Source organism: Sturnira hondurensis, unplaced genomic scaffold (genome assembly GCF_014824575.4).
Source record: "Sturnira hondurensis isolate 20B ecotype Veracruz unplaced genomic scaffold, ASM1482457v3 Scaffold0007406, whole genome shotgun sequence".
NCBI lineage: Eukaryota > Metazoa > Chordata > Mammalia > Chiroptera > Phyllostomidae > Sturnira > Sturnira hondurensis.
In genome coordinates this window covers 10,327,340-10,579,742 of record NW_028080037.1, presented here as the reverse complement: position 1 = coordinate 10,579,742, position 252,403 = coordinate 10,327,340, and the positions used below count along the sequence as shown (strand labels likewise).

General features: G+C 46.0%; 3 protein-coding genes across 11 annotated transcripts; 1 reads left to right on the top strand and 2 right to left on the bottom strand.

Moving 5' to 3' along the window:
* Positions 1-39,445: 39,445 nt before the first annotated feature.
* On the top strand, positions 39,446-190,106 carry CIT (citron rho-interacting serine/threonine kinase). Of its 8 annotated transcripts, none has more exons than XM_037052226.1 (49): positions 39,446-39,520; positions 40,563-40,671; positions 47,189-47,330; positions 53,109-53,284; positions 56,784-56,885; positions 67,201-67,343; positions 68,040-68,133; positions 73,861-74,064; positions 75,861-76,014; positions 87,986-88,169; positions 106,878-106,983; positions 107,884-108,027; positions 109,292-109,411; positions 115,804-115,974; positions 116,250-116,300; positions 116,828-116,881; positions 119,227-119,367; positions 121,560-121,685; positions 125,674-125,769; positions 129,848-129,964; positions 130,946-131,055; positions 132,148-132,322; positions 136,067-136,264; positions 145,863-145,916; positions 151,585-151,782; positions 152,250-152,443; positions 155,118-155,253; positions 157,113-157,217; positions 161,949-162,089; positions 162,504-162,611; positions 164,932-165,049; positions 165,329-165,493; positions 169,043-169,180; positions 169,716-169,896; positions 170,549-170,640; positions 171,179-171,283; positions 171,499-171,668; positions 172,424-172,468; positions 172,925-173,005; positions 173,164-173,299; positions 174,906-175,045; positions 176,199-176,291; positions 177,891-177,999; positions 178,095-178,223; positions 178,840-178,920; positions 180,523-180,601; positions 180,735-180,914; positions 186,595-186,898; positions 187,681-190,106. In XM_037052226.1, exons 2-49 carry the CDS (start codon positions 40,576-40,578, stop codon positions 187,702-187,704), a joined length of 6,210 nt encoding a protein of 2,069 aa, XP_036908121.1. In that variant the 5' UTR covers positions 39,446-39,520; positions 40,563-40,575; the 3' UTR covers positions 187,705-190,106. The 8 variants fall into 8 exon arrangements, with proteins under 8 accessions (XP_036908121.1, XP_036908118.1, XP_036908119.1 ...); XM_037052223.1 differs by having other exon boundaries at positions 164,887-165,049; positions 186,598-186,898; XM_037052224.1 differs by having other exon boundaries at positions 164,887-165,049; positions 186,595-186,889.
* A 4,370-nt stretch (positions 190,107-194,476) lies between these two features.
* Positions 194,477-203,649, bottom strand: PRKAB1 (protein kinase AMP-activated non-catalytic subunit beta 1). The gene is made up of 8 exons (XM_037052220.1): positions 203,595-203,649; positions 203,191-203,554; positions 200,879-201,042; positions 199,664-199,757; positions 199,301-199,415; positions 197,082-197,215; positions 196,009-196,077; positions 194,477-195,791 (listed from the first exon to the last, which is right to left on the bottom strand). The coding sequence occupies exons 2-8, from the start codon at positions 203,347-203,349 to the stop codon at positions 195,714-195,716; spliced, it is 813 nt and encodes a 270-aa protein (XP_036908115.1). The 5' UTR covers positions 203,350-203,554; positions 203,595-203,649; the 3' UTR covers positions 194,477-195,713.
* A 15,237-nt stretch (positions 203,650-218,886) lies between these two features.
* Positions 218,887-245,627, bottom strand: TMEM233 (transmembrane protein 233). Of its 2 annotated transcripts, none has more exons than XM_037052219.1 (3): positions 245,349-245,627; positions 227,290-227,426; positions 218,887-219,242 (listed from the first exon to the last, which is right to left on the bottom strand). In XM_037052219.1, the coding sequence occupies exons 1-3, from the start codon at positions 245,532-245,534 to the stop codon at positions 219,233-219,235; spliced, it is 333 nt and encodes a 110-aa protein (XP_036908114.1). In that variant the 5' UTR covers positions 245,535-245,627; the 3' UTR covers positions 218,887-219,232. The 2 variants fall into 2 exon arrangements, with proteins under 2 accessions (XP_036908114.1, XP_036908113.1); XM_037052218.1 differs by lacking the exon at positions 218,887-219,242 and adding an exon at positions 222,871-223,004.
* Between the last annotated feature and the right edge of the window lie 6,776 nt (positions 245,628-252,403).

The window sequence follows — 252,403 nt, the reverse complement described above, 5'->3', positions numbered from 1 at the left end:
CATATGGGATCTGAAACTGGAACCAGGAAGCAACGAAGTAGGAGGAGACCTGAAAAAGCGATGTCAATGGCAGTGCTCCGGAGGAAAAGTTCACCAGCTGCTCGCAAATAATCAAAACTTACCCTGCCTGCCCTGCTGGCTGGTGTAGCTCAGTGGATTGAGTGTGGGCCTGTGAACCAAAGGGTCTCCGGTACGATTCCCAGTCCAGACATGCCTGGGTTGCCAGCCGGGCCCCCAGTATGGGGTGCATAGGAGGCAGCCACACATTGGTGTTTCTTTCCCTTTCTTTCTCCCCTTTCCCCACTCTCTAAAAGTAAATAAATAAAATCCTAAAAAACTTTGCTCTGCCTTCTTCCTTTTCTGAATTTTCATGGTTGAGCTCTTCCTTGGATGCCATTAACTGCCTCCTTTCATTTACTTTCTCGCCTTTTTTCCTTACGCGGTTTATACTAGCCACAGGACATTTCTGTTACTTGCGATGAGAATTTTGCAAACTAAACATTGCAGGCGGCCAGGTTTAACCTTGAAAGAGGCATAAATGACAGCAGCTGGTTGGGGAAACTTGTCACTTCCCCTGAGGCATCTGTAAAAGTCACCACTGTTGTCAGCAACAGGATAGAACATGCCACCACGCTTTGTATCTTTATTTCATTTTTTTAAAGAAAACTCCCTTAGGTCTGTGTTATAAATACATAAGCGGTCTAGGTTATGGTGATCGCTCTCACTTTAGTATCAGAAAGGAAGAAATGGAATTCGTGGCCACAATTGGACTGGCCAAGAAAAAAAAACTGATCCGTGGAGATTCTATTTCCTCTTCCCTTGAATGTGGTGAAGGAAGGCGAGGCCGGGGAAAGGGCAGCCAGAAGGTCAGAGAGAGGAGAAACAATTCAGGCAATCTACAAACTGAGTAATTATATTGGAATGTAGAAGCATCAGCAACGAGAAGATGCTAGAGATCTTTCCAGGTCCTGACGTCCACGGGACGGGCACGATAAGATGACGTAGGTGAGAGTTTTCAGGGATAAACTAATACGAGAGGTTTTGGTGAGAAAGGCGTAGAGAAACATGTCCTGATACCTGAGAGAGGTGATTCAGTGCAAGGAGAAAACGAGAGCGGTTGTGGGCCTTTATCTCCGGGGAGTTGAAAGAAAAAAGGCGAATGGCTCTTATTCATTGGGGATGGACCAGGTGAGGTCACCAGATACTTCCGAGTCCTGTGATTCATCCTTGGGGTTTGTTAAGGTTTCGTGCCTCTAGTCACTTAAATTGCTTTTTAAAAATTGATTTGAGAGAGAGAGGCAGAGAGAGATTGATTTGTTGTTCCACCTATCTGTGAATTCATTGGTTGGCTCTCATCAGTATGTGCCCTGACCAGGGATCTAACCCACAATCTTGACACATCAGGGTGACACTCCAGCACACTGAGCTGCCTGGCCAGGGCTGAACTGCTTTCAGGATGTGTCACGGCCAGTGCAGTGCCCGCTCTCCTTGAGCTCGTTATTTCTCTGTTCCCCTGCCCATGACTCGAGTAACTGGAGGGAGGGGCTGCTGGGAACCATGATAAGTCAGTTCTGGAAGCACAGACCACGAGCTCTGGATGCCTGGCACCCTTCAGAAAAACTACTAAAGAATCACCACATGCTCAGAAAGTGTGGCCAGTCTAACAGCCTGTCACCTAAAACGTGCTAATCATGTGGAACAGCAGCAATCGGATTCATGGCCTCCTCTTGTGACATGGAAACGTGACACTTCAGTGGCTGCCAGGTGGCGCTTAAATAAACTGGGACACTTCACCTTGAAAGTTTCGGGAGGGGCTGGGAGGCCGTGCCCGGTAGGTGCCAAAGTATGTGATTAGCACAGCTGCAGCCTCTGCATGGGGACAGCAGGGGGGCCTAGTTCTGGGTCAGACAAAGTCATGGCCTCGTGCCCTTGGGCCCGTGGATTGCAGTTAGTGCGACAGAGGAGCAGGAGTTGGACTTTCACTTACCTTTTGTTAATTTCACCTTTTAATAATTGAGATAAGGTTCACAGGACATGAAATCAGCTGCTTTAAAATGAAGAATTCCACGGCATCTGATACATTCACGATGTTCTGCACCGACCGACACACTTTTATCACCGCAGAAGGGATAGTGAAAATCGATTGGAGAGAGTGTTCATCCCCACTTCCGTCTCCGTCTCCCAGCCCCTGGCAGCCGCCAGTCTGTTTGTCTCTGGTTTACCTGTTCTGGACATTTCATACAAATAGAACCGTAGAACATGTGAGCTTTCGTGTCCGGCTTCTTTTACTTAGGATAAGGTAATTAACTTCCGTTTTAAATTTCAAAGCTAATACCTGATCTTGTTATTGGAAAAGCTTTAAGTGTGTTTGAAATGACCTAGGACTATGAATCTACTTTTTCAACTTGAAGGGTTTGAAATTTAACTACAGAGTCAGCATGTCCAGTTCACATTTATCATCCCGGTCAAGGTCAGTCAGGCACGTTGGACTCAAGACAAGGCTTATGTTTGACTAGAGTTTGGGTGGGTGATTTCTGAGGACAGTGGGGTACGTGTCTCTCAGATTAATTCTCAGGACCGATTCTTACGGACTTACCATGCCTGAGTTTTACATGACTTTGGCTGTAAGTGAAAACTAAAAGGTCTGTTTAATGAAAACCTCTCTCTGGTCCCCAAGCACTGTTGTTGTGGCACTTTGTCAACATGGTGGGACACAAGTGGCTGGGAGGCATTGCCCTCCACTGAATGTGGCCACTGAATATCCAACAACTTTGGCACCTTGTACTCGCTGGTACCCAGTAGGGGGAGGCAGCAGTGACTGGTAGGAGAGGTGTTCCCCAATGCTAAAAGGTGGAGGTGTCTCTGGGATAAAGTGGGAGTCAGTGGAGATAGTCTTAAACATAAGAAATAGCAGCATGCCTGCTTAATGTAGGGGGTGTCCAGAATGGGAGAAAAAGGGGAGAAATCCGCAAACATGATAGCTGACCAGATTTGTTTCTCAGCATGCATGACTCCCTCTTGGGCACTCCCAGAAATTCTGACGGGGAGTCAACTTTGCAGGAGCCTGGAATTCCGCAATGAATAGCAGACGCAGGCATGGCGAGCTGTCTTGGGTTGGGTTCCCCAAGAAGCACGTGCTGAGATAAGGATTCGAGGGCAGGTGGTTTATTTGGGAGAAGATCCCAGGAAACAACAGTGTGCGGAGAGGAAAAGGGAGATGCAGGAAGGAATGTAGCCAACAAAGGGTGTGTGCCAAGCAAGTTCCCGCTACGGGCAACTGGAGCTCAGTGCCCAGGGGGAGTTCCGGAAGAGGGAAGACAGCATGCCTCACGAATCGCAGTGGAAGGAGAGGAAGCCGAGCTACTCGTCCACCAACTCCCATCCATCACGGGATGGGGCCGCGTCTAGGGTATGGACTCTGGCGTTTCTGGGCTGTCCTGCTTGCTAGTCAGGTGTACTTTCACAGCCCGAACAGAGCCCTCATTCAGAATCATGGGGGTAGCAATGAGCATCCTTTGGTGTATAGAGGTGAGTGTTAAGGGGGCCTGGGCAGGGCCTCAGCAGCATCTACACCAGTGACCGCACCAGTCTGTGAGTTTAGAGGAATTTGTCATGTTTATCTCTGTATCACTCTCATTTCTGGTTCCTATTCAGTCCTAACTCTTGTTTTTTTTCTTTTTCTTTCTCTCCTACTTATTTTAAATTTTTAAAAAGATTTTATTCATTTACTTTTAGAGAGAGAGGAAGGGAGGGAGAATGAGAGGGAGAGAAACATCTATGTGTAAGAGAGACATCTATTGGTTGCCTTTCACACACCCCGAACTGGGGACCTGGCCCGCAATGCAGGCATGTGCCCCGACTGGGAATCAAACCAGCGGCCTTTCAGTTCACAGGCCAGCGCTCAATTCACTGAGCCACACCAGCAAGGGCTTTCCTACTTATAATAATGCTATCTGGCTATGTTTTATGTAACTTTGTAGGTTGCAGTAAATATTGGGGGGAGGGGAGCAGGGTATAAATAAATACGAGTGAGGTTCAACATTTCCCCTTTATTTATTGACCATTTTTCCTCTTCTGCAAACTTGGAAAGTACTTTGTTCACTTGTGCCTAGGACTACGCTGGGCACATTGAAAGCATCTGGTGGTGGTTCTGTAGAATGACACGTAGCGCAAAGATACACAGACTGTTGAAAAACTGACTCCGTGACCAGATGTAGACACAGAGTCACGGGACTGTCCGGCCCCTTTCTTGACCCCAGTGCTTAGAAAAGTGCCTGCCACACAGTAGGTGCCCTGTAAGTACTTGTTAAATGAATGAGTAAGACTTACGGGACCCCTGTCCAGTATGGCTTCCCATAGATCGCCAGTTAGAAATCCACCCACACACCGGAACTGCGTGTTTCGTAAGGCCAAGGTCGCCTTTGCAGTTACTATCAGGTGGATGTACTTATTTTCAAGAGCACAAGCTGGGAGGCAGGGACTAAAGATAGACCTAGGAACGGCGTTTTAAAATGTGGACTCAGCAGGCTCCGTGCATCTAAGAACACCCAATGGTAATTCAAATACGTCCCGTTTATGAGCCTAATCTTGGCTTGTGGGTGTCCTGGCAAATTGTTCTCAATAACACCCCTATCGAGAAAAGAATTACCAGCAATGTTGGCAACAGGGCTCCCCAGGAGTCTCAGATACTGGAAACCGAGTGACTATTTTATGTCCCACGCATCAGAAAGAAATTGTGTAAGTGATGGATCACAGACATACAGGTATCTGGGGATTTGTGCTATAATATTTTCCTCTGAAGAGGCAAGCACGGTAGTTTTATTTAATGAAACACTAACTAGGAACTAAAAAGCCTAGCCTTTGAAAGACAAACTCTTGATGTCTTCAACAGACAGCATCACCCGTAAGTGGGTTACTTCTAGGAAGCTCCATTTTCACATGGATCTTAGCAAAGGAGAAGAGAGGAGGTGTGGCAATTCTGTTATTTATGTTTTTAAATGAAGGGACACTTACATAATACAAAATCCATCTGCCTGAAGTGAACAGTCCAGTGGTTTTTAGTGTATTCGCTGTGTTACGCAACCTTCCCCACTGTCTAATTCCAGCGCGGCTCTGTCACTGCGAAAAGAAGCCGCGCACCCGTTGGCAGTCACTCCTTGGTATCCCCTCTTTCCCGCTCCTAACAACCACTAATGCACTTTCGGTCTCACACAGACGCGCCTATCCTGGATATTTCACGTAAATGGAATCTGATCACACGGGTGACACTTCCCGTCTGGCTTCGTTCACTTACCATGACCATTTCAAGCTTCGTTCAGGTTCGAAGCCGGTACCGGTCTTCCTTTCTCATGGCTGAAGAACATTCCATTCGTGGAGGGACCGGCTACATTTCGTTTGGCCACGCGTCTGCGGACAGACCTTTGGCGGGTTTTCGCTTGTTTGGCTACTGTGAATAATGTTGCATGAACATTGTCAGACGGGTATCTGTTCAAGTCCTTGCTTTCGATTCCTTTGGGCGTATTACCTAGGAGTAGAAGCCCTGAGAAGGTCACACGGAAACAGTTTGTTTATCTTTTTGAGGAATTGCTTGTTTTCCAAAGTGGTTGCACCATTTTATATTGCCACCAGCAATGTGTGAGAGAGAGGTTTCGCCACACCCTCTAACATTTGCTATTGTGGGTGTTATGTGTGTTTGAATTCTAGCCAGCCTCATGGGTGTGAAGTGGTGTCTCATGGGATACTTCCGTTCATTTTTTTTTTCTGGAAAGATTTACTCTTCCCCTGTCCTGTCTGAGCCCAGACACACCTGTCTTGGAGCATCCATCCACTGTTTTTGTCCTCCCCCCCATCTTTTCTCTTTCACACGCATTTTTGTTCACTTTTGATTTTAGAAGAGTTTTAGGTTTATAGAAAATTGAGCAGATAGTACAGAGAGTTGTCATGTACCCCTCTCTCTCCCGCTCACGTTCCCCTCTTAGTAACATGACCCATTAGTGTGGTGTATCTGTTACAACGGATGAACCAAGTTTGATCCATTACTACTAACTAAAGTCCCTAGTTTATGTTAGGGTTCGGTCTTTGCGCTGTACGTACGGTTGTACGGGTTTTGACAAATATGTAATGTCCTGAAACACCATTATAGTACCGCGCAGAATCGTTTCCTTGCCCTGAAGTTCCCCTGCGCTCCATGGGTGCACCCCCGCCTCTCAACTGCCGACAACCACTGAGCTCTTACTGTGTCTTTTTTTCTAAAATACTTTTTACTGTAGTGTTGCCCTTTCCAGAATGTCCTCGAGCTGGCATCATACAGTATGTCACCTTTTCAGACTGGCTTCTTTCACTTATTTGTTCAGCTTTGGAAGGACATCTCGGTTTCTTTCTGTTTGGGGAAATTATGAATGAAGCTGCGATGGACATTGGGTGACGGAGGGATGACATGGAGGGGCCAATGCCACTGACAGATTCTCATTGCTTCTATTCCCTAGAGAAGAGGGCAGGGCCCTGGGGCAGAGGGCGTGGGCATCAGGGTCTGGTCAGGAGGCAGAAGCAGGGAGGAGGGGAAAGCAAGCCCACCCCAGAGCCTTCACTGGGGTTTCCCCAGGAAAGGCAAGGCAGGACGGGGTACAGACAGTGTGGGATTGGTGAGTTTGAAGGATTCCAGTGGGTCCTGGCTGGCGTAGCTCAGTGGATTGAGCGCGGGCCTGCGAACCAAAGGATTGCGGTTCGATTCCCAGTCAGGGCACATACTTGGGTTGCAGGCCAGTTCCCAGCAGGGGACACAACCATACACTAATATTTCTCTCCCTCTCTCCTTCCCTTCCCCTCTGAAGATAAATAAATAAAATCTTAAAAGAAATCCAGTGGGTTTGGGGTCACAGGAGCTGTCCCAGTTGTCCGGTACCCGATTCTGGAAAGATTTAGGGTAGGGGAAATACCGGCTCGGTGTGAGAGTTGGATCAGCAGGTGGGTGGTGGCATGCCACCTGCCACTGGATCTGCTCATGGCTAGGCCTGTTCCAGGCAGGGTGTCTGCTACCCCCAGGAGTTATCTAGTCCCTGTAGGGACAGTCTCCCCATCTGAAAGATCCCCCAAGATGTCAAAACATCATCAGATACATAAAAAATGTTTAAATGATCAGTACACCGAGTTTCCCAGAGGGGTGGTTTGGGGTTGGAATCTCTGGAAGCAGGTGCTCGATGCAGTTTGGGACACAGGGTGCCCATGAGGGAACCAGCCTCTCTGACAGGAAAGGGAAAGTCCAGTTGCGACACAGGGTTGTCACGTGCTTGGCCGACCCAGAGGCAAGCTCTGGAGTGCGGACTCTCCTTCGAGGTATGTCGGATCAGGTGGAAATGGCCAGCCTCTACTGCCCTGCGTTGCTCGGTTAGCAGGTGCACTGCTGGGGAAGGGCATGACTTTGAGCGAGGCAGCCCTCTGCCCCTGAGGCAGACCCCGAAGGAGCGGGCAGCTGGGGGCCCTCTGCTCACCACACTCCCTGCATCTGGACAGCAAGTCCTTCCTCGAAGGGGATGCAGGCGACCGGCCCATCCCTGTGACCCCCTTAGGGATCGCATTCCCGTCACTCACGGCAGCAGTTGGTTGGATACGCTGGCTGGCTGCCTTTCTTTTCTTGCCTCAGTGCCCCCCCCCCTTGGGTGCTTCCTTCACCTCCTGAATCAACTTGAACCCAAATCCTCATCTCAGGGTCTGCTTCTAGGGGACCTGAAACAAAGATAAAACAATGCGCCTTCAGACTGATGTTCCCTGGGGCAGACGTGGTGGTTTCCAGCGAGGTAAATTTAGGTTTCTTGAGGGACAGATACTTAAGGTAATTCAAGTGTTGGTTTGCTCAACACAATTTTTGTTTAATTTGTTGTCCTAATACTCCATTCCGTCAGTGCCCCCTTTTCTCTTAAAAGGATCAATACCTTGGTTTGGGTGGTAGATTTTATGATTGCCCTACCACTCTTAAAAGTGAGCGACCCCTAATAAGGTAGGTGGACAGGGAGAAGTGGTTAGGTTTGATGCCCAAACGCCATCAGCCCTTTGTTTGGGCGAGTCATCCAACCGTGGAGCTGGAGGCCGCTCGGGGGCCTGGCTGGTCCAGCGACTCTCAGCCCTTTTTCTGCCACGATGCGTGTGGTTGAGCATCACAGGCAGAACGCACCCATGGGATCCCCAGTAGGCCAGCTGTGACTCCCCTCCTTTTCCTGCCGCCCGGGAAAGCGTACCGCATGCTGGCAAGCATTAGGTTGTTATAAGGATAATGTGTTATTTAAAGAAAGATGAATCATTCCTAAGCTCTGGTACTTGAACCATTAGCGTCCAATCACTCGTGACACACGTCGTGACTGGCTGAGTTTGAGAACGGCTGATCTCGTTCCAAACCCCTGGATGACGTAAAAAAAAAAAAAAAGTCGTTTAGGGGCTCTGGCCGGGTAGCTCAGTTGGTTAGAGCATCGTCCCCATGTGCCAAGGTTGTGGGTTTGAGCTCTGATCAGGGCACATACAAGAATCATTCAATCAATGCATATGTAAGTGGAACAACACATTTCTCTCTCTCAAATCAATAAATTAAAAAAATGAAAAGAAAATGTCATTGAGCCAGGCGGCATCTCCACTGGGAGGTGTAAAACCTTTGAATGAATGGGAGCCATTGTGGGAACTATCTGTATACAGCAAGAGGCAACCATGTCTGTTGAGAGGGTTTTTTGGTTTTTGGTTTTTTTAAAGATTTTTTAGAGAGGGGAAGGGAGAGAAATATCAAATGTGTGTGGTTGCCTCTCCCATGCCCCTGCCCCTTACTGGGGACATGGATGGCAACCCAGGCATGTGCCCTAGATTGGGAATCGATCTGGCGACCCTTTGGTTTGCAGGCTGGTGCTCAATCCACTGAGCCACACCATCAGGGCACTTGCTGAGAGTTCTCAAGAGCTGTGCCAGGGTATACCAGATAGATCCATCAGTGAATTTGCTCCCACCTAGTTTGTACGGGGATTCTTTGCTCAGGATATTTATGAGTCGAAATGCTACCAGTGCTCCTGGTCATCAAGTGAATTCTCTTTACATCTTTGCTAATGAGTATCAGTCAAGACCTGATGGCGGCAAGAGACAAAAATCCAACATGAATCAAGTTGAACAAATTGGCTCACATGACAACACCGTGGGAATGTCCTGACTGGAGCTGGCCACCGGGATGGCTGGAACCCGAGACTCTAATACTGCAGGGATTCTCCGTGCCTCTCATCCATGCTGTTCTGAATGTTGGCTTCGTCTTCTCCGAACAACGTATTCACTAGCTGGGGGTGTGGGTGTTGGCTGGTGGGCTCTCATCTTCACAGCTTTGTGCCCAGAGAGCACAGGCCCCTCCTCTTCTGTTCTGTCCCCTCATAGCTGTTAGAAGAGCCCTCGAAAAGGACTTTGACGGGCTCACCCATGGACCAGCCCCAGGGCCTAATGTAGAGACTAAACCAGTTAAGCCAGATGCCCATACTGCAGACCAATTACCCCGGGGGCTTCTCAAGTGCACGGTTGCTTCAGGGATAACTGGGACCTGGCAGGCAACAGCTCTCTTTTTCACTCAGGGACAATAAAATCTTATATGTTGTCAAGCCTTTATTCCCAATGAAGCGCTTACTTGTCTTGGGCTATAAATAGTAAAACCTCTCCCTTTGCTTCCACATGCAAATATTTTGAATATTTTAATGACTGCTTTCCAGAGCCTACTTTCAAAATCACTCTTCAAAAGGCTTGTGCCAGCGCGCACTCCCACAAACAGATGGTGGTGGGCATTCCTGGATTGTAGGCCGTCATCGATCTGGTACCCGCGGCTCTCAGTCAAGGGCGACTTGGCCTTCCCAGGGGATAACAGCAGTGCCTGGAGACATTTTTAATGGTCACAACTGGGACGATGCCACTAGCTTCTACTGAATAGGACGGGATGCTGTGAGACGTCTTACAATGGGATAGCAGGTCCCCACGACAAAGAATTACTTGGCTCCAGACCTCAATAGTGCTGAGGTTGAGGATCCCTGATCTATATAGATGCAGTCTTTATTTTTGAATATAAAGTAGCCTCAACATGCGAAGACTTGCCTAGACAGGAAAACTTTGGCAGTGGGTCTTGGCGTATGCAGGTTCTTGAAGTCCCAGTTTGGAAGGAGGGTAGCAAATACGGCAGGTTAGAGTTGTTAAGGTGACCCGCCAAACTGCTCAGAACACTCGCCCTTCCAAGATCTGCTGGATTCTTTGTTTTAAGGGTAGAACTTAAAGCACTTTAGCAAAAGACAACTAGCTCAAATTACAACTGAATATGAGAATTGCCAATGTTCGGTTTATTTCTCTTCTGACCCTTAGAAAATAACAGTCATTTACTGTCACTAAGGAAACGTAATGCATGACAAATGGAAGGTAAGAAAACCCCACAAAGTGTGGCCTCTGTAAACAGTACAACAGAAAATAGTTGATCTTTAACTTTTCGCTTCCTTATGTTGCATCTTTCTCCACACCGCTCAAGGTCCCTCTCCACCCATCAGCCCCAACAAACGGTACCAACGGCCTCATCTTCTCAAAAGTAGTATAATGAGGCAATAAAGGGCAGGGAGTCTGGCATCAATCAGTCTGCGTTCAAATCCTGACTCTACTGATGATTATTGGTGCAAATCTAGGCAAATCTCTTCCGTTTCCTCATTTGTGAGATGGAGCTGATAACGGTACCTCCTCATAGGGTTCTTGTGGAGTTAAGTGGTTCATGTACATAAGGAACTTCCAACAGTGCCAGGAACATACCAAGTACTGTAGATTAGCAATGTTCATTTTCAATTCCCCACTATTTTATCAAAACCTGATATCAGCTCAATGTTCAATATGAAGCTCCGTATGGAGTGGTGGTTATATTGACCTATAACATGAAGTGAATTTCAGGTGTATAACATAATGATATGGTATCTGTATATGTTGTAGAATGATTACCACGATAAGTTTGGTTAACATCCATAATTACATGTAACCACAGTGTTTTTTTTTTCACATAACGAGAAGAAGATATTATTTCTTTTCAGAGGAAGGGGAAGGGAGGGAGAAAGAGAGGGAAAGAAACATTAGGTGAGAAAGAAACTTTGATCAGTTGCCTCTCACACGCCCCCAACTGGAGACCTGGCTCACAACCCAGGCCTGTGGCCTGACTGGGATTCAGTCTGGTCACCTTTCTGTTTGCAGGCCGGTGCTCAGCCACACACACCAACCAGGGTGTGATGAGAACTTTTAAGATCTTTTTAAAAAATATTTTTTAGATTTTAAGAGGGGAAGGAAAGGGAAGGAGAGAAATATCAATGTATGGTTGCCTCTCATGCGTCCCCTGCTGGGAACCGACCCGTAACCCAGGTATATGACCTGACTGGGAATCGAACCTCAATCCTATCATTGGCAGGCCTGCGCTCAATCCACTGAGCTATGCCAGCCAGGGCTTTAAGAGCTGTTCTTAAAGCAACTTTCAAATATACAATGCAGTATTGTCATCTTGGCCGATTCTTATTTGTCTCTCGCTGATTTAAAATCTTAAAATTTGGGCCCTGGCTGGTGTAGCTCAGTGGATTGAGCACAGGCCTGCAAACCACACGATTGCGGTTCGATTCCCAGTCAGGGCACATGCCTGGGTTGCAGGCCAGTTCCCAGCGGGGGACTCACAAGAGGCAATCATACATTGATATTTCTCTCCTTCTCTCCTTCCCTTCCCCTCTAAAGATAAAGAAATAAAATCTTTTAAAAATCTTAAAATTTGGGAATATGACTTGAAATTGATTAATTTAGAACCGGGAAAAATTTAGAGATGCAGTTTCTTCCTTCTCTCTCTTTTGGGTCCATTTTCCTTCCCTTTTCGCTTTTCAGGGTCTATGGGCCTTCACTGCTTAAGAACTTAGCATATTTTTGTCTTCTAGCCTGAATACAATCAAGAAGTCATATCCGTTTTGTTGTAATCAGTGAACTAGGAGTCAGATGACGTGGGGGCCGGTTTCGTCTCCGCTCTGCCCTTGGCCCCCGGCTACAGAGCTCTCTGCAACCTGAGTCTGTTTCCCTATCTGCAAAGTGGGAATCATTCTACCTGCTCAGGGCCTACCGCACAGGGTTGCTGTGAGATGGAGTTGCAATGCTGTATGTGAAAAGGCTTCGTCATTAGTAAATGAGCATAAAAACACAAGGAATTAGTAACAGATTGCCTGCAAGAAGCGCCAAACCCAGTAGGTGTGGCGTTAATTGTTGGGGGGCGGAATTTCTTCCCGTGGGAGCTGCGCCAATAAGAGCCACCAGATGGCAGCAAAGAGCAAGCTTCTCTCGGAGGCTCCCCTGAGAGGTTCTGCGGGAATAAAATGTGACTGATGGTTCACCATTTCTATCAACTTGCCTTTTGATTCCTTTCACTCACTCCCCACCTCCCCAGCTATTTCCTATCCCAAATCCACGTGTCGTTTTCTCTTTTCTTTCTTCCAATTCCCACCCTGGGAATGGTACAAAGAAAAATGCATTGAAGGGCAAATTGGAAGTGACAGTGACCTCTGTGCTCAGAGCCCGAGGTTAATATGAATTGGCAACGGGGATTAAACCTGGAAGAATTACGCAACGCATTTCAGGCAAAAGGGGAGCAAACGGGTGAAGCAATGAGAGAAATGGAAATATTTAAGCAGATTACTTGTTCTCTGAGTTCCTGTCCCAGGTGGGCCATCCATCCATCCACCCCTCATCTCTTCAACAAACATTTATTCCCAGCTTGGGAATTCAGAAGCAGTTCCCATCCTCACAGAGGATGGGGAGACAAATACCGGACAAGTAATTAATTGCACATGCGATGTGAGCTAAGGCCCGAGAAGGAGCGAGAGCTGACCAGGCCGGGAAGAAGTACATAGAGCCCCCACGCAGAGGGAACAGCATACTCGATGGCCCAGTGACCTCCGCATAGTTCTAGAGCCCTGTGATGGAGAAAATATGTAACGACCAAGAGCTGTCAGGATTCCAGGGCTTCTAACATATTTCTATTTTATTACATCATTGCAAAGGTCTCACGTGTGTATGTGGGATGCGATGTCATTTCAGTCTGTGGGTGATGATGGGTTGTATTGATTTCATATAGTCCTTATGATGAACTCTGTGACCCTCTGCCCCAGCCCTGGATAGCACAGGACACAGTCCCTGTCCTCAGGGGCCGATAGTTTAGTTGCAACAACGGTTTCTTCACCTCACACTCTCTTTGTCGTGATGTTCAGGGCAGCCTGTACAAAACATTTCCACGTTTTGATAATGTCTTTCTTGGATCCGTTCCTATTTCCCCGATCTTTCTCCTCACCTCTTCCCCAACACTCATTAGACTTGGAGCTCTTCACGGGCATTCAGACCCCCAAGGGGACTGTGGATGGAATTCAGGCATCCGTGAGCTTGGCTGGAGGAAAAATGACTTCTTTATTTTCAGCAAGTTCTAACTGAAAGCCAGCATTTCTCCCTCCGTTAGGAACACAGGCAGCAAAACACAGGCGTGTTCCTGGGGCCTGCGACTTTTTCACCAGTGGGAGCAGAGATATTTGCATATCACATGCATAGCTGTTGCTGATATCTCAAAGTTAATGCTCACCACTACTTTAAAATTACGGCAGTTTTTAGAGTTGCTGCTGAATCTTGTTATTTAGTGCATTAATAAAGACAAACATACTACTTTATCCCACATTAGTTGTGAGAAGTATTTCAATGTAATTGGTTCCTTTGTAAATTCTGAGTGTTATTTTAGGTATTTAAAAACATTATTCTGAGAAAGGCCCTTCAGGACCACAGGACTGCTAAAGGGACCCCCCGACACAGGAAAGGTGCGAAACTTGTGCAAAACCCCAGAGCTGTATGACTTTTGTGAGCCCGAGATACTTGTGCCCCTGGGGCCCCTCCTCCCAAAAAGATATTAAAAATTATATTACAACTGTGTGGGTTTAAAGACGCATGTAATCCAGACTGGATTCATTATTATCATTATAGTTATTTATTTGCTTTAAGAGCAATTGAAACATTTTTATGGGCCCCGGGTGCTGGGCCTGCTGGGCCTGATGGAGAAGTTGGCCCTGAGTGAACTCATCCATTTTCATTTTTTCAGCTCTTACCTATGATACTCAGGTCTCCATCTTTAGCTCTATCATCTTTTTTTTTTTAAAGATTTTATTTATTTATTTTAAAGAGAGGGGAAGAGAGGGAGAAAGAGAGGGAGAGAAACATCAGTGTGTGGTTGACTCTCACATGTCCCCCACTGGGGACCTGGCCTGCAACCCAGGCATGTGCCCTGACTGGGAATTGAACTGGCGACCCTTTGGTTTGCAGCCCACGCTCAATCCACTGAGCTACACCAGCCAGGGCTCTATCCTCCTTTTTGATGGCAGACATGACCACTTAGTAACTTGCAGAATATCCACACAGGCTGCCCCAGAGCCATCTCAAGTGTATCAAGTCTAAAACTGAACATGCTGCTTTGCTCTTTAGTTCTGCTTTTGCTCCCGTGTTCTCATTTGCACCCCTCCCCAACCAGTCTCGAATGGAGAAACCTTGGGTCACCCGTGACTCCTTCCTCACCTTTACTCTCCACGTCCAATCAGCTACCGCATCTTGCCAGCCCCGGCTCCCACGTCTGCCCCAGGCATAGCTCCTACCGCCCATTCCCAGAATCCCTTGCCCGGAATACTCCCACAGTTTCCAGAGCCTTCCCATGCCTGTCTTTTCCGGAGTCATTCTCCCAGCATGCCAGTCTCATGGTATCCCACCACCACGCAATCCTTGGACCATCCCCACACTGTCCAAAATAATAGTGAGTCTTGAACTGAGAAGTTTGTTCAAAGTACAGATATCTGGTTCCCACTGCAGTGATGAGCTTCCAGTTCCTTTGCTATTGGATGGTGATCTGGAATCCGCGTTTTAGACAACAAGCATCCAGGTTTTCTTCGTGGGGCAGTTCTTGGAGCTTATTTTCAGAAACACTGTATTACTGGATAACTACGTCATGGTCTTCCTGATGTGACTGCAACCTACCGTTTAAAACCCCTTCTTGTCCTGCCCTGTAGTGGTGTCCGCTCCCTGCTCCTCCTCACCTCAGTTTGCACCCTGGCACCCTTTGCTAATTCTGCATGTCTCAAACACTTTCTTTCCCCTCTCATGGAGGACCTCCTCCTCTTTCGGGGTTCCGTTCAAAAGCTATTTATTTTTCATGTCTTTCTTCGACCTCTCTAGGTAGAAGTCATCACTCCCTCCTCGTACATCTCCATACCCCTCTGGATGATCCCCCAGCATCACATGTTCATTGTGGAGAGGGATGGGTGGGTGGGATGCTCAAAGTCCTCGGGACAGCGTGGCACGCCGACCAGCCCCACCAGAGCCCAGAGGCTGAGACACTCTTGTGCCTGGTGTGCGGGGAGAGCCTCTCGGGGAAGAGGGGGGTCCTCACAGTAGCGTGGGGGTGGAGGAGAGGCATAGAGCTTGAAAGGAGCAACTATTTACTAACTGGTGTGGGCGCATTTCAACATTGTAACCATCAGTATAGACCTACTAGCTAAATAGTAGCAACTCGTGTGGAAGCGCATGTGTGTGTGTGTGTGTCCTACAAGGTCAAGAGCACAGATATGTGTGCTCCACTGTTCATTCCAAACCTTTTCATAGTCAATAGCTTCTTCCCCCAGTTCCCTGAATGGGCTTTGGGCCATCGGCACAAGCGATGGATTCAAATGTCAGATTCTTTCTCTTTCTTCTTTTACTTGTGTTGCGAATATGACTGGGCAGTGTAGAAAAACAAAACAACAGAACAAAAACCTTAACGATAACCTGAGGACGAGGGCATCAGAATTCCTGCAGATTCCAGGGCCCCTCCCCTAAACCCACCAAATTAAAGTCTCTGGGTAGGAGACAGGCCCCTGCCTGCCCAAGGGATTCTGAAGCATGTTCAAGTTTAGGTCCTTGTTTTTCGGTTGCACATTAGCATTACCTGGAGGGTGTAAAAATCACAGATTACCGGACCCCCCCCCCAACCTCTTGAAGGAGAATCTCTGAGGGCGTGGCCCAGGCCTTGCATTTTATAAAACCTCCCTGGGTGACTCTGCTTCGCAGCCAGGAGAGACCTACTGGTTTAGGACATTCTTACCCTGTTTAGTCAGTCCCTGAACAGCGGAGATGAATGTGTGCTGTAGTTAGTAGGTCGTCTCCTCGCTGGTAGCTGAGCTTCTATGTTGCTTTTTTCGTCTTGGGGAAGGAGGGAAACTCATTCTTATTTTGACTGCTGTCAGTGGGGAACTGCTTAGCAAGTCAAGCCATGCATCTCTATTCTGTGCAAGTCACGATGATTATTAAGGTCTTGAAATTGTCTTGAGTGGGCAGAGCTGGAATTGGCTGACTTATCATCATTCAGCGGCTTCACGTGAATCCGTGGGGCAGAAGGCCCGGCGGTAATCTTTGATGTCGAGGGGCTGCTTTGCATAGTCCTCTTCTGAAATAATATACCTCTTTCTTCCCCAAGTCACGGGATGAAAATGAGGCACAGAAATGGAAGGGAGCTGCTCAAGGTGGATGTCTTGCAAGTGTCAAAGTCAAAGATAAGACTCTCTGAAGTCCGATTACACAACACAAAGTGGTGAGCCAATCATATTCTAGGCAATCGGGCACGTACAATAAGCATTTCGGACTCCAGGGTTTTGGAGGAGATAGTTGAGAGGACGTGACTGCCAGTTGGCCAGCAAGCTGGTCCAGGGCATGTGCAGTCTCCTTGTCCCCTTGCTTGTCCTTGAGATGCGTGTTCTGCCCACTGTTCCCACAGTCAAAGCCATTTTCAAGGACATAGCTTTGAGAGAGCAATGTGTTGTTGAGACCATCTGTGCTGGGTATGTGGCTGAATCCAACTGCAGCCTCTATATAAACTCTTGAGATTCCGGCAGGCGAATGCGGAGGTCTACTCATTTTGCATCCACCCGGGACAAACTTTGTATGTAGGTTCTCTTGCTTATGAAACCAGCTGCCTGCCCACCTGTATTCATTTGCCTCTTTTTGGGGGGTCTCTCCTTGCCCTTCATGCCCAGGAGCCAGTTTCAGGTTTCACCTGAGTTTGTGGATGAACGCATGCACCCCTGTCTTCACCTGTCATCTTTGCTCCTTTTTGAAACTTTCATTATACAGGCCAAATACATCACTTAATTGCTTGTTGTCCACTTCACTAACATAGACCCAATCTAACGGGGATTGGGTCTAGTTAAATTCTCACTATTAGATATAGGACTTGGGCCTGAAATGTACAGTCATTTCCACGCTTGAACAAGGCTGGAGCCAGATCCTACCAGCCACCAAGAGCCAGCTAAGTGCGTAATCTTCTCCCCACCTTCATGTCCAATGATATCACACTGATACCTTGAAATTAGCTACAGTGGGCATATACCACAAAAACTGGTGGACATACAAATCGGGCTGTTTTTTTGGGCGGGTGTAGATTTTTGTTGTTTTTATCTTTAACCTCCTGGAGAGCCAGCTGTTCAGTCTTTACCAGCACAGCCCTGCTGCTGGGGCAGCAAAAGGATTTCTTCAAACCCTCCAGGTTTGCATATTAGCGAACATGGTGGTGACGATTGATCTCAATGTCACCTTCTGTACATTCTACACAGGTTTTCTATTCAATGCAGCTGACAAAACATCAGCTATTAAACCTGATTGTCATTGCTCACCTCTAAGAGTGGTTGAAAAAGATATTATTCAGAATTTGGCTGCAGGGCCGGGGTAGGGGGGGGAGGAGGACACTCAAAGGCGCTGATGATGACAGAATAAATAGCACAACCCTTCTGAAGGGTAATTGGCAAAATTATGTCAAAAGTCTTAAGATATGCAAACTTCCCGAGTTCATCCTAAGGAAATACTCAGAGATGTCAGCACCATTAGCTACTTAAACGCGTTCACTGTGGCATTGTTTTCCCCAGTGGTTCTTGGCCTTCCTTGCGTCGCAGAGTCACGTAGGGAGTTAAACGCAGTGGACCAGTGGTTCTCCAGCAAGGTAGGGTGTTGGGAGGAGAAGGGGGATTTTACGTCCGGTTGGATGGTTAGCAGTGACCTGGAGACATTTTTGATTGTTCCAGCTGGGAAGGAGGGTGCTTCTGGCACCCCCTGGGGAGAGGCTAAGGATGTTGTTAAACATTCTGCAGAAAAGCTCCCCACGGCAAACAGTTATCTGGTCCCAAAGGTCCGTAGTGCCGAGGTGAGGAAACCGTAGCGTGCTGGCGTCTGTGCTTGGCCTCAGGCCAGTCACGTCCTTTTGGAAGGCAATTTGGCGATATTTGACAGCAGTTCAAATGCATGGTTAATGACATATTTTCTTAACTTACTGATTCTGTAGCTAAACTATTATAGATTTCCAAAGTATACAGAACTGACAGGTCAAAGGAGATGGACGCTGTAAATGGTTAGATAGTTCCAAACTAGCCTCACAGCAAACACAGCACTCCCTCGCACGTACTAAGCTATTCTAAGCAGTTTACCAGGTATCCTGTACCACAAAGGGGAAAATGCGACTCCGAAACAGTAGGTAATCGGCTTGTTTTTCAAACATTCACAGAGAAGACTGGAAAGTCCATACGTCAAAATGTTTCACTCTTTGGAAGATTAGAGTTTGCTTTTTTTGCTTTATGCTTTTCTCTATTTTCCACACTTTCATTGAGCTTACGATTCTTCTGAAATTAGAAAATTTTAAAGCCTGTGTTAAATGTTATTTTTTTCTCATGAAACTACGTCTACACACAACTGTCAGGACGTTGTGTATAGCTCTCGCGTAGCAATGTGCAAAAACCAATTTGGCTGTGAGCACAGTATGTTTGCTGGGCATCTGTGGGGAAGCCGTGAAGTGGATCAGCTGGACCGGTGACCCTGTGAGCCCTTTGTTAAAAATAGTGCTTCCTTGACACATGGCTGCCAAATGCGCTTAATTTCTGGATCCATTTATTTAACGTGAAAAATGTGTCTCCTGCAGAAACTCATTGTCGTCTCGAGTTTATAGAGACAGCATTCTCTCTTCACAGAGCAGAGTGCGCACCTCTGAGGTGGGGAGCAGAGCCTTTGAGCCCTTCACTCCACATGCATTCGTGGGATGCTGACTTGTGCATCAGGCACTGATTTGGGAGTTTGGGTTCCAGTGTTGAAGGAGACATCCAAGGTCCTTGCTCTGACATTTTTTAAAATTTACTTTTAGAGAGAGGGGAAGAGAGGGAGAGAGAAACATCACCCGGCTGCCTCTCCTATGCACCCCGACTAGGGACTGAAACCGCAAACCAGGCACATATCTGGACCAGGATTCAAACCAGCAACCATTCGCTCTGTGGGACAATGACCAACCAACTGAGCCACACTGGTCATGGCCAAGATCCCTGCTCTTAATAAGATAACGTCAGTGCTGGCTGGGTAGCTCAGTGGGTTAGAGCACCATCCTGATATGCCATGGTTGAGAGTTCGATCCCCAGTCAGGGCAGAATACATAAATAAGTTGAACAACAAATCAGTCTCTTTCTCTCTCTCACTCTCAAATCAATACATAAAAAAAACCACCCCCAAAACCCAGAAGCAGACTGATAGTTATAGAGGGTTGGGAGTCTGGGTGAAAAAGATGAAGGGATTAAGAAGTACAAATAGGCAGTTACACAGGAATGAAGTCAAGCACAAGGAATATAATCAGTAATATTGTAATAACTATGCATAGTGCCAGGTGGGTACTGGGCTGATTGGGGGAATTGCTTTGTAAGCCATATAAATGTCTAACCACTATGCTGTATCCCTGAAACTAATATAATGTAATATTGAATGTCAACCGTAATGGAGAAAAAACCAAAGCCAAAGCCAAAACAAAACAGCCATGGTCTTTGCCCTCCAGTCTTACAGACTGGTGATTTGCTCAGGGCCACACAGAGGTGGGCGGAGCTAGCCCTTAAATCTGTGTGTTCTCACTTAAAACCCAGCGCTGGTTCCATTAGGCAATCATCCACGTGAGCAAACATTTCGGTTGTCCTTTATTGCCCCCTTCAGTGTCTTCTAAGGAGGCAACATTAGATGTAACTCTCAGACCTCTTCTTTGTGGATGGATTTGCATTTGCGAGTCTGAAGAAAGAAGCTTTGGTGGGAGGAGGAATGTCAAGGGCCCTCGACACTATAAGGAAGCAAGAGGAATAGGGAGCCCTGGCTGAGGGCAGCAGTGGAGAGAGATGACTAAGGAGGCGCGGTAGAGACTGTCATTAGGCCCAAATCCGTCTTTGAGGATAAAGGACTTACTCCCCTGGCTTCTGGGAGTACTGCTGACAGGCAGCCCTCAGCTGTCAACTCCCCCTGGGGACCGCTTTTCCTAATGAGAGCTGCTTCATCCAAGGCCACACCCCTTTCCTGGGAAGCCCACACCCAGTAATTGATGGGGGAAATAAGGCTCTGAAGGGCCATCCTGGCTCCAGAGCTCTCCGTGGGGGTCTGCCTTTGGTGTGGCTGATTCACAACTCAACGGGTCCTGTGTTCTTCCCCTCCCTCCCCGAGGGTTGGAGACCCGAGGGCACTCTTTGATAAGCATCCTGCTTGCAAACCTGCATCTCAGAGTCTGCTCTCCGGGAACCCCATCTGCCACTGAGGGGGGACCAGGTGTCCGAGGTGGGCTGAGTAAGCTAAACCCCCTCCTCTTCCCTTTCAGAAGCTTTGGTGAAATCAGCACCGTCCACTCACGCTTTTGTGAGACAGCACGTAGAGTGGGTTGAATGTAGCGGGTTCCCCCGCAACGCGCACGTTCGTGACACGTCTACCTGGAACTTCGGAAAGCGACCTTGTTTGCGGGTGTAGTTAGTTAAGGATCTCAGGGTGAAATTGTCCTGGATTTAGGGTGGGCCCTAAATGCAATGGCTGGTATCTTTACAAGACAAGTAGGGGAAATAGAGAAGAACACCCCCCCACCCCACTCTCCGCCACAGAGGAAGGCCACGTGGAGACAGAGCTGAGACTGGAGTAATGCAGCCACAAGCCAAGGAGCCCCCAGAGCCCCCAGAAGCTGGAAGAGGCAAGAACGCATTCTCTCCTAGAGGCTTCCGAAGAAACGTGGCCCCTCTGTTTGGGACTTCGCTCCTGCAGGACTCTGACAGAGCAAAACCGTATCGTTTGAACCACGTGGTTTGTGGAACCGCTCACCCGGTTCACCGTACCTCCTTGTGACAGTCTTGGGAGACTAACCCAATGACAGCTGGCTGTCATACAAATGGAAATGAGGTGCCCCGTGCTGAGCGTGTAGTAGGTGTTCAAGGCACTTCAGCTAAACTGAATTGAATGCTCATAAAGGGAAAAAAAACAACATTTATTGAAAGTTATCTTAAGGTAGCCTCTTCTTTTATAGATTGACTCTTCTGAGAGAGAGAGAAACATTGATTTGTTGTTCCACCCATTTATGCATTCATCGGTGGGTTCTTGAATGTGCCCTGACTGGGGATTGAACCTGCAACCTTAGCATACTGGGACAATGCTCTAACTGAATGAGCTACCCTGCCAGGGCTAGAATACCTTCTTGATTTGTTTTCTTTAGACCCTAGGCAATTGGGCACCTGCTAATATGCATACTTTTTCACACTGTTTGATTCTACCTGTGGAAACTGTAGAAGGATCTGTATTCATTTCTGGACAATTCTCCTAACTCCTTAAGTCAGTCACTAATGAGGTCCCTGCACTGTGTCACTGTAAAGCATATCCTGATCATTCAAACTAGATTCATAATTTTAAAATGCTCCTGGCCTTGTTTGGGGGGTGGGGAGGCTGTTCCTCCTGGCCCCTCAGGAGCCTCCAGTCCTATTTTTAGGGATGTAGGCAGGTGGATAATACGTGACTTACAGAGGTGATTTAAGAGCTCAGCGCAGCCTCAGATGTGATTCTTCTTGCTGGTGCTAAGTCAGGTACCGCCCTGCACCTCAGTTTGCCTTACCCATAACGCGGAGCTCAAACGTCTTTTTCATACGCCAGCAACAGTAAAAGAATCCAGCGAATTATCTGATCAGCTCTCGTGGGCTCTGCCATCTGCCCGTTAGTTTTGGAAAGTTCCAAATCATTTCCAAATCCTGCAGGTTGAGCCCTGGGGTCAGTATCCCGCAGCTGAGAGGTGAGTGTATCCGTGGCCAGAGATGTAAGATAAATGAGATTCTGAGCTTTCTGTGGGCTGTAAGAGCCCAGAAGGAGCCCCAAGATACTTACTCTGTTTGATCAGGCCTGCTTTTTCAAATTTAGAGACCTAACTATAGAAAGGATTTTCAATAACTAAAAATGAAAATGTCTAGTCAATCAGCAGATTTATTGAGGTTTTGCTTGGGTAGGACATCTAATAGGTCCTATCGGAGGACTCGGATTTTGGAGTCTACATACGATTTCTATAACGGAAGGATCTCCAGGAGGATCTGCAAATACCCCTTAAGTGCCAAGAAAGCCTGTAGAACTTGTTTGGGGAGTTAGGTCCTTCCCAATGGCACATGCCCTGAAGTTGCCCCTCCCAGTCACCCCTAGAAAAGTACTGAGCCATGCCTAACGAGATAGCTGTCAGCGAGGATGTTTTTGGTTGCAGCCTAACCCCAGATTCCTTAAACAACGAGGAGAACTTATTATCTCTTCACTCACAGAACTGAAAATCTGTAGGCATTCCCCCTACGGGTAAGGCTTGATTTAGCTGCCTGCAGAATGTCACCCAAGCACGAGCTTTCTTTCCGCCTCTCCATTCTTGCTTCTTCAGAGTTTACTGAGTGGTCCCGGGGCTGCTCCAGATTCTGCTGTTTTTAGTGCATCTCACATCTTCACGCCGAACCGTCGTCCGAAGGGAGAAAGAATATGCCTTCCGAGGTCTCCGACAAGAGACCCGGCAGTGACTCTCCCCTGTGGGCCTGAATCCGGCCGTTTGATGACTCCGGAACCAATCTGTGGCCGGGAGAAAAGAAGCAAGGCCCAGAGAGCTCTCAGGACACGTCTCTCCGGCTCCCCTTTGCGGATCCCGCGGGGCCTCTCGCCTCTCTCCTCTCCCGTCTCTGCTTCTTTCTTCCCGCACAGGACCTTTCTCTATTCTTTTTTTTCTGCGTGGGGTGGAAGGTGGCTCCCCTTAGTCCTTGAGTTGACACGACTCCATTCAGCTACTAGTAGAGCCTGAGGAATCCCATGTCCTGATTTCGAGTGTCAGGAGAAATAATGCAACTGGACTCAGTAGCAACAGTTTCTACTCCTAGACCCACAAGTCTGCCCAAGGAGCTGGGACCACATTGTATAGATACAGACAGAGGGGCCCCCCGTTAGAGACACGGGGGACCACCACTTGGCGTCTGCCCTACAACCAGCGCAGAAAGGTAAACGGATGCCCTTACCTGCCAAAATCTGTGAAATGTCTTTAACTTAGGAGATCCGGTACGTGTATCATTAGGATTTTTTGATTGTGACAGAAATTGACCTCGGCTAATCTCAACCAATACTCTCACACATACACGTACATATGTAAACATATACATGTATCTGGAGTCCCAGGAGAGAGTATTAAGTAGGAGTGGCCTGGGTTGCTTGTTGTGCTAAATCATTATAATAAGGGTTATCCATGAATCACACTTTCTGTCTTCCTCCCCTTTGTAATGCGATGTCGCTGCTCCTCCCTCCCAGAGGTGGAGTCTAATTTCCCACCCCCTTGAATTGGGGTTGGCCTTGTGACTTGCCTTGACCAACAGAACATGGCAGGCATGGTGTTGTGTGAGCTCCAGAGCCTAGGTCTTAAGAAGACTTGCATTTTCTGCTCTCACCCTCCTGACTCCCCCAGGCCACCATGTCGCAGGGCTAGCCTCCTGGAAGATGCGTGGTCACGTGCAGGAGAACTGAGGGTCCCCTGATGACAGTCAGAAGCCGAATACTGAGCGAGAGCATCTTGGATCGTCCAGCCCAGCCCCGAGCAGCTGAAGGCAGCCATGTGGATAAGCCCGGAAAAGACCAGCAGACCTGTTCATAGGGCTAACGCACAGACTCACATGATATTGTAAATCACTGTTGTTTTAAGCCTCTAAGTTTGGGATTGTTTGTTGCACAGCGGTAGGTGGCTGAAACACACACCCACCCCCTGGAGCTGGACGGGAAGGATCCGCCGGGAGGGTACCCCAGAAACCCCTTTTGGCTCCCCCGGCCCAGGGGCCATATCCTGGAATTTCTGCTCTGCTAACTGCCCACAGTCAGGGTGCTCTTTGGAAGAGGTAAATATTTACCTGGCAGTCAAAAAACCACAAACATCCAAGCAAGCTGAGCTGTATACACACTCTGAGTACCTATTACATCTTGTCTTAAACTTGTACTTCTAGAATAAATTCCACCAGGACGGACTGATTTGAATTAAATAGACACAGACGACAGCCTGTGCTAACTGCAGTCTTCTGCTTCTTCTCTTGGCCCAATTTGAGAGCAAATGCATGCACACCGAACGGGGGGGGGGGGGGCGGGGGCGGGGGGATGGCTGATTTAGAGACAAATTAAATAAAGCAGCATGTAGGATGTCGGTGCTGAATGCCCCAGGGCAGGACCCGCACCCTTCCTCTCAGTGTGGAAGCCAGGGCTGGCCATGTGCTCAACCACCAAATGTCCGCAGGTCAGTGGCAAGCTTAGAAACACTTGCATTTACTAAGCAACCTCCGATATAGTGACTCTCATTCAGGAGTCATCTCGGCCCCCAGAGGCCTGTTGACAGTGTCTGAAGCCAACTGAGTTAGGACAGTTGGGGAAAGGGGTGGGGGGCATGCTAGTGAGATCTAGTGAGTGGAGGCTGAAGGTGCTGCTCAACATCCTACAATACACAGGACACGCCTGCCCCCCCAACTCCTTGCCACCCCTACATGCACCATGAAGAATTATTTGGTCTAAAAGGTCCATAATGCTGAGGTTGAAAACCCCCGATTTAATGGAAATCGGATGGCCAGATAGAACAGGAGTCGTAACCACATCCCCGGGCATTAGAATCGTCATGAATAACGAAAAGTCCTGTGTCTAACACGTTACAGTGCTGCATAGAACTTTTCTGTTCCCCAGCAACCCCGCCCCTAGGTATTCACCCAAGAGACATGAAAACATACCTCCACACAGAGACTTGCGTGTGGATGTTCGTGGCAGCCTTATTCATAACAACCAAAATGTGGAAGCGACCAAAAATCTATCAACTAGTGAATGGATAAACAAAATGTGGTCTAGCCTCACTATTCAGCAATAAAAAGGCATGAAGTAATGACACGCTCTAACGTGGATGAACCCCCCAAAACATTATGCCCAGTGAAAGAAGCCAGACACAAAACACCAAATATTACATATATGATTTCATTTGTATGAAATGCCCAGAAAAGGCAAATTGTTAAGACAGAAAGTAGATCGATGGTTATCTGGGGCCAAGAATGGGAATGGGTATTAATGGAAAACAGCACAAAATATCTTATCGGGGTGATGAAAATGTTCCAAAACTGGGTTATAGTGGTGGTTGCAAATTTGATCGTATTGAAAAGTATTGAACCATTCATGAGAATGGGTGGATTTTATGATTCACGGTCACACCTCAGGAAAACCTTGCTGTTCAAAGTGTGTCCATGGACCAGTGGCATCAGCATTTCCTGGGGGCAATTTAGAAAAGTCCTAGCCCCACCCCTACCAGACCTGCTGACTCAGAATCCGCATTTTCAACAAGATTCCTCCATGAGTCATAAGCACCGCTTTCTTTGTTCTTTTGTTCCTTTCATTCGGTTTTCTTCTTCTTCTTCTTCTTTTCTCTTCTTTAAAAAATATTTTTCTTTTGATGGGGGAGGGAACAAATATATCCATATTTTTTTTTTCATAAGCACTGCTTTGAGAAGCTCTGTTTTTGTTCTGAGACCTGGTCAAAATGTGTAGTACCCAAATGTAGCCAAGCATAACTTTTGGCCAAAAAAAAAAAGAAAAAATGCTCCACTGCAGGTGCTCATAGGACCCAAGAGTATGGCTTGCAGGTTCCACCAACATGTAGGAAGATGGCATGTGTGTTGCAACTGTGACTTAGATTAAAGAAGGGTTGGCCACTGTGTTTCTACTTGGAAAACGACAGCTACTGGCAACACACAGGACGCTTGTAATGTACCAGCACTGTGGTGTCTTTACATAACACTTTATTTTCTTCTTACAGCCGTCCTGCGAGGAAGGTACTATGTACTTGCTCCATTTTAGAGCCATGAAGCTGAGGCACCAGGAAATTAACCGATGGGTTCAGAGTCACGCTGCTTGCAAGACACGCTGCTTGCAAGAGTCCCCTGTCACATCACCCTGTCCAAAGGGAGAAATCATTTAAATAAGTGACAATGTTGTGGTTTTCCTGCAGGGGGCACAATTCACACTGCTTTCTTTACATAGGACATCCAGTTTCGTGCTTTTTAAAAAAATTTGTTTAATTATTTTTCAGGTACAGTTTTCTGTCTATTACTCCCATCCCAGCCCACCCCCCGTGCTCCCCCCTCCCTCCCATTTCCACCCCTCTTAGTTGTTGTCCATGTATCCTTTATATTTGTTCCTCTAAATCCCTCCCCTATCTCCCCTGAAATTCCCTCTTCTCTCCCCTCTGGTCACTGTCCCCCGGTTGTCTATTTCAGTGTCTTTGGTTATATTTTGCTTGCTTGCTTGTTTTGTTGTTTAGCTTCCTGTTAAAGGTGATATCATATGGTATTTGTCCTTCAACACCTGGCTTATTTCACTCAGCATAATGCTTTCCAGTTCCATCCATGATGTTGCAAACGGTATGAGCTCCTTCTTTCTTTCTGCTGCATAGAATTCCATTGTGTACATGTACCACAGTTTTTTGATCCATTCATTTACTGAAAGTTTTGTGCTTTTTAAACCCATTATTTTTTTTATTGACTCCTATCGTTCCTTCTGGGTGCAGAAATTAGGCCAACAGAAAGAACCTTCGGGAGATGGAGGATACAGAGTAACAGTTTAGGCCGGGATGGGAGTGACCTGACTTAGCAGGATAGGGCGACATTAGCCCTCAGCACTGTGCTAGGGAGCTGGAGTCTTGGAAGTGATCCATGGCCCAGGAGCTCAGGCAGCAGGTGGAACCAGGTGGCAAGCATTAGATGGAACCCTGGAGCTGCAGCTGGGGACTGAGGCTAGGCTGTGCGCCAAGCTAGGCAGAACCTGGAAGGCCAGAAACTTTAGAAGGCTAAAAAGAAGGAAAGTGGCCAAGGTTGGGGGCCCAGTTAGAAGCTACAGAATACACTGACAGAGGCAGGTGACCCCCAAGTTCTTGAGTCTTTGCAGCAAACCTAGGCACTACCCCTCCAGGCTTGTTTGGTGGGTGCCAGGGGCAGGAGGTATCCATTCCTGGGGGCAGTTAAGAGGGTGAACTTGAGAGGTACCGTAATACTTCCTGGTGGGAATGAATCGGAGGAATAAAAGTGCCCGTGACAGTGGTGATGGTGGAGGCATCCACGTACTCGGAGACAGGTGTGCCCCAGAGATTTGAGGGTAGCCAAGCAGTGCACTCAGGCAGATGTGCCCAGTGGGGTAACCATGTGGAAGTATTTGGAGGAGGGGAAGACAGGAGAAAGAGAAAGAAGAAGGTAGGAAGATTAGAGAACCACCCAAGATTGCCCTCAATTATGTGGAGAAAGTTATTCTTGAATTGAAGGATTCCTGGTAGAGGATGGTCCATCTGTCAGTCACAGGGATGGAGTCATCCCCATTTAAACCGAGTCATCATCATTTAAACCAAGGTGAGGTGGGCAACCAGTTTGGACAGTGTGGAGGGCAGACTCTAAGGCAACTCCTGTGATCTCCATCTCCTGGTGTTCACGAACTAGTTCCTGCGATCTTCTCCCCTTGAATGTGGGCGGGCCCTGTGGCACGCTTCTAACCAAGAAAACCCGGCAAAAGTAATGGGCGGCGGTGAAATTCCATCAGCTTTAACATCTGTCTTTTTGCAGGGCTGCCTCCCTTGCTGGCTTTGGGGAAGCAAGTGGCTGTCTTGTTGAGATTGTTTACGGACAGGCCCCATGAGCGGATTAACCGAGGGTGTTCTCCACTGCCAGCCAGGCAGAAGCTATTGCTGCAGCTGGTAAGGAACTGAGTGCTGCTAGCAACCACAGGCGCTTAAAAGTAGATCCTTCCTGATTTCACCTAGATGTGGAATCTAAAGAGTAAAACAAACGAATAAACAAAATTGAAACAGACTCCTAGACACAGAGAGCAGACCGGAGGGGAGGGAGGTGGGGGACCGGGTGAAAGGGGGGAAGGAATTAAGAAGTGCAATTTGTTAGTTACAGAATCCTCATGGGGATGTAAAGTACCCTGGAGGGCAGAGGGCGTATTAGAGGACTAAATGGGAATGGAAAAAACACAATAAAGATAAATTTAAAAACACAGGACAGGGAATACAGTCAATAATATTGTAATAACTCTCTATGGTGCCTACTGGGTACCGGAAATATTGAGGGGAACACTATGTAAAGTCCATGGTTGTCTAACCACTGGGCCATACCCCTGAAAGCAATGCAAAATAATATTGAAAGTAAACTGTAATTAAAACAATTTTTTTAAAAAAAAAGTAGATTAAACTTGATCTACTTCCTCAGTCAAACTTGATGCGAGACCACAGCCCTGGCTGATGCCTTGGTTGCAGCTCGGCAGGGATCCCGGCTCAGCCATGCCTGGATCCCTGACCCACAGAAACTGTGAGCTAATAAATACAGGCTGGGGCAGAAGCAGGCTTACAGTTGTGAGTACGTGAAAAACAGAGTTCATGCTTGTATTGTCGTGTATTGTACTATTTTCCATACAAACAACTGTATACTGCTTTTGCCCCACCCTGTACGTGCTGTTTTATATTGCTTAGTTTGTGGCTGTATTTTCACACCGCATTCGATAACTAATAACAGGCAGACGTGAGTGACACACTCCATTTACTTTGCGGCAGGCACTCAGGAGCACCTTGTAGGGTTGTTCTTAGTTTACTGACAAGCAGAAAATTGAGAGACACCTCGGTGACTCAGAAAACAAGACTGTCTGTGCCAATTCCCATGGAGAGATGGGCCTCAATTTCTCTCATTGATTGGCTGCCAGGAATATTTCCAATAAATCTCAAATTGTAATGATTTCTTGTTTCTGGAAGAATCTTAGCTGCACAGAGTGAAAAACTGGGAGAGGAGCTTGGCCGGATTACCTTTTTGCAAGGGCTGAAAACGGTTTTTACTTGGCAAGGGGAAGGAAAGTGAGCTGGGGATTGCGTTCCCGAAGGCGCAAAACCTTCATTTTCCAAGTCTGCCTTTTAGGCCCCGCTAATGTGGAGCAGAGAGAAAACTGGCTCAGAGGAGTGAGCATCTTCAAACCACATTATCCCTTAGCAGGAAATTTCAATTCTAAAAATACACCATTGAGCACACCAAGTGAAAGAGAAATGTCTTAACACTTGTGGAAAATCTCTGGGCCCAGAAAAATTGGTCACATGAAGGCTCTGACTTGCTTTTGGCAGCAGTAAACACAGAGCATGTTGAAGCATCAATCCATTGTTCTCCCTTTTCCAGCATTTCATCCTAAATCACAGCAAACCGTGGGAGTTCACAAAATCGATTCAGCTCCGGACTCTCGTCTTTCCAGCATAGTGTGGACACAGGTAGCCCTTGTTTCTGTGCCATGAAATAGTATAGTCTTGGGAGTCTCCCTGATAAAAGAGCATCCTACATGAATTTGAACCCCTTGCCTGCCTTTTGTAATGGGATGACTCTGAAGGAGGCAGCCAGGACTCGAAGCTGAGAACAAAAATATCTTCTTGGACCCCATGTTCCAAAGAGAGGAGAAAATAGTTGGGTCCCTCTTTTCTTTTATTTTTTTTAAAGATTTTATTTATTTATCTTTAGAGGGGAAGGGAAGGAGAGAAGGAGAGAAATATCAGTGTATGGTTGCTTCTCATGAGTCCCCTGCTGGGAACTGGCCTGCAGTCCAGGCATGTGCCCTGCTTGGGAATCGAACCGCGATCATGTGGTTCACAGGCCCATGCTCAATCCACGGAGCTACACCAGCCAGGGTGGGTCCCTCTTTTCTTTAAGAAGGAATCAAACTCTGTTGCTACCTATGGCCTCACTCTAGCCCTTGACCCCAACGCCAGGCTGAATTAGCACCGTTCCTTCCCCTTCCCATGGGGGGAACTTTCTTAGAAGTGGAGGGAGGGTTAGGGGTGCCTACCAGGAGGGAGAGCTGGAGGTATCTCTTTTGCAGGGAGACTAGGGTGGCCATCTATTTGGGCATCAGACTGGTGAATGGGCCCTTTGAGCTGATACCCTCTTTTTTTGGTTGGTATTATGTATTTATTCTTCCTAAAGAATTGTATTTTCACTTTCATAAGTTTCTGCCATATTTCTTCCCCAAAACCTAACATTGGAGGTTTTCTTGAATTGCATTTCAATTGGAATTGCATTTCACTTTTTTCAACTTTCTTGGGGTATAATTTACATACAATAAGTGCACCATTCTAGGGATGCATTTAGAAATGTTTAGACAAGTGCGTGCACTGTATAATGACCAGTGCAGTCAAGATATGGAACATTCTCGTCAGCCTCCAAAAGATCTTGGTGCCCTTTTGCAATTAATCCTCATCTCCACTGCACTACCCCCCAGCCCTAGTTCACTTTTTCCCTTTCTAGCATTTCATAAAATTGCAATCATAGACTTTGGGCCAAGATGGAGGAGCAGGTACCAGTCCAGCCATAGGCATATAGAGTTTCCCGATATATGCAGACATAATGTCAAACAAGTAATTCTAGCAGATTTTTGAAGGATAATTTGTATATTCATATTTTTGCGGCATATTCATTAGACATAAATGGTAATTTTAGTAAACAAATGATAACCTTAATAGATAAAAATAAATGCCATCGTATGGTATATACTTCTCTGTGTCTGGCTTCTCGCATTCAGCACAGTGGTCCTGAGGTTTACCCATGTCGTCATATGTCTCGACAGTTCACTTGTTGTTATTGCTGAGTAAGGGTCCGTTGTGTGGGTGGGCGCACCACAGTTGGTTTAGCTTGCTTTTGATTTTTATTATGTATTTGGGGAGAACAGGGAGCCTTACAATGTGGGCGTTTCCTGTTTAGGGGCGAGCCACGCTCTCCACTTTCTACTCAAGTCTTGTTTTTGTGTCCGGAGTCCAGCTTTGCAGTTTTCTTTAGGTGGTCTTGCTCCTTTCCTGTTGGGTTCCTTTCTAGGAACTTGATATTCTGTTCTCACTAATGGAATCTTTTCTTCTTCACACGAGCTCAACAGTCGTTGCTGCAATAATGGAAAGTTATAGATATTTTTATCCTTTCATCTTATATTGGGCTACGTTTGGGAATTCTTGGTGGTTCTAATAACTTCTTAGTTGAGCCTCTTGAGTTTTTTAGATTTATAGTCCTATCCAGTGGTGACATTATCTCCTTTTCTAAGAATGATACTTATTCCTTTTTCTTGTTCTTTTGATCTCTGAGGAAAGGAAGAAACACGGGAGGGAGGGAGCCGGGGTGCTCAGGCAGAGAGGCAAAGAGGGGGTAAGACGTAGAAGCTTGAACTCCCCACGTTGGTTGGGGCCTGAATGAAATAAGCAGACGCCTTGGAATTGAGCTAGGGACGTGCACGCCGGAGGGTAGCTGGGAAAGTCCAAGTAAGGGTCCATTTCCTATGTCACAAAGTTGTGTAGGGTGGAGCCCTTCCCCCTCACTTCTAGTCTCTGCCCCACACATCCGAGGAGTTTTAAAGGAAGGAGTGGGAGAGAGAACAGCATGAAAGAGCAGATCGCTCTGCTCCCTAGTCCAAAGCCCCGCCTATTCTGGGATAGGAGGAGGTGAAGAATCCGAAGGCACTGCATGGGGCTTTGTGAAAACTTGGAGAAACCTGAAAGCTGTGGGCTTTGCTAGGGATGTTTGTAAAGGGTAGTAAATGTAAGTCCATGCACAGTGATTGAAGGGAGAGACTGAAAGAAAAGAAAAATTATTTATTATTTATTTTTAAAAATATTTGATTTATTTATCTTTAGAGGGGAAGGGAAGGAGAGAAGGAGAGAAATATCAATGTATGGTTGCTTCTTGTGAGTCCCCTGCTGGGAACTGGCCTGCAGTCCAGGCATGTGCCCTGACTGGGAATTGAACCACGATCGTGTGGTTCGCAGGCCCGCACTCAATCCACTGAGCTACACCAGCCAGGGCCAAAAATTTTTTTTCTTTGACAGATGGTGCAACAAACCAGTTGCATTTAACGTGTCAGCGGCACCTGTATTTTTCTTATTTCAGGAAAGGGGGAAATTAAGAGGACACTGGAGAAGGTTTTGTTATTCGGAGTGAAAGCCTATCCACGAAATTTTTGTAAAGGCATCCCTTTCTGAACTGGACTTGGATTTTGCCTGTCGTGGCACTACCAGTTGGGCAACAACAGGTAGATAAAATATAATCAAGGACTCAGGACAGGCAGGAAAGTGGAGGCTGCACCTGCAGTTATCCTATCAGGCCACTAGATAGCGCTTCTGCTTCAGCGAGGCAAAGTGTAGAGCAAGCAATGGTGCCTTATGTGCTTGAAATAAGGAAGGCCCTGATGGAAGTAATTTGAAAGCGGGTAGGTACCTAAAGGCTATTGGAAGTGAAATATAGGTGTTAATTAGACTGTGGAATGGAAAAATGCCAACACTGCACATGAAATATTTCTACTGCTAACCAAAGAAAGTAAAAAGAAGCAGTCCCAATGAAATACTATTTCATCCCCATTTAGTATGGCTACGATTAATACTTTTTTTTTTAAAAAAAAAGCACAGAAAATAACAAGTGTTGGTGAAGGTGTGGAGAGATTGGAGCCCTGACGCATTGCTGGTGGGAATGTAAGATGGCATAGCTGCTGTGAGAAACAGTTTGGCAGTTCTTCAAAAGACGAAACGTAGTATTTTGCCATCCAGCAATTCCACTTCTGTGTGTATACACAAAAGGATTGAAAGCAGGGACTCAGACAGACACTTGTATGCCAATGTTTATAGAAGCATTATTCACAATAGCCAAAAGGTGGAAGCAGCCCAAGAATTCATCAACAGTTGAATAGATAAGCAAAATGCGGTCTGTCTCTACAACGTGATATTACTAAGTCACACAAAGGAATGAAATGCTGATAAATGCTACTGTGTGGTTGGATCTTGAAAATGTTACTCTAAGTGAAATAAACCAGACACAAAAGGATAAATATTACATGATTCCACTTATCCGAGGTACCTAGAATAGACGAATCCATAGAGATAGAAAGAATTTTTTAAAAATGAAAGAAAGAATAGAGGTTACCAGGGGCTTGTAGGAATGAGGCGTTATCACGTAATGTGTACACGGCTTTAGCTTGAAAAGAGCTTTGGAGATGAGTGGTGTTGATAGTTGTATAAGAACATGAATTCACTTAATGCCCTGAACTGTACGCTTAAAAACGGTTAATGGTAAAGATGCTAAGTCTTATTTTAGGTGTAATTTTTTTTTCAAGATTTTATTTATTTATTTATTTTTAGAGGGGAAGGGAAGGAGAGAGGGAGAGAGATATCAATGTATGGTTGCCCCTCATGCATCCCCTGCTGGGAACTGGCCTGCAACCCAGGCATGTGCCCTGAGTTGCACATGGGAATCGAACCACGATCCTCTGGTTTGCCGGCCCACGCTCAATTCACTGAGCTACACCAGCCAGGGCTTTAGGTGTGATTTTTACCACAGTTAAAAAATAAATGAAAAAAAAAAAGAGCTGTGCCAGGCTGGACAGTGTCTTTCCAACTATATACAAGCCTCCCAAATAGATATCTTGGGTTTTTCTGCCAAGTGATGCTAATGAACCACAGAATACATCTTTTTTTACCCACACCCATGCTTTGTGTTTCCTTTCTTCCCAAAGGCCTCTCAGCTAGGTTTGCTTTTGGGGCTTGGACAATCTCTCGCAACACCCACGTATGGAAAGCTGAAATAATTTATTCTGCAGTCTCTCCAAGTGTTTTAGTTTTATTAGAAGTTGAGAAATAAAGAGACTATCACGAAGGCTGTTTGACAGCAGAAAGAGCAGAGAAGTGCAAACCCATGTTATTTATTGTGGAGAAAGGTCAACCCAGTTGGTTTTGAAGAATGCCATTGCAAAGATAATTCTTTTTTTTAATGAATAAGCTTTGAGTCATTAAAAAAATCATCTTTGACCTTATAGCCTACTGTTTTTTTGCCTATACTACTTCTTCTCCAACGTTGCTGGTTGTGGGAGGCTTGGGAGCATCCCACCACAGACGCCCATGTCCTAATCCTCAGAACCTGTGAATATGTGGCCTCACAGGGGAAAAAGGACAAAATTTTTTAAGGTAAACCGTGAATCAGAGTGGCTTTTCACTTGAGCTTCAGATCTAGGACTTTCCTGAACGCATGGGTGCATTCATTATTTATTAACACATGAATTCAGAGAATACCAATCTACTGTGGGCCTACCAAGGTCCAGACCCTGTGCAAGATGCTGAAGATCATTGCTGGGAGCAAGATGGGCGTGATCCTTGTCCTTAGGCAGCTAAAATGTATGTGTGTGTGGGGGGGGCTAGGCAGGTTTTTGTGTGGACTTAAGTTTTCAACTCCTTAAATATCAAGGAATGTGACTGCCGGACCGTACGGAATGTGTACGTTTAGTTTTGTAAGAAACTGCCAGCTGTCTCCCAAAGTGGCTGCACTACGTTGCACTCCCACCAGCAGGGAATGTTGCTGTCCGTCGCCAGCAGCACTCAGTGTTGTCGGAGTTCCCGATTTTGGTCATTGCAATGGGCGTGTGGTTGTGTCACACTGTTGTTTCAGTGTGCATTTCCCTGATGACAGATGATGCGGAACACGTTGTCATGCGCTTATTTGCCATCTGTCCATCTTCTTTCATGAGGTATCTGTTACAGTCTTTGGCTCATTTTTAAATTGGGTTGTTTGTTCTCCTATTGTTGACTTTTAAGACTTCTTCGTATATTTTGGGTCACAGCCCTTTGTCGGATGTATTGTTTGCAGGCATTTTCTTCCTGTCTGGGGCCCATTCTCATTTTCTTGAACACCGTAGGGATTAGTTGGCATTTTCGCTGGTTGTCGTGAGAGAACATTTGAAGGGAGTCAGGTGCCTGAATTTCTTGTATTTTAAAAAAATATTTTATTTATTTTTAGAGAAGAAGGGAAGGAGAAAGAGTGGGAGAGAAACATCAATGTGTGGTTGTCTCTCATGTGTCCCCCACTGGGGACATGGCCCGCAACCCAGGCATGTGCCCCGATTGGGAATCGAACCAGTGACCCTTTGCTTCACAGGCCCACGCTCAATCCACTGAGCCACACCAGCCAGGGCAAATTTCTTGTATTTTAAATGAACGGGAGATTATAAAACACTTCTGAAATCAGTGGGCTGAAGGTCTGGAGATGTGTTTTAAAGCTTGTAGCCTTTTTGATGAAACAAAATTGACTGATATGCCCAAGCATGCATGGTAGAGTAATTATCTAGAATCGAATGGCAGGAAGGCTAATTGCCATTTAATTGAGTTTTGAAATTTCATCTTTCCTTGTTAGAAGCTTTGTTTAGGGTCAAAGAAGGAAAAACAGATAAGAAATGATTCATTCAAACTTGGACAAAACATTGGCACCAGTCGCTGTCAGAATGAGAGTTGTAACAATCTGTTAAAATCTTCATAATCTTTAAACCTGGAAAATGTACGAGTATGCTTTAATTTCTTTTGGCTGTATAAACATACAGGGGAAGTTGTTGGGTCACAGCTCCTGTGTTGAACTTTTGGAGGAACTGCCTAACTGTTTTCCAAAGCGACACCATAATTTGACATTCTCACCAGCAATGTAGGAAGGTTCCGTGTTTTCCACACCCACACCCACACGTGACATTGTCTGTTTTTGTTGACTGTGGCCATCCTAGTGGGTGTGGAGGGTTAGCTCGTTGTAGTTTCAATCTGCTCTTTCCTAACGACTCATGATGTTGAGCATCTTTTAATGTGCTTTTTTTTTGCCGTTTGCATATCTTCTTTGAAGAAATGCCTATTTGAATCCTTTGCATGTTTTAAAGTTGGGTTATTTGTCTTTTTACTGTTGAGAAAGAATTCTTGGTACGTTCTGGATACTAGATCCTTATCAGATACTTGACTTACAGGTATTTTCTCCCAGTCTGTGGGCTGTTGGCTTTCGATTTCACAGGGCATTTCACATCTCTTAGCTCTTGTCACAGTAACTAGGCGTAAGCTTAGGCTCAAAGAAGTTAGCTCAATGACGTGGGTTTTCCAAATTTCAAGATCTTTACAAAGCTATATTTATGTGCCATTTATACTAGTGTTTACTTATCATTTTATTTGTTCGCTCATTACTTTGTTCTTAAATACTTCCTGTAGCCTTATGCCAAGTGATGTAAGCTGTGAAATATCTGGTTTGACGGACTAGCTGCAGCTTTCCTGAGCACAGGGTAAAATTTTAAAAAGGACTTTTCTCTGTGACCTGAAAGTGTCTCTTGTGCTGGTGGCGGGGACACCTTTTTGGGAATAAGTCATACCTGGGATATGTCCTGCTCTTAGAAAGCACGCAGCTAGTGGTCGTTATTTTTATTATTTAAAAGTTACCTGCAGTTGCAATAGCCTGAGGGGCTCTTTCTTGCCAAAGGGACCAGAATAGCTTTGCCTCTTGATGTCTAGAATGGGGTTAGCTTCTCAGATTCTTTTTCTGCCCTTTGGCAGGATGGAATGTACGGTTGTTAATGTGCCCCTTAGTCTAGTTCCAGTCTCGCAGTCAGTCCATCCTCCTGTCTCTTTAAGGTGCATCGGCTTACTTCTGCTGGGTCATTTCCCAGCTGAATGCGTCGAGGGCAATCACGTCTCTTTAATTTTCAAGTTTCAGGTATTTTCTGGCGCGGGCCACCCGCCCTTCCTTCCTTTGGTTGCCATAGCCCTCTGCAGTCCCCACCACCACGGAAACCCCTCCCTAGGTCTTACGGTTGTCTGCTTACCGCCCCGCTTCTGCACCATACGCAGCTTCCCCCCACACAGGCAAGGTGGGTGTCCTTTTCATTTTGGTACCCTCTGTGCTGGGCACAGAGGATTTTTCGAATAAGTGGATGATTAAATGTAAGAACATCACAATGCCCTTCATTATAACTCAGTTCTGATGATTTTCCAGAATCCCCAGCGCAGCAATCACCAAGGATTCACACTCAACCTAGAACTGATCATTGCTTCATTGTGGGCAAGAACAAACATAAGGTCCCCTGACAGTCTAGTTCTGAGGACAGTTCGTTCTATTTGGCTGTGCTTACCCCTTGAGTACCCACGCGGCCACTGCCATCCCTCCTTACTCTCTTTTCCTTCCACACTTTCTGTGCAGTGACCGTCCTTGAAAGAGAAGCAGTAGAGTTAATGTGGTTTTTATTTCATGTTCCTTTCTTCACCTTATTTGTTGATTCCCTGTCTTGTTTCACCAAGGATTGGCAGAGGCCAGTAACCGTCCCACTAGGCCATTAGGAGGATATTGAGGATTCAGTGCTGCGCAAAAGGCTGTTAACACTGCATTCTAATTTAGGGTCAATAGGTCTCCCCATTCTGGTAAAGGTTTCTGTTTGTGAAACCTGGACACTAACAATTTGCTGGACCGGGGAAATCAGCGGAGGCATCGACTAGATCCGCATTCACAGTTTTTCTGAGATTCTTCGGGTCAGGACAAGAGCTGCCTACACCCCTTTTTGTGTCTCCCCTCAACTTGCTGTCCCCAAACCCTCTCAAGTCATTAGAAGCATTTCTTATTTTCATACATTTTTTTTTTCTGGACTGGGTCAGCCCTGGCAACATGACAAAAGCAGAGGCCGGGAGAATTTGTAACATCCTCTGAGAAGCAGGTTTTCTGTAGAGCAAAGGATTTGGAGTCCGTTAGTCCTGGGGTTCCAAACCTAGCTCCAATACCTAAAGCTAAAGGACTCGAGATTAGTCACGTGACCTCCCTCCGCCTCAGTGTGTAAAGTGTGGATTACAATTCCTCCTGCTTAGGGTTGTGATGCAATGAGATTCAAAGGAATACAGTGCTTGGGAAAGGAAGGGGGTGCTCGATAAACCATAGCTATCGGTATTGTGCCAGGAATGAACAACAAGTTGTTTTGGGGGGAAAAGTGTATTAAGCATGTCTGTAACTTTGCTTTTGTACTGATGCGTGCACATGTGTGTGCATGTGTGAGTGTAATGACACACTTCCAGTTCTAGCTAGTGTAGGGATTAGAAGAGTACAGAAAGGATTTTAACTTTTATATACATAAATGGGACATCATACACACAGTTTAATAATTATTAAACCTCCATACTACCACCCAGCTTAAGAAACAGATCGTAGCAGAGCCCTGACACTTTGGCTTTCATTAGGTTTCACCACCTGTAGGTACAGCCCTCGCTAAACAACATTATCTTGTCAGCCCTTGAAATTCATGTGAATACGTTACACTTTGTTGTCTTGTTGCCTTCATGCGGCATTGTTTTGAGACACGTTATGTTGTTGTATTGAGCTGTTGTTTATTCCTTTTCATTGCTGTTTGAAAACAATGCAAATAGGAAATTACCCTTTCTATTGCAGATGGGTAACTTCCAGGATATTAAAAAAAAACAAACCACTCAATACTATTTGTATATCCCTGTACATGTCTCCTGATGTACATAATTAGGAGTTTCTTTGAGAAAGATGGCAATGAATGAGTCATAGAATGTGCATATCTTCAACTTTACAAATAGTGCCAACACTGTACTAATTTACAGTTCCATGTGTGAATGCATGTAGCTCCTCCTTATTGAAACTGTCAGATGCCCCCCTAATCTGCATGCATATTATTTTACCTCGTTGTGGCATTATTTTCCTTATTTTGTGATTATCAGTGAGGTTGAGCACCTTATTATATGTTTGTTGGCCGTTTGGATTTCCTCCTTGGTGAAGTGCCTGTTTACATCTCTTGCTTTTTATTTTACAATATCCTTTCAGACAGTCTCAATACCTGTGCCTACACTCTGCAGGGCATTAGACCGAAGATGCCGTCACCGAGGCAGGTCGAAGTTCAAACTCAAAACATCTGCTACCTCAGCTGTAGCAGAGAACCAGTTGATTTACCAAAGTAGCAAGTACTTAGACTTCAGCTAAGATTGAGAAACAAGACCAGGCAGAGGCCTGGCTCCCTTCCTCCTCCCAGCGTCCGGGAAAGCAGGGGACGCCGCCCTGGCGATCTCCCTGGGGATCTTATACTGAACCAAAGCTCCCTAAACACTGCATCCTGCTTAACTGCCAATTTCAAACCTCCAAGGCCCGCCCCGCAGCCTCTCCCTTTAAGGACTTGGATGGGATGGGGCGTGGCTAATACGAAGATGTCAATCATAGGTACCGGCACTCTGATAGGCTGGACCCAACGTTTCTGGTTCAAACGTGGCGGCGGGAAGCGCTAAGCCGAGCCGAGTGCAGACCGGTGGGATCCTCTGATCGTGAGTCTTAACGCCCCCTTACGCCCAATTTTCCGTCACCCCACTTCACAAGACCTCGGAAGGGCCTCCTCCACCCACACCAATCCCGCCTTGCCTCCCGCAGTGGGGAGGGCGGTGGTCCAGCCCCCAGGGCTGCTGGTACTCGGGAGGGTCTGCTCCCGCAGGCTATGCTCACGCCCACTTCCACTCCGGGAGCCGGAGGGTCTGCCCGGGAGGTGCCCCGGGCAGCAGGAAATTGTTCTTTTCTGACCCTGAGAGGGGTCTTAGGGTGTTCTGCCTTGCCTCCTGTCAGCACCACCTTCATTGTTCTGTCTAGTGGAGTCGAGCAGCAACCGACCACCTCTGTGAGCTTAATTTAGTGTTTTATACTCCCGAATCCATCCGTCACCTGCTACTTCCGGTCTCTTGCACTGTGCTCCAGCGCCTCTGGTCCCCCTGCTACTATATTAGAGAAGGCCAGGTCCTGCCTCAAACCTTGGCTCTGGCTTGTACCTGAGCCTGGGGTAGTTTCTGCAGTTATCGGCAAGGCTTGCTGTTCACTCCCTTCAGGGGTTGGTTTAGATGTTACCTTCTCAGTATAGTCTACTCTGACCACACTGTTAAAAATTGCAATTACGCTTGCGCACACGCTCACCCATGCCCCAATTGCCCTCACCTTAAGTGTTTTTAACCTTATAACACTTTCATCAAATCCCAGCATAGTATGTGGTTTGCTTATTTTCAGTCATTTAGTAACTAACAGCACCTACTGTGTATCACACTATATGTGTCCCCACCATGTAAGGATAGAAATCCCTGCCTTTGTGCTTACCTTCTAAGGAGGGCAGAAAATAAACAAATTTGTAACTGAGCGATTGTGTCAGATAAGTGCATCACCTGTTACAGTGAATAAAAATCTGGTTTTTATTCTCCGTCACCAGACGGAGTATCCCCAGACCTGTGTGATGGCTGGTCCTCATCACACCATCCCTGATGTCTTGAGGAAGGTCAGGCTCACTCACACCCTTGCTCCTTACATTGACCTTCTCTTATTTCTGCTCAGCACCACTGGGGAGATGTTGAAATTCAAGTATGGAGCACGGAATCCACCGGACTCTGGTGTTGCTGAGCCCATTGCCAGCCGGGCCTCCAGGCTGAATCTTTTTTTCCAGGTAACAGGCTGCCAACTCCGCTCACCTGAATTTGTTTCCTTGGAACTTTCTTGTCACTCACCTTTGCCTTTATTATAGCACTGAGGCTAATCCAGGAGAATCCCATTTGGTGTTTTATACTCCCTGATAGTACTGGGGAAAAGGGGTCCCTGTGCAGATAGGGGTAGATAGCTAAACTTGCCCTTGAAGGAAATTTTTAAAAAATTATTTAGTGCACTTTATACATCTGTACAAACATTTAGCCTTTTGCTAAAGAAAGAGGAGCAAATGAACAAAGGTCTGCTAGACTAAAATTTCTGTAGGTATAATCCTGTTTCTTTTTCATTCAAGAGATATTTACGTTTTAGATAAAAAAAACCTGGTTTTGATAAATACCACACCTGTGAAACCTACATTCCTCTTAAGGTATAGAACATTTCCATCATCCCAGGAGTATTAAAAATTAATGTCATGAGCTTTTATCCAAGTAGATTTCTAATTCTTTTGTTTCTGATATAGATGAAACACCACTGATGTAGGGATCTGTTTTGACTTTTGTATTCACAAGTCAGGGGGCAAATATGGCTAGTGGTGAAGATTTAGGTTCGCATTCTAGCCGCAGCACTTGTTAGCTGTGTTACCTTGGGTGAGTCACCTGCCTCCTCTGAATCTGTTTGCCACTATTTAAAATAGAGGTTATACTGGGTTGCAGGCCAGTTCCTGGCAGGGGACACACGGTACATTGTGTGTTTCCGGCAGAGGCAACCATACACTGATATTTCTCTCCCTCTCTCCTTCCCTTCCCTCTAAAAATAAATAAAATTTTTAAAAAAAGGATGGCAATATTTTTGCAGGGGTCCTTGGCTCAGGCCTTGCAAAAGCCCATGGGCTATAATGTCTGCAGTTCCATGGGGGATGGTCAAGTGGTAGCACCATAGAGGTGAGGGAAACTGATTGCAAGAGAAACACTGCTGTGACAGGTGCTAGAGGACACTGAGGCAACTAAACAGAATGTGCATTTTCTCAGCATGCATCCAGAAATATTTATGAGAAGACAGGATTGGTGTGTACACAGATTGCAGGGTCTGCAGGAATATTCATCTCTGTTGATTCCGTCATTATCATTGAATGTATTTAAAAGGTTTCATGGACTTGGCCATGCACAGTGCTCCACTTCATAATCGCCACCTCACTGGGTCTGCCTGTTGCCACCCTGCACCCGGGGTCTGCCAGCTGCTGCTTGTATGCCCAACGTCCACCTGCTGCTGCCTTGCAGGCCCCCTGCTGGCCCTTTTTTTGTGGCGACCCCTCTCCACCTGGCCACTCGACTCAGCCTCTCCTGCCGGGCTGGATGAATGCGTACAGAAGAGTTAAAATAACTCCTTGGTTGTCAGACTTTCATACAGTTCAATTTTCTGTCAGGTTATTTTGTTTCTAAATTGTTTTTATTTTAGTTGTACCAGGAGGCACAGTATGTCTACCTATGCCTCCATTTTGGCCGGAAGTCCTTTGTCAACTTTTTATTTGGTTCTTTGGCTTTTTATTGTTGACTGGTAAGAGTGTTTTTTTGTATTCTGGGTACAATTTTCTTATTAGGCATATGATTTGCTAATATTTTCTTTCATATTGGGAGTTGTCTTTTCACTTCCATGATGGTTGTTTGTAAAGTAAAAATTTTTAACTCTGAAAAAAAAAATAGAGGTTATAACACCAAATTCACAGGACAGTTGTGAGGATTAAATGAGATTATCCATGCAAAGCACTTAGCTCCTTGCCCAGCTCTTGGTAGGCCCTTCAGAAATAGTAATAATAGTTATAGTAACAATACATTGATGTATACTTAGGATTGATTATATTTAGGAGGGTACTTATGTAGGGAACCTGTGTGATAATAAATACTGATATGTTCTTGATGATTTTTATTTTTATTTTTTTTCAGAATATTTGTAGCGGGGAATGTTCAAACAGGTTAGAATGGAGACAGACTAAAAGCTTAGGTAGTTCTTTGGGACTGTCCCCTCTTCATTTTCAATCCTGAGATATTTTCTGCAAACGAACAGTCCGTCTCTAACCTTAGCCAACGGGTGTGCTTCTGCTTTTTAGCCTTTTCATCCTTTTTTACCCCAAACACTCTCAATTTATTATAAAATTTCTCAAGAACTTATACTATGCTGATTACATATGAATAACTATGGCTTCCAGTGTGCTGGGCACAGAACCAGCATGTTCCTGATTATCTTCAGCCCTGTAACAAAGGTAGGGGCAGCCTTTGTTACATTCCAGGTTGAAGGAGACACATGTCCCAGGCGGCAAGAACTTGTGAAGGAGCAGGCAGCTTGTACGTGGCACAGCCAGGCTCTAGTTTTGATCTGTCCTGCTCCAAACACTGGTCATGCAACCGCTGGACAACACTGCCAGAGTATGCCAGTTTCTAAAATGTCTTTATAACACTAAGTGTCGTAACAGGAGGGATTGTGGGTAAATCCCCAGTTCACCTTTTTTCAAATGAGTCTCCTTACCCCCAGGAAAGCCATCCGTTGCAAATATAGCACGTACTTAACATTTGCCTAATGCAAACAGCTGAGGGTACTGTTCTTTCTCCATAAAGTGCCATTTTAATAAGATTTTAATAGAGTAATGATTTTGTTTTTCTTTGAGGTAGTGTTTATTATCACACAGGTTCCTTTCATAAATACCCTCCTAAATATAATCACTGCTAAGTGAACATAAATTTATTGTTACTTTAGAGTGAGTTGGTTTTATATTTCATTAAAAAAAGGGTATTTTAAGAAACACCAAGAAAGAAAGGACATAACTTCAGAATAAATGACCCTTTTAAATTCTGGGTACATATAGTGTTTAAAAGAATATTTATATAATGTTCATTTTTTTCTTATGTTATGGAAGACTTGAAAACTTAAGAATCGCTACCGTATATGGTAACTGCTGCTCTACTTAGTCTACACTCATTAAAGAGCATAAGAAACAAAGAATTTTATTTTTCTGAGTTAGTGGCAGAACTGTAAAGGAATAGATACTGTGGCCAATGTCTCACAAACCTGGCTGAGGTTTGACTTTCTTAGGGGACTTGTTAATGAAACAGATTTTTAACTTATAAACTGTAAAATTTTAATTCAAGGTTGCAGATAGCATCGGAAAAATCTGTTTTTTTGTTGTTTGTTTTTAGTTTTCCAGTTCTCCAGGTGATTCAAATGTAGCTAGTCTGTTTCTGTTATCCAGTGGCGTGTAGCAAACTACTCACAAAGTTTAAAGCAATGGCGATTTATTTTTCTGGTGATTCTGTGGGTTGGCTGAATTCAACTTCCGCTCCCCGGTATAACATCAGCTGGGGTCACTCAGGGGGCCGTGTTGAGCTGGGAGCCTGGCCAGGACCGGAACATCTGGGTGCTGACCGCAGCCTGGAGTGTCCTAGGGTTGTTCTACCTGGTCTCTCTTCATTATGAGATCTCATTATTCAGTAAGTCTAACCCACAGATCATAGGATTTTTTTGGTGCATGATAAGTATTTTAGACTCTGTAGGCCATATGGTCTACAAACTGCAGCAAACTGCAACTACTCAACCTTGCCACTGTAACACAAAAGCAGCCCTAGGCAGTGTGTACATTAGTGAGCGTGACTGTATTCCAATAAAGCTTTATTTATAAAAATAGGTGGTGGGTCAGACTTGACCCATGGGCCATAGTTTGCTGAACTGTCCAGCTTAAGCTTCTTTACGTGGTGGCTGGCTTTCCAAAAGAGCAAAAGCAGTGTAGACTTCCGCCAAGATGGAGGCATAGGTGGAAACGCTGTGCCTTCTCCCACAACCAAGTTTGAACACAACAAAGGTTTGGAGAACTAGGACACACCCAAAGACCAGAAAACGGAATTATATGGAAGTCCGACAACTACGAACTGTTCAACGGGGACGGTAAGAGAGGCGGAGCCAGCAGCGGAGCTGGGTCGGGCAGGACAGATTCCCTGACCTAGGCTCGCAGGCAGCCCGGAACCAGTTGGGGTGTGGGGCAGACTGACCGCGGCGGCACATTCGCGCACAGTGAGACGGACCACACAGGCCCCAGGGTGCGAACCCAGTGGTGGAGGGCTGACGGCGGTGGCACACTCGCGTGCAGTGGAACGAATCGCGTGGGCCTGGTGACGGTGGTGGCTGGGGCGCCGGGGCCGCGGTGGCAGGCGGCAGACGGGAAGCCATTGTCCCTCTTTGACCCCACCCCCACATACAATGTCACAACCCAGCGACTTAGTTGCCCTGTTCTAGTGAACACTTTAGGGCTCTGATCCTGCTACAGAACAGGCACGAACAGCCCAAAGATGGTGCAAGAAGAACTCAAAGTCCCAGAGCCAATAACTCTAAGCGACCAAGAAATTGCCAGCCTCTCAGAAGCACAATTCAAAACACTGTTTATCAGGATGCTAACAGAACTGGTTGAATATAGTCACAAATTAGAGGAACATATGAAGGCTAAACTAATTGAAATGAAGGGAGATGTCCAGGAATCCAATAGCGATGGAAAGGAAACTGGGACTCAAATCAATGGAATGGACCAGAAGGAAGAACAAAACATCCCACCAGAAAGGAATGAAGAAATGAGAATTCAAAACAATGAGGAGAGGTTTAGGAATCTCCAGGACATCTTTAAACGTTCCAACATCCGGATTATAGGGGTACCAGAAGGGGGAAAGAAACAGCCACGAGTGGAAAACTTATTTGAACAAATAATAAAGGAGAACTTCCCCAGTCTGGCAAAGGAAATAGACTTCCAGGAAATCCAGGAAGCTCAGAGAGTCCCAAAGAAGTTGGACCCAAGAAGGAACACACCAAGGCACATCATAATTACATTAGCCAAGACTAAAATGAAGGAGAGAATCCTAGAAGCAGCAAGGGATAAGGGGACAGTCACCTACAAAGGAGTACCCATCAGACTGTCAGCGGATTTCTCAAAAGAGACCTTACAGGCAAGAAGGGGCTGGAAAGAAGTATTCCAAGTCATGAAATCCAAAGACCTACAGCCAAGATTGCTTTATCCAGCAAAACTTTCATTTAGAATGGAAGGACAGATAAAGTGCTTCTCAGATAAGGTCAAGTTCAAGGAGTTCATCATCACCAAGCCCTTATTATATGAAATGCTAAAGGGACTTATATAAGAAAAAGAAGATGAAAAATATGAACAGTGAAAGGACAGCAAACACACAGTTATTAACAACCACACCTAAAACAAAAGCAAACCAAGAGGACAGCTAGATCAGGAGTGGAACCATAGAAATGAAGAACACATGGAGGGTTAGAAACAGGGGGGTGGGAGGGGGAGAAGGGGGGAGAAGGCACAGAAAATAGCATAGATGGTAGGTAGAAAATAGATAGGGGGGAGGGCAAGAATACTGGGGGAAATACAGAATCTAAAGAAGTTGAGACACGTGGTTATAAACTAAGGGGAGGGAATGGTGGGGGAGGGAGTGTGTGGGTGGAGGGGAATGAAGGGGGGGAATAGAACAACTGTAATGGTATACTCAATAAAATATATTAAAAAAAACAAAAAACAAAAGCAGTGTCACATGTGTCATATTTTGTTGGTTGAAGTGTGGCACAGAAACAGCGCAGATTCAAGGGGAGGGGAAATAGACTCCAGCTCTTGATGGGAGCTGCAGAGAGACCACCACACAGTCCATGGCCTGACACGTGGGATCCATTGCTCTGGATCAGGGGTTGCAAACTCATGTCTTTGGGGGCCAGGCAGGGAGTATAAATGAGTCACTTGGGCCGGGTGGAAGACTGCATGCCCAACGCATTCTCCACCCAGAGGGCCTTGTTCCGTAGCTGCAGCTCAGAGCACCAGGCAGGATTGTGGGGCAATGTTGCTGGACCCACCAGTGCTTTACGAGAAGCCAGAAATCTGCCCCTGGCCCCATTTTTTGGCAAAATCTGATCTTTCAATATTGGCAGATAATTCTAATTATTTTACATACCACAGGCCAAACAAAACATGTCTGTGGGCTAGATACAGTCTGCCAGTTTGCAACTGTTGCTGTAGATCATGAATGCATTCATCTGTAGTATAGTCACTCCCTTTTTCCACTCTAGATTAAAGTCACTCTAGTGAATTAAAGAAACTAGAGTTATATTAGTAAACCTCTGGGTACATGTGCAGGAAGTAGCAATCACTGTTTCCTGTTGTAGAGACGTGGAGACATGTCAAGACCAGCAAAGTCCAGAATAAATGTTCCTGTGAGTCTCAGACTGTTAAGGAAGAAGGATCTTTTCCTACTAATGGCAGATATGTGAAGTTTGTCTTCCCAGGTGCTGGTGAAGGAAACCCGCAGTAATGGAATCGTACAAGTGATAACTTAATGACTGTCAATTGATGTCTCTTTAAAGAATGAAGCCACAGAATTGTGCTGTTAGCGTGTGTCATGAGCAGTTAGTTGAGCTGGTGGCTTGTAATTTACTCTGTGTGGATGGATGTTATTGATCAAAGCTTTTCATTATTGACAGTGTCTCCATCTGCTGTTTGCTGTTTTTAGGGGAAACCACCCTTTATGACTCAACAGCAGATGTCTCCTCTTTCCCGAGAAGGGATATTAGATGCCCTCTTTGTTCTCTTTGAAGAGTGCAGTCAGCCTGCTCTGATGAAGATGAAGCACGTGAGCAACTTTGTCCGGAAGCGTAAGTTGGGAGAACTGTTTCTCGAAGACTGTTCTGCTAGAGAAAACTGGAAGGATGCCAGAGGCAGAACGAGCTCTTAGACCCAGTTGCTGTTGCAAGGTCAGGTTCCACCTATTGTAGTTGGGAGACCAGAGAAGTCAGGCCTCTTGCTTGCAAGGACTAGAAAACTCAGCTCAAACTAGCTTAGGCCAGAAAGTGAATTTATGGCGCATGAAACTGAGAAATTCAGGGATGGTCAAAGTTTAGGTATGGCTGGTTCCAGGGACTAAATAATGTCCTCTGGCCCATTCCTCTGCTCATTCAGAGTGGACTCTTCATTAGGCATAGTGGGCACAGTGGTTAGGTCCCGCAATATTTAATTTTAACAAATTTAATGCATTTTAATTTATTTTAAAGTCATAAAGAAAATATGAATCTAGAAATAATACATAATGGTTCTGGATTATATTCATCATTATGCCACTCTAGTCATAAAGTATATAAATTTTTGAAAAAAAAATTTTTTTGTAATGCAGGCAGGGGCTGTTGAAAGCAGATGTGCCTAGGGCCTTAATCAGCCCTGCCTGCACCCTGTTCTTGACTTTGCCTGACTTCCATTTGGTGGGGGAGTTGGCTGCTGGTGTCCCAGTTTCATATTCTTTTTAAAAGATTTTATTTATTTATTTTTAGTTTTTATTTTATTTATTCACTTTTAGGGAAAGGCAGGAGAAAGAGAGGGAGAGAAATATCAATGTGTGGTTGTCTCTCACTCACCCCCAACTGAGGACCTGGCCCGAAACCCAGGCATGTGCCCTGCCTGGGAATTGAACCAGCGACCCTTTGGTTCTCAGGCCAGCAGTCAGTCCACTGAGCCCCACCAGCCAGGGCGGAGCTGGGAGTTTTGAGTAGGTAAAATCAATGTATGTCAAGTACAGTGGCTTTAGATATTTATGTGTGAACCTTGTCTGTCCTCTTATTTCCTCATCTGCAGAACAGGGAAAGTGCATATCTGAAAAGGCTGGGTGAGTTAGTAGTGCTTAGACCAGGCTTATTGTGTTGCCTGGCGCTCAGAGACCGTCAGTGTTCCCCACTAGTCATAGTCATAAACCTCACCGATGTTTAATATATTGTGTATCTTTAAAATGTACTTGGGGTGTTTGCTCATTATTCTGAACTTGTTCAGATAAACTCCCACCTTATTTTCTTGAATATTTAAAATCTCGAATAGGGAGTGTGAGGGGAAGGGGAATTGTGTGACAGGTGAATTTCCCGAGCCATCCATAGGCACCTTCATTATTAGTCTTGAGACTGCCTTCTGGTCACTTTAAGCAGTCGATCTGCTAGGCTCATTCAGTAATCAGGGGGCTAGGCTCAGTGAGGCGGAGGTTCTTCTAATGTCACTCTCTTCCAGGGAACTGTTTCATTTTACTGAAGAGGCTTCCTGGAGAGTACAGTTGAGAGGCTATGATTGAAAAAGGATGATTGCATTAGTATGATTTTTTTCCCCCATTTGAATTTCCGTTTTGGGATGTAAGCTTCGTTTCCCCATGAGAAGAAGGGCCCAACAGCTGCTGTTGCCGTAATTTCTGGAATCTTGTCGTAGAGAGGGAGATTTTGTTTAGGGACTGTTGGAGGAAATGAGACAGAGTGAAAGCCCTGGTGTGTTGTTGCCCCTTGCATGGGCCAAGGGAGGCAGGAAACTAGCATCTGGGGACTTGGGAAGGGGTTTTTATTTCTTAATTACTATTCTACCCCTGGTGTCTGGCACATAGTAGATGCTCAGTGAATATTGGTTGACTGGCTACAATGCTAAGTAAACAAAATAAGTGGCTAAACCTTAAGCATAGTGTCTCATAATTTGCGTAAAAAATAACAAGTATAAAATTAAAACACGCATCGAAAAGTGTTCATAACTGTCCAGTCGGGCCTTTCTTGTCGTTTTGATAGCTGAAATTCTACCCTCTTGCATCTCCATTTACCATAAGGTAAGAGTTTCTGTATGCTCACAATTTCAATGCTTGTGGGAAAATTATAACTGGAAGTATTTTTTCCCTAACTGTAAACATAATACAAAATTAAATATAAAAGGCCAAAGAGAAAAATATCTCAAAGTCTTACCTGCCTGATATAACCACTGTTAATAGTTTGGTGCATAGCATTGCAATTTTTTTGTCTATATAAAGTATCTAATATGGCAGTTTTCAAACATATCGAAAGGTAAGGAAAGTAGTATTATGAATCTCTATGTACCATTCCGTTTGCTCCAGTATCTGTCAGCCTTTTCCATGCATGTTCTCACTTTCCTCTTGTTTAATTTTACACAAGATGGATATGTGTTAAATTAAAAATTGAGATATAAGCGTTTATTGAAGATCAATAAGAATAGTTATTCGGGAATCGCTGGTGCAGGCAAAGCCCAAACAGTGTTCCGATTAGAAGACAAAGGCAATGAGTACTTATGAGAAAGGGAAGGGGAGCAATTCCATCAATAGAGGAAGGCATTTCTACCGGTGCAGGTAATGTAACATAGCGATGTTAATTCTAAAAAGTATTTAAAATTTTCGGTCTAGTAGTCATCACTTACAATAACTGTTTTTCTTTTCTTTCGCTTTGGCAAACAGTGCTTTGGGACACAAGGTTGCGTCTGCACAGTCCAAGGTGGTTTTGCCCTTTGTAACATCCTGAAGATGCAAGACAGGAGAGGTGCCAGGCAGTTGCTCTGGCCAGCTCCATTCGAAAGTAGCCCAGTTTACATTATTGTTTACATACATGTATAATGTTTTGTCACTAGCTTTGCTCACTTAGCAATGTGTTTACTCAGCAAATATTTATGCCACATTTGCTATGTGCCAGGTTCCGTTTTAGATATTGATTTTATAATAATGATCAAAACAGACCGAAAAATTACGTGTTCTAGTGGAGGTTGGGCTCTACCTCATTCTCTTAAACATGGGCCTAATGTTCTTTTATGTGGGGGACTTCCCCGTTGATGGACCTTTAGGTTGTTTCTGATTATTTTTCTGTTAGAAGCGTGCTCATCACATTTTCATGCGTATCTTTTCTGAGCACATGTGCTAGTGTTTCTGTGAAGTGCGACTTCCTAGAAGTTGAAATGTTGGATTACTGAGTCTTAAAATGAAGCATTGGATTCAGCAGTGTTGGCTTTTGCCCTCTGGGTGCAAATGTTTATCTGACAAGGTCATTCTTTGAGTGCATTTCATTACAGTGCTTGGGTCTTTCTCTCCACCTCAGTGGGCTCTTAAATGCTATAACCTCATGCAGGGATGAAGGGTGATGTGGTTTTGAAGTCACAGAAGCTGCTGATTTAGAGAGAAATTGTAAAGGTGTTGTTGTTGTTTTTTAATAGTTATAGACTTGAGTTTAGGATCTCACCTGTTGATCTGAATAATCCAAAGCATTTGGAAAAAGACATTGAGATTTGGAGTGGTTTCTCAGAATTCTGGGACTACCATGATCATTTTGCCTGGAAGCAATTTGTCTGCTTGTGTGATTGAGATGTCTGGTGATTGGCAATGACAGGCCCAAAGCTAATAAGTTGGACAAATGCTGTGAGCAAGTTGGGGGCCCAAGGCCCAATAGAGAATCAAGAGAAATTAGCCCTCTGTGGGAGCAATAATAAAATCAGGTTCAATCCAGAGAGTTGCAAGCCAGCACGTTTGCGGAATTACAATTCAAAACTCAAATACTTGATCTGAAAGAAACTTGGAAAGGGACAGGAAAGAAAGATAGGGCTTGGCACTGTGATGTCAGGTTAAAAGGAAAATACTGTTCAGCTTTCAATTTTGCTTCTGCGTGGAATTCTCTGTGTAGGTGCTCTAGATTTATTTTTTATAGTGGTCATGATGAATTCATGGGGGTCTACCCACCGCTCTCGCCTGGTTCCCCAAGTGACCAAAGGGAGGTGTTTTCAGGATGACTGGCTAACGTGAGAGGTGGGTCTGTGGGCGGAAAGGCACTCAGTGTAACAGTTCGTCATATGTGCCTTCGATCCAAATGAATGGAATTCCACCCGAGAGACAAGCAAGGGGGTGTGTGATAACAATCACAGTTGCATTGGCTAATTCATCAATATGCCACTGTAGGACTGTGGGTGTGAAATGGCTTTTCCCTTTGTTGGACTCAGTCCCTGTCATTGTCTGAACAACTTGCTGAGTTGAATGTAACTCGGGAAATGTTAGCTTTTCACCTTATCTGGTGGCCAGCCTGTGGAACTGATGGTCCTTTCGGCGCCTGGAGGACCCCAGGGTAACTCTGGGATTGCAAGACGGCTTCTCGGTCTTTAAGGCACCTTTCTGACGGATTCTTCTGGGTAATTTTGATGATACACTTTTCTTGTCTTCTTCTGGAGTGTAACCCCTGTATATAGTGCAGTTTCCCCGTAACGTGCAGAACTGAATTAATTTTTCAGTCAGTCACAGCTGCTCCCCCCATCAGTGATGGTCGTTAGGGTTGTTGCATATTCCGTGATGCTCCAGCCTAGTGTTCTTAGAGCGTTAAAAAGTGTATGTTTGGTTCCAAATCTGCTGTCCATTTATTTAGACCATACTTCATACATTGAAGATCTCCGACCGAATGTGTCCCTCCCAAATTAAAGTGCCGGGGGCTCTGACCCTCAGTGGGGTGGTATTTGGAGGTGGGGCCTTTGGGAGGTACTTAGATTTAAGTGAGATCATGAGGATAGGGCTTCCAAGATGGGATTAATGTCCTTACAAGAACAGGAGGAGAGACCAGAGGTCCCTTTCTCTTTATCATGTGAGGACACCATGAGGATGCGGCCGTCTGTAAGCCAGGAAGTAGTCCCTCACCAGGAACTGAATCTGCTAACCTGTTGATCTTGGATTTCCCAGCCTTCAGCATGATGAGAAATGAATGCCTGTAGTTCAGGTCACCTCATCTGTGGTATTTGTTGTAGCAGCCGAAGCAAAAGATTGCACTAGGACCAGGGTGGGGGTGTAGCGGGAGGTAGAGGACGGTTTAGGGGGGTACATGGTAATGACAGAGACTGACTGGGGGTGGTGAACACACAGAACAGTGTATAGATGATGTGTTGTGTAATCGTGTACCTGAAACCTATATAGTTTTGTTAGCCAGTGTCACTCCAATAAATCCAATTAAAAAAAAAAAAAGACTGTACTAGGAAAATGAATGACTATGTGCTAAGAGAAAGACAGCTGCAAACCCTTCCAGATCTGTGACATGTCAGCTCCGCAGAGCAAATGTCAGGCTCCGCTTGGTTCCTTGGGCTAAGGGTTTCTTTGTTTTTATTTTACTTTTTTTAAGGTGAGGAAGGCATTACTATTACTGACACAGTGCAGGGGAGATAAAATGGGCCACTGAGAGAAGACTGAGCAGAGCGCATGTGGTCAGAATGGAATGATCTGGAAACCAACTCCAACATTGAGATGGGGATCATGTTGCTTACGTCCCATTGTAAACTGGTCTAAGTGAGGACAAGCATCTTTGACCAAACACTGCCCTGCAGCCTTCTGAGATGAGGAGGAAAAGCATGATTTGTATTCTTCTATTTTCTAAGTCTACAGGATGCAAATTATAGCTGCCATGGAAACTGTGCTTTGGAATTTCGGAAGCCCTTAATTTGAACATATAAAAACACTTTTGTGCCGATTTTATAATTATTCGTGATGATTAGAAAGTGACTAAATGTCTTTTGACAGTGAGGGAAGACATAAGAACACTTTTTCTTTTTTTGGCTTTCATAAAGAGTCAGATATTGAAAGCTCTTTATTTACCTGGGAGCAATTCTTCCATGCTTTGCAGATTCCGACACCATCGCTGAGTTGCAGGAGCTCCAGCCTTCTGCAAAGGACTTTGAAGTCAGAAGCCTGGTAGGTTGTGGACACTTTGCTGAAGTGCACGTGGTCAGAGAGAGAGCCACCGGGGACATCTATGCTATGAAAGTCATGAAGAAGAAGGCCTTGTTGGCCCAGGAGCAGGTAGGAGCATTCTAGCATCACGCCCTTTCCCTCTCTGTAGCAGCATGTTCGCTGCAGAGATCATTTCCTGAACTGACGTCTGGGATCCAACCCGTTTTCCTCTGTGACTCTGTAGTTAATTATGGTTGCCTGGGCAGAAAGGTCTCTCACGTCCTTAGCTCTTTTTCTTGAACTGATACTGACTCATTTTGAAGGCTCACAAGTTCCCCTTGATTTCTTTATCCTGTTTTTATAGTTGTGTTTTATTCAGAACCAACTTGGCCTTTTAATTAATGAGGTTAAGATCTTTTATGACTATTAGCTGGGGGTGAGGGATATGCATATTATAGGGTGAGTCAGCATTTTCTTTTGTACACATTTTATATATTTGTGATTTGGGCATGAATATTTGATTTTATAACAGGTCTTTGAAGACATTAAATAGGGTTGTGCACTCAAAACCTTTATAATTTTGTTAACCAGCATCACCCCAATAAATTTCAATAAAAAAAGAGAAAAACAATAAAATTCTTATATGGCTAGGGAGTTGCTTATTTGAGAATGAGTAAGGTGTTATCTTTAAGGTTGCAGTATTTTTCTTTTAAATGAGATGCTTCAGACATATTGATTCATTTGCTGTGTTTCTAGAGAGACGGCCATCAGCCTTGGAGTTCAGAGAGTAATTTATTAGTTACAGGCATTCGAGTACACATTCATGTGTCTGATAATGTACCTGGCTCCATGGGAAGCCTGTACGAGGAATTGAAGCTCCATGGATGTTAGTTGCAGGGTTTAAAAATAACCTGGAGCCCTGGCTGGGTAGCTCAGTCGATTAGAGTGTGGTCCCGATACCCCAAGGTTGGGGGTTTGATCCCCGGTTGGGGCACATACAAGAATCAACCAATGAATGCATAAATAAGTGGAACAATAAATTGATGTCCCTGTCCTTCTCTCCCTCACCCTACCTCTCCCTCTTTTCCCCTCTCTCTAAGATCAATTAAAAAACAAACTTGGAAAGCAGAGGAAAAGGGCAAGTATATAAAGCGAGGTGCTTACCGGCTAAAACAGCTAGAGCATCCCAGGAGCAGTTAGCAAATTCTCAGATGATGGAGTGAGGAGAGATGTGAGTGAGCCACAGACAGTCAGGGAGTCCTACACTGCTGTGGGCTCTAGGCAGAGAGAAGTGACGAGAATGTGCTGGATGTGGCGTGCGCGACATTCTGGAGGTTTGAGTGCTAGTATGCTATATGGGTGTTGTGGTTTTTTTCTTTTTTTTTTGTGGTTCTGAATCAATAGACTGGGGAATGGGAGAAATGACATTTGGGTGGGATGTGGATAATTGGTAGGAAATCTCAAGAACTTTTTTTTATTGTGGCAAAATATCCATAACACAGATTCATCATTTTAACTATTTTTTTAAAATAAATTCTTTTTTTTAAAGATTTTATTCATTTATTTATCTTTAGAGGGGAAGGAGAGAGGGAGAGAAACATCAATGTATGGTTGCCTTTTGTGCGTCCCCTGCTGGGAGTTGGCTTGCAGAGAACTGGCCTGCAACCCAGGCTTGTGCCCTGACTGGGAATCAAACCGAGATCCTCTGGTTCACAGGCCTGCGCTCAATCCACTGAGCTACACCAGCCAGGGCCATTTTAACTATTTTTAAGACACAATCATTAGTATTAGTGCATTCACAATGTTGTATAACCACAATTTATTTCTAGAACTTCCACATCATCCAAAACAGAAACTCTACACCCATTAAATGGCAATTTACCATTCTCCCCCCAGGACCAGTTTTCAGAAGGGCAGTTTGACTTGTGAGATGGTTGGGGATCCTTGGGGCTTTTGGAATGAGGAGGTTGGGGTCAGAGTCTGAGGACTTCGGTGACTTTGTGGGGCCTCCAACACAGAGGCAGCGGAGGGCAGGAAGCTGCGTGTTAGAGTCCGAGAGGGGTGTAGCCTGCACTTAGGAATGCAGCGAGCAACTCCACGGAAAGGCAAAATGGCCGCATGTGGCAGGTCACGTGGAAGAGGCGTGGAAGACGCTCACCGAACCTCCCAACACCTACGCACCGTCTCTCACCTGGAAACACTTAGCGAACCCCTGTTGTGTCTGGAGTGTTTCTGGGTCCTTAAGAAGAAGCATTTGCTGTAGCCCTGGCCTTGTGATGTTTCAGTTTTAGGTGGGAAATTGTGCATGCAAAAACAAAGTAATCCAATGTAGCACACTGCAGAGTCAAATAGGGATGCCTTCCTCCTGGTGAATGACTCAAGGTGACCCCTTGTGAGGTGTGGGCTGGAAGCTTGTTTTTTTTTTTTTTTTTAATTAGAGAGGGAGATAAAGAGAGAAATATCAATTTGCTGTTCCACTTATTGATACATTCATTGGTTGATTCTTGTGTGTGCCCTGACCAGGGATTCAACCTGCAATCTTGCAATGTTGGGACAACATTCTAACCAACCAAGCTACCTGGCCAAGGCCTGTTATTTATTACATATTTTCACACTCAAATTGTTTCCAAGTTTGCTAATGAGAATCTCTTCAGGTTAGATTTTTGTCCTTTTAACATATTCCCATCTTGGAGTACTGCTTGCTTTCTGGCACAAGATTTTCAGGGTCTTATACTTTTATTTCACTTGCTCCAGCCCTGCACCCAGCCCTTTTAGTATAAAATTATATTTAGAGGCCAAGATCTGGATGCTAGGTGTTCTCATTGGTATTGGGGTATCCCTGTTCCCAGGCCCTTGTCAGTGGACAGAGCTAGGAAATACAGGTCCAGGTATATATGATATACCTACCTACACACACACATTTACGTCTATATTTCTGTATCTCTGTATTTGGAAAACAATGTATTCATGCCAGTACCAACTTCACTGGGTTCATTCTAAATTACACCCTTTCCATGTTTGTAACTCTCTTCTCTGACACTATCCTTAGTATTTTAACTTATGTTACACATCTGTGTGCATCTAATCTATTGTCTTTGGTGCTGCCCCCTCCCTTTGGTGGGCTCAGGTGCTCTGTTCCAGGCCGTCCCTACATATGGGTTCCTTTTTTGCCCCTGTGGGCTGTCCTTGTCCTATGGTGGACTGCCCCCACACCTCTGCAGCCATCCTCACCCTACTTGGGCCTGGTACTGTGTTCTGGGCGACCATGGCTCTCTCCCTACCACCTGTCATGGGTGCCGACCTTAATCTGCTTCACCTAATGGCTTTAGGACTGAATTATTGAGGAAGGGAAGGTGAAGAGAAACAGAAAGATGCTTAGAGTTAAAGGGAGTGAGTTGACTTTAAAGAAAAATGGTAAGTAATTGGGCAGATGATATACAGATCTGACAAAAATTGTGAGCAAAGTAGGTGAATGGATGGGAATCGTGGAATGCTAGGCTAAGTGATTTTTTTTCTTTTTAACTAGAGACATCCGTTCAGGCTTAAAGAGAGAGAAAAGGGCACTTCCCCCTCCTTTACATTTACTTCTTTATATTATAATTGTCTAAAAGGTTTCTTTTTCTTCAAGGTTTCATTTTTTGAGGAAGAACGGAACATATTATCTCGAAGCCTAAGTCCTTGGATTCCCCAATTACAGTATGCCTTTCAGGACAAAAATAACCTTTATCTGGTGAGTCTTTACATTTCTTTCTCTGGAATCAGTCCAGTGCTCTGATACTCAGGGATCACAGTCATAGAATTGAATGTGGTTCTTGCTCATGGGGCGCATGATGTAGCTCTCATTCATTCCGCTGCTTTCCTGACTCTTAGCTGTCTTCCTGTTCTCCTTCGCCTGTGAGCTAGCCCATTTAGAAAGAGCCCTACTAATTGTTGGGTATTGTGGCTAGGACTTAAAGGATAATAATGAGAAATCATTTATTTGGGAATAGGCTAATAGCACCTTTAATAGAATCTTGCTTTAAGTTTTTAAATGGAAGTATAATTGATATATATTATATTTCAGATGTATAATATAATCTTTGATATTTGTAAATTTCGTGAATGATCACTACAATAAGTCAGTAAGTCTAGTTCACATCATTAAAATTTTTAATTTTTGAAAGTTGGGATAATTCATGGCTATTAAGAAAAAGCAATTACTGCAGAACTGTGTGAAATAAAGGGAAAAATTTTCTATGTTCCTAATTTATTTCCCTAGTAAAACAAATGTTAATGGGTATATGTTATCTTTCTGATCCTTAACTATGCCTCGTGGAAAAAATATTTCTGGCTATATTTATAATACATATGTAGTTTATTTTTCAAAAATGGTATATTGCTCTCTGCTCTTCATCTTGTTTTTTGCCTTTTAACGATTTGCCCTGGATATCTTTCCCTGTCAGTGCGCACAGGTCCACCTCATTCGTCTGAATGGTTCTATAGGTATTCCTCATGTACTTGTAATGTGAGAAATTCATTTTGGGACCTGTGTGGGTTCTTGGGGGTTTAGATTCCTAAAGTCCAAAAAAAAAAACCTGTCCTAGAAACAATTTTTGTCCCTGATTCAGCCCTTAAAACAAGACAATATAAACTTTACAGAGGCTTATGTGAGAAAGAGATGGACTCCTATTTATTTTGAAATTTCACAGGACTTACTGGGAGGGACTCTACTGCCTTTATTTCTGACCTGGAATGAACGGTTTATTTGCTTAGGTTTTGTATTGGTTGAGAACCTGTGCGGCAGAGAAATTCCTCCCGAGTCCGCCCAGCCTCCTAAGCAAGGCCATTCCCATAGAAACATGTGGGGAGCCTGGCCTTGCACCAACCACGCCCTCCTTCAACACCACACCTGTGGTGATGACAGTCTGAAACTTCCTTTCCTTGAATGTTGTCTGGGAAGCTTTTCTTCCTTGAGACTTGGGGCATGGAGCCCTGACCTTCACAAGTAACCTTGGTGTGTTTTTAGTTTTCACTGATATTCTAGGGTATTTGGTGCAAATGCAGCATTTGCCTTGTGGTGTCTTGCAGGGTTCCTTATGTTTGGGTTTATTAACAGGCTTCTTAATTAGTCCGCGGGAAAGCAATTCCCTTGACGCTGCAGAGGTTGGTTTGTTTGTTATTGTTGTTTAGGATATTTTAATTAGAACTCTGCAAATGATTTAGAAGATTAGCTTCTGAGGATAAGCTTTGTTTTCAAGGCAGTGCAGATAGTTTTGGAAGTAGGACGGGCTCTGGTTTGGGCAAAAGTTTAGAGTTCGCAGTTCTGGTCTCCTTTGCCCTGCTTTGTAAGTTCGTATTTCTTTTCCTCTGGGTTGGAGAGCTCGCCTTCTTGATATCCAGTCTCATGCAGCTTCTTCTTAAAAGTACACGTTGTTGAGATACCCTGGAACTGTTCACTGTCAAGGTCAGTTGTGGGAGTGGTGATGACAAATTCTAGGAGTGATACTGGTAGTTTTCTTTTTGTGTTGTCTATAGTGGTTTTTTTTCTTCTATTTTTTTTTTCTATAGCGGTTTTTGTTCATGTTTTTCTTCATGGCTCAACAGTTTTCAAAGCACATCTTCATGAACGGAATATTTGGGCATTTCGAGAATTTAAAACTCTTTTGTTGTCACCCTTTTCATTCCTACCAATTGACTTTGTCACAGTGGTAAGGACCTTCCCTTTTTAAAATGGAATTTATTGGGGTGACATTGCTTAATACAATTACATAGGTTTCAGGTGCACAATTCTATACGTACATCATCTGTATGTTGTGTGTTCACCACCCCAGCTCAAGTCTCCTTCCATCACCATTTATCCTGCTTTACCCTCTTCTCTCTGTCCCCACCCTCCCTTCCCTCTGGTAATCAATCACTATACCGTTGTCTGTGTCTGTGAGGGTTTTTTCTTGTTTGTGTTTGGTTTTTGCTCATCCCTTTGCTTTTAATTGTGGATTTAGCTGGTGTGGACTTCTGCTTGGAATTTCTTCCTGAGATATCTCATGGATTGGGAGTATCTGCCATTCTTCTGCTAGATGGCTCCTGGCTGCGGGCGGCTTCCCTTTTTCAGTCTTTAACTGTTGGCCTTCTCTTCAGATTTTGTGAGGTTGTCTACCCACCATCTTGCAAGATGGGTATGATCGCAAAACAGCTGCTTTCGGGAGTTCTAGTTGCCTCAGCACATTGATACCTGGCTGCCAAGATGTTTTTGTGCCCTTTAGTAGTTCAGTTGGGTATCACTGATGGGATCTTGCAATTATCTCCTTGTCTGCATTGTCTTCTCCAGTGCTTTGGTACTCTGAAGTAAGATGCTTGCTAAGGGTGCAGTTTTCATAGAATAACCCAAACTTAGCATAGGAATTAAGATGTGGTTACAGACCCACCATCCTTTATCTGCAATTCTGAAATACCCAGAACTCTGAATAACCTCCAAGTTCTTTTGTTAACTTATTTGGCAGCAAACCCTAACTTGAACTCTAGCAAAACCTGACCTAAACTCTCTTATTCATTTCCTGCGACTGCTCATCCATTTTGCTGCAAAATTATGGATGTATTCTATTACAGGGTAGTATCTCAGGCCTTACCCTGGGGTGTTACATAATATAAAGTATACGCACGGTTTTAGCTTTCTGAAGCCTGGACGTTTCTGAATCTGGAAACGCATTCTGCCACGAGGTCAGGGGGCCATGGCTCCATTTCGGCACCGCACAGCACTGGAATTCCTTTGTACCTGTTGGCCGCGGTAGATCATCAGACCTTTGAAGTTTGGGGAAACATGCAAATCACAGTTTCCTGCCAGTTGAACGTTAATTGGTAATGCAAATGCAGTTTAATGAGGATACATTTTATATTAGTGAAAAATTTATCGGGTTCCTCCTCTGATGTGTTTCTCAAAGCTGTCTGAATTCTCCAGCCCTGCCTGTGTGAGTTCAGGCCGCGGGCTTTCGTCCGCATTGCTGCAGTAACCTCCTCAGTGTCCCCCTGCCATCTGTCTTGCCCTTCCCCCACGTCTTCGACACAGTGCAGCCAGGTCATCCTGCTGTTAAAATCCTTCACGACGCCCTGCTGCCCTGTGCATGGAGTCCAGCCAGAACCTTTCATGGGCTTTACATGGCCTTTTTTGCATATGCCTTTCGCCTTATTGCTTACCATTGCTCTCCTTTCACTTGGCATTTAGCCCAACTTCCTTCGATTCTTTGAACTTGCCTCTGACCTTTCTCTATGCTGTTCCCTCTTGTTTCTCTGGCTTGCTCTGACTTCAACTCCTGGGCCTAAGGACCAGAGGTTACTTCTTTTAGAAACTCTTCCTGGACCCTGTGCTGGACACACCGCACCCTGTACTTCCTCCTTCTGAGTGGGCGTTGGTCTCCGTCACTAGGCTATTCCCTCTATGATGGGAGGGATTTGTTTCCTTTGCTTCCCGAGTAAATTCTTAAGAAATATTTATTGGATGACTACCTGATTGATTTTGCAAGAATTTGGTTTACATATTGTGCTATGGAAATCATATGTTAGCAGTGTGAGTTTTGTTCTCTAAAGTATGTAATTCAAGGTAGACACGGTGCGGTTCTTAAAATTTGAAGCGCAATGCAAGGAAATGGAACTTGAGTCCTTCGGAATTTTGATGGTTAAAAATTTCTCATTTGTAGTTACACACTAATGAATGTGGCTTACCATTCTCTGGTATACCGAAAATTGTAGCAAGTCCGTCGTAACGTCTGGTTCTATATAACAAGGCTAGCCCTGCATTCTGGCAGGCGGCCCATGGAAGCAGAGCTTTTAAATCTGGTTCGTGATGAAATCTGCTCAATTCTGTAGAACAGATGCCCTCATCAGCGTCCTCCACAAAGGAGCCGATCTTGACAAAGGAAACCTTGTTCTGCAGCTCACCACTTGTAATACTGCATATCTAAATTCTTTGTGAAATTCTTAAATCTTGCGGGCTGTGTACTGATGTTTTTCATGCTGCGGGTCTCTTCAGGCTGTTCCAGCGCTAGGCCAGTAGCTGACCTGTGGATCTTGTTTCCCTTATGTGGCCTAATATCAGCTTCCCTCTCTTGATTTCCAATGTGTTTTTCCGCCATTCGCACACGGGGATGTATTAGTTAAGGTATAGGCTAAGCTACTGCAACGAAAAGACCCCAAAATATAGTGCATGCAGGTGGAGCGCTCTGTTACATGTAATACTTCAGGGACCCAGTTTCCTTCCATCTTGTGGCTACCTCTCTCCCTTAAGGTGTTGTATTCTTTGATGTGCTTGAACTTGGGGGCCATTTCATGCCTTTGTTCCCCGTGGCTGGAAGGAGAAAAGAGCAGAAAGGCAGAGTAAGCATGTTTCTTTCGCATAAATGATATGGAAGAGGGACAAGTCATTTCCTCTAAGATTTTGCTGACCAGAACTTTATCACATGACAACACATCCCTACTGTCAAGCTGCGTGGCCTAGATCCAGCTAGAATTCTACTACTAGGGAAGAAGGGGAAAATGGATTTGGGGACAAATTATATAGTCTGCCACCGAGACTAAAACAGAGTGTATCGGAAGCCACGCTCCCTAGATCCGCCTCCCATACTGTTGTTCATTAGATTATGTCGTAGCCTCCAGAACCACTTCTTGATGTGACCCTGTCTCCACTGTCCTGCTTGGAGTTAGTTCTTTATATTTCCTGTCTCACCTTCAACGTGCAGCCGTGCAATGTTGTGGACCATGTAGCATCTCCTTTCTGCGTGGGAGCAATTTAGAGGTGGGTTCTTTCTGGGCAGTGACCCTGTGACCCGTATGCACACCAGCCCGTGCTGTTGTTAGGAGTCTGGAGAGAGTTAAAGAACACAACTTCATTGTTTATTTTAGTGAAATGTGCGACAGCTTACGATAGTTTTGACAGCGAGACATGTGCTGTTTTGCTCTCATGGGGGAAGATTATCCAGCTTTCAGGCTCGTCTCGAAACTCGCCAGCATGCTCGTGTGCTGCTGATCAGAAGCCAGGATTTGGAAGATGGATGCCCATCAGGAGGAAGCTGCTGCTAGAGTGTAGGCTGTTTCCTTGCTGTTCCTTGTTTGGCCTTTCTAGAGCCCTTGGCCTTTTCAGCTTCAATATTCTCTTTGGCAGAATGAGATATTAAATACCTCTTATGGACCTCAATTCAATGGCTGAGTATGTTACTGCCTTAGGGGGTTCCTTGGGTTCTCTGTGCCTTTGAAATAGTTTTGTGTCCTGGTCTTTTGAGGCATATTTCAAGGAGTAAATTTAGAGTTTTATCATCTTAGGCATCACCGTTACTTACCTTGTCCCAGTTTGCCTGGGACAACCATCTGAGTTTCTGATTTAGTAGGTCTGGGGTGGGGCCCAAGAATTTGCCTTTGTAACCAGTCCCCAGGTGGGGCTGCCGCTGGTGGACCCCACTTGGAGAACCGTGGTCCCATAGCTATTGTTATAGCTACATTTAGTTTCTGGTTACTGTGTCTTCCTTTCACTCCTTCAGTAATTGTGTGCACGTCTGAGATCCCTTCTCAGGATCTTTTAGGTCAAGGAATGGTATCTGCTCAACTCTCCTGCTGTTAAGTAGTCGAGGTTTATTTACAGTTTATCTCCCGGAACCTTGCCCACACCTCTGTAAATAGCCCCTGCATTAGTTCATGCCCTCAGTCATGTAGTTTGAGTGAGCTGTCTGTTTCTGGCCAGGACTCTGGATGATTCAGTGCTCAGTGAGGAATGTTTTGAATTCATGGATGAATCAGGCAGGGATTCATGGTTTCTGAAATAACAGGCCTCCTCTCTTTTTCCCTTGGTCATCTTGCCCTTCAAGAAGAACACTTCAGGGTCTCTTCCAGGGACCACTTGGCTCAGAGGATGCCTTCCTTTCCCATGCCAAAGATCAGGAACACTGGGCAGAGCAGAGCGATGCCAGTAGCATCATTATATTTTCATGGCACTTTCAGTCATGCTGATTATGGTGCAAGCATTTCAAGGACAACACTTGTGAGTGATGGCCAGCACAGCGTGCTTCTAATGACACCCTGGGCAAATAGGAACAGAGTACTAAAGAACTAGGAAATATTCATACACCCCCACATGTGCATGCATGTGCATGCAGGTGTGCAGGTATATGCATGTGCCTATGTGTGCACACACATACATACACCCTTGGGCTCAGGTGCCACACCAAGTACTTGGGTGTTGCATTTCCATCCCAGTATTTGGGGCTATAGATGCAAACACCAACAGAGAAGCGTGTAAGACTCGCCCTTTAATTAGCATCTGCAGCTGCTGCCATCAGAGGGGTCTGTCTCTGTTGGCCTGAATGTCTTTTCTTTAAAAGAGCAAGTCCATTATAGCTCTAAGCCAGGCTTGTCTGTCAGCTGCTGTGCTTTCTCTGCCATCCGCAGTGTTGTCACACTGTTTAGGGCTTTCACCATCTTTTTCCTCGTCTCGCTTCCCTGGCCTTTGATCACCATGCCTTGGCAATCACCATGCCTTGGCGATCACTTGGTGCCTTTTAGGTGACCTACAGCTGTTCAGTGCGTGCAGGGACATTTCCCGTCCTTGCAAAGATGGGCGATTGCTGCTTCAGTGCTGATGGACTGGTTGTTTTCGAGCCCCCTGTTGTCAGTGATCTTGTCTTGATTTGCAGAAAGGCTCCAGGTCATTATTGGCCGGGGGGGGGGGGGGGGAGCACCGGAAGTAATGGCTCTATTAAGGCCAGGTTTCCTACAAGGGCACCTTTTCTGTAGAAACTCTTCAATTCATTGGAGTAGGGGGCCATGTTGGCTTCATGACCTCAGCATAGTGCTGGGCTGGCAGCATCGGAGTCACCCCGGTAGCTCCTGAAAATGCAGACTCCTGGGCCCCACCCATGGAACTTGATCCCTGAAGTCTGAGCTGGTGGTTAGGATAGGAAGGAGGCATACTTTACCCTTTCATACTGCTTAAGTTAAAAAAGGTTTTTTTCATTCCATTAGAATTCCAGTTCTGTGGAGGTAGCTGTTTTCCTAATGTCCAGAATAGTGCCTGACACATAGTAGGCACTCAGATGCTTACTTGGATGAATGGGTTTTATGTATTTTAAAATAGTGCTTCCTGGAGTGTTCTGCTGGGCAGGCAGGTTTGAGACGCCCTGCTCTAGAGGACGTCCCAGTCTGCTTAGAAACCACATTTTGGGGGGATCAGCGCCTCACTGGGCATCATCACTGAGCAGTAAATCCAGATACTGTGAGTGATCAGCCTGGCACAGCCTGGGTGGCGACTTTGGGCTTAATTTGTTCGTAGTGTTCTGCTGGTGCTCTTAAAGACTCTTAGTTTGTGACTTTTTAAGGAAAAGTTATTTTTATTTTTTATTTTAATGAAAGGGGAAGGGAGTGAGAAGAGGGAGAAAAACATCACTGTGAGAGAGAAACATCAATTGGTACGGGGACCACACTTGAAACCGAGGCATGTGCCTGTCTCAACTGGAAATTGAGCTGGCGACCTTTCCGTTTACGGGACAATTCCTAACCAACTGAGCCACCCCGGCCAGGGCAATTTGTGACTTTTACACTTGACCTTAGCCGAAAGGCCAAGAAGCAATCAATTTGTGACTTTTGATGATGCTATTGGAGCCTCTTAATTTGGTACCATTTTTAAAAGCCCAAAAGTATTTTCTGAAAGTGCTTGAGTCCTGGTTCTTTGTTGTACGGTATCTCTAAGCTCCAGGGTATCAGGAGCTTAGGCCGGCCGGCTGCACACAAGCTGTCTTCCCCATGGGCTCCATTCATACCAGGATGAGTGACTCTACCCCAGTAGGCTAGTTTTAGGATACAGGTAACATCTTGGATAGCCAAATCTACTCAATAAATGTTTAAGCTGAGTTCTCCTAATGGTGCACAGCTGGAATTTTTTGAATGGTAATTTGGAATCATGTTGGTGGGTCAAGTTTGATTAGCTTCTTTGATAAGGACCTAGTCTATTTAGAGGTTTGTCATTTCATCTGTCTATTTTGGCCTCATGTAGTGGCGCATGCTGCGTAGCAGCTGTTGTAATTTTTGTTGATTGTCTTCTCAATCAGTCCTGGTTTTGAAGAAATGAAAAGGTTGTTTGACTCATAGAAAAGACTAATCTAGTTTGGTGGGGATTTCCAGCTCAGAAAATTGTAGTTTATTTTTTGAATAGCATGCATATGTGTTTTGCCTTTCTAAGAGATGGTTCTTATTTTTATTAGTAGTTGCACATAGAATCTTCAGAAGTAGCTGTTAAATACTAACTAGTGGTCAGTTTGTGAGTTCTTCAAAGTTGCCAGTGGCTGCTGTAGATTTGATTTTCTCATCCTTAAACTGAAAAGCTGTTCTGTATTTCACATCTTTAAGAGAGCCAGACTAGAACATTTATAACTGTAATGTGTCGTCATAAATATGCATTGTTCTTATTTTAAGACATTTCCGTTCTAAAAGTGTGAGTACTTCTGTTATTATCTGTGAATTTGGGGGGGATGTTTAAGACCTTTTTAATGGCAATATATATTTAAAACAGATGTAAAAATTAGCATTCACCCACACACCCAGGGCCCATGGAGAACCAGGTTGTGGTGAGTGGGTGAGCGGCGGGTGGCTGGGTGTCTCCTCCAGCATGGGACAAGTGGCTTCTGTCAGCCGTGAATTTGGGGGAAACCGAGTCTGCATTGAAGCTGCCTCCCCTTCTAAGTGTTGCTGCTCTTATTAGTTCATAAATCAAACTTTTTTTTTAGCAATGGCAGTGCACACGGAACCTTACTCTTCCAATTGTACGGAGAGTAAGGTTTCATTTGCTCGGTCCAGTACCTGCTTCGGTATCTGCTATATGTAAGATGCCATGTGAGTGGGGGAGACTCCCGGGTCTTGTGGAGCCCTCCTGGGGGGCGGGCAACCTGCGATTCCTTCAGGGGGATCTCTGGTGTGGGGTTGGCTTGGTGCCGGGCAGGTTCCCTACTAGACTAGCCTGGGGCCTCTGGGGATATGTACAAGATGTTCCTTGTTTGATGGACTAGAGCATTCTTTTACTTCTGGAGTAAAACCGGAGGGGAGTTTGGAGGAGGATGGGTAGAATTCACATCCCAGAGTGAAAGAACATGAACCGTGTGGAGGACTTTGGTGCCAGGCTGTATATTGCGAGCGTTCCCTAGTGTGGAGGAAATTTTTTGCTAATCAAACATTTTATTTTACTTTCTACTTCTAAATTTTTTCCCCTATGTATATACTAACAAATGTAACAATTTTTTTTTAAATCATAATAAAGGGCTGCGCTTTATCCTGAATGTGATGTGATGTCACTTTATGTTATCATGGACAGCATTCCAAGTCAGTATGAATAGATCGACTCCATTTTTTAATATCTGCATTCGTCCCATTGGGTAGATGTCTCATGTTCTCACAGTTTCTTAATGATGGATATTTTTGGGTGATTTCCAGGTTTTTTCCTCTGTGTTACAAACAGTGTTGCAGTGAATCTGTTTATCTGTTTGTGTACAGACTATTAAAAGTTCCTGTAAAGTAGGCAGAAGTGGAATTATGAGGTCAGACAATGTATATTCACATTTAAATGTTTGGTAGAGTCAGAGTGCCTTCTGCAGTGACTGACCGATGAAGGCAGAGAGAGTGTCACGTTTACTGCGTGCCTCCCGTGTTCTGCTGGGTGCTGAGGGCAATGACAAGGGCCCTCTAGGCATCTCCATCTTGTCCGTGTACCCAATCCTAGGGAAAGTCTAGGGTGGCAGTGTGGGTGGGTGGGTGGGCGGCTGAGCGGGTGGATTTAACACAACTTTTCAAACTTGCCTTGCAAACGCTGTGCGTGGTGTGTGGTACTAGTCTTTCATTGTGTCCATTCCCTCGGGGAGTGGGTGTAATTTCCTTAGGGCAGGGACCTCTTTCTACGTGACTTACATACAGTGTGTGTCACCCATCTTCATTACTTTGTGGACACATCGGAATTACAACATGTCAGGTGGGGATTTGAGGAGCTGATTGAGACATTTCCTTGTTGGGGGTGTATGAGGAATGAATAACTGTGGCATTCTATACAGGTCATGGAATATCAGCCTGGAGGGGACTTGCTGTCACTCTTGAATAGATATGAGGACCAATTAGATGAGAATATGATTCAGTTTTACCTGGCTGAACTGATTTTGGCCGTTCACAGTGTTCATCAGATGGGATATGTACACCGGTAAGTGGACTTCCTGGTAGCATCCTGAAAATTTGTCTGTAGCACCTAAGAGTTCCAACAGTAGAATAAATGGGCGCGTGATTTCAGCGTCAAAATAACACTTCATCCAATTTTTAGCTGGTCTTAATTATAACTGGCTGAAACTAAGTTCTCCAAAATGGCAGACATTTCAGCTTACCCATTCAACAGTGAAATAGGTTTAGAATTGTAACATTCTCAAGTTTGCTAGGAAGATCTGCAAACATAGTTAGTAAGACCAGAAACTCTGAGGTGGGTTCTTTGGGTTACACAGTAGAAAAACAACGTGATTTGCAGAAGGAACTGACATACCATGTAGGAAGAGAACACCATGGAGTTGTACTTTTGACCCCACCTGTTAGTAATTTACGAACGTGTTCCACAAAATCCTCATTCAGGATTTTTTGGTGCATCCTCACTCATAATGATGTTTTATGTCTATCTGAGATTGTTGTGGAACTGGAGTGATGGTTAGAGCAGGAATCAGTGGAATCCTCCTCCTCTTCTTCAATTTGTTTTGCAAATTGTGTGCTTGTTCCTTGTATCCATCTATAGGGAGGTCTGTAGCGCAGAATACGGGCACTAAGGTTCTTGGCTGAATCAATATCCTAGGTTAGTGAGCGCTTGCTGATAGGCATGGAGAAGGCAACACTAATTCACGCCCTGATTTTCGTACAGAGACCTCAAGCCCGAGAACATTCTCATCGATCGAACGGGACACGTCAAGCTAGTGGATTTTGGATCAGCTGCTAAAATGAACGCAAATAAGACGGTAACAAAATGCAGTAAGATAGTGATCTGTGATCCTCATGAGTTTGGGAGATGCTGGGATAAAGCTGAGTGACATTTTGGAGCCTCTGTCTAGCGGGGTATGCAGTTACTTCTCCAGGGGGCTGAGTGGGGACGGGGACACAGGGCTGTTTCCCAGACTTGTGTGACCTTGGCACCTTGTTATTTTTAGGAACATTCTTATAGTTTGGTTAAAAAGAAAGGCAAATGCTTAGTTTGTTTTTCCCTTTACTTTCCTTGCCTATTATAGATTGTTTTCTGTTACATTATGTTTTTTTTTTTACCTGAAAATAGTTTGATGAAATGTAACTTTATCTCAAGCCCTCTATTTTCTATGCAGCAAATTTTAATTAATCATCAGAGAATTTGAACTAAATATTCTTCCTTAAGCATTAAGGACCAGGTGTTCAAAATGTCAATTCTAAGTCCTGGAACTATGGCAAAAATTAAAATGTATTCCATGTGCCAAGTAGTAAGGCAGGAGGGTAGGTTTTGCAATCAAAAGTGAGAATACTTTAGGGAAAAGATGACAAAGTAAAAATATATGTGTATTTAAAAAGGCTTCTAAGAAAGTGTATACATATTAAACTGAATATGGAGGTCAATTATGCAAAAATGGTAGGTCTAAGAGAAAACCAAGTGAGATTTTAAGAGTAGTTTCACAACTGAACCACTCGGTGACCTAGACAAGTCCTTATGAATTTGGCTTTTTATTCTTTCTTTAGAAAATACTGATTCTAATAAAAATGCACAAATTAAGAGGTTAGAGAAACTGCTCTTCAGAATGCCCCAGCTGTGAGAGTTAAGTCCTTTGTATAAAGGGCACTATGTAAAATTACCTTTTTCCCCCTCAACTTCCTGGAGGGAAGGAGGGTATTATTTCATATTATGTTGTATAATCTATTCCCTGATCATTATATTAAGAATCAGATGATAGAACCAAAGCATTAAAAAAAAAATCATGTACAGTTTAGAAACAGGCATGAAAAATTAGGTATTGCATTTATGGGGAAATAAAGCCCAGGAAAAAGTGTTAAGGAAAACAAAAGTTTTACAACCTAGGATTAAAAAACCTTTACACTGCATTCATGACTTTAAAAACGCATGCATCTAGAAATAAATTGAATCACAGGGTCAAATCAAAGAGTCAGCGCCACTGACACTTTGTTATGGGACTGTCCTGCGTGTCACAGTCTGTTTAAGCTGCATCCCTGGCCTCTGTCCACTAGGTAGATGCCAGTGGCACCTTCCCCTCCAGTTGTGACAACCCAAAATGTCTCCAGGCATTGCCAGATGTCCCCTGGGTGGCAAAATCACCCCTGTTTGAGAACCACTGCAGTGGATTGAGAAGCATCAGAAATCTAGCTAATGAGAGCTCGCAATAATGTATCTGCTGTAGGAAAACCTACTCTTGAAATGCTAGGTCAGGCCCTGGCTGGTGTAGCTCAGTGGATTGAGCGTGGGCCTGTGAAGCAAAGGGTCGCCGGTTCGATTCCCAGTCAGGGCACATGTCTGGGTTGCAGGCCAGGTCCCCAGTGGGGGACCCATGAGAGGCAACCACACATTGGTGTTTCTCTTCCACTTTTTCTCCTTCCTATCCCCTCTCTCTAAAAATAAATAAATATTTGGGGGAAAAAAAAAGAAATGCTAGGTCAGGATCCAAAGTCACCGCTTAGGAATTAAGCGGAAGCCCCATCTCTGGGCTTGGAGTCTCTCCCTTCAGAGTCTCTTGTAGAGACAGGACCCCTTTCTGTCTGTGATTTCTGTTTTGCAGTGCTTCAAGCTGCCCTTTCCACTGCCGCTAATTGTAGCAACCTTCACTCCAGGCGGGGAGCCTCCTGGAGGCGCTCAGTTTTATTTGCAGCTCAGCAGTCTTAACCCCTGATTATTTTCATCAAGGAGATGTGGTCCTCAGCTCTGTACCCTCGGGAGTGTTCTTGGAGACAGAATAATTTCTCTAGAACGTTCTGCATTTAGGGCTGAGGATGTAAATTCTCGGTAGAGAAGGAATTTTCAGCATTGTTTTAAGTGCAAAAGCCCTTTTATTATAGAAGACCCAGACTCTGCAACCAAGATTAAGTTTGGATGTAGAATTATGGTTTTTTTGGTATTTTTCATCAGTGGTGGTGGGTTTAAAATGTGTTTCTTTTAAATAGAATGTTTTACAGGCCTAAAGTAGGTTCTCAATGTTTTTTTGTACTCAGAGTATACTATATAAAGTTGAATTCACAATTGACCGAAATTATTATGTTACTCACCCCAAATCAGTTAACTCTTTGCCCTACCACTCTCAAATATTATCTGTGTATTTTGGATATTTATGAATCTTAAATTTGTTGTGTTTTCCATCTCCCATTGTCTTTTTAAAATTTTTTATTTAATTATTTTTCAAGTACAGTTTTCTGTATTATTCCCATCCCAACCCACCCCCCTGTGTCCCATTGTCTTTATTTCAAGCTTCTTAGAATATTGCTTTGGAGTGTTTTTGTTAGAAGACACAGGTGGACCACACTGCCTGTGTTTACTAACAGCTCTGGGTGTTGAGCTGAGACGGGCCATCCACAAGCTGTGTGACTTGCTGTGTAACCCGCTTCACCTTATTAGAATCTCAAAGAATGGACAGCAGCTAACATTTCTGACCTGTCTCCTTCAGCTCTCAGGAGAACAGTCGTAAGAAGGTTATAAATAAAGATTATAAATCAGCCCCATTTAGCAGTTGGAAACCGACAGGAGATAGCTCTTTTTGAGGTTTACATAGGAGTGAAAAGATTTTATTTCTTTTCCACAAGTGGAACAGCATAGACTTTTTTACCCTGTTTCTGCAGAGGTGTGTGCCCTGGGCAGCTAGATGGGGAAAAAAAATAGGTTGAAGCAATTTTGTGTTTAAGCATTTTTATGGGAAGGGGCTTGGAAAGAGGAAGACAGTGGTGTCTTACCTTCTTCTCATCTGCTTTCTGCATGTAAAAGAATCTGTTAGGTTAGTCCTTTTCTTTCTTTTTGAAAATTTTCTATCTCTCTAAATAGGACTGACCCTTCTGTCTCCTAGTCATTTATTGTTTCCTCCTCAGCTGGCGTATTTTTTTCCCTGCCAATGTAGTGAAAATGAACTTACAGTTCATAAACTGGGGCCTGTCAGGAAGGCTGGATTCCCCTAATATCTCACCCAGATTAGCTGGCTTGAGTTGCCCCCAGAGGAGAATGAGAGCATCTTGCAAAGTTCTTATCAGGATATGTGAGATTATATGTTGAACAGTTTAAAAAAAAATAAAAGATTTTATTTATTTCTTTTAGAGGAGAAGAGAGGGAAAGAGGGAGAGAAACATCAATGTGTGGTTGCCTCTTACATGTCCTCTACTGGGGACCTGGCCTGCAACCCAGGTAATGTGCCCTGCCTGGGTCAAACCTGCAACTCTTTGGTTCTCAGGCCGGCACTCAATCCACTGAGCCACACCAACCAGGGCTTGAACAGGTTTAGTGTGCTTGGAGATCAGCAGCTAATGGAAAGTTAGTAGTCATTAAAAATCTTTGTCAATTCTTATTAATTACTATAGTAGATGTAGAAAAAGCAAGCTGGAGAGTGTTTTTATTTAAAATTTTAGAAAATTTACAAAATGATGAGATACAAACATATGATCACATACCTGTTACAGGCAAGACTTAGCTGGGGAGTTATCTGATCTTTGATAAGTCTAATCATGAGTTGAAAATGAGGCATTGACAATTTATACCTTTTTCTGGGTCATGCTGAGAGTCAAATTTCTTTCAATTCTTTGGTTGTGAACAAGTAACCAAGCCAAGTGAGCTACAAACAGGGAGAACCAAGTAGTTTCAAATGAACTAGTGTGATGGAAAAATAAAACCCAACGATGTGCAAATGACATGTATTTAAAAATTGTGTATTAATGGTTCTGCAAGGCAATCAAGCATAAAGGGTGGGGAAGCGTTTAATAAACAGTACAGTGCCATTACCAATACCTAGTTAAATTAAGGGATTATAGTGTTTCCTTTTTTAGTTTGGTATTTAAAAGATATTTCTTACTGTCATTATTAAGTTTCTTCCCCACCCCCTTTGCCCCCCAAACCCCGCAGTTGAGTCCTAACCTTGTGCTGAGCTCATTAACATTTACACACACTTCAAAAGACAGAAGTCGGGGCTCAGCTTGCCCAGCGTCAACGCTTCCTCTTGACTTAAGCTACTTTCAATTCTTCAAGCTGAAGGTGTCCTATGTGTATTTTCTCCTTTCTCTTCACTTTTGCCCATCAGCATAGACTGTGGCTGTCTCAGGTGGGTGGCCATCTAGCTTTCCCAAGTGGGTACTTGCAGTGGACATCCTGTTGCAAGGTGTCAAGAATAACAGTATCACACTGCTTTCTGGGTTTACGGTTTGGAAAAACCTATGATGGGGCCTAGGCGGGTGGTAAAAAGAGAGGGAGTGGGGAGAATGGGTCTGTCGCCTATCACAGTGGGTTTCTGGACAGAAGAATGGACAAGATTAAGGTTACAGGCTGAAGGAGCTTGGGTCTTCCGCACTGGGCAAGAGAGACCTCCTAGCGCCCTCTCTAAACATCTGCTTTTCTTTCAGTTCCCAAAGCAAAGCAAATGTACTTTCTTGATACGAAGCCCAGCATTAAAGACATGTGGCCTTACCCATAAAACTTCTTGGCTTACTCAGGGGCACTTAACATCCGTGGATGAGGAGAGAGCTCTTTTGTGCCATGCGGCTGCTGATGTGAGAGAGGCCTTTTTGGTTGGAGGGTCACTGGACACCTGGTCGACACAGTGTGTGTGATAAACATCAGGCCCCTCCGTTGTGTGGGGGAGAAGGGTAGAGGGGTGATCCTTAGACTTCAAATTTTGTGGCTCAGTAAAACTTGAGAACAGTTTTGGAGACCAGAAGGGTTGCCGGCATCCTGCCGGGGAAGGGGTGGGGGCGAAGGGCAGAAAACCGGCGTCTGTCATGAGCATCATTTCAAGAAACCAAGGACATTTAAACACTAAAACAGACGGACGAATTCTCAGGAAAAAAGGACAGGGCAGTTCTTTAAATGGAATATATTTAGCTTTATAAAAAGCCATCCTACACTGTCCTAATGTTTCTCTGCCAAGGTCAGGTGCTTGGGTGCCATTGGATTCAAGGGCCCTCCCTGGTGGGGAGGGAACCAAGGAGCAGCGTTGGGGATGAGGAAGGGAACTCATTAACATTTGACCTCTGGTGCACGTTTTCATGTCTTGCCCTGTGGGTGTGTCAAAGTCAGAATGTTGATCCCAGATATTTGAACTTGAGATATAACACGTTTGTAATATTTGTTGCCAGCTAGCTGCTAGTTTTTAGGTTGATCGTATAGCTTCATCTTTAGGACTTACTATCATTTTACTGTTTTACAACTAAAAGAAGTCCTATTGTATCAGTAACGTGTACCAGGAAAGATATCTTCCATTTCAGGTATATATTCTGCTCCCATTGTACTGTAACCAAAGGGTACGTAGGTCATCAACAACTCTTTACCTTTTGCCTTTGGATTATATTATGTCCTTTAAAAAACCCAGTAAGTCCTTTGCCTTTCCTGACAATGTGCCTCTTGACAGAGGTTCCAGTGTGCGGGAGAGCAGTGATTGGCGGCAGATCAGCTGGTGTCGGAGCTGCGGCTGCTTGCAGCCCGTCCGAGGATAACTGAGAGTTTGTTGGGTTCGTTTTACTTATGTTTCCAGGTGAGTGCCAAACTCCCGATTGGGACCCCAGATTACATGGCTCCGGAAGTGCTGACGGTGACGAATGGGGACGGAAAAGGTGTCTACAGCCTGGACTGTGACTGGTGGTCCGTGGGGGTTATTGCTTATGAGATGGTTTATGGAAGGACCCCATTCACTGAGGGAACCTCAGCCAGAACCTTTAATAACATCATGAATTTCCAGGTAAAGAGCTATTTGTAGATTTTGAAGTGATATTGAGAAATGTCATTAAAAATGGTGAAATAAACATTTGTAATGTATAAACCAGCAGTACTGGTAATAACAGTGGCACATACTTATGTAGCACTTATTTTGTGCCAAAAGCTGTTCTAAACACTTTATTAATTGTGTTTTATTGACTTTCAGCCACCAGTAATTAATGGTAAGCCTATGTCATTACAGAAGAAAACCTGTTGCCAATTAATCTATGATAGTTGATTGATTATAAATGCATTTTGATTTCAGTACTGTTTAGTGTGAATAAATGTGAGTCTTAGAATTGATGAAATGTAGTTTATTAACTTGGTAAATTCTGATAACCCTGTGAGGTGGATGTTACAATTTTCATTTAATAGATGAGGAAACCGAAGCTCAGAGTAGTTAAGTAACTTGCCCAAAATAACGCAGGCAGTCTGGTTTTGCAGTCCAAGCCCTTGATGTTATGCAATATACTGTTTCTTAGTAGGAATAGCTATCCAGTATGATAGAGGACATGAATTAGAAATATAGTAATATAGCACTGGCTGGTGTAGCTCAGTGGATTGAGCATGGGCCTGTGAAGCAAAGGGTTCCCGGTTCGATTCCCAGTCAGGGCCCATGCCTAGGTTGCGGGCCAGGTCCCCAGTGGGGGACACATGAGAGCCAGCCACACATCGATGTTTCTCTCCCACTCTTTCTCCTTCCCTGATCCTCTCTCTAAAAATAAGTAAATAAAATATTAAAAAAAGAAAAAGAAATATAGTAATATATATGAAGTAGAATTTAAAACTATTTTCTAATAACTGACTTTCCACTCTATTAAGCCCATTTCTTTTTTTTTAAAGATTTTATTTATTTATCTTTAGAGGGGAAGGGAAGGAGAGAGGGAGAGAAACATCAATGTATGGTTGCCTCTCGCACATTCCCTGCTGGGAACTGGTCTGCAACCCAGGCATGTGCCCTGACTGGGAATCAAACTGCGTTCCTTTGGTTCACAGGCCTGCGCTCAAACCAAGCGATCACCTCTGAAATATATAATATATATCTATTATATATATCTATTATATATATATAATATCTATTATATAATATATAATAGATATTATATATATCTAATATATATATCTATTTTATATATATATCTATTATTTGTTATTCTTGAGTCTCCCCTTAAGTTAAAGTTTCCGCTCAGATGATTCTTGGGGCTGGGTTATTTTCTTCATTTTAATCCGTCCATTTAGCAATGAGTGGATTGCACTAGGCATTGTTAGGTACTTGTACCAGGTTTACAGTGATGAGCAAGAAGGAGAAGGATCTCTCTGCCTTCTCCATCATCACACAAATCAGAATGCACTGTGTGTGTGCAAACGCAGAGTACAGAGGGAGGAAGCAGGAGGGAGTAATAGGGTGCAAGAGGTAGGCAGGGAAGAAGGGCTCGGGTTAGCGAGGGTGTTCTGGGCAGACAGAACAGTGTGATTTGTTCTGGAAGCCCTAAATAGCTCATCATTGTTGGACAGCAAAGAGCGAGATGGGGAGTGTAGCTAGATGAAATGGGCGAGGAGCAGGGGTCGTGAACAATATTGAACCCTTGCAAAGGAACCAGGCCTATTGATGTGAGCAGGCCCTTTATTTTGGGAGCATGCCTTTGGTCCAAAGTGACGAGGGCACAAAACTTCCTTCTTTAGAAAAAGACAAACTATATATGAGTGATACTTTCTTAACTTTGGGACATGTGAAGCTGAATTTGCTGAGGAAATAATTATTTTATTTTTTTGGAATAGCGCTTTTTGAAGTTTCCAGATGACCCCAAAGTTAGCAGTGAATTAGTGGATCTGATTCAAAGTTTGTTGTGTGGCCAGAAAGAGAGACTGAAGTTTGAAGGCCTTTGCTGCCATCCTTTTTTCTCAAAAATCGACTGGAATAACATTCGTAACTGTAAGTAGAGCCCCGTTCCTTCAATTCCAGTGTTGGGATTAAGAAACACTTGAGAATGATCTGAAATTATTGTGGGCCACAGAAGCTGGTGTCAATTGTAAAAATAAGGGCTTTAATTATCTACAGGCTAGAAGAGGCTAATGATGTCGTGTAGCTGTCTTGGAGTGATAATTCCACTTTAAAATTGTTTGCATAGAACCGGGTCATTTATCAAACTGTGTTGGTGGGCCCTCAGAATATTATCTCTCAGTAAGTTAGAGAGAGGGAGTTCCGAGGTGATCGCTTGGTTTGACAGAGTTTCTCCCCGGAGGAGAAGTGGACCCAGGTATTTCATTCCCAGGTTAGGGAAAAAGGTTCAGAGATCTGGCAAAGTGCCCAGGTCGCTCTGCCCATGGCCAAGCCTGAGAACTGTGAATGCCTTGTGTTCATTTGTTTCCCTCTAAGATTTTTGTTTTTGCTCACAAGCATGTAAAATCTTTATGCACACAGTAGATTCATTCATACATCGCTTTGTCATCAATTAGTGCCACAAAGACCTGATTTGTTAAACACAAAGACCTGATGTATTGTCACCGAAACCAAAATGCTTGTATTTTGACAAATCGGTAATTTTTTGAACCGTTGTTCATTCTATTCTTGGCCGTGTTGTTGATTGAGTGCTCTGGTGACCAGACCCGGTGATTAGCATAGTTTAGAGCCAGTAGGAAAGCAATCGACCTGTTCGAGCTGAGTGTTTAGTTTTTGCCGATGAGGGAAGTGGGCAAATGGATCATTTCTAGGAGTCAAAGTGAGGCTTCCAGGTGGAACCACGTTGTCAACCACGTTGTCGTTATCACAGCTCGCACCTTCAGCTGGAACATGTGAGCTGGGTTGAAATCCAGCATTGTCCAGTTGAAAGCCATTTTGATGGTTTCTCTGGCCTCCTGACAAAATATTTCAGTCGGCTGAATTTCCATAAGTCTGTTCTTGGGAACTTTTTTCTTCGGGTAGCCGCATTGTCTTATTTTTCTAATCTTTAAGCATCAAACCCGCCAAACTTCCAAGGTTCCAAGTTTTTAATTAGCAGTATATTTGCAGTGAAGTCTATTTTGCTTTTAGAAAGACTTGATAAATTTTCTTTTACTTGCTATTCAAATACTTAATCTTTTCTTGCCTTGTCTTTTTATCTCTGTAATGTTTTTGAATAAGCAGCTAATTTTTTTATGCCTGCCCTTACTGATTATTCCTAACAACATATCTCTACTTAGGTAAGTCAGTGAATGGTGATTAATCACCTGAGGAACTTTATTTTGTGCTTTGGTAAATCTTGACTGTTTAGTATTGTGTCAGATTTCTCCGATTTTGTTCCAATCTTTTCCTTTCAGACTGTTTATAGGTTTGGGGCTTATTGAGTTTACAAGAAAGTGTAACCCCTGTTCTGTAAATTCTATAGTGCCCGTGGAGGGTACGCGCCATTGTAGAATGGGCCCGTGATGTGTACCGTGAGGCCTGTTTTTGAAGGTCATGGTTGTCTTTGGGAGGGGATGACCCTGTGATGGATTACTGATAATGCTGGTCATCTTAACACTTCTTGCTACCACACTTGACTCACCGGGCCTTCTGTGGTTATCTTAGTGTTTCCTTATTTTTAACATGTGTTCTCCCTCCCTTCCCCCACCCCCTGCATTTGTATAAGGGAATTCTCCTCCAACGGAATCCTGACTATTTAAAAAATTATTTTTAAAAGTAAACATTGTATATATTTAAGGTGTACAGCATGATGATTTGATATATGTATACATGGTGAAATTATTACTTTAGTGAAGCTACAGTAGTAATTACTGTAATTAATAATTAATATATCCATCTCCTCACATAGTTAACTTTTCTCGTTTATTAAAAAATTATTTGTATTTTTAAAGACACCCACATATGTCCCAACAAGTACCATCACTTATTTCGACATAACTAAGACTAATGTCAAGATCAAAAGATGTATGATTTGAGAATAAAGCAAATATTAAAACCAGAAAAAATTATTTGTTTTAGAGAGAGGGGAAGGGAGGGAGAAAGAGAGAGAAAGGAACATTGATGTGGGAGACAAACACTGGTTGGTTGCCTCTCACATGCACCCTGAGTGGGGACCGAGCCTGCAACCTGGACTTGTGCCCTGACCAGGAATCGAACCAGCGCCTGTTTGCTTTGCAGGATGACACCCAACCAACCACACCTGTCAGGGCTTACCTTTTTTTGCTGCTGTTGTTGTGAGAGCACCTGAAGTCTACCTTCTTAACAGTTCCCAGAATTCAGGATAGTGTCTTTAACTACAGCCATTACGCCATGCCCTTTGACCAACATCGCCCCTTCCCCCTCTCCATCCCTGGTGACCAATGAATGCTCTGTTCTCTGCTTCTATGCATTTGACTCTTTACATTTGTTTAAATCCTCACCTGAGGTTATGTTTATTCATTTTAGAGAGAGATGAAGGATGTGGGGGAGAGAGAGAGGGGGAGAAAGACATCAATGCGAGAGAGAAACAGCCATTGGTTGCCTCTTGTACGCACCCTGAGGGGGCACCAAACCTGCCCTGACCAGGAGCTAACCAGCGACCTTTCACTTTGTGGGATGATGCTCAACCCTCTGAGCCACACCGGTCAGGGAAAAATATGTTTGTTTTAAAAAATTTAATGAAGACATATAGCCAGTAGCTCTTATAGTCTCAGGGGATATGCAGGTGGGTATTGATGTGTCTCTCGAGGGCTGTTCTGTTTTTAGAGAGTAAGCCATTGACAGGAGAAAATAGGCTAAAGAAAGCTAAATGCTTATCAATTAGAATTACAGGATTCCCCCTCTCTAGTCTGAATTTAGAAGCTACATCCAGAGGTGTTAAACATATGTAGTATTTTACTTTATTCTAAGATATATTGAAACTTCTTATATTAGCTATAATTGCTGAATTAAAAGGATAAAAATTTAAAAAATGTAGAAATCTGGGTGACAGGAATATCAGGTAAGGAAATAACATCAGGGCTAAAGGTGAAGACAAACATCTTCCTGTTGTCAAGTTGCTAGAAGATGGATGTGGGGCCATCAGCCTTCCAGTGGCCAGAGCAACACAGACAATGAACGGTTACAGAAGCCTCCGTTCCATGAGAAAGAAATGCAGAATGCTTTGCTCAGAAACGACTTGAGGACTCTCATCACTGGGTTCTCCCTGAATGAGGCGGCCCCTTGTGACCTGGTGGGCCACCACCCTCCAGTACGTGCCCAGGGGACTTCCCGCGACTCTCCCTGCGGTGCTCTCGGTGTAAGCCCGCGATGCACTTTAGAGTTCAGTTAGGTACCGAGTGCCGTGAATTAGACCCTTTCCTGGGAGAAGATGGGAAGCAGGAAATAGCTTTGCAGAGAGAGCCCATGCATTGGAGTCCATAGCCCTGCAATTCTCACTTGCCAGAAAACCTTCCACAACCAAGCAACCATGGAAATGATTTGGCCAAAGATTCAAAATTACGTTAAGCATCTGGGACTATATTCCGGAGCCAACTTTCCCGTCAGTTCTGTGAAGTGTGGTGATTGCATTTAGGTACATATTCTGAGGGGATGTTTGGATAGAATTAAAGGGGGAGGTTGGCAGGAGTCAAAAAATAGATGAAAGCCTGGGACAAAGAAGAGGAGGTCCAGGTTGTTCTAGCCCGAGGGTTTGGGAATAATTTTCAGTGTCCCACTTAAGAGAAAATAAGCGTGGCTGGCTCTGCTGATCCCTGGTGATAGGAAGAAAAGGTACAGTGCCGATACTTTGGGTTCTGAGACCCACCCTTCCTGTCCCTCAAACTCCTGACTAACAGAGGACACAGAATTGACAGCCAGGCTTCTGGCCAAGATGGAGGCTTAGGTGGAAACACTGTGCCCCCTCCCACAACTGAATTTAAAGACAGCTAAGTTTGAGAAACAAAGACGCAGCCAAAATAGTGAAAATTGAACTGTACAGAAATCCGAAAGACCATTTGGTCCCACTGACCCGGGAGCGGAGGCGGAGGCGGAGGCGGTTGGTGGATCCCAGGTGTGGGGTGGCGACGGGTGGACCCAGTGAGGGTGCAGGGCGGCTGGCTGACTGCGGTCACACATTCGTGCGCAGACAAACCAAGCGAAGGAGCGAAAAGTGAGACAAACCGTCACCACACTGAAGATAAATGAACATATCCATCACCCCCGAAAGTTTCTTCTTGCCCTTTCGTAACCCTTCTCTACTACCCTCCCCCTTCCTTCCCTTGTCCCCAGGTCACGGATACCCCGACACCCTGTGACACACATGAGAACTCCCCCCGCCGCCCAACAAAGCCTTCTCCAAGTCTAAGTGTCAGCAGTGCCACAGCTGAGAAGCCCTGTGCCAGAGGCGTCTCCCCCAGTAGTTATGGGCGGCATGATATGATCTCTGGGGTTTGCCTTTAATGGTCAACAAGCTGCTAACAAGACAGGGAGGGGGTGAGATGACATGAGAATGGGAGTTGTGAGTTGTGGAGGCTGTGTGATGGGCACACAGGGATTCCGTTTTCTACCTTTATACTAATTTTGTGCATGTGAAAGTTTTCACAGTAAAAATTTAAAAATAAATTTAAAAAATACTGGAGGAAAAGGTACTACAGAATCTTGATGGCAGCAAGGAGTAAATCTAATGTGATGTGTTCTTGGGTATAAGTAATTTGGGGGGGTTAGTTCAGGGAAAGTTGTTGGGGTCCAGGGCGAGCAGGTTCTGGGGAATGGAAGCCAGTGAACCAGTTCATGCGCTATTGTTTCAAGTGTGGTCTGGGGGCTTCCATCTGGGCCCCAAACTGGCTATATACAAACCCAACTTTGCGGAGAAATGCAGTCATGCCTAGTTGCAATGTGAAAAGCTTGTCTTTTGGGTGTTGTCTAGTCTCTGTAGCTGTTTCCCAGGTCACTGAGTACCTACATTGAGAAGGAAGGGAAAAACAAGAGCAGAACTAAGCTGTTTGAAATCCGGTTAAAGTGCCATCCAGAAATGAGAGAGAGCATCTCTAAAAGTATAATTCTGTGGGAAAACAGGTTGTTGACCAAAAACTTGATAGTAGGAACACAGCTTTTGCGAAAGGTGAGATTCAGATAAAGTACACAACTCCATCGAGATCTCTTAACAGCCGCCAGAGAGGAAACTACTTAGCTGTTGGCAGCCAGGCCCTAGCATCCTTGAGGTGGATGGATTGAAGCGTACTTTAGTCACTCAGACTTCCTTATTCACTTACTTTGAAGATACATTGTAAAAATTAATCACCAGCCAAATCAACTTTACCCTAAAGTCTTTTTATGACTTGGGAAGCAAAGGGATGGGATAACTTAATTTACTTAATTCTCTTGAGAACTGTATCCGATTTATCTTCTATTTGAATTTCTTCTACAATGTGTTATTTGGATGAGTTATATCTGATCCCTTCCTACCTGGAGGGAAGAAAATAGGGGGTTTGTCTGACACTCTGAGGAATATAACCTGTCGTCATGGGCAAATTACTTATGCGTATTAGTAACTAGCTCTATTTGCCTCTCCCTGAACTTACTCGCTTGGTTCAGTCTCATGAGACCTCTGATACTGGATTATCTTGCTCTTCTTTCTATTGTAAACCGCCCCCCCTTTTTTTCGAGGTGTTCCCATCAACAACAACAAGGAGTTGGTCATTGATATTTTTCGAGTGGTAACAAGTGATGCTCTTGTATGAGTTGTTACACTTTGCCATTTCTTTCTGCAGCCCGTCTCCTGTCAGCCCACACCCTTCTGTTTCGGTTATCACCTCCTGAGTATGGAATTTGTCGTGCTGACTGCTGTCGACTTGTCCTTTAGAGGTTTCTAGCATCCACCTCCTGCAACCATCACTTCTGAGACAACCCTGTCAGTCTCAGGAACTGAGGCCAGCCCCGAACTCTGATACTCTTTCCAATGAACCCTTTCGTCACTCCAGTCCAGGATTCGCCCCTTTTCGAGGTTCAGCCGAGATTTCACTTTCACTTACTTTGTAGCCTCATTACCCACAGCCTCTTGGCTTGGTGTTCTGTGGCTTTTCTAAAGTAGCGCTCTTCCGCACTTCAGCCCACGAAGATACCTTTTAACCAGCTCTTGAAATTCACTCACCTCCATGACATTTTCCTGCAGAAATGCGTAAAACTCACTGCATCCGCATCGGTGAAACTTGCCATCACTCTGTTTATGTGTTCTCTGCTTTTCACATCTACATCTTGACCTCTGAATGACATAAATAGCTTCCACTTACATTGCGGTTCTGTGTTTTGTGTTGTGGGGATTTTATTTTTTAGAGAGGGGAAGGGAGGAAGAGAGGGAGAGAAACACCAGTGTGTGATTGCCTCTCATGCGCCCTCTGCTGGGGACCTGGCCTGCCACCCAGGCATGTGCTCTGACTGGGAATTGAACCATCGATCCTTAGATTCGCAGGCGGATGAATCAATCCACTGAGCCACGCCAACCAGGGCAGCAGTTGTGTGTTTTTGACATGGGTAAATGCGATCACGTTAGTGCCTCAGATTTTAAGGGACTGGAAGAAAGCTAATTTTTTTGTAGTCTTTTAGGTTTGAATAGAGCAACTAATTAGTTAAGTACTGTTTTGTTTTTTTTAAAGGTGCAGGACATCATGGTAGGTAGAATGAAGTTGAAAATGTGTTTGATTTAATACTACCTGAATGCCCACTGTGTTCCAGGCACAGTCCTAATTCGTTACATTTATTTATGTGCCTTTGTCTTTTATGACACTGTGTTGGCTGTTACTCATCTTCTGCTCTGTCGCACACAACTCAGCACCAGTGTTTGTAACCCAAGCGGTGATTAAAAGTCATAGGGGTTTTATATCGGGGCTCAGGTGTTTTTATTTATATATTTCTATATGGGTTTTTAAATATTTATATATTTTTTATGTGTCAGTTGTTCACGACTGAATTGGTACTCTGCATTCCCTATGGTGGCATATGGCGCGAAATAACCCATTAGGTCTAAGAAATGACCCCATCTCTAAGGCTCTTGTTATTCATTCATTTCTCTGAGGACAGACGTGAAATGTGGAATGAGGACAGCCAGGCCCTGCTCTGGGGGCGAGGTGTGCGAGGGCGAATGCAACACCGTCTTTGCCCTCACGGAGCTTGCGTTCCAGTGGGGAAAGGACATGATGAACCTTATAACAAAATTGGAAAATCTTTGTGTTTTTAATATTAATGCCCGTCTGGTATACCGAACAGCTAAAGGTAGGGATCAGGTAAATGGAGCTCCATGAGGCAAGTTAGAAAGAAGTGGTCCAAAGGACGAATCCACTTGGTTCTCCTCTTTGTTTTTATTTTTTGAATATTTTTGAAGGCAATAAAAATTTTGTGTCTCAAAGCTTGTAATAAATGTCAGGATTCAAAAAAGAATTTATAGGGGAGAGATTAACTATAGCTCTTAAAATAGCTCTTTGTTTCTGAAAGCCTTGTTTTGCCGCCTATCTTATATATAACTGGTGGGAAAAAATAAAACCCTCCAGAACTTATGTGGATAAACCCCTGCCACTAAGGAGAACGTACCCTGATGTGACCTCCAGCAAGGCTGATTTATTTAAAAATACATAGGGAAAGATTTTTTTTTTCTATATTTTGGAGTGGCTTTTGCCAGTGAAAAGTAGATCTTTTTCTTTTCTTTTTTTAGATTTTATTTATTTATCTTTAGAGGGGAAGGGAAGGAGAGAGGGAGAGAAATATCAATGTGTGGTTGCCTCTCATGTGTCCCCTGCTGGGAACTGGCCTGCAACCCAGGCATGTGCCCTGACTGGGAATCGAACTGTGATCCTTTGGTTTGCAGGCCCGTGCTCAACCCACTGAGCTACACCAGCCAGGGCTGGAAAGTAGATCTTAATACATGGCTTGTTACTTGTCATTATTGAGTATGGTGAGTATGTGGGGGAGAAATGATGATTTTGTAATACTATATCAGAAAATATTAATACAGGTACTCATTCACATATTTTTCAGACACAACAATCTCCACCTTTAAGGCCTCTTTATTTAACTCATACTTCAAGTAACTTCTTCGTGGCCTGCATTATGTTAGGTGTTCTCTTGTAAGAGGTATTTTCTAGTCATTTAATTACATATCTGTTCAGTAAATATTTATTGGGTACCTACTATGTTCTGAGATGCAGTGTGTGCCTCCATCAATAGACACTGACCCAGTGATTTCAATGACCTACTAATGCCTTTTTTTAAAGCAAAAATATTAGTTTATGAGAATCGAAAAAGGACCGTTTTCCATAAGGTACAAGAAGGAGGAGAATTAGTCCTCCAATACAGATGTGGTCATATATTTGGTGGTCTTTAGACTTGACCAAATTTTACATAATCTTTTTAGAATGTGGCACCTGGATATCCAGCAAGTTCTCTACTCTCTCTTTCTGGTGCTCACATTAGATGTGTATTGAACCTTCTCGTTCTTCATCCCTTGACCTCTCATGTCTGCGCTTTGTCTCTGTGTGTTGCATTCTGTATGAGCATGTTTCTGATCGCAGTGTGCTCGTGAGTCACCTGCATTTCCTGTTGGAATGCGGGCTCTGATTCCCTGGGCGTGGGGCAGACCCGAGACTCTGCGTTTCTCAGTAACTCCTGGGTGATGCCAATGGTGCCAGCCTACAGATCACACTGTGAGAAGCGTGGGTCTGTGATGTCTTCAGATCTGACTGCTGGCTCACTAATTTTCTCTTCCGCTGGGTCTAATCTTTTATTTAATGCTTCCAATGGATTTTTAACTTTAAGTTCAATCATAATACTTTTCACTTTTGAAAGTTCCACTTGATTCCTTTCAAATGTGTGTGGTCCTTTTTCAGAGTATTTTGTTCTTTTATTAGAATTTCTCTTTACTTATACCTTGATAGTAAGTCAAACTTTTTCAATGGTTCATTTGAGGTGGTTCTTTTATCTGTATTTTTTGGAGGGCAAATTTTCCCTATTTTTTTCGTATCTGTTGGTGCTCCTTCATGGTAGTTCAGACAGTCTCTTTTTCCTTGCTCTGTGTAGCTGTTGGTTTTTACTTTCTTATTGGGAACTCATTTCCAGTAGAGATTGTGTGTGTGTGTGTGTGTGTGTGTGTGTGTGTGTGTGTCCTGGGTTGCAAAAGTGTCCCTCTAAGTTGTTCTTTCCTTGCGAAGGCCAGTGCCCTAAGTACTCAGTGATCCTGGACCAGTATTGATGCTAATTTCTTGCATTGTGGTTCCCACACCATGCAGGATACTGTGAATGCAGACGCTCTACCTGGGATTACAGTTTTAATAGCCACACTGTTTCTTTCCCCTTAAAGGGCCCTGGTCAGGGGTGAGCATCCTCATCACTTTCTGGTGGGTAGACAATTTCCAGTTCCTTCTTTTCTCTTTGGCTTGAGGCTGTGGCTCTTTTCCCTGCCCAAATGATGTGATCCTTAGAAGCTTTTCTTTTCAGAGTTTATTGTTGTACTCAATTGATTACCTCTCTGGAGGTTTACAGCCCTAGTTTTTAATCTGTCCTGTGACTATCTCACTTGTTATCAGCTGGTATATTTCATGTTGACTTCTTTTTATTGAAGACGGGCCCTTTTTCTAATCTCGACCACATAGATTAACTTTGAGCATGACGGAGTTTTAAAGAGGAGTCTTACTTTAGAGTATGGGATCACTAATTCTAAATCTTACTTCACAAAGGGTGGCTTCTACCCCTGTATCAATCATACTTCTCACTCAGAAGTGGGATTCTATCTTAGTCTCCTACAGATAGATTAGTATATAGTGGAAAGAAAATTAAACCTCTGTTATGAATTAAATGACATAATACGATTAACGCAAATAGCCATAGGAGTGTGTCGGTGACGTGTGCAGGAAGGAGGAATATTCGGTTTAGACCGCATCTCACCAGACTTCAGTGCACGTGGCCTCCGCGATAAACACGTATCTCGTGGGAGCAGTAACGGCAATAGCAGGCAGTCTTGGTGGAGTGTTCATGCTGAGAACTGTGCGAGCATTTTACATAGTTATTTTTTACCTAAACCTCCCAAGAGCCCTTTGAGAAAGTTATCTCTGTATTGAAAGTGAGGCTCAGAGGGGTTCAGTGACTTTTCCAAGGTCACAGAGCTGTGAAGGGGTAGAGCTTGGATTCACTCAGGTTGCAAAGTATGTCCCATTAACCGCAATGATTCCATATTATTATCCTCTGCAAATCTCTCTTCATACATTTCTTCAATCTTTATCTGAGTTTCCTTATTTTGGGATGGAAAACCTTTTGATACTGATGAAACGTAATTATTAAAAAACATTTTTTTTTTGCTTAAAAAAGGTATTGGTATTGGATAATTGAAATCAGACTGGACCCGAGACTGTGTTGACGGAAGTACACATGGGAAGTAGGCTGAAGCCTTCAATTTCATTTTTCTTTCCATCAGCTAATGTTAAAAGTATTAAGCAAGTAGATTCCAGTACTAACAGGGAAGACTTCAACTCTCCTGAGAGCCTGGAGGTGTTAAGTGAGTTTCTGGCCGTGCACGTTTTACATTTTCAGTCTCCCACCTCATCTCAATACACCTGAAGCTCTGAGAATGCTCATTTGTGCTTCCTGGGAGCAGCCAGACTCTTTCATTCTGGCTTCATCTCCTGCCCCCTCCACATCCCTGCACCACCCCATTGACTTCCCAGTGTTGCTTTCGATTTACTTGTCCTCGGGGAACTTTGGAAACAGCCAGAAGCTTTCAAGTCTGTAAGTAGAAAACAGACTGCTCAGACCTGGCACACGGCTTGGTCCAGGAAACAAGGAGTTAAAAAAGAAGTCTGGACTGTGAAGGGCCGTGACAACTGTCCTAGGGGGCGCTCTAGCAAGCCCCGGCAGTGACTCATGCTGCTCTGTCACTCAGATCAGCATTGGCCCCTGCCACGCAGTTGGCCAGGTGGGGTTACAGCCACGGTGGAGCATGCACAGAGTGGGGAGCACGAAGCCTGCACTGCGGGGGATGTGATACCCAGCTCACCGACTCGCTGGGCTGGGCGGCCACAGATGCTTCAGCCTGCAGCCATGGTAACGCTTCTGGCCGGCTACACCCCTGGGAGCCCACCACCATGGGCAGCTGCCTGGTGACTGATGGACGAGTTTCCACCTCCCTGACTGAGAGAGTTTAGTAGGTCTGCAGAAGTGGAGAAGATGTAAGAGCCCCCTAGCCGGGAGCCGTGCCTTAAGGAGGTAGGCACTCGTGTCCTTCGGCTTGCAGGGTGCTGTGAATCATCAGGAAGAACTTTATCTGCCTGGTGTTTCGTTACGCTGATTACACTGTGGTGGGTTCGGAGGGCTTGCTTGAACTGGGGAGGAGGGGGAATGAACTAAAAAAAAGTGGCTAATAAGAGCTCCAAGTCTACTCATCTGGATATGAACGAGCGAGACTGCAGTGCTGTCCTAACATGAGTTACATACCTCCCAAACCCTCCTTTCCGTTCCTCCCTCACATTCCGGTTAATCCACAAAACGTAGAAATTCCATCTTATGCCAGTGATTAGCACGGAATATTAATAACGTAGACCTGTCTGGAAGAGCAAGTGAATAGGTTTAGGTCATCGGGCATGCTGGCACCAGCTGGATTATGCTCCGTAGGAGCTTTCTGGAAATATCAGCGATGAACGATGAGCAGCAATGAGCAGCTTGCTCACAGGAGTTCCCCAAGTGCTTCTTTTTTTCCACCAAGTGACCTGTTTGAGTTTATCCTTCAGTTTATCCCAGCCGGAAAAGCAGCCTGTCTGCGGGTGGGTGGCCATGTTGGCAGAGAAGGGGTTAATCTCTTGTTGCTGGAAGAGCCCGGGCTGGGGCTGCCTGAGCGAGCTAGATTGAAAGCAGGCGCTGCAGTGCCATCGCAAACGCTGAAGGAGTGAGGCGATTTTCTCTGCAACAGTGTGGAATCCGGCTGAATTTTTCTCTCTCCCCTCCTTTCTTCTTGTTTTTCTTTAACCAGCTCCTCCCCCCTTCGTTCCCACCCTCAAGTCTGATGATGACACCTCCAATTTTGATGAACCAGAGAAGAATTCGTGGGTTTCGTCCTCTCCGTGCCAGCTGAGCCCCTCCGGCTTCTCTGGTGAAGAACTGCCGTTTGTGGGGTTTTCCTATAGCAAGGCACTGGGGATTCTTGGTAGATCTGAGTAAGTGAGAATTTGACTTTCTAAGGGACCTGCATTGATGCAAGGCGTAGAGAGCCCAAAGGTGGTGGTGGTGGTGGTGGTGGTGGTGGTGGTGGTGGTGGTGGTGGTGGGTGGGTGGGTGGGGGGAGTGCAGCGGAGGGAAGCTGTTAACCAGCCTGCACTGGGAAAGCAATTTACCTGTTTGGGCTTTGGAGGGCTGGGCTGTTAATATTCTCGTTTTGCTCTGTTTAAGGTACCTCTTCCTGTCTGCAGCATCATAATTGTCAATTGGGTACTTTGGGTTAGTTTTTCAGTCTTCGGTCTTCTTTAGAGGACGTGGTAGGGAATATCTAACAGGGCAGACCCTTGGTGGGAGGAGAAATGTGCAGGGTTAGATGGGCTGTCCATCTGTGTATCTCCCCACCTAGGTGTCCGTCTCTTTCTCAGGTGGGTGGATCGAGCTTGCTGCCTTGGCAGTGTTGAGGGGAAAAAAAGTAAAAAATGTATCTTAAGGTTTCCTGATGGGTTTTGCTGAGCTTCAAGTGGCTAAGCGGAGCTCTTACTGAGAGAGGGTGCTCAGCTCTGCCCAAAGTCTGTCCGAAGATCAGGCTCTGGCAGCCGAGCCTCTCTGAACTGGCAGCTGAGAAAGCCCCATTACTGTGAGCCCCCGGGAGGGAGTGCGGTGTAGCTGTCACTGATCCCCAGAAACTGGGCTTCACAGGGGCAAAACGGAGCAAACCAGGAGACTGGAAAATGGAAGTGTAAGTATTACTGTAAACCTCTTGACATGATAACGTCTTTCTCCATCCTTGAAAAAGCTAATGAAAAACGCATTAGCATGGCACTTGGGATTGGAGGGGCCTGGCTTCCAGCGTCTTGGAATTTATCTAAAATGCAGTAGCGCCTGAGGATGTGGGAGCTCGGTGCCTTGCTTCGTCCTCATGATCTGATGACATTCTGTGTTCAGAGGTGTGAGTTCTCAGGCGGGTCTTGGGCCAGCTGTGTTATTCCTCCGATGCCCTGGCTTCTTCACTTGGAGACTCACGGGGTAATGTTGGGCAGTTAGTTGCTGTCCACTTAGGAGACGAACAGAATTTGATTTTCTCCTTGGCAGCACTCATTCCCCATTTGTTGTGCTTGTAGCTTAGATATCAGTTTGAAGGGATGTCATGTTGGTTCTTGGATGGTGTCTCCCCTTGGGTTCTATTTTGACAGTAATGTTCCTGAAAAGATTTCAGACTATTGCAGAGAATTAGGCACTTGACATGAGCTGCGTTGAGGGCTGTGATTGAATTTGAGCAGATTTTTATTTAGAAAGATGCTGAGATGGTCCTTCTCTCCCTCCTGCCTGGGGGCTAGGTGTAAAATTCGGGGTCGAATTTTGGTAGTGTTGGCTGTGCCTTTCTGGCTAATTTGCTCTGCAACCCCAAAGCAATCTGGGTGATGGCAGGAGAGGCAGAAAGCTAACTAGCTGTTGAATGTGCCATAGAAGAGATTCGAAAGGGCCCAGTAGGGCTGCGAGGTTTTGCGCTGGTGTTGAAGAGCAGGGCAGAAGTGGAGGCCGGATGTGAAAGGGTGCATGGTTGGTGGACAGCTTAACCTTGACATATGCAGCACACTGAAGGTCACAGATCAGACTGGAAGGAGGCGCGTGGAGAGTTCTGGTTCTGGTCAGTAGTGGGCTGGCCGGGTGAGCATGGAAGCTTGCTCAGTGCTCATCAGCGATCTGAAAAATCAGAGAGGGCTCAAGGGATTAGATTTTAGGGGCAAAGGCAGAATGAGATGGGGCACTCTTAGGCATGGCAATTAATCTGAACCAGTGTGTGGTTAATTGCTTATTTTTCAGGAAGTCTGCAATGGCATCTTTCTGCTTCTCACCCAAAGCTCAGTCAGGGAGCTCTCTGACAGGGCATCTCAGTGTCAGGGCCCAGGCACTTGGAAAATGTTTGTTGATTTAATTTACTCATGATCCTTTCCCCCAGCTTGTGTTTATATTGCTCACTGTATTTGAAGATACACTGTTTCACTTTTGGTAGTTCAAAATATGTTTCTAGAGCATAAAACGAGCTTCTGTCCGTTCTCCAACAGAACGCTTAATAAGATTCTCATAAAATTAAAAAAGTCCATCGGGAAGATGGAATTGTAATACCTGTTTGAGAGATGACTTTAATGCCCTTTCCCTGCCAAGTTGGGTTTGGAATGAGGTTTTCTTTCATCTTATGCCCTTTAATGAGATCTTGCCTTCAGACTTGGCTCTTCTGCCATGGGCAGCCCTATGGGCAAAACCTACAAAACCGTTTTAGAAATTCCCCCCACCTGTTGGGTGTAGGTGACCCTGCATGTACTGGAGTGTTGTTATTTAGAAATTCAATAAAAGAGATGCAGTGATGCAATTACTTAGAGTCCCCTGCAGTTTTTTTTTCTATGTGTTTACAAAATTTCATTTGGAGATGGGGGAGGCATTTCCTGGGGTACCACCATCGCCTCCAGGGACATGGTGCTTCTTCCTGATTTCTCCTCCTCTCCCTGTTTTCAGCATCACAGGTTTTTATTTACACACATCGATTACCTGTGCTGTTACTCACTCTTCACACCACCGAGGAGACTGCAGATGTTGCTCTGCTGTGCTGGGTGAATTGACCCCAGATCTGCTACCGGTGAACTGAATGAAACGTTTAGAGGTGGAACTGAATGAACGAGGACTTTTCACAGAGGCTCCGGCAGTGATAATGGTTTTAATTGTTGCGATCGTTTGTTAGAATCCCTTTTTGGGCCCCAGACTGTTTCTGAGCAAGCCACTGAGTGCATCATTCTCTAAAGGTTTAATAAGACTCTTGATTTCAGCAGCCGGTGTCTGAGCTTTAGTGGGAGTTCCTTGCAGCCTGAGTTGGAGGGAGTGGGAGAGATTCTGCAGAACTAATTTTGGTTGTCTTTGGGGTGGGATTATGGCGAAGTTGGTTGGTGCTGGAGAGTGGGTGAGTATCCTCGATTTCTTTTTAACCAGCAGTAACCCAAACCAAATCCCCCAGGCTCTGAATGCCTGCTGGTTCCTGGGAGCTTCTCTTTGCTTGAATTTCATCATAGTAGGGTAGTAACAGAAGTCAGTACGTAAAGGTTTCAAAGTACAATCCGTCCTAGCTCTCTTCCGTCCCCTGTCAGCTGGGCATGCTTCTTTAGGTCCCCTCTTCCCCTGAGATCTGAGATACTGCCTCACTGAAGCTCTCACTGAAACAGTGCATCTCTACAAACCTTTACTCTCGTCTCCGGAAGGAAAAAGCCAGTTGGTTTTATATTCTGTATCAGTTTTACATGGGCTGGTTTTATGCTTTTGGAGAAGTTGGAAATCTCAGAGGAGCAGAGGATCCAGAGACTGGAATCGGTGGGATGGCAGCGTGAGCAGGCTGTGTCTATTAGGACGGGGTTCACCCTTTCCTTTGGCTCAGGACTTTCTCCTTTCTTTTTGGGTGGGTCTGAAAGTTTTCGTTTTGGAGCCAGCCACCTAAACGCTTGGGGGGAGGGGTGCGGAATGAAAAACGGCTTCCATCATCGCCTTCCCAGGGTTTTAGAGAACCGGTTTTTGGTGCCTCTTCCTCTACTGGGGTCTCCTTGCGTGTCATTTTCCTCAACTGCAAAGTGGGATAATAATAATAATAATAATATCTCCTCTTAGGACTGTTGGGGGGTTACATGGAGCATTTCGAGCCCTTGGTCTAGTACCCGGCACACTGAAGTCTCAATAAATGTTCACTTTTATTGTTTTTGTTATTACTAATACGATATTCTATATATGCATAGTGTCCTATTTATGCCAAGAGGATATGGGAAGAGTTCAGCAATAATTAAGTGGTCCAAAGTTATGTCAGAGCAGAAACCCAGCTTCCTAGGCCCTGGAAAATTTCTGCTCTGGAAGCTTAATGTTCTGACCAAACACAAATGAATATGCAGTTGTCAAATACCTGGTAGCCAGTGGTTGTTGGGAGGGGGTGGACTGGGGGGTAGAATTAGAAGGTTCAATCCCAGAATGGGTTTCTTGGCATCGAGTTGTACACGTCAAAGCATATATGTGTGAAACGATTCAGGGAAAGCTAAGCAAACACCTTCGCTGCCAAATACCACAATACCAATTGGACATCTGTTTTAGGAGAGTGAGGCAGCATCCAGTGCGGGGACACCAAATGGGTAGTGCTGGTCCAGGATTCTTGCCAAATTACAGTGATGACCGTTGTTGGAATGTCTGTCCATTTCCCCTGGTCAACTCTTGTCACAAGGGCAGGGCTGGGTCGCACTCCCCCTGCTTCTCCTGGAGCCGTGGACATGGCGGACCCTCATTCAGTGTATCAGAACTAAGTTTATAAGCGCACTAACCGAAAGTAAAATATTTGGCCTGGTGTTTTAAGGGACAGGAATTTGGATGAGTGGACAGGAATGTAGTAAGAGTTTCAGGTGGGCAGAGAAATAACAACAGCTCATCCTTACAGAGTATCAGCCCTGTACCAGGCTCTGTGGCAAGCACTTTACCCAGATGAACTCATTGAAACTGCACAGCAGCCCACAAGGAAGGTGTGATCATCAATCCATTTTACATACGAGGAACCTGGGCACAGAGAGAGCAAGTAACTTACCCAAGGCCACGCAGCCCTGAGTGGCTCAGCTGGGACTGGAACCCAGGCAGTGTGACTGCGGAGTCTCTTGGCCACTGTGCTATCCTGCCAAGTATAAATGCCATAGATAGGAGCAGCTGGGAAATTGGTGTGACACCCTCAGGTTCCCATGCTGGTGTCAGAAGTGGAGAGTGACAAGCAGCAGTGTTGGGACAGGGCGGGGCGGGAACCCAGAGGAGGTCTAAGTGCTAGACAATTTTGTTTTCAATCTCTGCAAGTTTAGTGAGTAGGAGGCCTGTGTAGCTCTAGGATTTTTTCTGATTTCTTCTTCTTCTCATTTAGAGGCTCTTCCCTGGTGTGTGTGCGTGCCCACACGTAAACACAGGCATATATCCCGTATTTTTCGGACTGTAAGACATACTTTTCCCTCCTGCAAATTTGGGAGGAATAATGCTTGTTAATGCCGCTGTTGAGTTCTGTTTACATTTACATTGGTGAAATATTATGTTGTTTATGTTATTAAATATTTTACCACATTTTTTTAGCTTAAGAAATGTTTTTCCTATTTTCCTCTAAAACCTAGGTGCATCTTATGGTCTGAAAAACACGGAGAGTTCTTGTTTTCTAGACTCTGAATTTGGCCAGGACAGGGAACTGCGTGGGTCTTGCTCTTCACCGTACCTTCAGGCTGATTGCACACAATGTTGCTCAGCGAGCATTTGGTGGATCGATCCACATGGTTTTTATGGCAGCTCTCCGTTTGTTCACGACGCTGTGGTCCGTGCAAATTCAGACCCACACTCTATACTTCCGAGCTGCTGCCTGTCATCGACCCTGGGGTGGCTTATTCCAATGCAAGATAATCTGAACTCTCCAATCAGTCCAACTTCCTTCTTACCGAAATGTTTGGGAGGGTAGGGGATCTTCTCTTAAAAATTGTCTTCCTTTCCAGGCCCAGGCCCAGTCCTTGAGCGTACTACTCCCAGATCCCTATGGCAAAGAGCTTCATCTGTGTTTTGATTTTAAAAAATAATAGTCAATAACAGAATGTGCCCTAGTACACGAAGGTATGCGTCCCCTGTACTTCCCAAATGTGTTAAAAACCATAAGCAGCTCCTGCCCGTGGTCCCTGCCCTAAGTTGCCCTGTGTCGTTTCCATGCCGCCGGTATCTGGACCAGATGTCTAACATTCCCCGCTGTTGTGTTCTCTCCTCTTGATCGTTCAATTTCTCCTTTCTCTTCCTTGAGCACATCTTGTTCTGCTTGCCTTATTCTGTTCTCTATTTAGACCGTGCATGCTTGCCTTGTAGGCCTGGCAGGACCGTTCTGCCTCCTTCTCATTTGTCTTAAAGATACCTTTAGGAAATCTAGTCCAAACCGGCCCAGCCCAGTCCCGAAGATGAGGTTCCAAAAGATCTGTCAAGTGTTGTTTTTTTTTTTGCTGGCCTACACAGGCTAATTTGCATGGTTGCCTTGGATCCCCTAAGAAGACAGTAATTGACTAAATGGCGCTATATGTTCCCAAGCTGTGCGCCAGTTTGGCAACTCTTCCCTTTGCCTAAGTGAATCTCTCCCAGTTCTCTCTGTTTTACTTATCTTTTGTCCCCTGCCCTCACTCACCTTCGTTTCTCTGGCAGAAAGAACAGCTTACGCTCAGTGCCCCCTCTCAGCCTCTACAACTCTACGAAAATTACCGCCTCAGAAGCTGCTAATTGTGCCAAACCACCAAATCCAGTGATTTCCACTTCCCCACGTGGTACCGTTAATTGCCACACTTGTGTTGAAATGTTCTACTTTCTTCTGGAAACTTGGTTTCCTTTCTAACTCTTCCCATTCCCATTCTTTTGTGGCTGTCGTCTCTTGTTCCAGGCCCTTAAATGTGCACACTATTCTCTGAAGTTCTCTCCTCGCTTCTCTTTTTAGCCTGCTCTTGGGATCTCATTCAGTTCCTTGACTTTAACTCTCCTTGCCCCATGGCCTCCCTCCCAGAGTGCTCTGCGTTCATCATTGCCAGAATACCCTACCAGTCCTCTGTTACCTCTCAACACAGACAGACTCACTCCCTCACCCAGTAAGCCACTAGGTGCTAGTTTGGGCTTCCTTGTTTCATTTAAGAAACTGCCACTCTCCCTACGTTTCCAGAAAAGAAAGCAGAGTCATCTTAAACTCCCTTCTACCTTCCCTGCCATCCCATCAGTTGCCAAGACCTATAAGTTGTGCTTCTAGGATGACAGTTGTGTCTGTGCCCATCTTTCTGTCCTCACTGCCACCCGTCATTGACTTTTGCTTGGACTGCTGCAGTAGCCTAACTTATTCTTCTGCCTCCAGTTTGCCTGGCTCTAATCCATTCTCCACAGAAGGTGGAATTCTTCCAGCTCAGGGGTTGGATGATGTCATTCTCCTGCTCAGACCTTCAGTAGTATCACAGTGTACACAGAATTAATGGCACTCCTGTACTTGGCATTCAGGCCTGCTACGCCAAGACCCCAGCCTGCCTTTCACTCGTAACTCCTTCGTGTCCCGTGTGTCCAGCCAAGCTGCCCAAGCTCTTTGAGGACTGGGGCTGTGTTTCCTACCTTATGGCTTGCTCCTGGCAGGTCTTCAATGAACATTTGTCAAGTCGAATTAGACTAGAGTGGCCAGGGATTATACCATTTTCTCCTGCACAGTTTATATAACTGCTAATGAGAACTGTCATCTGCTGAGTACTTCCTGTGTGCCCAGAACTATGTCGAGTGCCTTACGTGCATTATCTCATTAAGCACTTACAAGAACTACTTATTCACCCAGAACTATGCTGAATGTCTTACATGCCTTATCCTGTCAAGGATCAGTGTAACTCTGTGAAGGAGCTGGTATTATCCCCATTTTACAGGTGAGGACACTGAGGCTCAGCAGTGTTATTTTTTCTGAAGTTTTAGAGGTAGTTATAGACCTAAGACTTACACCAATAGCTGGCTGCTGCCAGGACCAGTCTTCTCTTCTGCCTCTAATAGCCATGACTTAGCCAGATTATGCAGAACCTACAGAGTAGCCTAAGAATAACAACGGTGAAGGGCTGACTTTACCGAGAATTCACTCTGTACCAGGTGCTGTTCTGAATGCTTGACGAGCATTCTCATTGAATCCCAACAACAGCAACCCATTGTTTTAAGGATAAGGCAAGTGATGGTCAAGAAGCTTGGGTTACTTCCTAAGTTTCACACACCTTGCCTGCGGCAGGGGATAGGCAACTTTTTCAGCATTTAGTGTGGAGCCGATAGAAACGTTCTTTATTCTTTGGAACGAACTGGAGCACAGCCTTTGGCGTCAGAGAGGCATGGGCTCAAGTCTGAGCTTTGGCACTTGCCGGCTGTGGGAAGCCCTCTCAGCCACAAGTCCCTTTTGCAGAAGCGTGGGCTGTAATAGTGCCTGTCTGTGAGGGTTGCCGTGGGGACACGGGGAGCCTCCAGTGCGAGCACCCGGAGCAAAGTGTGTGTTGGCTTCATATTTGTTATTGTTATTTAGGGGTGAGGATGGGCCTAAAGGGGCCTACAGCTCTCTTCTTCCCTCCTTCCGCTTTATAAAGACCTCTTGCTGGTTTCTGCCCACTGAGAGAATCAGACTCCATGCGGGGTGCCTGACAGATGTCCTAATACCTCCATTCAGTACTGCACTGTGAAGGGAGTCTGTGGTATGTTGGTTAAACCTGTGCCTCCCATAAAACATGCTCAGTGCTCTGGTGGGTTCCGTTTGAAGTGGGGTCTGAAGCTCAGTGCTGGAGAAGAAGAAAGTGCACTGTGCCCAGCCTGGATGTCACCATCCCGGATGTCACCACCCCACCCCCTTTCAAGTGCTTGAGTATGGAAGAGTGTGTGTGATTGTGACATTGCTGTCCTGTGCAAGGGCCAGAAACATATTTTTCGTGCCAACATGGATTGAAGGTATTGCTTGTTGTTGGTTTTTGTTTGTTTGTTTGTTTTGGTCCCACTGTGACCTTTGAACTGAGGCTACCCAGGTCACAGATGTTCTTGGTGCATCATTCACTTATTCATTCACTCACTCAGCGAATGGATTGTTCTTGGCCTTGGGGCCTAACTATGAAAAAGGCAGACAAGATTCCCTACCTCCGGAAGCTAGCGTTCTGTTGGGGGAAGACAGAGGATGAGTAAGCCCATAAATAAGAAATTTTCAGATGGTGATTGGGGCTTTGAAGAAATCAGAGCCTAGATGGGGAGTGACGGGGAATAACCACGCGCCAGGTCAGGACTAGCCTGGGGGTGTCCGGGGAACAGGAAGCATATTAGGGTGGCCACAGCTTCAGGATGCAGAGGGCATGTGGGCTGAACTGAGGTAGGGGAGGGCCTTTAGGTTTGGATTTTGCTCTTCAGAGGATCCTTGACTTATGATGGTTTGGTGGTTTGACTTAGGATTTTTCAACTTTCTAACAGCGTGAAAGCAGTATACACTCAGTAGAAATCGTATCTTGGATTTTTATCTATTTCGAGTACAGTGCTCTTCCCTATGCTGGGTAGCAGCATCGAACTGCAGCTCCTGGTCAGCTATGAGGTTGTAGGGGTAAACAACCCATGTCCTACAGTGTGCTGTGTTGCCATCAGGTTTTTTTTTGTGTATTGAGCTCTGAGGACATTTAAGGGAGGCTAGGCTAAGCTATGAAGTTCGGTAAGTTAGGTCTATAAAATGCATTTTTGACTTATGATATAGTCAAATTAATGATGGGTTTATTGGGACATAACGCCATCACAAGTCAAGGAGCATCTGTAGTTGCAACGAGCAGGAAGGCTTTGCAGGATTTTGAGTAGGGACGTGGAATATCCAGTTCTCATTTTACAAAGGGCTCCTCTGATGTTGGGTTGTGGATAGTAGGGCCGAAAGAGTTAGATTCGGGAAAGGAACAGGTTATTGCAGCCACCCAGGCAAGAGGTGGAGGTACACCAATGAAATTAATCCGCAAAGCCAGGCACTGGCTTAGAGGTGGGGACTGTATTAGAGGTGACATGAGAGGCTATGTTTTTATTAATAACATTCTTTTTAATAAATGATTCTTGGGTTACATATTAATCATTCCAAACCAAATGCTTTTTTTCAGCTGGAGACCACTGCTGGTTGTGTGTGTGTGTGTGTGTGTGTGTGTGTGCGCGCGTGCGCGTGTGCCAGGGGATGCTCCAAAGCCAGCGGGACTCCGGAATTCTTTAGACCAGCAGCGTTTCCGATTTTTCTATGTGCTCATGATGGACACCACTGTGTATTTTAAGTAGGTTTATAAAGTTAGTTCATAAATTTCAGAATGCTCAATCTTAAAAGCCAGTATATTTTTGTAGCAGAATGCTGATGGTTTTTTAAAATTTTCCCACCGTGTTACATCTTGCAGCGGCATGTATTTTTAGTGCCGTTGGCCACAATTAATGTAGGGCCCTCAGCTGAGCTAATTTTGATTCCCGTGTTTTAGCCTCCAGCATCCATTCTTGGTTATCTCCTGAATATCTGTGATTTGCGACACATGTGATCTGTGATTTGGTGGCATCTCTGCAGTTTTGGATCCTCTTTCTAAGGGAATAAATGGACGGCTTGATGCTCAAGAGTGATCTCCATCACTGCAGCGGTGATTAGACAGTGCTTAACACAGGTATAGACTGTATACCCTTTTGTTAGGAAGGCTTGTGAATACTTGGTATTTTGATATGAACTGTAACTTTATTAAGGGTGTTTGGGGAGTTCCGTGGGTTATTGATAGATATTGGGAAAACGGCATTTTATCATTTTTACTTGAATGTTGAGGCTCCATGTACAGCGATTTTTAGGTCACATCTAACACGTTTTTGAGAAACACTCCTTCCTGCGGCAGCAGCGCCAACCAGGCCCAGCCTTCCCTCTGTGTCGCGTGCCGCTCCCTCTACGGATGCTCTCCGCGTCCCTCTCATTATAAAGCAGATGTGTATCAGAGAGAGGTGTTGTTTTCAGAGTAAATTTTTCTAGAAAATAGAAGCCGGCAAAAAAGGAAAACCCAAACTTGTGTTCGTGCTCCAAGAGACAGCACTGCTGTGTGTGGGTGGGTGGCTGCCTGCACCCGCTGCTCAGAAGTGCCTTTTCTCTCCATGGGGATAACTGGCTATGTATGTATCAGAGATGTGGCCAGGAGGAGTAGGCAAGCAACGTGTGGGCAGGCTGCATGTTCTTTTATTAGCATCCTTATTGTACTGCATCTCGTTGAGCCTGGAGCATGAACCAGCCTGGGTCTCTAAAATCTGTACTGTTTCCTATTTAATTACCACCCCTGAGTTACCGAGAAGTGGAGGAAGAGTTGTTCTTTGTGTGTGGGTTGAGCTTTTTCTGGGGGTGGCTGTGGACTGACCTGGCCTAAGCATGTTTTTTGGTGCCCAAGCTGTCCTGGCCTCTGGCTTCGAGTTGCCCTCCCAGCACCGCACACAGTCAGTCATGGACAGAAGTTAACTTCCTAAAGTGATTCGTTTTCCTTGCCTCCATGATCTTACTTTTATGAGCCTCTTTCTTCACTACTTTTTTTGGCTTCGTGCAAGGCCATACAGCCAGGTAGTGCTAAGGCTGGGATTTCAACCTACAACCGTTGGGTTGCAAAGTCCAACTTTGAGCTCCAGCTAGACTGCCCTGTGCCTGCACCCCAATCATCACAATGCAGGAAAACGTAGAGGCCACAGAGTAAGCTATTCCTGAGCATCAGTACATGGGATGGAAATACCCGCCATGTTGGTTCGTTGGGAAGATTCAGTGAGGTGACCCATAGAACACCAAGCACAGCTCCTGGCACATAGTAAGTGGTCAACGAGTGTGCATTATTATTGTTCGTAAAGGTAGTGGCATTAATTCTCTCTCCCACGTAGCTAGTTTCTTGAGGACAGGAATTGAGGCTTTCTTAGTTTTGTAACTTCCAGAGCAGGGCCTCTCAACTTGGCACGGTTGACACATGGGGCTGGATAATTCTCGTGGGAGGTTGTCTGTGGGTTGCAGGGTGTTGAGGAGCATCTCTGGCCTCAACCCATTAGCTGTTAATAGTAGTCCAGCCCCAGTTATGAAAGTCAAAAAAGTCTCTAGGCCTTGCTAAATGTCCCCTGGGTGGCAAAATTGTCCCCGATAGAGAACCACTGGTTTACAGGTACCTCTCATGGGGCACCTTTATCTATATCTGTCTATCTCGCATACATACCCACTCACAGAAAGTGATACAAAAAGACTTATTGAAGTTTGAGAATTTGGGGAACAAAGGGAAATTCTTGAAAGACTCTAGTTAGTGGGTGACTCTGTCCCATTCCAGGGTCAATAGAACTTCATGGTTAGATAGTTTCTTCCCTGTAATTGTGCACGTCACGTGTAGCTTTCAGTTCCAAGCAGCTACACCATTTTTTTGCAGACTTTCCTTAAAGCAACAATAGCATGAACTCTTTAATAATACCACTCACTCTTGGTGAAATGGGTATTTCGGGGGAATTTTAGACCAGCTGAGTTACTGCTTGTAGAGGACAGGGCCCTATTTGGTAACTAGCCTGGTGGCTCTGAGGTCAGCTCTGTATTGAACCCCCCAAACTATGATTTACATCTTGGTCAATTCTACAATAATGCAAATGTCAGCAATAATTTGCTGTTGCTTCGAAAGCGAGAAGGATGGCTAATGAAATCTTAGAAATAAACAAGCTGTGATAATATTTCAGAATACAGGGGGATCGGATCATTCAAGAAATACATAGTGAGAGCTTTTCATTGGTGCTAAGAATTGAACTGACATAAGTAACTAAGTGAAAAATAGATAGAGCCCTGGCTGGTGTAGCTCAGTGGATTGAGCGCGGGCTGCGAACCACACGATCGCGGTTCGATTCCCAGTCAGGGCACATGCCTGGGTTGCAGGCCAGTTCCCGGTTCCTGGCGGGGGACGCACGAGAGGCAACCATACATTGATATTTCTCTCTCTCTCTCTCTCCTTCCCTTCCCCTCTAAGATAAATAAATAAAATATTTAAAAAAAAAAAATAGATAGAATATAAATATATTAGGTTGAGCCATGTTAACCGGCTCTAGTATATTTCTTTTATAGAAATTTATGAGAATGGTATATTTTAGTTGACTTATTAAAACATTGTCTGAAACATGTACATTGTCTTGAAATTCATAGCCCACCATGACTGACTTAAAAATTGTGTTCCCACTTGGAGAGTGGCCAAAGCACCAGTGCCAATTGGTGTGGCCGAAATACCAAATTCTAGCACCGAATTCTGGGGATAGCCACGCCATGCGCTCTAGATGACTAGACCTAAACCACAGGTACTTTCTTCTAAGATTAGCACTATGGTTCTTAATCCTGTGTGTACATTAGAATCACCGGCGGGGTTAATAAAGATGGTGCTGCCCAAGCCCCACTACTAGGCTAGCTGTTTCTGATTTAATTGGTCTGGTTGGGCCCTGGACATCATGTTTTTTAAAGACTTAATTTTTTTAAAAGAAGTTTTAGGTTCACAGCAATGAGAAGAAGGTCCAGAGGTTTCCCACATACACCCTGCCCCCACTATCAATGTCCTGTCCCACGCCGGAGTAGGAGATTTGTTACAATGAATGAATCTACACTGACACATTGTCACCCAAAGTCCATCATTTACATTAGGATTCACTCTTGGTGTTGTATCATTCTATGCATTTGGACATTTATATAATAATATGTATTCCTCATAGTAGTCTCACATAGATTATTTTCTTTTTTTTCCTTTTTTAAATAAAGATTTTATTTATGCCCTGGCTGGTGTGGTTCAGTGGATTGAGTGCCAGTCTATGAACCAAAAGGTCGCTGGTTTGATTCCCTGATTAGGGCACATGCCTGGGTTGAGGGCCAGGTCCCCAGTTGAGGGCACGTGAGAGGCAACTTGATCAATGTATCTCTTGCACACCACTGTCTGTCTCCCTCTTTTTCTCCCTCCCTCTCTCTAGAAATAAATAAAACATGTTTGAAAAATTTAAGATTTTATTTATTTATTTTTAGAGAGGGGGAGGGAGAAAGAGAGGGAGAGAAACATTGCTCAGTTGCTCTCATACGTGCTCCAGCCACAGACTGGGCCGGCAACCCAGGCATGTGCTCTGACTGGGAATTGAACTGGTGAACTTTTGCTTTGCCAGCTGATGTTCGACCACCTGAGCCACGCTGGTCAGGGCTCACATGGAGTATTTTCATTGACCAACATCAGTCTTTTTCAAAGGCTCTCCAGGAAAGTTCCAGTAAGCTGCAGTGACCTTTCTTCCTCTATTCTCCTCCAGCCTCATGCTCCAATCTCATTATTGTTTATAGGGCTATTGCTACAAGCCAGGTTTAGTCACAGTTCTTATCATAACTTTTTTAGATGTGATTTTTCTTTTCTTTTTAAAAAATAATCTATATATTTTTCCCCTGGCTGGTGTGGCTTAGTGGGTTGAATGTTAGCCTGCCAACCAAAAGGTTGCTGGTTCAATTCCCAGTCAGGGCACATGGGGCCAGGTCCCCATTTGGGGGTGTGCGAGAGGCAACCAACTGATGTTTCTCTCACACACTGATGTTTCTCACCCTCTCTTCATCCCTCCCTTCCCCTCTTTCTAGATAGGAATAAACAAAATATTTAAAAAATTAATACTATTTATTGTATTTTCCATTACCATTTAGTCCCCTTATACCCTCTGCCCTCAGCAATCACTGCACTGTCGTCCATGTCCATAAGTCCTTTTCTGCTCAATCCCCCCTCCCCTAACTTCCCACCCCACTGACTAGCTGTCATCTGTTCTCCGTCTGTGAGTCTGTCCCCGTTTTCCTTGTTGGTTCAGTTTGTTCATTAGATTCCACATGTGAGTGAAATCATATCGTATTTGTCTTTCTCTGACAGGCTTATTTTACTTAGCGTAATGTTCTCCAGGTCCATCCACAGTGTTGTGAGGGTAAAAGTTTTTTCTTTGTTATGGCTGAGTAGAATTCCGTTGTGTAAATGTCCCATAGTTGTTTTATCCACTCATCTACTGATGGACGCTTAGGCTGCTTCCATATCTTGGCGATTGTAAGTAACACTGCAGTGACCATAGGGGTGCTTATGTTCTTTAAAACTGGTGTTTGGGTTCCTTCGGATATATTCCCAGAAGTGGGATTGCTGGGTCAAAAGGCAGATTTTTTCTGAGGTATCTCCGTATTGCTTCCCCCAGTGGCTGCCCCAGTCTGCATTCCCCTCCACAGTGTAAAATGGTTCCCCTTTCTCCACAGCCTCGCCAGTGCTTGTTGTTTACTGACTTATTGATGATGGCCATTCTGGCAGGTGGGAGATGGTATCTCGTTGTGGTTTTTATTTGCATTTCTCTGAGGATTAGTGATATTGAGCATTTTTTCATGGGTCTATTGGCCATCTGTATGTCCTCTTTGGAGAAGTGTCTATTCAGGTCTTTCGTCCATTTTTTAATTGGGTTGTTTGTTTTTTTGGTGTCGAGTTTTGTATGTACTTCATAAATTTTGGATATTAACCCCCATTAGATGTATCAGCAAGTATGTTCTTCCATTCTGTGGGTTGCCTTTTTATTTTGTTGGCAGTTTTCTTTGCCGTGCAAAAACTTTTCAGTTTGTGAAGTCCCATTGGTTTATTTTTTTCTTTTGTTTCCCTTGCCTGGGGAGGCCGAGCTGCTAAAAAATTTGTGCAAGCGATGTCTGAGATTTTGCTGCCTGTGTTTTCTTCTAGGATTTTTATGGCTTCAGGTCTAACATTTAAGTATTTGACCCATGTTGAATGCGTTCCTGTGTGTGGTGTAAGAAGGTGGCCGAGTTTCACTTTTCTGCAAGTATCTGTCCAATTTTCCCAGCACCATTTATTGAATAGACTCTCTTTAGCTCATTGTATGTGCCTGCTGCCTCTGTCAAATATTAATTGACTGTAAAGGTGTGGGTTTGATTTTTTATTTCTTTAAAAAATGATTTCCTTAGCACCTCTATTCTGAAGAGCTCTTAATTGCTGTACCTAGGGCTTCTAAACAGTGCGCATTTGCCAAACCTCCAAATAAGAGAAGAATGAGGGAGCTGGGCCTGGGGTGACCAGGAGAACTGTCGCTTTGTCTCCAAGTGCCAGGGGGTGGAGCCGCACATCTCCATTATTCTGGGCCCTGTTAATGAGTGACCTAGAAACGTTTAAAAACAGTTTTAGTGAATAAGCAATCAGCCTTACACCTACAACAGTGCACTTTGAGCAGAGTCACTTTCCCCTCATCAGCACGCACCCATGCAGCCGTTCTTTTAAAGGGCGAGAGCTTGGTGCGTGGACACGAGGAGCTGTGGCCCTTGTTACCATCTCTGACTCAGTGCATGTGACTTAGTGACCTGTGGGTGACCCTTGATTCCCAAAGGACCAGCAAGCCCATCTGAGGATCATCCCTCCCTCCTTAGGTGGTTTAGGTCTTCTTCTCTAGCTCACCTCCCAGGGGAGGTCGAGAATAAAGGAAATGGCAAAGTTCACCGAAGTCATGCCAAGCAACCCGTTTCATCTCAGGTGAACAGGAAAAAGTGGTGTACACTTGTGTGTGTGTGTGTGTGTGTGTTCACGTGTGTGCTGGAGTTAGGTGGAAAACAGGCTAATGAGAGGTGTTGACATTGGTTACAATTTTTGGCCAAAAGATTTTAAAAAGGATTTATTTCTGGATTTCAGTCCCTATTGGCCATTTCTGTGCATAATCAACATTTATTTCAATGTGAATAATAGCACAGAGGGAATTCAACCCCCTGACTTTGACTATTTCAAGCAACCGTTTTAGGCCTGTGAGGCATGTGCTATTTATGACGTTGCATGGGTAGTGATGATTCAAATAACAGTGGTAATTGTGATTGGCACTTGTGGAGCTCTCCCCAGGGGCCGGGCACTGTGCTCAGGGCTTTCCGTGGGTTACCTCTTTCAGTCCCCAGAGGAACTCTTCAAAGTAGGCAGAGAGCTGTCTCCATTTTATGGAGGAGGAAACAGAAGATCAGAGAGGTCGCACAGCTAGAGGGGTGGGGTCCAATTTGAACAGAGCAGCCTGACTCTGGGGGGCAACCTGCTTGGCTTTCCTGTAGTGAGTTTGTAGGGGGCTGTCGCTGGGGCACACAGCAAGACAGCACTGTCGCGTCAGCCCTCGTCCCTGGGTGGGGAGCTGCAGGGAGAGAGGTGTTCCGAGTTGCTGTAGGGAATTGGCCTCTTTTAGGCAGAGAAGTGGTTGGGGTCAGCAGAAAGAGCTTTCACGTGCTGGTCAGATGTAAATGCTCATTGACAACCAGCTCCCGCAACCCCATTATCAAGGCAACAGAGATGGGGCGACAGGGCAGCAGTGGGCTCTGCCTCCCGTCTCTCCCTGAGTGGGAACCCTGGCTGGTTGTCGCCCTGGCCCTGCCCTTCACCAGTCCCAGTGTTCGTGCCCAGGGAGCCGGCCACTCCGGGAAGCCGTCCTGAATGGGAACTGCCATTTCCACCCGTGGTGAACTGCCTTTCAGGGATGAGGCAGAGTGCATGAGTGAGGTCCACAAGCACGTATTTCTCTGGGGAGAGCATCCTTCTAGCCCACGCCCATGAGGCCACGCTGCATTATTTTTGTGGTATTTTGCTGAGGGTTATATCGGGCTCATCATGTCAGTCTCTTTACCCCAGGTCTATTGTGAACCAACAGAAACTGTTTAGTAACTGGCAGGTTGTTTAACCTCTGGGCCTTACTTTTCTCATCTGTAAAAATTTCTCATCTGCCTCCTAGAGCCATCATGGTGAATATAAAGAGTTACAACATGTCTAGGGTTAGAACAGAACCAGGCATGTAGGCAGGGACCAGTAAGTGTATGGCTTTCTACGGCTGCTGTAACAAATCACCACAATTTTAGTGGCTTGCGACAGGACACGTTTGTCATCTCAGTGTTCTGGAGGTCAGAAGTCTGAGTTGGGTTTTACTGAAATCCAGGTGTAGGTGAGACTGTACTCTGGAGCCTCTACGAGAATCAGTTTCCTTACCTTTCCCAACGTCAACAGGCCAGTGTAAACTCCTTGGCTTATAGCCCCTCCCTCCATCGCAAAAGCCAGCACTGCAGCGTCTTCAGATCTGATTCTGACCCTAACTCTGTTGTCACCTCTCCTTCCCTCTCCTCCTTTCATTTTGTAAGCACCCTTTGTGATTACGTTGGATCAAACCAGATAATTCACATTAACTTCCTTATCTCAAAATCCTTAAGGAAATCACATCGACATTGTCTCTTTTGCCACGTCAGGTAACAGATTCACAGGTTCTGGAGATTAGGATGTGGATATCCTGGGGGCGGGGCATTATCAGCCTATGGTAATAAGTCTTAGCAGTTTGTATAAAATGAAGCAGAACCAACTGGCTGCCTTAGAGATAGAACAAACAATGAAATGTTGTAACTAACAACATTTATCAGATACTTGCTGTGTTAGCTCTGTTCTTTCTTAGGGTGTGGTATCTATTCTTCCTCCCTAGAGCTAATTTCCTTCCAGAGCTTCGGGTGGCCTGCATCTTCTTATCCTTTAGGCCGAGCTCAAATGTCACCTCCTCAGAGAAGCACTCCCTGATTACCAAGCAGACCCCTGACCCATTTCTTCTGTCATAATCACCTCGCCTTGTTTTGCATTGCTGCATTGAGGCAATGCTCTCATTAACTGAGATACCTGGCCAGGGCCTGGTCTGATGCATTCTTTCTGCCCTCTGTGGAATGTCAGTTCCAGGAGGGCAGGGACCTTGATGTCTTATTTCCTGCTATTCCAGTGCCCGGAACAGTTTCTGGAGCACAGTAGGCACACAGTACATATCTGCTGAGTAAGTGAATGAAGTCAGGCAGGAGCTATGTCTAACGCTCACACTCTCCTGTGTGGTAGGTCCTTTTATTATCATTCCACATCACACATGTGGAAACCGAGGCTCAGAGATCTGAACCATTGCCTCAGGCCAGTGGCAACTGAATTTACACCCAGGTCTTCATGCTTCCAGAATTCTTGCTTCTTTTTACCTCCCTGCCTCATGGTCTTGATGTGATTGGAAGCTCTGCGGATGGCCACAGAACTCTGGAAGGTCCGCCGTTTACGCTGTGGTTTCTGAATGCAGCGTTTCAAGCCAACCTGCTTGCTCCCTGACATTGGTTTCCTTCTATCTAGGTCTGTTGTGTCGGGCCTGGACTCCCCTGCCAAGACTAGCTCCATGGAAAAGAAACTTCTCATCAAAAGCAAAGAGCTGCAAGACTCCCAGGACAAGTGTCACAAGGTATTTATTTCCGCAGCCGGCCTCTCTCCTTGCTCCAGGATCCTCCCGTCAATATATGCCAAGGGAGCCACCTGGGGCAGCTGCTGGCCCTGAGCCACCTGATCCGTACAGAGGGAGCGAGGTGCTCTCTCCCTCGCTGAAGTCACGTCTCCGGCAGCTCAGAGGGAGATGAAATCGGGCCTTGACGTTGCTGTAAATCTTTTAATCTTAACCAGAGGAGGCCCTGGATTTAAAGCAGCCCGTTCCTCAGCATGACCCAGCCAGATGTCTGCTACTTCCAGCAGGTGGCGTGGGTCCTCACCTGTGGCCGAGATGCATCCCATCTGCTTTGAGTGATGCGAAGTCTCTCTTCCTAGTCATTTAAAACTCCTGCTTATGTAACTGCGGCCACGGTGTTGGTTATGCTCAACGTCTCTTAACACTCACTGTTCCTGCCCAGGGACAGCTTTCTGGAAGCTCATAAAAGTCACTACTTGCCCGGGACTTCTCAGAGTGCAGACGAATACATCTTGTCCTGCCCTGGATTTGTCCTCTAGATCTTTGCAAGGAGATGGGGGGGATCAAGATGGATTTGGGGTAAAACTAAAGTGACGTCTGCAAAAACCCAACCCAACCAAAAGCAAACAGGTGAAAAGTGAGGATTGTGGCTTTCTTGCTCACTGGGTTAGAGAAGTGATCAAGTGTGAACCGAGACTTGAATGAGAGGAGTGACTTAGCATTGGTGACTATCCTTACGAAGAACTGTGTGCTCCCGGGCGAAGAAACAATGGTATTTGCACCCTAACCTTGGCAAAACAGTGCCTTCCTGGACCACCAGATGGTTTGGGAGGCTGCTTGAGATTGATAGCTCCCCGACGAACTTCTGCGGGCCTTTTTAACCTGTCGATGTGTTTATTTCAGATGGAGCAGGAAATGACCCGGTTACATCGGAGAGTGTCAGAGGTGGAGGCTGTGCTTAGTCAGAAGGAGGTGGAGCTGAAGGCCTCTGAGACTCAGAGATCCCTCCTGGAACAGGACCTTGCTACCTACATCACAGAATGCAGTGTGAGCCTTCCCCAAAGTCCCCTTCCCTTGGAGGTGGCACTTCCTGTTGTGTGTGTCTCATCCTGTTTCATGACAGCTCCATGAGGCACATCACAGCCAATGGCAGAGAGTAGAGAAAGGGAAAATGCGAAAGCGAGAGTTGTGATTTGCAGAGTAGTGTGAGCCTGGCGAGAGGTCCCAGAGAGAAGCAAGACTGGACTCCAGAAAGTCCGGGGAGGCCTGGAGCTTGGAGATGGGTGTGGTCATCATTGCCACAATTCACAAAGGGTCCTGACATCTCCCATCCCAACCTCTTTGGTCTGTACCTACACCGTGTGTGATGCCTTCAGCCTCGGGAACCAAACTCGCAAATAAGCACGAGAGAATGTATTTTGAAGCTGCTTGAAATCAATTTTCCATTGCCTACAACTGGCATAGAAACCCAAAAACTCAGCCTTCAAGACCCAGACCCTCTGTCATTATTTACCATGTGGCTTTTTTTTTCTTTCACAAGAGTAGACTGTCTTCTCCATTGTCTCGTTAAATTTTCATCCAGGTGTTTTTTTTAATTGTGCCTAATCAAACAGTCTTAAGAAGTTGAATCACACATTTTTCAAGTTTTTTTTTCCCCTCACGCGGGAGAGGAAATCTTTCGGACGTGGCTAATTAAGAGTAACTGCTATGTTTGCATTCCAGATTTGGCTGCCTTTCAGTGGTGGGTGAAGTTATTCAGCTATGTATTTCAGATATATATTTAAGTGCCACTGAAGCATTGAGGGAACCTTATGGATGAGAGGTGTCCAGGAGACGTAAGCCGAGAGATGGAAATAGATTTCCTGGAGTCTTAAATGACAACAGGGCAGAAAATGAAGTCACTGCTACTTTGAAAGAGAGTTATAAACTCGTGAGTCCCCGAATAACTGCTATTACAGGAAAGATTCTGTGGCCATGCTGGTGGTGGTCACAATGGCTAAGGGATCTTCCTAGTTTTTAGTAGCAAACATACAAGTAAGTATCTGCTAAGACTGCAGACGGTGGTAGGAGACAGGCTGATGTAGTTTCAGGCTGGATCTGTAAGGTCACAGGGCTGAGATGATGTTTCTTGAACCCAAAGGTTTTTACAGGATGAAAACTGGAATCAGCAACCAACTGGAAGTTGTCAACTTCGGTCCGTCACCTGAAATCGTCTTGGTGTCTGCGAAGCAGCTTGCAGCTCCCTTAATGAATCTTTTCAAACATAGCAGACTCCACAGGGCATCCCTATTAAAATTTTTGCTTTCCGCAGAGCTTAAAGCGAAGTTTGGAGCAAGCAAGGATGGAGGTGTCCCAGGAGGATGACAAAGCACTTCAGCTTCTCCATGATATCAGAGAGCAAAGCCGGAAGCTCCAAGAAATCAAAGAGCAGGTATGTCTGCCTGCCTGGGAATAGGGCGGCAACTCGGACCTCTAATTTCAGGAGAGGCGTGTTGGAGAGGCAGAGAGGAGGAAGGGGGAAGGAAGGTGGAGAGAGAGAGAGAGAGAGAGAGAGAGAGATGGATGTAGGTCGTTGGGAAACTTCAGCTTCCCCATCTTTTTATAAACCTTTGAGTGCTCAGCTCTAACGCCTCTGGAGTCTGTGCCCCAGAATGGCTCCTCTTTTCAGTTAAGGGAGTAGGTTTGGGGCATGGGTGGGCCCACTGTGGCCTGTGGGGCAAATCCGGCCCACTGCCTGTTTTCCACAACCCCAAGCTAAGAATGGTTTTTGCACTTGTAAATGGCTGGGGGGAAAAATCAAAAGGAGAATGAAATTTCATGACATGTGAAAAGTGTGGAAGTCAAAAATTTCAGCGAGTAGAAATAAAGCTTTTGTTGGAACACAGCCCTGTGCCTTCGTTTATGCCTCGTCCGTGGCTGTTAATCACGCTAGTTTGGTGGAGGTGAGTAGCTGTGACAAAGATGATGTGGCCGGCAAAGCTGAAATTGCTTACTGTATAGTCCTTTACAGGAAAAGTTTGCCAAACCTCTGCTTTAGGTCATTAAAAAAATAATAAAGGTTTTTAAAATAATTTTTCAGTTGCAGTTTAAGTTTTTGAGAGAAGCCAGGATAATTCATAGTAAATAAAGCTTACTACATAGGTAAAATGTAAAGAAATAGTGTAGAAGAAGGGCTGGAGTATTTGTGGCCAATTAAGGTTTAACACAGCAAATCTGAGTGCAGGAAGCTGTTCCCTGCGTGTTAAGAAAAGAGCATCGAGACCTTTAAAAAGCCCACTTTTTTTCCCCCTTTCAAAAAGGGTTTTCTTTCAAGAAGTTCATTTTTTATTTCGCTTCTTTGTTTCCTTCTCAATATGGATTTTTCTGTCCTTTGAAAAAAGTGTATTAGAGACTTTAATGAAGAGATGGCAATGAGCAATTGGAGAACTGAATTATCAGCTGCCAGGCAACTCTCATTCACGGCAGAAAACCTCATGTAAACACTGATGGGAATGAACATTTTTGTCTGTGAGTAGTGCAGACTTAGCCATCTGGGTGGTGCTGAGTGAAAGAAACTCCTGCAAATAATTTGATCCATTCACTATTCTTTAAAGCAAGAATTATTGTGTGGGGGGTTTTGTTGGTAGAATCTATCACCTTAATGTTTAAAAATGATTGCCTAATATCCTCTTGCTTGCTAAAAAATGTCGTAAGTAAATATGCATAGGAAACAGCAATCCGGTGAGTAGATTTCTGAACAATACTAACCTTAGAGATTGCACGGGCCACACGTACGGTTTGAAAAATGTGCTTTGACAGTTGACTCATTGTCCCTTTGATCAACATAGTTCTCCATTCTGTAAGTTTCAAGAGGTGGGATTCTTTTTCTCCCATTACTTCAATGTGTTTGGAAATTTGATTTTGGTGACATGCTGGGGAAATGAAAGCTGCATTTGGCCACCAGAGGGAGCAGCTGGTGTCCGTGAATTCCACAGAAATAGAATTATCAGGACATTTTGAAAGGTGGTTGAGTTCAAAGAAATGTCTTTTGTATTCATACCACAGTTGGCATGCATGTGGAGTTTTAGATTTAATGATCGCCACAAGTTCCATTGGGGGAAAACTTCTCAGTGTCAGCTCTTGTTTGTCACTGGAAGAAGGATTTATTAAAATGACTTTTGGGTGAGTTTTGTGAGAGCAGAATGTTTGCAGTCCAGGAAAAAGTATTTCATGCTTTCAACAAACTCCTAATAACTGGTTTGCAGCATGTTGGTTCTTGGCATCCCCCCCCATTCTTTATCTTAAAAGCTAATTTCTATATAGTTATTTTTAAAAAACTTTTTGCTTCTACTTAGCTACCTCCTGTAGAATATTTGGACTTGGTTTGAAATAAAAACACCTAAGAGTCTCATGATTAGTTTGATTCACACACCTTTACTAGCAGTTGCTGACCCCTCACCCCCTCCTCAGGAAGGGAAACAGAAGTTTGGGAAACATGGAAGGAAGGCATTTGCATTTCAGGGTTGTCTCGATTGTCCCCACAAAATTCTGAAGCTCACCCGAGGCCTAGCAAGTTGTCTCTGGTTCCCCATTCTGACTCCACTCAGCTCTGACCTGCGGCTCAGCCCGTGCTGAGTTAGGGCAACTCTCTCTCAGCTGTCCTTGGAAACAGACTTGATGATCCCTCTGATTTTTCCTGCAGCGGGGATTTGGTTGGCTGTTGGATTTATGGGATTGCCTTGAAGTGTCCAGCACAAATCACAGCAGGTCAACAGATGAGGCAGAATTCCTGTTGATGCGTGTGGCAAGCCGGGTGCCCCGAGAGCTCAGAAAGCTGACGGAGATGTTGCCTGATTCTTGCCTTCCTCCCCCGGGTGCTGACGGCTCAGGAAAGAGAGATGTTGGCAGATAAACAATAGCTCTACCTTTGCTCTTGACGAAATACGAAAATTACATTCCCTTCTCACTAACATAAGTTCAAGAAGGAAAAGGGGGTTGAGGATAAGATGCCTAAGGTTTTCTCCCAGCTCTGCTTCCTCCGCAGTTCCGTGTTTGCGGCTGTGGGCAGGGCTGATGGCACTTTTATTTAGGTGCCCATAAAATGAAAATTTTTTTTAATTTAGAAGAAAAATTTTGAGATTTTAGGTCAAAGAAATTTTTCTTTTCTTTTTTTTGCATATTTTTTTTCTTTTTAAATTTTTAATTTTTTAAATTTTTTAAAAATATATTTTATTGATTATACCATTACACTGTTCTATTCCCCTCCACCCGCACACTCCCTCCCCCACCATTCTCCCCCCTTTAGTTTATAACCATGTGTCTCAAGTTCTTTAGGTTCTATATTTCCCCCACTAGTCTTGCCCCCCCTAATCTATTTTCTACCTACCATCTATGCTATTTTCTGTACCTTCTCCCCCCTTCTCCTCCTCCCACTCCTGTGTTGTTAACCTTCCATGCGTTCTTCATTTCTATGGTTCCACTCCTGATCTAGCTGTCTTCTAGGTTTGCTTTTGTTTTAGGTGTGGTTGTTAATAACTGTGAGTTTGCTGTCCTTTCACTGTTCATATTTTTCATCTTCTTTTTCTTAGATAAGTCCCTTTAGCATTTCATATAATAAGGGCTTGGTGATGATGAACTCCTTGAACTTGACCTTATCTGAGAAGCACTTTATCTGTCCTTCCATTCTAAATGAAAGCTTTGCTGGATAAAGCAATCTTGGCTGTAGGTCTTTGGATTTCATGACTTGGAATACTTCTTTCCAGCCCCTTCTTGCCTGGAAGGTCTCTTTTGAGAAATCCGCTGACAGTCTGATGGGTACTCCTTTGTAGGTGACTGTCCCCTTATCCCTTGCTGCTTCTAGGATTCTCTCCTTCATTTTAGTCTTGGCTAATGTAATTATGATGTGCCTTGGTGTGTTCCTTCTTGGGTCCAACTTCTTTGGGACTCTCTGAGCTTCCTGGATTTCCTGGAAGTCTATTTCCTTTGCCAGACTGGGGAAGTTCTCCTTTATTATTTGTTCAAATAAGTTTTCCACTCGTGGCTGTTTCTTTCCCCCTTCTGGTACCCCTATAATCCGGATGTTGGAACGTTTAAAGATATCCTGGAGGTTCCTAAGCCTCTCCTCATTGTTTTGAATTCTCATTTCTTCATTCCTTTCTGGTTGGATGTTTCGTTCTTCCTTCTGGTCCACTTCATTGATTTGAGTCCCAGTTTCCTTTCCATCACTATTGGTTTCCTGTGCATCTCCCTTCATTTCAATTAGTTAGCCTTCATATGTTCCTCTAATTTGTGACTATAATCAACCAGTTCTGTGAGCATCCTGATAAACAGTGTTTTGAATTGTGCTTCTGAGAGGCTGGCAGTTTCTCGGTCGCTGAGAGTTACCGGCTCTGGGACTTTGAGTTCTTCTTGTGCCATCTTTTGGGCTGTTCGTGCCTGTTAAGTAGCAGGATCGGAGCCCTAGGTGTTCACCAGAGCAGGGCAACTTAGTCCCTGGGTTGTGACGCTGTACGTGGGGGCGGGGTCAAAGAGGAGCAATGGCGTCTTGTCTGCCGTCTCCTGCCGCGGCCCCCACAGGTGCGGCAGCTGCCACCATCACCGGGCCCACGCGTTTCGTCCCACTGCACGTCCCACTGCCATCAGCCCTCGACTCCTGGGGCCTGCGTGGTCTGTCTCACTGTGTGCGAATGTGCGACCGTGGTCAGTCTGCCCTGCACCCCAACTGGTTCCGGGCTGCCTGAGCGCCTAGGTCGGGGGATCTGTCCTGCCCGACCCTGCTCGCTGCTGGCTCCGCCCCTCTTACCGTCCATGTTGAATGGTTAGTGGTTGTCGGACTTCCGTGTAATTCAATTTTCTGTTTTTTGGCTGTGTCTTTGTTCTCCAAACCTTTGTTGTGGAGAACGCACAGTGTTTCCACCTATGCCTCCATCTTGGCGGAAGTCTCAAAGAAATTTTCATAGATAGTACTAATGTTTTTGTCGTTATATGAACACAGTTAAAACATGCAATAATAATAATAATTTTTTTTTTACGGAGGAGGGAGTCTCGGAAGGCACAGTGCTCAGAGCCATGACAGTCGTAGTGTGTCCCTGGCTGAGGGGTCTAGAGAAACCCCAAGGAAAGGATCTATCATTTTACATAATTTGGCTCATGTTCCACTCTGGGAGTTCAGATAACTGTGAGCAAATTATAAAGACCTTTGGTTATATAACCCCACATCACCTAGAAACCTGGTGACCATGACTTCCAGGCTTGACCTTCAACAACAGTGTATTTTTGGTACAGTGAAACAAGACCTTGCTTCACTCTGCCCTCTTTTTTTCCCTCCATTTCTCCTGTACCAGTGATATAGGGAGAGGTATGCTTGCATGACAACTACCCAATTTTCATAAGGATATCACCGTCCTCCCTTTAGTGTGCACTGGGGAATTGCCTGTTATAATAGGCCAAAACGTTTACTTTGTACCCTGTTAGTAAAACAACAATGTACCCTTGCTTAATTGATACCTCTTCAATTATTTCTTGGGAGAATAGATCTTTGTATATTGTGAGATGTTCATTGTATATTGTGAATGTCAAAGGCAGTCTTGATTCAGTTCTTTGTGCTTTTCATTTTATGTCCCACCCCCTGCCTTCCACCGCCGCAGGCATCTCGTATTGCAGAAACAGTCATTCGTGCTCTGGCTGGTGTAGCTCAGTTGGTAGGAGTGTCACCTCACAGCCAAAAGGTTGCAGGTTGAATTCTCCGTCAGGCCGCATACCTAGTTGTGGGTTCGATCCTTGGTCCAGGTGTAGGCATGCGTTACTCGTGGTCTGGACGCATACAGGAGGCAACCAGTCGATGTTTCTCACTTGCATCAATGTTTCTCTGTCTTCTTCTCTCTCAGAAGGCAATGAAAAAAATGTTCTCTGGTGAGGATTAAAATTTTTTTAAATGGTCATTCATAACTCTTATATGTATAAGCTTTGATTTTGCTAACAAAGAATATTTTCATATTTGGGCCCAAACCATTGCTTATTTCTTCTGGTAAATCCAATTTTGAAAAACCTCAGTTCAAATGTTCTGTTTTGATTTTAGAAATGCATTTTGGAAAAGGTCAGGCTGTTTGGATCTTTAAAGGGTTTCTTAGAGGGAACAAGATAATTCTTTCTTTGGAATTTTTCTCACAAGTTATTTTGACCAGAGCCAGTGTTTTTTGACTCTTCCAAATTTCAGGGTGACTTGTGTTTCAAGAGCAATGTTCAGTTCATCATCATTCAGTTTTGGGCCCAGAAAAATTAATGGTGAGAAACTGACATGATGAGTTTCACCTTGCGAGATTCTTTCCACTGAGATTTCCAATTACCCTCTTCTGCTCTCTGAAAGGTTAATTTTAAAACTAGTACCATATCTAATTATGTTAGGAACACATGACTTCTGAAGGACAAATCTATATAAACGATTACCCTTGGAAGAAAGCTACACATAAGCAGTTTGTCCTGATTGTTTAAAGAACATTCTTTACGGCTCTCTTGTGTTGCAAAGGCCATAGGGCTCTTTGCTTATTTGTGGTATTATTTGCTCAAAGAATCTTATTATAGGCACATGCGTTCCCAATGGTGTTAGTAGTGATACATGTTCCACATTAAAACAGTTTCAAGATACGATACTCTTTTCTCCCTTTCCCCTCCCCCACACCTCTCCTGTTTGCCCATCTGTCTTTACCTTCTCTCTAGGTCTGTTCTCGGCCAGTCTCTCTTCAGTTTTTGTCTCCCCTCAGTGGCTGATGTTTGTCCATCTTCACTGCCTGTCTTTCCTTGTGGGAGTTCTGAAGTTCACTCATCTTCCACTGTCTGCTCTTGTAGGAGTACCAGGCTCAAGTGGAAGAAATGAGGTTAATGATGAATCAGTTGGAAGAGGACCTGGTTTCGGCAAGACGACGGAGTGATCTCTACGAATCAGAGCTGAGGGAGTCACGGCTCGCCGCCGAAGAGTTCAAGCGGAAAGCCACAGAATGTCAGCACAAACTGATGAAGGTAGCCGGCCACCCACCGGGACCGTGTTTTGGGGGTAGAATCATGGACGATCTTAGCAGGAATAAAGGGAATACTAGCTAATAGGTGTACATTTGGGAAATGATGGGATACCCTGGAAAGTTCCTGGTCTGTATTTATGGAAGATAACCTATTTATAATCATCATCATCGTTATCATTTTGGTCAGAGACCAAGAAAATACAGGAGGAAATGTCATCTTAGAAGACTTTTACATTCTCGAACCTTCTCATTATGTCGTATCTTTTTAAATTACAGGCTAAAGATCAAGGGAAGCCTGAAGTGGGAGAATATTCCAAACTGGAGAAGGTATTTTTCATTGTTGATATTGTTATTTGTGGTAGATAATCTTTTACTATCAATGGCCAATCATTGGTAAGAATACTCTTGCAGTGAATAGAGAACTTTCAGGTTTATCTTGATGGTCAGCCTGTGAGTGACCACCTTTAGCTTCAACTAGGCTTCTAAATGGGATAAAAAAGGGAAAAGGACACCAATTTTTTTTTGGTCATACCTGCTCACAATAACAAGTAATCCCAGACTCTCAGTAAAATACATGTGAAAATTCTCATTGTCTTAAGGCACCAGGCAACTTTGATTTTTTTTTTGCTGTTTGTATGTTAATTGTTCTGGAGGAATAGCCAACGTGGAGGTTTGCACTGGGACCTTCCAAGTCTTTTCTGATAGGCCACTTGTTTCTCCTCTCCATTAGTAGGTACTGGAAAACAAAACAAACAGACCCCACAGAAACCTCAAGAAAATAGGACTACAGTAAAAATAGCAAGATCTTAATACCGATTTGCCTTTTGCTTTGTTTCCTGGGATTTTAATTGTAGATCAACGCTGAACAGCAGCTCAAAATTCAGGAGCTCCAAGAGAAGCTGGAAAAGGTAAGCCCTAGGTGGTTTTGGGGGGGGAACTGAGCCCCCATTTCCCAGTACTTTACCTTGCCTCATCCCGGAGTGTGAGAGATGAAACAAACCGAGTTAGTCACCCAGCGCTGAGGGAAACGAGGGGGGAGTGAGCTATTACCTGAAAATATGAGAGTTCTGAATATACTTTTTCTTTTGAGATGTGTCAGCAGTGTTTATTTTTAAAAACCAAGCTGTGTGAGACTCTCAAGTAAAAGTTCTAATTATATTATGACAGAACCCAAGAAGAGCTTTTTTCCCTTCGTGGGGCCAGGCTCCCCATTTTGCACATTTGTAAGGGAGGCATGTGTTGTTCACGACCCGGACGCTTTCAACTGGAGCTCTGGGCAGTGTGGCTACGCCCTGGAAGTGGGAGGAGCTGTGGGCAGCGTGGCTACGCCCTGGAAGTGGGAGGAGCTGCGGAGTCGTCTCGTGGTGGGGGAAGGTGGTGGGTTTGGTTTCGGCATGCTGCCGAGTCCACGGTGGTCGAACAACTGGAAATGCCAGTGTCTGGGGCGAATGTGCTTCTGGGACATGCCTTGTGGGTGTTGGTGAACGTTTTTATTGGTTCAGGTGGACAGCATCCCTTCTTATTCTTTTTAAAAAAATTGTGATTAAAAACATATAACATTAAATTTACCATTGTAACCGTTTTGAGTACATCATCAGTTCTGTTAAATACATCCACATTATTGTGGGATGGATCTCTAGAACTTGTCTATCTTGTAAAACTGAAAGTCTGTACCTTCCAAACACTAATCCTCCCTTTCGTTCCCCCACCCTTGGCAACTATGTTTTTTAATTTTCTATTTCTGTGGTTTTGACTGCTTTAAATACTTCATATGAGTGGAACCATACAGTATTTGTCCTTTTGTGACTGGCTTATTTCACTTGGCATAGTGTCCTTGAGTTTCACCCATTTTGTGGCATGTGGCAGGATTTCCTTCTTCAAGGCTGCATAGTATTTCATGGTCTGTATCTGCCACATTTTCTCCCTTCCTCTCTTTTCCTCTTACCTATTCTTGAGCTCACTAATGAAAGCCTTTACTGCCCTCTTTCAGCTAGCCGCTTGTGTGAGGATTCATATTTTCATCCAGAACTGTGCTCTCCAGTAGAAGTGTGATGCAAGCCACAAATGTTGGCCACAGATGTAATTTAAAATTTGCTAGTAGGCACACTAGAAAAGGCAAAAAGGAATGGATGGAATTATTGGAGATATAGTTTATTTAACCCAATGTATCCAATATATCACGGGAGCATTTATCAACATTAAAACATTGATGCTATTGCAGTTTTTAAATGAATTAAACCTAAATAAAATAAAAAATAATTCCTAGTCACACTAACCACATTCAGGAGCTCAAGGGCCACATGTGGTTAGTGGCTCTCGCATGGACAGTGCTGGTCTAGAAATTGGAGTTTTCTTGCAGTTTACGCTTTTGAATTTTAAGTTGCTACTTTTTAAAAAATATTTTATTCATTTATCTTTAGAGGGGAAGGGAAGGAGAGAGGAAGAGAAACATCAATGTAGGGTTGCTTCTTGTGCATCCCCTGCTGGGAACTGGCCCCTGCCGGGAACTGGCCTGCAACCCAGGAATGTGCCCTGACTGGGAATTGAACCGCGATCGTTTGGTTCACAGGCCCGCGCTCAATCCACTGAGCTACAACAGCCAGGGCTCTACTTTTTAAAGTTTTGATGTAAAGCAAATAAGTGTGAGGTTGTTGGTCTCTTAACCTCAGATCTTTACTATGATGTATAAGAGCAACAGTATAGTGAAGACCCAAATAAAAAGTAACTACCAAAGGTGATATTTAAAAAAAATACAGATTTGCCAATTACCATGTATACTATGGTTGTTGTGCCCTTTGAAAGGTACTTATTTGAAAAATAGTTTAAATTACAGTTTTTATCTTGTTTGCTTATAAACATAGTACAAATTATTCATAGAATAATTAAATAAGGAATTAATGCTCCGAGGTAAATACATTGTTACCTGGACAGATAAATCGCTCTAGGCTCTTGTGTTTGCACTGAATCTGCATTGCATTGAATCTAAAATCCTCATGATTATTAGATACATCATTATTTTATGGAGCCCAAGAAAGAAAATAATGCTGTCGATTTTTATTGTAGGATGCATTCCAAATTCAGTGACGTGAAAAAAAAAGTATGTGCACCTTAGAACAGACAAAATACAGAATCAAAGAAATGTTTGTATGTTTTGAAAAGTGGATATAGTAGAAATGCTGTGTTCCCTGACTTCTTCCATTTAGAATATTGGATAAATTTGGCCATCCATCTCCTGTCCCTTCTTTCCTGGTAGGCTGTAAAAGCCAGCACAGAGGCCACTGAGCTGCTGCAGAATATCCGCCAGGCGAAGGAGCGAGCCGAGCGCGAGCTGGAGAAGCTGCAGAACCGCGAGGATTCTTCTGAGGGCATAAAAAAGAAGCTGGTTGAAGCCGAGGTGAGCAGGGGACTGCCGGCCCACGGTGGACTGACCCCGGTCCCGTCCCGGCGTGGCCACCGGGGAGTGGCAGTGGCCAGCCTTTGGCTGTACTACGGGAGAGGGCCTGCGAGGCCACCTCTTGCTTAAGGTCTGATCAAACTGCTTTCCCTTATGCGAATATCTTTGAAATGCGAGAGGCTTGGAAACGTTTCCCCCAAAGGGGAAGAAGGATTTGTTACAGCAGCTTCACGTAGAAAGAGTAGAAAGATGTTTTGGTGAAAGGTTTTCCTTTCTGTTCTCCTCTGACCTGCTCACAGATCTGGGAAGGATTATTTATATTTGCATAGACGGACTGTAACGCCATCCCTGAGGTTTCCCTTTTCTTCCCTCCGTCCCCTTGCTGTTCTCTGCCTTTTCCCCACAGTGTTAATAACATGTTAATTTTCAAGGCTTCAGCTATTACCTGTGTGTCAGTGACTTCCCAGATTTGCGTTTCTGGGTGTCTTCTCTCCCTCAAATTCTTTGTTGTTGTTGTTGTTGAAATCATTTAAATAATTATACAGGAAACACATAAGTGTCTTCTCATTGTCAAAGACTTTAAGTACTGAAGGATATAGAATAAAAAGTGACACTTCCCTTTTCCTCCCTCCTGTCTGCCCCAGCTCCTTGGTGGCCGATCTACAAGACGGGTGTGCTGTAGTTCATTTAACCAAGCCCCTGTTGCTGGGCCTTCTGCTTTCCCTCTCACGGTGCTGGCATGAGCCTGTGGGCTCGTGTGTCTTTGGGGCCATCCTGACTCATGTTCCAGGCAGTGTTTCCCACTGCTCCCCTGACATCTGGACTGGCGCCTGAATGGTGCTGCAAATGCAGAATGAACTGAGGGCTTCCCCCACGAACTGAGTCCCCTTCTCAATTTCCTCGTGGGGGTCAGGGCCGCTATCATTCATCTAGTCACCCCAGGCTTGAAATCTTGATGTCATCTGCTTCTCCGTGGACCCTGCCATTCAGTGAGGGGCTCAGTCCTATAAGTACAGGCACACTGTCTCCCCCATTCTTCCCCTGCTTGCCTTTTCTGTAGGCCTCCTTATAGACCAGACCTCTTAGCTGAGCACATGTAGTAATTTGTTTTGCCTTCTGCTTCTAGTCTCTCCCTCCTTCAAGTTAGCTTATGCAGTGTAAGACTCGTGGACCTCAGACAGAAGGCTCAACACCTCCCACCCCCTTACCCATCCCAAACCTTTCAGGACTTCTGTGTATTTTAGGGGCACCCCTGAGCCTGGTAGATGAGACTCTCAACTATTCGACCCACTTCACCTTTACTCTTGCTTCTCCTCATCACACATCTTAAGTTGTGTAGCTGCTCCAGGCTTCAGCAGGGGCCTAGATTGGCTCTTGACCGCCTCCGTTCTGCTGTGTCTATCTTTGTCTGAGAGGCCTTCCACCCTCCTTTCCTGCTCTCCCCATGTCCCGGCCCTCTCCGGAGCTCACGTCGCTGTAACTCTTCCCCTCACCTGTTGGGTAAAAACTTCTCTTTCCTGCTTCTGACCTTCGCAGTGCTNAGGACTTCTGTGTATTTTAGGGGCACCCCTGAGCCTGGTAGATGAGACTCTCAACTATTTGACCCACTTCACCTTTACTCTTGCTTCTCCTCATCACACATCTTAAGCTGTGTAGCTGCTCCAGGCTTCAGCAGGGGCCTAGATTGGCTCTTGACCGCCTCCGTTTCTGCTGTGTCTATCTTTGTCTGAGAGGCCTTCCACCCTCCTTTCCTGCTCTCCCCATGTCCCGGCCCTCTCCGGAGCTCACGTCGCTGTAACTCTTCCCCTCACCTGTTGGGTAAAAACTTCTCTTTCCTGCTTCTGACCTTCGCAGTGCTCTGTACCTGTTTGCTTTATAGCTCTTCCCCTCTTCCCCTATGCTTTGTTTATCTGTGTTTGCCTTACCTTTAGCAAGGGCAGGAGTTATGTTGGCTTCCTCTCTATGTTCCGTGATGCCTGGTGTGATACTTTTGCAGATAGTAGGTGCTTGGTAAATATTTGAATGAATGAATGCACTCTTATAACCGACACAACGGAGTACTTGAATTCTCGAGTCTTATTTTCCTCGCTGTTGCTGCGGGTGCCTGAGACTTCTCTTCCTTCCTTGAGTACAGGCGTTGCACCTGTAGCGGTTACCCCATTAAAACTCTCTGATTGATTCACGATCTACAGGAACGCCGCCATTCTCTGGAGAACAAGGTAAAGAGGCTAGAGACCATGGAGCGTAGAGAAAACAGACTGAAGGATGACATCCAGACAAAATCCCAACAGATCCAGCAGATGGCTGATAAAATTCTGGTGAGCAGGAACGAAAGCTGAAAAGTGAAAAGCCAACAGGTTAGAGGTTGCAGAGGGAAGGGGGTGAAAAGAAGCGTGAAACACCATCAGAGGGGAGGTGCCACTGAGTAGGCGAAATAAGAGAAGTGATTTCGGCGTGTGCCACAGCAGAGAACAGTATGAATAAGCACATTTTGGACGTTTCAGCACTGGTAACAGATCCGTAAATATATATATTTTTTAACTCTGTTTGCTACTGCCTGACATTTTAAAATATGAATGTGCATACTCTGTCATTCCCGGGAGCATTTATGTCCTTCTGTGAGCAGAGTGTTGTGTGGCTATTAACTTTGCAACGCCAATTTAAAAAGCTATAGGGCTTTAGACCTTTAAGACCAAAACCCAGATTCTTGCTTTTGGAGAAGACAAAATTAGTCATGCAGAATTGTTTTTCTCAGAGTAGTGTTTGTCACAGATCAGTGTTCACCCACTCACTCTCTCTGCTACAGTTGGTTGTTGTTATTATTGTTTTTTTCAATTTCCTTAGATGTAGCAGGTCTTTTTTTAGCGTTGTAATTATTATGATTCCATTTTTGGTTCTGGTGACCAATTTAACTTAATCAAGGAAAGCCTGGGTGGTACTTGCAGGTAGGTTTAAAATTTTGAAGGACCCTCCTTGGATCTCAGTCCCAAAGCCAGAAATGTAATGCCACCAAGTGATGACTCGGAGTCTGTTCACAGCTCCCTTCTCCCCCACCCTGGAAGAGACTCTGGAGTCATTGGCTGTTTCTCTCCACCATAAGGAGGCGAGGTGGTGAGCAGGTCATTCCATTTCTCTCTCTCTCTCTCTCTTTGCATCACTTCTGAGAAATGAGTCACCAGCAACCATAGGAACGCAAGAATAGTCAACTTTTAGGCTTGTCCTTAATACTGAAAAACTAAAACCTTTTAAACTTTACGTTTCTGTGTTTGTATATGGATGCTCTTGAGCAAACTGGTGAGAGAGAATTGGTCAGATTGTTGTGCTTGGACACGCAGTCTTCGCATATGCGTCTGTACACAAAGGCAAATGTAACTGTTGGTCTACCCTTTCTGTTCTCTTGTTCCGTCATCGAAGTTTCTCTTTGGCAGTTGTCAAGTATGTGGATTTTTCGTGAGTAAAATTAGATTTCACCCAGATCCTACCACAGCTATCCCTCGCTTGGTACAGATGAAGTGGTGAAGTCTCTTGTGGTTGCAAAGTGTTTCTCTGTTTACTGGTGATGTGTTCATTCATTCATTCAACAAATATTTAATGAGCGTCTACTATGTGCCAGGCAACATTCTAGGAGCTGGAAATAGAGCAGCAAACAACAGTGTTTGCATAACAAGACTGAAGAGGTTGATCCAATACATATAGAAAAGATAACATTTTGAAAAATGACAACAACAACAAAAAATGCCAAACCTCCAAGAAGTCAGGTTCTAGAGTGTCTGCTTTTCCAAAGGTTCACTTGCAATTGAAATGTAGGAGTACAGAGCTCTGGTTCTTTGATTATATGTTGTGAACTCCCATTCATATATAGACCAGAAATTTGGTCTTAAAGCTGTCAGTCTCAGATCTCTGAGTTTTTGACCTGATTTAGATTCTGAGTTCCATTCNAGATGTAGGAGTACAGAGCTCTGTGTTCTTTGATTATATGTTGTGAACTCCCATTCATATATAGACCAGAAATTTGGTCTTAAAGCTGTCAGTCTCAGATCTCTGAGTTTTTGACCTGATTTAGATTCTGAGTTCCATTCCTGTTCCATATCTTATGAGGACTGAAGCTAAGAAAAGATGATTATCAAGTTCTTTAGAACATAAAGAAAAAGTAATTACATTTCTTTGTTTCAATGTATCTGCCACCTGCCCGAGTACCTTTGTGCTTGTGAGTTCATTTACTGGAAGGTGCCTTTTACTCAAGAACCCTGTGCTTCGGCTGCAATGTAGGGTGGTCTTTAATGCCGTTATGTAAGGGTGGTGCTTGGAAACAGATCCCAAAGTGTCATTTGCTTGAAAATATTTGCTATTCTGGTAAGAACTTTCAACTCAGATAATCTCGTTATAGCAAAGTATTTTGCTTTACTAAAACACGTCATTGCAGAGGGTCCTTTAGTACGCATCCACCCGTTCGGCGTTTCCAGGCCACACTGGAAGAGGAAGAGTTGTTGTGGGCCACACGTTAAGTACACAAACAGTCATGAAAACTGATCAGCACAGAAAGGTTTTGAGTAAATTTATGATTTTGTGTTGGGCCGTACTCGTAGCCATCCTTGGCAGCACGTGTCTCGTGGGCTATGGGTTGGACTCTCTGCGGTCTTATTAATTAAAATCCTGTTTACGTTCAACTTTTCAAGATCACATCCACTAGACTGCAACACATCTTCTGCAGCTGAGCTTAAAATTGAACATGTCACTGGCCCCCAAAGCAAAGCCAACGTTTGTAGACTTCAGAGTGTTAAAAACAACATTTTTGTGTGCATGTGAATTTAGAAGTATTTTCTTCCCATTTTATGGACTTATCCTGTATAATTGATTCTTCAAAACTTTTATAATTGCTTCTACTTCAAAGAAAAATTTCATAGTGGTGTAAAGAGATTAAAACTTGCAGTGTTAACTTTTTTCCTTTTTTTTGTGCTTTTTAATCTTATTCTTGAAAGAATAACTTTCTATTTTAATGATTAACTGATTGGTGTAGATTCATAAGACTTAACATAAATGCAGATATGATATCTGCATTTAGAGAGTGTTTCCGTGAATTGAATGCTGCCTTTTATAGATCAGTTTATAAAACATTGCTAAATGAATGTGTATAATTTTCAAATGAATTACAATTTTGTTTAAAAGTAGAATCCTTATTAAAGGAGTGCAGAGAACATTAAATTTGAGCTATTTATATCGCTCCAAATTCTCTTCCAATCTTTAATATGCATGCATACATATTTACATCATTATTATCAGTGTATGTTCTGCTTTGTTACCATTGGCATCATATTATGTAAACCAGTGATTTTCGACTCGTGCGCTGCAAGAATTTTTATCTGTTACTACCGCTAATATAAGTAATGTTTGTAAAAAGTGTTCATAAAAGTTAGGTTTGTGAAAACCTAAGAAAAAAATTTAGGACAGCAAAAAATAATTTTTTTTTAAACATGCAATGCCTGACAGTTTAGTAAGGGGCACTGGCCTCTTTCCCATTAGAATGTCAAGTAAAAAATGACAACAGCTAACACAACAATAGCCATCTGGTGTGAATGAATCATAATCATACCTATTTTTGTAGGGTTAGCAAAAAATATATTTTTTGGTGTCCCACAGAATTTTAGTAATTAGTTTATGTGTGCCTTGAGGGAAAAAGGTTGAAAATCGCTGATACACACATTAGATTTTATGAATGTCTCCATTCACATATTCTGCATATCAGTCAGTTTAAATAATCATTCAAAACTTAGTGTTTGAACTGTAATATCACCTTTTTTCCCCTCAGCTAGGGTTCTTGAGCAATCATTTTGTTAATAGAGAAAATACAAACTGTGTTTTCATTATTGTAATAAATTAACTTTAAATTTACAATACATTAAAATTGCTTTTCTCATTTAAGGCTGTTGTAACAGTGAAAGTGGCCTGAGGCTCAGGATAGTGGACAGGGCTTTGCATCATAGTCAACTTTCAAATGTTGCCTTGTTTCTCTTATCTTTCTGTTCAGAGATGGAGAGCTGCCTCAGTTTGACTTGTCGTACTGACAGATTTCTGATCCCCGCCCACCAGCGGTGTGTGTATATGTGTGTATGTGTACTTGGACTTCGGAAGCCCAGGGCCAAGGCTCCTTGGTGGTTTCCTTCCCAAGAGCCTTAGGGCTAGTGATGAAGGAGCAGATGTCTGTTGCCTGTGGTGTCTGTGCCAAAATCATGTTTCCCGTGAATGTCTAACGCACCCTGGCTGTGGCCTACCCTTTGCACACCTGACTATCTGTTCTTTCGTGTCCAGGAGCTGGAGGAGAAGCACCGGGAAGCCCAGATCTCAGCCCAGCACCTGGAGGCCCACCTGAAGCAGAAAGAGCAGCACTATGAGGAAAAAATTAAAGTAAAGACACTTTCTGATCTTCCCTGGCATTCTTTCCAGAGCACCATGTAGCTTCTCTCTTTCTGGGCACTTCGGGCCACTTCTTGCTAGAACAAAGACTGTCTGGGGTAAATGCCATCCTCAGGTCGTAGTGGATGGTTTTGGGGCAGTATCTATGTGGGGACGTGGATAACAGAGGTTCAAAAATGTGCTTTAACAATTTGGTCATTATGTATCCCAGTTTTATCTTTAAAATGTTTTTTGATCCACTGTCATTCAGTCCATAATAATTTAGATTTAGACAGATTCACCACATTCTTTGCTTTTAGTTTCCTTCCTGCATTCAGATTTAAGATCCTTTTTTGGTTTGTTTGTATGTTTAAAGTATATGCTTAATATTAAAAATTTTTTTTTCAATTACAGTTGACATTCAATATTATATTAGTTTTAGGTATATAGCATAGTGATTAGACATTTATATAACTTATGAAGTGATCCCTCTGACAAGTCTAAAGTGTATTCTTCAGGACGTTATTTGGTGAAGTTCTGCTGATGACAAGCTCTCTGATCTGTTTGTTTGAAAATGTCTTTCGTTTTCATCCTTGAACGATATTTGGGCTGGGTATAGAATTCTAAGTTGGCAGTTGCCATTCCATTGCCTTTTGGTTTTTATACTGCTATTGAGAAGTCAGCTATCAATCTAACTGTTGATGTGTTTGAAAGTAACTGATTTTCCCCCCTTTGACTGTTCTTAAAATTTGCTTTATTTTAATTTTTTTTAAGATTTTTATTTACTATCTTTAGAGAGGAAGGGAAGGAGAGAAGGAGAGAAATATTAATGTATGGTTGCTTCTTGTGAGTCCCCTGCTGGGAACTGGCCTGCAACCCAGGCATGTGCCCTGACTGGGAATCGAACCACACTCGTGTGGTTCGCAGGCCTGCGCTCAACCCACTGAGCTATACCAGCCAGGGCTGTTTTTAATTTTTTGAAGTTTTACTGTGATGTGTCTAGATATAGATTTATATTTATTTGTGTTGCTTAAGATATACTGAGCTTTGAGTGTATTACTATTTTTTATTAATTCCAGAAAATTTTTGATCATTACATCTCAAATATTGTCTCTTCCTCTTTTCTTTTTCCTTTTTCTTTTTGAATTGGATTAGGCTTGTGTTAGATCATCTCCAATCTGTTCTTTGTTTATATTTTTCAGTGCTATATTCTGGGTAAGTTCTGACAGATTTTCCAGTTTACAAAGTCTTACCTGTATAATCTGCTATTAAACCTACCCATTGAGTTTAAAATTTCAGTTACTGTATTTTTTGTTTCTAGACATTCTAGTGGGTTCTTTTCCAAGTTTCCTATACTGGTTAAGAATAAGTTCTTTCTACTTCATGCATTCATCTCTAAGTTTGTCTTTTATTTCTTGAAGTGCATTGAGCATAGTTGTTTTATGATCTGTGACCGACGGTTCTGATATCTGGAGCCCCTGCAGGTCTGTTTCTGCTCTGTTGTTTCTCTTGGTTCTTTTTCTGGAGCTGCTCATTTCCCATTAGTGGGAATTCTTTGAGACATTGAAAGAAAACGTGTGCCCACTTTGAGGGGTGGCCTTGGGCTTTGACGTGTCTGTCTTCTTCCCCTTTGAGGCTATTAAAAATGAAAGTCTGGTTTGTTTGGTTTAGCGTATGCCTCAAAATAAAAACTGGTTTATGCCATTTTTAGCTTTCTTGGTTTCTGCTTTCACTTGTATGTGCGTTGGGGAGAGTGTTTTACATATTTAGCATTTTAAGTTAGTCTCTCTATAAGAGGTGGCCTAAATAACCTAACCTACCATGTAAAATAATACACTTATTGTAATGACTGAAACCGTTGTTTTAATTGAATTACTATTAATAAACTCAGTGACAAGAAGTGGATGCCAGCTTATCGATTTCCTTTTAAAATTGCATCACATTTTTTTATTATGCTTTTGGACCTAGCCTTTAATTCTCAGGTTCTAGAGAATCAGACATTGGTCATTATATCTCAAATATTGTTTCTTCTCTTTCCAAATCAGACAGTGAAGAAGACTTAATTGTGGTGATGATTTGGTTGGTATTCTCAAAGAGCTGACTGGCCCTTTTTCTGAAGAACCAAACACACGTGTGCTCACATGACATCATCACTGTCCCCGCCTTGGCCCCTTCTTTCTTTTACCCTTAGTGTTACTTTTGCTTATTTTTTATTAAAAGGAATATTGGTAAATAACCAAGAATTGACCTTGAAATGTTTTAGCATGACCCCCTACTTGAGTGCATTTCAAGCTTTATCTACCAGGCATTTTAGTTTAAACTATTACTGGCATCTGGACTTTTATTTTTGGCATAGAGTAACTTTTATACAATTAGGAGAATGTACACTGGAGTCCATTGCCACCTTTGCATGATGAAAATAAGCCTTTGCAAAATTCATTGAGATTTGTATGATTATATTGACTTCCCTGTCAAAAAACCATGTTCTGTTTTGACTGTGTCTTTTTCCTTCTGGCCCACCTTTACCACTTACTGGTTTCTGTTGGGAGTCTTTTTTTTTTTTTTTTTTTTGAGCAGAGGCATCCCGAAAATGTACGTCATTGCCTTAGTACCTTGTCAAGAAAGAGCATGCTTGTTTCTAGGTATTATGTGGTCTCTGCTACCTTCAAGATGGAAAGAACCTTGTCTCATAGGTCCTAGGGAAGGTCTGTTTTCTCCTGTCTCCCCTCCTGGAATCTTTCTGAAACCTTCTTTTGAGACTGTTCTGCTTTGTGTTTCCTGTTCCAGACTCTGCAAGGGCATTTTAGTTATAATTATAATCATACCCTAGATTCTGTCCTTTCCTTGTTCGTAATTTTAGAATCATGCCCTGACATCCAAGAGAATGGGCCCCGTATCCTATTGAGCTTCTTTTCTCTTCCCATGACCCCGTCCTCCACCTTTTGTTCTTCTCCACCAACTCTGATTCTATTTTTTTCCATCAGTCAGTTCTGGTTTAAAGCCCTCTTTGAAATCTGTTCTTTCCTTTCTTTATCATGTGGACCCCCTACCTACCGATTGCCTCTTTTTAGGGATGATGTCCCCATGCTCTATGAAGATCCCTTCACAATAGACATTGTGGAAGAGGCACATTTCAATCCCATCTGTGCCCCCAATTTGCTTCAGCTTTCTTTCCAGTATCAGATGCAGCTGGTGTCATTCAGAAAAGCAGAGTGCATTCTCAGATGCGAAAACACAGGGTTGTGGTCAAAGGCTTGGACAAGTTATGATGTTGTCTTCCTTTTTCCATTGTTGCTTTGGTGACCAGTGGGGCTGTGTCTGCCTTGTGGAGCATTAGCTCAGGCTGGTGGATAGCGACACCATTACTGTTTTATTTCTTCCTCTTGAGAACGGTAGGTGCTTCCAGTGGCGTTCTCAGCATGGAGAACACGGGTGTCTGTTCTCCTGGGAAAGGTTTCTCTTTCCAGTGACTTATTTTTGCAGCTGGATCAGAGGAAAGAGCAGGAAAGAAGGATTTGTTTTTACTTTCTTTTATGTTGACTCTCCACCTACTTTACTGGTGGGCGAAATCCTCTGGTCCCTGACTGTTTCTGAACATCAGCCTCGGTCACAGAGACTTCCTCGGTCTTCAGCTTTCTGTCTCTCCATATACAACCCAGAGATATCTAGATTAATTTCCTACAAATTAAGGGCAAGTAGTATTCTGAAAACTACTGGTGTATTGGCTATGACAAAGCTGTCCCCAGGTATTATCTTCAGATTATGAGATCTGTAGAGAGTTCTTATTTTCTCTCTCATTTTGGAGTTCATCTCCATTTTGGATATATATCTTGGGCGGTTTTGCCTGCTGATTTTAAAATGAGGTCTTAGTTCAAGTCCATGGGTGTTTTGCCATTTGACGGTAGACTTAACCTTGTTTCAGCTGAGAATCAGATTCTCAAACTCGCTCTTGGCCCCAGAGTTCGGGGGGCTTGTCCTCTCCACTGCTTTTCCCCTCCTACCTGCTCTTTCCACTTTCTCAATTGCCCTTGGTTAGCCTTCCCTCCTCAGCTTTGCTGCTTGGAAAACTAACTTCTTTTGTTTCTTATAGGTGTTGGACAATCAGATAAAGAAGGACCTAGCCGATAAAGAGACCCTGGAGAATATGATGCAGAGACATGAAGAAGAGGCTCATGAGAAAGGCAAAATTCTCAGCGAGCAGAAGGCGGTAGGTATAAGAAATCTTAAAGCCAGTGTTGAAAGGAGCGTTTGTGAACCGTGACAGGGGTCACACGCCTGGGACAAGGCTATTTCAGCTGCTGAATTATTCTTTCTGTGTCATCCTGTGGAATTCGTTGCTAACAGGTGGCTCTCTCTGCAACTTTGTATTCCTAAAAGCAGTGGGGTGGTAGTTAAGGATGGCCAGTTTCGCCTTTTACAGTCTTCTTTAAGAGCCGATCTGTCATTGGCTAGAACATTGCTCTTTAATGCCCCCTGACATAATGCCCACTAGCCCTTGGCCTCCCTCCTGTGTCTTCTCCTTTTTACTTGTCCACTTCTCTCATTTCTAATCCATGTAAGCAGGTATTTTAGAAACTGGCTGCTTATAAAGGTTCACCTGTAGTGCTTGTTAATCTCCATATTATCTCAGATCCTACTGAGACTTTTCACATCACACTCTCTAAATGAGGGTCCGGGGAAGTTGTATTTTTTAACCATCCTCCCCTTCCGGTTTTTATGATTCCTTAAGTTGGGGAAACTTTGTTGTAGAGAATGTAGGACAGTAGTGGCCGGGTGGTAAGGAATCACTCAGACAATGCTAACTCCATGGGCGATGAGAAGAATGAGCCTGCAGATTCAAATGAGAGGCTCCTGCAGGCTCAGATCACATGCATGTGGTACGGGGTTTAACAAGGCCTGCGGATTTGCAGAATGTCAGGTTCTGAATAGATTCTTCTGCCTATCTTTACCACAAGCTGCTTGGCTGGTGTGGGGACAAGTAATCTCTGTTTTGGTAAAACAACTGAGAGCCATCTGTTCAGTCAATAAGATTGTGATCCTCAGGGTACAGACTGGTTGGGTGCTTCGTTGCCCCTGGTCAGATTGCTTGCACTTCAGATGAGACCCTGACCCCCGCCCACATGGCTTACGTTTCTCTTTCTGGGAGAACTGTCTGTGCATGAGGTTTCAAAGGCCCTCTGCATTTCAGATGATCAACGCTATGGATTCCAAGATCAGATCCCTGGAACAGAGGATTGTGGAGCTGTCGGAAGCTAATAAACTTGCAGCAAACAGCAGCCTTTTTACCCAGAGGAACATGTAAGTATTCAAATTCTAACTAGGAGCGTGATTACATTTTGGTCTTCTCTCCCGGGGCATAAACTCTGTTGCTGTGTCTGATGGAGCGGGAGCAGATTGAATTACTTCTGTAGTGTGGCTCAGCCCCTTGCTCCATGCTTATGTAATCTTGCCCTCTCTTAAGTGGTCTCATTCTACTGTGTCCTCTCTATTTAGCTGGGTTTTCTTAAATGCTTCAAATTGCCATCAGATTGTAGTGTGTTGCTGTCTGTAATGAGGCTATTTATAGTTTGCTTTTGGAAAGCTGCAGCTCTTGCTCCCAGACTGGCCTCCCGTAAATAGCCAGAGGTGATCTCATGTGAGCCCAATTGGCCTGTCTGTTTTGCTGTTATTAAGTCAGGCCTGGGGGATGGAGTTTGGGGTTCAGCAAGGACTTTCTGTGTTCCAGGAGCACTTTGACCATAATCTTTTCCCCTAAAGAATTATAATCTCCATAGTATTTATTTTTTTCCTTAGATATCTTTTCAAAGAGCTTCTAAAACATTCCCATCTTGGTTTAAACCAGCTTGGTAGACTTCTTTTTGGTCTTTGAGTCATTCCGGTTTCTGATGCTTCTGAGCAGTCTGCTGGAGAGGTGAGCATGCTCACAGAGAAGTGGAAGGAATAGCATTCTTTCTCCTCATCGCCCTTTCTTCTCCAGGGTTCTCCTTGAAGAGTCATTAGGGTACTCTTGTACTCTGAAGGGCCTCTTTCTGCCCTCCTATACAAACTCAAAGAAAGAAAAGTCTACCAAAGGAGTGAAAAGTTAGTATCTCTTGCATTCCCCTTGACCATACTCAATCCCACAGGCAAGGGACTCTGAGCCATGAGGATTAAGGTCCCCATGGGCCCTAGGTCCCCATGTTGGGATCCTGCACGAGGCCAGGTCAGAACAGAGATAATGGGAATGATCGCGAGGCTGGGTCAGGTCAGAGCTCACCTGGGAATGACCCTGGTCTACACTTACTGTCCAAGACACATCCCTCGCTCTGTTTCTGTCTGTCCTTCCAAGGGGACATGCTCACCTCTGACGAGACTGTGATTTTGCTTGGTTCCTCTTAACACCCCCACCAGGAAGGCCCAGGAAGAGATGATTTCAGAACTCAGGCAACAGAAGTTTTACCTGGAGACGCAGGCTGGGAAATTGGAGGCCCAGAACCGGAAGCTGGAGGAGCAGCTGGAAAAAATCAGCCACCAAGACCACACTGACAAGAATCGTCTGCTGGAGCTGGAGACAAGGCTGCGGGAGGTGAGTGTGAGGGTGACCGCGCATGAGGGTTTGTTGGAGGAGTCGGCGTGTCAGACATAAATCGATGCTCACACGAGAGGCATCGTGCATTGAGGAGGGCACACTTGGCACCGGGGTCTGGGTTAGGGTTCCGTCTCTGTTTCTGGTGCATTTTGTAACCTTGAGCAGGCTGCCTTCTGTCTGGGCATCGGTTTCCTCATCTGTAAAGCGGCCGTAAAAATGCACTGTATTCTGCTATGTATAATGTGCACTTTTTTGCCCAAATTTTTGAGAGAAAAAGAAGGATGTGCATTATACATAGGTAATACTAATTCTGTATGTACATAATGTTTTTAATTTTTAATTTATGCTTAGTTGTTAAAAGTGTAACTTTAGATAGCAATACCAATATCTATATGCAAAATAATACCCTTTATAATACAAAAACCAAATATCTAAATATAAATAAAAAAATTGAACTAAAAAATTAAAATGAAACATTTTTTCCCTGAAAGTTTGGGCCAAAAACACAGGTGCATGTTGTACATGGGAACACATTATACACGGCAGAACATGGTATCTCCCTCACAGGATTACATGTAACTTACGTAATTGGTACATCTTCAAGTCCGGGCATAGTGATTCCTCCTTGATCTCAATTGAGCAAGGGTCACACAACCCAGTCCACACACAAGCGTTGGCTACATAGTGTGGCTTAATGACAGTGGCAGAAGAAGTCTCATAATGCCAGTGGAATTTTAAAAGGCAAACCCACATATTAGGTTTGTTTGGTGGAAGGTGGTTCTCTTCAGAGGTATAAGGAAGCTGGGAAGGACAGCCAGGTTTACCACCTATTTGGCTATGAACATGTTGAGATTGATTGAAGTGATGAGGTTACATTCATGTACTTACTCACTGTGTACTTATTAAATGCTTGCTGTGTGCTGATTAGTAGTCTGATAGATAGTTGTGAGGAGACAGACCCAGTCCCCGATCTTGGGAGCTGTCAGCCTAGTGGGCAGGGTTGTCTGGCCTCTGCAGAGGCGCCACTGGAGTTCAGGGGAGTGATTGTTGGAAGTGGGGGCATCTGGCTGGGAGTGGAGACACTGTGCTCGGATATTTGTGGTGGAACTCTTCAGAGTAGATGCTCACTCTTAAGGAAAAGACTGCTAAGCCGGCAGAGGCCTGACGACTGAACCTTGGGGAACCCTCGTGTTAGCTGCATCCTAGTTTGTGCTGAGCATGAAAATGAGTCTCTCTCTCCAGACGACTGGAGTTGTCAAGGTGGGGACCCTCCATGAGAATCACCTGGTGTGTTGATCGAAATGCAGATTCCTGAGTGCCTTTCTGCCTCTGCCTGTTTGAAGGGAATAGAGGTGAGGAAGTTAGAGAGTCAAGTTTTGCATTTTTAACAAATGCCCCAGGAAATTCTTATACTTCTGAAGTTTGAGAACCATCGTTCTGGGTCATCCAAAAGCATTAAGTAGTGGGTTAACTTTTATCATCTGGGCTGTATTTTTACCCATCAGTGAGTTTTACATTTCCCCGTAGTGGCAGCCTTAAGCATGTGAGTGTGAATAGCGCAGATAGATTTTTTTGAGTGTGGGAACACTGGCTGTCTGCCCTGCCTTTCTTCTCCACAGATGTCTCTTACCTCCCCTGCCCTACAGCTGTATAGCTCGTCTGGGCAATCAGAATGCCCGGGGGAAGCAGGTGGCTTTGTTCTTAAATCAATACATCTGGTCCCCCAAGCATGGTAGGAGAGCAGGTCCACCTTCACTTTGCTGCCTGCTGCTATTGAGATGGGGCCAAGGCCTCAACCTCGGGTTTGCTTCACCGCAAAGGGCCTTGGGCTTTTTCCCAACCCCGTGTGTGCGGTGTTAACTCTTCTCTACAAAATGTGTGGAGTCCTGGCCGTCCCGGGCTCCCGGGTTCTCCTGTCAGTGTGCAGCAACCTGCCCCCCGACCTCTGCTTGCCTCACTGTCACGTGCCTCTCATGGTCTTGCCAAGTGGCTTCAGGGGATTTCCAGGCCTGCTAGTAGAGTCGCAACCTCCTCTGACTGCTGGCCTTTTAATAAGACGAACAGGAAGCAGTGGAGCCAGACTTCCTGGGTTCGAAACCAGCCCTGCCCTTTTTTTAGCTGGGTGACATTTACTCAGTTATTGATCTGTTTGTTCCAGTTTGCTGATCTGTCAAGGGAGGTAATAATAGTACCTCCCTTACTGGGTTGCTATGAAGATGGATAAAGCAGTGCCTGGCTTGCGTTGAGTACATTTGCTGCTGTCGCATTGTTGCCACTGCCACCACCGTCACCATCGTTCTCATCCTCACTAGAGAGAGGTCACAGCCTGGGCTTCCGGGGCCACTGGCTTGCCAACCCAGACCTTTCTCCGCTTCCGACCCATCGTCCCAGCAGGCATCAGACATCTCCGCCTGGATGTCTCCCTTGTTGCTCCGGGTCAGCACATCAAGACCGGATTTCTTACCCTTGTCCTCTAGACTGGTTCTTCCTCTCGTGTTCCCTGTCCTAACCAGTGGCCTCACTCTATAATTCACCTGCACAGATTTCACCTTTGACTCACCTCTGTCCTTTGTTTCCTGTCCCACCTCGAGCTAACCACTAAATTCTATGGGTTCCCGAGGCTCAGTCTTTTGTATGTCTTTCTTCTCTTCACTCATAAGGCCTTTGGGACTCTGATGTCACCTTTCCTGGGGAGCCTTCTCCTGTCCTGGGGAGCTGCATCTGATGTCCCCTTTGTGTCCCCACGGCCTTTCGTGTTTAGCTCATCACTTTGTGTACCTCTCGGCAGTCCACACCCGATAGTGCGCTGTCTGAGGGCAGTGGGCATCTCGTCGTTGTTGGTTTTCAGCGTCCGGCACGGGCATTTGTCCCGGTTCCTAGGGCAGCCTTGTTGGTGCTTGTCAGGGCAGTAGGTGTGCGTCATCTCCGCGCCTTTGGGGGTCTTGCTTCCCTGCGTGGAATTCGCTTTCTTCTTTGAGATGCTCGCTTGGCTGTCTGCGTTCTTCAGTACACAGACGCAGAGTTCTCTCCTTCTGCCCCTCTGCTGTGTTCCCATTACATCCCTGCATGTCCTGACCCTTGCACTTGACCACAGTATGTCGATCCTGGTTGGTTTTCATTTTTCTTCTAAACTGGAAGGGCAGGTGCTTTCTTTTATCTCCATATTCCTTTTTACACAGAAGTTACTAGTTAATTTTTCTTGTGTCAGTGAATGAAACATTGAGCAGGTAGAGGGATAGTGGGCAGAGGGAAGGAAGAATGTTTAGTTCATAAGGCAACACTCATACTGATGGCTCGTTACCTATGGAAACACATCCGAGCAAGAGTATTTAAAACACACAGATTCAGTCTGTTGGTCCATTTGTATTCTAATGACGAAAGGGTTCCTGTTACCGATATTAACCAATATTATACCCATTTTCTTTTAAATGTATTTCTAATAAGAGTACTGGTTATAGTGTCCTCTGGAGTTAGTTGTGTGTTTTTTCTTTTGAAACCTTCCCACGCCTTTGAATATTTGTAAGTAAGGGATGATTTGTATATACAGCCTCTCATGTTTTTTGGCTCCTGTTGATTTTCGAGACCCATGGAAATCAGACTGATTTAACTGAATCCTCTCCCTCAGTTGATGGCTAAAGAATTTGATTCTGTGACTAAGTTTAAAATACACATCGAACAGCAGGTCACATCCTGGCCTTCTGTGTCGTTAAGGTCAACCGAGCATCTCTGTCTGTTTCTCAGGTCAGTCTCGAGCACGAGGAGCAGAAACTGGAGCTGAAGCGCCAGCTCACAGAGCTGCAGCTCTCTCTGCAAGAGCGGGAGTCCCAGCTCACAGCCCTGCAGGCCGCCCGGGCCGCCCTGGAGAGCCAGCTCCGCCAGGCCAAGACGGAGCTGGAGGAGACGACAGCAGAAGCCGAGGAAGAAATCCAGGCGCTCACGGTAGGCCTGGGGAGGGGTCCCTTCAGGTTGCTAAAGGCCTCAGCTGGGATGAGCGTGGTGCTGAGGATGTCTGCTCACTTGTAGCAATTTTGAGAGATAAAAGACAATCCGTAGAGATGTTGAGTGGGCAGAAAATTGGCTTACCCTGGCTTCTCCTTCGTTGGAATTAGTGTTCTTGCTCAGTTGGTAATATCCGAGCTTTCCTTAGCATTTCGAGAAGGTCTTCCTTTATGTATCTTCCCTCTTTTTAAAATAATCATCATTATATACATTTTTTCTTTTTTTCAATTACAGTTGACATTCAATATTATAGTTTTAGCCAAAGTCTATTTGTTTGAATCGTTTACTTCAATTTTCAATGATCATTAAAAAAAAAGTCTTATACTTTACAGTAGTCTTTCTACCATATTTCTATATTTGTTTCGTGTTAACTTTATTCATTTTACCTTTTTTAAGTGGTAGGTTCTGCTTTATGTCTTATGTATGCGTCGGTATGATTTGGCATATAAACTAGTTTGGTTCTAAGAAGGAGCCTCCCTTTGTTGAGTTTCAAGAGCCCATTACCTGAGCTCCACTGGGAACATGATTAGACAGTGGCAGGGTCCTTGTGGACCAGTCTGGGACACAGAGACCCCCAGGAGTCCTGGGGTGCGTTGTAACTCATTCGTAGAAGCTGCTCCTAGGTTCTCCAGGACTTAACACCAAGTTCAGATCCTGACTGATCTGAAGTTCATTGTCTTTATGAGAACACTTATTAACCACTTGATGCCACGTGCTGCCGATGTTTGGTTTGGAAAAAGTAGTCAGATATCTCTCTATACTTTGCCTTGTTTCAAAATGTATTGAAAGCAGACTTCCGCCAAGATGGAGGCATAGGTGGAAACACTGTGCCTTCTCCCACAACCAAGTTTGGATACAACAAAAGTTTTGGAGAACTAAGACACACCCAGAGACCAGAAAACCGAATTATACGGAAGTCCGACAGCTACGAACCGTTCAATGGGGATGGTAAGAGAGGCAGAGCCAGCAGCGGAGCAGGGTCGGGAAGGACAGACCTAGGAGCGCAGGCAGTCCGGACCTAGTCGGGGTGCAGGGCAGACTGACCAAGGCCGCACATTTGCGTGCAGTGAGACGGACCATGCAGGCCCCAGGGGGCGAACCCAGTGGTGGAGGGCTGACAGCGGTGGCACACTCGAGTGCAGTGGAGCGGAGCGCGTGGCCCTGGTGACGGTGGTGGCTGCGGTGCTGGTGGGGGTCGCGGAGGCGGGCGCCGGGGGGAAGCCATTGTCCCTCTTTGACCCCGCCCCCACATACAACGACACAACCCAGCGACTTAGTTGCCCTGTTCTGGTGAAAACCTAGGGCTCCGATCCTGCTGCTTAACAGGCACGAACAGCCCAAAAGATGGTGCAAGAACTCAAAGTCCCAGAGCCAATAACTCTAAGCGACCAACAGATCGCCAGCCTCTCAGAAGCCCAATTTAAAACACTATTTATCAGGATGCTCACAGAATTGGTAGATTATAGTCATAAATTAGAGGAACATATGAAGGCTAAACTAATTGAAATGAAGGGAGATGTCCAGGAAACCAATAGCGATGGAAAGGAAAATGGGACTCAAATCAAGGGAGTGGACCAGAAGGAAGAACGAAACATCCAACCAGAAAATAGTAAAGAAACAAGAATTCAAAACAATGAGGAGAGGCTTAGGAATCTCCAGGACATCTTTAAACGTTCCAACATCCGGATTATAGGGGTACCAGAAGGGGGAAAGAAACAGCCATGAGTGGAAAATGTATTTGAACAAATAATAAAGGAGAACTTCCCCAGTCTGGCAAAGGAAATAGACTTCCAGGAAATCCAGGAAGCTCAGAGAGTGCCAAAGAAGTTGGACCCAAGAAGGAACACACCAAGGCACATCATAATTACATTAGCCAAGACTAAAATGAAGGAGAGAATCCTAGAAGCAGCAAGGGATAAGGGGACAGTCACCTACAAAGGAGTACCCATCAGACTGTCAGCGGATTTCTCAAAAGAGACCTTACAGGCAAGAAGGGGCTGGAAAGAAGTATTCCAAGTCATGAAATCCAAAGACCTACAGCCAAGATTGCTTTATCCAGCAAAACTTTCATTTAGAATGGAAGGACAGATAAAGTGCTTCTCAGATAAGGTCAAGTTCAAGGAGTTCATCATCACCAAGCCCTTATTATATGAAATGCTAAAGGGACTTATATAAGAAAGAGATGATGAAAAATATCAACAGTGAAAGGACAGCAAACACACAGTTATTAACAACCACACCTAAAACAAAAGCAAAGCTAGAGGACAGCTAGATCAGGAGTGGAACCATAGAAATGAAGAACACATGGAGGGTTAGAAACAGGGGGGTGGGAGGAGGAGAAGAGGGGAGAAGGCACAGAAAATAGCATAGATGGTAGGTAGAAAATAGATAGGGGGAGGGTGAGAATAGTGGGGGAAATATAGAATCTAAAGAAGTTGAGACACGTGGTTATAAACTAAAGGGGGGGAATGGTGGGGGAGGGCGTGTGCGGGTGGAGGGGAATGAAGGGGGGAATAGAACAACTGTAATGGTATAATCAATAAACTAAATTAAAAAAAATGTATTGAAAGCAGTTAAGAAAGATACAAAACTGTATAACAGGATAAATAAGAAGAAAAGGCAAAGAGAAAAATAAGACTGTAAAAATGGGGAGGTAAGAATTAAATGAATATTTAAGATGGAATGCAAACAAGGCTTGTGCGCTCTCTGGGGTTGGGTGGGTGGAGAGGAAGACAGCCAGATAGCATTTCTTAGCTGCTAAAAGAGACACTTAGAAATCTTACCAGTATTATATTTAATACATTGTTTGTTAATATTTCACCCCTATGTGAACACTCAACCTCTGAAAGAGGGAGGAGACAACAGTAATTTAATCCATACTTAATGAGTCCTCACTATGTGCCTAGGGCTGTGTCTTTAGCCTTTGCTCCCCGGGTGACTGGCATGTAATTCCTCAAATCCTTTTACACACACTGGTGGAGAAAGACTCATTTGTGTCACTGCTCTGTTGGAGTTGGGAGGGAGGATGGTGGCCCTGCATCTTCTCCTTCCTGTTTGGAAGGAGGAGGGTAGAAAATAGAGCGTGTGTCACTGCTGTTTATCTGTGTGGAAATTAGTCTTTAAACCCTGTCTTGCTGCTGGTTGGACTGTGCTGTGTCTAATGGCTGCTGGGAGCCTAGCATAGCAGCAAGTCACGACTTAATTCAGATGAGATCACTGCCTCAGAACATCTTCTCAGGAAAAAAGAAGGAAACAGCCTCTGTAGTTCTAGAAACTAGGGCTCAGCCAGAGTCTCAGACGAAGATGCCACGGGAAACCGGGCTTCTTAAAAATGATGCCAGGAAAGTGCCTTTGGCCAGAGAGCTGTTTGCAAGCCCACCGCGCAGGGGTCCCAGCCCGGTGTCACTTTGCTTCTGTTCAGTTTTGAGGCAGTGGGTTTCTCCTCTCTCCTCCTTTTGGTTATGTTCTATAGAGCTGGTTACAGGTTGTGGTTGTTGGCCTGAATGGCCTTGTTGCATTTGTTCTGAGGAATGTATTTTCCAAGAGAAAGAGAAAATGGTCACAAATGCAGTGCTCTGCTGCTTGCTCTCTCATTGTTTGAGGCCCAGGTTCAGACCCAGAGGAAGCATCAATCAAATTAAATCTAAAATGATCTCCCAGGAGGCTTGTGAGCTTAACAGCAGGCTGTTTTATCAATAAAAGGGAATAGTCGAATGGACTATTATTGCTCATCTCTAAGAGGCCTCTGTCTGCTAGCCTGGGAAGGAGTAGTTATACCATCTGGCCTCTGCCTCTGGACCAGATTAGATGGATCGCAGTTTAACCGAAGATCTGCACTGAAGGAGCTTGGCAGGGGGCGAAGCCATTGTGGGTCTGCTTTCTTTTGTTCTGCTCTCACTTTACCCGTCCAGTCGGTTGCATTTGCATCAAAATGCACTGGCTGAGATTGGATCATAGTGGAGACCAACAGGAGAGTCAAATTTAAATAAAAATATGCACTTTCATGATGCTGCCATGCGTATTGGTAGAAGAGAGAATTTTCTGCCTGGACTTGAGATTTAAGACTCCGTGTAACCCATCCTGAAGGAAGAGAATTGGAGCCTGCACACTTCAGAGCACACAGAGGTGTGACATGGTGTAGGCGTCACTCTGAATGGTGCCATGGGGTCAACGTGTGGTGTAGGTCCTGTGTCCGCCAGCAAGGCCCCAGGGACACGCTCCTTCCCTCGTGTTCTTTTATTGATTTGGTTAAACGGCTAATGCAGAATAATCAAGAGTCTAACACTAGAGACACTAATGGAAGGAATCCTCTCAGCATCACGCAATCATGAGATCCCAAAGTCATCCTCTGTGATTTGTTAAAATTGTAAGTCAATGCGTGCTCTCTTTTACATAAATATCAAACCCTGTCTTTAATTAGTAAGCCATCAGTGTGACAGCCAAGACATGAAATTGGGGCACGGAAGGTGACAGTCCTCCGTGGTGCCTGCCTTTAAAAGGGAAGGGCGTAGATGCACGGAAGCCTGAGTGTTCCAGAACCCCGACTGTGGGTCCCAGCAGGCGGTCAGACCCCGAACACTGGTGTCCTTCCTCAGCTCTGCGGGTATTTTCTCTCATCAGGGCTGCATTATAGTTCTCTTTTCCTTTTTTCTCTTGGAACTTGCCTTAAAATTAACGAAGACAAAGTACTCCCCAGAGAGCCTGCCCCTCTTGCTCTCCAGGCTGCAGCCTGTTTGTTCTGCTTCACTGTCATCCAAACCCCGAGCTCAGTTGCTGTCAGAGTGGGGTCTGTGGGTCCCTGACGGTCCCCAAGATCAGATTATTTCCACAGTAAGACTAAGATGTCATTTGACATTCTTGGTTGGGTCAACGCACTGATGGTACAAAAGCAATGCTGTTGTTATTTTAAAAGAAATAAAATGCAAATATTTGAAAAATCTGTTTTAGTTTCTAATATGGTAAATATAGATAGATGTAACCCACATAAACAAAAGTTCTATGGGGTCCTCAGTAATTTTTAAGAATAACTACTCCCTATAGGACCTCATGTCTTAGTGACACTCAGTCATTTCATTAAGAGAATCCAAAGTTGTCTTATGTATTTTACTATCCTTTATATATACTACCGTGTGACCTTTTGCTCTTTTGTATATTTGGCTTACAACTTATTTCAAAGAAACATAAAACATGCATTTCTTTTTTACTCAGATCGGTCCAATAATAGTTAAATTCTTACAGTATTTCTAGCAGTCGCAACAGGATTGGTTCTACATTTTGTGTTTATATTTCCAGTCAGTAATGAATCAAAAGCCATAATGATGCTAATTCAGTACATTATGCCCTCAAACCGGATTGCCATTGGTGTGTCAGGATGATCCAAAGGCCTCAGTGATGGTAAATTTTAAAGAAAATGAAATAGTATTAGTGATTGAAATTTTAGACTACAGTGGGATGGTTAAACAAGCTTTTAATGGTGCAGTGTTATTTGGAAATTTTGCTATTAGTAAGATGGTGGAGCCTCGGCTGGTGTGGCTCAGTGGATTGAGTGCTGGCCTGCGAACCATGGGGTTGCTGGTTCTGTTCCCAGTCAGTGCCTGGGTTTCGGGGCAGGTCCCCAGTAGGGGGCATGTGAGAGGCAAGTCCACGTTGATGTTTCTTTCCCTCTCTTTCTCCCTCCTTTCCCTTGTCTCTGAAAATAAATACATAAGTAAAATCTTAAAAATAATAAGATAGAATAGGTTGTCTATTTCTAAGTCTAGGCCAGGGAGCTTTTTCGTGATCATTGCATAGGCTTTGAAGGAATTAACTGTATTCTCAGTGTCTTGTTGCTGTCTCTGAGAGATTTCACATTAAATAATCATTTAGAGCAGGTATTGGCAAGCTTTACCAGTGGGCCAAATTCAGTCTGCCTCCTGTTTTCTGTCAATAAAGTTTTATTGGTACACAGTCATGCCCATGCTTTACATACTGAGTATGGCTGCCCTTATGCTATGAGGGCAGAGTCGAGTAGTTGTGACAGAGACTGAATGGCCCTTAAGCCCCCAAATATTTATTATTTAGTCCTTGAAAGAAAAAATTTGCTCACTCCTACTGTAGAGTTTGTTAATTCATGGGTCTTATTCTTCTTTAAGGAAGAACCCTTGCCTTTTGTCCTTGGTGATCCTGAAATGCGCTCAAAGGAGTTGGATGGTCTTTGGGACAGGCTGCTGCTTGCTCACAGATGAGATTTCAACATCAGTGTAGATGGCCACGGGCCTACTTTGGATAAGTTATATTCTTACCCTATTCAAGGAAAAAATCACTTGTATTGTTGCTGGGTAAAAAGCACATCGCTATTAAGGGAAAAATTATAATCTATTAAATTTGTCCATAAAAATATTGGCTACATTTTTGGAAATTAGTTCTAAGTGATAACTCAACTTATGAATCTGTTTGCGAGTCTGTCTATACAACTCTCTATTTTTGTTTTACTATACCATTTTTTTCCAGCGCTCTTTATTACTTTGTGTAGATTTAAGTTTCTGGTTGTCATTTTCCTTCTGCTTGAGGGACTTCATTTAACATTTCTTATAGTACAGGGGTGCAGGTGGCAAATTCCCACACCTTTTGCGTGTCTGAAAAAGTGTTTATTCCACCTTAATGTTTTTTAAGATTTTATTTATTTATTTTTAGAGAGAGAGGAAGGGGGTGGAGAGAGAGAAAGAGAGAGAGAGAGAGAGACATCATGTGCAAGAGATATATCAATCAGTTGCCTCTTGCACGTCCCCAGTCAGGGACCTGGCCTACAACCCAGTCATGAGCCCTGACCCAGAATTGAACCAGTGACCTCTTGTTTCACAGAATGGTGCTCAGTCCACTCAGCTCTACCACCTAGGGCTCATCTTAATTTTTGAAGGATATTTTTGCTGGGTATAGAACTCTAGGTTGACAGGGTTTTTTTCTCTCTTTCTCTCTATCTCTCTCTTTCTCTTTTTTTGCCTTCCTGTAGTTTTCAAGATGTTGCTCCACTGTCTTCTAGCTTGCTTCCTGCACTTACCTTACACTCCTTGTTTAGAAATCCGTTTTTCTTCTCTGTGTTTCTATATATGTAACTCATCTTTTTTCCCTAGCTGGTTTTAAGATTTTTCTTTTTGTTACTGGTTTTAAACATTTTGATTTAACTTAAGTCTCATCATGTTTCTTGTGCTTGGGTTCACTGAACTTTTTACATCTGTGAGTTTATGGTTTTCATCAACTCTGGAAAATCTTTGGCTATTATTTTTTCAAATCCTTTCTCTGTCTCATCCCTGCAGTCCTTCAGGGATTTATATGTACAGGTGGGGCAAAAGTAGGTTGACAGCTGTGAGTATGTGAAATAGAGTTTATTCTTGTATTATTAATTATTGTATTATTTTCCATAGGAACAACTGTAACCCTATTTTTTCCCTACCCTGTGTGTTAGGCCGCATGAAGTTGCCCCACAGCTCATTAATGCTTTGTTCATTGTGTTGTCCTTTGCCTGTTTCATTTTGCAGTTTGTTACTGTGTCTTCAAGGTCATAATTATTTTTCTGCAATGTCCAATCTGCTGTCATAAAGTTATAATGTTAATTTGTGGCAAAATAGGCATACTAGAGAATACATCACAGCTCTAAACTATTTGCCTCAGTGTCTTGTAGACCTTCTGATGTAGACTAATTTTTTTTTTTTTTTAAAGAGGACTGCTTTTGCCTCTGCCCCAAGCTGGATTCTTCTTTGGGCTTTAGGAGCTAAGTAAACGGTGCCATGACCCACCCTGTCTCTCAAATCACAAAGCTGTTAGAATTTGACCTTCTTCCCCTTGGTCCCCACGCTCATCGGCAGGCCTTATTATGTGTGTTCCCAAAGGAGATCTCAGTTCCATCCATGTCCCTCTGCCTTTTGGCACCGTCCTCTTTTCACTGAATGGCAGTGGTTTCCCTGCCCTTTCCTCCCTTTGTCTTATTTTGATCTGTTCTTCTTACTGCATCACACAGTGGCAGTCATATCGTGCAGGTCTGCTTCTTAAGGCACCATTGGCTTCCAATGAGTTGCATTTTGAAGGGCCTTTTCTGGCCCTTCAGGACCCTTGGTCCCTGCCTGCCTCTCTTCCATCATCTGCAGCCATGTTTTCTGCCTCTCATGGTGCTTTAGCCAGGTGGTTTTCCAAAATCGTTCGGCTACAACCTCCAGAAGAATACATTTACCTTGCATTTTAACACAAGGGAGCATATGTAGTGCATTTCATTGATTTTAAAGTATCCGAAGTGAGGATGCATCTTATAATCATAGTCTATATATGACAATATAGTCATATAGACATAAGCATATCATGGTTTAATTGATAGCACTTTTTCTTTTTTAATATTACATAAAATTGTGATAGCCTTACAGCTGATAGCAACTTAAACTTGATGAATTATGATGTCTCAAATTTTCTACAGCAGTGTTTTCTGTTGTAGAAAAGGTGTGTCCTGATGTGTTTTACTCTATCCTGTTTACTCCATTTCACTGGATAAAACACACCAAAAAAATCCCACTTGTCATGCTTGCCTTTGGGTCACAGGTTAAAGTTGAAAAAATTCTGCTGTCGTCACTTGGATTTTTTTTGTTTTGTTTTGTTTTGCTCATCAGAGGCACCAATCCTCTTCTCACCTCAGGGTTTTTGCACGTGCTGTTCCCTCTGCCCTTTTCTGTTCTTTGCATGGCTGGCTCCCCACTATCATGCAGATTTCAGTATAATCCTCACCTCCTCAGAGAAGCCTCTTTTACCACCCCATCTAAGTTCCTTTCTAACCACCTTATTCCCTTTTTCTGTTTCCTTTACAGCATGTGTCAAAGTTTATAATCATTTGCTTATTTATGTTCTAGTTTCCCTCATCAGAATGAAGGTGTAAGCCCTGCGTGTGTCTGGCAGGTGGTGTGCACTCAAAAAGTCCTTGTCAGCTGGAAGAAGCATTTCTGCCTCTATATTTATTCCAAGATTACTGTGGGGTTTCTGAATCACAGCAGCTTTTGATAAAAAAAAACCCTCAAAAGTTCCTACTATGTCCTGGCTATTGTCCTGTGTGTGTGTGTGTGTGTGTGTGTGTGTGTGTGTGTGTTGGGAGAAGGCCTGGTGGGGGAGGCTTAGTTAGAGGGAAGAGGGAAAGGTTAAGTTTGGGGAACAAGGCAAAGGAAGAAGAGTAAAAATTTCATTGTTGTTATGTTTTTTTCTTCCACTCCTCCCTGGACGTTAGTATGAATGTTCACACATATTTGTAAGGGGTAGACATGTGTGGTCCAAGTAGTTCCTTGTTGTATGTCAACTGTAATTGAAAGATTAAATTGAAAAAAAAATAATTCATTTGGTATTAACGCAGCATCATGTACATGTTTCCGTAACTTACGTTTCAGATGTCGGGAATGAGTTCATCAGTTAATTCTTGGAAAAACAGATGCCATGGCTTTCTATGCAAATACTGTTCTCTGTATTTGACCCAAAGCTTGTACAATTGTATTCCTCCCTGTGGAAAATTTATAATCAACTTCTTACCTTTTAGGCACATAGAGATGAAATCCAGCGCAAATTTGATGCCCTTCGTAACAGCTGTACTGTGAGTATTAACCAAAGATGATTAAAATAGCATAAAATTCAAACCAAGAAGGAAAAGGGGCTCTCTCTCTGTGATATCAAGGCTGATTTTTGATACAAACTTTTAGCTAGAAGCAGTTAATGCTTTCAAGCTGATTTGGCATTTCTGAGCCCCAGAACTTTGGTTTCTTGGGCTTCTGCCAGTTTTAAACATTTAAAACCATTCTTTATGCTGGAGGGAGGATAATTGGAATGACCCAAATACGTTTCACTGCACAACCACTTACAGATTTCAGTAGCTGCCCCAAAAGTCCCAGCACAGCTCCCCATCCTTCTCCAGTGTGGACGGTCCCCAGGCTAGCCCAAGGCAGGGGGTTTTCAGGCTGTAGAGGCAGTTATACAAGCATTAACGGTGGCTGGACTTTTTCTGGATGGACCTCATCCAGTACACTGATCTTAGGTGTACGGCACAGTGCAGTTTTTACATGTGTAGACAGCCATGTAGCCACAACACAGATTAAGATACAGAGCGTTTCCAGTTCCCAGAGGGCTTGCTCATGTTCTCATCAGCATCCTTGGCCTAAAGGGTAACCGCTACTCTGCCCTCTGATTCCATAGATCAGGTTTGCCTGTTCTTGAACTTCACTTAAGTGAAGTTCTTTTGGAACTTAGCTTTTTGACTTAGCTTTTTGTGACTTAAACTGTCTGTGTGATTCTTCATGTTGTACCTGTCAAAAATTTGTGTGCGTGTGTTTTTTTCATTACGGCGTGGTGTTTCCAGTGTATGAGTTGTTTTTGCTATCAGCTGAGCTGTTGGGAAGCATTCTTGTACAAGTCCTTTGGTGGCTATAAGCACTATTTCCGATGAGCATATACCCAAGAGTGGAATAGCTGGGTCACGAGCCGTCCCTCTCATTTGAGTCTAGTGCACCCGGCAGGTGGATTTTTGGTCCTTATTTCCTGATGCTGACGGCTCGATCAGGGTGGGCGCCCCTTCGAAATGTCTGTCGATGCCCTCCATCCTCCCTCCCTTCCTCCCAGAGTTGAGGCATTCTGTTCCCGTACTCTTTTGCCCTACTTTCTTAGTTGCTTTTTGTCTTGGTTTCTTATTCTACACAAGAGTTATTTGCTTATATTACGTACATGCTCATAAATGATCACTGAATAAAATTAGATCTTTTTATGGTGGTGATATTTTTAGATTACTCTATTTTCCTAAAATAAACTTGGTTGTATTTGAAATGTGTATATCAGTAATCCTTCATCTGGAGATTTCCTTTCTCCTTTTTTAGTCTTTAGGCATAAGGACTTAAAAAAAAAAAACACGTTGTTATAGTTGTATTGAGATGTAATTGTAGTACAAAACCTTGACGAGTTTTGAAATGCATACACACCTATGAAACCAGCACAACAGTCAAAATTGTGAACCTACCCATCACCCTCAAAAGTTTCGTTGTGTTCCTTCGTAATCCACTCTCCCCCACATTTTTAAAATTGGAAATTTAGTTTTTAATAGAATATGGCAATATGTGGAATTAATTTGGTTACTTTCTCAACTTATATAAGTTTCAAATTCTTTATTCCTCAAATTTGCTTTGGAACAGTGAGTTCTAATCATTCCTTTACTGAGCCCTGGCAGGTAAAGTGGGAGGAGGAACCCCACCCACTTTTCGGCTAGCTCAGCGTACTGGGCCAAACCGTGCTCTCTGGGGTCAGGCAGCCCAGGTTCAGGTTCTAAGTTGGCCTCTCAGTAGCCTGTGTGACGTGACCCTCTCAAGCCTGTTTCTTTATCTGTAAAATAGAGATAACATTGTTCTTGATTCCAATAGCATCGATTATGAGACGCATAATTTATTTAATAACTGCTTTTTGGAGGTTGGGTTAGGGAAGAGAGACAGCTGCTTAGTTCCAATATGCATTCAAATTTCAGAAAGAGTAAAACTCAGCAAACACCGAGTCACAGAATTAGAAACTTGGTAATAATACCTGCCCCATGGGATTCCTACAAGAAATAAAGGAGGTGATGCATCGAAGCGCTTGCACAGGGCCCGGTCCGTAGAAAGTGCCAAACAGTGTTGGTTACTCTTGTTACTTTATGATATTGGGTTTATAAAATAAAAGCAAATTCTTTGTTTAGAAAAAGGTTATGGCTCATAAAAAAGTTTGAAAACCAGCCCTTTAGAATGACATTTGGGCAGCAGTGGTCAATCTCGTGATACTTTTGCAGGTTCAGAGGCTGCTCTCAAGACGCTTCAGGGAAATGTCATCTTCGTTACTGCTGGGAACTCCTGTATAATAACTCCATTGATAGGGGCTCCCAGTTAGCAGCTTTTAAAAAGCTCATGAACAGTAAGATTTTCGAGCTCTGACCATCTCTATATTTTGAAGAGGTTTAAAAAAAGGATTTGATTCAATCTGGCACCTAAAACTCTACCTAAGTCTGTTTTGGAGGGGAGTTGGTGGGCAAACATATGACACAGTTTTAATTATGAATCAATCTGTCAGCTATAAGATTAAAAATAAATAATATGCAAATAGCTGCCTTCAAGAAAATACCAGGCATTAAAATAGGACCTGAGTCCTGTTTCTTTCCAGCTTGGTGCTCATTCTCTGTTTTCTTCGCCTCTAATGTGCTCTTGAACATTTACCTGGTAATGTTCCTCTACAGGTAGGAGATGTGTGTCTCCTACCTGGGGAGAGAGGTACATCTATTTCTCAAGACCCTGGTGCTTGCACGAAAACCTTGGAAAACAGCAGATAACCCCAAGTGGATATTTTTTTTGGACACACATCATTTTTTTATATCGTATTTTCTCTTAGAACTGCACTCTGATATCTTATCTGCAAAAACAGTATGTAAGAAAGCCCTGGTAACCACTGTCTCTCTCATCCTTTTTACTGTTAGGATGCAATAGGCCATCAGGCTTAAAGTTTATCTTTTTTACGCTCTATCCTTAGAGTTGAAAGGTCAACAGACTCTAATATTTGCCTTTGGTGTGGAGGAGAGAATATACCGAAGGCCACAAAGTAGACCCAAGAATTCTCCTTGCACATTATCTGGTTCAAACCCACCTACTATAAAAGTCTATTATACTTTTTTTAAACCATGGAGACCATGAAATTACTGCCTTGTCTCAAGTCAGTTCGATATCTGCAAACTCAATTGTGTGTGTGTGTGTGTGTGTGTAACACTTAATACCACAACTCTAGGTAGACCTGCTGTGGCTTGGGCAGAGAGAATATACAAAACTCTGAATGAATTAAAATGCTTTCATGAGTGTTTGGGTGCTTCACACAAACACATCAACCTTCTCTCGTCCAATGGGCAAAACAGAGGCAACGGCAAAATCTAGAACCAGCAATCACAGATTGTAAATAGAAGTCAGAGACCTGAGACACGCCCATCCTGGACAAGCAGGTGACTAGAGGGAACTAGAAGGGCACGTCCTGCTCCAACGGGCCCATCTCAGTGTCAGTGAGAGTTACAATCTTGGCACCTAACTGACTTTTTTCCAAGCGGTTCTTCTTAAGCAATTTGTAGTTTAATTTGGGGAGAAGGAGAAGAGGTGGCAGAAATGGACTCATAACAAACTGCATTTTCTTGTCATAAATATCAAAGGACGTAGGTGCCCAAAGGCTGAAATAAATACTTCAGATGGCAAGGAAGTAATTTTGGCCATGTGATAGTCTTATGTGAGCAAATCGACTGTAGTCTCTGCCCCCTAAGAGGCACCACTGTCGTCTTTACAATGAGGCGCGATTAATTTTTATCCCTAGTATTTCGTGTGGTTCGCTAAGGTGGAATAGTTGGTGAGAAAATGCAAGCCATTAAAACCATAGAAACAGAAGGGTAGTGAATATAGTGTTTATCTCTGTGTCACAGATGGAGCAACCAACCCAGCGAAGTTCCGTGCGGCTTACTGGGGCTCCTGAATGCGTTTTACTGCACAGCTCCCAGGCCGGTTCGCCTGTTTTGTTCTTCTCTGGGGAGGAGGTAGAAGGAAGCATCGTGTTAAATGGAGACGTTTGCAGTCTAGTGTGAACAGTCTCTTAAGGAGTGGGTTTGCTACGTAGCAGGAGGAGACCCACTGAACTGTAGAGCGCTGTTTATTCATTGTTTATGGTAGTAGGAGATTTAACCATGATACAGAAAGGGTAACTCGGGTCCCTCTGCGGCCTAACTGCTGGCCAGGAATGACAAGCCAGCAGCGTTTTCCTGTCCTCCCCGCCCCGCGCAGAAAGCTAAGAACCCGACGGGATAACCTTTACTCCCCGCTTTGTTCCTGACGGGATGCTTCATGCCAGCACATTAGGAATTAATAGGACTTCTGACATTTAAATACACATTCCTGGACCACTCACTGCGTTAAAGATACGTCCACCCAGTTAACAAAATGAAAAGCTGTTTTCTGAGCCACACTGAACAAATGTACTTAACTTGCCACTCTTGATTTCTATGTGCCTGGGAAGATTTCTTCTTTTAATTGCTAATCAAAGGTGGTTAAGTAGGAAATTGGTCATGGAAACAGTGTTAACGTTTCATAAACTAACTCTGCTCCAGGTTTGAAAATTGGAAACCATTAATAACCATAGGCTTAAAGCCCTTTCCTTTTAATTTACATCTTTTTGTTACATAGAGTTTAATTTACTGCCTGTGCGCCTCGTTCCGACTATTATAAGAAGATTGGCTTTGAACTTCTAAGGTGTTGTGGGTTAAAGCCTCTGCAAGAGGATAGGGAAGCCAACGACACTGACATTGAAGTCATTCCGCCGCCGAGCGGGAAGATACTTTAGCAAAACCCGATTAAATCTCTCTCAATAAAATGACAATTTCATACACATGCCTTCCCATTTTCTGATAGCTAACTGTATAATAAAAACCATTAAAGTGATGCCATAGTATAATACTGTATTTTCAGGATTACTCTGAGCGTCCCTAAAGTTTATTCCCTTTGTTGCAAGAAATTAAATATATTGCCTGAGATATTATTAAAATGACTTCGTGTTTATCACTAAGTCTTCTTTGATGGAACTTTATTTCAGTTTCTAAGACAGTCTCCATTTATAACCTCCTATAGATCAGGGGTCCCCTACCTCTGGGCTGAGGACTGGTACCGTTCCGTGGCCTGATAGGAACTGGGTTAGGAGGGGAGTTCTCTTGAGCTCTGCCTCCTGTCCCTCCCCCCTGCCCACCCCCTGCCGCCTTTCCGTGGGAAACCCCGTCCCTGGTGCCCGAAAGGTGGGGGCCGCTGCTATAGATGATGTGGTGGGCACTTCAGCTTCCTTAGCTAATTGTGAAGCGGTCTTCCTCCCTCTTTCCTCAGTTTGCATTTCCCACGTTATATTATTGTCCATGAACTTCATCTCACTTAAAGTTGCCCCTCTGTATGGCCTTGACTTTTGATTGATTTGCTTTTGCCACGTTTTCCAGGTGAGCCCTGAGTTAGAAATGGAGACTTTTCTTTTGCTACTGCTGTGTGTGTGTGTGTGTGTGTGTGTGTGTGTGTGTGTTAGTACCCAGCGGGTGGGCATGGAGGCTTGGGTTTGGCCCTTGGAGTTGGGTTGGCAAACACTGGAGCTGCTCACTGATTGCCAGTGTCCTGCAGCTTCAGAAATCCACGGCTCTAGAAGCATTTTCTCATTTAAAATGGACTCCCAGCGTGTGTAACCAGATTCTGTTTATCTTTTAGGTAATCACAGACCTGGAGGAGCAGCTAAACCAGCTGACGGAGGACAACGCTGAGCTCAACAACCAAAATTTCTACTTGTCCAAACAACTGGATGAGGCCTCTGGTGCCAGTGATGAAATAGTGCAGCTGCGAAGTGAAGTGGACCATCTCCGCCGCGAGATCACCGAGCGAGAGATGCAGCTCACCAGCCAGAAGCAAGTAAGGGCGGGGCACGGCGTCCGAGGTGCCCGATCCCCTTTGGGTCGGCGTGAGTGCCTGGCGCATCTCCCCCCCGGCGTCCGAGACCGAGCCTGTCCAGTAAATGGGCTCTTTTTCATATTGTGTCTGTTTTGTAGGCTTGAGGGTTTTAACAATGGCTTTTAAAAGTGCGTAGTTCTTCTTTATTTTGATTTTTAAAAGTTAAAAGTAAAACATACTGCTCCAGGAGGCTAGTGTGTGCCCTCTGGTCTTTAGCTGAGGCCTTACCCTGGGCTCTGCCTGTTACATGGGGGCAGAAATGGCCCTTTGCTCGTTCTCATCTGGTCCCCTCAGTCGGCCGAAGAGAGAGGTCAGCTGTATTTCAGGCTGTGGTGAGAAAGTTGTGCTTTTCTGAAACGGACCTGACAAAGGGAACACCCAGGAAATCCTCATTTGGGACAAGGCCCAACTCAGGTACTGATTTGCAGACGATGGAGGCCCTGAAGACCACCTGCACGATGCTGGAGGAGCAGGTCATGGATCTGGAGGCCCTGAACGACGAGCTGCTGGAGAAGGAGCGGCAGTGGGAGGCATGGAGGAGCGTCCTGGGGGACGAGAAGTCGCAGTTCGAGTGTCGAGTTCGCGAGTTGCAGAGGATGCTGGACACTGAGAAGCAGAGCAGGTGGGCCTTTCTGTTTGTAGAGAGCCGGTGATGGGTGACTCCAGCAAGATCACCTGACAGTCGTGAACAGGGTGACCAATTGTCTATTGTCCCAGCTTGCTCAGGACTGAGAAGGTTTCTGGGACAAAAGACTTTTAGTGCTAAAGCTGGGAGACTGTTGGGCAAACCAGGAAGGGTCCGGCCATACGAGTTGTAACTATGGTCAGTGTCACTTGCATTTTGTGGCTTTAGCTGATTGATGTCTGTTCACTCCGTGGAGAGACCCAGGAGTCCGAGCGTGGCAAACGTCTCAGTGCTTTCTTTGCAGAAACTCTTTCCTCAGGTTGCATATCACTGCAACCATGTCGCAAGACCATCACCATTCTAATCCTGCTTGTGGGTAACGCTGGTCTTCCCTCTATCTCAGGGTTTCTCAGCCGGGGCAGTGTGGGCAGTTTGGGCTGCACAATCCTTTGTCGTGGCAGCTGCCATTGCACACCCTATGATGTCACACGTCCTCCCGGTCCGTGCCCTTCCAGTAGCACCCCTCCTCAAGCTGTGACAACCAGACATTGTCCCATGACCCCTAGGGGTGCAAAATCGCCCCCAGTTGAGAGCAACTGCTTTGCAAGAATAGTTTAGGTTTTCTCCTTTCTTGATAAGAAAGAACAATGCTTTCAGGCAGTGTTCTTCTCTGCTTTCTCACTTTTGTTTCCAGTCCCCGGCACAGAATCCCCTTCCGGCCACGACAATGCGGGTTGTGTGCTGCATAGCTCTAGGTGGTGCCTTTCACACTGAAGACGTCTCAGGTTTGAAGATTTATTAGGATGGTCTTACAGCTCGTGGCAGGAAAGTGTTTTGCTTGAACAGAACTGACGTATGAGAAGAGTTTACCAACAGATGGAAACAAATGGTCTTGAAGAACAAGTGCCTTTTTCCAGTTTGCACCAAGGAACCATACAAGCTAGAGTTAGCCCCACAGCTTCAGGTCTGCACCGCCGAATTGTACCCATTCTTCATAGTCTCGCTAACATCACCTTCCTCCGAAACTTGCCTTCCTGCGGTATTCCTTAAGCAAGATAAACGTCTATCATTCAGTTGGATTCTGTCAGACACATTTTGGTATTTTCCACATTTACTTGACTATAGGAGACTCAACTATTATGAATGTGTTGGATATTATAGCCTATACTGTCAGTTAAACTAGGAAAAGCTTAGAGTCTAGAGATAAGAATCATCAATTTCAACAGAAACTGGTAGAAACCCTCCCTCTTTTGGATATCCTCTCACCATATTCGCTGACCCGAGGGACTGCTGGGTTAACATCTCCCGTTCTTGCTTCCCTCTGAACTCTCGGGCCCCGGATCCTCTTAGTATGTTCTGGTTGCGTTTGCCCAGACCCCCTCGCTCTGCCCTCAAGGTTAGCTCCCATCCTAGCTGTTTCTAGAGTTCTTCAGAGACAGTTCCGGTCGTCAGGCTGGCTTCAGCATTGAGAGGCGCACAGCCACACGTGAGGGGAGTATTTATGGGCTGGGCTTCGGTAGATATTTTGTGTCAACTTTCAGGGCAGTAATAAAATGCCCTCTGCCCCCGTTTTGCTGTGGGATACGGAGGTGAGTAAAATCTAATTCTTAATTCTTGTCCTCAAGAGGCTAAGAGTCCAGTGGAGGAGATGACCTCTGCATGCAGATAGTTATCACTCAAAACAGAGAGTGGGGTGGGCCAGGAAGGAGGCCCGTCTGTGCTTTGGATGCAGAGCAAGGAGAGCTACTTCCCGTGGAGAAACTGGGGGAGGTTTGATGGAGGTTTGATGGAGGTTTGATGGCCTTTGAGTTTGTCCTGGAAGGCTGAGTCAGGTTGGGTTTGCAGTGTAGGGAAGCTCCTTGGAGGAGCTTGCTGCCTGCCTTCCCGGGTACGGAATAGGCAGGACATGAGGCCTCCCTGGGGAAGGGAAGTGATTTTTCCAGTTTGCTTCTAGTTATTCTTTCCTCTAACCTCATTGACAGATACATTCATCAGATTCAAGTTTCCGTTTCCTGATGAGCACACAAAAACACTTAACGTTCCCTGGCTGGTGTAGCTCAGTGGATTGAACACGGGCCTTCGAACCAAAGGATCGAGGTTCGATTCCCAGTCAGGGCACATGCCTGGGTTGCAGGCCAGTTCCCAGCAGGGGACACACGAGAGGCAATCACAAATTGATGTTTCTCTCCCTCTCTCCTTCCCTTCCCCTCTAAAGATAAGTAAATAAAATAAAATAAAAAACACTTAACGTCTTGCATATGCTTTAAGGAGAGGAAATGTTTGCTCAAACGGTGTCGCCCATGAACCTCTGCACCTGGCGGTCTTTCAGTGGGACCTCATTCCACTTCTACTCCTGTGGGAGGGTGTGACAGTTTTAAAAATTTCATCCAGCCCAGTTGCATTTGGAAAAATGCCCTTTCCTAGTCAACCTTTCCAAGTGAATACTGACAGGAACTTTACTTTTTAAGAGTATTTTTACCCAAGGCCCAAAGTGGGTCACACCTTCGCTCTGTAATAAGCAAGACATAGTTTGGAGCTAAGAATCAAGGTTGGGCATCTACCTAGCCCACAGCCTGTTCTGTTGCTTATCGGCACTCGGCACGGGCCAGCTTCCCTTCTCCAGATCGTTGACGGTGGGGCTTCTGAAAGTAGGCCTGTGTTTTTCCGGCAGGGCAAGAGCTGATCAGCGGATCACCGAGTCGCGCCAGGTGGTGGAGCTGGCCGTGAAGGAGCACAAGGCTGAGATCCTCGCTCTGCAGCAGGCTCTCAAAGAACAGAAGCTGAAAGCCGAGAGCCTCTCGGACAAGGTCAGCACCCGTCTCCTCTGCCTTTCAGGAACACACTCGCAGTTCCTACTTTCAGAAGGCCCGATTGACAAAAATGCAAATGCAGTCTGTGGTCAGTGTATTTCATAAACTCGCTTTTACTCATTCCAGTGAGACCCCACAGTTGTGCGTCATCGTGGGACATCCTTGGTCGGCCACAGGGGGGGGTGGGTGTGGTGGGTGCTGGGGCATCAGTCAGTCAGCGACTTCTTACCGTGTCCCTGTTTGGGCCCCTGAAGTCTGAGTTTCGATCTGGGCGCACAGCTCTTTCATTTTCTGACTCTTGATTTCTAGAAGGCTTTAGGGATTTAATGTCGAGCATCCTCAGGGAGTGCGTGGTGACAAGGACTAAGATCACTTGTCACTGCAGTAATAGGCCGCCCGGTCTGCCTGCGTCCCAAGTCCAGGGCTGTGATAAGTCTGACGACAGTGCGAGCCCTCGGCACTTTCTCACTGGAAATACGTGCATCCTGTCCACGTCACACTCCGTGTTACGAAGTGATTTACAAAGTGATGTATCAGTGTTTCGGAGATTTTATGTAATAGTCTTGAGAGAGATTTGAAATAGGTGCTTCAATGTTGTAGATAAACGTAAGTGGAGGTCAGAGAAATCTGAAGTATACACACAGACACACTTTTTCACACACACATGAAGTCATCTGAATTTTGTATTCGTATAACTGTTATTTCATGATTATAAAGGGAATTATTTGGCATCCTTGTGGGAGATACAGAAACCAAAGAAAATAAAGGAAAAAAATGACTGATAACCTGTCATCACTCTTACATTGGTGGATTTATTTTTACTCTTTTCTTTGCACGATATGTTATGTGTGCACACACACATTTACAAATTTAGGTTCTTACTATAGAAATAGCTCTACAATGTTTTTTTTAATCACATAACTAGGGGCTTTTCTTGAATTATTGAATATTTTTTAAACATGTAACTCTAAAAACATCAATTTCATAGAGATACCTCTTTTAGTCATTCCACTTGCACTGTAAATTTGAGCTTCTTCCAGTTTTTTATTATCATAACTCGGTGATGAACATCCGTCTTTAGGACATCCACGATTATTTTCTTGCCAGAATTTGATAGAAATACCACGATTAGATTCAGGGCTAGAGCTTGTCACTCAGGAATATCTCTGAGTTCCTCGATACTGGCTTTTTAACCATGATGAAAATAAATTTTAGAGATAAGAGAACCCTTTTTTATTTAACTTGAAGAATGTTTTTTTTTCTGTTTGACTATTCTTAAAATATTTCATAGCAAAATCCTACCTATCCTTTAAGACTCCAGACATGCAGAGACCATCTTTTCTTGGTGACCGTGATTCAGGATGAACTTCTTTCCTACCTCTTGTCAAAATTCACAACTTACAAAGCAGTTTCACTATTTTTGTACGTGTCTAGTTGTGGGCCGTTTTCTGCCTTTGTGACTTGTTGCAATATTCTTGAGACAGCTTGTTCATCCTTTTATCCTCAAAGCCCCTGATATTATCGTTGGTAAGTAGTAAATGTGCAGCATATGAATATTATTTAATTTAACCAGAGCATGTCAGATAATTAAATTCTTCAGTAGTCACTGTTTTGGAACTTGTCACAGCTCTCTGTGTGACCTACCCCTTACAAATAATTCCCGTCCTCATAGCAATGACCTCTGTGGGGTTTATCTCTGACGTGGACTTTTGTGGTATACTTCTAGAAAACAGTATCTATGTTCTGACCTTGGGAACTTGATTATTTACGTGTGAAGGTTTGTGGGTATTTGCAAGAGTCATTAGCATCCAGCACTCCTAAATGTGGTACCGTGGCCAATTTTTCCAAATGTCCAGCTCAATGACCTGGAGAAGAAACATGCCATGCTTGAAATGAATGCCCGGAGTTTACAACAGAAACTGGAGACGGAACGTGAGCTCAAACAAAGGCTTCTGGAAGAGGTGAGTGTAGCGCACCAGTCAGACAGAGCTGGGTGCAGCTTGGAACACGGAGATTTGTTGCGTTCAGGTGGTCAGGTCCAGATGAGGTGTTCGAAGTTTGCGACTGAAATTGTTGAGGAAGAGTGAGGTGGTCACTAAAGACTTTGTTGAAGGGACTTAGCACATGAAAAAACCATGTGTCATGAAGGCCGGGGGGTCACTGTCATTTGTGTCCTCCCATGTGGCGCTTCACGGAGTGTGGGGCCCACAGCAAGTGTGTTCCCAGTGGAAGTTCGCTAAATACGTGGGCAATGGCGAATGAATATCGAATTAAATTGTTCTTCATGTCCAAAGTGTATTAAGTTTTTAGGCTGTTAGAACATCCATGCAAAATAGCTTCAGTGCACACTACAGATACTTGTATAGCTGATGCTGACTAACAGATTTCATGAGGACTCCAACATTTAGTTAATTCAATTAAAAAAATTATCCCCTGAGATTGAGACACAAAATGAAAAGACCAAATGACCTCTTAAACCTATCCCTTCTGCCAGTTCCTGTATTTATTAGCAGAAATCTGAAAATTGCTGAAGTGGTAACTACTTCCCACTCCCAGGCAAACCCCGCTATGTTGAATCTCTAGTGGTTTTTGCTTTGTTCATTAGACTTGGCGAACCAGAACAAATGCACTGTAAAAAAGACATTTAAATGTTCTGTTTAACTCATAGTGAGCTGACACTTCAATTAACAGAGTGCCTATTCTGCTTAATTGATGTTTTATTGTATGATACCCATAGCTCCCAAAGGCCCTGCTGGTAGAAATAATATTGCTTGCTCTTGTTTGAAAAGTGTGGTGAAAATTTTGCACGTGACTTTGGGATGTTTGATAGAACAATACTTTCTAAAATATGGCTGAGAGTTTGGGAAGGCTCAGGAAATGGACGGTGGTCACAGCTGCACAGCATTGTGAATGTATTCAGTGCCACTGACCGGCACACTTAAAAACGGTTAAAATGTTAAATTCCACGTGATATATATTTTGCCACATAAAATATTTAAATAACATTAATTATATATATTTATACGCGGTGGGAAGTTCACTAAAGGCAGCACTGAGAACACTCTAGTAGAAATTCACGAGTCTCCCTGGTGGTCAGATAGAGAATTCGAGTCTCTTATCTGGAATGAATAGGCAAAGTCCCCGGGTCAGGCACGTGTTGGAAACAGAAAGAACAGAAATAATCGATGATGTCGCCTGTCCTATTTTCTTTCTGAGGAGGGAGAGTTGGCCCTGACAACTCAGTACTTTGGTCCAAGGTTACATGGTGAGTCAGTGGCAATGCTGGGAATAGACGCGGGAACCCTGATTCAGTCCCCTCGGTCTTGCTTCGAAACTGCACGAGAACATTTGCAGTCTCCCAGTCCGTGCCTCACAGATAGATTTTGGAGCACAGACATCTGGCTGACATTGAGTTTGAGGCAGATTTCACTGACAGCTGAAACCATTATGAAACATAGCACGATCTTTATTGGCCTGAATAGGGTTGCGGTGTGCACCCTGCAAGCATGTGACCAAGGGCTTAACCCAGTTGTCCTTGTCCTTAGGTATAGAGACTCGTCAGTGGGGTCGGAATCAGTCGCAGAGCCGGAAACAATTTTTATGTGTCAGTCATCTGGTCCGAATCCTCAACACTTGGCATCGCTGTTTTCTTTCCTCATCGCCCCTGGCAGACTTTACTCGTGGCTCTTTCTCCCAAATCTTTCCTCTTGGGCCCCACGTGGCCTCAGGTGCTTTTTTCTCTGTGGCACTTCACAGCCGCTGTTATTCTGTTGGAAGTAATGGCAAAGATGAAGGTCTGTTTGCTGATCCAGGTCAAATGGACTTTCTGTCCAAGTCAGAGATCCCTTCCCCTCACTCCTCACGGGTGGTCTCACTGATCCTCGGCCTAAATACAGGGACTTGGACAGCCCAGCCCGATTTTTCAGCAACTCGAATTCTTACAGTCGTTCTTATTTTGGATGAAAGCTTATAACCTCCACCCGTTGGTTTTTGAGGTTGAAACATTTGCAAATAGAGAGTGGCCTGATATTTCCAACTAAAATAGCAGATTAATATTGATTCCTTGATTATTAATCAAAATAACTAATGTGTAATTAGCCCTTACTACCAGCCAGGTGCCTTTCTGAGTACTTCATATGAGTTAACTTGTATAGTCCTTGCGACACTTGTGAGATAACTACTCGTATTATCTCTATGGTGGTCAGTGTGACAACTAAGTTGCTCCTTCACTCCAAACCCCCTTGTCTTTTCTAAATGAAGCGTTTCAAGTTTGTGAGGCTCTTTTCTGGTAGATCTCGCTTTTCAAAGAGAGTTTCTGGGAGCCCGCATGTTCCGAACAGCACGGAATACAGCGGAGCATCGTCCCCTTCCGTCAGGACTCCCAAACCTCTTCCGGTGACCAGGGCTCTTCGGGAGCCCTGCTGCCCGTCGGTCTGTTAAGTCGCCACCTGTGCGCCCTTAAGTCTTTTTATTTTTTATTATCTTTTTTACATCTTTATGCCCTGTATTTATTCAGGTGTAGTTTTTAAAAATACCATCCTATTGAACTTCCTCTTAGGGTTTTTATGCGCTCTGGTTTCTGCCACCCAGATTCTTCACGCTCCTCCCAGTCTCATGTCACCCTCGTAAAATGGTTGGACAGACCTAGGCCCATAACTAAAGCCCTCCTTTCAGTCTAAGACTGACCAGGAATAGCCTCCATTTGCTTCTCTCTGGGAAGCAGGCAAATGGTTTTGAAAAACATCCATTGATCACAAATGTCTTGTTTTCTATTATGGTAAATAAGGAGCCTGTTTCTTGGAAATCTAAGAGATGGTTGCTGTGTTTTTTTCTAGAAAAATCTTGGGCCTGGCTGTTACCAGACAGACTTTTATGCCCAGCACTTGTTTCTCTGCCTCCTGCCTAGTAATTAATGTTGTCCTAAAATAGTGGGAAGAAACGAAAGAGGGCAATTTGCAGAAGAAACCACTCCTGCTACAGGGCGTAGATAGCTCCCTTGAAGAAGTTATCTTAGCTTTTTTTTTTATTTTAGGGTTTGATTCAGAGGTTCTAGGTTGGCTCGCAGGCCAGATGATGTCTGGTTAGTAACAGTATCTCTTGCCTGTGGAGGAGTGAGCGGGGAGAGACCGGCAGAGTCGGTAGGGACAGGAAAGGCAGATGGGAGGGAGAGGGGAGCACCTGAGCTGGGTGGGAGGAGGGGAGAGAACAGGGAAGTGGAGAGTACTGAAATTTGTTGCGCTCCTACTGTGTGCTCAGCACTGCACTCAGTGTGTCACCCAGTGAGGGCAAGTGTTTTATACCCATTTTCAGATGAAGAAACAGGCCCTAAGGAGCAATAGGAGCTGCCCATGTCCCATGACTGATAAGTGTTCCTTTGAGTATTTAAACCAGAGTCTCTGACGTGCCAAAGCCTGGGTTTGTTCCCTTATTCTGGGGGTGTCAAACTCATTTTCACCAGGGGCCACGTCAGCCTCACAGTTGCCTTCAAAGGGCCGAATGTAACTTTAGGGCTGTATAAACATAACTGCTCCTTAACGGTTAAGTGAGAGCTCAGTGTTGCCGCTGGTGCCCGGCCGGATAAAACAAGGTGGAGGGTCGGATTCAGCCCTCGGGCCTCGTGTTTGCCACCTGTGCCTTGTGCTGCGATGCCTATCAAGAGGAGGGCAGAAAACGGAGATGGAGGGGAGTGAAATGAGACGAAGGAGGTCAGCACGTCCTGAGGCCGTGGGCAGCTCTCAGCTGCTGGGTCTGAGAGCACTGCCATTGCCATTGTCTGTTGACAACTCCCACGGTGAAGGGTACTGCTCTTCATTAGCCCTTTGTGCTTAGTCTGCCAGGGGTTTAGGCGGCCCAGGAAAAGAGTTTGGGGGCCACAGCAAGTATGGTTAGACCACGAACCAAGGGTTGGATGAAATCAAGCAGCATCTTGTCAGGGTAGCTGTTCTCTCCTGCTTTTTATAAATAAGCATTTTAGGAAAGAGCCAAAAAGCCAGTATCATTACAGCCTTCTTTATTTTATTCTTGGTTGACTTCCATTGTAAAAATTGGAGAGATTTCCAGCACAAAACTATTTTCAGTATACTGCATTGAAAAATGTTACTGGGTTTTACCAACACTTACATGGAATCTGGGATCTTCTTCTTCCTTCCTCCCCAACTCAGATGGCCATACTCTTTTTTTTTTTAATTTTGACTTGTCTTTTTTAAAATTTTTAAAAAATTTATCTTTAGAGGGAAGGAGAAAGGGAGAGAAATATAAATGTATGTTGCCTCTCATGTGTCCTCTGCTGGGAACTGGCCTGCAAACCAGGCATGTGCCCTGACTGGGAATCGAACCATGATCCTCTGGTTCGCAGGTCCACGCTCAGTCTACTGCGCTACACCAGCCAGGGCTTAGATGGCCATACTCTTAAAAACCAAAACAGCCTTCACCGCAGCTCTGACTGGGGAGGCAGCTCCGCCAGCCTGGACCGCCTGGTACAGTGGATGCCCCAGGACTTGCTGGCCTCCAGAGAGTTCTGTGCAAATTCTACTTGACTATGCATGTGTCCATTGGTAATTCTGGAATGAGATGATTTCAGAAGCTGAACGCTTGGTGCTAAGCCTGAAATTAGTTTGGTACTAGGCACAGTGTGGGGGGAAAGTTGTGTTGTGGGGGCTAGCAAGCCCTGCTCTGGCCTTTCTTCCCACTAGCAAGCCAAGTTGCAGCAGCAGATGGACCTGCAGAAGAACCATATTTTCCGTCTGACTCAAGGGCTGCAAGAAGCTCTAGATCGGGCTGACCTGCTGAAGACAGAGAGGAGCGATCTGGAGTATCAGCTGGAGAACATTCAGGTGGGAACTGGCAGAGGGAATTTACTTAACAACTGTCTGTGGAGGCAGAGCCCGATGGCTGAGAGCCGTCTGGTGAAACGGTCAGTATCTTTATGTTGTGTACCGCTGTCTGTTTGCCCCAATATCTCATCATGAAAATTCCCAAACAGAAAAGTTGGAAAATTTCTACAATAATCACCCCCGAGATTCTAATATTAACTGCTTGCTATTTTAACTTTTTTACATATCTAGCCACCCCTCAGTCTGTCCTCCCCACCTTTTTTTGGCTGTAAGAGTAAATAAATATCGACAGACTGTTTGTGTTGAATTTTTATATGCTAATATCCTAAACACTTAATTTTTTCCCTAAAGTACCAAATTTAAAAATATAGTTTTTTCTGTGTCTGAGGCTATGTTTGTTTCCATGAATTTTAGGTTCTTTATTCTCATGAAAAGGTGAAAATGGAAGGCACTATTTCTCAACAGACCAAACTCATCGATTTTCTGCAAGCCAAAATGGACCAGCCTGCGAAAAAGAAAAAGGTGGGTGACACATGTTGGAAAAGTGGGGGTTCGACGTGTTGCCTGGTCGCTAGGTTTCAGTGGAAACCACAGTGATAGACAATCCAGGGAACATCAGAGAAAGCAAAACATTTGTTTTCTGATTTTATTTTGGGTCGAAATGTAGGTTTTTGAGATAATCAGAATAGTTCTTAAAGAGAGGATATTGTCAACTCTGTAACAAACTAATTTGTGTTCATGGCCTTTAAAATTGTGATGCCTGTCTCTGTTTTTTGTTGTTGTTGTTGTTTTTTTTTAAACCTAGGAGATGGGGCTGGGAATGATAGCAGAGGGAGAGGTTTATGCACAGGCCCTTGTACAGGACTCCAGAGGGGTTAGTGGGCCACAGGTGTGGTGTTCCAGAGAGCTTACAGGTCACATGTTTGGGACTCCAGGAAAGACTAGAAATCATGTGGCCCAGTCCTTCTGATTGGCTCGTGAAGAGACCGGGGACTCAGAGAGCCAAAGTGACCTGCCTAAAATGCCTGACTAGACAATTATACCATCCCTTTAAAGTCGTGGCAGACAAATTAAAAAATGGCCCCCCCCCCAAAAAAAATCTCCAAACAACCAACTATGGACAGGTTTCCTGTAATATAGATGCCTGTGGGAAGATTTCTTTTAATTAGCTTAAATAGTTTAATAAGCTTTATTAGTTTCTTTTCACATACTTCCCATAACCGCTGAAGCCCTCCTACTAGGTCTGGCCAAGTGTTCTCGGTTTGAAAAGGTCTCTAAGGAATTAAGTGCCTTCCAGTTCCTCCTCCGAGAAGCAGTGCCTGCACTTTCACAGGAAAGTGACTGGGAAGTGACTCTGGTGACTGGGGTACTGAGGATAGGCCTGAAGTAGGCAGTTGGTCTCCACGTCCCGATGCCGTGTTGACAATAAGGGGCTAAGGGCAGCATGCGGAAGCACCTCCTTCCACGCGGTGCCCGCAGGGGAAGGCACACTGCGTGACTGTTTGTGTTTGTGATGCTTATGATATTTACCTTTTTTTGTTTTAGCAGTGGGTTCTTGTTGGATTATGGCACTTGATGTAGTCAGGGTGTTTCCATTTTTTTTTTTNCAGGAAAGACTAGAAATCATGTGGCCCAGTCCTTCTGATTGGCTCGTGAAGAGACCGGGGACTCAGAGAGCCAAAGTGACCTGCCTAAAATGCCTGACTAGACAATTATACCATCCCTTTAAAGTCGTGGCAGACAAATTAAAAAATGGCCCCCCCCCAAAAAAAATCTCCAAACAACCAACTATGGACAGGTTTCCTGTAATATAGATGCCTGTGGGAAGATTTCTTTTAATTAGCTTAAATAATTTAATAAGCTTTATTAGTTTCTTTTCACATACTTCCCATAACTGCTGAAGCCCTCCTACTAGGTCTGGCCAAGTGTTCTCGGTTTGAAAAGGTCTCTAAGGAATTAAGTGCCTTCCAGTTCCTCCTCCGAGAAGCAGTGGCTGCACTTTCACAGGAAAGTGACTGGGAAGTGACTCTGGTGACTGGGGATACTGAGGATAGGCCTGAATTAGGCAGTTGGTCTCCACGTCCCGATGCCGTGTTGACAATAAGGGGCTAAGGGCAGCATGCGGAAGCACCTCCTTCCCCGTGGTCCCCACAGGGGAAGGCACACTGCGTGACTGTTTGTGTTTGTGATGCTTATGATATTTACCTTTTTTTGTTTTAGCAGTGGGCTCTTGTTGGATTATGGCACTTGATGTAGTCAGGGTGTTTCCATTTTTTTTTTTCGTCTCACTGTGTTTTTCTTTTTTTCTTCCATGTACAACACATGTTTCCATTTGCATTTTTTGAGTAAACCCCTTGTTTTGACATCATTTTAGCATTTCATTCTTTTTTTTGCTTCCTTTTAAAAAAAACACTCATCTCTGTGTCTTGTAACTAAGAATCTTGAGACAATTCAAGGCAAGAGTAATTTCCAAGCCGTTTATCCTAATTCCATCCTCCACTTTCATTTTTTGAGGAGATGGCTCTCCTTGGGAATGCTTAAGGAAGAGACGGTGGCAATTCAAGCATCTTTAAGCCCTCTCCGTGAAAACTTGCACACCCCTATTTTTTTTCCAGCCGGCTGGAATGGGCTGTGGCTCAGTCTCCCCCTCCCCCTTCACATGCCATTTTTACTAAATCTGCTTACAGTGAGTATGCTCCTGGCTTTCGTGGTGTGCTCCTCCTGAGTCAGAGTTCCTTTAGCTAGTTTAAAGTGCCAGTTTCCAGGAGTTAGGAGATATCTCTGTTTCCATTGCTAGGGTTTATTTAGTCGACGGAAAGAGGACCCTGCTTTGCCCACACAGGTTCCTCTGCAGTACAATGAGCTGAAGGTGGCTCTGGAGAAGGAGAAAGCTCGCTGTGCAGAGCTAGAGGAAGCCCTTCAGAAGACCCGCATTGAGCTCCGGTCCGCCCGGGAGGAAGGTAGGGGCGCCCGACTCTCTATGACCCCTCTCAAGGAGACCGTTCAAGACTAGCTCAGCATCTGTATTTAGGCCTGTAAGCTTTCAGTCCAGACATCCCAAGTCGGAAACATTCACAGCATCCTTGGTGTTGCTGATTTGGTACAGTGCGTGTCCTTTGGTTTGCTGTCCTTGAAAGATAACCCAGGGGCAGTCCACTTGGCTTATGTCCACCCAGTCCACCCACAGGGCCTTTTGGTGACTCAGTTAACCAAATGGTGTTGGGCCGCTCTCTTCCCAGCTGCTCACCGGAAAGCCACAGACCACCCGCACCCGTCTACTCCGGCCACTGCGAGGCAGCAGATTGCCATGTCTGCCATTGTGCGGTCGCCTGAGCACCAGCCCAGTGCCATGAGCCTGCTCGCCCCGCCGTCCAGCCGCCGAAAGGAGTCCTCTACTCCAGAGGGTATGTTCTCAAGTGGCGGTTGGAGTGTCGTTGACATTTTTTTTATCGACTAAGAAATGCAGACATATGGTAAAAATGATAAATAATTTTAAGGGATAAAAAGTGAGAAGTAAGTCTCACCTCCTCCCTCCCCCACCAATCCTAGTTCCCTTACTCAGAGTCAACCATCGTATTCATCCAGCAATAGTTTTTGCATGGAGCTGCATGTCTGTATTATTCATTGTGGGGGCAACTTTGCTAACAAGTCCCCCCATCTGCCACTGATGAAAATGAAATTACCAAGACATGATCTGCTTGGGGAGGAGAGGTGGTCAGTCTCTCAGAGGAGAAAGACCAAGAGCCTTTTCTTCAATGGGCTTTTATTGGGTTTGTTTTGCCTAAGAATGCAGGTAAGGATCAAACAATAGATAGCACTCAGGGAACTATGAGGGTTTATTCTCAGTCAGGGTCAGATAGCTAAAGAGCCATAAAACTTTGAGGAACAAACTTCTTGTTGGACCCTTACCATTTAAATGAGAGCATTCTAAACAAAGCAGGCTTCACAGGACTTCAGGAACTCTTTCTTGCCCGATCACCCCTATCCCGCTCTAGCTGGCAAAGGGCTGTACCGCCTTCCCCATAGTAGGTTTTAGGCTTAAGTGGATTAGAGTCAGGAAGCGCTTCTCCCAGATGGAAATGGGGACTCGGGCTATGTCAGAATAGCCAGGGCCCGAGGGTCCATCACTCCCTCTTTGCTGCGGCCCCCTGAGTCCTTCCTTGAGGGCCTCCCAAGTGATCGTGCCTGGCTTAGGTTGCCCCTCCTCTGAGGGGTCGTACCTGTCTCTGACTAACCAACCAAGCGTTGGGGGCAGGGGATGAAGCAGAAGCAGCGCTGCTGCCAGAGACAAGCTTTGTGTCCTTAGCGGCTCGCATTCTGGAGGTCGCTCACTCAGCCTTAGCCCTGGGGGGCAGTTACAACTCCTGAAACCGGGCAGTGTGGTTCCCAACAATTCATTTATTTTGTATTATGTAATTATATTTTTAAAAGTATTAGAAAGTAAACAGATTTTCTCAGCCCTCTTTTATAAAGGTCAAACCACACTATGCTACACTGTACAAAACGCCTTTCTTCTTTTAGTTAAGATGTTATCTTAGAGTGGTTCTTAATAACACACATGGGTGGGCCTCATCCTTTTCAAGGGCTGCATAGTGTTCCATGGTGAGTCTATGATTCGCCTTCTAAACCAGGCCTCTGCTGATGGACACTTAGGTTACTTCCAATTTCTTGTTACCATACACACCCAGCGGGAACGCCCTGCACCTCTGGGGGTGTTATGGCTGTGGGGTGTGTTCTTAGGAAACGGATTGTTGGGTTGACGGTTATGTGCTTTTTGAGTGTTGGTAGTTTGTGTGGATTTATATCCCTACCAACAGTGTAAGGAGTCTCCTTTGTGTTTTCAGAAGTTCTCTGTTCACCCAGAGATGAGAAGGACTTAAAAATAAAGGCCGAAGAAGGTGGTTTGGGGAGGCTTAGGGAGAGAGGAGCAGAGCTGTGGGTTAGCATCATGGTGTCACCATCAAACCTACTTTAGTTGTAAGTCTAGATGGCATTTTTTTTTAATGATGATGTCATCGTGTTTTCTATGTTTGTATAACTCAAAGAACTTGACGCTTAAAGTTGTTGAAATGGTGATTGTAACACGGGAAGAAATGGTTTCTGCTCTGGTGTCCACTGACACGGCCTCGTGGAGTTGACTGCCTGAGGCGTCTGTGACACTAAGCACTTTCTTCTTTGGGTGTGTTGCACGTTAAACTTTTTAATCACGTACACGTTATTTATTCCTTACAACTTTGTGGTATAGGGAGGGGACGATGTTATATGGAGAATGTAGTTTGGATTCAGAAATTTGGATCCTTAGTTTTTCTCTTTATTTAACTAGTTTTAGGTCACTACTGAGGGGGGCCTATTAAGAGGGAAAAAATCAATCTTATTAATTTTTTGTTAGTTTTCACCAATAATAACTTTATTGATTTGGATATTTTCAGCATGTTGGCTATCTCCCACATGGTATAATCTTCTTTTTCTTTTGTTATTGTTTTTTTCTTTCTTTTTTCCTCAATATATGGTTGCTCCTCATGAATCCATTTTTTTCTTTCTTTTGCTTGTTTTCAAAAGAGGGAGAGAAACATCAATGTGTGTTTGTCTTTCATGTGTCCCCCACTGGGGACCCGGCCCACAACCCAGGCATGTGCCCTGACCGGGAATCAAACCATCTACCCCTTGGTTTGCAGGCCAGCACTCAATCCACTGAGCCACTCCAGCCAGAACTATTATTGTTTTTTGTTTTTGTTTTTTTTTTACTTAACAAAATGTCTTTAAAGTTTATCCATGTTGTAGCATGTGTTAACTTTATTTCCTTATTTTTAAAATATATTTTATTGATTATGCTATTATAGTTGTCCCATTTTTTTCTTCACTTTATTCCTCACCACTCTGTACCACCCCCCCACCACCACCATTGTTCCTCCACCTTAGTTCATGCCCCTGGGTCATACATATAAGTTCCTTGGCTTCTCCATTTCCCATACTACTCTTAACCTTTCCCTGTCTATTTTGTACCTACCATTTATGCTTCTTATTTCCTGTACCTTTTTCTCCATTCTTTGCCTCCCGCCACCCTGCTCATAACTCTCCACATTATCTCTATTTCTATGAATCTATTCCTGTTCTAGTTGTTTGCTTAATTTGTTTTTGTTTTATGTTTTTTTAGGTTCAGTTGTTGATAGTTGTGAGTTTGTTGTCATTTTACTGTTTGTATTTTTTATCTTCTTTTTCTTAGATACGTCTTTTTAACATTTCATAAAATAGAGCTTGGTGATGATGAACTCCTTTAACTTAACAGTATCTGGGAAGCACTTTATCTGCCCTTCCATTCTAAATGATAGCTTTGTTGGATAGAGCAGTCTTGGATGTAGGTCCATGCCTTTCATGATTTTGAATACTTCTTTGCTGCTATGAACATTTGTGTACAAATTTTGTAGCTGCATATGTTTTCGATCCTCTTGGGCATATGCCTATGAGTGGAATTTCTGGGTCATAAGATAATCCTGTGTTTAACTTTTAGGGGAACTGCCTGGCTGGGTTCTGAAGTGACTGCCATTTTACATCCCACCAGCAGTATAGGATGATTCCAGTTTCTCCACATTCTCTCTAATGCTTATTTTCCGTATTTTTCATTGTAGACTTCCTAGGGAACATGAACTGGTAGCTCCTTGTGGCTTTGATCTGTGTTTCCCTAGTGACTAAATGATGTTGAGCATCTTTTTATTTGCTTGTTGGTCATTTACTTATCTTCCTTGGAGATATGCCTATTCAAATCCTTTGCTCATTTTTAAATTGGGTGATCTGTCATTTTATTATTGCTTTGTAAGAGTGCTTTATGTAGTCTAACTACAAGTCCCTTGTCAGAGGTGATTTGCAAGTACTTTTTCCCATCTGTAAGCTGTCTTTTCACTTTCTTGATGGTAGAATTTGCAACGCTCTACTGATTTAAAAAATTTTTCCTCCAGAATTCAGTCGGCGTCTTAAGGAGCGCATGCACCACAATATTCCTCACCGATTTAACGTCGGGCTGAACATGCGAGCCACGAAGTGCGCCGTGTGCCTGGATACTGTGCACTTCGGCCGCCAGGCATCCAAATGTCTTGGTAAGAACATTGGTCTTGCACCCACAGTGGGCACCCATGCATCTCCACCTGAAAAAGTCTGTCTGCGGGAGGTGGTTTTTTTCCATATTAAATTCCTTAGCATAGAGTGCACATTTTCAAGGTTTTAGTTTTAGTGGGAGGATGCTATTTTTCTCCCGTTAGAGGAGTGAGTTTATACCTGTTTTCAGCTCATGTCTCTAGCTTGCTGTGCAAGTTGCCTTGGCTTTGCTGATTTCCAGCCCCCTTTTCTCCAGGCTGGTCTCTCTCTCTCTTCAGGCTGCGTGCTTGCTGGCTCCACCTGGAACGTGCAAATGGGTCCTTTGCACATCTATTTGTGACATCCTGGGAGAAGCCAGGACAATTGCTTTGAGAGCCCTTGGCTCGCTCGTTTCCTCTCTCTGCAGAGGCCTGGCTCCTGGGGATGTTTAGCGATTACCGGGATGACTTGGCCAGATGGGCAGGCCTGACGGGGGTTGGCTGGCAGAGGAAGGGATCCGCCAAGCAAGTTTCCAGGTTGTCTTCTGCTTTTTCCTAGAATGTCAGGTGATGTGTCATCCCAAGTGCTCCACGTGCTTGCCAGCTACCTGTGGCCTGCCAGCTGAATATGCCACACACTTCACCGAGGCCTTCTGCCGCGACAAAATGAACTCCCCAGGTCTCCAGACCAAGGAGCCCAGCAGCAGCTTGCACCTGGAAGGGTGGATGAAAGTGCCCAGGTATTGCTGCCGGGTTGCTTGGGCTGAGGCTGGGGCGGGTGCTGGTGAGGGGTGCCTCAGATATGCCACACTGGGGTAAGGATTATTTTGAGCTAAAGGCACGTGAAGAACAGCAGGTACAAGGACACTGTGACCTCCCCTTTCCCTTCCTGAAAGTCAGAGATAAAACTCCCTGTGAGAGCTTCCCTCCCTGTACTGGGAAGAAAGAAACATTCTTATCACCAGAGACTGGGAGTCAAGGCTGAACAGGAGAAAGCTTGTGTTTCTTTGGCCTCCTCGTACATTTTAGTTGCTTTTCCACAATTATGACTCTTTTTTCAACCTAGTATATAAGCACTTGAGCCTATCAGTTTTTTTGGTTTTTGTTTTTTTGTGGAGACGCCCACATAAAACAAAATTTGTATGCCTTTCTCCTGTTCTTCTGTCTGATATTATTAGTTGGATTCTTCTGTGAACCACAGAACCTGGAAGGGTTGAAGGAAGTTTTTCCTTCCCCGTTCTGGCATGGAAGTCCACCAGCCATTTCCACCCCTGGTGTTTTCTGGAGAATTCTAGGGATGCCTTCTCTGGGACTCCTTCTCCACCCTACCCCTTCCTCTGGCCTGATTCTTCTGAGTTCAAACATTTCTTCTTTTCCATCTTTATTTTCCAGGAATAACAAACGAGGACAGCTAGGCTGGGACAGGAAGTACATTGTCCTGGAGGGATCCAAGGTCCTCATCTATGACAACGAAGCCCGAGAAGGTAAATTAATAATTCAGGGGGAATTTCATTGCACGCGGTGGACCCAGGTCTCCCAGTCTTGGCGTGAAGGCTTTGTTTTTCGGACTGCGTTGCGAGCCTTCTGCGATTTTCCATTTTTGAAAATTAAACACCACGTGACTTTGCTAAAGGTTATTGGTACGATACTCACGTCTATAGGTCTCCCCTCTGAAGACCCTGCAGGGTGCTGCCCTGAAGATTCCACCTGCTAATACACCTTCCGAGAACTTCTGCCTCAGTCAACTAACCCATAAATCCGCATCGTCATCAGAAATTTGACTGTGCTACTCATCTGACACACTTTATTTTTTTTATCTTCCCTCTCCGCCTTCTCTGCACACCCTTTCCCTCCTTTGTTCTCGTGCGCCTCTCTTTCCACGCATACTGTCTCTTGCACTGTCTCTCTTGCCTTCTCTCTGTCTCTCTCTCTCTGTCTCTCTCTTTTCCTCTTTTCTCCCCTTGTTCTTGTTCCTGTTCCTGTTCTTTTGTTTTTCTTTCTGCCCTTCCTCTTTGCACCAAGCTGGACAGAGGCCGGTGGAAGAATTTGAGCTGTGCCTTCCCGACGGGGACGTATCTATTCATGGCGCCGTTGGTGCTTCTGAACTCGCAAATACAGCCAAAGCAGGTGAGGAGAAGCAGGGGCGCCTCACCCCAGAGCTCGGCTAGGCTCGGCGAATTGGCAGGGGCGGGAGGAGCACGTGGCGGATGGGCCTGGAAAGGGCGCCCACCCTCCTCGGCTCTCCCACTAGCAGTTAAAGTTCTGCTCTCTCGGGGCCATCCGTCCCGGCGGGAGTGGGGGAAGTCCACACCCAACCCTGTGCTCTCTGTCCCATCTCCTAGATGTCCCGTACATACTGAAGATGGAGTCCCACCCACACACCACCTGCTGGCCCGGGAGAACCCTCTACCTGCTAGCTCCCAGCTTCCCTGACAAACAGCGCTGGGTCACCGCCTTAGAATCAGTTGTCGCAGGTGGGAGAGTTTCTAGGGAAAAGGCAGAAGCCGATGCTGTGAGTATGAACACGGGTGCTGGAGCTTGTCTTTGGAAAGTAGGCTGACTTGGGGGGCGGGGGTCCCTCTGGCTGCCATGATTTCCCTTGGGCTCCCTCTCTGAGTGGTGATGGCTTGAGACTGCCATGACCAGGAGTTCTGTGGTGACAGAGATACAGGTTCCCAGGGGGCTTGTCTGGGCATCGTGGGTCCCCCTCCCACAGCCCTCAGAGTGGGGGAGTCAGCAGGGCTACCCAACTCTTGGTTATGGCAACACAGCAGCTAATGGACTTACAAGGAAATCCTCTCTCTGGTTTGCTCTGAGGAGTTTATTTGGTTTGAAGCCTTGAGTTTCAAGCACTTTGGCCACGGAGCAGCGTGGAAGGCTGCCGATCAGACACGTGTACTTTAGGCAGGCTTTTCAGGACCCTCTCAACTGCTTCCACACGACTTGCTCTTCCGTAGGCAGGTTGGAAACCCACTTGTCCTTAAGATGTTAGGGACGTGGGTGTGTCTTGATTGGCAGCAGTCTTAGAACTTCCGTATATAAACAGGGCTCGTCTCTCATTGCTGCTTTTCTCCACCGAAGACCAGACAGCTCTTTTCAAACTCTTAGCTCCTGATAAACACTTGGCATTCTAGCAGTTGTAAATCTTCAACCATGAGCCTCCTGACAAGGAGCCATGCTCAATGTGTAGTCTTGTTTTAATGAACTGTTTCATCATTACCTGTGTAAGCCTTTCACCTGAAATCCACATTAATATGTGTACAATAGGGCCCCGACTGCCTTTCCTACGAGCTTCTGCCTGCGTGTGTTCAGGTAAAGAGACCGAGCAGTTTGTTGGTTTGCTGCTGATGCTGTGCTTGGCACTTTCGCTGCAGCCTAGAGGGGCAGGGACCTTCCATGGGGCTTATTAACCTTTTGCAGGTGATACCTTTTTAGCTTCAGCTTATTTCCTACCCCAGAAATTTTTCTGTGTCTGTTATACTCACTCACTTGTGTCCAGGTGGATTTATAACTCTGATGCTAATTAACAGCCACCCCAGAGATAACAATAAGATTCGCATCTTGCCTTTCGAGCTCAGATCAAAATAAGAGGCAAGCCAAGAGCAGATGTGTGTTTCTGGGCAGTTTCAGGAGTCACTTGCCTTTCTTTTTGTCATTAAATGTCTCTCCTTTGTTGCTTTTGTCTGTCCGGATGGTTTGGTCATGAACGATTCAATCTCACCAGGTTTCTCTTTTTTCCTTTTCCTTTTTTCTTTCACATGTGAAAAGAAATTGCTTGGAAACTCCCTGCTGAAACTGGAAGGTGATGACCGCCTGGACATGAACTGCACACTGCCCTTCAGCGACCAGGTAATGATGTTTTTCAGACACTGTCAGCGGGCGTCTGGCAGTGGTCCCCTGCGGTCGAGACAGAAAGGGCTGTGTGGGCTTTGTTGCTCTTACTGTGGGGGGTTGTTATGGTGACGCTACGATGCTCATGTTCTGCCTTGGGACTTCCGCCCTCTCAGGTGGTGTTGGTGGGCACCGAGGAGGGGCTGTATGCACTGAATGTCTTGAAAAACTCCCTCACGCACGTCCCAGGGATTGGAGCAGTCTTCCAAATTTATATCATCAAGGACCTGGAGAAGCTACTCATGATAGCAGGTGGGAGGCCAAGGACATGGCGCCTTTTCTTCACTTTGAAGGAAGACTCTTTGAAAGCCAAATGTTATGCTTGGGAAACACAAAGGCAGGCCCTCCCAGTGGCAGGTTGGAGCAGAAGCAGCTCTTTTCTCTCTGTCCCTGTTTGTGCCTGAGCGGATGGCTCTCTCTGTTCATTTCCGGTTCCCTTGAGGTCCAACGAATCACAGTCTGCCACCCCCAGGGAGCACCTCAGCATTATGCTGGGGGGGGAGGGTAGCGAGCCTTGGACTCGTTACTGTCAGACCTTTGTCGTCACCACACTTACGCCTCTGTGAGCCGTGGCTTCCCGAGAGCTTGGTGGCTCTGTTTGGTGTGTCTCTTGCTTCTCTGTGATTTCTCAGAGGCCTCTTGCCCGGGTTTACCACGTGGTTAAGGTTTGACCACGTTTTTCCCTCTCTTTTGCTATGACACACAGGCACGCTGTCACTTTTGTGGACTGAGAGTCAGTTGCAGTCATTTGTCCAGCACGTCACCAAAGAACAAGGGTACTCTCTCACGTGGCCATGGCAAAAGTTTTTCCCTCTCTCTCTATTGGGATAGTATTTTTTTAAGGGGAAAACAGTAATTTACTGTCTCAGTGTTCAAAACATCCACAGTTAGGTCTTGTTTCAGACGCAGCCAGGTGGGTCCAGGGGCTGAACTAATGTGGTCAGGAACTGACTTTTCTCGGTTTTTCAGCTCTTTTCCTTGCTTGCTCACTTGCTTTGTGTGTTCGTTTCTCTTACTGCTTTTCCTTCCTTTTCTTCCTTTTCTTCCTTTCCTCCTTGACTTTATTCTTTAAAGGAATTTTAGGTTCACAGCAAAACTGCACAGAAAGTACAGAGATTTCTCCCAACCACACACAGCCTTCCCCCAGCAGCATCCCCTACCAGAGGGTACATTGGTTACAGCTGATGACCCTGCACTGACACATCATTGTCACCCGAAGTCCACAATTGACAGGAGGATTTGCTCTTGGTGTTATATATGGGTTTGGACACATAGGTCATGGCACAAACCCACTGTGATAGCATCATACAGAATAGTTTCCTGTGGTACAGTTATGATTCGTGGAGTTCAACGCTTGCTGGAATACATTGGTCTGATGTACGGCCCGCAGTCACGTCCCTTAGAGTGCGGTATTTATTTTCCTGATTACGGATCCAGCTGGGGACCGTGCACTGCTTCTAGGCACATCTCTTTATAGTCTCCATTAACCTGAATGAATCTTTAGTCTTTCTTTTGTCATTCATGACGTTGCCACACTGGAGTAGTCCAAGCCTGTCATTTTATAAGATGTCCCCTCGTTATTCCTAATGCGTCCTTATTTTGGTGGGAAGCATGTTTAAAAAGTATAGTTCACCTTCTCCAAATATGTTTCTGTCTTTAGAATATTTTTTCTCCCAGAATCTGTTGTTTCCATTTGAGATCTAAAACTTGGACCTCAACTGTGCTCATGGGAATTTGTGGAAAATTGCCCATCCGTGTGGCTTTGCTGGCTTTTATTTGTGAATAGATCAGAATTGCCATCCTGTGGCTCTGCTTCATGGCCTCCCACTGACCAAGAAGCCGTTCCTTTTCCCCTCAGGAGAAGAGCGGGCCCTGTGTCTTGTTGACGTGAAGAAAGTGAAGCAGTCGCTGGCGCAGTCTCACCTTCCCGCCCAGCCAGACGTCTCGCCCAACGTGTTCGAAGCTGTCAAGGGTTGCCACTTGTTTGCTGCTGGCAAGGTGGGCTCCTTGGGCCTCTGCTGGCGCAATGTGTAACTAATTAATTTTTAGGCCTTTTTTTGCTAATAAGCATTTTAGGGCTATGCATTTTCCTCTAACTACAATTTTAGTTGCACCCTGTAAATTTCTTTCATTCCACATATTTTTAAATTTCTTATATATTTTTTTCTGTGAATGCTGAATCACTTAAAAATGTGCATCTTAGTTTCAAAAACTGGTTTTTAGAAATTGTGTTAATTTCATCACAATGCTTGAAATACTAAAAAAATGTATGGAGTATATATGTAAATCATAAAATTGTAACACTAAAATGATAACACCCAATAATGTTGTAAACATCCACAAACGTACTGCTCAACCCTAGAAGCAGAACCTTACCAACAATTTGCATTTTCCCGTATATTCCTCCCCTCTCCCGTATGTTCCACCCCCTCTCCACCAACCCTGCCGGCCACCTACATTTCAGGACTTATTTGAATAAGCTTCTATTTGTCCTTGATGAAATGACAAAGATCTTGGTGTAGAAGGTGAAGTAAGAGGGATTCAGCTACTCCAGAAAAACAGAACTTTGATGTTTTTCATCAGAGAACAACTCTATACAGAGCTCTTAGCTGAGAACTTTTCTCCTTGGGCCAAAATCTTCTCCAGATTTTTCTGGCTCACAGGCCCGCACTCAATCCACTGAGCTGCACCAGCCAGGGCTCCAAATTCTTATAGCAATGTCTACTGCCTTTCCCTCCCTGAGGGTCGAATACTGTCAAAAGAATCTGTCTCGAGCAAAAGGCACACATACACGACGTGTGCATGGGGGCAGGTGGATTTTCTGAGCCTTCTCTTCATTTTTGTTAAAAGTAGTGGCTCTCAACCAGGGGTGAGTCTGTCCCCCAGGGACAGTGGGCAACGTCTGGAGACATCCTTGTGTGTCATACTGGCCATTGCACCGTTGGCATCAAGTAGGTAGAGCCCAGAGTTGCTGCTCGACAACCGACAGGGCACCGGAAAGCCCCTCAGCACGGACAGTTGTCTGCTCCAGACGGTCAGTGGTGCTGAAGCTGAGAGACCCTGCTCTGAACTGAGGCGCTTTTCCTAGTTTGCTGCGGAGTCAGTGTACACCCAGTGACACTCCTTCCTGTTCCCTCTGACTGCTTTTCAGATTGAGAACGGGCTCTGCATCTGTGCAGCCATGCCCAGCAAAGTCGTCATTCTCCGCTACAATGAAAACCTCAGCAAGTACTGCATTCGGAAAGTAAGTGCTGGGACTGGCCCCTCTGCTCGGCCCACAAGCCGGCGCGGAAGGTGGCCGTTTCAGGAGCAGCACGAGTCTGGTCCCTTCGCCTGTGCCCTTTAGCCTGGAGAGAGACCTCCTTGGAGAGAGAGAGACAGACAGACCCTTTTTGGAGGAAGCTGCAGATTTTTCTCTCACTTTCCTTCTGCTGTTTGTAGCTGCCTCTCCAGCCAGCCCAATGAATCCAGCCTTTTGTTAAGGCAGAAAGGAAGTTGGCTGATGGAGGAGATACTTTTTTGAACCAGCAGGAAAAAAGGAAGGTGATCTCTCTGAGAAGCTGGCAGTCCCTGGTGGCACTTACTAGAGTCTTTCTCAGATCCTAGAAGTTTCTATTAATAACCTTAGAAAAGCTGGTGCTAGCCGTCTTCTGGATGGTTCTCCAGAAGCTGGTTCTCCCCAGTGCAGAGTGAGGGGGCTGGTTCTCCCCAGTGCAGAGTGAGCTGTGATGGAGACTGCAGAGTGGACAAGGTGCACACCAGACCCTTACACGTGCCTGGCTTCCGGAGAAGGCTGTCTGCTGTCCTGAGGCGAGGATATCCCACCCCCCACAAGCCCGATTTATTTCAGGCACTTTTTCACAGTTCATCTCCAAAGTGGAATGAGAGATGAATATACATGAGGGTCAGGACTCTTAGCAGAACTGCTTCATCCTGGGCAGGCTCCTGTTAGTTTGCCCTAGAGTTTGGCTGGGCAACTGCTGGTACCAGGGACCGAGCTGACCGCTTGACAGGCACCTTTGACAACAGCTCTGTAAAGCCGGTGCGGCCGTTCCGTTTCAGGGAAGACAGTTGATCGCGGCTGGCTGAGGTCCTAAATTGTAAAGCCGAGGCCGAAACGGAAGTTTGATTTTCCCTACCATTTTATTATGTCATGCTGTCTAAAAGTTTCCTCTCGCTTCGTAGGTGATCAGTAAATATTAGTGGACATGATGATGCAGATTAGAGTTTGAACTGGTAGTTTCAGGAGGATTCTCAAGAATCGTTGTTTCCATGTAGTTCCTGGACACCCTTTTGAATAAGCGTGTCCAGGTTGCTGAAGCCATTAGGACTGGCCTGAGAACAAGTGGGAGTAATGAGGAAGTAGATAATTCACTGACGGATGATGACAGTGACGATGGCAATACGTAGGTAACGCAGGTTCTAAATAGAAGCCTAGAAGCTTGAAGAAAGAAGGAAACTAAACCCACTCCCTCCAGCCACCACTGTTTGTAGTTGGATTTTTCCAGGCTTTTTCCTCTGATGAGGGTGTTGTATTTTTAAAGCTCTCTTTGAATGCTACCTTTTCATTGAAATGGTGTTTCTGACTTTTTGGGGCTGTACTTTGGCATTGTTTTCTTAGTCTGTGGCTGCAAAGAATTAAGAGGTAGTGAAGGGACCCCCGGTCCTTGTGAGGGGCATGAGAAGATGGTCCGGGCTGTGTGCCTTCATCTGCAGCTTGAACAAGTCTGCTGGAGGCCGTTCGCAAGGCTCGGTTAGGTGCCGAAGGTGGAAACAGGAGAGCTGTGGAGACAGGGCTGCCTCTGGTCAGTGCTCACTTTCTCCTCTCTCTCCTCTGTCTCAGGAGATAGAGACCTCAGAGCCCTGCAGCTGTATCCACTTCACCAACTACAGTATCCTCATCGGAACCAATAAGTTCTACGAGATTGACATGAAGCAGTACACGCTTGAGGGTAGGGCCCAAGTCCTCCCCAGCCCACACGCGGCTCCGGCCCTGCCACCGTCTCGAGCCCGTTCCTGAAGCTCCGCTTCTCACCTGCCTTTTCAGAATTCCTGGACAAGAACGACCATTCATTGGCGCCTGCTGTGTTCGCCTCCTCTTCCAACAGTTTCCCTGTCTCAATCGTGCAGGTGAACAGCGCAGGGCAGCGGGAGGAGTACCTGCTCTGCTTCCACGGTGAGTCCGGGCTTGCCACTCGCTGCTGTTGTGAGTGCTGCTGGGCCCAGGCGTCCCAGACCGGGCCCACCGGGGCTGTGGGCTGGCCATGGGACTCCAGGGCAGGGCGGTCCTGCTGGGGGTACAGAGAATATCGTTCCAGCAGCTGCAGAGGCCCCCTCGGGGCCCCGTCCTGTACCCCACCAGGGCGATAACCCAATGCAGCTGTTCTGTCCAAACAGCAGGCCATTCTTTCCTTCTCTGTCCTCGCTTCTTTCTCTCCTTTCCTTATTTTTTCTCTGTTTTCTTCCTTTTCTTTTTCTTGATATTTCTCTTTTCCCCCCCAATTTCTGGGTCTTCCCTTCTCTTCCTTCCTGTCTCTGGGTCTCTGTTTCTCCTCCTCCTTCCCTGTCTCCCCACCCTCCTATCCTTATCCTCCTTCCTTCTCCCCCCACGTCCACTCAGACCCACTTTTTCTAATAAATTAGGCTCAGCAGAGGTCCTTAGGTTCTAACGGTTCAGTGACATCTGCCCAATCGTCCCTGGGCCCGATTCCTTCCTCTTCCATGACATGTGTGCTGTTGACACCCCCGCCTCTGCTCTGCTGACAATGCCCCCGGGCCCTGACTCCTTGCAGAATTTGGGGTGTTCGTGGATTCTTACGGGAGACGAAGCCGCACAGACGATCTCAAGTGGAGTCGCTTACCTCTGGCCTTCGGTGAGTGAGGCACGGTGCGCAGGGCTCTTTTCTGTCAGTGGCTGGTGTCCTGGGGAGGAATTGTGGGGGGCCCTAAGCACTATGCTTGTGGGCTCCACTGGATACCAAGTGTCGCATGTAACTGTCACCTAAGTAAGTGCCCAGGGCAAAGATTCTGAGGCTTGACAAAGGCATCAGCCAAACCCACCAGCCATTGTGAAGTATTTGTTGGGTTCCCATGATAGAAAGGAGACCACTGCCTGTGAGTTTATTTAAAACATTTCAAAGGCAGCATAGTATCCATGGCATAACTGAATACCCATCAATATTATCAGCCGTAAATCGGGCAGGGCACTGAGGTCATGGCCATTCTTTCTGTAAGTGTAAACAACACTGTGAGGAACATCCTTACTAATCTTCATACACTTGTCAAATTGTATCCTCTGCTCACACGTTGTAAAAGTGGAACTACATATATACTCACCCACACGTACGAACACGTACGTGCTTGACCATGTGAGTCACCATCACAGTGAAATTCCCTTAGAGGTTTTTTCCTTCATCTGTTGCTGCGTATCAGGTTTCAAACCTTAGTGACTTAACCCAGCAACAGCTTACTGCCCAAGATTCTGTGCTTGCCTGGCAGCTCTGCTTCACGTGGTGCCAGCGGGACCACAGGGACAACTGCAAAGTCCACAGTGGCCTTGCAGACACGGCGACGCTCGGTGCAGTGGGTGGGAGCTCAGCCAGGGTTGGTGGCTGGAGACCTCAGTTCCTTTCCGTGTGGGCAGGAGTGGAAGCTGTCGGGCCTCATCTCCTCCACCCTAACCTACTGGGGCCACAGAGGAGCCCAGATTCAAGGCAGGGAAATGCCACTGGGGCCTCGGTAGGCACGACCAGTGGTCAAATACCAAAGGAGAGTTTGCCACAAGGGATGAGAGTGATCATCTTCTTTTCCCTTTAAGAAAGAAACAGCTCCGGTCATATCCTGGAGTTTCAGTGACACTGTGATACATAGTAGTAAGACCAGAAATATCTAATTACCTATGAACCCAGCCTTTTAAAATTTTTTCAAAAATGCGTGCAATCAAAAATTTAAAAACATATACAGTGAAAGGTCTCATCCATATTGCCCATCTTCCAAATTCTTCATCCCCACTCCCTCAAGAGAAAAAAGAATGCTGAGTGTCTTATCCTTTTAGGGCTTTATGCAAATACAGAGACATAACAGACATATCCTTATATCTCCCACCCTGTCTTTATCATCACAGTAGCACACTTTACACATTACGCTGAGCCACCTTGCTTTATGCACCAGAGCTGCACACCTCAGATTTCCCCCCCATTTCAGTGCACGGAGAGCTCCTTCCTGCATTTGCACAGCTATGCAGAATTCTGTAGATGTAGCATGATTTCTTTAGCGGATCCCCTACCTAGAATGTACCATCTCCTGCTCTAAGAACACGGCAGTGAGCACAGCGGTGCATGCGTCGTTCTTCCGGCACGTGAATGTAACTCCTTTAGGTGGGATTGCTGGGGCCACATGCAGGTTTTGATATTTTTTTCTTTCAACCCTTCCTCCACACTCTTCCTCCACACTCTTCCTCCGTGGGGGCCGTGCAGCCTACAGAGAGCCCTATCTGTTCGTGACCCACTTCAACTCACTCGAAGTGATCGAGATCCAGGCGCGCTCTTCTCTGGGGTAAGCACTCTCCTCCAGGCTCTGAAGGGCTCGGCTTTAGGGGTTGGAGGTCGGGGCCGGGTGTCTGTTACTTCCTCTCCCGCCCAGTGGAGGAGCTAACCCGCAACGCCAACTCTTGTCTGGTCCTCTGCAGGACCCCTGCCCGAGCGTATTTGGAAATCCCAAACCCGCGCTACCTGGGCCCTGCGATTTCCTCGGGAGCGATTTACCTGGCGTCCTCATACCAGGATAAACTAAGGGTCATTTGCTGCAAAGGAAACCTTGTGAAGGAGTCCAGCACTGACCACCACCGGGGTCCCTCCACCTCCCGCAGGTACTGTTTCCCTCCACTTCCTAATTACAGGGGTTCCAAGTGCTCTCTGCAAAGTGGAAGGAAATCTTGCTAAGCTGGCTGGAGGTTTCCCAATAGTCAAGCTCAAGCCACTTGTTTCTCTGACAGGATGTACTCACTGGGAGTGGCAGGAGAATTTTTAAATGTCTCCTTGTAAAAGGTGGATGGAGACATCTGGCCTTTCTCCGGTGGGTGCATTCAGTGGCTCTGTTTGCAGTGGAGCATGGCTTATGCATTCACTGCTTCAGCAGATATTCTACCAGGCTAGTTGGACAGCTGTGGGAGGTTTAGCAGTGAATGGGCCGGACGCATCTCCTCCCTGATGAAGCTCCAGGGCAGAGACATATGCATCAGGCGATTCCAGCATAGCCTAGAGGGGAGAGCCTGCCACTGGGGCTGTTTAAGGCATCTCGAGAGCTTGGAGGAGGCCCCTGCCTGGACTCGGGGGTCAGGGAAGAGTCCCTGGAAGAAATAAGGGCCTGCGTGTATTTTTCTCCTTCTTTCTTTGCATGTCTTATGATTTTTTTTGTTGTTGAAAACCAAACATCTCAAATAATATAATGTGGTAACTCTGGAAATCAGTTCCCCCACCCTGGATTTGCAGTTGCTGTTTATTTGGTGACTGTCCCAGCCTAAGTCTGTGAAGTTTGTATTCTTTGTTATGGCTGATGGTGAAGTTTCTGGGGATGGAGTTTTTCTGGTGAGGTAGCCCTAAGCCGGGAAAAAGGCAAACGAGCCCTGAGAATGGTCTTCCCCAAAGAGTAATCAGACAGGTCAGGCCATGAGCTTCCTGGGGACCCTCAGTCCTGATGGGCTCCGGCAGTTCCAGGACTGTTGCTGTCAGCATGACTGCTGGTCTGGGGAGAAGCGGGTGGGGCTAGGTCAAGTTAAAATGTCACACAGCTTGGTGTTCTTACTGAGATTCAGCCGTTTTTCTTGCATAAGTGCTCTTCAAATTGTTGCAAGCCTTGGTTTAATTTCCAGAGTTCAGAATAGTTGATGTTGACAATTTTTGTCAGTGTTCTTGTTGCTTTCATGGAGGAGCAGGTTTTGGGAGGTCCCTGCTCTGCTGTTCTGGACGTGCCCCGCCCCTTCTTCCTGCGGTGATTGCACGCTGCGCATACTTGCAAACCTTAACTTGTCTCGGAGGGAGGTTGCTCCGTGTCGGTGTGAGAAGTATTTCTTTATTCTATTTCTATGCCTGCACAGCATTCCTTCCCATGACCTTAGCTCGTTGAACGGCCTCTTTCTCAGTGGGTGTTGGGGCTGTTTCTCGTGTTGCTGTAGTGCATGACTTGGCGCCTGTGTCGTGTTGTCATTTCACATGCTTGGGAATCCACCCGCAGGATGAATTCCTAGAAGCAGCTGCGTGTTTGTAGTTTTGATGGGTGTTCTCCTGAGTTTTCCTCCATGGAGGCCGAACCCTTTTGCAGTCACACCAGCATTGTATGGAAACGGACCTGACCTTGTCTCGACACAAAGGGCTAGGGCCCAGATCCCGATGGATACATAGGTCTGAAATGTGTAAAGTTTAAGTTCTCGGTCCACAGGAAGGTCTGAGATTATTTAACCCCGGGGAATATTTTTTTAAAAATTATTTGTCTAATCATTTTATTTTTTAAAGATTATATTTATTTATCTTTAGAAGGGAAGGGGAGAGAGAGAGAAATATCAATGTATGGTTGCCTCTTGTGCGCCCCCTGCTGGGAACTGCATCCCCTACTGGGAACTGGCCTGCAACCCAGGCATGTGCCCTGACTGGGAATCAAACCTCGATTCTCTGGTTCACAGGCCCATGCTCAATCCACTGAGCTATACCAGCCAGGGCTAACCCCGGGGAATATTTAAGTGATCTTGGATTTTGATTTTGGGACTGGTTTACAAACCCATGTGTCTACCCTATAAAGAGTTATGTGGACCCCTCGCCAGGTGCCAGGCCCAGTGCCTGGGCCGGGATGCACAGGTGAAGAAGACACTTTTATTCTGAAGGGACTCTCGGTTTGGTGGAGAAGTCACCTCTAATATCGCAAAATGCTTAGATCTTGCAGGAGAGAATCATCGGTTTAATCTTCTGAGGCTTTATCCTAATGTAGGGTTGTCAAACTCATTTTCACCAGGGGCCACATCAGCCTCGTGGTTGCCGTCAAAGGGCCACATGTAACTTTGAGACTGTGTACGTGTAACCACTCCTTAACTAGGGGCAAGGAGCTCGGCACTGCCATCGGGTAGGAACAAGGCACCAGGCCGGATAACCAGGTGGAGGGCTGGACTCGGCCCACGGACCTTGTGTTTGCCACCTGGGTCCTAATGAGCAGTCTCTCTGTTTCTCTCTCTCTCTCTTTTCTGTGTTTAAATACACGAGTGGGTCACAAATGCTTGGTCAGTGTAACTTTAACCCCAGGGACTTGCTGGGTGATGAGCGCTGAATAACCAGCTACCCAAGGGGCAGCAGCCCTCCCCCGAAAACTTTAGATTTCATTTAAGTAATTTTCATTTTCTTTATCTGGATTTCATTTAAGTAGCCTCAGGTCACGCCAAGAACAAATCAAAGTACTGTAATTAGGTTTTTTTCCCCATTGCCTCACTAGAGGGCCAGGCGCCTTCCTCGTGTGACTGTATGTTGTCTGTGTGGCGCGTTACTTTTCCTGTAGTCAAAACTGGCTCCATTCCTGTGAACACAGGGCAGAAATACTGAACGGGTGTCCAGAACGTCAGTAGTTAGTCTTTAGCTGCCTGTTGGCTTAGAAAATGGTCTTTTGGCTGCTGACGGCTTGGAGCAGGTCGGAATGCAGAGGTCCGAGATTTGTGTGGTGAGGGGATGAGGGACTGGGCTGGTTTTTGTTTTTAATTATTGTGTTTTCAGTGGAGAAGTACATCATCTGTTTACAAAACAGCCCTTGAAAGATACAAGGAGTACAGACACTTGAAACAAAACAAACTCCAGTCACAAGACACGACGTCATGAGAAAGGAACAGTCTGATCCCCAGGTTATGGAAACTAGAATTAGAAGGTCCCTACACAGCTTGGCAGTACTTGGGTGCAGTTACATGAAACATTCAATAAACTGAAGTGTTTCCCCCAATGTGTGGGCAAGATGACAAGGCTAAATCTGTGCCTGGCAGTCTCGGTCTAGCTCCAAAGCTGCCCTGTGGGCCGCGTCGCCCTGGTCTGTTTAGTAGAGCGGGAAACGCAACTCTGCAAGAAGCATAAAACTGACTTAGAAGATCATTGGTTATTGCTGGGTACAGAGCTGGAAGATTGCCTGCTCGGCCTAGAATGATGGGTGTTTTCTTTCATTCCATTAATCTGAGCTGACATCCCCAATGGTCTTTCTTGAGCCATCTTTCTTCCCCTGGGCAGTGAGCTCCCTCTCACTTGCTTTATGATGGGTCCCTGTGGACACATTTTATAATTTCTCTTCCATTACAAACAGACTTAATATGATCCTCCTACTTGGGATTCATTTTGTTATTTGTCTGCCATATCTTAAAGCCACATTACCAGAGATGAATGTAAACCTTGATTTCAAGCTGTTGAAGTCCGAGCTACTGCATTTTGTTGCTGCCTACTCAAACACAGGGAGCTTCTGGCTTGAGCATTTATCTAAATCTTTAGTGAGAGTTGCACCCGAAGCAAGAGACTGACCACTCATCACGTGATCGCTGCTCACCAGCCTCTGTTTCACCGTAGAGCAGGAATTGGCAGACTTTCTCTGTAAAAGTCCAGATAGTAAATATTTCCGGCTTTGTGTGCCATATGGTCTCTGTCTCAACTACTCGGCTCCACTGTAGTGTGAAGGCAGCCACAGACAGTGCATAACCAGATGGGCATGGCTGTGTTCCAATAAAACTTTATTTATAAAAATAGGCATCTGGTCCTTGCCAGGTGGCTCAGTCAGTTGCTGCATCATCCTGTAGACCAAAGGGTTGCGGGTTCCATTCCCAGTCAGGGCACATACTTAGGCTGCGGGTTCAATCCCTGGTCAGGGCATGTATGGAGGACAACCTATCAATGTTTCTGTCTCACATCAATGTTTCTCTTTCTTCCTCTTCCTCTAAAATAAATTTAAAAAAACCCCAACATATCCCCAGGTAAGGACTAGAAGTCAGTCAGTGAAAACAGGCATCTGTCTGGACGTGGCCCTGGAGCTCCCGTCGCCCCCACAGTGATGGGCGGGGCTTGCAGGCTCGGGCGTTGACAAAACAGGTTCTGGTACCATCAGCCCAGTAACTGGGGAAAGAAAATCAACAAATTTGACCGAACAATAACATGTGCCCAAGAGAAGGATTTGGATTTCAAGGACTATAATAAGCCTTTGGGAAAACCAATGATGCTCTCAGATATTTTCAAAGAAATGCCTTGATTTTTTCCTGCAAAAAAATTTTTCCTTCCAACGTCGAAGGAAAGGGTGTCGGGTAGCGTGTCGGCACACAGTTTCGCTGAGAAAAGTGCAGCCGACTGAATCAGTATGAGAGTCATGCTTGGTTCATTCTTAGAATCAGCATGTAATTATAATGTAGATTTTAAAACATCTAAGATAAAATCAGTTTTCCTGATTTCTGTTTTTACTTTCCAAGATAAAGCCCCAGTCAATGAAAATACGTCTCCAAGTGGGTTCACTATAAAATTTTATTGCCATTTTAGTAGGCTGCCTTCTCCCAGCACTGACTATTCTGGGATAACGAGGACCTAGGTACTTTTCCTGGTCACGGGGTTGGGAAGAGTTAACTTGGCAGGCTGCATTCAGTTCTCTCTGAAGTTCTGGAGATTGTTTCCCCATGGAGATGGTTAGGCACATGTGTGGAGAAATTGTCATCTGAAATACCCAGGACTGGGTGCAGGGTGGCATTGGTTGTGCAAAAATGCCTCAATATTTTTAAGTGTTTGGTTATTAACCATCAACCTCTGGGGCCCAGGACATTTTCTGAGCCAGCTACACTGTTTTTTTTTTATCTGCCCTGCTCAATTTCCTAATTATATCAGGCCTGATCCCTACACCTCTCACATCAGCATTGGGTTGCCACAAGGACTTAGAAAGCCACCTGGAGGGAGAGGTGACCAAACACCAGGCCCAGGACTGGGACAGAAATGACAGCTGACAGTGATAAGAACAGGCTGTCTGAAAACTCCCTTACACTGGGCCTCTGCGCAGGCTTAACCTCTAAATGAAGACTTCCCTCTGTGCTTCCTGGGCTTGGGGAAACAGGAGGCCGGAGGACATAGTGTGGGGATCGTGACATCACACTGACCTGTGCTGAAGGTCAGTGTGATGGTCAGTCTGTAGTCCACTAGCTCAGGCCAGTCTCCAGCCTGTCTTTGTCTCAATTTTCTTGTCTGTACAACGAGGCCCTGCTCATTCCCAGCTTGTGCTGTTTTGATGATTTAATGACAGTAAGAGCTGAGCATTGGGCCTGGCACACAGTAGGTGCTCAGTACACGAAAGCCTGCTCCCAGACCAGGAAGCTTGATTTCCTTTTGTCGTCGTATTTGTGTTCTGCCCTGCCGTCCCCACTGAAACGAACCACACAAAAAGCCTGAGAACTCCAAGTGGGACCCTTTTCTCATAACCAGTGGTGAGCTTGGGAGTGGGGGTCTCTCAGAGAAGAAAATGCCCCTTTGGGGCTGTGACTCCTTAGTGCTCCCTCCCTCTCCTGTTGCCAGCAGCCCCAACAAGCGAGGCCCGCCAACGTACAACGAGCACATCACCAAGCGTGTGGCCTCCAGCCCAGCGCCACCTGAAGGTCCCAGCCACCCGAGAGAGCCAAGCACACCCCACCGCTACCGAGAGGGGAGGACAGAGTTGCGCAGGGACAAGTCTCCTGGCCGCCCCCTGGAGCGGGAGAAGTCCCCAGGCCGCGTGCTCAGCACTCGGAGGGAGCGTTCCCCCGGGAGGCTGTTCGAAGACAGCAGTAGGGGCCGGCTCCCTGCGGGGGCCGTGAGGACACCCCTGTCCCAGGTAAACAAGGTGAGGTGCCTTCCGGGGCCAGAGGGGTGACTGGGATGCAGGGTCCTTTCAGGGCCACTGGTGAAAAAAGGAGCTGTGTTAGCAATTCAGATTTGGTGAGTCACACAGGAAGTTAGGGAGAAAATGTGCTCCATTCAGAAGAGGCTCCTAAACAATTGGGCAACGTGCGTGTGTGAACGTGCACCTCGAAGTGTGAGAGCTTGCAAAGAAAGTATCAGCCACCACAGGCATCGGGCCCTTCCTGGGAGGAAACTGGCATTAGCAGTTTCTAGAGAGAGTCTGTGCACGTAAGCAGGTGTGCGTGTGTGTTCTCTTCTTACACACACATAACGTGCTCTACAAAATGTTCTAGGACTTACCCTTTTCAAACACACATACAAATATACACGGACATCAGAAAATTCCCTGGAAGGCTGCCCGGAAACTGGTACCAGTGGCTGCTTTCTAGAAGAACGGGGAGCCTTCTTTCCCCAGAAGCTGGTGTCTGGATGGCCCTTCCTTCCGATGCCACCTGCACGGCGGTTCGGAGAGGAGGAGAGTCGTCGGAGTGGCTTTTCCTCATCTCCTCTGCTTCACTGATGCGATTGTGTGTGTGTGTAGGGGTGGGGGGGTGCAAAACAGTAGAAATACACAGACTTTTCATCGAATTCCAGGCCCTGTTGGACTCCAAGCTTTGAAGGATGGCTCTGCTAGTTGGTGCCACCCTGCAGAGCTGAGTGGGTACCAGAGCTGCGGACTTCCTGTTTGGGTTTTGCAAACACCACCCCTTCTTTCGCTCCTAGGTCTGGGACCAGTCTTCAGTATAAGTCTCAGTCAGAAAAACCAACTCCTCATCTTAATCTGCAGGAAAACACCAGACACACTATGGAACTCTGCTGAAGGGGCCCCCAGAGCCCATCTGCTCAGCCACCGATGGCACGGCTGGGCCCAGACCCACCTCAGCATGGACGCCCCGGCACCCGGAGGTGCGGGGGGCTGAGGCCCGTGGAGCTGCCGGCGCCCCCTGCAGCCCTCCTCGCCCCACTCTGTCGCTCCTTCAGAGCGTTCACGGACTTCTGTGCTAACTAGCTCTGGCCCGTACCAGTTCATCAAAGGAAACCGAACGGCACCCACTACCACGTGGTTAGAACCCTAATTAACAGCTACTTTAAGATCCTAGGGTTGGTTTTTATTTTCCAGTTTTTTCCTTTCTTTCCTTCTTTCTTTCTTTTTTTTTAAAGACAACAGAATTCTTACTAGATTTGAACAGCAATGTATTTCCTGTTGTAGTCGTTTTTAGCTAGATCAGGCCATCAGGTCTTCGCTACTGAACGTACTGTAGAAGAGTCCCCGCCAGCTGGCTAACCTCCCGCACTCCCATAGGTTCACCCTCATTCTTGCCCATTCTCACAGATGGCCCTGTTTTACCCAGGGTGACATTTTAGCCAAATGTTTACTGTTCTCATTGCCTTTTATGGGCCTTGACGACTTCCCCTCCCACAGCTGAGAATGTATGGAGGTCATCGGGCCTCAGCTCGGAGGCAGTGACTTGGGGCCAAGAGACCTCGAGGAACTTTCCCTCCCTGCCCCTCAGTGTCATCTCCCCAGCCTGCTGTCCCCGCTTTCCATGTAGCTTTGGCCAGGAAAGCATGCAATAGATTTGCTCTGAGCCCAGCATTAATGGGTCTCTGGGCCCGAGAAGGGACTGGGGGCACCCGCCTCCTGTCCGTGATGGCACGCCGTTCCCCGCCCTGGGATGGGAGGGAAGAGACCTGTCCTGGAGTTCTGCATGGCGGTCCACTGCATGTGCTGCCCCCCGACCTGGCTGGCCTCCTGGGGTTGCTCTGCCGATGTCCTAGCACCATACCATAGCTCCCGCCGAATCGAGACCCTCCGACGACTTGCCGACTCACTGGCCACAACAAGCTGCAGTCTGTAGCACTGAACAAACAAAACCAAACGCTCAAGCCTTACGACCAGAGAAGGATTTCAGCAAACCGCCACCTCACACGTTCACGCTTCCTGCCGACTCCCACACGGACGACTCTGTTCACACAAAGCCCAGCACGGTTCTACCCCACAAAACTGTGACTTCCCAAATGAGCCTTTCCCTAGGGCTAGACCAAGACCAGGAAGTCTGGTGGGGGGGGAGCCGCAGCTCACCTCCCCGCTGCCGGGGTCCGGAAGTCCTCATTAGGTGCAGCGTGGCTCTCCCTGTTTCTACCCTCTGACGACTAGTAAATTCCTGGCGACTGGTGAAGAACCAATTTAGAGGCTTTGCAGTTGGCAAGCTAACTAGCGGCCTTATTTCTGCCTTTAATCTCCCACAAGGCACCTGTTGCTTCGGATTCTCCATGACTCTTAGGCATGCCTCCAACAACCAAGGCACATCCTAGGTAGGCTGGCCGGTAGACCTGTTGCCACCTCAGCAGGTGACCATGACCGTGTTCCAACCCATGTGTCCACAGACCACTTTCCAGATTGCAGCCTGGCCCTTGTCCTGGCTCCTTCCTGCTCATCTCTTAACCTAAGTGCTTTCTCATCTGAAATGCCCGTGACCCTCTGTGGTGTTGCCCCCTTGGCCAGTGTCAAGCTGTCATGTGTCATGTGTTGCTTAGAGTCTTTGGGGTCAGACTGCATCTCCTCCATCCCCCAGGGCAGGTCCGGCTGAATGTTTGCTGAAGTTTTTGTCTCTCGGTCCACAAGTATTTGGAAGGTCACTGAAAACTGGTCTTTCAGTCTTGGCATTTCATTTAGGATCTCCATTGAGAACGGGCTTCTAGAGCCCTGAACTTGTATATCGTGTCTCATTTGTGAAATGCTTCCTGCTATAGAACTAGCTCAAAAGACTGTACATATTTACAAGAAACTTTATATTCGTAAAAAAAAAAGGAAATTGAATTGGTTTCTACTTTTTTATTGTACAAGGTGCATTTTTCACCACTTACTTTCGGTTTCAATGGTGGTAGCCGTGGGCGGCCATCTTCACTGGAGGGTGGGGAGCTCCGTGTGACCACCGAGATGCCAGCAGGAAATAATTGCAACACGAAATTGCAGTCAAAAGCTTCTTAGCATAAACAAGATTCTAGGTCTCCAAAAGTACAGGCTTTTTCTTCATTACTTTTTTATTCAGAACGAGGAAAGGAACACTTCAAGATCCACCTTGAGAGGAATGGATGAACTTTGCTGTTGAACAAATAGTAAAATAAAGCAATGATTTAAAATGTTTGCTCTGGTGTGGCGACCTCTTCTTTTCCCGAGCGAGATCATAAAAGTGCTAAGTGTGGCCCGTGTCAGCAGAGGCTCGTTACCGTGGCACGGGACCTTCCTTGTCCACGAGGCTTTTTCTCTGGGGCAGTGGGAACCACACGGAGCATAGAGCGCACTGCTCTCCTGGAATCAAGAGACTGGCGACACATCTTCCTAAGGTGTGACCGTGTCCGTGTTTGGTCAGTGCTTCCATTGAGCCATAGAGTGGCTATTGTGGTCACTCTAAGACTGCGGGACTGGAAAGCGACGAACCAGGAAAACCCACCTTAAAATTCCTCTCATCCATTAGGAGGCCCCCGCAGTTTAAAGATGTAGACAGTTTTCCTCGGAGGGAGGAGTTCAGATCAAGATGATGGAAAATATCCATACCCCTATTTTTAACTAGATGAATTTTTATAGTCTGCAAGGAAAATTTTTGTCTATGAGGTTTTTATCCAGTTTTACTAAAATTTTCCTTGATCCAGACAAAGACGTCAGTTTTGGCAGTCGGTGATTTCCTCGTGGCTCCTGCTGCTTTCAGTCTTTGATTTTTGTTTTCTGGCGAAGTAACCTGACCACAGTTAAACTCCGACGAATGGGGTGTATCGCACACGGCTCGCGCCGGGAACTGTAGTCGTAATTCTGATCCTCGGTTCTGTTTCACTGTTAGGAGTAAATGTGCCCACGGTCATGACTGTAATAATGAAGTAATTTAGAAGATGAGCCAGGGAAATGTTGGAGCCTTTCTTGTATTAGAAAAAGTCCATGAAATGTCAACCAGCCATTTCAGTTACTGCCCTGAGGGCTCTCGCATCAGCGGCGGAATACTTCAAAAGCGTCAGTAAACATGGTTTATTCTGAAAGGAATGAGCCAGAAAGGTGCTTTGAACCCTGAGGAGTGACCTCAGAGAAACAACAGACACATTACTCAGCCACACCATATTCCTGGGACTTAAGCCCAAAATTCAATGTCACGTTTCTGCTCTTACAATTTCATTTTCAAAAGACTAAAGAGGCTGACTGCGTAGCGAATTCCATAACCCTGAACCTTGAGGGTTTGGGGATTCAGGCCAAAAAGGGGTGATTTGCTTCATAGGACTGAACTCGTGTGCTTGTCATCAGAATTGGGTCTCTTGAACGTGGTTGGCTTTAGAAACCACGCAGATCTCAGTCTAAAACATCAAATCTATACCCACGGGTAGGTGGGCCTAGTTAAACGTCCAGTCTCCATACAGCAGTTCAACAGGCCTGTTCCAGTGCTTCTAAACGAGGCTCCCCTCTCCAGAGGACATTTTGGGTTGTCACCTAGAGGGTAGAGGCCAGGGATGCTAAATGTCCTATAATGCTCAGGACAGCTCCCCCCTCCCTGTACCCCCAAAATTCCCAGGCCTGGCGTGTCAGTAGTGCCAAGGTTGAGAAACCTTGGCCTGCCCTAGTCAGGTCTCTTTCCTGGCACTTTAAATACTGATTGTAATGTCTGAAGCGTGGAGACAGAGGCTCTAGGCACACCGTGTTGCTCTGAGAAAAGTGGTTTATCACTTGCCTAATCAAATGTTGAACCTTTCTTTTCCCCGAAGCTGGGAGGGTGGGGGCAGTGGAAGGAAAATAGCGTTGATCACCTGGCTTTCCCTTGAGTCTGTCAATGATTAATGGAGCTCTGTTTGCCCGGAAGGGGTTGTTAGAGGAAAGAACTTTGAAAATGACTTAACTCAGGCAGTCTTTCAGAAAACCACAAAGAGGGAAAATAAGTTGGCCGGGGCTACTTGCAGCAGGAACTGACTCTTGTTCTTACTTGCTGTTGAGTTTTCCGGGTGAGATGGGTGAATTCACTCCAGAAGAGTAGAAAAGGGAGTGGGAAGGGCCAGCATCCTCGTCCAGGCAAAATACCAGGTGTGTGTGTGGGGGCGGGGGGTGACCGTGCTGGCATTGCCCGTGGTCCACCCCAGGGACAGGGCTGGGCCCCAGCTTTGAGGATCCTTAAGAGTCTGGCTCACAGCAGTGATGACCCTTAGGAGAGCCCTTCCGGCTCTTTTTAGAATTAGCTGGGATGACTTGGGTTTTAGAAGAAACGCGTGTGTGATCCTAGCTTGTTTTCTCCTGAAGGCAGTTACAATCGTCTAGTGTTCTTTTCTGCACTTACTGACTGAGAGAGGGGCTAAGGAGGGACCACTCAGAAGCTGGGTGTGTATCTGAGTGGTCCACAGCCTTCGGTCTTCATGAACTCACTCAGACCACTTGTGAACGTCGGGGGGTCAGGCACAGAACCGAGAGCCTGCTCAAAAATGAAACCGTTAACTCATCCGCTGAGCTAAATGCCAGGAGGTTTTGCTTTTCTCTAAAATGGCGGCGTCTCTGACCTCAGCTCTGGACGGGATCACTTTGATGTCCCGGGTGTGAGGCTTGGCCTTTGGAGTCTTGGCGGTCTTCTCATCGAGCTTGAAGCGTTGGCACTTCTTCTGGCCCCTTAACCCCCTGTCTGCGCACATACCCTGTTCACGTTGTAAAGGCTTCGTGGCTCCTGAAATGAATGAAATGTGAAATGAATTGTGCCCTAGGGACGATCCAGGGCTAGGCTCTCATTCTTTCAAGGCAAGAAATCAGGCTGAGAGAGGTCATGTGATTTGCCCAATGTCACCTAGGTAGTCAGCAGCCGAACTGGCCGTCCCTAATCTCAGTCCTGTCCGTACTCTGAGAGGGGCTGCTGGGCGAATGGCCAACTCCAATGTAAGGGCAGGCTTGGCCCTGTCTTGGAGCCTTTGACCTTTTGTTTCGGTATGTTGACATATGGTTCTATTTTATCCTGCAATACCATTGTACATGTTAGTAATTTAAAGGCTTACCTTTGCCTCCATAAACTCATTTGTATGTAGACTTCCAGAGGGAAAAATCTATCTTCATTCACAGTCTGAACTAACCATGCGACCGGCCCTCACCCATAATCAGTATGCTAACCGAGGAGACGTTGCCTGGGTCATGGACACCTCAGGTCTACGTGTGGCTTTGCCCTTGGGATTTGGGCAAAGCAGGTCCTTGTCTTGCACATCTGTGAAACCATCTCCATCACCTCCTGGTGTAAAGTCTTTCACTCGAGTCTGTGAGCAATCTCCCGGACCACAGGGGACTGACTTCCTTTCCGGTTGCTTTTTAAAGAAAATTAAGTCATTTAAATACACAAACAGCTGTGGCGAATGCTGATGCTGCGTCCCGGTGTTTCAGGGTTGGCTCTTGTGCTCCACTGTGGCAGTCATCTCTGGGGGTGGTCCTCGGGCTGTGGAGGACAACTACTGGGTTTACTGGCTCCCAATTAGTTTTTAGGTTGGATTTTCGCGTGGCTTTTGCTGAACTTTGTGGGTACAGCCAATTTGCAGGCGTTTTCCCACTTCTTGCTGTTTCCCCCTGCAGCCGGGGGCTGATGGCTCTGAGCCCTGGCTTGGGGCCAGCAGCCAGTCTCTCATCCAGCTCATACGAAGGGCAGTGCTGAGAAGCACCCCCAAATCATGTGGGGGGCTTCCTGGCTGGGTATGGGTGTCAGACCCTGGCCCTGCAGGCCCACCAACACAGCGATGGTTTCTTCATTTCTGGTGTTTGACTATACCCTCTATGTCTTTGAAGTTAGCTGTGTATTTTCAATACATTGTGTTTTTAAAAATATAGTTTTGGAAAGGATTTTTGCATGTTCCCTTACTTTACTTTTCACAATCCTTATGGTCCCTAAAATCTAGGGTTCCCACATCACTTGAATTTTCAGGGTGAGACAGTGAATTTCCCAGCTAGGAATGCTTTCTAAGCTACTCTCCACCTCAAGACAAGCTGTCCCAGAGGTTCCCTTTTCTCTGAAATTCACTGAAATGTCTCCTGGTGCCTGAGAAGAAAGCCTTGTTAAAGGGACACCTGTACCCTTCCATCTTTCTGGGAGAAGGGGGAGCCCCTTCTAGCTGGTGAGAATAGCTGACTCCAGAACATACTGGTGGTGTCCAAGCAGGTGTCACGATCCCAGACTTCCTCACGGTGCGTGATGAGCAAGAGGAAGCAAAACCTCTGACCTGGGGGTGCTGTCTAGCTGCCTAAACCAGCAACATTCACTGCTACCTCTCCTCGGCTTCCCCTTTGAGCTGTTCAAAGGGGCTCGCTTTTCTAGGCCCACTGACAGCCTTTCAAACTGCGAGGAGGCAGCAGCGCGTCAGGGAATGGCCCTCAGCCCTGGGGCTGCCAAAGCCCCACCCCAGGATGGTACCATTTGCAATGTGTGCCAAGACATAAAAACAATGGAAAAGCATGTTATTGAATAAACCTCTGGAAGAATTCCAGTCTTTTCCAAACGGGGAAAAAAAAATCAAAGCTTTCTCTAAGTGCATGTCCCATTATCTTTAAAAAGCTTTATTGAAACTTGTATGCCAAGTTGCTAACAATTCAGTGTTTTGAAAACAGTAGCAAAAACAGAGTATCCCAGATTCAGGTTCACCAAGCAAGGGCTGGAAACCAGGAAGCTTGGCCCTCCCTCTCCCGGCAGGAACAGAGGCACAATGACAGCCTCTGTTGACTTGGGGACAGGAACCTGTGCTAATGGGAACATCTGTGGCATCTCCATGGAAACCAGGCCGAGTGCAGAGGTTTGCTTTGGTCCAAAGGATGTCTTCCTGACAGAAATTTAGAAGGCTGCCGACGCGTTCTAAGTTCCTTATGGAATAAGCAACAGCAGCTGCTACGGCCTTTGCCGGGTGCGGGCAGAAGTCCTGGGCAAGGTGGCACAGGCTAGGTCTCCAGAGTTTTCACGGTAACATCATCACCGCATTCCAGTACGGAAGAGCTGGCTGACCTCCCAGCTAACTGGTTGGTCCGCAGGAACACCCAGCTTAATGGAGAAGTCCGGCAGCAAGCTTCTGAAGTCTGTTCTGAGAACAGACCACTGCTGAGCAGCCTGACCACGTGATCTGTATTCTAGTTGGGACAAGTAGACGTCAGCCACCTCTGGTTAAAAACAAAGCAAAACTTGGTGCACATAAATGTAAGTAACAACGGTACAACTTCCCCTGGAACTCAGGCTCTAATTTCTACAGAAAGTACACCTTGCTGGAGCAGAGAACAGGCGACAGGACAGCTTTGACTTTAAAGGACAGACAACACCAACGCTGTACTTATTGTTAGTGCCACAGCCAGGCCTCAACAGGGACAAGCTGATGGCCTTAAAAAGAGACATGAAATTAGATACTGTGTGTGGCCTGGATCCTGCTCCCCAGACTTATGCTACCAAAGTGGCTAGTGTTTGTTTTTGGCTTAAGAAAAGTCTCCGCGGCCAGTCCGGTGGACATGTACTTGAGCTGTGCCCCTCACGCCCTGCGGTGCGGCTGAAGGCCGGCTGTCCTCCTCTCTGTTCTCGGTCGCTGGGGGGTGAGCTGACTATTACAGACCGAGGCGCTTCAGGAGCTGCTGGACCCAGAACAGACCTGCAGGGAGGACTGGGGTGGGTATGAAATGGCTTCTAGAGTGTGAAATGGGGAACTGACAGTCCATTCCCTCCGGCGGGAAGCACGCACACGGGCAGCTGGCGGTGCATGCTCCCTGGGGCCCACCGCTGGCTCGCAGCTCCTCATATGGGCTTGTACAACAAGGTGGTGACGTACTTCTTCTTGTACCGGTGGGTTGCGCTGAGTACCATCACGCCATCCTGAGAGAGAGGGCGGAAATGGTCAAATGACCAGGGACTCCCACTTCAGACAGCGGGAGAATCACCAGGGGGGCTTAACAAAGAGTTTCCTGGGCCTGCCCTCAGGGCTGGAGCTGCAGGGCCTTCAGATGGGAACTCCGGGAAATTCTGTGGCCGGGGGCCTCGAGCACATTTTGAGAATCCCAGCCCTCAGAGCAACAAACACAGCATTCGTTACCTTGATGGAAAGTGCGTAAAGGTGATTCAGCATGACGTGGTTGGGCTCTGGAAGCAAAGCTGGATCACACTGTGAGGGGAGAGGAGCAGACGTGAGGATTTAGGGTTCGGAAATCGAGAAGACCTCCCCCTCTATTTCACAGCACTGGGCAGCAAAGGAAAGGAGGCGGCCCCTCGTGACCCTTCCTCCTAAATCAGGCAGCCAAAGGGCCTGTCCACCATGACGGGAGGTGAGGAGTTCAGGTCTCATGCTCCCACTAAGGGGAGCCCGCTGCGTGCCTGCTGGGCTCACTGGTGTGTCAGGCTTTACCTTGGCCTCTATCTATAAGGTGTGGCCCAGGGCTCTGTTGTCTCACTGAAAGAGGGGCAGGAAGAGAGGGCGCACTTGCGGAGAAAGCAGGAGGACCCGTGCTCTACTGAACACGCCTGCGTGGTGGGCTGCAAGCTCCTGTGTGGGGCTCAGACAGGGCCTGTGGAGGAGGACGTTGGGGGGCACTACTACTCCACAGAGGCTCACACAGGTCTGGCACCTGACAACTTCTTAGGAAACCAGGAATCTGGGTTCTTTTCTTCAACACACCACTCCCCAATCTTATAAACGCTGATTCCAGAGAGAAGAGGCGTAGGGCAGGAGCTGTCTCGGTTGTCAGGCCACATGTGTGCCCGGGCACTCCGGAAGTGGTGCGCACTTCTTTTTGCAAATAATATGAACCTCCCAGAGCCAGTGTGTTACTCAGATATCCTGAATTTTGATCCAAGGGCAAGCATGCTTCTGAAAGCGATTTGGTGATTAAAACTTGCTTCTAAAATTTGGGGCCAAAGGAGGAATTCCATTACACAGCTTCCCGAGAGGGGTAGTTTATATACTTTGTCATGAAATTTAAGAGGATCGGGGCTTGGGCCAAGGCAGGAGTGAAATGCAAGGAAGCAAAGTTCAAACCGGCTGTTGGACAGGGAGGCAGTACCCACACTCGAGAACAACTCACTAGAAGCCCGTTACCAGGGCAGAGGCAGACCCAGCAATGAACACTGACGGGTGACACTGTGCTTTGTCACCAGCCGCCACGTACTCACAGAGATGCCTGTGTCCTTGTTCAGGATGACCTGGAGCAGATGTGGGGGGAGGATGGGCGGCGCCTTAAACCGTTCCTCTGGTTTGGAGACGTAGGGCTCCTGGTGGTAGGGTCCTGGTGGGGAACTGGACAGCTCTGTGGGAGATGGTGACAGGGCACGCACTTTGAAAATTAGGAGGTGAGGGGCAGTCTCATTTCACTGGCAGTGCTGTCTAGTGTTGCTTGGCTCCTGTTCCCTCGATACAGATTCCTATTCTCTTGGAGGACACATAGGCCCCAAGGGGGAAGAGCAGAGGCAGTGAGAAAACCCTACTGGAATTTGGGGGATTGGCATAAAACTCAGCAGTGAACTTGAGTCCACGGCAGCAGGCAGCAGTTGTGGCGAAGCCAGGGAGCCTGGGTCGGACTAATAAGGAAGCTGTTCACAAAAGCCGAATGGGACATGCCAGGCTGAGGAAGCTGCTTCTCGCTCCGGGCTGGGCTGCTAATGCTGCTAAGAAGCTCAAGGCATCAAGTAAGGCTCACGCGGCTGAGCCCAAGTCACAGGGCTCACCACCAGCCAGAACAAAACAGAAGGTAAAGCGGCCTGTTTATACAGAGGCAGTGGTGCAAACAGGTTATGTGAGGCGCCAGCACATTTCAAAACAGAACTGAAAACCCGATCTCTAAAGGCGCTTGACTCTGTCACTCCCGGGGTCCGTTCAAACTCCTGTCCGGGCATCTCTGTTACAGAGACGTGGTAAGCAGCCTTAGAGGGAAGCGGCTCAGTCGGCGACTCACTGGCCAGCCGGAAGGGACGGAGCTGCTACTCACAGGACACCTAGGATGGAGCCGGTCACCGGATCCTTGGGCTGGCTGGAACAAACCCGACACGGCCGGGTGCAGCCGGCTCCCTCACTGCCACTCCCTAGGGAACAGGCTCCCTTCACACAACCCGACCACACACCAGGAAACAGAGAAGCGGTCAGTGTAGAAAACTGAGCCATTGGGGGGAAATACGGACTTTAAGGAAGTGTCTACGTGTAAGACGTCTACAGGGGCCTGAAGTGGGTTCCAGCAGCAGCGAGGCGTCGGTCTTCCACCCTCGGGTGGTCTCTGCTGGGAGAACGTGACTAACAGCTTCAGTACGTGGCTCAAAATTATACTTATCAGTAAGTAGGGGATATTTGGGCAGTTTCCACCTATCTGAGAAAGAAAGAAATGGTTCCTCTAAAAGATCTGATAGCTACACAGACAGAAGAACGTGATGCTCAGCTTTTCAGGTCCTACTCAACAACGACCTGCGTCGTCGGCCACAGCAAGCCCACCCCAGTGGATTCCCCACTGCCATTTCTAAGCTGACAAGAATAAGAGATCCTGGTGACAGGACCATTGGGTCGGGCCAGGGGACAATGAAGAATCATCTTACGAACTGAACTGAATCCACTTTCTTAGACTGGCAGGCACAGTCTGGGGAACCTTTTCACTGCAGCCCACAGGGCCCATGAAGGGCCTGACCCTTTGTAAGAACTGCCGAAACCCTGCAGTGCAGCTGCTGCCGACACTTCAGATTACAACACATCCTCCCCCCGGAACTGCGCATATTGAGTTTCCTGGTAGTTTCTTCCTGTGCGTTTGAATGGAGAGCAATTGATTCAAAGGTCTGTGATTGGGTGACTCCTGAAAGACGGGAAAGTTTCACTAGCCTGTACAGGGGAGGCTGGGCTGTGCAGCCTATTTCCTGTGGTGAGCCTCCTTCTCCCATGACAAGGTGCTAATGCACCACACAAGTGACGGCCGAGGTCACGGAGGTGTCCATTTATCACCTGCCAGGCTGGAACTCTCCAGGCACCCTGAGTCGGTTGTGAGCAGGCAGGGAGCTGGCAGGCTTCCTCAGCACTCGCTCGTAACTGACCCAAGGAAACAGCCCAGCCCCTTGGGCCCTGCCCCTGGCAGGGGACGCAGCTCTGGTTCTGTCTCAGTGGTCCGCTCTCCGTGGCCAGGCAGACCTACTGAGTCCTGGAGATGTCCCCACCCCCAAATGACACAATGCTCCCCTGGGGCTAGATTTCAACAACCTGACCCCACAGAACTGGGAATTAGTTTTGGGGCTCTTCAGGGAGCCCTAAACGTCCACCCACAGTGGCAGCTTGAGCTTAGGAGGGAGAGGGAGGGAAACAGTGCTTCTGGCCTGCACAGTCCCACCGGCACACACGCGGCATGAAATAACCGTGTTCGTACCAGACACGTCAGAGCACTTCTGGGAATCCACCATTAAGGCATCGAATACTTCAAAGTCGGTTTTCTTCACTTGAATGATGTTGTTGACTGTGCCAAGCTGGCTGGTTACTATCGGCTGGGAAGAGACAGACAGGTGGAAATCATAACGTGGAAGGTCTCTGGGGTTACCTGTTAGGGGACTCAGAACGCCTAGCTGTGAGGGCTCGGCCCCTGGCTAGCCAACAGTCTGGTGACCAGCACTGTTTTCATCTGGCTCAGCCACACACAGGGACTTCTACCAGCAGGGCAAAGGGACCTGGCAACAACCTGTCAGGAGCTGTTGGACCGTGTCTCAAAGGACAAAGGGCAGGAGGAGGAGAGTACCTCGGAAGGGTCGTGTGTCCACTGGCCATCCACAAAGAACTTGTACTGATGCTCTCCTTCCGGCAGGTCCAGGATGGCTACAAAGTTATTGTGGCTGGGGGGGACAGGAAGCAGAGGTTTGCAGCTGGGTGGGATGCCCTCTTAGCTCACTTACAAAACCAGCCATAGAACAAAACAAGACCCTCCCATGTACACTGAAGGAGTATAAACATTCTTAAGCAATTTGACAATTCAAGTGATCTTAATCTACGAAATGGACAAGGAAGCAGGAATGCAACATTTTCTTGAAAACGCCCTTTGCTCAAAAGGTCAGCTGACAGGCGTCTGCCCATCTCAACTTGCACGTAAACAGCTGGCAGGCTGCATGCCCAGGAGGGTGGCCAAGAGAGACGAACAGCCCGCTGCCAGGCCCTCCTCTGAGTCCGTCTGCCTTGAGCACAGAGGGGGATCAGTTTAACAGGATGCACAACAAATAGTTCTCTGAACAAACGTAACTGTGGAAAAGGTTCCAGAAAACCTCTTTCATTTGACTGTTTTGTTCTCCTGACTTGAAGTGACTTGTAACTGAGCCCAGCGGCCACTCCCTGCACCAGCACTACCCTGGGAGAGTGGGTGGTCTCCTGACAGTACTCAGGCTTGGCCTAGAGAGGGTGCTTTCTCATTGACACTCAGAGACAGAGGTCCATGCTAGGGTTTCTGATGGACTATTTTACTGTGTGTTGTTTGCGATGCCTACACAACATGTTACCTTTAAAACAAAAGTAATACACAGAAAGCCACCATCAGAAGGAGCCTCGGAGATCGTCCGATCCAACACTCCCTCCTTACAGACGGGGATCCCGAGGCTCCCAAGTTATGACAGATTAGCTCAGCCACCGTGGATTCAAATCCTTGTCCTACAGATTCCTAGCTGGGTGCTTTCTCTACAGCACTAGGAACAGATTTCCGTTTCTGAAGGAGAAGCCCTGCCTGAAGGCACACACAGCTGAATCTCTGAAATGGAAGATGCCTGTAATAGAAATACTCGTAACCAACTACGTTCTGAACCCAGAGACCGCGGAAGTGTGAGAAGTGAACCCCATGAGCTACTAAGCAAGAGTATTTTCCCACTCAGCACATGTATTATGAAAATGTCTCTTTCTCTTCATCCAGAGATCACTCAGAAACAAGCATCCCTGGGTCTAGACAACACGTGACTACTCCTAGGCAATTTACCTTCTCGTGAGTGGAAGTTTACTCCAGTTGTTGAAGGACCCGGATAAGTACACTTCCTTTCCGCCCCCTGTCCACCGAAACACGGTCGGCCGAGCCTGGGCAGGTGCTTTGTCATTTACTTCCAGGTCGTGCTGCCAGGCCAGGAATTCCTCCTTTTCTGGAGCCTAGAAACAGAGCAGTTGACTCACGGACAGGAAGTCATCAGTGAGCTCCCTACAGACTCAGTTACCTTCACGTTGACAATTCATTCTGAAGAGGCAGCTGTTACTACCTAGGATCATACTCAGGCTCAGTAACTGACCAGTTGTACTGTTATATTCCCCACCAGCTACACGGAGATAGTAAAAATAACAACTTCAGATCTCTGTGCAGGAAGACAGGCCAAGTAAAATGCTCTTCAGAGTGTCCTGATACACAGTAGATGCTTATAAATGACTAGCCACCATTAGTGCTATTATTAAAAAACAGCTACATTAGTGTTCTAGGAGAAATGATAAAACTCGCATGGGAGAAGGCTAGATGGAATTCAAGATTGGCTTAATAAAGGTCATTTCTCCTCTCTTAATTAAGATTTTGAAGTACATGAAAATTTATTAGGACAACTCCAGAGCTGTGAAATTGAAAACTGGCAAATCCGGATTCTGAGGAAGAGAAAAAACTATATTCACTGAGTGTCTTCCAGACACTGGGGAGAAACGGCTAAGACAGAGACAGGCCCTTGCGATGGTAAACAATAACTCCTAGTGTGGGCAGCCACGGTATAACTGGGGTGTTCCGCAGTGAAATTAACATTTCCAGTTATGGGTGAACTGTATGTGGTTTTGGATCTGTTAGTTTCCCTAATCAGAGGCCAAAGACCGGAAGAGCTGGAGTTCCGGCCTGGGAGAGACCCTGAAAGTTGTGGAACAGGCTTTCCAAGCACTAGAGTGTTTGGTGATGACTAACCACAGCCAAAAGGGTAAATTAGTGTGGCTGAAAGAATCCAAGACTATTTTTTTTTTTGCTATCTGGGGCAATCCAGTGTGTCTGCTACAACATTTAAGTAACTTCTCAGGAAATTAAAATGGACACCATTTAAAATCATTTCCCACAGACCATCTGTAAGCTACCCATTTCTTTTAGAAGGTTTGGAATGGGAGCAGAACAAATACTTCTTGAAGAAAGTCGTTGGATTCTTCTGATGTCTTCAACGGTCACCCTCAGTTCAAAATGATTACTGGGGGAAGGAATGTCAAGTTGTTGGAGAACTGGGATTTCAAAGTTCACTTTGCACACAGCTTCTTAGGAAGTCAAAAGATTCAGAAAACAAGTTCAAATCACAAGATCTAAGGCCAAGTAAAAGCAGATTCTTCATAGCCAAGATCCAAGTGAGAATGTAAGGTAATAATGCAATCACCCAGCCCAACATCTGAAAAAAATGTGAGTAAAGTCCGAATAAGTTCCAAGTGAATGAGATCACCCATTGGCCAGTGATGAGTAATATACAGGTGAGTGCTCAGAGAAATGTGGGCAGGAGATGGGTGGCCAGGCACCTTCATGTCCCCTAAGCTTTGCTGCATTGTCCATAAGGAGTCAAGAATCATTTTCAGACGTTTTGATAAATCCAAGCAGGATGCAAAAGGAAGCCCACATTTGGTCTGCAAAAATGTTTGCTTTGGCCTGTTTAAAATATTAAGTCCTATTGAAACAGCAGGGGAGAAGCTGATTTGCAGCTCTCGGAATAACACTTCACTCACCCACCTGCCCGCCTGCTGAAGTCGACTGACTTTTCTTTGCCGGCTCTAAGCAAGCAGGGTGAAGCAAACGTTTTAGGCTGCACCGAACACCCCTGGCAACTGCTGTCAGCCGTTCAACTCAACCTACTCCTGTGCTTTGCTTTATTTCCAAACTGGGCAATAAACTTGCAAAACCAACTTCTACAAAAAGTGCCAGTCTTCCTACAGGGGAGCGAAGATTTCTCAAAGTGAAATTAATTAGTATACCTAGGAGAAAAGCTGAGACTGGAGTTCAGTTACTGCTAGCTCCACGATCTTAATTAAGAAGTTGAAACTCTGTCCCAGAGCCACTTTCTCCTTAATGATGTTAAATGAACTGACTCCCTCCTCCCTCGGGATGACTTTCTCGTATCGGTAATTAGACACTGGTTCCTGGACTGCTAAGAGGGATCTTACAAAGCCACAGGGCTTTCAAGTAAAGAGGGTGAAGTATCACCTCCCTCCCACTTCTAATGATGAGTTTTAGAGGCGTTGTGGTGGGGCGCCTAGTAGACCTCAACATCTGTCAATGGAATCGGGTCCCCCAGCTCCCCTCACCTTGATTTCCTCGGAGTGGAAGAGATCGGTGTCCTCCGGGCTGTCCATCAAGATCTTGGGTCTGTCCCCATCCTTGGCGCCCCCCGAGCTATCCCTTCGGGGCGTCTTCTGACCACCCTGTCGCTCCAGCGTGGAGCGCTCGCTACTCGTGTTGCCCATGGCGGGGGCTTGAGGGGACACTGGGAAGCCGAACCGGGCCGGACTTCACTCCAAGTAAGGGACAGGGGACTTCCGGAATCAGGGGGGATCAAAGGACCCAAGTAAAGGGCTGGAGCACCGGGTACCACACCCCTCAGGCTAGGGTTCCGGGCAAGAATCCGGCTTGAGCCAGGTCAGCAGGCGGGGCGAAGTTTCACAACCGCGCCTTCCCCCGCCTTCCCCCCGCCTTCCCCCGCCTTCCCCGCCTCCCCCGCCCAGGCAGTGGCGGCGGAACCTGGGCAGCCGAGGACAACCCAACACATTCCCGACCACTCCCCCCCACCTCTAAGCAGTTTCCGCTTCCGGGGCTTCAGCAAATTGGCGGGGTCTACTGGATGAGGAAGGCTGGGACTCACTGAGCTTGCGAGGCTAACTGTTCCTTACTTCCGCTTCCGGTCAGGAGTGGCTTGGTCTCACGGCCCCGAGGCGGTCTTCGTGAGCTCCAGAGTGCGCAGTCGCAGTCGAGTGTTCCGGCGGCCCAGTACGAGGTTGCTGAAGGTCGGCAGGGGGCGCAGCAGTGCGCTGGCTGTCTGGGGCGCCCTCCCTGTTTAGGGGTGAGTGTTGCCATTTAGGTATTTGGGATATGTTTGACACTTCCACTTTCCACACCCTACAGCCACAGGGCTCGTTCTAAATGGCAAATTTAATGAAGAGACTCTTCTTCCAAAATCCCTGTCATGCACTAACTCTCACGCCTTTGAGTGCCTTAGGATCACCTGGAGTGCCTGTTGAAAATGCGGATTCTTGGGCCCGAGTCCCCAGAAATTATGATTCCTCGAAGCTCTGGAGTGCAGTGTGCATTTAATACGTACTATAAGATTTCTGGAAACTTCTCACATCTAATATCTGGGGAGTTGTAACATGGAGTTATTTTTGTATTTAAAAAAAGGATGGAGTGCTCAGCCTTTTGCTAGATAATTTTTCAATCCCTTTGGAGACACTCTGCATAAAATGCATTTATTAACGCTTGTCATTTACTGTGGCCAGCACTTTGGCAAGAAGTGTGGATACATGTCATAGTACAATAATATTCTCACTGTCAGGCCCTGCCATAGTTTTCTTGGGTATGTGTGTATTTCTTTGTGTATGTGTGTATTTTGCGTGTGAGTTATCTCAAAATACGTTGCCCTTGTTGGGCCTGGTTATGCTCTTTGTCCACTGAACAAACCTTTATTCAGCGCCTGCAAAGTGCCATATGTTGTGATAAGCAAATGGGAGACACGGTGACTACGGTCTCCCTGAGGGGAATTTGGCACCTTAAAAAAAATTAAGCACCTTCATTTTGGTGCACAGTTTTGCTTCTGGGAAACTTCTACAGAAATACACACATGAAAACTTGTATGCAAGGGTGTTTATTGCAGTATTGTCTCTAATGCCATAATATATTAATTCTGAGATGTGCATGTTAATCTCCCTGAGACTGGGTGCCTGATATAGTCAGCCGAATCTGAGATTTGTTGCAATAAGGAGATGAAAAACTGCAAAATCCTAAAATGTTTGTCAGTAGGAGAATGACCAAATGAATTAAATATATTCATTTTATGGAACACTGAGCAGTCTTTAAAAAGGAGGGAAGAGAAGCACACGGGTGACAATGAAGACATGTCCAGGACGTTCCAAATCCCAGAAGCGAGGGGCAGAGCAGGAGAGGTTAAGGGAATGGGCTCTGACGTCAGCCTGCCTGCGTTCAAATTCTGGCTTTACCACTTAGTGACTGTTACCTTGGTTCTCTCTTTTGTGAAACAGGGCACAAAAAGAGCACTCACCTTATTAGCTTGTTTTGTGAATTAATTGAGCACAAAACGTGCCTAGTGATAGCACCTGACTCTTAGCAAACATTGACTGAACATCACCACTTGTACTGGCATCATTATCTTTGCAAATGGTAAGTTCTGGAAAGATAGACAACACTCTATTAATAGTGGCCCCCTCTGGGAATAGGAATGGGATTGGAAAAATAAGCAGGCAGAAAGAGGAGTTTCATTCTTTAGTTTATTGTTTGAAAAATTTTCTACCTCAAGGTTATTTTTGTAATTAAAAAATTTTTTTTTGAAAGACAAAATAACTAAGACATGGTTCCAGCCCCCATGAGTAGAAGTGGAAACAGTCCCAGAAAGGCAGTAATGCAGGTAGGCAAGGGTTCTACAGGGGCCCAGAAGGGACTCAAGCTAGGCCAGCAGATAACCCAGTATACATTCTTTGAGCTGTTCTTGCTTGCAGTGGTCAGTGGGGAAGCCTTGGACATGAAGGTATTGAACTCTGGGTTCTCTCCAAAACAGCTTGAGAGATAAGGAAGAACACATGAGGAGTGGACCCCTAATCTGAGCTGGGCAGATGCTTTCATGCATGAAGAGAGTCTCAAGACTTCTGCTCTGGCTCAGGGAAGATAAGTGGTAACCTGTGGGTGCTTTCTAAGGTTTTCAACCAACGAGACAGCCCAGTAACTGGGGTTGTGCAGAGTGCCCTGCATGGCAGTACCGACCTGAGGAGGCAAGTAGGTCTTGAGATGCCACCTACCTGAAGGAACGAGTGCCTTTTCCTAATTTGCATACATATAGAAGAAGGACTAGCAGGGGCCCTGGCCTTGACTTAAAAATAATAATAAAACCGGGGGCTGGTCTCAGGACAAATGGTAGGGGTGTATAGTTTATCCATTTTCCCAATTCATTTTATACACACTGTCTTCATGTCACCCAGTCCATCAGAACCTGGGTTCATGACACTTGCCCTCATTAACGTTTCACTTTTGAGAGGGCTTCCATTTTCTAACTCATTTCTTTTTAAAAAAAATATGTTGTTGATTATTTCATTACAGTTCTTCTATTCCCCCCTTCATTCCCCTCCATCCTGCACACCCCCTCCCCTACCATTCCCCCCTTTAGTTTATGACCATGTGTTTCAAGTTCTTTAGATTCTATATTTCCCATACTATTCTTGTCCTCCCCACTATCTATTTTCTACCTACTGTCTATGCTACTTATTCTCTGTACCTTTTCCCCTCCTCTCCTCCCCCCACTCCCCTGTTGCTAACCCTCCATGTGTTCTTCATTTCTATGGTTCCACTCCTGATCTAGTTGTCCTCTTAGTTTGCTTTTGTTTTAGGTGTGGTTTTTAATAACTGTGAGTTTGCTGTCCTTTCACTGTTAATATTTTTTATCTTCTTTTTCTTAGATAAGTCCCTGTAACATTTCATATAATAAGGGCTTGGTGATGATGAACTCCTTGAATTTGATCTTATCTGAGAAGTACTTTATCTGCCCTTCCATTCTAAATGAAAGCTTTGCTGGATACAGCAGTCTTGGATGTAGGTCTTTGGATTTCATGACTTGGAATACTTCTTTCCAGCCCCTTCTTGCCTGCAAGGTCTCTTCTGAGAAATCCGCTGACAGTCTGATGGGAAGTCCTTTGTAGGTGACTGTCCCCTTATCTCTTGCTGCTTCTAGGATTCTCTCCTTCATTTTCATCTTGGCTAATGATATTATGATGTGCCTTGGTGTGTTCCTTCTTGGGTCCAACTTCTTTGGGACTCTCTGAGCTTCCTGGATTCCCTGGAAGTCTGTTTCCTTTGCCAGACTGGGGAAGTTTTCCTTTATTATTTGTTCAAATAAGTGTTCCACTCGTGGCTGTTTCTTTTCCCCTTCTGGTACCCCTGTAATTCAGATGTTGGAATGTTTAAAGATGTCCTGGAGGTTCCTAAGCCTCTCCTCATGTTTTGAATTCTTGTCTAACTCATTTCTTTATCAGTAAATATGTGTGGCAGTACTGCTCTCCGCAGGGGCTGTGTCAGACCTGGGGATCGAACCATGGACAAAGCCAGGCCCACGCTCGTGCTCCTAGTGCTTATGATCAGGGCGGGAAGAGATACCATATTTTGCTGTGTATAATGCGCACTCAAGGTTTCGTGTAATAACCCCTATACACAGGATTATTACACCCGTGATATGTAATCATTATACCCATGTATAATGCACATCCTTATTTTTCCCTAAAAAATATGGGCAAAAAAGTGTGCGTTATACAAACACCCATCCAACAGTCATCTGTGATACGTGCTGGGAGGACAAAATGTGACCTAGTGAGAGGGACATGACTGAGTCAGGAGGTCTGGGAAGGCTTCTTGGAGGAAGCGGCAGTAAGTCGAGGTTTGAAGACTGTAGGTGTTAACAGTGAAACTCGTTTATTGAGCCCTGTTACGCGCCTGGCATTGTGTTTAATGCCAATGTACAATGCCAATTACAATATCAACTTGTAATTCCTGTGAGGGATCTCCTACTGTTATCACTTGTATAGATGAAGAAACTGAAGCTCAGAGAGGTGAAGTGACTTGCTCAAGGGCACACAGCTGGGCTGTCATGGAACCAATATTCAAAGGCAGGCAGCTAAACTGATTTAAAAATGTAGGCATGCAGACAGGTCAGTGGGTGAGGGGTGAGGTGAGATTATTTGGGGCAGGCCAACAGGTCAGGCTGATCAACACTGTATTATAAGTATAAAAGCTGGAAAGATTGATCACTCAGTGGAGATCAAACTAGGTATTTTTTGTTTTTTATTTTGTTTTAACATCCATAGACTTTTATCATTAGGAATCTATGTTTCTGATTATTACCAAACTCATTAAATTTGAAAGTTGGAGGTCATGCATTGCTTGGTGTAAGATACTAAATTAGGAAAGTGGGGTCATTTATTAAAGAGTGAAGGTTAACACCCAAGATAATGATCACAGCAGGCAATGCCCTCAGCAACCCCTAGGTGGCAATAAAGAGCAATGGAAAGTACTCCATTGTCCAAAAATTGGAAATGTCTGTGATTTCAGATATGCATACACGTGGTAAAAAACTTCAAGTTATATAAGAGGTATTAATAAAAAAAACTAAGTCTCCCTCACATCTTATCCAAATCCCTATTTCTCCCAAAATAAACTGTTGAGAGTTTCTTATTTTGGGGGGACATAGTTTGGTATAGTTGTATAACTTTTCCCAGAAAAAGTACTTGCTCATATCTCTCTCCTTTAAGAAATTGACACAGCTGGGACCCCCCTTTGTATATATTTCCATGTCAGCACATACAGATCTCCCTCATTTTTTCAATGGCTGCAGAGTTCATAACAGTGTTAACATTTATAGAGTGCTTACTGTATACCTGGCACTGTCCTAAGCACCTCCCCTTGTTTGAATCCATTTAATCCCATGAAGCCCTAAGAGGTGCACTCTGTTATTATCCCCACTTTTCGTGTGAGAAAACTAAGGCATCGTTAGTAAATGGTGGAGTTAGCATTTAGATGCTGACATTTGACTCCTGAGTCCACACTCATTTTTTTTTCCTTTTTTTCACAGGGAGGAAGTGGGTGGCAGGGAGGGAGAGACTTGTTATTCTACTTATTGATGCGTCCATTGGTTGATCCATGTGTGTGCCCTGACCGGGGATTGAACCCACAACTTTGGCATGTCGCTATGACACTTTAACCAACTAGGCTACTGAACCAGGGCATCTGGGTCTGCACTTGAAACTATGTTGTTAAACTGCTGTAGCACAGATGTACCATATTTGACTTACATCTCTCTTTTCTCAATGCTGTTTAGAAATTGGTTATCTTTTAATGACTGGGCTACAATATACTGTTGTGAAATATACCCGGGATTTTGGTTGTATGCATGAATGGTAAGGCCAGCAGATCAGGAGACCATGGCCTCTGAAAAGATAGTTTATTGCTCTCAGTTCCCAGAGGGTTGGGGGACCTCGGGCCACAAGGGAGAACCCTGAATTGGTCGCAGGTGGAGAGAGTAAGGGGCAAGCACGTTCTAAACGCCCTTATTGCGGTTTCTGAGAAAGAGAGCGAGCAAGGCAAGCTCGGCATTTAGGATTGGACAGTCGATTATGTGGTGGGCTCTGGCCCATGGGGGTGGCCTCTGGTCGTCTGGTCCCTGGCCCTGGGATGATTAGGATCGAAGGGTTTTGCCTCCTGGAGTGTAAAGGCCAGAGAAAAGAGATAGTTCAGAGTAGGGGGTTCTGCATTGGTTGGCCTGCATATTCCAGACAAGTCATTTACTATATCACTAGAAGTCAGTTACCCTTGGGAGGGGCATCTCTCCCCCTCCCAGAGGTGCCAAGATATCAAAGCATCATAAAGTATAGAAAATAAAAATAAAACTGTATGCACAAACAGGACATCTACATAACATCAAATTTACCATTTTAACCAATTTTTTAAATCCTCACCCAAATAACTTTTTTGTTGTTTTTCTTAGAGAGAGAGAGGAAGGGGGGAGAGGGAAACATCGATTAGATCGGATGCACCTGGACTGGGCATCGAACCCACAACCTAGGTCTGTGCCCTGACCAACTGAGCCACATGGGCCAAGGCCTGTTTTAACTACTTTTAAGTGTCCAGTTCTGTGGCATTAAACACATTCACACTGTGCTGCCTCCACCATCCATCTCAAGAACTGTTTCCATCTGGAAAAACTGAAACATTATACCCGTTAAATGATAACTTCCTGTGCCTCGTGAAGCCCCTGGAAAGTGCTATGCCACATTCTGTCTCCGTGAGTGTGACCACTCTCAGTACCTCGTGTGAGTGGAATTGTGGTATCTGTTCCTTCTGGGTCTGGCTTCTGCCACTTCGCATAATGTCCTCAAGGCTCACGCGTGTGGAAGTGTGTCTCAGAACTTCTTTCCTTTTTAAAGCCGAACATAATATACCATCGTGTGTAGGCACTACATTCAGTTTGCTCATTTGTCCATCGATGGGCACTTGGGTTGCTTCCACCTTGTGGTCGTTGTAAATAATGGCGCTGTGCCCACGGTTGTGCTAGCACCTGGTCCAGTGCTGCTTTCCCTTTTCGAGGTGTACCCAGAACCGGAATTCCTGGCTCAGAGGGTGATGCTGTGTGTAACTTTTTCGAGAAACTACCACAATTTTATAAAGTTCTCATAATGGCTGCACCAGCTTAAATTCCCTCCAATGATGCACACGTGTTGTAGTTTCTTCTTATCCTCCTATATTTTCTCTAGAAGTTTGATCATTTTAGGGTTTGCATTTAAATCTGTGACCCATTTTCAGCCCATTATACATATGGCCTAAGGTATGGGTTGGGTTTATTTTTTGGTCACCTGGATGCCCAATTTTTCCAGCATCGTCTGTTGGAAACACTATTCTCTCCTTGTTGAATTTCTTTCACACCTTCGTCAACAATGTGTCGGTCTGGTTTTGGACTCCGTCCTGCTCCATCATCCCTCTGCGTGCCTGTCCTATTGCATCACCCTTTCTCGGTAACTGTGGCTTTCTGGTGAAGTCTCGAAAGCCGGCAGTGTGAGCCCTAGAACTTCTCTCTTCTCTTTCAAAATGGTTTGAGCTGTTCCAGGTTTTGCCGTGGCCTGTACATTGGAGGCTCAGCATACCAGTTTCTGCGAATAGTCTTGTTGAGATTTTGGAGAGGATTACAGTCTCTTTACTGGTTCACATGCTTCACGGTTCCAGCGCTGGCTTTCCTTACGGATTCCAGTTCCTGTCTGGCTTCCTGTCCCTTCATTCCGGGCGACTTCGTGTAGCGTCTCTTGGGCTTCAGATCTGCAGGAAACTCCCCGCCCCCCAAACTTCTGTTTAGCTGAAGATGTTCTATTCCACTTCCGGTTTTGAAGGCTGTTTTCACTGGAGCTTGACAATATTTTTTTCTTTTAGCCTCTTAAGGTTGTCATTCCCCTGTATTCTGTATTCCATTGTTTCTGATGAGAAGTGAATTACTTTTACCCTTGTTTCCATAAAGGTAATGTATCTTTCCCCCCCTGTGGCTGCTTTTTGTATATATATATATTTTTTCTTTATCTTTGGTTTCTAGCAGTTCGTGTAGGAATGTTTCCCTGTGATTTTATCTGGATTAGGGTTTTTTTGAGCTTCTTCGATATGTGGGCTGATATTTGTAATAAAACTTGAGAAAGATTTCAGTCAATATTTCTTTAAAAAATGCTAAATGCTCCTCTTCCTTGTGCGAGGAAAGCAGTTTGAGAACAAAGAATTATACACAAAGGAGAACAGAACTGAGAGAACCCACGAGAAACAAGCCGCAGACCGCTGACTTCATGATCCGTTGGAGCAAATCCATCTCAGAGTTTGTCCTCTACCTGAGATTTCCCGCATGAGAACCAGTAACTTCTCTTACTCTTTATGTCAGTTGGATTTTCTGTCCCTTACAACCAGGAGCTTTCGAAATCACACACTCAGATTAGCTTATATTCTTAAACAACAGGAATGCAGTATTTTTCTTCCGTGGATATCAGTGATGGTACGTAGAAAAGAAGTTTTAGATGTTGAGATGAGACCTTAAATGTCTGCCAAGATTCCAAACAGAAAATGTGTTGTAATGAGTGCAAATCTGCCCCCCAAAGTTTAGCCCACACGAATTTATGTCAGGCTTGCAATGAATGAGGGAAAATGGGAAAGAAAGTTAGGTCATTTCATTCTGCTTTTTTTTTTTTTTGTGGTAAAAAGTAGCATTGTTAGTTATTCCTAGTTAGGAACTGAATTGTGAAGGTCAGTCCATGATTTATGGGAGTTTGTCGAATATAGCGACTAAGGCCATGGATTGCAGAATCAAAGTGCCAGGGCTCAAAAAATCTTAACTCTGTGTAGCTGGGTGACCTTGAATGAGTAATTGAACTTCTCTGTGCCTCAGTCTCCTCAGAGGAAAAGATGGATCAACATCCATCTGTAAACACTTACAGTGTTTATATCTGGGGTTGTTACTGACAACTGGGTGAAAGTACATTTTAAGGGCTCAGCACAATCTTCAGCAGAGAGCGAGCATGAAGTTTGCCACAATTTTATTTTTATAGTTACCTACTTTAAAAAAAAACGACTAAGCAACTTTTGGGGAGCACAATAGCTAAGTCTAGAATTCCGGGGCATAGAAACTTGAGAAAAAGCCCCACTGAGCCAGGCTCTGTCTCCCATAGCCAACTGAGAACGTTACTGTCTCACCTACCTTGGCTGCTTCTAAAGAACAGAGATGTGAATCATTGTACCTGCATTTCTTTTGAGGATGTTAAGGCCAGAACTGAGTCTTAGAGTGAGCTATTCCGAAAATTACCCTGGAAATCAGCCAAAAACCTGGTTCAAAGGCAGTCGACTGTACTGGAGTGCTTTGAACTAGGGACTACGGGGAAGTGTCGCCCGGTGGGGGGTCGAGGGCCTGGGGCCAGCCTACCCCCTCGCCCACTTTCCAGTTACAGCCTTTGGGTCTAACCTTCCCGTGCCTCAGTTTCCTCGTGCGTCAAAAGTGGGCAGTGAGGAGCAGCTTCATCCGTTGGTTCTTACAAAGATTCAAGGACTCAAGGGCTAAGAACAGTACTGGCCACAGTGTGATCTTTAAAAAGCATGGTCTCCATTTCTGTTTTTGCTGTATGACAGTTACTCCGGAAGCTGTTGCTTGTCTTCTCTACCGAAGTTCTGTGATTTCCCTCAGCTTGTTTCTGGATCCCGCCACACAAACACAAAGGGTTATTATTATTATTATAAAGGGCGAAGCCATGTGCCATTTTCCAAAGACGCCCTAACGTTGCCTTTCTCCGTCGCGTCCACTAGGGGGCCGTCCAGCCCCGAAGGCAGCCGTGGGGAAAGGCCACCTACACAAGTTGGGGTTCATTTGGGTTCATATCTTCCTGAAATAACTTCCCGGTGTTCATGTACTTTCATAGTCTCCTTTTTCTAAACCATCGTGATAAGTGATACAAAAATAAGTGAGAGGGTTCTGGAACAGGACTTTGAACTAAGTCCTTGGTTCATCACATCTTCCTTCCAAAATAAGGTTTACAGCTACCAGGAAGCAATGAAATAAGCAAGGCCAAGGTGATGCGGTAATATTTGGTTCTGTTCTCTTTTTCCATCTCTCCCTGCTTTTGCTCCCTCATTAGTTAGTATGTTTATTCATTCTTATATTCGACAAGTAATCACGGAGAGCCTTGCGTGCGCCAGGCACCGGCCGTGCACAGGGGCGTGAACCTGGTTCCCGCTTTCGGAGGGGCTGCCAGTGAGCTGGGGGAGACGGACGTGAGAGGGTCATCACACGGCCCATTACCGTTTCGCCCGGCCATTGTGGCACACTTGGAAGGGAACTGCAGAGCCGTGTGAGCGCGCAGAAAGGAGACCCTGACACTCTGGAGGACTTGGCACGTCCGAGGGGGCGTCCTTGAAGGAGAGGCATTTAATCGAAGGCAAAGGAGTGGACATTAGCTGCGGGGGAGGGGCTATGGGACAGGAGCCTTTTACTCATTCAAGAATAGAGAGAGCACCCGCCACGTGCTACGTTCTTTTCTACGTTCTTTTCCAGGCGCAGAGGAAATGGAATAGGGTGATGGGAGGGTTCGCGCCTGGGGGTGGGGCAGCTGCCTTGGAGGAGAAGCGGAGACCTGGAGGAAGAGGAAGAGCCAGCCGTGTGAAAATCCGGGAAACAGTGTTCTGGGCAGAGGAGACAGCAGGTACAAAGGCCCTGAGGCAGGAGTGATCTTGGCATGTCTGCGGGCCAGAGGGAAGGCCAGTGTGTGGCTACAGGAGAGTGGGGAGGGGGCAGTGGTAGGAGATGAGCTGTGAGAGGCACCAGAGGTCTGATCATGTCGAGGGGGCTTAGTGGGCCATGGTCAGACGTTTGGGCTTTCATTGCCTGGGAGGCCACTGGGTGGGTGGGTCAGGTTTCAGCAGAGAAACGACCCGGCGCCATCTTGGTCGGGAGGTCAGCAGGGCTGTGCCTGTGCTGCAGGGGGATGGCCGTGCGGGCAGCGGGTGGGGGGCGGAATGGCGAGCCCTCAGAGACACCCCCTATTACTCCCTGGAGCCTGTGACTATGTTAGGTTACAAGGCGAGGGTGGGACTAAGGCAGCAGATGGGATGAAGGTTGTTAGCAGCTGCCTTTAAGATAGAGTATTATTATCCTGCCGAGATTGGGGTGGGGGTGGCAGGAGTGCAATCACAAGGGTCCTTCCATGAGCAAGAGGGAGACCAGAGTCAGCACCAGACAGATCGGAGGTGGGAAAGAGTCCAGCGGCCGTGGCTGACCTTGGAGATGAGAGGAGGCCAGGAGCCGAGGAACGTGGGTGGCTCTAGAGGCCGGAAAAGGCCCGAGTACAGGTTCTCCCTTAGGGCCTCCCTAGGCACGGAATGCCGTGCTGCTGGAACCTTGACATTGGCCCAGCGGAAGCCATTTCAGACTTCCGACCCCCTAAACTCTGTGGATCAAGATAATAAATGTGGGCTGTTTTCAAGTCACTAAGTTTGCGGGACTCGTTAACAGCATCAGTTGGGAGCTAATCTGCAGGGAGACCTAGGAGAAGGCTGCCGTGACTGCGTAAGATGAGCTTTGGCCTAGGCTCAGGGTATACAGGGCCCAGCACACATTTTCCTTACAAAGTCTTTTATTACAAAATCATAAGCATGTCATTCTATAATATAGTCATGTCACACTCAGGCACGCCATGTGACATTTTAGGTGACACGTGCAAATCGCTGTCCGTCTTGCGGGAGGCATTCATGCACCCTACTGACCACACTCAGGCAGGCCCGACCTCTGCCGGGCCCTGTGTTTATTTACCTTCCCTACAAGCTGTTGCCCTCTGCGTGGGGTCCTCTTTCATGCTGCTCTCGGCAGGCCACTTGTTGTTACCTCTGCAGAGGCAGGACTTGGCCTTTCTCGGGTTCCTGTCCGTTTACTCAGTGGGAAGCACAGCCAGTCCCCATGCATGGGATTCCATGCCACCTGGCCAGTCAACAGTGGGGTGGCCGTGCCAGGGCAGACAGCTCCGGAAAACTAAACGCCAGAACGCCGCGGTGAGCCAGCATGCGAGCGAGAAGTGTTTCGGGGACTGCAAGGGGATGAGCATGGTGAGGGGACTGTCACTGTGGTCCCAGATTCGATCTGGCTGCACATCCGAGCTCTGGATCCCGTGCTCAGGTGACAGACACTCAGATGCCCGGCACAAAGCACAAGGGAGACTTTGTCCTTCTCTCTCCTGGCCCCTGCTAAATAATCTCTTTTGGAACCAATAATCAATCAGTCTCTATTGGGAAGGGGATTCTTTCTTTCTGTGGCTTCTCCAGAGATGATGGGTGACGCTTGGGTAGTCCTTGCGCCTCTCTTTGTATTTGTCAAAACCTCAATTCAAAATGTCTTGGTTTAGGGACCTATTATAATAGGGTAACTCCCCAGGCTCAAATATTCAATATCTGTGAGTATTTTTGAAGGGCTAGTGTGGATGCTGTCTTAGAATAATTTCTTCTTCTTCTTCCTCTTTTTTTTTTTTTTTTTTGTAGTCATTGGCCCCAAAACAGCATCTTATATTTAGAAGCCTGGGTCTAGGGTTACGTATCAAGATACATGCATAATGCTGTTTTGCTGAGTGCAGCTGTCCTGGTGGAGGCCAGAGATAATTTGCTGAGACAGGAGCTGAGGCCGGCGATTCCGTGTCTGCATCTGCTTCTGCCCATAACTCGTGGGCAGAGACAGGGCGCCATTCACAGGCAGTGGCTGTTATCATCCTCAGCAGTGCGCAGAGCGGTGGGACAGGGCCATTTGCTCCTCGAGGCCTCTGTTCTGGGAATCAGCCAATGCTCCCTCCTGCAAAGGGACTGCAGGACACACTGGTGGTGCCCCTGTCTCAGCACTCTCAAGTCTCCTTCTCCTTGTGCCCCTACCTTTTCCCTTTTGAGACAGAGAACCCTCGCCAGGGGTCTCTCTTTGTCACTTTGTCCTCTCCCAAAGCCTAGCCCAATTTCTGTGGCTGAACAGGTGCTCTGCAAATAATGATCGAATGCGGAAATGGGCGAGGGTGGTGATGGAATGGGGAAATTGTTTGGAAAGCTATTAGGCTGCTTTTGTCCTGCCGTGGCAGGTCTGGGAAGAAGCAGCCAGCGTCATACGGACCGTGGTTCTGCTCAGCATCCGTCCCTCCTTCTTCTGGTAAAAGCACTTTGGTTTTTCCTTTGGGAAACCACCCTTCCCACACCCTCAATCCATAAATTTGGGTGGAGCTGACCTCACCCTGTGCTCCACGGGCGGAATTGTGCCCCAGGCCTGGCTAAAGAGGGCACTACTCCCCACCCCACTTCCCCCGACACTGCAGCAGTTTGCATGGGAAGGGTGCCCACACCTGTTAGTGAATGGCTGGGGTCCACTCCGATAGGCGGCTTCCAGTTCAGAGTCAATGGTGCACTATTTCATTATTTCAAACCGAACCCTTTTGTCCCCTGCAGCTACTGAATATTAGGGAAGAGACCCTTCTATGTGCATAGCTGAGCTGGGAGGATGAAGCCAGAAGCTGCTTCTAGCCATCGGCCCCTAGGAAACCAAAATGAACTCAGGAAGTCAAAGCTTAGAAACAGATAGGGAGATGTTCTTAATAATGACTGAGCACCAGGATCCAGCCACACCTGAAGCTCTCCCCAGAATTTTCAGTGGTATGAGCCAGTAAACTCTACTTTTTTGCTCTAGCCATTTTTTTCTTTCTTTTTTTGTCATTGACTGCTGAAAGGGTCTCTTGGCTGATGCAATCCTTTTTCCGACTGTGCTTTCGGGGTGGAGCCGGGGCCATCTCAGCCCTGCAGGGAGGCCTGTCCCCACCTTTGTGTCAGTATGAAAGCTCTCTGCCAGGCCTGGGGCCCAGCAAACACACCAGACCCCGGCTCGATTGCCATGATCTCACTGAGTGACTTTAGTGGGGGCCTACGTTTTCACTGCCTCCGAGAAGGGCATTTTGGGCAGTGAGTTAGTTCTGCATTGATACCTCTCTGGCCCCAACCTCTGGCTTCAGCTGGCATCCATGAGCCCACTTTGGTTTGGGGAGTCTCTAGAAGGTTCTTCCGCCAGAAAGTGCAGTTTGCACACTGTGGTAAACAGGCCTACTTAAAACCATTTTTATTCTGCCACTTGGCAACACTTTGCATTTGATTTGGGTAAAAGATCAGGGAGCCAGACGTGTACAAAAGCCGAGGCGTGGGGAGCAGAAACGAGGCTCCAGTGCACCGGAATGGCACCAGGACGTCCGCACGCGGAGGATTCACGGCCCGGTGCAACGTCCCCGCCCCTGCACCCTGGGCTGTGCCGGCTCCCGAGGGACTACTGGCTGAAGCGACGGGTGGAATGTGCTGTCCATCAGCGTTTATTTTTTGCAAGGGCCCAGGAGTTTTAACAATGTCTGAGATTCAGAGTTATCTAAGAACAGTGCTGTGTGCGTTTATGTAGTGCTGGGAACCTGCCTCCCCGGGGCCTTCACATCTGTGATGGCAATGAACTCTCCTAACAGCCTCCAGGTACGCAGGTTGATGTCGTTCCCCTTGTTTTCTGGACAAAAAAACTTCACGGAGAGGCTGAGACACCTGCCTGTCATCAGTCTGCAGAGTCAGCGTTTTGACTCTCAAACCCACGTTCATTCCCTTAGAATCAGCCGCCTCAGGCAAGTTCATCATTCACTATTTCTAATATTAGTTCTTGAACTTACTTTTGCCATATATACACATATCACCTGTTGTGTTGAATCACTTGATGTATTTTTAAAGAGCCCACTTACTTTTTCTTAAGTCAGCTGATTTGAACCGAAATGATATATCACATCCTAAGAAGAAACCATAAATGGAAGGAGAATGATAGAGAAATACAATAACAACAAAGCGATGTATTAAATTCAGTCTGGACAGTAGCTTTTGAACCTGAGGCCTGCTCATTTTTTTTCTTTATTGAGACAGGACAAGAGCCAACGAGTCAGAAGGGGGTTAAGGAACCACAAACAGCACACAGACTGTCTCCTTCCTGTCATCGGGGCTGAGAGAGAGTAGAAAAGGGGAAATGTTCTTCGCGATTCTGTGGCGTTTAACGTGTCACAAACAACATAAAAATCCCCTTGTGGACCTCCAGTGGTCTGCCTGGCACCCCGTGAAACACTGGGGGAGCATGTCTGGTAGGCAGGGCGATCACTAAGCAGGGACCATCCCTGTGAAAGGGTTAACGTTTGACAGAAAAGAAATACAAGGGGTGGCATTTCCAGGTGGCATCCAGGAAAATCAAAGATCTTGCCTGAGATTTGCTAGAAGGAGAGAGAGGGAGTTGGGAAGAAGCACATTCCAGAAACACAGCCAGTTTATTCCCGAGACTGGGATGGGGAAGGTGCTCATGTACCTAGAATTGGCCTCTAAGCCCGTTCTCAGAGTCTGCGGGAGTAGAAAGTGAGACTGAGGTCTACTCGACCCATGGCAGATACAAGCAAGGGAGGGGAACTTTTCACTTTTAGTGAAAGTGGGAGCCAGGCGAAAAAAGGCCAGCAGGTCCCTGGGTTTGTGTCTGTGATAAGGGGGGAGCTGCTGAAGCTTGAGGTGACGCTACAGCTCGTGAAAGTAAAAGGGAATAAACGCACGGATTCAGCTCTGTCAGACAACTTGAAACATGCTGCAAATGTTTGCACTTGACATTGCAAATGTCTTGCCATCATCTGTCACTCTTAGAAACTCCCTCCCCACCCCAAATCTGGAACGCCCCGTCCCCCACCCCTTAAAAGTAATGAGATTTGTTGAGGCTCATTTCCAGAGGAGAGGAATGGACGCGATGGCTTTTGCTAAACAGAAACAGTGAGACTCGATTTTTTTTCTTAAAAAAAAAAAAAAAAGTCAATGATTCTGGCTGACCTGGCTGGGCGGCTTGGTTTCCCTGCATGTTGGACTCTCTTTTTAAAGTTCGGTGGCCAGGGACCTGCCCCTGGAGAGTCCTGGAGGAGGAGATCTCACAGTCAGAAGGCAGGGATTCGTTCCTCAGCAACTCCATCGGGGTGCGTGTGGATGAGGTCCGGCCTCCGTGCTCGGCCAGCTGCCGGCTGCTCAGGCGCTGCTGTGTGGTGCAAACAGACAGAGTGAGAAAGAGAAAGAGGGCAGGACCAGGGCCCTCGCCCAGGGCTTCCTTTCCCCCCCAGCCATGACTCTGATTCTCTGAGTGCTGACGTGGGCGAGCGGAACCGCACCCTTTGGAGTCTGAGCACTTTGGGGAAACAGACGGTGTTTGGAAACGTATCTTATTCTACACGTGGCTCATGCAACAAAATGCCCGTGAGCATTTCTGAGTCTCCTCCTTAAGGGTTGGTAGCACTGTTAGCATTTGGTGCGCCTCTTGTAGGCATTTTCCCCTCTGCATTTAAACCCATAAATATGCCCTCAGAAATTCATCTTGTGGGTGTATTTACATAAATGGGATCGCGCTCTTTCTGTGTGTCTTTGTGTGTAACTTATTCATTTATCCAATCAGTGTTTACATGCCAGGTGCTGCCCTAGATTGGTGATAATACCACCACCCAACAGTTACACATTGAGAACCGTGCGCCGGCCCCCGTGCTTTACACGGTTTAACCTTCCCAGCCCTGTGAGATAGGAACTGTGTTATCCCCATTTTATAGGTGAGACGACTGAGGCACAGGCAGGTTCAAAGGGCACATGGCTACTTAGAAGCAGAATCTGGATTTGAACCCCAGCTTCACAGTAAGCGCCCCGAAGGGTTATGTTCTGTTACTATGGGCAATGGCAGAAATGAAAATGTTCCCGGAGTTTTCATTCCAGTAGGAGGAAACAGACCATAAAAATATATATGATTATATATAAATGTATGTGATAACATACAAATTATATAGGATATGCATTACATAACTATATATAGTATATAATTGTACATTACATATATATTTATATAGTAATTTATAAATTTATAACAAATATATATATTGAATGGTATATTAAATATATAAATGCATTTATATATTAAATATATAAATTAAATGTATAATTTCCAAGGGGATGGCACTCGGAAGAAAAGTCAAGCTGGAGAAGCGGACAGAGGGCAGGAGAGAGGGCGGTGGGTGCCGTTTTAGCAAGGTTGGTCTGGGTTACCCTCTCCGCTAAAGCAACATAGGAGCAAGCACCCGGAGCAGAGATGGGAACAGGCCATGTGGATTTCAGGAGGAAATAAACCCTAGGCAGAGGAACCCGCAAGTGCAAAGGCCCTGTGGCAGGGGCCTCTTTGTGTTGCTTGAGGAAGAGAGGGGAATTCACTGTTGCTGAAGTGGAGGAGTGAGGGGAGAGTGCTGGGACAGGGATCATGTGGAGTCTTATCCAGTAAGGAAGAGAGTTCCATGTTTGAACGACGGTGTGTAATCCACCCTACAAGTAAACCGCTGCATATCGAACCCTTTCCCCACTGATGGACATTTAGGTCGTTCCGAGGTTCCCACTGTTTCAAACGCAGATGCAGCGGCCACCATTGCACATCCTTGGTTCTCACCCTGGCTGCACGTGGCAATCATCCGAGAGCCCGATCACTGGAGATTCTGATTTGACCGGTCCAGGGTGGGCTCTGGGCATTGGTGTTTTTTAAAGCTCTCCTGGCCGTTCTGATGTGAAGCTCAGGGAAGAGAATGACTGTTTCCCATGCCTTTTTGTGCACCTGTGTCTGGGGTGGTTACTGAGAAGTAGACTTGCTGGGCTGGAAAGCACAGGGATTTTCAAGTTTAATGGATACATCGGAACTGAGGTCCAAAGTCTGTCCCAATTTACCCCTCCACCAACAGTATCCAATTCTTCACACTCTTGTCAACCTTGGTATCATCCGTCTTTTAAATTGTTTCGATCGGGCAGACAAAAGAAGTACAGTGTTTCATTGTTACTTTAGTGTGCGTTTCCCTGGTTACCAGTGAGGTCGAACATCTTTTTCGTGTTTATTCTGATTTCTTTGTCCTTGTCCACCAGCTCACATTCTTTTCACAGCAAAAATCTTTCCTTTGTTGGTGATGATTTAGTGTGACTCGTCTGTACCTCAGTTTATCTAAACCAACAGAGAATGGCCCTCTGACCTTCTGGAAATAGTCAATATGCCCCATTTCCCAGCATGGAATCACAGACATTCCCTGAAGACACATCTGTGCAAAATAATTCACAGAAGGCCTTACTCTAGTCAATAGCACAGGGAAAAAGATGAATTGGTTTTTGTGATTTTGTAAAAAGGTCACCTTCTTGTCCACCTTGATATATATACGCTTCCTTCCAATCCCAGTGCAATTAAGAGAGGACTCATTCCAGTCTGTTTGTAAGGCAGAAGCTTAACCAGTGCAGAATGGGTTGATATCTGTGTATTCTGTGCCTGGCGGTGGGAGGCAGTGCTGGGACCCTTAACCTTGTTTGGAAGTCAAGTTCTTCCTTAATGGAAACCTTGGCACCAGAAGGCTCTTACTTCTAAGAACGACAAGCGTTTTTAAGACCCAGAGGGGAAGTGCCTGGTTCGTTAGGTACCTACAAGAGCAACACAGATGGAGGTTCAGTGGAGGTGCGTTATATGGGTTTAACTTATGGCAAATCAACTGTTCATGTTGCTCCAGAAGGGAAAAAAAGCAACTGTTTAGATGCAGCTGGAGATTCTGGCCCCGTCTGGCTCAGTGCTCATGAGCAGGGATGGGTGTGTGAGCCCCGTTCCTTCACTGTCCGCTTGGAGTGTGGCTCCAGTGAGGCGCAAGCTGAGGGACGGCACGTCCTCCAACACTGGAGGGAACATTAACGGGCTGGGAGGTGGGGGGGCGGGGCGGGTGATCGAGATTTGGTGTGTGAGACGCTAACAGGGTACCCTCCTGTGAATGCTTCTAAGATCAATTTCGATTTTACGCCAAGTCCACCACGTGCCCTGACATGATAACCTAACCCCCGAGTGAGACGGAGCTTCACGAAATGTCACTGGTCGTCTTTGTGGTGGACAACCCTTGTCTCCCTCACACCCAAGCCTTGTCATGGCCAACTGTTTTTGCTGCCACGGAAGCTCCACTGCACTTCACTGAGCATCAGACATGTGACCATGAACCTGCCCACGAGGAGAGAAGGAAGGAGAAACTCGGGAGGTGTGTAAACTCTCTAGGGAGCATAGGAAGCTTCTTCCAGGCGTCTTAGGTACATGTAAAAATGTCCTATTTTGTAGCACGTGCCCACTCAGGCAAGAATGCTCTTCATTAAACGCAAAGCCCTTAGAACAGGGGTCCTACAGCCTTGGAATACTTAGAACTATTTAGGGGGGGGTTATGTTCATGATAATGTATAGTTCAGAGCCACTCAGGGTCTTGATCGTGGCCTAGGAATCTGCATTTCCCCAAGAGTGTTGGCTGAATCTGTCACAGGTGGCTCTGAGGCTTTGAGAAACATGACAGGAGTAAGCCAACCTTGCTTGAATGCCCAAGGCGCCAGCAGAAAGTCAGACCTGAGGACATGCTGACTGAGGCCGGGCACGTGAACGATTAGGGCTGATACACAGATTTCCGCAACATTTACAGGTTTCACCTCGGTGGGATTCGTTTCTCCACTTTCTTTAGCAACCCGAGTGCAGGGCAGTTTCTGACTTTGAGAGACTTCGGGTTTGTCTGACTCCTTTTGGAAAACTCAGAGCGTGAAGGCCTAATTTCTCAGAATGACAAACGAACGTTTCCAATGCACGGGCTGTCTTCTGTCAGCCCAGCATTCTGTCTGAAACGGTTGGGTATTTTGGTTCAGCGATTCACAGCTCTTCTGGATCTGACGGCACAAAACTGCCTTTTCTTGGCTCCACAAACACCACGTGGCCTACAGAGATGTCCTGTAAAATTGGGGTGAATGAGACCGTTTTGTGAGTTTGGGTAAAGACCATGCTGCCCTGAGAAAATAAGCTACCTGGGATTTTGGTCATTTGTGGAAGAAGAGATTGGGTATGGTTTTTTGTTTTGGTTTTTGTTTTTTGATAAGTATAAAAAAATCATTTTTAAAAGGCAGCGACCTGCCCTGGCTGGTGTGGCTCAGTGGATTGAGCTCTGGCCTGCAAACCAAGGAGTCGCCAGTTCGATTCCCAGTTAGGACACAGGCATGGGTTGCAGGCCAGGTCCCCATTAGGGGGCACACGAGAGGCAACCATGCATTGCTGTTTCTCTCCCTCTCTTTCTCCCTCCCTTCCCCTCTCTCTAAAAATAAATAAATAAAATCTTAAAAAACAATAAAAAATAAAATAGAAGGCAGGGACCTTGAGACTGGTTACAGTTTCGCTGATGTGCATAAAGAACAATTTTTTTTTAAAGACAGGACTTCACAATTTTTAAAAAGGCAGTAGCTTACTTCAGACAGTTTTTGAAATGGAACTCAGAGAACTCACATGTTGAAGGCTTTTTGTCTTATGTCTGGGCTGGGCCAGTCCTTCCTGCCTTTTCAGACTGTTAGAAAGAGCCTCCCTATGGGTACGTCTCCAGGCAGGAACCTGCCCCCTTCCTGGGCGCGGAGTTAGATGCAACGCATTATTAGGATGATGAGTTTGCTGATGGAATGAAAACTGACCACTCCGTTAATGGCCGGCAACAGATGGTGCCTTCTTCCTTTTGCATTGAGGAGGGAGGGAGGGTGCCGGGGTTTGGCAAAAGACGGTTGTTCTGCTGACCACCTGTATCTAAGTTCCTGGGTGGGAGTGGGGAGCTGGAAAGTGCGGAATCTCGGACCCCACTTCTGGCAAAGCAAGTTGGAATCTGTGGACATGATGACGCTTGGATGTCAGCATCTCCCAAAACCTCCCCAGGTGACTGTTAGGCAGCCCCAGGCTTGGGAACCTCTGCCTTGTAATTCCGTCTTGCCAAGCAATTTCTCCCGTGGCTGGGACATTTTATTTCAAAGGATGACGGAGAAATTGGCCTCGCTGTTGGTCTAAGTGGAAGATAGAATTGGTTCCATTCTCTAATCTCGCCCTCCTCGGTGCTTCCCACACCTCCACCGCTTCCCCGCCCAACACTCACAGCCTTTAAATCTTTGAGCTTCTTCATGGATTCTAAGCGTGGAAGACATTTTTGTGTTCTTTGATATCATGGAGGGAAATGGATTGATCCGAAAGGAAACTGGCCGTACAGATAGGGAAGCAATTCTGCCCTCACTCCGTAGACAGGGAAACTGAGGCACAGAGGTTGCAGCGGAGCCAGGGGATTTAAGTCCTGGTCAGACCGGTGCTGGAGACCATGCCGTCACCACCGTGCACTGCATCTCAGGGAGGAGGGGCACAGAGGGCACTCACCCTGATGTTTTAGAACTAACAAAACTTCCGTCACAGCACACGCCTCGGGGCCTTGTCTCCAGACAGAAATATATTTGTATGAAGAATGGAGAAAGTCCCGATGCATGAAGACTTCCTGGTCCTTTGTGAAGCTCCTTGGCAGTGTCTGGTGGGCAAAACGATCTTTGAAAGCCAGACTGTCCACCAGAGACCTGCAATATGATATGCCCCAGGCTGCTGACGTGGGTGTTGTATGCCTTTGCCCCTCACCATGTATTTAAGCAGTGTGAGTTGGTCATCCCCATCTCAACGTCAGGAGATTGGAAATGAAAACCCAGCTTTCCAATGCCTTGAAAAAATGGACCCATGGAGCCTGCATTCTCAGTGGTAACAATTAGCTGGAGCAGAGGGGTGGTTGCTCCCTTCAAATGGTGCTAATTCACTGTGCCCCACCCCCCCGATTGTCCCACAACCAGGCTGCTTCATTTGTGTATGCTCCCTGCCTAACTCCGGGGTCTTCTGATTTTGGTGCCCTTGGCTCTGACATGCCCTGTATTGTTCTATAGGTTGAAACCTCACCATTTCCCTCCATATAAATCAATTCTGGAGGTAGCCCCACAGTCAGTGCCCTTGACTGGCCGTGGCTCTGGAGCGCACTGGAAGGCTTACATTGGATTAGGGACTGCGTGGTGAGCACAGTTTCCAGAACCAGAACCCCAGGTTTAAATTCTGCCTTTTCCACTATTTAGCTGTGAGGCGTCAGGCAAATCTTTGATTTCTTCACTTCTCTGAGCCTCATTTTCTTCGTCTGTGAAATGGGGATGAAAATACCTTAGAGGGTTGCTGTGAGGAGCCAATGAGGAGTGATTCGTGTAAGGGCTTGGAGAGTGCCTGGGGTATGATAAGTTCTATGTCAGGATCAGCTGCTACGATTATAACCCACCTAGCTCTAACACTGATCTGGGCAGTATATATTTTCAGAAGTCCCTGGGAGTCAGGCCAAGCCCTGGCCTGTTCCCCTGGAACACCATCCTTTGACTTTGGCTCCTGTGACCAAAGCCTTGAACTCCGTTTAGTGGCCTCTGAAGTTCTCAGGGCCTCTCTCAGTCATGATGATAACAGTCGAAATAATAGGATTAATAAATAGTTTGCATGCTTTTATGTACCAACTAAGGAACAGCTGTGGACACCCAGCTGTCCACATTTTGCAGGTCATCTCCCCTGCCTTCCCAGGAGCTCTATTGAATGGGCACTACTATAATTCCCACTCTGCAGAGGGAGAAACTGAGGTGGAGGGACCCTAAGCAGATGGCGGAAGGTCGCACAGTAAGGGAGTGGTGGAGGGGGAACGTGCACCCGGGAAGTCGGGTGCCAAACCCGTGCCACTAACCCCACTTCCTGCAGCTCTAGGCTCTCGCACACACAGCAGGTTATGCCTTCCTCACAGAACAACGTGGGGTGTGTTCACACCTGTTCCCCACTGTCTCCTCTGCAGGCCAGCATCATCCATGTGCCATCTTGCAGGCAAGAACCCTTGAGATTCCTTTAATGCTTTAGTGTCCTTTCAGCCCCGCTGTGGCCCAGGGCCTCTGTTCTTTCCTTCGTGGCACCTCCTCCTCCATCCAGTCGCCCCTGATTGCTCCTGGATCTGGCTCGTCCCGTAGGAAGTTGACCTGTGACATCCACTCCATGCTTGGTCATCGAGGTTGGGCTGGTTGATCCGGAAGGCTAAAGGGTGTCCGCTTCCTCCCTCACTCCCCCGTCGACCCTTCCAAAAGTCACGCCAAACAGGCTGACCTTCTCAGCTTGTGGGAAATGGTATGGGAGTAACCGTGCTACTCTGGCAGAAAAGCTAAAGGGTTTCTGGGAGTTCTTATCTGCCTTTCCAGGAGTTGTGCAGGGAGACAGAGAGGGGTGTGGGCCTCTGGTTTCGGAGGCCCGGCTGTTCATCACATGACCTTGCCCCTGTCAGACCTCTCGTGGAACATGTCCTTGATTCCAGTGGGTGGAGCCCCTCTCGGCTGGCCAGGCTCCAGAATAAATCTGTCCAAATCCAGAGGGGAACAGCAACAGCATCCATCTCCGCCAATGAGGTGAGAGCTCATCGGGCGACACCAAAACTGCATGGTGACCCTCTGCCCTCGGAGAACAGTTAGGCTGGCTGAGTGCAAAACCGGGCAGGACATCAGTTAGCGGAGCAGGCGGTAAGGCAGAACCGGCAAGAATCCCGAATAGTCTCCCTCAGGTCCCACTCTTTTACAGTCAGGCAGAACTGTGACTTGTTTTAGCCACAAGTGACATTTGTCACTCCAGGGCTGAGCCAGTGAGAACCCATGTGCGATTCTCGGGTCTTCTCTCCCCGTCTTAGCCCGAGGAGGCCTCATATTCCAGACCAGAGGTTGGAAAACGGGGGTCCGCAGGCCAACCACGTGTTTTTGTAAATAAAGTTTTGTTGAACACAGCCACACCCATCCATTCGCATATTGTAAGTGGCTGCTTTTGTGCTCAAATGGCAGAGTTACGTAGCTGGCAACGGAGATGGTGACAGAGACCACATGGCCCTCAAGGCCTAAAATATTTACTATCTGGCCCTTTATAGAAAAGTTGTTGACCCCCCTTCTACTCAGAGCAGCTGTAGTAGCAGGGAGCTTTGGGTAGCATGGGGCCCTGAATGACTGTGTGGAGGAGAGTCCCTTCCCTGACCTCCGTGGCCCATGTACTCACAGTGAAGCAAAAATGAAAACGCTTTTGTCTGGGATTGTCCACTACCAGAGAACGACCCAACCTATCCTAATAGATTCCAATGAGCACTCAAGGAAAGCCGACTTATATTGGGAGGGATTCAACAAGACCCACTCACCTCTTTAGGAAGTGTACTACACAGGAAATACCGATAATGAGAAGGCCAATAATGATGGAGGCGATGGCCACCCACTTGGCATTCCTCCCGAGCCGCTTGGATCCATCAATGTCTCCATTGTTGTAGCTGTTCAGAGACTGGGGGACACAAGGGAAGAATGAGTGGTGACAGACAACCCGCAGGGAAAGACAAGTGCTTTTCAGGCTGATTGGAGCAGGCACCACCTCCTCCAGGAGGTGAACTCCTCCTCCTTCCCTGAACTCTCAGGCTGTGTTAACTTCCCCTTCTGGATTTTCTGATTACTTCCATCTTAGTGTTTACCATAGCCTATTAAAATGATCGGCTTCGCCTCTCCCGTTGGGGTGTACGTGCTAGGTAGGCAGGCCCCACGGCCTTGTTCAGCATAGCGTACCAGTGCCCAGAGCAGTATCTGTCACGGACAGGATGCGTGATAAATGTTTGTGTGATGAAAGGATAAATGTGTGTACTGGGTCATCCGCTAGAACAAGGGTTTGTAAACTATGGCCCGTGGGCCACATTCAGCCTGCTGTTTTTATAAATAAAGTTTTATTGGCACATAGTCACATTTATTTAGGCAAGGCCTAAAATATTTGTTTGGTCCACGATGGGAAAGGTTTTCCTTTCCCTGCACTAGAAGGAAGATCCATGAGGTCAGGGACTTCGGCTGAACCATTCACCTCTAATGCCCAAGCCAAGCTGTCCTTCACCTGGTACCTACTCGTATGGCTTTCCCAGATGTTAAAACGTTGAAATATTGCGTACTGCCTGGTAAACAGCCCCCGGCCCTCACAGTGGCCCGGACACCGTGGCCCCTCCTCTGAATTTCCCCAGACCTCTCTGCGGTCCAGCAACTTCAGGGTTACCACTGGGCCCAGCGGAGCATCCTTCCTGATTCTGAGCCCCAGCCAAACTCGTAAACATTTTAAATATTGCTCTTGTTGCCAGTACTTCGAACAGTGTCTGGTCCATTGTAGGAGCTCAGGAGGCACTGGCTGAATGAGTATGTCTGTTTCCCTATGGATCGTGAGTTTGTTCAGGGCCTCTCGGGGTTTCCCTGGAATCGAACCCAGTGCCAGGCAAAGGGGAGGTGCCCAGAGAAGGCTTGCTGCTGAGCTGAAGGCCAGATGCCGTTCTTCTCTCTTATAATGACCCCCACTGTGGAGAATGCCCCCAAAGCTGGGCTGCAGCCTGAAGACTGGACATGCGCATTCAGGAGGGATGGGCGGAGGGACTTGACTCCATCAGTGCCGTGCCTTGTCGGTCTCAGTGGGAACCTGTGTTCTTCCCCCCGAAATCACAGCCCTTGAGTAGCAATCACTCCCTTTCCTGGACTGTTAAGTGGGGGTTAGGCGTAGGCAGTCAATTACGAGCCAGAGAAACACCCAGTATACCACAGAGCTTTCTGCTTCCAGAACTTTCCATTAATTCTTGGACCCGGGCCACCTTTGTCAGCAACAGGCCAGGGGACTCAGCCATGGAGAGGATTTGATTTCAGCCCTCTTGCGGGGATGGGCGAGCCGGAACCTGCAGTGACGCGAGGGACTTGCCAGGACGGAGGACTCCCTTTTCCGAGGCCTGACTCCTGACTCCTCAGCCCCGGGTGCTCATTCCAGACACCTGGCCGTTATTGTTATCGTTGTTGTTATTATTATTATTATCATTTTAATGTAGATCGCTGGGCCGCGTCCTGGAAAGACTCTGATTTAACCAGTGTGGGGACCAGACATCTGGTGGTTTTTTTAAATACACATAACATAAGATGCACCATTTTAACTCTTTCTGAGTGGAGGTCAGCGGCGTTAAGTTCATTCACCGTGCTGCGCGGCCATCACCGTCATCCATCGCCTCGAACTAACACTCTGTATCCGCTGGGCTCTGACTGCCCGGTCCGCCCTCCCCGAGTCCCCGGCAGTCCACACCCTGCTGTCTGCCCCCCGTGGAACAGACGACTCTAGGTCCTCATGTAAGTGGGAGCAGGCGCTACTTGACTTGTGTGCCTGGCTTATTACATGGAGCATCATGCCTTCAAGGTTCATCCCTGCTGTTGCAAGCGGCAGAATTTCCTTCCTTTCAAAGGCCGAATGTGTGCCCGTACCACGCATCCTTCCCCACTGCTGCACTGATGGGCACCTGGGTCGCCACCGTGTTTATTTACTTATTTAAAGCGTCTCAGGATTGAACACCTTTGGCAACTCTCCTTGGTGTCCTGCAAGTTTGCTGTGCTCACCCCCTTAAGATTTATCCCAAGGAAGTGTGTAACAGCCCGGGCTCTGAACTCGGAGAGATCTGAGTTCAAACCCGCGTCTTACTGGCTGGGAGAATCAGAGCAAGTTACCCAGCTTCCTAAGCCTCAGTGTCCCCATCTGTAAATTGGGGACAATATGGTAATAGCACCTTCTTCACATCGGGGGTGGGTGGGGGAGCCAGTGAATTAATGCAGGCAGAGTGGTCAGCGTTGGCCCAGCACAATGTGTGTGCTCAATGAATGTTAGCTTTTATTGTGAATTGTCACGACCTGTCTTGTTCTTCGTCAAAAGCTTGAGACCCGTGGGGTGCCATTGAGTCCTCTGGGCTGCTTATCAGAATCGTAGGTGATCAGACTCTGCCACTTATGGAGCGAAATCTTTGGGGACCCAAGTTTGAGTCCCCTTTGTTTTAGAGGCTTCCCAGTCAAAGCTGGTGCATCGAACCTGAGCANGTTGGCCCAGCACAACGCATGTGCTCAAAGAATGTTAGCTTTAATTGTGAATTGTCACGACCTGTCTTGTTCTTCGTCAAAAGCTTGAGACCCGTGGGGTGCCATTGAGTCCTCTGGGCTGCTTATCAGAATCGTAGGTGATCAGACTCTGCCACTTATGGAGCGAAATCTTTGGGGACCCAAGTTTGAGTCCCCTTTGTTTTAGAGGCTTCCCAGTCAAAGCTGGTGCATCGAACCTGAGCACCCCAGGTTCTGAGCTCAGCATCCAGCGTAAAGCTATGTGGAGTCAGACCTTCCTAAAGTGGTTACCACCCTACTGTGCTACCTTGGAAAACCCAGTTTTGAGATTAGTCGTGGCCATGCACTTGTGTTGCTCTCACTGGAGGAAAAAACAGTGAAAAACTCCCTCCATCCTCCTGGCTGTGTGGATGGAAAGCGGGTTTCCCACTCTCAGCAGCAGCCCCCACCGAAGTGGGAGGAGCAGCCCACGGTGCCATGTCTCTGTGTGCTCTGCCCACGAACACAGGTTAGAGGCAGGGTCCCCGGGCCACTTGAGCTGTTTGTGACCGAGCAGCCGAGCTGACCGAGGGGCATGTGGGTGCAGTGCCTGCCGTGGGCGAATCCTGTCCAGCCTTCATCACCTGATGCCAGGCTGGCATCTTGTATGGGACCCTCCTCTCTGCAAACCGCCCTCTCTCTGGGGCTCACAAGGGAGACGTTGAGTGATCCCAGGAATGGAACCGTGTTCGGCTTGAAAAGGAGATGGAAAACCTCCTTCAGTATCAACTGTGGGCTCTTCTCTCCCCGTGAGTCTTGTTATGAATTCCTTTCCTCCTCTGGTTCTCAGCAAAGGGGCTGCCCATGGGTAAGGCTACTTGTGGCATCTACACTTCCAAGGAGAAACCCAGAGTAACCCCGTACACTTTCATTACTTGTACATGAATGCTAATAGCAGCATTATTTATAATAGCAAAAAAAAGGAATAAACCTAAGTGCCCATCAACAATTGAATGAAAAAGCAAAACATGGTCTCTCCATTCAGTGGAAAATTACTCGGCCTTAAAAAGGAATGAAGTACTGGTACACGCCACAACACAGATGCACCTTGAAATCGTTATGCTAAGGGAAAGAAGTGAAACACAAAAGATCACATAACATGTTATTCCGCTTACGTGAAAAGCCAAGAATTGGTCAATTCATAGACCCAGAAAGTAGATTAGACATTGCTGGGAGGATGGGAGGTTGGGGAGTGACTGCTAATGAGCTTGAGATTTCTTTCGGGGTGATGAAAATTCCTTGGGATTAAATAGTGGTGATGATGATACAATCTTGTGACTATACTAAAAAGTACTAAGTTGTACACGGTTCTGTATTTTTTTTCAAGAAGCAAGACCCAGAGGCAGAGCTTTTGCCCCTTGCGGGCCTCAGGGGGCCATTGGTGGAACCCAGAGAAGTCGGTGGGGCCGGACAACAGGCAGTGGCCGGGCTCAGGAGCCGCCAGGTTACCCCAGGGCCTGCCAGAAGCAGCGGCCGGCCCTGCTAACAGTCAGCAGACCAGACTTCTGTGTGAGCATGAGAGAAGTGCCCCCTAGAGACACAGAAAGGAATTTGACTTTTGTGAGGAGGGACGAGAACCAGCGAAGCCTGTGCTGTGGTTTATTGCTCTAAGCCCCGTGCAAACTCACAGGTCATCGATACCTAGGGAAACTGGGACCCAGGCAAAAGGAGATCCTGCTTCTTCAGTGACCACATGAGCATTGAGTAATTGTTGTAGTTTGGAATGAGGGTGGAAGTAAAAATAAACCACGCATTTGTGCTAAATGTGGCAGCAGGTTGGCTTGAGACCAGGGCAAAAGTAATGGTCTGTTAAGAGCTCTTGCATGACCCCCATGGGTAACAGCCCGAGCCTTCTATTTGGTGGCCTGTTCTGGGATTCCTTCCTGGGACAGTTACGTCCATTTTAAGTAGATGACATAGATGTCGTAGCATTTGTCCCTGGAATACACCGAGCTTATTCTACCCCAGGGCCTTTGCATGTCTTGGCTCAGACCAGATCTTCCCACGGCTGGTTTGTTCTTATCCGTCACCTTTTGCCAATCACAGTTTTAAGAGTAGAATCCCTTCTCCACCACCTGCCCCACCAGTCCTCTCTCACATTTCCCTGTTTATATGGTCTTTCTTCCCTGCACTTGTGCTTAAGTTTCCAGAGAGCTGGGGCCAGTCCCATTCGATAAGCTGGCGAAGGCTGTGGTTGCCTGGCGCTGCCCAAGGAGGGGTGGGTAAGTCTGCCCAGTGTGAGGGAGAATGGATCCCTTTGGCTACAGATCCGAAGCCACACTCCCCAAAGAGCTCATCTGCTGGTTCCCTGTGTCTCATTTCTTAATGGTTCAGAATTCTTGAGGGGAGGAAGAGCGGTAAATCTGCTGACCCAACATACAGGCCGCTTCTAACTGAGAGCCATTTAGCAAACGGGTGCCCCGGTTGGCAGCTGTATAAAGCTCATATTTATCTACGGGATCACTACAGTGTTGGGAATATAGTAAGTGCTCAAAAATTCTCGCATGAATGAATGAATGTGGGAGAACCCCACCCCCATGCCTGCTTTCTACCCACGAGACACGGTGGTAGAGTTTCCCAGGTGCTGGGGCACCTTCTGTGAAGGGACTGAGCGTGCTCAAGTGACGTTTCTTCCTGTTGGCTTAAAGCTCTCCCCCCTCATCTGAAGTCCCCCTTCCAGATTTTCTCTTTGAACTGGAGAGCCAGCTTTGTACAATGGCGGCAGGAGCCAAGGACGGCCATCAGTGGAAGAGAAGGCTGGGGACTCGGGCTTTCTCTGCCTTTGGTCAAGCAAAGAAATGTTGACTCGCCACACTCCCTGCCTCCTCTGTCTTCCTTGTCATTTCAAATGGGCCTTGGGCTTTGCCACAGCCCAACACAAATGTGGAAGAAGTTTCTTGCGGGGGATCTGGGGATGTTTGAAGTGACGGAGACCCTCTCTCCAGGGTCTGTCATTTCTTTCTGTTGGTAGATACCACGGAGATAATGTGGCTCAAGGGACAATATTAGGAGCCACATGTCCTTCAAAAGTATGAAGAACTTATCTCAAGGGCATCAGGTGCCCTCTTTGGGGTTGAGACAGAACAAAAAACGAGGCTTAACTACGGAAAACAGTATGGAGGTTCCTCAAAACATTAAAAATAGAACTGCCACGGGATCCAGAAATCCCACTGCTGGGTGTCTGGCCAAAGGAAATGAAAACCGATCTTAGAGAGATAGATGCACCCTCCTGTTTATTTTCGTAATAGCCAAGATCTGGATGCAAGTGTGGATGACTGGGTAAAGAAGGCAGGGTGCGCGCGCACACACACACACACACACGCACACACACGGACACAGTGGAATAGGACTCAGCGGTGAGAAAGAGGGGAATCCTGCCGTTTGCAGCAACATGGATGGACCTTGGTGACATCGTGCCAAGTAAGATGAGTGAGACGGAAAAAGACACATTGTGTATGGTATCACTTATGTGAATTCTCAAGAGCCAAGCTTAGAACGACAGAATACGCTGTTGGTGACCAGGGGCTGGGGAAGAGAAGGATTGGGGAGATGCTGTTCAAGGGTACAAACCTCAAAGAGGAGATAAGGAAGTCCTGGAGAACTAATGCAGAGCACAGCGATTCTAATCAACAGTCCTGTGGTATAAACCTCAAACTTCTCAACACCAAAGACCCCACGGACTAGGTCGCAGACCACTCCCACCGCAAAAAAGAAATAATTTCGTGACATGGTAGAGGTGTCAGCTAATGTGACCGTGGCAGTCACATTGCAGTGAGTCTGTATCAAATCCACATGCTGTGCACCTTAAAATCTGACACAACATTACGTGTCAATTATATTTCAATTAAAAAAAACAACCAGTGGGCTTATATCAGAAGAGGTGAGTTTATGCTTAGGTGAAAACCTGGTAAAAGTGTAATAAAAATAATACAACTTCTGACATTTTCCAAGCATTTACTTTGTGGCCAGCACTGTACTAAGCTGCAGTTTATCTGTCCTTAAAGATTTTCAGAACTAGAACAAAACATCAGAATAAAACAGTATCTGCTTCGACTATAGAGCCGACCCTGTCAGCCCGTTAAGAACGTGATTTAGAGCGAGAATCGCCCTTCGAGATGGAGAAGAATTCACTTATTTACCAGCCCCTTCCTTCTTCCTTAAGACTTTTTTTTTCTGTTTTATCACCTTTGGAAACATCCTTACTTCTGACTAGAAATGAGGTCTAATCTTTCTTGCATGTTCCCTAGGTTTATTTCTGTTACTTTAGAATTTCCATCTTCTACCATCAATATGCCAGTATTTTGATCTATTGAGTTGTCAATACTAAAATCCTAATTTTAGAACATGTTGCCTTTTTTTTTCTTCAAAACATCTCTCAAAGTCATCTTCATCTGTATCATGCCTTTTTCTCTGCGACATGCGTGTATTTGGCCACTGGGAAGTCAGTGAGCTTTTTCTCTTTTTCTGTGTTTGTGTGTATGTGTGTGTGTGTGTGTCCCTCTCTCTCTGCCTCTGTTCCTCTCCCTCTCACACACTCACACACCTGTGTAGGCTTACCTCGATGCCTACACAGAGTCTGAGATACTTTCGTCCAGGTGTAAGGAATCTAGAGAGATCGATATGTCTTACTTTGCAAACTCCTAGATAGCAGGTTGCCTCAAAATTGCTTGATGAACGTTGGCACTTAATAAATATTTAGTAATAACAACTGAGCTTTCAGGTGATTTGGGGATTTCTTGCTTAGATTTTGCCTGCTCTGGAGTTTTAGTGCCTAAAGGTAGTATTGGGCGTTCATAGATCAGGCTTGCAGATCAGAAGATGGACCTGCCCCATCATCACCGTTCATTCATTCATTCATTCATTCACTCATTCATGCCTGTCTGTCCCCTTCCTGGGATTCTGGGCTGTTTCTCCCCATAAATATCTTCAAGGGCAAAGCAAGAATTGTCCTTTTGCCTGTCTCTCATTAAAGCCAAAACACCAGAGAGGAATTCTGCCAGGCATGATTGAAGGTATTGTGTGAGGCTTCTTATATCGATGGGTCAGGTCTATTAAAAGAGAAAGCTTGCAGAGCATCTAAGCCGTGTCCCCTATCAAAAAGCAAGGCACAGTGGTCTGATTATAATGCTCCAACAGGGTAGACCGTAACTCCATGGCGGGGACTGTCATGTTGGATTATGTCCCCTAGTGTTACCTTTTTGTGCCTCATCTTCTCATGAATAAATGGGAGAATAGCGTTTTTGCATAGCTTGCTGGTATTTTGCAAGGAACCAGTGAAACTGTGAAAATGCTTTGAGATGTAAAGACATACAGGCAAATAAATAATACTACTACTACTAATAATATAAGGGCAGTGCTGCACTATCAGAATTGTCCGGAATAAAGAACAAATGAAGTTATCGAGAGAGAGTTAAATATAGATCTCCTTCACTTTGGGGGATGGGAGAGATGATATAAAGGCTACAGGGAACACGAAAACAAATTCCTGGATTTCATCTGTAGGTGCAAAAGAATGAGGGAGGAAGAACAGTAAAATCTGGCTAGAGAGACCCATGACAAAGACCAATGCAGGAGGGAAGGGGACAGGTAGGCCTACAAGGCCAGAGTGTCAGGGCGCAACTCCCTGCAATACCCCTGCATCAACAGGACTCCTCAGCTTATACAAAGTGAGAACCAATGAAGCAGTGACAACAGTGTTGCCCAAAGTGTGATCTCTGGTGTGTTCGTCCTAGGACCGAAGGATCCTGGGCAGCGTGCTGAGTGAAGGCACCTTGCACAGGGCACCGTGGTTGGCCAGAGGCTTCAATAGGCCCCAAAGGAGAGCAAACAGCTTGCTTTTATGTAGCATTTGACTTTTCAATTTCTTTATTTTTAAAAAAGATTTTATTTATGTATTTTTAGAGAGGGGAAGGGAAAGATAAAGAGAGGGAAACATCAATGTGTGGTTGCCTCACACACGCCCCCTACTGGGAACCTGGCCTGCAACGCAGGCATGTGTCCTGACTGGGAATCGAACCGGTGACCCTTTGGTTCCCAGGTTAGTACTCAGTCCACTGAGCCACACCAGCCAGGGCTGACTTGTCAGTTTCACCTCCCTGTTCTCTGCCCCCTTCTTGGTAAAACTTGTTAACATCAGGCAGAAAGAGCTGTCTGAGTAGCCCATCTGAGAAGCCCGGTTTCGAAAAGGCTTTGAACCAGAGAGTGTCATGCCCTGCACTAACTAGTTGAGAATAGAGCCCGTTGCCAAACGTGGACACTTTGGTCTGCAGTGTGAGGGTGTTGGTGAGCTCCAGGCCAGCCAGCAATATTGCCCCTGGGAACTAAGCCTTGCTCAGCCTCTCAATGACCTTGGGATGAACCTGGGTCTGTTGGATATTTTCCAAAAAAGTTTTAGCAGAAATGGGGAACATAGGTGGGGATGGAGGGAAATCCTCAGAGGTAAAAGTAGGAGCGAACTTAGACCTCTGTGGCCATTTGTTCTTTCATCCATCAGATATTTGTTACATACAATATGAACCATGTACCTGGCACTGGGTTAGGCACTGAGGCTAACAATGGAAGGAACTAAAAGAGCTCCAAGAAAAGAGAAAAAGCTCCAGAAAGAATCTGTGTAGAGTTTAGTGGGGGACAATCTAGGGTATGGGAAAGAGGGCAATCAAGGAAGGCTTTATGGAGGAGGTGATTTTTTCCAGTTGAGCTTTGAAAGGGGAGTGACATCTACAATTTTAAAAGATCCTCAAGTGGCTAAAGTTTGAGAAATAGTGCTGTAGGATGTGAGTCATCCTACTTGGCTGGCTCCCCTTCATGACTTTTTGAAAGCATCATTAAAATTCACACATTTTAAGCCAGAAACAGTTTGCTTATTAATTAATTACAAAGTCCACCTCACCCGTGGCCTGTTTTGCCAACTCATTTAATAGCTGCTGTTTTGTTACCAGGGCAGCATTTAATGACTTTGGGAGGGAAGTTCTGGCTGGACTTTTTTTCTTTCTTTTCCTTTCTGTTATGGAAATTTTCAAACATACAAAAAATAGAGTAATGTAATAAATCCCCGTATTTCCATAACCAGCTTCAACAACCACCCACTAGTGGCCAATCTTGTTTTATCCATATCTCCCAGACTATGCTGTGACAAAACCATGATATCATTTTATCAGTCAATTAAAATGACGTTTACAGTGTATTTTCTCTTCTAGGAACTCACAGATTAGCATCCTAAAATAGACATAGGCTGTACCTCCAACAATCTAGGACTGAAAACCTCCAACAACAGTTTAAATTCTAGATTCCCAAACACCAAATGTCGGTGGCCACCCTCTGCCACACAGTGGGGAAAAATTTTAAAGTAGTCAACGTAGCAAAGGCTGCTTGGGCAACATCTGTAAAATCTATGGGCATCTAGAACAGATACCAACCGCGCACACTTCAGGTGAGGTCTTTATCTTCTGGGGCCATCTTATTGCTCTTCAGAGCTTTGAGGACAGGAACTCATAAGCAATAAGTCATAGGGCCCTGGCTGGTGTAGCTCAGTGGATTGAGCGCGGGCCTGTGAACCAGAGGATCGCAGTTCGATTCCTAGTCAGGGCACATGCCTGGGTTGCGGGCCAGTTCCCGGCAGGGGACCCATGAGAGGCAACCATACAATGATGTTTCTCTCCCTCTGTCCTTCCCTTCCCCTCTAAAGATAAAGAAATAAAATCTTAAAAAAAAGAGAAATGTCATAGGGATCCATGATTTCAGTAGCCCATTTCTTAGCTCACAATCATGTGGAAAGAGCTGGAGAGGGTTGAGAGAAGCCACACAGAGACCAATGGTTGGCAGTATTTAGAGCTCCAACTTATGAATGGTGTTCAGCCTCCTGGGTCAGCTGCCTGGGCCCAAGCTTGTGATTTCTAAGTTCGGCCCTGTCCCCTGGGAAAAAAAAAATCTCCCCTTGAAACCTAATTGAAATCTACTTGAAACATACAGCTCTGAGGGATGAGCACCCCGGGTCAGGTGGAAGAACACCCAGTGTGGCCTGTCTTCCGTCCTCTGGGTATTTATTTTCTTTTGGACCACAGACCTTGTCTTCCAGAGCAGGTGTGGCCCTGCTCAGGCAGGGCTGTGGCTAACTGTGCCAGTCCACGACCTTGCAGTGGATTTGGACAATGGTTTTAGACCAACTGTCCACGATCAGCTGCATTTTCTGTGGGCTTATGAGGCCCACTGCCTTGTTTTGAGGGGGGCTTCTCTTCACCTCTTTTCTGTGTTGGGTTACTTTTTTCCAGATCCTGGGTCTTTGTCTTCCTTGACTTACTCCCTCATTTTGGGGGAGCACATCCTCCCATAGCTTTCTGAGAAAAGGTCTAGGGCAGGTACTTTTATTTTTTGTTTGGATGGGTTTAAAATCAAAGCTGGCCATAATTTTTCTTTAGGATGTTTAAGTCATTCTTTCACTACTGTATAGTTTTCAGCATAACCGATGAGGATTCCAAAGCCATTATGAGTCCATCTGTGGCATGTTTCTCCTGGAAAGTTGGTGGGTTTGGAGAGAAATTTTATCCTAAATACCTGAAATTCACCATGACGTGCTGTGATGCACATCTCATTTCATTCATTTAACTGGGTTTTGTGGGACCATTTTAATCGGGAAACACCCATGTTCAGTTCTGGAAATTTTCCCCAAATTATTATTTGCTGATTTCCTCTCTTCAAAATTTTTTTTGTCTTCCGATTAGATGTTGGATTTCTTGGAATTATTCTTAATTTTTCTTGACTGTTTCTATCTTTGTGGGGGGGGATATTTGTTTCCTCTATTTTTTTTTTATTGTGATAAAATATACGTAACATAAAATGTACCATTTTAACCATTTCTACCGGTACAGCTCAGTGGCACTCAGCACATTCACGCTGCCGGGCAGCCGGCACCACCATCCACCTCCAGAGGGAAATTCCCCTCTTCCCCAACTGAGGCCACACCCGTTAGCCACTCGCTCCCCACTCCCCCCTCTCTCCAAACCCTGGCGACCCCCATGCCATTTCTGTCTCTGGGAATTTCACTACTCTGGGTCCCTCCTATAAGTGGGATTGTACAATGTTTTTCCTTTTATGACTAGCCTATTTCACTTAGCATAATGTCTTCAAGGTTCATCTATCTATGTTGTAGTATGTGGCAGAATTTCTTTTAAAGGCCAATATTATTCCATTGTATGTATACACATTTTATTTTTCCATTCATTTGTCAAGGGACAGGTGAGTTGCTTTTATATTTTCCATCTCTTTTAAAGGTTTTATTTATTTATTTTTAGAGAGGGGAAGGGAGGGAGAAAGAGAGGGAAACGTCGATGTATGGTTGCCTCTGGAGAGCGCCACACCCCCCCCTCCCCCGCCTCCACTGGGGGACCTGGCCTGCCACCCAGGCCCTGACTGGGAATCGAACCAGCGACCCCTAGAGTTACAGTCTGGCACTCAGTCCACTGAACCACATTAGCCAGGGCTATTTTCCATCTTTTTGATTTTTGTATTACTTCCTTGAGGGTCCCTCAACTTTAACTTCCAATCCTTCCACTATTTTTTTAAAATCACCCTCCTATTTTAATTCGCAAGAGTTCTATGTTTATTCTCTGTTTTATTTCTTTCCAATCTATTCTTATTTTGTGGACACAACATAGTTTCTTATTTCTCCGAGTGTTAATAATCTATTCTTGACATTTTCTTTTACTTTTCCCATTATTCCTTTCCTTACACTTCATTTCTTTCCTAAGCCACAGGTCTCTGGATTTAGAAGAATTTCTTTTTTTTTTTTTTTTTTTTTAAATTTTTTTTTTTTAATATTTATTTATTTATCTTTAGAGGGGAAGGGAAGGAGAGAGGAAGAGAAACATCAATGTATGGTTGCTTCTCGTGCATCCCCTGCTGGGAACTGGCCCCTGCCGGGAACTGACCTGCAACCCAGGCATGTGCCCTGACTGGGAATCGAACCGCGATCGTGTGGTTCACAGGCCCGCGCTCAATCCACTGAGCTATACCAGCCAGGGCTTTAGAAGAATTTCTCAAATGTCTGCCAATCCCTGACCACCTCTTCCTATTTGAAAGCAAGACACTGAAAATCTTCTTGAGGATGGGGCTTGTCGACGGGCAGGCATCCTGGGGTGCGTTCATCGTTTCTCTGGAGAACTGAATGTGCATACCTGTAGGCTGTTGTTCTGGACAGTCAGGTCCTTGGAGAGGCATCCTCCGATCTCCTGCCTGGATGCCGGGGTAAGGGTGTCAGGTGGGGGCAGCGGTAGGGGTTCCTTTGTTCAACAGGCAGATTTTGCATTGGCCCCCTTTCCAGCGTGGAGCCTTTGCTTGCCTCTCTGCCGTGCTTGGTGTGTCCAGTCATTCTGTCGAATCCCAGCAGATTGCAAGTCTCCTGTCTTCTATCGGGGCTGTTGAGGAAGGAGGTGCTACTGCGTGGGGTGGTGGGTGATCTTTGGTAGTTGGACGACTTCTTAAACAGACTTTCGAAGGCCCCTTTTCTCTCCAGCCCTACCCTTCATTCCTTCCTTCAGAGGCGGTATCAGTTGGTCCTTCCATTTCTGAGCCTTCTAGAGTTCTGCGGGATTTACATTTCAGTGTTATTTACTCTGTACAGTTAGTCAAGGCTCCACTAGCCATTTCCTATCTTCCACTATTTTTTTCACCTTTCTCATCCCTTTTCTTGTTCTCCTAATTTGTCCTTGGGCATTCGTACCCTTAAAAATTCACTGTCATTTTGTGTGGTTTCAGAAGGGAGTGGGGAAGAACAGGTGTGTTCAATGCTCCATGCTTCACCCCAACTGTAGTTTATTTGTAGATGTTTCGGTTTGGCATTAACATTTACCTCTAGGCTGCAACAGTCACTACTCCAGTAACGTGTTTACTGGTCACTGCTTTTATTCTGATCAAAGCTGTACGTCTCAGTAAAAACAAAAACCGCTGTTGGAAAAGACAGTGGCTTGTATCCTTCAAATACACTCCTCTCCCCTTCCTCCATCACCATCACCATCACCATCACCAATACTTACTGAGCTCTAGCCATGTGCTGGGCAGTGAGATGAAAACATTGAACTTGTACCATTTGATCTCCGCCACAGTTCCCGAGGAGGCACTAGCCCAACACCCACTGTACAGGGTTGAACAACCAAGCCTCAGAGAGATGGAGACCGTTGCGTGAGGTGACAAAAAGCGAAGGGCAGAAAAGCATTTAAATTCCAGTGGTTGGTCTCTAGACGGACGGGTTCTGCAGGCGTGAGGAAGAAGCACCGATGAAAGAAGTCCCACCAATCACCCAACCAGAAGTCATCGGCTATTTGGTATCCACACTTATGGTGACCTGATTGGTTCAGCCGTGCAAACGAGTGTATCAGATGATGTCATTGAGAAAGGAAGCTCACGATGGACTCAGCTCCAGTCTTCTGAGTCAGGGAGCAAATTCAAGCTACAAAACCAATGGACGGCGAACTCAAGCTAAATTTTCCAGCCCTGCGACTTGCCTGGAACGTTTCTCTTCCAGACTCAGAGAGCAGAGACCTTGCTGATCTTACTCTCCCTTTGATAGAGGTAAAGGGAGTACACCAATGCCTGGGATGGAGCCTGGCACATAGTAGGTGTGCAGTAAACACGAGGTTCCTTTCACTTGGGATAAACAGCAATAAGCAGGGGTGCACCCAGAGAGCCTGGGAGCATGATGACTAAGGCCTGAAAACTGGCCTGGGCTCCGCTTTCCAAGGTGTGTACTCAGGGATGCACTGCATTTGCATGGAGAGCGGGGTGCTATTTTCAAATTCACAGGCACGTGCAGCACAGGCTAGCAGCGGCCCAGCTTGGGCGGAAATTCTGGACATATGTGTCCCTGACATTGATGACTGGTGAAGCGCACTTTCAACGAATAGACTTTGAACACATGGAGAAGTAGAGACTCCCACGATCCCGCTGCTGGCAGTGCTCCGCCCACCGACGGCCCGGTGCAACCAGCCGCGCTGCATGGCGTGTGCTCCCATTCACAGCCCCCAGGACCGGGGTGGTGAAAAGATCACAGACACCCCACAGCTTGAAGGACCCTCAGGTATATATTTTCCAAGGTGATTTTATTATTCCTGAGTCCCTATTCCAACTTTGTCATTTCATAGAAGGCTTTTCAGGCTTGGTTTAATAAATAATGCTAATGATTGTTTTGAGATTGTTGGCTTTTTATGCCGGGAACTAGTTATTTTGAGCCTTGTCAATATTTTCCATACGTCTATGTTTCTATCAGTTTGCGTTATCTCATAGCATTTCTTGATATTGGGTTGCTGTTGATGTTGGGGGCAGGGCAGTTCTTCAGTGGGGGTGGGGGGCCAGTCTATAGCACTGAGGGGTATTGGTACTCTTGGTCCTTCACAAAAAAACGCCAGGAGCGCCACAAGCCCATGAGGCGCCACAGGTGCTCCCCACAGACTTCCAAACGCCTCCATGGGTGGTGGGTACCTGAGTTCATCAGAACTCACAGACAGGTGAGACTGGAAAAGAGCCAGGACCTAGCATCACAAGACACCCTCAGGAAAGCAGACACCTGGTCGCACAGCCCCCTGTTACTCCGAGAAGCACTTCCAATGCCTTAGAGGGGGTGCAGTGGGGAGGAGGAAGGAAGCTCTTTTTAGAATTTGGTCCCGCTTCCTTGATGTTCCGTTTATTTCCATAGGGGACGTGGCTTGCACTTACCTAGTACAGGGCGCGGTGGGGGCGTGACTTTGGTTCATCCTCACAGCAGGGTGGCTAAACCCAAACAATTTCACACTCTCACTTTCTTTATGAAGAGACCTAAGCTTTGAAAAGAGCTGCACTTGCTCAGGGCCAACTTTCAGATTCCAGGGTCCCTGTTCTGGCAATAGACCTGTCTGCTGCTATACACCTGTTTTTAAAAGGCTGGGGGGTGGGGTGGGAATGGGCCTGCGGGGGTCCCCAAACGGCTTCTTCTGAAAGCATATGCAGCTCTTGTCCCCCCGGACACACCAGGTGGCATCATTAGTGTCCAACCTGTCATCACCTGCTGGAGCTCATTTCAGATCAGTGGGGTGGGGGTGGGAGGATTGCTGGCAGCCCCCCCCCTCCTGCACACACACACTAGGAAGAGAGTCAATTGGCTGCTGATTAGTTTATAAACCAGGATATTGTATGGGCACCAACACTAGCCAGAGACCCCGGCTGCTCTCTGGAGAACTGGGCTGCTAATCCCCCCCACCCCCCGCCCCCAGCAAAGCTGGGGGGAAATAAACAAAACAAAAAAAAACCCCAACAAAACCAAAACCAAACACAAACAAACAACAACAACAACAACAAAAACCAAGACCAGATATCCTGGGGGAGGAAGGAAGAGAGGAAGCGGGCTGGGTTTCTAAGGAATCTGATCAGGTGGCTCGGGGCTCTGGCTCGGGCAAAAGCAGACGTCGCGATCCATGAACACCATTCATTCATACGTGCATCCGTTTCCTATTCATGGAGCATCTGCCACCGGCCAGAATCTGTTCTCGGTGAGGAAACAGCAACAGCACGACAAATACCCTGCCCTCACCGAGCTTACATTCCAACGAGAGAGACACAGACAGCAAGCACATTAATACGGGAAACAGTGTATCAGGTGGAGATGCCTTTTGCTTTGGGCAAAAGGCAGCAGGGGCCGGCGCAGAAAACTTGCGGGGCGTTTGGATTTTAAACAGATTGAAGAAAGCCCCAGGGGAGGACACTTGATCTAGCAACCCCTTGCTGGGCGCGGTTTCGAGCGTCTTTACAATTTTCTCAATGCAACAACCGCTCAAAACACAGCTACGATTATGCCCATTTTACAGACAGAGAGGCTGAGGTTAAGAGGTGCAGCGATTTCTGGACATTCGTACAGCTGGCATGTGGGCGAACTGTGGTCTGAACCCCGGCTGTAGTGCGTCCAGCGGCTTGGAGGCTGCTGCGGATGGAACCTACCAAGGGGGCTGGGGAAAAGGAAAGTCGGCGGGGGCGTACGTCAGGCCTCTGTGGGTACCCATGAAACGAATGTGGTGTCACCCATGGGCAAGTGTGGGCGGACTCGAGTGGGGTGGGAGGGGGCTGTGGAAGCTGTTGATCTTCCCGGAGGTGAACCCCGAGTCTCCCGGGCTGGGGCTGGGGCGATCCGTCATCTAACTGCAGAGGAGGTGGGTCCCTTGGGGAGAAAGCTCGCGGCTGGGATTGTCCCGGGACAGTTCCGCTGGGAACCTCACCCCGCCGCCACCCCCTGGCCAGCTGCTCCAGTCAATAAGGCGAGGACCTCGCGGGCTCTCGTCACCCTCCCGGTGGGGTTCGCCTGGGAGTTCCTACCAGGGCTGAGGAGGGCCACGGAGAGCTCCGGAAGGGCGGACTCAAAGCACCGCTGTCTGTCCACCTGGGAGGCCAGCGCGCAAAGGGCGCATGGAGCTGCAGGGAGCGCAGAGTCTCCGACACATTCCCAGGAGCGCCCAGGTTGCAGGACAGAGCGGTGGAGGGGTGCTCGGCAGCTCTTGGGGGTCGGCAAGACAAGGGGAGGGTCAGGGCCCGTGCACAGCAAATAAGTGAGAACGAAGACGTGCCGGGGTAGAAAGAGTAAAAGGCGAGCGAGCACTCCAGGAAGGCATGGAGAGAGCGGGCGCACTGAAAAGACGGGCTGGAGAGAGTCAGTAGAAGGAAGAAGCGAGAAGGGACTGTTGCCCCAGAGAGGACGTGCCAAATCGTGGGCCCTGGAGTCGCTGGACGTCCCGCGCGCAGCAAAGGGAAGAACGACTAGATGCTAAAACGGCCAGCCGGTCCAGCACGCTGGAGAGCGGAGCGCCGGGCGCAGCGGGAGAGCACAGAGCGCCTGCGCGCGCAGGGGACGCGGCGTGCAGTTGCCTGCCCAGGTGGCGCGCTTTGAGGTTCTGAAGAAGCGGGTTGAGAAGAACCGGATGAGAGCCCAGAAATGTCGGGGGAGGCAGGGAGAGAGGCCGCAAACTCCACGGCAGAATTTCCCCGGATTGGAGAGAGAGTGCACCCTGGGCGCTTGAAGGAAGCGGAAAGCCAGTCCTGGGGGAGGCTTGGTCAGGGCTGAACACTGCGAGGAGCGCAGCTGAGAGGAGGTGCGGCTGATTGAGGGGCGAGTTCCGAGAGCCCGAGAAAGGTGAGGAGGAGATTCCGAGGACAAAAAAACCGGGGTGCGCAGGGCCCTGAGGAAGGGAACCGTGGGGAGCAAACTGAGTCCCCAGGAGGGCCGCAATGCCCCCCATGCTCCCTCCCTGGCCGCTCCCAGTCTTAACCCACTCACCATGATGGAGAAGACGAAAGCCACGATGTTGATGGGGTACGCAGGGCAAAAACACGAGACAATGGTGAGCCACAGGTAGTTCTTGGGCCTGGGCACGTCCTCCTCGGTCTTGTCATCTTCAGTGTTGGCCTCGGGACTGCTGTCCAAAGCCGTCTTGAAGTCCGAGCTGGGGGCGTACTGAGACATGGGCGAGGCCGGCGGCGCAGCAAGGGCAGCGGAGCGCACAGTCGCCGCGGTCTGGACCTCTAGCCGCCGGCTGCTGGCGAGCCTCTGAAAAGCCAGTGGAGCGAGGCTCGGGAGACGTGACCTCACCCCTGCTGCGTCCTCCACTGGCACCCGCCCGGGCTCAGGGACCTGGGCCAAGAGCCTGGGCACAAGAGGGAGGGAGGAAGCGAGAGCAAGGAAGTGAGGGGAGGCGGCGGGGAGGGGAGGGAGCCCGCCAGCCCGAGAAACAGAGGAAAGGCACGCTTTGACGACACCCAGAGACCCTCTGACGGAGGCCCAGATTCACTCAGCGAAGTCCAAAATAAAAAAGAGTTTCAGGGAAGCAGCAACCAAAGACCCTTTAAGTTGCAAACTGGCAGAAAAAGACCAGGTCATTTTTTCAGGCAGCTGAATTTGAATACATTTAGACAGGACAAGAGGTGATACAACCCTATCCAGCTGGCTACGGCGTTACTACTTCCGCTAGACTTCAACAACTTATTGTCTCGTTCCCGAGGTTTAGCAGTCGCCTCCGCTGCCCCAGTCCCTTCTTCTACTCAGACCTGGAACATTGAGCCCTAGTAATTTACTCCGTGGGTGGGCAGGGGGCAAGGTCCCTGGCCTTGGGCCCAACCCTTTCCACACTGCCCAGGGACCCCTGGAGACTGGAGTCAGCCAGTAGGCAGGGCCCTCCGCTTTTCCCCAAGTGTGGGAACAAGGAATCCTTCTCATCCCCACTTTCCCAGCTGTAGGGTCCCTGGACAGAGAAGCAGGTGGATCTGGCAGGTGTGGGCAACCCAGGTGGGTAATTGCAATGGGGCGAAGAGAAAGGGACCCACTTTGGGAACTATCCCAGCAATTTCATCAGCAGCTAAGCAATTCACGAACGAGAGTAGGCACCAGAACTGAGACTTCGAACCCAGACAGAGCCGGGAAATTGTCACATCTCAGTTGAACGAGCTCAGGCAATTCCCTTCACTTGGCTGAGCTCCAAATTCTTCATTTAAAAAAGTGGAATAATAAGAATCTCTGTCTTATCAGGACCCTGTGAGACTATGAGATTGTATCTCAAATCAGGCATCTCAGAGTGGTCAATGATACCTTCTGCCAGGAGACTCCCCCAGCCCCAATATAGCCATCACACAGTGCCTCAGAGGCAATACCCATTTTTGCCAATATTTCACCAGAAATGCAGATGTGCTGAGTGGGCAGGGCCACAAAGAAGGGCAAATAATTTTATTATGCACAGTCTCAAAAGCAGCTGCTCACAGCATCACACTCGAAGGTACGAATCGTCTGCTTGGCTTGCTCAGAAGGTGAGCTGATTGTCTGGGACGCCTCCCTTGTCTCGGGGGGCCGCATTCATTTTGTCATCTGCTTCCCTCACTGGGCTGCGACTCCCTGTGACAGGGGACAGTCTTGCTCATCTTTATCTCACCACCTGGCATATTGCCTGGTATAGAGCATGGGCTAAGCGTAGCTTGCTGGGTGATCATGCAAAAATGAAATAGTACCTTCTCCACTGTGCCTTATCCCTCAGTTTGGTGGATGAAGCAAGTGGGAATAAACCGAACAATGAGATTCATGTACTGAGTTCTCCACTAAGCCTTTGCATTGGCCGTTCCCTCTGTCTGGAATGCTGTTCCCTTAGACTCACACGGCTTCTTATTTCTCAGCTGTCAGCTCAAATGTCACTTCCTCAGAGAGAGACCTTCTTTTTAGATTTATCTAGTGTGGGTCCCATAATTATTCTATATTTCCCCAGCTTTTTTCTTTGGGCATGTACCAGTATTGAATTTTGTTTACTTGTTCACCGAATGTTTTTTTTTTTTTTGAGACCTCTGTAACCTCTTCAGAGAGGTATTTCCAGCACTCAGAATTATCCGGGCACAAGGTAGGAATGCAAGAAATATTTCTTGAACGAATGGATCGGAACTGGAGTGTTGAAAGAATGATTCCCACAACTTGACCAAGACCTGCCTGAATTAAAATTTCCCAGGGTGGCACCCCAGAAATCCCTATTTCTAATGTCTGCGAAATCAGTATTTTCAGAACACCCCCCAATGTTTGTGATGCAACTGAACAACTCCTCAAATCCCATTATCGCCTCTAGTTCTTAGGACATGACCCTGGGTCTTTAGTTTGGGGATCCCCTCCGTTGCCTCACACTCAGCGTGTCAAAGGTGAGAGTGTCTGCTTCTTAGTCCTTGGCGAATGGGTGCTGCCTAGTTTTCTGACCTTCTCGTCTGTCAGTCCTCTGCTCGCATTGTGCTCCAGTTCTGCAGGCCTTTCCCCCTTCCTCAAATGTGCCCAGCTCTTCCCCACCCCAAGGCTTTACACCCACTATTTCTTCTTTCTGTAAGCCTTCCCTTTCTTCTCATCGTTCAGGACCCATGGCCTCATGTATGGGACCCCGAGAGAGTCCTTCCCTGACCATCCTATCCAAAGTAGCCTCCTTCCCTCTTATCCTCCACCCCATTTCCCCGTTTATTTCTCTCGTCACAGTTATCACAGCTGGAAACTCTCATGTATTCATTTGTTTACGCCTCATTGTCTGTCTCCCCCACTAGAAGGTAAACTCACAAGAGGGGAGATTTCTTTTCTTCTGTTTGGTTTCACTGTGGTGTCCTTTGTGCAGAAAGAGTTCCTGGCCCTTAGTAGGTGCTCCGTAGATAGCTGTTGAATCAGTAAACTGCATTTAGTCGCCCAGCGATGGAGGTTGGAGGTGTTGTTCTTCTCTTCCCTTGAGCTTCCACTCGAATGACCCCCCAACCCTGTTGAGTCCACCCCCAACACGACTCCTCACTCCACCCCCTCTCTGCCTTCCCCATGGCCAGTGCTCCAGCTGCAGACCTTATTCTCAGTGGAAAGTTTCTGTGGGTGCTGTGGGAGCCAGATTCGCGATCTGCGGTGGGTGGGTTTAGTAGGCTAAGCCCCAGGTTTTGGGTGCCCCGTGGAAGGGTGCTTTTTTAAGATCATCAACTCTACTGCCCACGGGGAGATACAACAGAATGGGTGGTTGGCTCAGTGGGACCCGCCTCCTCTGCCAGGAGAACGGCTGGTCAACACTGGTCCAACGCCCCGGAACCACCAAAGATTTATTGATTATCTAGTGTGTACATTTCCTAGATGCGTCATCTCACTTAGTTCCCACAACACCGTTGGTGAGGAAGGTGGAGGTGTTTCCTTTCTACAGATGAAGAAGCCTAGAATCAGACAGGTAGAGGGTCTTCTGTAAGGCCTTTTCCACAAGGAAGTGGAGGTGCCAGGATTCGAACCAGGTGTAATGTACTTGTTCTGGCGGCAGGTCCAGGCAAAAGTGTTGGATGGACAGCTCTGAAGTTTACTCGAGTTACTGTGTTCTGCCCAGGGAAGATGGATTAATAGCTTGTTGACGGGCTCAAAAGGAGCAGTGAAATTGCAATCACTTGAAATATTTACAATTAAATGGAAAAGAAAGTGCCCACACCAGAAAGTGTGAGGTGTATAGTCCTGGTTCTTGAGGGATGCATTAGGCCACTGAGTTGGGGCTTTCAGCTCTAATTTCCTGAGCTTCACTAATTTCCTCCTGAGAGGTCAGTTTATTGCTCTCAAAAGAACCCTGCAGGCTGATTGCTTTAGTAATGTGGCAACACCTTCCCTCTTTAAAATGCGAGGAGAAACTGATGTCCAAAGAACCAATGGAGGAGAAAGAAAAGACTTCCTGTAGTTTTCTGGATCCTGATGAAGCATCTAGCCTTTTTTGACCTTTGAAAAAAGTTTTATTTCCAAATGTAAAAGTAACATGTACTCACTCATTCATTTATGCTTCGAAGAAAACCATGAAGGAGAAGAGATGTTACCCATATTCTACCACCCAGTGGTAATCACTGGGCTTAGAAAACTAAGGAGTTATTTTCTTCCGGTTCTTCTTATAGGTGTATACTTTTCTTCCATACCATGAGGTCACATGCAGTTTCATTTCCTGCTTTTCTCAGAGTTATATGATGGTTAATATTTTTTGCATATTTTTATAGTCTGTATAATTTGCCATTGATTAGATGGATTATTATTTATGTAACCTTTCTCTGATTATTAGGTATTTAGGTTGTTTTTAGTGTTTTTTTTGTTGTTGTTGTTATAAAAAATGCTGTCATGGACATTTTTTTTTTGTACCCAATGATCTGCATCTGTGATCATTTCTTTGGGACGTGTGATCTCACAGGGTTCATGTCCATTCTTTGAAATGGCAGAGAGAACTCAGATTGGCATTGGCGGGTTGAGAAATTGTATTATAAGATAGGTACCCAAGGCAAAATTCAAAGCGAGGCCAAGGAGACAGTCCCAGAATCAATGGCGAGGTGATGCAGTCTCATCAATCAAACGAGATGAAATGAAACGGGTTCAAAGAACAGCTTCCCAATGCCACGTGGACGCCCGAATCTATAATCTCCACCGGGGTGATGTTGAATCTATGAGCCTGTGCTAGAAATCTATGCTTTCCCATCTTAGCCGTGTCTAGGATTCCAAAACAGAAGGAGGGCGGGAGGCTGGGAGAGGAGGAGGAGGAGGAGGAGGTACTGAGATTCTGCTGATGCATGAAAATGCAAGAGAACGATTCCAGGTCTTTAGGAACTGTAAGAGGTCGAGCGGGTTTGCTGCCAGGCTTTGCATTAGCCTGAAGTAGCAGACTTTAGCAGCCATCAAGGAACGGCTGTGGTCTCGGGGGTTTGCTACAAAGAACAGTCTCTTGTTGGCTAATATCATTAGCAAATCATTTACCTTTCCAGTTCCCAACAACTTTGATCCTCTCACAGGGTGGGGGTGAGGGGCGGGGGGGTGGGGGGGGATGCAAAACAGGGGAGAGGGCCTTTCCGGGGAGAAAGAGATTCTGTACTGTAAATTAAAAAGAAAAAACATGCCTTTTAACAAAACCACTTCAGCGCTGAGGGACAGAACACACAAACCCCGTCAGACTTGAAATGCAATCCATGTGTCCTCCATTGTGTCAGAGAAGAACGGCACCCGTGAGTCACTTTTCTTGCTAATGGGATGACATATATCATAATATAGTGACAACATAAAATAATTGATAGTGTATAACAATAATAATGCTGTGTTTTAGACGGTACTCTGCAACTCGTGAATGAACCACTCATAATCGTGAGCAAATTTTATAACAGTGATCATGGAAACCAGAAGGAAATCACCTCTCCCCCACGCTCTCTTCTAGTCCTTGTGTGTATCCAGGTACATTTCTGCGCACGTGTAACAAAAGTGTGTGCACAACTTTTTTCTTGATTTTTATCCTCACCCGAGGATGTGCTTATTGATTTTAGAGAAGAGGGAAGGGAGGGAGAGAAACATCGATGTGGGAGAGAAACATCAATGTGGAAGAGAAACATCGATCGGCTGTCTCTCGCACATGCCCACCCCACCGGGAACTGAACCTGCAGCCCAGGCATGTGCCCTGACCGGGAATTGAACCTGTGACCTTTCAGTGTATGGGACAATGCTCTAACCAACTGAGTCGCACCAGCCCTACCAAAGCAAGTCCTGCAGCCTCATCGGATAAAATGGAGAATGTCAAAGCAGGTCTTTCCTTCTGGCTGTGCTGGAGGTCCCCAAATCTGTAATCTTCAGGAGGCATCTCCCAAAGCAGAATCATTTCCAGAGAAGCTGGACTGTAAACCATTCAGGTTGGAAAGACTGAAAGTTGGCGGGTAGAATGGCAACCTAGAGTGATGGGTAGTGGAGGGCAGGTGTGGGCTGGAGAGGGTTTTAGGAAGCCTGACATGGAGTAGATAAGAACTGCAGTTCCATGTGGACCAGAGAGGGGGAGCTGGGCTTCTGTTGGGAGCGTATCATTCCGAGCGCCTGAGTTAAGGACCCCCACTATTTGGCCTTGTCAGCCTGTATCACACTCTCTCAGTGAAGTGGGATACAGTTAAGTTCTTGTTCACTTAAAAATATTTGTTCAAGAGCTCACCACGTGTCAGGCACTGTTGCAGCGGCGGGGGATGCAGTGGCAAACAGGAGGCGCGTGGTACCTACCCTTAGGGCCACACACGTAAGACGCAACCTGTGACACCGGAAATGGAAGAGGATGTGGCAGCAGTGACTGGTGCCTTAGATGGCGTGGCTGCGGAAGCGATGCTAGATGCTACTTCGAATGTTCTGCTTCTGGGCTCAGCAAGCTGTGCCTCACTGCCTGTGTTTGTAAATAAAGTTTTATTGGAGCACAGCCACACGCATTCATTTAGGTCGCGCCTGGGGCTTTTCTCCTGCTACCATGTCAGAGTAGCTGTGATAGAGATTGTATGGCCCCCAAAGCTGATAAGACTTACTTCCTGGCCCTTCACAGACACATTTCGCCAAGCCCCTCCCTCTTCTATATCTCTGCCCTCCGGTTTCAGATGAGTTAGGCCCAAGGGGGTTCCTGGCAGGAGAGCAGAGGGAGAGAGGAGAGTGCTGTCAGGGTGTTTTCCCTCCTGGCTCCTTCAGAGCTGAGCTGCATGAGCTGGTGAAGCATTGGATTGAAGGTCACCGTGCCTCTGGGGCGGCCCTCTGTACGGAGCTCTCCCTGCGGGTTCTAAAGAGCCCTGTGCCCTCTTCCCTCAGGCCCGAGAGGGACGCCAGCCCTCTGTTGCTCTGAGGCCACTGCGTTACCCCTTGTGGTCCCCACACCTTTGTGAATAGTTCTTCCCCTGACATTCTAGTGTGAATGTGTCCATTGAGGCATGCTGGGTCCTTGGCTGATTTCAAGGTCTCTTTGGGGAGGTGACGTTTGAGTGGAAATCCGATGGCTAAGGAGAGGCCAGTTGCTGGAATAACCGAGGGAAGAACATTCCAGGCAGCGGGGACAGCATGTG

Coding starts and splice junctions, on each gene's coding strand:
- TMEM233 (XM_037052218.1), bottom strand. CDS start 245,534: ATGTCTCAGTACGCCCCCAGCTCGGACTTCAAGACGGCTTTGGACAGC. Junction 227,427..245,348: donor CTTTCGTCTTCTCCATCATG/GTGAGTGGGTTA, acceptor TGTGTCCCCCAG/TCTCTGAACAGCTACAACAA.
- PRKAB1 (XM_037052220.1), bottom strand. CDS start 203,349: ATGGGCAACACGAGTAGCGAGCGCTCCACGCTGGAGCGACAGGGTGGT. Junction 199,758..200,878: donor AAACTTCCACTCACGAGAAG/GTAAATTGCCTA, acceptor TGTCCCCCCCAG/CCACAATAACTTTGTAGCCA. Junction 199,416..199,663: donor GGACACACGACCCTTCCGAG/GTACTCTCCTCC, acceptor GTCTCTTCCCAG/CCGATAGTAACCAGCCAGCT.
- CIT (XM_037052221.1), top strand. CDS start 40,576: ATGTTGAAATTCAAGTATGGAGCACGGAATCCACCGGACTCTGGTGTT. Junction 170,641..171,178: donor TGACAACGAAGCCCGAGAAG/GTAAATTAATAA, acceptor CTTTGCACCAAG/CTGGACAGAGGCCGGTGGAA. Junction 180,602..180,734: donor CAGGCGCGCTCTTCTCTGGG/GTAAGCACTCTC, acceptor GGTCCTCTGCAG/GACCCCTGCCCGAGCGTATT.